General features: G+C 39.1%; 3 protein-coding genes, 1 long non-coding RNA gene and 2 pseudogenes across 9 annotated transcripts; 2 read left to right on the forward strand and 4 right to left on the reverse strand.

Annotated features, from left to right (window-relative positions):
• Positions 1 to 11,217: 11,217 nt before the first annotated feature.
• Positions 11,218 to 58,729, reverse strand: HSD17B11 (hydroxysteroid 17-beta dehydrogenase 11). Its single transcript, XM_039468266.2, has 7 exons — positions 58,031 to 58,729; positions 49,340 to 49,447; positions 44,691 to 44,822; positions 42,508 to 42,614; positions 34,023 to 34,160; positions 14,479 to 14,595; positions 11,218 to 12,061 (listed from the first exon to the last, which is right to left on the reverse strand). Exons 1-7 carry the CDS (start codon positions 58,238 to 58,240, stop codon positions 11,974 to 11,976), a joined length of 900 nt encoding a protein of 299 aa, XP_039324200.1. The 5' UTR covers positions 58,241 to 58,729; the 3' UTR covers positions 11,218 to 11,973.
• On the reverse strand, positions 26,287 to 31,719 carry LOC120363606 (non-histone chromosomal protein HMG-14 pseudogene; annotated as a pseudogene).
• Positions 58,730 to 59,656: 927 nt separating the features above from the next.
• LOC101045543 (cell division control protein 42 homolog pseudogene) lies at positions 59,657 to 61,726 on the forward strand (annotated as a pseudogene).
• A 20,482-nt stretch (positions 61,727 to 82,208) lies between these two features.
• NUDT9 (nudix hydrolase 9) lies at positions 82,209 to 120,176 on the forward strand. 5 transcript variants are annotated; one of them, XM_074396416.1, is made up of 9 exons: positions 82,248 to 82,330; positions 93,859 to 93,953; positions 94,037 to 94,276; positions 98,399 to 98,494; positions 101,335 to 101,421; positions 109,471 to 109,582; positions 111,572 to 111,718; positions 113,751 to 113,835; positions 118,608 to 120,176. In XM_074396416.1, exons 3-9 carry the CDS (start codon positions 94,080 to 94,082, stop codon positions 118,784 to 118,786), a joined length of 903 nt encoding a protein of 300 aa, XP_074252517.1. In that variant the 5' UTR covers positions 82,248 to 82,330; positions 93,859 to 93,953; positions 94,037 to 94,079; the 3' UTR covers positions 118,787 to 120,176. The 5 variants fall into 5 exon arrangements, with proteins under 5 accessions (XP_039324448.1, XP_039324445.1, XP_074252517.1 ...); XM_074396415.1 differs by lacking the exon at positions 82,248 to 82,330 and adding an exon at positions 82,408 to 82,670; XM_039468514.2 differs by lacking the exon at positions 93,859 to 93,953 and having other exon boundaries at positions 82,209 to 82,360.
• A 578-nt stretch (positions 120,177 to 120,754) lies between these two features.
• On the reverse strand, positions 120,755 to 128,202 carry LOC120363585 (uncharacterized). Of its 2 annotated transcripts, XR_012516873.1 has the most exons (5): positions 128,115 to 128,147; positions 127,945 to 128,022; positions 124,314 to 124,340; positions 123,562 to 123,591; positions 120,755 to 123,469 (listed from the first exon to the last, which is right to left on the reverse strand). It is a non-coding gene; the product is annotated as an uncharacterized LOC120363585 (long non-coding RNA). The 2 variants fall into 2 exon arrangements; XR_012516872.1 differs by having other exon boundaries at positions 127,945 to 128,202.
• Positions 128,203 to 133,499: 5,297 nt separating this feature from the next.
• SPARCL1 (SPARC like 1) lies at positions 133,500 to 193,314 on the reverse strand. The gene is made up of 11 exons (XM_003923989.4): positions 192,890 to 193,314; positions 161,037 to 161,101; positions 155,926 to 156,072; positions 154,561 to 155,541; positions 152,484 to 152,556; positions 151,648 to 151,766; positions 150,717 to 150,837; positions 142,824 to 142,960; positions 140,733 to 140,881; positions 139,972 to 140,120; positions 133,500 to 133,960 (listed from the first exon to the last, which is right to left on the reverse strand). Exons 2-11 carry the CDS (start codon positions 161,088 to 161,090, stop codon positions 133,932 to 133,934), a joined length of 1,959 nt encoding a protein of 652 aa, XP_003924038.1. The 5' UTR covers positions 161,091 to 161,101; positions 192,890 to 193,314; the 3' UTR covers positions 133,500 to 133,931.
• Positions 193,315 to 245,791: the final 52,477 nt, after the last annotated feature.

Genomic DNA, 245,791 nt, shown 5'->3' on the forward strand with positions numbered 1-245,791 from the left:
TGCTGAGAAATTTTATTTTATATGAGACAACCTAGTGAACTCTCTCTCTCTTTTTTTTTTCCGCTTGTTTTCTATGGGACAGAATGTTCATGCTCCTCAAATACAGGGTTCACATTTGCCCCAGCAACATAGAAACATACACTTTACCCCTTTACTTTTTTTTTTTTTTTTTTTACACTTTTTAACATTTTGTATATTTGCAAGTACACACACCTACTATATCTAGGCAATTATTTCAAACTGCTTCTTCTCCCATGAGCAGTATGTTTTGTACATATTCCAAAAACAGTAGGTATATCTGTGTTTTTGTCAAACCATGTACAATTTAAAATTATTACCTCAGAGGTTTTCTTATCACATTTTAAAAAGTAAATACTGTATTTGTAAAATGAAATTTTTTTTTTTTTTTTTTTTTTTTTTTTGAGGCTGAGTCTCACTCTATTGCCCAGGCCGGAGTGCAGTGGTGCGATCTTGGCTCACTGCAACCTCTGCCTCCCAGTTCAAGTGATTCTCGTGCCTCAGCCTCCCGGGTAGCTGGGATTACAGGCACCTGTTGCCACACCCAGCTGGTTTTCGTACTTTTAGCAGTTATGGGGTTTTACCATGTTGGCCAGGCTGTTCTCAAACTCCTGACCTCCAGTGATTCACCTGCCTCAGCCTTCCGAAGTGCTGGGTTTACAGGCACCAGCCACTGCCCCCAACCTCCCTTGGTTTTTTGCCCTAACTTTTAGAGACTTTTTGCTTATATGTCTTTATGACATCATGGGTTTAATTTCAACAGATCTTCATAACAAGTAAAAATATTTAGTTTGCTTTGATCACATTTTATGTCAGTTTCCTACTGATATGAATGAAGGCACCTTAAATTTATCATTAATTTGTCTTTGACTCACATTATAGGATGAGCTGCTTTCAGTAAAATTTTCTCAACTAAGCTAAAATCATCCATAGCATTTAGAATCATTAAAATAAGACATTTTCTAAATTTTGCCTGCTTTTTTTTTCTTTCATTAATGTCCCTCTTGAGAGCCATCTGCCTACTAATTTTAGAAATGTAATTATCTTTATTCAGGTAAGAGTAATTATCTTTGAACAAAGGGTCAACACTAAGCCACCATTTCCTTGAAGATCATAAAACGAGGAAGTTACAGAATTTATACACATTAATCTACTGTTTGTTTAGACTAACCATAGTAACCTGACAAGTAGAGTTTTGGAAATACAATCTCTTCACATACATACTCTTTTCTTTTCCTCCCTGCTGGGGTTCTTTAGTTCATTGTCAAGGGTTCTATTCGTATGTACTGCAAAACTGATAAAGTAGCGTTAGGTATTCTTAAAAGACATGTAAACCTCTACTTATGTTTCCAAAACCCCTATCCAAATGCACAAACCCCAAACTCACATTTCATGCAGAGCCTTGGCATGTTTCGGTTATAAAACCTCTTGCTTCATCACTGCATACCAGTCCCCCTTGTAGTAGCCAAGAGAGAGTCCTGATCTCTACAGTCTGGTTCTCAATCTTTCTTTTCTTGTTCTCCTAATTCTTCTTCCTCTGTTTATTCCAAACTCTTCCTGCCTAAAGTTTGTCTCTTTTGCTTTCAAATATTTTCAGATCTCTCCCATTATAAAAATATTCAAGGAAATCGTCATGTCTTCCATGTTTTACTACCAAATTAGTCTACAGTGAAAACCTCTGTTTTCTGACTTCCCATTTCCTTAGGAACACAGAAATCCCTTGTCCTTTTACCTTTTTTACTCTCTACTTGGTACAAAGTGCTATGACAGCTGCATATAAGGAGCAACAGGAGTTCATAGGAAGGGCAAATTACCCAGCCCTGAGGATGGAAGTGGGAGGTGAGCTATAAATGGGCCCCTGAGGATGAGAGGAGTAAGATGGGTGATGAAGAAGTTAAGACTGTTCCAGATACAGAAAACCACGTATGCTAACACTGGGAGGTGAGGATCATGGCAAGGTCAAGGAATAAGAAGCTCTGGCTGGGCATGGTGGCTCAGGCCTGTAATTCTAGCACTTTGGGAGGCAGAGGCAGGAGGCTCACTTAAGGCCAGGAGTTCTAGACCACTTTGGGCAATGTGGTAGAACTCTGTCTCTACTAAAATACAAAATTAGCTGGGCATGGTGGTGTACGCTGGTAGTTCCAGCTACTCAGGAGGCTGAGGCACAAGAACCACCTGAATCCAGGAGTCGGAGGTTGCAGTGAGCTGAGACTGTACCACTGTACTCCAGCCTGACAGAGTGAGACCCTGTCTCAACAAACAAACAAACAAACAAACAAACAAGCAAAAACAGACAGACAAACAAGCAATAAAAATTAAAAAATAGTTCTGTCTTGGAGAGCAGGGTGTGTGGTAGAGAGGAGTTGGAGAACTTAGTAGGAGCTCAATCACTCAGAAGCATAGGCTCAGTAAGGGCTAGTGAAAGGTGTTGAGCAAGGAACTGATACCATCAGATGCACAGCCCGGAAATGCTGCAGTATGGAGAATGCATTGAAGGGAGGACAAGAATAGATGGAGGGAGACCAGTTGGGAAGCTTTTCATTAATCTAGACCAGGCTGGGCACAGTGGCTCATGCCTGTAATATCAGCAACTTGAAAGGCCAAGGTGGGTGGATCACTTGAGCTCAGGAGTTCAAGACCAGCCTGGACAACATAGGGAGACCTCTATTCTACAAAAAATACAAAAAGTAGCCAGGCGTGGAGGCCTGTGCCTGTAGACCCAGCTGCTCAGGAGGCTGAGGCAGGAGGATCGCTTTAGCCTGGGAAGCAGAGGTTGCAGTCAGCTGAAGTGACGCCACTGTACTCTAAAGCCTGGATAACAGAGTGAGACCCTGTCTCAAAATCATCATCATCATCATCATCATCATCATCATCATCATCTAGCTCAGAAGTCACAGTGGACTGAATGAGGGTGGTGGCAAATGAGACATTAAGAAAACAGAATAATACAAATAAATAGGCATTTATTAATTAAATATATAGAAAACACTTGGTTTGTTTCAGGGACTATTCCAAGTATTGAGGTTATACCAGTGAAGAAAATAGATGAAAAACAAATCTGCTCCCTTGGGAAAATAACACTTTAAGTGCACTGTAGACAATAAAGAAGATAAATAAACAAAATATATAGAATCCTCTATAGAGATAAGTGCCAAGGCAAAAAAAAAAATACAGAATAGAGAGAGAAGTGGAATCCTGTAGGGTGTGGCTGTGTGGGGTAGGGTTGCAGTTTTACATATAGAGTAAGAAGACCTCAAAAAAAAAAAAAAAAAAAAAGACCTAAGCAAAAAGACATAAAAGAAAGGAGCTAGCTCTGTAGATATCTGGAGGAAGAGCATCTAGAGAGAGTGAATAGTAATATATGAAGGCCTTGAAATAGAAACATGCCTTATGGGTTGAGGATCATCAAGGGGACCTATGTAGCTGGAGAGAATGGAATGAGGGTGAGGGTAGTGTGACAGTTTTATGGGTCAACATGACTAGGCTATAGTCCTTGGTTATCCAATCAAACACCTAATCTAGGTATTGTTGTGAAGGTATTGCAGATGTGGTTAACATCTGTATTCAGTAGTCTTTAAGTAAAGGAAATTATTCTTCATAATGTGGATGGGCCTTAACCAACTGGTTGGAAGGTTGTGAAAGCAAAACTCAGGTTTTCCTGAGTAAAAAGAGGTTCGGCTTCAGGATCGTACCATCAGTTCCCACCTTAGAGTTTTCAGTTTTCTGGGCTACCCTACAGATCTCAGACCTGCTAGCCTCCCACAATCACTCAAGCCAATTTCTCAATTTCTTGAAATACGTCTCTCTCTCTCCGTGTGTGTGTGTGTGTGTGTGTGTGTGTGTGTGTGTTGTGTATATATAAATGTATGCATACGCAATCTCCTACTGTTTCTCTGGAGAACCCTGATTTATACAGGTAGTAAGCTAGTGGGTAGTGGGCAGTAAGGTAGTAGGGACAAAAGGCTAGATTACATATGGCCCTGTAAAGTCATGGTAAGGACTTTAGCTTTAAGTTTTAGATGAGAAGTTAATGGAGAATTTTGAGCCTGAAGCATGACATAATCTCGTATATCTTTTTTTAAAATTTTTATTTTTAGTCTCAGAGGTACGTGTGCAGGTTTGTTATATACGTAAATTGCATGTCATGGAGGTTTGGTGTACAGATTATTTCATCACTCGGGTAATAAGCATAGGACCCAACAGGTACTTTTTTGACCCTCACCCTCCTCCTACCCTCTGCCCTCAAGTAGGCCCCTGTGTCTGTTGGTCCCTTCTTTGTATACATATGTATTTGATGTTTAGCTCCCACTTATAAGTGAGAACATGTGATATTTGGTTTCCTGTTCCTGTGTTAGTTTGCTTAGACTAATGGCCTCCAGCTCCATCCATGTTGCTGTAAAGGACATGATATTCTTCTTTTTATGGCTGTGTAGTATTCCATGGTGTATATGTGCCACATTTTCTTTATCCAGTCTACCAGTGATGGTCATTTAGGTTGATTCCATGTCTTTGCTATTGTGAATAGTGCTGTGATGAACATACATATGTATCTGTCTTTATAGTAGAATGGCTTATAGTCCTTTGGGTATATATATTCAGTAATGAAATTAATGGGTTGAATCATAATTCTGTTTTAAATTCTTTGAGAAATTGCTAAATTGTTTCCCACAATGGCTGAACTAATTAACATCCCCAATAGCAGTGTATAAAGTGTTCCCTTTTCTTCACAACCTTGCCAGCAACCCTTATTTTTTGCCTTTTTATGATAGCCATTCTGACTAGTGTGAGATGGTATCTTATTGTGGTTTTGGTTTGCATTTCTCCAACGATTAGTGATGTTGAACATTTTTTCATGTGTTTTGTGGTCACAAGTATGCCTTCTTTTTAAAAAATGTCTGTTTCTGTCTTGTGCCCACTTTTTTATGGAGTTGTTTTTCGCTTGTTAATTTGTCAAAGTTCCTTATAGATTCTGGATATTAGACTTTTGTTGAATGTACAGTTTGCAAATATTTTGTCCTTGTTTAGGCTGTCTGTTTACTCTGTTGATAGTTATTTGCTCTGCAGAAGCTCTTTAGTTTAATTAGGTCTCATTTGTCAATTTGTGTTTTTGTTGCAATTGCTTTTTGTGCCTTCTTCATGAAATTTTTTGTCAGGGCGTATGTCCAGAATGGTATTTCTTAGATTATCTTACAAGATTTCTATAGTTTTAGGTTTTACATTTAAGGGTTTAATCTATCTTGAGTGGATTTTTGTATATAGTGTAAGGAACAGGTCTAGTTTCAATCTTCTGCATATGGCTAGTCAGTTATCCCCTTCTCCATTGCTTGTTTTTGTTGACTTTGTTGAAAATCACATGGTTGTAGATGGTACAGCATTATATCTGGACTCTATTCTGTTTCATTGGTCAACATGTCTGTTTTTGTACGAGTACCATGCTGTTTGATTACTGTAGCCTTGTAGTATAGTTTGAAGTTGGGCAATGTAATAGCTGTAGCTTTGTTGTTTGCTTAGGATTGCCTTGGTTGTTCAGCCTCCTTTTTGGTTCCATATGAGTTTTTTTGGTTTGTTTGTTTTGAAACAGAGTCTCACTCTGTCACCTGCGCTGGAGTGCAGTGGTGTAATGTTGGCTTACTGCAACCTCCGCCTCCTGGGTTCAAGCAATTCTCCTGCCTCAGCCTCCCAAGTAGCTGGGATTGCAGGCATATACCACTACGCCCAGCTAACTTTTTGTATTTTTAGTAGAGACAAGGTTTCACCATGTTGGCCAGGCTGGTCTCAAACTCCTGATCTTGCAATTCGCCTGCCTCAGCCTCCCAAAGTGCTGAGATTTTAAGCATAAGCCACCACACCCAGCCTCCATATGAATTTAAAAATAATTTTTTTTCTAATTCTGTGAAGACTGTCATTGGTAGTTTGATAGGAATAGCATTAAGTCTAATAAATTGCTTTGGGCAGTATGGCGATTTTTACAACATTGATTTCTTCCCGCTCATAAGCATGAAATATTTTTTCATTTGTTTGTGTCATTTCTGATTTCTTTGAGCAGTGTTTTGTAATTTTCATTGTAGAGATCTTTCATCTTTCTAGTTAGTTGTATTCTCAGGTATTTTATTCTTCTCTTGGCTATTGTGAATGGGATTGCTTCTTGATTTGGCTATCAGCTTGGATGTTGTTTATGTACATGAATGCTACTGACTTTTGTACATTGATTTTGTATCCTGAAGCATTGCTAAAGTTGTTTATCAGACTGCATTAGTCCATTTTCATATGGCTATAAAGAACCACCCAAGACTGGGCAATTTATAAAGAAAAAAGGTTTAATTAACTCATAGTTCATTACAGCTGGGGAGGCCTCAGGAAACTTACAATTATGGTAGAAGGCAAAGGGGAAGCAAGGCACATTCTTCACAAGGCAGAAGGAAGCAGAAATGCCGAGTGAAGGGGGAAGTGCCCTTTATAAAACCATCAGATCTCGTGAGAACACACTATCATGAGAACAGCATGGGAGAAACCACCCCCATGATTCAATTACCTCCACCTGGTCTCTCCCTTGACACATGGGGATTATGGTTCAAGACGAGATTTGGGTGAGGACACAAAGCCTAACCATATCAAGGAGCTTTTGAGCAGAGACTATGGGATTTTCCTAAGTATAGAATTGTATCTCACCTGCAAACAAGCAGTGTTTTACTTCCTCTTTTCTTATATGGATGCCTTTTATTTCTTTCTTTTGCCTGGTTGCTCTGGCTAGGATTTCCAGCACTGTGTTGAACAGTTGGGAGAGAGGGTATCCTTGTTTTGTGCCAGTTTTCGAGGGAAATGCTTCCAGCTTTTGCCCATTCAGTATGAAATTGGCTGTAGGTTTTTCATAGATAGCTCTATTATTTTGAAGTATGTTCCTTCAATGCCTAGTGTATTGAGAATTTTTAACACGAAGGGATGTTGAATTTTGTTGAAAGCCTTTTCTGCATTTATTGAGATGATCGTGTGGTTTTTGTTTTTAGTTCTGTTTATGTAATGAAACATATTTATTGATTTGTGTAGGTTGAACCAATCTTGTATCCCAGAGAATGCCTACTTGGTTGTAGTGGATTAGGTTTTTTATATGCTGCTGAGTTCCGTTTACTAGTATTTTGTTGAGGATTTTTATGTCTATGTTCTTTGAGGATATGGGCCTGAAGTTTTCATTTTTGTGGTGTGTCTGCCAGGTTTTTGTATCAGGATGATGCTGGCCTCATTGAATGAGTTAGGGAGGAGTCCTTCCTCCTCAATTTTATGGAATAGTTTCAGTAGGAATGGTACCACCTCTTCTAAATACATCCGGCAGAATTTGGCTGTGATTCTCTCTGGTCCTTGGCTTTTGTTGTTGTTGTTAGGCTTTTTATGACTGATTCGATTTTAGAACTCCTCATTGGTCTGCTCAGGGATTCAATTTCTTCCTGGTTAAATCTTGGGTGGTTGTATTTCCAGGAATTTATCAATTTCTTCTAGGTTTTCCAACTTGTGTGCATAGGAGTATTCATCGTAGTCTCTGAGGGTTTTTTGTATTTCTGTGGGGTTATTGGTAACCCATTTGTCATTGCTGATTGTGTTTATTTGGATCTTCTCTTTCTTCATTAGTCTCGCTATGTGGTCTGCCTATCTTATTTATTTTTTCAAAGAATCAATTCTTGGATTTGTTACTCTTTTGAATTTTTTTTGTTTTAATCTCACTTTCCTTCATTAAGCTCTGATTTTGTTATTTCTTTCATTCTTCTAGCTTTGGAATTGGTCTGCTCTCTTTTCTCTAGTTCCTCTACATGTGGTGTTAGGTTGTTAATTTGAGATCTTTCTAACTTTTTGACTGGGCATCTTGCACCATAAACTTCCCTCTTAACAACATTGCTTTAGCTATGTCCCAGAGATTCTGGTATTTTGTATCTTTGTTCTCTTTAGTTTCAAAGTATTTCTTGATTTCTGCATTAATTTCATTGTTTATCAAAAAGTCATTCAGGAGCAGTTTGTTCAATTTTCATGTAGTGGTATGGTTTTGAACAATTTTCTTAGTATTGATTTCTATACTAATTGTGCTATGGTTCAAGAATCCTTGGTGTGATTTCAGGTTTTTAAAATTTGCTGAGGATTGTTTTATGTCCAATTATGTGTCTGATTTTAGGGTATGTGCAATGAACAAATGAGAAGAATGTATATTCTGTTTCTTGGGTGGAGAGTTCTGTAGGTATCTCTTAGGCCCATTTAGTCAGTGTTGAGTTCAGGTCCTGAAAAATCTTTCAGTTTTCTGCCTCAGTGATGTGTCTAATATTTTCAGTTGGATGTTGATGTCTCTCACTATTATTTTGTGTTTTTCTAAGTCTCTTCATAGGGCTCTAATAACTTGTTTAATGAATCTGCATGTGCTCCTGTGTTGGGAGCATATTTAGGATAGTTAGATCTTCTTATTCCCATTACGTAATGCCCTTCTTTGTCTTTTTTGGTCTTTGTTGGTTTAAAGTGTTTTGTCTGAAATTAGAAGAGCCACCTCTGATTTTTTTTTCTATTTGCTTGGTAGATTTTTCTCCATCCCTTTACTTTGAGCCTATGGGTGTCACTGCATGTGGGAAAGGTCTCTTGAAGACAGAGACCTTATAGGTCATTGAGTCTTGCTTCTTTATCCAACTTGCCACTCCATGCCTTTTAATTGGGGCAGTTTGCCTATTTACAGTCAAGTTTAATATTGATATGTGAAGATTTGATCCTGTCATTTTGTTGTTAACTGGTTATTTTGCAGATTTGCTCATGTGGTTGCTTTGTAGTGTCAATGGTCTATGTACTTAAGTGTGATTTTGTAGTGGCTGATAATAACCTATCCTCTCCATATTTAGCACTCCCTTCAGGACCTCTTATAACGCAGATCTGGCAGTAATAAATTCCCTTAGCATTTGCTTGTCTGAAAAAGATTAATTCTCCTTCACTTATGAAGCTTAGTTTGGCTGGGTATAAAATTATTGGTTGGAATTTCTTTTATTTAAGAATGCTAAATATAGGCCCCCAATATCTTCTGGCTTGTAGATTTTTCACTGAAAGGTCCATTGTTAGTTTGATGAAGTTCCCTTTGTAAATGGCCTGTCCCTTCTCTCCAGCTGCCTTGAAAACTTTTTCTTTCATTTCGACCTTGGAGAATCTGATGAGTATGTGTCTTGGCGATGGTTACGCAGTTAAACAAAAATAAAGAAAAAGATCAGGCTGGGCATGATGGCTAATGCCTGTAATCTCAACACTTTGGAAGGATGAGGCAAGAGAATCACCTGAACCTAGGAGTCCAAGACTGGCCTAGGCAAGATGGTGAGAACTCATCTCAATAGTAACAAAAACGTAGCCAGGCATGGTAGTGTGCATCTACAGTTCCAGTTATCAATGAATCTCCTGGTTCAGGACCACAGAATACCATAATAGTTGACAATAAGCAATCATTCCCCATTTACCTGAAGACAACATAAAACTCTTTGATTTTAGTATGTCCTCAGAATTAGCTCTACTGATGACTGAGATGAATTTTTCCACCAAACTGCTGAGAAGTGAAATCAGTTAGGATTAACTTCATGCAAATAACACTGACAACTTTTCAGACTTTGAGACACAAGACTAATTGCCTGATGTTGGTGAGTTAGAGCAAGCTTTTTCTTCTTATTATTATTTTTAATGTGGAGAACAAAATTCAAAATCCCCATGGTACTACAGTCATTCATCTTTCCTCCAGAGTAAGGGCTATAGACTCCAAGTTTCCTCTGGGTTTCTGCTACTACTGCTGTGTTCACACCTAGTTCAACACCTTCTAACAATGCCTTCTGCACAGGACTGCTGAGCGACTAAGTGGCAAACTGTGCCTGCCACATGGTTAACATTCAATGAATGGGGCACGCTACCATTTGCCTGCATAACATTGAATGAAATAATGCTTATTACTCATAATGGTTAATGCTAAAGTTCCTCCAATTGTTAATTTATGACAAGTGTTTTAGGAGCCAAATATGTGTATTGGGAAAAGTTGTCGGTATGTTTTGGGCCTTGATTATCTTACCGAAGTTTGCTAAAGGCTTTCTCCTTTCACTGGCAGGTGGCTGGCAGTCTGGAACAAGTATAATTAAATCAAAAGAATAAACAAATCTATTTCAAAGTGAGTTAGAAGCTGAGTATAACAGTCTCTCCACTTTCTAGTGTCATTTCTGTTATCAGGATAGGTGTTAGTGCAAGTAGAGTATAGCTGATGTATGGAGAGGAATCTAAGTCATATTACTCAAATATAATGTTTGGAAGACAATAATTTTTGACCCTTATGTGTTCACACTAACTAAATGCAGAATGTAGTCCAACAGCAGTGGTATTTTAATTCTCTAAATTAGAAGAAGTTAACTGATGGGAAAGAGGGAGAAATTCATTGTAGAAATGATGCTTTCTGAGAAATTATCTTATATGTTATAGAACTGTAATATAACCTTCCTTAAGCATATTACCATATGACCCTTATAATTTGTGATAACACTGATGATATTACTTAACTTGTTGAATGGGCTAGTTGATGTAAGTTAAGTGTTTAGGACAGCAGCTAATACATGCTGAACAAATATTAGTTTCTGCTTAGAATCGGGATCAAAATCTTTCTCTAAAAATTTTCTGAACCTAAATGTAGCTTATTTGCTACATTTAACAGGATGTTAAAGAATTTACCTTATGTGTTTCTGAATATAAACTTTCTGGTAAAAGGATGAAAGTTCTTCATGTGTATGTGTTTAATATAGTTTTTTTGTTTGTTTGTTTGTTTGTTTGTTTTGAGATGGAGTCTTGCTTAGTGGCACAATCTTGTCTCACTGCAACCTCTGCCTCCTGGGTTCAAGTGATTCTCTTGCCTGAGCCTCCCAAGTAACTGCATTACAGGTGCCCGCCACCACGCCCAGCTAATTTTTGTATTTTTAGTAGAGATGGGTCTCACCATGTTGGCCAGGCTGGTCTCAAATTCCTGACCTTGCGATCTGCCCACGTCGGCCTCCCAAAGTGCTGGGATTAACAGACGTGAGCCACTGTGCCCAGCTGTGTTTGATATAGTCTTGAAAATATTTTTCTTTAGTAGAAGAAACCTAACAAACCTACTACATTTTAAAATGTATAGATCTGATCTTATAGTCCCATCACAGTGAGCCTCACATTCAAGAAATTTCCAGACAGTTTTTAAAAAAAGATCTTTTATTATACAATCCATTTTCCTTTAATTTGAAGGTTAAGTCACGTTCTGTTTAAGACAAAAAGATGGAAACACAGAAAGTTTAAGTGTGATCCATTTATTATTGTTGTCATTTATGGGTAAATTCTTTAAATTCTCCTTAAATCCCAATGATGCTTTTACACTTGTAACACGTGTATCCACCTCTAGCTTTCCTGTGCTGAAATGTTTGGCATTGTAATGTGAGGTATCGCTCAGGAAACAGAGTGGTAATGGATAGGATGAAATGTTTGAGAGCTCATGATATTCACTGTGAAATACCACTAGTTATAGTCCTTCATTGTATTCAGAGAGTTTGAAGTTTCTGATTTTATGTAAAACAGAAAAAGAAACACAAATTACATAAAATTTAAGTGCACTCATAAACAAAAATACATGTTAAATAAACAGTTACGGTACAAATTTTGCAGATTGTTCAGGTGAAGTACAACATCTTAGAAATTATTTTAATAAAATCATTTTTGTTCTTTTTCTTCATTTCCCTTAAAGTCACCTCTAAAGGTATTTCTCTGTTTATATATATGTAATCAGCTTTTAGCTAAAGAACAAGTTGTAGTAAATGAAGACTGCCAGAGCCTCAAAAGCGATACTGAAAAAATGGGGATAATTAGAAAACAACAGAAGTTCAAACATTAAAATTCTGACAATATTAGATGAAATCAACCTAAACCTGGTAAATCAGTTTTCAGAAAACTAGGCACTTATGCTTTCATTTTATATCCAATAACTGCATCAAACCTAACATTGATTTTTTGTTTTAAAGTTACCAGGAAACGGTCAGGAAGGATCCTAAAAGAAAGACATATAAAAATAATTAGAAAATTAATATTAAGTGCATTTGTAGAATACCTTCTTTAGAAATACTTTTAAGTTATTATGTATCGTCATGTTCATCTTAAATAAGATTAAGCACTTTAACTCTGAGTCATTACTATATGTTCTTTCCCATTGAATCTATTTCCTTTTAAAATGGAAAGAAGGCTTTTAAAAGAAGGCTTAGCCTTCTTTAGAGTTGAATCACCACAAGTAGTCAGGTTTTGAAACAAATACACTCGTATTTTTTGAAAGATCTAAGAGAGGAGGTATAAGAACTGAACAGTTGAGCTACTAAAGACTTCACAAAAAGAAACCCGACATTAAAAAGGAAATGAGAATAGGAACTGATTTATACTTTATAATGCAGAATATTATTAAAATGTTCCACTAAGAGGCTGGAGAAGTAGAATTGCTAAATAAAAATGCAGACAACACATTTGGTTTTGAGCATAATGCTGAACTAATTATTTAAGTTTTTAGTTTAAATTCCTCATGTGTAAATGGAAAAATTGACACCTATCTCTCAGTGTTCTTTTGTGAAATCAATGTGTTAATATATTAAATAAGATGTCTTGAACAGTGACAGACACTAGCAGGTCTCATCTTTTTTCTCCAGACACCGCACTTAGAATGTTTAGGAACTTGTCGCATTCCAGTGGGTCTGGGAGAAACAAAACAGAATATGTAAATCAGCATAATAATATACAGAGATCTGCCTAGATGGCATGAAAATAAGAGCATTATTTTATTTATTCATCTCAGACCTATAACGTCCAATTGTTTTCTCTATGTTACAGATGAAGAAACTGAACTTCAGATAAGTTAAAAAACTCATCCATGTTCGTGTTGCAAGCAAGTCACACAAACCCAGCTTCATTCAACTCCAGAGCACAAACTTTGAGCCTTTATGTTTAAAGGTCTAGAAACTAGAATTAATTTATTCATTTAACAAACACTTTGGTGCCTGTAATGTTTTCAGTCACTCTTCAAAATGCAGAGCATACAGTGAGGAAAAACAGCCAAAATTCCTTCTTTCATAGGTTTATATTTTAAAGGGCTGCCATCACTGAGTGCTTACTTATGTAACATGACAAGTACAATACCAGAAACGTCCCAGGTTTTAACTCATTTAGTTGCCAAAGAGATCCTCGACATAAACCTAAAACTTTACTACCTAACCTCCAAGGCATGTCCATCACAGTTTTTAGCAGAAGGGGCGAGAAGGCCTAACATATGTCACACTTTTGATCTCTTGTACTTTTTGCTCTTCACATCAGTAATTCTCAAAGCACAATCTCTGGACCACTGTCTGCAGCAGTTTCCTATTAAAATACAGATTTCTGGTCCAACTCAAACATCCATGTTGAAATCTTTAGAAGTGAGATCTGGGGATCTATTTTAAAGTAGACTTCCCAAGTGATCCTGATATTCCACTGACTTGGACAAGCCCACTCTAGGACAGGCAGCAAGATGCTTTTTCTCCCAGCTGTCCTAAGGCACCTCTGCTCTTCCCTCTCTTTCTGGCCAGCCTCCTTGTTATGATGAGACATTCATGAAACCGGTGGTTTCCAATCTTGGCTGGATAATTGAATCACCTAGAAAGTTTTTTTCTCTCTCAAAGCCCAGGCTGCACTCCAAACCAAGTCAATCAGAAATTGAGGGAGTTGGTCTCAGGCACTGGTATTTTTCAAACCTTCCAGGTGAATTTCAATGTGCACCAAAGTTGAGAGCTACTGCTCCAAAGAAGTGCTTCTCAATTATTAATATGCATACAAATCACCTGGGGGAACTTATTGAAATTCAGATTATGATTCAGGAGATCAGGTGATTCTGTACTTCTAACAAATTTCCAGGTAGTACTGATGCTGCTAGTCTAAGAACCACATGGGAAGAAGCAAGGCTCAAGAATTTCTTAAATTATAAAAAAATTTAGCAATTCACACACTTTAGTATGATTTTGCACAAAACAAAAGCTCAATGATTATCTGTGGTATCTTTAAGTAAATACCTAAAACCTAACTCTGGTCTCCTTTAGTATCATTGTTCTGTGATTCCATTATATAAAGACCCTTAAAAACTATCCTTCTTCAGAGTCATTTATTTATAAGACAAGACTTGCAGAAATATACAAATTTCTTTCTTTACAAAAAATTAAAATGTATGGAAATTACTCAGTTCATTACCCAGCAGCTGTATCAATATTGCTTCAATAATTAATACATGTGGTAAAAAAAAAACTGATGGCATATTTATTAAGCCTGTTATTTTTATGAAGTCAATTCCGTCTAACTGTACTTTATCAACTGTCTGATTTTAAATGTCAGTAAAAAATATAATAGATAATTTTTATTTTACTTTTCATTTCTAAGGCTGACAAACCTGTCACTTACCTTTCCAATATTGTTAAAAACGCTATAGAAGATGGAACAAAAATCATTTTCTGCTCAGTCAGAATCCCATTCATCAGCTTGTTTACCACTTCCTCAGGTTCCAGAGTGGGTCCCAAACTGAAATCAGAGGCAGTCTTCAGAAACAAAATTCTCCACCCTTTACCGAGGCTTCAGCTTTAACCAGTTTGTTAGCTGGTGCTAACAAACAGCTTTAGTGTGGTACGGACACCATAACATAACTGATTTGTGGTGTCTTGCCTAGTATAGGTGTTCAGAAATGATAGCTACTTTACTATTGGTAATAATAACAACCATTCACTTAGTGCTTGTTGTGTACTGCACACTATGCTAAACTTTCTACATAGGTTATTCCATTGAAGTTTGACAATAACCTTATGAAGGCAATATTATAATTTTTTTTTTTTTTCTGAGACAGAGTCTTGCTCTGTCACCAGGCTGGAGTGCAGTGGCACGATCTCGGCTCACTACAACCTCTGCCTCCCAAGTTCAAGAGATTCCCCTGCTTTAGCCTCCTAAGTAGCTGGGACTACAGGTGTGTGCCACCATGCTTGGCTAGTTTTTTGTATTTTAGTAGAGACGGGTTTTACCATGTTGGCCAGGATGGCCTCGAACTCCTGATCCACCCACCTTGGGCTCCCAAAGTGTTGGGGTTACAGGCGTGAGCCACCACACCTGGCCTTATAATTCCTATTCTACAAATAAGAATTATAGAAGTGCCGGGCGCGGTGGCTCAAGCCTGTAATCCCAGCACTTTGGGAGGCCGAGGCGGGTGGATCACGAGGTCGAGAGATCGAGACCATCCTGGTCAACGTGGTGAAACCCCGTCTCTACTAAAAATACAAAAAATTAGCTGGGCATGGTGGCGCGTGCCTGTAGTCCCAGCTACTCAGGAGGCTGAGGCAGGAGAACTGCTTGAACCCAGGAGGCGGAGGTTGCAGTGAGCCGAGATCGCGCCATTGCACTCCAGCCTGGGTAACAAGAGCAACACTCTGTCTCAAAAACAAAAAAACAACAACAACAAAAAAAAAGAATTATAGAAGTAACTAAGATCCAAAAATAATTTAGCTAGATTAGGACTGATAAGTTTACTTTTACATTTTAAGCAATCTCAGGAAAAAAATCAGATACTATTATACAAGCTTTATTATATACTCAGGCTCTTTAGTGAACAATTCCTAAAGCATCAGAGGAATTAGAATATGACAGGTATGTGCCCACCTCTAGGCCCTTCATCTCTACAGGATATGCTTCTATTTATTAGGTCTTTGGTTTTCTTGTCATTGTTGTTTTGAGGCAGGGTCTCACTCTGTTGCCCAGGCTGGAGTGCAGTGTGCAATCTCAGCTCACTGCAACCTCCACCTCCTGGTTTCAAGTGATTCTTCTGCCTCGGCCCCTCAAGTAGCTGGGACTACAGGCATGTGCCACCGCTCCAGGCTATCTTTATGTTTTTAGTAGAGATGTGGTTTTGCCATATTGCCCAGGCTGGTTTCAAGCTCCTAAGCTCAATTGATCTACCTCCAAAGTGCAAAGATTACAGGTGTGAGCCACCGCACTTAGGTTTTGACTTTGTTACTTAGTTCTATGTTACATCTTTGCTGTGTAATCACTCAATATATGCACCACAGACTAGCAGATGGCCCCTAAAAAGTGGCTTTTAGGCTGGGCGTGGTGGTTCAGGCCTTTAATATCAGCACTTTGGGAGGCTGAGGTGGGTGGACTGCTTGAGCCTAGCCAGCATGGCAAGCATGGCAAAACTCTGTCTCCACAGCCTAGCCAGCATGGCAAAACCCTGTCTCCACAAAGAAATATGAAAGAAAATTAGCCAAGAGTGGTGGTGTACTCCTGTAGTGCTAGCTACTCAGGAGGCTAAGGCTAGAGGATCCGTTGAACCTGGGAGGTCAAACCTGCAGTGATTCAACCATGATTGTTGTTCCACTGCACTTCAGCTTGGACAATAGAGCTAGACCCAATTTCTAAATAAATAAATACATAAGTGGCTTAAAAAAAGTCAGTTACAGAAGTGCACTTAGAGAGGAGCTGCACAGGAGTTCATCCTGAGTTTTTTTTTTTAACATTTTATTAATGACTTAGAAAAAAATGATACATAATTAAGTATACTCATAAAATTTGCCAATGCCACTACACTATTTGAGTGGCTTAACATTTTGGGGATGCAGATTTTTAATGTGTGTGTCTAGTTACAGGAAGTGAGACGCCAGGCAGAGTGCTCAACACCTGGAATCCCAGCACTTTGGGAGGCTGAGGCAAACAGATCACTTGAGGTCAGGAGTTTGAGACCAGCCTGCCCAAGATGATGAAACTCCATTTCTACTAAAAATACAAAATTAGCCAGGCATGGTGGTGGATACCTGTAATCCTAGCTACTTGGGAGGCTGAGGCAGGAGAATCACTTGAACCCAGGAGGCAGAGATCATAGAGACCTGAGATTGTGCCACTGCACTCCAGCCTGGGTGGCAAGTGAAACTCTGTCTCAACAACAAAAAAGAAGTGAGACAAAAAGTACTGGATATGCCAGACAGAGTGACTCACGCCTGTAATCCTAGCACTTTGGGAGGCTGAGGTGGGAGGATCACTTGAGCCCAGGAATTGGAAACCAGCCGTGGCAAGATGGTAAGATCTTGTCTCAAAACAAAACAAAATTGGATGATGTTCTTTAGAAATAAATAAAGAATAATTCATTCAGAGAAAAAAATCTATGTTTTGAAGTAAAATTGGGATACCTGAGAAGTATAATATTGCATTTAAAAATGAGCATGATTATTGGATCCATGAAAGAGAGCAGGTTTAAAAAAATTAATTCTCAGCATGGTTCATTCATTTATTAGAATACTGTGTTCACCATGGGACCCTGAAGCAATAGTATTACATATGAAAATCTTGGAGATTTGACAGGATAGGAAATGCAATAATAAAATCCATGGCTTTTGGCCTAATGAAAGCAAAAAATCAGAGGCAATGGAAGCTTGAAGCGTAAGCAGGTAGGGGTATCAAGAAGGATGAATCCAGAAACTGAAGGATGCTATGCCTTGAAAAGCATTTAGAGGGAAATTCACTTTGTAGCGCATTGCTACCAGACTTCAGTATTCTCTAGCTTCGTGAAAGCTTATAAACACCTGCATAAATACGGCACTCTCTCATCCACACTGTGGCCTTGCTAACCTACCTATAAAGCAGTGCTGCATTCACCAAACTTTTCTTAGTGTACCCAATTTCTTTACCTAAAGTTCTTAGCCCCATCAGATAATTTTTATTGAAATATAATGACTGTTCAATATCATAATTTTGAGATCCCGAAGAAAAGGCTTTCAGAAAAAACTCAATTTCTTAGCAAAACAAAATCTCGATCATTAAAATGTTTGTACGTGGAAACATTTTTCCCCTGACATGCTAAAGTTAATGAGAGTTACAAATTCTATGAAACAAATGTTGTTAACAGATTCTGTAGAAACTATCCAAAAACACTTCAGGTCAATCTGTTGGGGTGGGAAAGGAGGGTGCATGTTGGGGTAGAGAAATATTGAGAGGGAAAGAGTATTTTTAGTCTGAAGGATTGTATCTGATGACCTACTTTAACCACTTCAGTAATGAGTAATTTTTGGGAAAACATTTCAACTCTTTAAATCTCAGGTTTCTGTTTTTGTTATTTCCTATTCTGAAAAATAAGGATAGTGCAGTAGTGCAGTGGCAAATGTTTAATCACTGACTCTCTAGGGGACAAAAATCCCACTTTAGTAGCATTTGTTGATTTCCACAGTGTAAATATTCCCACAGCAACTATCTACATGACATCATTGAATGAGTACTACTATAAAAGCCAGCACGAGCACTCCATGGGGAATATGATGGTTAAATGGAAATATAGATATATACAAGCACTTTATACAGTTACACGATACAAATGTTATATGAGGCATTTTCTTACATAACATCTTTTCATGGTACTAGTCAATAAAATTAGTATCTTTCTGTGACACACATACACAAACTCCTAAATTTTTAGAGAAAAAAATAAATTGCATTATATATATTACAGGTAGGAAATTAGATGTTTTAACAAGATGTTGAACAGAAATAAATCTTGGCTGCCCCCCAAATGATCAGAACACTCAATTATACTTAATCTAATAAATTCAGGTTATGTGGGATTGTTTCTGTCATTAGTTAGAAAGAGGTAACTTATTTCAGGAAAAAAACATTTAATTAAAAATTGCTTGTGTAGCTAACAAGAGATCCCCAAAATACTATACATGAAGCAAAACCTGTGAGAATTAAGGGGAGATATAAGACAGTTTCAGCAATAATAGTTGGGGACTTTAATTTCCACTTTCAACAACATATTGAACAACTAGACAGAAGACCAGCAAGAAATAGAAGACTTGAATAACACTATAAATCAACTATACCTAACAGACACCTGCAAAACACACCATCCCAACAACAGTAGAATACACGGTATTCTCAAGCACACACAGCAAATTATTTCCCAGATAGACCATACATTAGACCACAAAACAAATCACAATATGTTTTAAAAGATTAAAATTATACAAACTATGTTCTCTGACTACAATGGAATAAAATCTGAAATAGCAGAAGGAAAACTGGAAAACTCACAAATATATAGAAATTAAACAGTACTTCTAAATAAACAACGAGACAAAGGAGAAACCGCAAGACATTAAAAAATACTTTGAGGTGAACATAAATGAGAACACAACATATCAAGATTTATGGGATGAGGTAAGCATAGTGGCTCAAGGCTATAATCCCAGCACTTTGGAGGCTGAGGCAGGAAGATTGCTTGAGCCCAGGAGTTTGAGACCACCTTAGACAACAGAGTGAGACCCTGCCTCTACAGACAAGTTTGAAAAATTAGCTGAATGTGGTGGCATGTACCTGTAGTCTTAGCTACTCAGGAGGCTGAGGCAGGAGGATCACTTTAGCCCAGGGAGGTAGAGGCTGCAGTGAGTTATGATTGCACCACTGGCACTCTCACTGACAGAGTGAGACCCTGTCTCAAAAAATAACAAACAAATAAAGACGTATGAGGTGCAGTGAAAGCAGTGCTCAGAGGGAAATTTACAGCTGCAAATGCCTGCATTTAAAAAAGAAAAATATCTCAAATCAGTAAAGTGAAATTCCACATTAAGAAACTATAGAAACAAAAAATAAAAACAAAACAAATCCAAAGCAAGCAGGAAAAAAAGGATTAAAGCATAAATAAGTAGAGAACAGAAAAACAACAGAGAGAATAAAGGAAACTGAAAATAGGTTCTTTAAAAAGATCAACAAAATTAGAAAACCTTTAGCTACACTGACCAAGGCAAAGTGGTTGTCTAGGTTAAAGGTTTTAATATTTCCTCTTATGTCTTCATCAATAAAAATATGCAATAATGAGAGAGAGAGAGAGAGAGAGAGAGAGAGAGAGAGAGAGAGAGAGAAAGACTCAAACCAGGAATGAAAGCAGGGACATTCCTGCTGACCTTACAGGAATAAATAAGATTATAAGAAAATACTAGAACAACTGTATGCCAACAAATTAGAAATCTACATGAAATATGCAAACTCTCAAAAAATACACAAACTACCAAATCTGACTCAAGGAATAACAGAAAATCTGAGATCTTTAATAAGAGATGGAATCTGAAATCAAAAAACTTTTAGGAAAGATAAGCCCAGGACTAGATGGCTTCATCATGATTCTACCTAATGTTTCAAAAAGAATTAACACCAACACTTCTCAAATTCTTCCAAAAAAGTAGAAGAGAAGGAAATTCTTAATTCATTCTCTGAGGCCAGAATCACCCCGATACTAAAAACAGAGTAAGACATCATGTGAAAACTACTGACCGGTATCTCTTAGGAATATAGATGCAAGGCCAGGCGTGGTGGCTCACACCTGTAATCCCAACACTGGGAGGCTGAGGCAGGCAGATCACCTGAGGTCAGGAGTTCGAGACCAGCCTGGACAACATGGTGAAACCTCGTCTCTACCGAAAATACAAAAATTAGGTGGGCATAGTGGCAGGCGCCTGTTGTCCCAGCTACTCAGGGGGCTGAGCAAAAGAACTGCTTGAACCCAGGAGGCGGAGGTTGCAGTGAGCCAAAATCATGCCATTGCACTACAGCCTGGGCAACAAGAACAAGACTCTGTCTTAAAAACAAAAACAAAAACAAAAAACAAAAAACAAAGAAGAATATAGATGCAAAAATCCTCAACAAAAGATTTGCAAATGAAATCTGGCATTATATTAAAAGGACTATATGCCATTATCTGAGGAATACAAAGTGGCTCACCACACACAAAACAATGAAATATACAATTTTAATAAAATAAAGGGAAAAAACCTACATGATCATCTCAGTGGGCATTAAAGATGCATTTGACATGATGCAACGTTCCTTTGTGATAAAAACACTAAACAAACTAGGAACAGAATGGCATTTCTTCAACCTGTTTTATAAGCATTGTGTAATGCAGTCTGATTTATATAATCAAAATGGAGTAGCAAAGATAGCAGGACTTACTAAATATAAAATGATGGGCTGGGTGCAGTGGCTCACAACTGTAATCCCAACACTTTGGGAAGCCGAGGCAGGTGGATTGCTTGAGGCCAGGAGTTTGAGACCAGCCCGACCAATATGGCAAAACCCCCATCTCTACTAAAAATACAAAAAATACCTGGAATGGTGGCACACACCTGTAATCCCAGCTACTTGGGAGGCTCAGGCAGGAGAATCACTTGAATCTGAGAGGTGGAGGCTGCAGTGAGCTGGGATTGTGCCACTGCCCTCTTGCCTGGGCAACAGAGCGAGACCCTGACTCAAACATAAATAATTAAATAAAAACACAAAAAGATGATTGTTGGACCATTTAATAATAAAAATATTACATTAATATAACATAGAAGTACTGTGTTTTTTTTTTTTTCCTATCATACTGGTAAAGATTAAAAGTGTGCTAAGCTGGGTATGACAGCTCAAGCCTGTAGCCCAGCTACTTGGGAGGCTGAGGCAAGATCAGCCTGGGGAACAAAGCCAGACCTTGTCTCTAAAAGAATATATATGTATTTTAAAAAAGATTTTAAAAAACCTATTTATTGAAATCCAAGTTTATTTGACAAAAATAGCTGAGCTTAAAAATAATAGGCCGGGCGTGGTGGCTTACACCTGTAATCCCAGCACTTTGGGAGGTGGAAGCGGGAGGATCATGAAGTCAGGATATCGAGACCATCCAGGCCATGGTGAAACCCGGTCTCTATTAAAATACAAAAAAATTAGCCAGCGTGGTGGTGCACGCCTGTAGTCCCAGCTACTCAGGGACTGAGGCAGTGGAATCGCTTGAATCCAGCAGACTGAGGTTGCAGTGAGCCGAGATTGCACCACTGCACTCCAGCCTGGCGAAAGAGCAAGACAGCATTTCAATCTATATATCTCTCTATATATACATGTATATAAAATGGGAATACCTGATTTACATTTAATTCCAATAAACTCAGATTATGCTATATTATACCTTTACAGTAAATAGTTTCTTTGCAGTGTGTTAGATGTGTAAAATAAAAGACCCAATGCTCTACATCTTAGATGTGCTCTCAAACAGAATTTAAGTTCTACCATTTATATGAAACAAAATATTTATAATTCAGCCACTTAGAGATTAGTTCAACTTTCTTCATTCAGAAAGGCCTAGGTAGCTTAATCTGAATCTCAGTTTTACTTACGGGCAAGTTACTTAATTTCTCTAAGTCTCAGATAATTCTCATCTACTGAAGAAGGACTAATAACTTATCTCCCAAAGTATTGTTGTGAGGTTTAAAAAAATGATATTTTGGGCCAGGCACGATGGCTCACTCCTGTAATCCCAGCACTTTGGGAGGCTGAGGTGGGCAGATCATGAGGTTAGGCTTGGCCAAAATGGTGAAACCTCGTCTCTACTAAATATACAAAAATTAGCCGGGTGTGGTTGTGGGTGCCTGTAATTCCAGCTACTTGGGAAGCTGAGGCAGGAGAATTGCTTGAACCCAGGAGTCAGAGGTTGCAGTGAGCCAAGATCGCACCAGTGCGCTCCAGCCTGAATGACAGAGCAAGACTCCCACTCAAAAAATAAATAAATAAAAAAGAAAGAAAATGACATTTTATTTGCTGTCTTAGTCTGAAATATAAACAGGTGTTTAATGAGGAATACGTTCTCTCTTCTAATTAGAAGTACTAAATTTCTATATTAAAACCAACTTCATCTTTGGGGTCAACTTCAGTATCAGCTTAGCCTCAAAGATATTCACATGTCAGGACCAATCTTCTAGGCCCTCCCTTGGCCAGGTTTATCTTAAGCCTAGAATCATCTTAGCCTCTGTTCACATTTTTTCCTGAGTGGGGTTCCTAATTCTTTTTTCTTTTTTCCATTTTTTAACATTGTACTTTAGGTTCTGGGGTACATGTGCAGATCATGCAGGACTGTTGCATAGGTACATACGTGGCAATGTGGTTTGTTGCCTCCCTCCCCCCTGTCACCTATATCTGGCATTTCTCCCCATGTTAATCCTCCCCAACCTCCCCATCCCCTCACTGTGCTTCCCCTAGCCACCCCTAACAGACCCCAGTGTGTGTGATGCTCCCCTCCCTGTGTCCATGTATTCTCATTGTTCAACACCCGCCTATGAGTGAGAACATGTGGTGTTTGATTTTCTGTTCTTGTGTCAGTTTGCCGAGAATGATGGTTTCCAGATTCATCCATGTTCCTACAAAGGACACCAACTCATCCTTTTTTATGTTTGCACAGTATTCCATGGTGTATATGTGCCACATTTTCCTTGTCCAGTTTATCATAAATGGGCATTTGGGTGGGTTCCAGCTCTTTGCTATTGTGAACAGTGCTGCAATGAACATATGTGTGCATGTGTCTTTATTATAGAATGACTTATAATCCTTTGGGTATACACCCAGTAATGGGATTACTGGGTCAATTGGAATTTCTATTTCTAGGTCCTTGAGGAATCGCCACACTGTCTTCCACGATGGTTGAACTAATTTACACTCCCATCAACATTGCAAAAGTGTTCCTATTTCTCCACATCCTCTCTAGCATCTGTTGTCTCTAGATTTTTTAATGATTGCCATTCTAACTGGACTGAGATGATCATCTCAATGTGGTTTTGATCTGCATTTCTCTAATAACCAGTGATGATGAGCATTTTTTCATGTTTGTTGGCCTCTTGTATGTCTTCTTTTGAAAAGTGTCTGCTGTTCATATCCTTTACCCATTTTTGGATGGGTTGGTTTGTTTCTTGTAAATCTGTTTTAGTTCTTTGTAGATTCTGGATGTTAGCCATTTGTTCGATGGGTACATTGCAAACTTTTTTCCCCATTCTGTTGGTTACCAGTTCACTCTAATGACTGTTTCTTTTGCTGTACAGAAGCTCTGGAGTTTTAATTAGGTCCCATTTGTCTATTTTGGCTTTTGTTGCCAGTGCTTTTGGTGTTTTAGTCATGAAGTCCTTGCCTATGCCTATGTCCTGAATGGTTTTGCCTAAGTTTTCTTCTAGGGTTTTTAAGGTGTTAGATCTTATGTTTAAATCTTTAATCCGTCTGGAGTTAATTTTAGTGTAAGGTGTCAGGAAGGGGTCCAGTTTGTGCTTTGTGCGCATGGCTAACCAGTTTTCCCAACACCATTTATTAAATAGGGAATCCTTTCACCGTTGCTTGTTTTTGTTATTTGTCAAAGATCAGATGGTTGTAGATGTGTGGCATTGCCTTCAAGGACTCTGTTCTGTTCAATTGGTCTTTATGTCTGTTTTGGTACCAGCACCATACTATTTTGATTACTGTAGACTTGTAGTATAGTTTGAAGTCAGGTAGCACGATACCTCTGGCTTTGTTCTTTTTGCTTATGGTTGTCTTAGCTATGTGGGCTCTTTTTTGGTTCCACATGAAGTTTAAGATATTTTTTTTCCAGTTCCGTGAAGAAGGTCATTGGTAGCTTGATGGTGATAGTAATCTATAAATTACTTTGGGCAGGATGGCCATTTTCATGATATTGATTCTTCCTAACCATGAACATGGAATGTTTCTCCATCTGTTTGTGTCCTCTCTTATTTCATTGAGCAGTGGTTTGTAGTTCTCCTTGAAGAGATCCTTTACATCATTTGTTAGTTGTATTCCTAGGTATTTTATTCTCTTTGTAGCAATTCTGAATGGGAGTTCGCTCATGATTTGGCTCTCTGTTAGTCTGTTATTGGTGTATAGAAATGCTTGTGATTTCTACACATTGATTTTGTCTCCTGAGACCTTACTGAAGTTGCTGATGAGTTTAAGGAGATTTTGGGCTGAAATGATAGGGTCTTCTAAATACACAATAATGTCATCTGCAAATAAATTTGACTTCCTTCTTTCCTAAATGAATACCCTTATTTTTTTTTTTCTTGACTGATTGCTCTGGCTAGAACTTCCAATACCATATTCAATAGGAGTGATTAGAGAGGGCATCCTTGACTAGTGCCAGATTTCAAAGGGAATGCTTCCAGTTTTTGCCCATTCAAGATGATATTGGCTGTGAGTTTGTTGTAAATAACTTTTCTTATTTTGAGATATGTTCCTTCGATACCTAGTTTATTGAGAGTTTTTAGCACAAAGGCTGTTGAATTTTGTTGAAGGCCTTCTCTGCATTTATTGACATAATCAGGTGGATTTTGTCTTTGGTTCTGTTTATGTGGTGGATTACGTTTATAGACTTGTGTATGTTGAACCAACCTTGCATCCCTGGGATGAAGCCTACTCGATTGTGATGGATAAGCTTTTTGATGTGCTGTTATCAGTTTGCCAGCATTTTATTGAAGATTTTTGCATCTATGTTCATCATGGATATTGGCCTGAAGTTTTCTTTTTTTGTTGAGTCTCTGCCAGGTTTTGGTATCAAGATGATGTTGGTCTCATAAAATAATGTGGGAAGGATTCCCTCTTTTTATATTGTTTGGAATAATTTCAGAAGGAATGGTACCAGCTCCTCTTTGTAGGTCTGATAGAATTCAGCTGTGAACCTTTTTTGACCTGGACATTTTTTAGTTGGTAGGCTATTAATTGCTGCCTCAACTTCAGTCCTTGTTATTGGTCTCTTCAAGGTTTCAAGTTCTTCCTGGTTTAGGCTTGGGAGGGTGCGAATGTCTAGGAATTTATCCATTTCTTCCAGGTTTACTGGTTTATGTGCATAGAGTTGTTTGTAGTAATCTCTGATGGTAGCTTGTATTTCTGTGGAATCGGTAGTGATGTCCCGTTTATAGTTTTTTATTGCATCTATTTCATTATTCTCACTTTTTTATTAATCTGGCTAGCAGTAAATTTTGTTGATCTTTTCAAAAAAATCAGCTCCTGGATTTATTGATTTTTTGAAGAGTTTTTTGTGTCTTTATCTCCTTCAGTTCTGCTCTGTTTTTAGTTATTTGTCTTCTGCTAGCTTTTGAGGTTTTTTATTTTTATTTTTTTATTTTTATTTTTATTTATTTATTTTTTTATCTTGCTCCTCTAGCTCTTTCAATTTTGATGATAGGGTGTCAATTTAAATCTTTCTTTGCTTCTCATGTGGGCACTTATTGCTATAAATTTCCCTCCAGACGCTGCTTTAAATGTGTCCCACAGTTTCTGGCATGTTGTATCTTTGGTCTCATTGGTTTCAAAGAACATCTTTATTTCTGTCTTCATTTCATTGTTTATCCAGTAGATGTTCAGGAGCCAGTTGTTTAGTTTCCATGAAGTTGTGCGGTTCTGAGTTAGTTTCTTTCTTTTTTTTTTTTTTAACTGTTTCATAATTGAGATTTTATTGGTTGAGGATCAGTACAGACATTTCCATTTGTATACAATTCTTAACATACATAACAAAAATCTAAAAAGCCATGTATTGTAATTCTTTTTAAAGTTATTCCAGTGACTTTCCAGCTTAAAATTTAGATGCAAATTTTCTGTAAGAGGCTATCAAGTACCTGTATCTTCACATGTTGATAAGCTGTTACATACATTCCCAACAATTCACAACTGAATAGCATGTACACTACATATTCAAAATTTTAATCGTTCACAGCACAGTAACAAAGTTATTAAGAAAACAGGACTACCACACCAAAGATGTTACAGAGTGCACACAATTCTGATAGGGAGAGCCATAGTCAGAGTAGTTTTCTTTAGGAAACAATTCTACTAAAAAACATGGGAATAGAATTTAAAATATTCGAGACATTAAATGCAGGACTGACTCCATATTGCCATTTAATATGCTTTGTATTATAGGATATAAAAACTAACCCCCATCTATGGAATGTTAAGCTGACACCCGAGACAGTCAAAGCCTCCCATAATTCAATATCCCACACTATTTTCTGGTTGTACCAAAAAATAAACAACCAGAAAATGATTTCACCTCTTAAAAAAAAGCATTTACACTTAAAAAATGGGATGAGGTGGGATTCCCTCCTTCTTAAAAATGTTTCTAGAGCTACTAAAAAACTTGCATTTACAAAATAGTTGGTAAAAATATTCCTCTGGATTGTACAAGAAGGGAGACAGGGACCACTGCTCCCTTGCTGAGAGATTTATATGGTATTAATGGTATATGGTATTAATCAGACTTGGCTTCTTTCTCTCCTGCTTCATCAGAGGCTGGACTCTCCTCAGTTTTTGTTTCCCTATTTTCTGCAGGTAAATCTTTAGTTTCTTAGTTAGTCACTTCAGCCTGTTTTCCCTTTGCTCCCCTTTTCCCTTTTGTTTGCACTTTTTTGTCTGAAGATTTATCCTTCACTGCTGCCTTTTTCGGCTTCGCTTCTACTTTTGCAGGAGGTTTTGCTGACAACCCGCGTGGATCTCCTCTTGGGCTCTTCCTTGGCGGCCCCTTCGGTGGAGCTGACCTTCCTTTTGGGCATCCTGACAGCGGGGAGGCACGTGCCAGGTGCTTGTGGGCCACGGCACGCCAAGAGCCTTTGTGAAGCTAGGCTGCCTGGCCGCTACCACTCCTCCTGCTGCCTGAGCTGCTGAGATCCACTTCTGAGTTAGTTTTTTCATCCTGAGTTCTAATTTCATTGCACTATGATCTGAAAGACTGTTATGATTTCCATTCTTTTGCATTTGCTGAGGAGTGATTTACTTCTAACTACATGGTCAATTTTGGAGTAGGTGTGATGTGGTGCTGAGAAGAATGTATATTCTGCGGATTTGGGATGAAGAGTTCTGTAGATGACTACTAGGTCTTCTTGGTCCAGCTCAAAGTTCAAATTTTGGATCCTTTTGTTAATTTTCTGTCTCATTGATCTGTCTAATATTGACAATGGAGGGTTAAGGTCTCCCACTGTTATTGCATGGGAGTCTAAGTCTCTTTGTAGGTCATTAAGAACTTGCTTTATGTATCTGGGTGCTCCTGTATTGGGTACATACATATTTAGGATCATTAGCTCTTCCTGTTGCATTGATCCTTTTACCATTATGTAATGCCCTTCTTTTTGTCTTTTGATCTTTGTTGGTTTAAAGTCCACTTTATCAAAGACTAGGATTGCAACTCCTGCTTTTCTTGGCTCTCCATTTGCTTAATAAAACTTCCTCCACCCTTTATTTTCAGCCTATGTGTGTCCTTGCACGTGAGGTGGGTTTCCTGAATACAGCACACTGATGGGTCTTGATTTTTTATCCAATTTGCCATTCTTTTTCTTTTGATTAGGGCGTTTAGCCCATTTACATTTAGGGTAAATATTGTTATGTGTAAATTTGATCCTGCCATTTTGATGCTAGTTGGATGATTTGCCCATGAGTTGATGAATTTTCTTCATTATGTTGATGGCCTTTATCATTTGGTATGTTTTTGTAGTGGCTGGTACTGGTTGTTCCTTTCCTTCTTTAGTGCTTCTTTCAGGAGTTCTTGTAAGGCTGGCCTTGTGGTGATAAATCTCTCAGCAATTGCTTGTCCATAAAGGATTTTATTTCTCCTTCACTTACGAAGCTTACTTTGGCTGGATATGAAATTCTAAGTTGAAAGTTCTTTTCTTTAAGGATACTGAATATCGGCCCCCCACTCTCTTCTGGCTTGTAGGGTTTCTGCTGAGAGATCTGCGTAAGTCTGATGGGCTTCTCTTTGTGGGTAACCCAACCTTTCTTTTTGGCTGCCCTTAGCATTTTTTCCTTTATTTCAACCCTGGTGAATCTGATGATTATGTGCCTTGGGGTTGCTCTTCTCGAGGTATATCTTTGCGTTGTTCTCTATATTTTCTGGATTTGAATGTTGGCCTGCCTTGCTGGGTTGGGGAAGTTCTCCTGGATAATATCCTGAAGAGTGTTTTCCAGCTTGGATTCATTCTCTCCATCATATTCAGGTACACCTATCAAATGTAGGTTAGGTCTTTTCACATAATCCCATATTTCTTGGAGGATTTGTTCATTTATTTTCACTCTGTTTTCTCTAATCTTGCCATCTCGTTTTGTTTCATTGAGTTGATCTTCAATCTCTGACATCCTTTCTTCTGCTTGGTAGATTCAGCTATCAAAACTTATGTGTGCTTCATGAAGTTCTCATGCTGTTTTTCAGCTCCATCATTTATATCCTTCTCTAAGCTGTTTATTCTTGTTAGCATTTCATCTAACCTTTTTTCAAGGTTCTTACTTTCTTTGCATTGGGTTAGCACGTGTTCTTTTAGCTCTGAGAAGTTTGTTATTACCCACTTTCTGAAGCCTGTTTCTGTCAATTCATCAGATTCATTCCCCATCCAGCTTTGTTCCCTAGCTGGTGAGGAGTTGTGATCCCTTGGAAGAGGAGAGGCATTCTGGTTTTTGGTGTTTTCATCCTTTTTGCACTGGTTTCTTTCCATTTTAGTGGCTTTGCCTACCTATGGTCTTTGTAGTTGGTGACTTTCAGATGGGGTATCTGAGTGAATGTCCTTTATGTTGATGATGAAGTTATTTCTTTCTATTTCTTAGTTTTCCTTCCAACAGGCCCCTCTGCTATAGGACTGCTGGAGGTCCACTCCAGACCTTGCTTACCAGGGAATCACCTGTGGTGGCTGCAGAACAGTAAGGGTTGTTGCTAGTTTCTTCTTCTGTTATCTTCGTCCCAGAAGGGTACCTACCCGATGTTGGCCTGTGCTCTCCTTTATCAGGTGTCTCTTTGGGTATTTGGAGGTTGGGGAGTTGCTTGAGGAGACAGTCTGTCCCTTATAGGAACTCAGTGCTGTGCTGGGAGCTCCGGTGTTCCATGCAGAGCTGCTGGACAGGTATGTTTAAGTCTGCTGCAGCAGAACTCATAACCACCTATTTTCCCAGGTGCTCTGTCCTAGGAAGGTTAGGCTTTATTTATAAGTTCCTGATGTGCTGCTGCCTTTTTCCATAGATGCCCTGCCCTGCACAGAGATAGTCTAGTCACAGTCTGCCAGCAGAGGCATTGTTGAGCTGCTGCAGACACTGCACAGCTGCTTTGTGAACTTCCTTGAGGCAGTTAGGACTGCCTCAGTATTAGCAGACTGCCTTGGTAGTGGCGGCGCCCTTGACCCCACTGAGCTGAACCATCCTGGGTCCAGCTGCACTTGCTGCAAAACTCTCAATCCAGAGCATTTCAGATGGCTTGTTTTGTGGGGGTGGTACCTGCTGAGCCAGATCACCTGGCTCCCTGTCTCAGTCCCTTCCCTTTCAGTTGAATGGGCGGCTCTGTCTCCCAGGAGTTCTAGGCACCGTTTGAAACTGCTGCCCAGATTTGTGTGAGTTTCTGTGTACCATCCCATGGCACCAGCTGAAGCAGCTGTGCTGGAAACTCGTGGCACTTTTCAGCCCAGGAATTTCCTGGTCTGTGGGTAGTGAAAACTCGTTTGGAAATTCGGTGAACACTCACCCTCTACATTGTTCTTTCTGGGAACTGTACTCCAGAGTTCTTCCTATTTGGCCATCTTGCATCCTCCCACTCCTAGTTATTTTTAAGGGTACTAGTGAGTTTTGTCAGGAGAGGGTACTGGAGCCCACATTAAGATCAGCTCTGCGCAGCCTTGTCACAGGGGCAAGGTTAAAAAAATTCAGTAATAGGGTGTCTGTTTTTAAACTACTGAAAGACAGTATGACTTAAAAACTTGACTCAAATATGTTATTTTATTATCCACATACTGAAAAAAAAAAAGAGGAAATTGGAAAGTTTTATCTTTTCCTCAGATCTATTTCCCAACCTAAAAACTGATCTGTCCCTTCTCTTCTCTCTTCAGACTCCAATTAGGGTTTTCTTGATTAATGTTGATAAATTTAAACATTGACCTCTAAAATAAATACGTTTACTCTTGTTTTGTAACAAAATTGTGTATTAAAAATAGATTTTAAAGACTATTTGATAGATTCTTGGGGGCTTGAAATCTTTGGACAGCTCCAAAATTTCTGTCTAATGCTGGCTTTCTGTTCTGCTCCCTGTGGGATGACTTAAATTAAGTGTATTTAAAATAGAACCTGGGGGCTGGGTGTGGTAGCTCACACCTATAATCCCAGCACATTGGGAGGTTGAGGCAGGTGGATCACCTGAGGTCAGGAATTCGAGATCAGCCTGACCAATATGGTGAAACCCCATTTCTACTAAAAAAATAAAATAAAATAGAACCTGTTAGGCTGGGCGTGGTGGCTCATGCTTGTAATCTCAGCACTTCAAGAGGCTAAACTTGGGAGGATGGCTTGAGTTCACTTGAGTTCAAGGAGCCCTTGAGCCCAGCCTGCGCAACATAGGGAGACCCTGTCTCTACAAAATTTTAAAAATTAGCTAGGTGTGGAGGCACATGAGTGTGTGGTCCTAAGAAGCAGAGAGGCTGAGGTGGGAGAATTGCTTGAGCCCAGAAGGTCGAGGCTGCAGTGAGTTGTGATTATGCCACTGCATCCAGCCTGGGTGACAGAGCGGGTCCCTGTCTCAAAAAACAAAACAAAAAAATGGAAAAAAGTAGAACCTGTTATCCCTTCAAGTGGCCATACTAAATACTCTTCATTAATTTCAAATACATTTTCACCAAAGGCAGCTGAATTGGGGGAAAGAGAAGAAACTTTGAGGGCACGGAATAAAACTTAAAAGTTGAATCTTGGCTGGATGCAGGGACTCATGCTTATAATCCTGCCACTTTTGGAGGTGAGGTGGAGGTGGAAGAATTGCTCAAGGCCAGTTCAAGACCAGCCTGGGCAGAGAGCAAAACCCTGGCTCTCAAACATACATACATACATATATATATATACAAACATATACATATATATGTGTATATATATATATATATATATATATATATATATATATATATAATTTGAAATGAGAAGACCTTTCTAAATACCTCACAGAACCTAAAGGCCATGAAAAATAAAATCCCTAAGAAAATGTTAACGTAAAACTAAATAAAAATAGGCTTAAAGACCAAAAAAAAAAAAAAAAAAACCCCAGGAAAAAAATGTAAACAGCAGATGTGATAGATAAAGGGGTTTCTCAAATGTGTGAATAATTCTTTCTTATGTATCAATTAAAAAATCTGTAGAACTCAGCTGGGCGTGGTGTGGCTCACACCTGTAATTCCAGCACTTTGGGAGGCTGAGGCTGGCAGATCACTTGAGGCCTGGAGTTTGAGACCAGCCTGGCCAACATGTTAAAACCCCATCTCTATTAAAAATACAAAAATTAGCCGTGCATGGTGGTACGTGCCTGTAATCCCACGAGACTCACTTGAACCTGGGAGGTGGAGGTTGCAGTGAGCCAAGGTTGTGCTACTGCACTCCAGCCTGGGCAACAGAGTGAGACTCTGTCTTAAAAAAAAAAAAGAAAAAAAAAAGTCTCTAGAGCTCAATAACAAAAAGTGAGCTGATGCCATGAAAACAGACAATTTATAAAAGAAATCAAATGTCCAAAAATTGCATGCAAACACCATTGTAGCCAGTCCTTAGGATAAAAATAAAGATGATTCTTCATGTATTGGACTGGCAGTGATTAAAAGAGTCACAGAAGGTAGACTGGTGAATGAAGAAGTAGAGAGTAAGTTGCTCTCCCTGCACGGTGGGTAGGAGTGCAAATCAGTATGACATTTCTGGAGGGGAGTTGGCAATATTTAGGAATATTTACAAGTTATATACCCTTTGGCCCAGTAATCCCCCTTTATGAATCTACCTGAAAGAGATAATTATCCAAATGTGAAAATATGTGTGCCCAAGGATGTTTATTGCTGCTGTGCTGTTAAAAATCTAGAACACTAAAAACTACCCTAAAATCATCACTAGGAGATGCTATTGTTCTCCATAATCATTACAATTTATTATAATGCTCTGCACTTTATTGGTATGAAAAATGTCTATTACATAATGCTGAGGGAAGTACTCAGTATACTTACCTATTCCAGGACCCCGTGTGTAACATATGCCAGTTATATAAAATTCAGATGTTTATACATACGGAGACATATAGAAGGATATTCATCAAAATGTTGAGTGGTTTCCACTTGAAAGAGGGTTTTAAGAAAATTTAAAAAGAAACTTTTTTGATTTGTATTTTTCTGTAACATTGGAATTTAAACACATAAGTATGCATGTTTACAAGGACATTAAAGCTATTTCTAAAAAGAGAAAACATCAAAAATTATCTTCAAATTAATCCTTTATAATTTTATTTCTTAACCAAGGAAAGAGTATGATCTGGTACTCCTTTTGGAGGTTAATTTCTAGATTACCAAAGGGAAATGTTTTTCACATGTGGTCCTGGGTTATCTCTGTCAGAATCACCTACGATAATCACCTTTTTAAACTTAGAGTTCCAGGCCTCCTTTCCTGCCACTATCCTACCCCAACCAAACCCAGTAAGTCAACATAGCTAAGGGTGAGGCCCCTACATAGTTCCCAAGTATACTTGGTGACATGTCTGTACATGTAAGTCTGTGAATCATTACTTAGGAGAAGAAAAAGAGTTAGAAAATTTACCTATGTCATTCAGATTTCTTTTTTTCTTTTTCTTTCTTTCTTTCTTTCTTTCTTTCTTTCTTTCTTTCTTTCTTTCTTTTTTTTTTTTTTTTTTGAGAAGAGTCTCACTCTTTCACCAGGCTGGAGTGCAGTGGTGTGATCTGGGCTCACTGAAACCTCCACCTCCCAGGTTCAAGCAGTTCTCCTGCCTCAGTCTCCCAAGTAGCTGGGATTACAGGTACGCACCACCACACTTAGCCAATTTTTGTATTTTTAGTAGAGACAATGTTTCACCATGTTGGCCAGGATGGTCTCGATCTCTTGACCTCGTGATCTGCCTGCCTTGGCCTCCCAAAGTGCTGGGATTACAAGTGTGAGCCACTGGGCCCGGTCCATATTTATTTTTCTAGTCACCTTCCTTCACTTTCTTTCTTTCTGGCTTTCCACCTGTTTTCCCACAATCTGCAGAAGCTGAGATCAAAATGAACTAAGGGCATTAAATATCAGGTGTTTTAGGGATTAAAACATTTAGGAAAATCTACAGAAAGGCTGGTATTCATAGCAACCACCAATCCTTTTATCTCAATTTCACATCTCACCTGGTACTCGGATTTTTGATGAAGCCAGTGTTTATGAAATTAGGACAGAGACATGTTGTTTTGACTCCAGTTGTTTTTAAGGCAGCCAGTTCATCTGTCAAAGCTCTATGAAATCCAACAGCAGCAAATTTGCTTGAACTGAAAATAAAGAGAGAATTTACAAAATAATTCAAGAATTCTGACATGTCTGCCTGTTCTCAGTTCAGCATGGTCCTCTGCAGAGCAATATGGATTCCCTGAATCTCAGGCTCCAGTCCAGACCTACTGCATCAGAGCCTACATCTTACAGGATTCTTAGGTAAATCTGCAGGCATATTCAGGTCTGAGAAGCACTGACACAGGAGATTTACTGTTTCTTAGCATCACTTATGGAAAAAGAGCATTTCCTTTAAAAGCCTTTTAAAGAAAATTAGCAGAGTATTTGTTTTTGTTGTTGTTTCCATAAAATTCAGTGTCACTATAAGCTGTTCCTTACTTACTTTAAAATGTTCATGGAATTTGCTGAAAACTTTTCCTGGAAGAATCCTATTCTTCCTTTAAGTCACAGTTTCACTTCCTCAAAGAGACCTTTCCTAATCCCCAGTCTAAATTATTTTCTCATTATATAGTAATTTTCAGTTTTCTACGATAGTATCTATCTCAGATTTGTAACTGACCATTCATTTGAGATTGTTTTTTTTAAAACATCTGTCCCTCATACCTTTCCTACAAGCTCCATGACTGTTTTAGTCACCAGTGAATCTCCAGGACCTAGCACAGTGCTTGGCTCTTAGGTGCTCCTTGAATATTTGTCAAATGAATGAATCACAGTGCAAAGCATTTCTTATTCTATAGCTCTTTCATTTGGTAATAGTAGTGAAATTACTTATTCTAAAAGGACGTTACTTTCTCAGGTTTTTCTTTTTAAAGAGCATTATTAAGATATAAATTCATATACATACAAATCATTCACTTAATGTATAGAATTCAATTTTTTGATATATTAACTTAAAAAATTGTGTTACATATCATGTAAAATGTGTCATTTTAACCATTTTAAAGTGTACAATTCAGTGGCATTAATCATCAGATAATCTTTTATTCTGTTAAATCTGTATGAATTAGCAATTATACAAAGTAGCTATAAATTCTGGCTAGTAAATCAATGCTTTGGAAGATAGAAAGCTGTGGAAATATCTCTCTTACCTTTTTAAAAAAAGCTTAGGTACATGCTGAAGGTGATATAATTTGGCTGTGTCCCACCCAAATTTCATCAACAATTGTAATCCGAATTGTGATCCCCATGTGTTGAGGGAGGGAACTGGTGGGAGATGATTGGATCATGGGGGTGGTTTTGCCCACGCTATTCTCGTAGTAGTGAGGGAGTTCTCACGGATCTGATGGTTTTATAAGTGTTTGGCAGTTCATCTCTTCTTCATTCTCTCTCTCTCTCTCTCTGTCTCTTGTTCATTCTCTCTCTCTCTCTCTCTCTCTCTCTCTTTCTCTCTCTCCCTCTTTCTCCTGCTACCAGGTAAGATGTGGATGCTTCCCCTTCCTCTGTGATTGTAAATTTCCGGAGGCCTCCCCAGTCATGCAGAACTATGAGTCAATTAAATTTCTTTCCTTTATAAATTGCCCAGTCTTGGGCAGTTATTTATAGCAGAGTGAGAATGGACTAATACAGAAGGCTTAAAAGAAAGATTGCTAGATTAAATTATATGAGATAAAAAGCTTCTATATATTAAAATACAACATACATAAAAATCATATCTAAAATTGATTACTATGTGCTAGACACTGCCCTCAGTTATTCTGATGCATTGTGAAGTTTTTTTTTTGGGGGGGGTCTTTATCATTCAGGTCTTTATCATAAATTTTGTACAGTGATGTACTCATAGCTGACTTCTACCTTGGAACTTCTGTGCTCAAGCAATCCTATCACCTTAGCCTCCCAAGTAGTTGGGACTACAGGCATATGCCACGACACTTGAATAATTATTTTATTTTATTGTAGAGATGGAGGTCTCACGATGTTGCATAGGCTGGTCTTGAACTCCTGGCCTCAAGTCATACTCTTGCCACAGTCTCTCAAGGCACTGGGATTATAAGCATGAGCCACAGTACCTGGCTTATTCTGAAGAATTATTTCATTTAATCTTCCTAATACCACTACAAAACATATTATGATTCTCATTTACCAAAGGGGAAACTGAGATACAGAGGGGTTATCAAACTTGCCTGGAGATACAAAAACAAAGTGGCACAATTAGGTTTTACTGGTGGGTAAATCCAGGTTTATGTATGATACCCTAAACTTTATTAACGCCAATCATGTTAAGAGGCAAGTGAGAAACTGGTAAAGCATTTGCAACATATAAGACAAGGACAAAGTTAATATATGGCAACTTTTATAAATGAATAAGACAATACTCTAATAGATAAATGGCTAGAGGACATTTATGGAAAAATAATAATATATAAATACCAGTAGATATAGGCATATAAAATGATTTACTTTAGGAATAATTCATATAAAAACAAAGTAAAGCAAGACAGAATGTCACTGTCTCACTGGCCAGGAGCTCCAAATTATCTTGGGACCTCAAAAGAAAAGGGATTTACCCAACCCATAGCTGTGTAAGGGTACAAACCCATGGCAGCGCTCGGCTTAAAAAAAGTCTTATCTGAGATTCCTTATAAAACAGAGTTCCATCAAAACCAATTAAAAGGCCTATTTGAAAAATAATTATTCTCACTGCACTTTATGCAAATAATCAGCCAAGTATAATAAAGCAAATCAGTCTTACCATAATTTGTCTTTAATAAAAATGGGAAACTGGAGAGAAAATATTATATTTCAACAACTATAGCCTACTTGTAATTAAATTATGGTCTCATTAGTTGTTTTTAAGTTTGTTTCTGCAATTTAGGCTAACCCTGTTTATTCCTGTAAACCAACCAGAAATCTCTAACTGCTGCTCAGAAGAAACAAGACAGATGGGTAATGTAAACGTCTGGATCAGTATTCTAATCCTAGGCACGTTGCAACCAGCTAGCAACCCCATATCAGTTTGCTATCAACAGTTGCCCAGTTCATGGAAAGTCCTCTAATTTAGTTTATTTGGAATAACTTTACTTATTTTGCTTTACTCTCATGGAATATATTGCTGTTATACTCTTTGTGTAGGGGCACAGATAGGCTTACTAAAAGTTTTCTTAAACTAAACATTTATTAATCTCCCAGATATCACCTCTTGTCAAAACTCAAGAGTCATGAATGGCTCTTGCCATACTGATGCTTTCTGACTAAACTCCTCTCTACACTGAACACAAGAGACCCTAATAGTTAGACAGGAATGTCATGGCCCCATTCAGTCTGAAGAAGTTACGAAAGATGAATTTTCATCCCTCTGCAACTCTTAGGATTAAGGGTTCTCTTATAAAAGGGATGGGGGAACTATCAGAGGTGTGTGAAGCAGAACAATTCTATCTTGAATAGGAGTTGGGTAAAATGAGGCTGAAATCGACTGGACTGCATTCCCAGATGGTTAAGGCATTCTAATTTACAGGATGAGATAGGAGGTCAGCACACGATACAGGTCATAAAGACCTTGCTGATAAAACAGTTTGCAGCAAAAGAGCCAGCCAAAACCCACCAAAACCAAAACGGCAACAAGTGTGACCTCTGGTCATCCTCACTGCTACACTCCCACCAGCGCCATGACAGTTTACAAACGCCATGGCAACGTCAGGAAGTTCCCCTATATGGTCTAAAAAGGGGAGGCATGAATAACCCACCCCTTGTTTAGCACATCATCAAGAAATAACCATAAAAATGAGCAACCAGCAGCCCTCGGGGCTGCTACCTCTATGGAGCAGCCATTCTTTTATTCCTTTACTTTCTAAATAAACTTGCTTTCACTTTGCACTGTGGAATCCTCCTGAATTTCTTGTGTGAGATCCAAGAGTTCTCTCTTGGAGTCTGGATCGGGATCCCTTTCTGGTAACATTTCTGCATGATGAGATTATCCATAAATTTTGTTTTTTCTTTTATTAAACTGTATTTTCTGATTTTACTTAAGTGACCAAAAATGCAAGAATATATTGAAACTCAGAGTTAATGATCTTGAGTCTGTAAAAGGAATAATATATTTTTGAACTTTAGGGTGAACCTATATACAGAGAGACATATATATATATATATATATATATATATATATATATATATATATACACATGTATGTATGTATATGTATATGAATGAAAGCTAAAAGTGAGTAGATTTTTGCCCCCTGCACTTTGTAACATTACATCAAACTCCTTCTTATTAGAAATAGTCTAAATTGTTCAGACAACTTGGAGGGCTGAAAAAAAAATAGTCTGAATTAGTATTGCTCATTCCAAATTCTTCTTCTTCTTTTTTTTTCCTTTTGTGTTGAGATCTTACTTTGTTGCCCAGGCTGGAGTGCAGAGGCAAAACCGTGGCTCGCTGCTGCCTTGAATTTCTGGGCTCAAGCTATCATCCCACCTCAGCCTCCTGTGTAGCTGGGGCTATAAGCACACACCACGACACTTAGGTAATTTAAAATAATTTTTGTAGAGACAAGGTCTTGCTATGTCACCCAGGCTGATCTTGAACTCCTGAGCTCAAGCAATCCTCCTGCCTTGGCCTCACAAAGCCTGGGGGATTACAGAGGTGAGCCACCATGCCTGGCCCCAAATCATTCTTTTAAATAACATTTTATTACAAGCTCATGATCAGAACTCAGTTTTGCTGAGCATTCCAATACTGGTATCTTTCATGCTTATAAATTGGCTATTTGGGTTGATACAATATATTAGTCAGCTAATTATTTTCTTTTAAAAATCAAAATACTTGTGAACAAATTACTTGGTAAGCAGCAAAAAACATTTTAGAATAGAATAAAAATATTCACCCTTCCCCACCAAAAATTCAGTTCTTTTATCTTGTATTCTTCATATTAGACATTAAAACTGTTAAATTACAAACTCTTAAAAAGAAATTAAACTATGTTTTCCTAAGATAGGTGACTAGAACTAGAATACATTCTTTAATGTGGCTGTAGTAACTCAGGACAATGACAGGTGAGGGCTGAATTACAGAGAAAAGAATAATCTTATTTTCCCTCTCATTTCATCCCAACAATTAGGCATCAGAGCTTATGTGATGAATTCCACTGGGGCAATGCATTCTGGAAGCTAAAATTAGAGGTGGGTCCTCCCTGTTTTGTGTGAATATCAGGAAGTGGAATTGAAATGTAATACCAACAGGCAACCTCCTGTTATTGAACACTTGCAGGATTTCAGATTTTATACTAAGGGCAATACGTTGTATGATTTAAACCTTATGTCATTCTAATAAGTTAGATATTTTTATTAACCTATTTTACGGATGAGGGAAATGAAGCACAGAGTAGAGTAACTTGTTTAAGATCACACAGCTGGTGAGTGATTGAGTCAAAATTCATAAAGCCATTATAAATGACATTACATCATTCATAAATAATATTTTTCCTGGAAGCAACCAAATGTTCATAAATAATAGGATGGACAAATAAATTGTTGCCTGGTCATTTGAAACAACGCTATGCAGCCATGAAAATGATCACACTATAGCTACCAACCACAACATGGATAAATCTCACAAATACAGTGTGATTCCATGGACATAAAGATCAAAAATAGGCAAAGTTAGTCTAAGGTGTTATAAGTCAATATAGTGGTTACCTTTGGGAAGGAAGGAGGAATTGGTGATTGGGAAGGATTCCAAGAGAGGGCTCTGGGGTCCTGTAATGTTCTATTTTTTTGACCTGCATGGAAGTTAAATGGATGTATCCACTTTGTAGTAACACATTGAGCTGCACATTTATTATTTCTTCATTCTTATAAATGTATATCACGTGTCAATAAAAAAGGTTTATGTTTAAAAAAGCAATGTCTCAGTTTAATTGCCTAATTGTTAATAATATCTGATAAACACTGCTTTCTGCTGGCAGCAGTCTTTAGTGCTTCTCTGTGAAAGTCCTGTTATTGATTAGATGTTGAGAAAAACCAGAGCTGGCTGAGTTGAAGATAACTGTGGTCAGTAAGGATCACAGATTCAGTAGCTCAGGCCAGTGATAGCTGAGGATTCTCAAGAGGAGTTCAAGGGTCAGCAAAGCACAGCTCTGTACAAAGCTGGAAGTGTACAAGCCCCTTGTATGGCCGCAACCCTGCATATTAGCCCGAATGACACCCTGGTATGATTTCTTAAAAGCCACTTCTCTTCTCAAGCAATTTGACTTTCATCTGCTGGAAAAATCCTTCAAGTCTAACGGGACTTGAATGTGAATACAACATGACAGAAAATAGTGTATTGCACAATCTGCACAACTGTGTGTGTCATCCCTGCTTTGACAGTACCTTATGAACCCTTTATTTCTGCCGAGAAAACATCATCACTAATCATGAAGATAAATTTCTCACAAAAAGCACATTTTTCTCTTGGTTTTCCATGCGAAACACTCATAGCATTTACTATGCAAATGGAATAGGCAGCATGACAGGGCTCCCTGCCCTGCTGGGTTCTCTGATTCTCCTTGCCTATCTCAGTGCCTGGTTACTAAGATAAGAGGCTGGGGGTGGAGTGGGAGGATGTTGTGTAGCACTGGGGGAGGGGCAGGGATTGCGGGAGAGGGACAGCATCTGTAACCATCTTTCATCAAGAAAGTGAAATAAATGCGATATTTTATTAGCCTGTGATGGCTGGGTTAATCACTTAACTTAAACTGGCTCTGAAAGAGACAATACACAATCTTGATGTCATAGTTCTGTTCTGTGACTGCTTCACTAGTTGTTTCACCTTTTTTTCTTTTTGAAAATTCAGTCCAAGCCTATATTTATTTATTTATTTATTTACTTTTGAGACAGAGTCTCACTCTATCACCCATGCTGGAGTGCAGTGGTGCGATCTCAGCTCACTGCAACCTCTGCCTCCCAGGTTCAAGCGATTCTCCTGCCTCAGCCTCCCAAGTAGCTGGCACTACAGGCATGGAGCAACAGGCTTGGCTAATTTTTGTATTTTTTGGTGGAGATGGGGTTTCACCATGTTGGCCAACTGGTCTCGAACTCCTGACCTTAGGTTATCTACCCTCCTTAGCCTCCCAAAATGCTGACATTACAGGCATGAGCCACCACACCTGGCCCAAAGTCTATATTTATTTAAAACTATTAGAAAATGAATATATGAAAATATATGTTCAGAAAAAAAAAGAGAAGGAAAGAAAGGAAGGAAAAAATATAGATGAGCAAAAAGAACAAAATAAAAATCACTTAATTACTTGTCTTGCCATTTCCTAAGAATAACCACTTTTTAGGTGTGATTAGAATAAAACAGTTTGGTATATATGCTTGCAAATGCAAGTTGCATAAAAACAAATTACCCACCTATGCCTGTGTCTACATATTTACTCATATATCTATAGCTACATATATAACTATATCCATGTTTTTAGAATTTAGATATTTAATTCCAAAGGAGAAAACAAATTTGAGCATTACATTATATATGCATAAATATTTACACAATCATCATTCAACGTTTAAAAAGTTATTATTTGCTTAAACATACAATAAATATTCAGTAAAACATAGAATATAGCCAAGAACTGGTAAGGTGTGTGTAACCAGTAGAATCATCCCAGATACAGTGGCCTTACTGATCTGCCCAGTGGAGTATAGGGTCACTGTGAACTGCTATTTCAAGATTTTCCATTATTACAAGGGCATGCTTTTTAAAATGGATAACCATTAAAATTTTTTTAAAAAGCAATTCCATTGCTTGGATTCTTTTAATGTTTAAAATTCCACTTTTAGAAAATTAATATATGGAAATATATGATCAGAAAAAAAGAAAGAGAAGGAAAGAAAGGAAGAAAAAAAGAAAATATAGATAAACAAAAAGAACAAAATAAAAATCACTTAATTACTTGTCTTGCCTTTACCTAAAAATAACCACTTTATAGGTGTGATTAGAATAAAACAGTTTGGTATATACCCTTGCAAATACAAGTTGTATAAGAACAAATCACCCACCTACATCTAATATTTTGTTTCTGCAAAAATTTACCCATTTTTACTGATATTAAAAATTATTAATATTCATTTTTATTACCATTGTTAATAATTAACACTATTACTCTTGTTTTGTAATTTATTGCAGTTAAAAAAGATGAAAAATGCTTTAAATGTGGTTGGCTCATAACTGAATAAATTTCCAGCTGCCACCTCTAGCAGGGTCTTCTGGAAAGGGATCAATGGTTGATAATGCTGTTAGACAAGAGACTTTGTGCAACACTTTCTGCCTATTTTTTTGACAACTTCCAATAATACACTGGACGACTTCAAGTCTAGCATGATTATAAAGAGGGCTCTCATGAGACAGGGTAAGAAATCCCACACACAAGGTGAGCATAAGAACCAGTGAAGGAAACACATGTTCACATACCAGTAAGCCAGTAAGAAGGGAACCACGGTGTGTCCGGCTGCTGAAGCCACAGTGACAATATGGCCGTGATTATTCTTCATCATGGCTGGAAGAAATGCCTTTGTAGTCTAGAAATAGTTTTTATTAAAAGAGAAAAAAATACTATATTTCAGACTCACAGACCCATTGGGAATATTTTTAAACAAAAGTATATATTTTTTAACATTGATCCTGGCATAAATGAAAAAAATATAAAGTAACTCACAAATGCAGCAACAATAAGGTGACGGGATATGATGCCCACATTAGAAAACCTAAGCAAAACAATGGCTACTGAAAGTTTGAGAATCCATCTCATTTAAATTGCTAAATTCAGCCAGGCTTGGTGGCTTACGCTTGTAATCCCAGCACTTTGGGAGGCCAAGTCAGGCAGATCACGTAAGGTCAGGAGTTTGAGACCAGCTTGGCCAACATAGTGAAACCCCGTCTCTACTAAAAATACAAAAATTAGCTGGCCATGATGGCATGCAACTGTAATCCCGGCTACTTGGGAAGCTGAGGCATAAGAATTGTTTGAACCTGGAAGACGGTGGTTGCAGTGAGCTGAGATTATGCCACTGCACTCCAGCCTGGGTGACAGAGAGAGACTCTGTCTCAAAAAAAAAAAAAAAAAAAATTGCTACATTTTATGTTCTCTAGCCCTCCCCGTCTTGTTACTGATGTCTTCCATTATATTATATATTGAATAGGAATAATAATCTAGAGTTATCAAAAGAATTTACATTTAATGTGAAATTGTTTTTTAAAAAGTTTGGTTATATTATCAAAATACAGATATGAATAGCAGTTTTCTATTGATCATGAAATAATTCATGCAATAAGTACTTATTGTGCACCTACTATGTGCTAGGGATGAAAAAACAAATAAGATAATACCCAGCTAGGTGCAATGGCTCACACCTGTAATCCCAGCACTTTGGGAGGCTGAGGCAGGAGGATCACTTGAGCCCAAGAATTCGAGATCAGCCTGCGCAACATGGAAAAAACTCATCTCCACAAAAATACAAAAACTTGCTGGGCATGGTGGTGTACTTCTGTAGTCCCAGCTACTAGGGAGGCAGAGGTGGGAAGATCACTTGAGCCCAGAAGTTGAGGCTGCAGTGAGCCAAAATCACATCCCTGCACTCCAGCCTGGGCAACACAAAGAGACCCTGTATCCAAACAACAACAACGAAAAGAGAGAGTAACCTATATTTGAGCAAACATAAAAACATAAGATATATGTCAGTAACTTGGCAATATTAACATAAAATAATACTGCATTTTTATCAACCCCAATATACTTTTGAGATTGGTCATCCCAAACTCACATCCAAGAAAACTTTGAGGGACCTTTTTAAGAACTGGTTATTTGGGCAATATTCGGAGACTTCAGAAATACACATAGCGTATGTACATACATATAATATAAGACTTTCAAAGGTGAGGTTTACAATAGGTTTGCAATTTTAGGGCCAGGAAATAACATGAGGCCTGAGCCTCGTACGAATTTGAAAGTCAGAGCAGTGGCTCATGTCTGTAATCCCAGCACTTTGGGAGGCTGAGGCAGGTGAATCACTTGAGCCAGTCAAGACCAACCCTGGGCAACATGGTGAAATCCTGTCTCTACTAAAAATACAAAAATTAGCCTGGCATGGTAGCATCTGTAGCCCCAGCTACTTGTGGGGGCTGGAGTGGGAGGATCTCTTGAGCTTGGGAAGTTGAGGCTGCAGTGAGACAAGATCACACCACTGCACTCCACCCTGAGCAACAGAGTGAGACCCTGTCTGAAACAAAAAAGGGAATCTGAAAGCAAACTAGATTCATCTTTATAAAATCACAGATGATGACTTAGGTAGTCCCCAACTCCTTTCTTTGCCTCTAAAAAGGATCACATAGAGATGTGAGAACCAAGCTTAGAATTAAAACATATACAAAACCTGGCATTTATTATTAATTTATTATTGTTGTTATTAATATTGTCAGTGAGGAAGAATGACAGAATTTGATCATAGCATAAAAAATGGTCTCTTTGTATAATGTTATCCCCGGTGCTTGAAGAAAACTTTAGCATTGATTTAATACTTACTTACGTCTGCTGAAAGCCCCACTTTAATCTTTGGGATTTTCAAAAGTAATATTTTTGTAAAAGAAATCATACTCACCCAGAAATGTGCAAGTACATTAACTTCAAAAGTCTTTTCAATCTGAGGATCTTGTGTAGCAAACAAATCTGATGTGTAGACTACACCAGCATTATTTACTAAAATACTAACATCTCCAACTTCTGCTTTCACCTTCAAAAAACAAAATAAGAAAAATATATTCATTAAGAGGTGTGAGGGTAAGTTTATACACAATGGCTATTTTTTTTTTAGGCAGATTCTTGATCTGCTACCTAGGCTGCAGTGCAGTGGCAAAATCTTGGCTCACTGCAACCTCTACCTCCCGGGTTCAAGTGATTCTCCTGCCTCAGGAGTATGTGTTTTTCTGCTAGATATGGAAAAAAGTGATTTTGTAATCCAAGTGTCAACAGGGGAAAAAATCCTTTTGATTTTAGGCACTTATGTCCAAAATAGATCTATTTGCAAGTGTATCAGGTGGAAATTTTCTTTTGCAATTTAGTCTCTTGACTTTGTTCTATTGACTCCAGCTTAAGAGGCATTTGGCTAAGTAGCATTTTTTTAAAACGTTACCTCAAAAGGTAAGCAAAAAAAGTTAAACTGATGTGGCAAAATCAGGGACTACTATGGAGACTTATGGGAAATTGATTACATTATTAAGCTGGCCACATTTTCTATTTCTATTGATTTTTGTGGTCTCTCTGGTCTATTGTTCAATCACTCTCCATTACGTGGCAGTAGGTTTAAGGGTGAAGAGTCATTTCCTTGGATCTCGAGTCGAGTTTTGGCTCTGCCACTCATTATCTGTTGAACCTTGACCAAGTTACCTAACCTCTTAAAACTTCAGTTCTTCCTCTGCAAAATAGAGATAATAATACAAGTTCCTTGTGAGCTGTTATGGAAACAAATGAAATCATGCCTGTAAAGGCACTAACACTGTATCTGGTACACAGAGTAAACTGCTATCACTATCATTATCAGTATTTCAAAACCATTTATACTTGTCTAAAAGTAACATTTTTTTGTTAGTTTTTGTTTTGAGACTGAGTCTTGCTCTGTCACCAAGGCTGGAGTGCAGTGGTGCAATCTTGGCTCACTGCAACTTCCATCTCCTGGGTTCAAGCAATTCTCCTGCATCAGCCTCTCAAGTAGCTGGGATTACAGGCATGTGCCACCACACCCGGCTAATTTTTTCTATTTTTAGTAGAGATGGGGTTTCACCATGTTAGCCAAGATGGTCTCGATCTCCTGACCTTGTGATCCACCTGCCTCGGCCTCCCAAAGTGCTGGGATTACAAGCGTGAGCCACCACCCCCAGCCCAAGTAACATGTTTTAAGATTCTCTTCTTGATCTGCTCAGGTGTCTATGAAGGTACTTAATATAAAAATATAAGCTGAGCGTGGTTAGAGGCTCATGCCTTTAATTCCAGCTCTTTGGGAGGCCAAGTCAGGCAGATCACTTGAGGTCAGGAGTTTGAGACCAGCCTAGGGGTGGAGGTTGCAGTGAGCTGAAGTCATGTCACTGCACTTCAGCCTGGGTGACAGAGGTTAAAAAAACAAACAAACAAACAAAAAACACCAAAAAACCCCAAAATACAGAAATATAAATATGAGGTAAATAATATAAAAATACATATGTGTGTTTTTCTAATATACATGCATGGTTTGTGTGTTTTCTCTTGAAAATTCTATTTTGTTATTGATTCAGAAGGAAGAACATTTGAGAAATTAAAATGGTTATGTGGAAGGGCTTATGTAAACCCTTACGGCCAGATTTCAAAGGTTGCTGCACCTATCATATGTGAAATGATTTCAGTTGAGGAAATATAAACAATAGAACAAGGCTAGCTGCTAAGAGCAATAGAAGGGATCCACGGACTGTGCAGACTATTTGCAGGCCAGGCATGGTGGCTTACATCTATATTTTCAGCACTCTGGGAGGCTGAGGCAGGTTGAAGCCAGGGGTTCAAGACCAGCCTGATCAACATGGTGAAACAGCATCTCTACTGAAAACACAAAAATTAGGTGGGTGTGATGGTGGGCACCTGTAATCCCAGCTACCTGGAAGGCTGAACTGGTAGGATTGCTCGAACCTGGGAGGTGGAGGTTGCAGTGAGCCAAGATCATGCCACTGTATTCCAGCCTGGGCAACAGAGCAAGATTCCATCTCAAAAAAAAGAAAAAAAAAGAAAGAAAAAAGAAAAAAGTCCTGATACTAAAATGGCTACATCAAAATAGGTACTTCAAAATATCTGATAATCACATGGCCTTGTATATACTCTGTTTAGGTATATAACCTTAGAATGATTTCAATAAAAGCACTGTAGTTAAAATATATAAAATAGGTTAAATAATAAAATTACCTTTTTCACAACAGCCTATTTCCAGATGAGTCTGTCAACTAATGGTTTTTTTTAGGTAACTAAGAAAGTTGGGCTAGTAGATTGCCCCTAACAATGACTAATGACAAAATTATATAGAAAATATTGGTAGTTCCATTATAGTACTAATAACTAATATTACAAAGTGACTACTGTGGGCAAGTACTGTTCTAAGTAGTTTACATCATTAATTCATTTAATCCTCATTTGTAACCCTATGAGGTAGGTACCACTGTGATCTCCATTTCATAGTTGAGTAAACTTAGAAAGGTTAAGGAACTTGCCCAAGGTTATATAGCTAGTATTAATTAGAAAAGCAGATTTTAAACCTGGGAGGCTAGCTCCAGAATTCACGGTCTTAAACACTATTCAATATGCTCGTTTCTATGAAGGATGATCATTGTTAATTTAAGTAAAATAGTTATTGATAATGCAGTTTTTTTGCCTGTAGGTCTTGCTGTTACTGTACTCCCTCCCAGGAAAGGTATTTTCCACCCCTGGCCTGGCCATTTCTACTTATTCTTTTTTTTTTTTTTTTTTTTTTTTTGAGACAGAGTGTCACTCTGTTGCCAGGTGCCAGGCAGTTGTGCATTCTCAGCTCACTGCAACCTCTGCCTCCCGGGTTCAAAAAATTCTCCTGCCTCAGCCTCCCGAGTAACTGGGACTACACGCACGCACCACCACGCCCAGCTAATTTTTGTATTTTAGTGGACATGGGGTTTCACTATGTTGGCCAGGATGGTCTCGATCTCTTTGTCATGATCCACCTGCCTCTGCCTCCCAAAGTGCTGGGATTACAGGTGTGAGCCACCGCGCCCATCTACTTATTCTTTTAACATAGCTCAAACCTCACCAATAATGCAAAGGTATCAGTTAGAAGTAAACGATACAGATTTAAAAATAAAAGTTAAAGATGAACTCAGGCCGAGCATGGTGGCTCACATCTGTAAACCCAACACTTTGGGAGGCCAAAGTGGGCTGATCACCTAAGGTCAGGAGTTCGAGACCAGCCTGGCCAACATGGTGAAACCCCATTTCTACAAAATCACAAAAATTAGCCGGGCATAATGGCACGTCCTTGTAATCCCAGCTACTCGAGAGGCTGAGGCAGGAGAATTGCTTGTCAATCCGGGAGGTGGAGGTTGCGGTGAGCTGAAATCTTGCCATTGCACTCCGGGCCGGGGTGACAGAGTAAGACTCCATCTCAAAAAATAGAAAAAAAAAAAAAAAAAAAAAAAAAAACCTCAAATCTAAAATTCCATAAACAAAGAGGTTTCTGGCTGAATAGGAATCTTTATACTGCACTGAATCGGAATACCCAGAGGTCAAGTCCAGGAATGTATTTTAAAGAATCTGCACAGGTAATTCTGATGACTTTCCTACCATTGAAGTATTTCGTTAACAGGTACAAGTGAAAATGCATTCAGAGTGAAACCTCATTATATACAGCGCATCTCAATTGTATCTAGAAAAGGCAAATAATGCTTTGTAGAAAATCTGCTGGGACTGTGACTCACTCCTGTAATCCCAACACTTGGGAGGCTGAGGTGGGTGGGTCACCTAAGCTTAGGAGTGCAAGATCAGCCTGGGCAACACAGTGAAACCCCATTTTCTACCAAAAATGCAAAAAATTAGCTGGGCATGGTGGCACACACTTGTGGTCCCAGTTACCTGGGAGGCTGAGGTGGAAGGATTGCTTGATTTTGGGAGGTGGAGGTTGCAATGAACCAAACTCATGCCATTGTACTCCAACCTGGGTGACAGAGTGAGACCCCTGTCTCAGAAAAAAAAAAAAAGAAAGAAAGAAAGAAAGAAAAAGAATAGAAAAGAAAAGAAATATCTCTATCTACAATAAAAACCTGATAAAGAATAGCTTTATTGTAACTTTCTAACCCAATTCTATGAATGGGCTTCAGAAGACCCTGTCAGTGATTCTGCAGTTGTCACCCAGGGATACTTACTGTATGATAATCATGGGTGAGGTGAGGGTGTGTGGGATGCAGGGTGCATAGGGTTCATTTGAGGCCCTGACCTCAACCTACTGAAGGGAAACCTCTGGGAGTGGAACCCCATAGTATATATATATATATGTATATATAAACAACTCCCTGGAAAATTCCAGAACATGGTAATATTTGAGAGCTTCAGTTTTCGGTTCTAGTTTTGGTTTTGCTATGAGCTAGTTCTATAACCTTGGACAAATAACAACATTTCTCATTTACTTCATCTACGTCATGTACAGACTGGGTCATCTCCAAAACATCTCTTAACTCTAACATGGTATGATTCTAACTAAACACAAAATTTCACCTTCTTTGCAGAGTTGTAAATGTCTTCTCGGTTGCTGCAGTCTACCATAAAGGTATGAACCTTGGCACCCAGTCCCCTGCATTTGGCAGCTGTTTCCTCCAGTCCGTGCTAGAAAAAGAAACAAAGAGGGCAAGTTAGTAACTGATATGAGCATATTATATCGACAGCTATAATATATATTTTTAAAAGTAGTGAGATTCCATCTGAATTGGGCAAGAATTTAACAACCCATTTTTGGCAGGTATATAAGCACATTTTACTTTTAGTGTTTTGACTAGCTTCTTTTATTTGGAACTGAGTTTAAAGCAGGCTTCTTAAAAGAAGGTACAAATCTTAAAATAGTAGTTTTACATTTACGAACTTTAAATACTTTGTGAATGTCAGTATCTCTGTGTATTACATATCAGACTTTAAAACATATAACATTAAACTTTTTTCCATGTCATTAAGAACTATTCATGAAGGTCAGTTTACTGGCTGCAAAAAGAAATAATGAGTTAACTACAGTTCATTAAACCATTCATTCTTTCAGCATTTTAATGTGAAAGTCATATTCACTGAGCTCAGAAGAACCTTGACACAAATATGAATGAGATAGAGTCCCGACCCCAAGGAGTGCTCTGTGTAGTAGAAAGAAACATAAATATCATAGTTAAGTAGGACCACATAATACTCTTATTGTTTTCATGATAAAGGATTGAATATTGTCAGTTTCAACCTAATACATTGTGATGAGTATCACAGCAGAGTTCTACACAGGGAGTTATGGGAACGCAGAGGGGCACACAATATAATTCTAGCAGCGGCTTGGTATGCCCTTTCACCTGCTTTCCCAGGGTAAAAGGACATGTCAGGCAGGGTGTGTGCAAAGACAGACAGGAGACTGGTCTTGTGGAAACCACTAGTAGGATCAGTGTTGTTGGATGGATCATTAAGTTCAAGGCCAGAAGATGTTCAGATTAAGGTCCCACATGTCATATTAAGTTTTATCAAAAAGTGAATGGGGAGCCACTGATTAAATTACAGAGTCAGGTTTATGTGTCGTATTGATTATTCTGGCTGATGTACAGAGGGTGAATTTTAGGGGTCAACACTGGAGTTAAAAAAATTTGAGAGGCAGTTACAGTAATTCAGGCAATAGATGACACAAGCTTGAGTTGTGGCACTAGTAGAAAAAATGTAGAGGAAAGGATATTCTTTAAAATATATGTTTAGGAGGTAAAATCAGTAAGACTTGGTGAGTAGATGAGGAAGGGTGGGGAGGAGCCACATCTGACATCTTTGCTTTCTGCTTTTGGTAGCTGGCGAGATCACGCTGCCACATGTCAGGCAGAGATGACAGGGAGATGGCAGATTTGAGGAAAGGGGTGATGAGTCCAATTTGGGGCACTGATTTTGAGTCAACTTAAATTCAGGATCACACCATTGGGGCTTTTTTGGTTATCTTTGTTTGTTTGCTTTTGGCCAATTTTTACCTTTTTTTTTTTTTTTTTTTTTTTTTTTTTTTTTTTTTTTTACTTTTAAGGGAATGTCTCAAAAGAGATCTTAGATTATGATCTAGTCTGTGCACTCTGCAGGCCAAGTATTAGGTTGGTGTAAAAGTAATTGCTGTTTTTGCCGTTATTTTAATGATGAAAACTGCAATTACTTGTGCATCAACCTAGTAATTGTCAGCTAATGCGCAAATGGGTAGACCCCAGGAGGACTCACACATTTACCCACAGAGAGGATGGTGAATCAGTGTACAAATTTGTAAACAACAACTACTGATACAGAAAGTTCAAATCTGGACAGCTGTGGGAAGAATTAGTAGTTTGTGTAGTGAGCCTGTTATCACAATAAAGAAAACAAGTTCTTTTTCTCTTACGAATCTCCCTCACAAACTGTAGTATACCCTCATGAGGAACTCTTACTCCTCAAGGGACATCAACATCTCAGGTAAACTTTATTTTGCCCTCCTATATGTAACCAGCAGCTTTTGGCATTTCCTTTTACAAGCATATTTTATTAATGTTGTATATACATACAATGGACTATTATTCAGCCTTAAAAAAGAATAAATTTCTGACACATGCTACGTGTACAACCTTGAGAACATTATGCCAAATGAAATAAGCTAGACACACACAAAAAACAAATACCATATGAGCGTATGTACTTATATGAAGTACCCAGAGTATCACATTCAGAGAGACATAAAATAGAATAATTGTTGCCAGGTCCTAGGGAGATGAGAGATACATTGTGGTGTTTTTGTTGTTGTTGTTGTTGTTGTTTTGAGAGGGAGTCTGGCTCTGTCACTCAGGCTGGAGTGCAGTAGCACAATCTCAGCTCACCACAACCTCTGCCTCCCGGGTTCATGCGATTTTCCTGCCTCAGCCTCCAGAGTAGATAGGATTAAAGGCACACGCCACATGCCCATCTAATTTTTGTATTTTTAGTAGAGACTAAGGGTTTAGATTTTAGGGTTTCACCATGTTGGTCAGGCTGGTCTCGAATTCCTGACCTTGTGATCTGCCCACCTCAGCCTCCCAAAGTGCTGGGATTACAAGCCTGAGATATATTGTTTTGATGGGTACAGAGTTTCAGCTTGGGAAGATTAAAAATGTCTGGAGAGGAACAGAAGAGATCACTGCATAATAAAGTAAATGTACTTAACGCCACTAAACTGTACACTCAGAAATGGTTTAAATGGTGTGTTTTGTCATCTATAGTACCATATTTTAAAACGTTTTTAAAAAGAATATTGTATTGACTGGGTTTTCTTCTTTTTGGAACAAATATATTTCCTTACATGAACAAATTTTATAATAAAAATTTATTTCCCACTTATTCTGTTTTCAGAGATTTGCTTATTACTGATTGGCTTTCTGTAGCCACCAAGCAACTGAATATGTGGAGGCAAAGATACCCTTCTTTCACATCTGCTGTTTCACTTTTGCCCTATTTCCTTGGTCCTCGTTTAGGTTGGTCTGCTCTCCACACTTTCTGAATTGTGCAATTTTTTTTTTTTTTTTCTGAGATGGACTCTCGCTCTGTCACCCAGGCTAGAGTGCAGTGGTGCAGTCTCGGCTCACTGCAGCTTCTGCCTCCCGGGGTCAAGCGATTCTCTTGCTTCAGCCTCCCTAGTGGCTGGAATTACAGGCATGTGCCACCACACCCAGTTAATTTTTTTATTTTTAGTTGAAATAGGGTTTCACCATGTTGTCCAGGCTGGTCTTGAACTCTTGACCTTAAGTGATCCACCCACCTTAGCCTCCCAAAGTGCTGGGATTGCAGGCATGAGCCACCGCACCCGGCCAGTACAACAAATTTAAGTTCTAAATTCCTCCAGAAAAAAATTCCAGACAGTGCTCTTTACAAAAAGCATTTGGTAAGAATATGTTTTATTTCTTACCAAATATCTATCTGTATAAATACCTATCTATCCAGAGAGATATTTGGTAAGAAATACAAAATAAGCAGATCTTCAGGAATAAAATGAATTCTTCCTTTAAAATGTTTTGCAGCACAGTACAATTGCTCATAATTTTTCAAGATTTTTCTTGGTAAATTTTTTCAAATATGTTTGTCTACTGTTACAACAAAGACCTTTACACCTATTACCTTGATTACTAAAAATGGAAAATTTTTAAATTCCTCCCATTATTTTTTCAGTTATTCATTAATTCAGTTTTTTCATTCAATAAATAGTCTTTGAGCATATGCTATATGCTCATCACTTACTGTAAATTTTGCTTTCCAAACTAATATTTTCCTAATTTAACTTTTTTTTAGGAGAAATGGTCTCGCTGTTGCTCAGGTTGAGTGCAGTGGCTATCCACAGGTGTGATCCCACTACGAACAGCACTGGAGCTCTGACCTGCTCCGTTTCCAACCTGGGCTGGTTCACCCCTCCTTAGCGAGCTTGGTCTCCTTCACGCTCACTGCCAGGAGGTTACCATCTTGATTCTGAACTTACACGGACATGCAGAGCACACCACATTCCAGAACACCTGGGCTCAAGCAATCCTGCTGCTTCAGCCTTCTGAGTAGCTAGGGCTACAGGAGCATGCCACCATGCCTGGCTACAAACCATTCTAACCAGACATGGCAATGAGAATAGCCAAGAGGTGATAGATGATCATAAAGCAGAATGAATAATTCCTGGTATCAGTCTCAGTGAAACAACAAAGCTGACCCCACCATTAATTCCTCCCTACATTAACGTTTGGCGTTTGGTACATGTGGACATTGCTATCCTCACTACATGGATTTTTTTTTTTTTTTTTTTTGTGAACCACATGCATGTTAAAGTGTGAGGAGTACTGGCCTGAGGCTCGTTCCAGAACTCCAATCATTGAAAGAGAAACCAAATGCAAATCAGAAAGCTGAGACAGAGTGACTTGATATATTGTACAAGAACTATCTATGCGCCCATTTTCCCCAAATGACTTTAGATGCCTGGTTTATGATTGTACAACTATTTTCAAACAATTTTGTGGAGCTAAGATAATGAATATTCTACTTTGGCCCAGATTGTCTAGGTTATATGCATATATAAAACACATATACAAATAAACAAATAACATTCGCCAAGAACTTCCTATTTGACACTATATTGGGCACTTAATAGGCATTTTAAAAATGATATCACCGAAGTGATTTTCAAACAAGTTCCTTTAGAATCAGTTTTTACTGATGATGTAATTGATCCTCAACAAGAACAAAAATCATGCCCAAGAACACATGGTTAATCAATGGTAGAGCCACATTTGTGAAAAGCAGCTCTGTGTTTTAATTTTTATTTTCAATCAACAGAGTTAGAAGATGTATTATTATTTTTGTCCAGGGCCTAGACTTTCTACCCATAATTATTATTGTAGTAGAAATTAAACAAAACTTATTTGAGATTCATTACTAAGAGAATCTGAATGAGAAAGATTTTGTGCCTAGACTCAGCAGTGGTGAAATATTTCCTCAAATGTTTTAGTTTTCTGGAGAGGCTCTAATTGGCGTTAACAGAGATTCTGCCCTTGAAGTGACTTTCAGTTTTCATCTCTGTGCATTCAGAAATCTGAATTTCAAGTGCTCTCTCACTTAACAAAGGTTCACCTTTCTTTTTTTTTTTTTCTGTTTTTTTTTTAAAAAAGAAAGAAACAGAAAAAAAAAAAAAGAAAGAAAGAAAAAGAATGAAGGAGAGGAAGAAAGAGGAAGAGGAAGAGGGAGAGAGAACAGAGTGTTGCTTTGTTGCCCGGGCTAGAATGCAGTCTAAAAATGGGTATGCCTATAATTGTGCTTAATAATGGAGACATGAAAATCCACTACATGGATTAATCTAAGAGATTGTCTTTGTACTCTAGGTGAAAGGGCCTTCCCTTTGGCCCCTCCCTGCCCTTCCAACTAGATCCAATAACAATCCAATACCACTTTTCTTCCTCATTCTCCAAGTATTCACAAGCCCAAGAGCTTCATGTCTCCATTTTCTGCTACCTGAACTGCTCCAAACCCGCACCCTATCCTTCCCCAATCAGGTTTAGTGGTTCTCAGACTTCTATAATTTCAAATCTATAAAATGGCAAGAAAAATAGAGTGGGGTGTGCATACCAGACTAGGATTGCCAAACTTTTGGCCAAATAAGGGCGCTCAAAACTAGCAAAATGACTCTCATATGTTATCATTGTAATTTCATTAACAAATATATTTTTTACCCACAAAAAAGTAGGAAGGATATAATCTCAAAATAAAAGATGAATTATGTAAATTAAGGTAATTTAACCTAATAAAAACTCACTACATTCTCCTCAATTTTTCTGACCATTTCTCCCAGTCTCTGCTGCTGCCAGCCTGGTCCGACAGTCCCCCTCCTGTCATCTTGTGCCTGGAGTATCACAGAACTCTCTTACTTTACTTGTTCCTTCCATTTTTTTCTCCTCTTAGGTCTCATCTAAGCCCAGCAGCTGGAGGATACTGCTCAATAGGAATGACCCTCAAAACCCTTCATTGACTCCCTAGAACAAAAAGCCAAAGTGCAGTAGTCACGTAAAAAAACGCAATCTAGGAGTATATTTTATTTACCCTAATATATCTAACTAATTATCATTTCAACATGTAATCTACATAAAAATTAACACAAAATTCTACATTCTTTTCTTCATACTAAGTCTTCAAAATCCAGTGTGTATTCCCACCCACAACACATCACAATTCAGACTGGGCACATTTTCAAAGTCTCAAGAGCCGCAAGAGGCTAGGAGCTACTACCTACCATCGTGTTGCACAGAGTAGATCAAGACGTTTCTTGTACTTCTCTCCCTTCCCTTAGTCTGTGCCAGGCTTTGCATTTGCTGGTCCCTCCCTGCAGGACTCACTGTGTTCTCAGCTTCTTCTGATCTTGGCTCAATTATTTCCATCTCAGTGAGGCCTTCCTCTATAACATCAGCACTCCCTTCCTACCCTCCCTACCATATACAGTCTTTTATCTGCTCTGCTTTGTATTTTTTTCTTTATACTTAACACCACCTAACAATTATACATTTTGCGATACAGTGTGGCATACTGCCCCTAGCTAATGAGACTCATGTCTTCCTCTATGCCAAATCCTCAGTTCTCCATTAGAACAGTGCCTAACAGATAATAGGGGCTCAATAAATATTTGTTGGATAAATGCATGTCACTCAAGATCAGAGAAAATTTTTTATAAACCAGCACTGGATATTGGAAGTTATTAACCTAACTAACTCTTACATGTATTTGAATTTTAGCTAAAACCACGCTTTGTCAAGGAATAATAAGAACTAACACTCCAGTGTGTTTACCTTATACCAGCCACTGTGCTAAATGCTTTGTGTGCATTATCTCATATCATAGTCCCAGCCTTTGAGGTAAGTATTATTTTATCCAAAAGTTGAGCAAGTTACCCAATTAAAAAATGAGAGCTCTGAATATATCACCATGCCAGACTGTGACCACGCTGGCCTAGGCAGGGCCTAGTTTGTATTATTCATTGTATTTGTAATTACTTTTTAAAAAATTGTTATTTATTTTATTTTATTTATTTATTTTTTGAGATGGAGTTTTGCTCTTGTTGCCCAAGCTGGAGTGCAATGGTGAGATCTCAGCTCACTGCAACCTCCACCTTCCAGGTTCAAGTGATTCTCTTGCCTCAGCCTCTCGAGTAGCTGGGATTACAGGCGCACACCACCACGCTTGGCTAATTTTTGGATGTTTAGTAGAAACAGGGTTTCACCATGTTGGCCAGGTTTGTCTTGAACTCCTGACCTCAGGTGATACACCTGCCTCAGCCTCCCAAAGTGCTGGGATTACAGGTGTGAGCCGCTGCGCCCGGCCTGCACTGGTAATTACTCAATGTCTATTTTCCCTACTAGACTGAGGTCATGGAACCTTATTTTCGGTTTGTCACCCTGTCCCTAATATCTAAAGCAGTAGATCACAAACATTTGTTGATTGCTGTCTTAATCAGCCACTCACTGGGTTAACTCTCATTTAACTTCATAGCCTTTGAATTATTGTTTACAGCACTGCATGTCAACTAATGCATAATGGATAATGTTTGAGGCCATCAGGTATCTTCTAGAAATCCCTTTGTTCATCTACCAAAGGTCAAATAAAAGGTTAGGGTCTCGGTTCTCTTCTCTTCCCTAAGCCCACACCTACACTTGTCCTCGGTAAAAAAAAACATTGCATTAAAAGGTTTTTTTCTTTTTTATTGTTTTTACTAAAAGATGCTTCCCTGCAACTACTTCAGTATCACAGGTCAAAGGTGATAAAAAAAAATGCTTTTTAAAAAAATTTGAGACAGGGTTCCACTCAGTCACCCAGGTTGGAGTGCAGTGGGGTGCTTACAGCTCACTGCAGCCTCTACCTCCCAGGCTCAAGCAACCTCCCACCTCAGCCTCCCGGAAAAGATGCTTTTAAAAATTATTCTTGGCGGCTGGACGCGGTGGCTCACATCTGTAATCCCAGCACTTTGGGAGGCCAAGGCAGGTGGATCATGAGGTCAGGAGTTCAAGACCAGCCTGGCCAATATGGTGACACCCTGTCTCTACTAAAAATACAAAAATTAGCCGGGCGTGGTGACGTGAACCTGTACTCCCAGCTACTCAAGAGGCTGAGGCAGGAGAATTGCTTGAACCCGGGAGGTGGAGGTTGCAGTGAGCTGAGATCGCGCCACTGCATTCCAGCCTGGCAACAGAGCGAGGCTCCGACTAAAAAAAAAAAAAAAAAAAAATTATTCTTGGCAATAACTATGACCATGTAGAATTGCTTTCTGTTGGGTATAATCTTTTAAACCACTTATCTCATTAACAACAAGTAGGACTTTCTCTTAACAAGCTTCTTACTCTTTATATACTAGGTAAAACGATTTCTTTTTCCTTATTTTTAAAATGGAGGGATCAATGAAATCAGGTTCAGGAGAAAATTATAAGTTATCCTTAGGGCAAAAATGGGGATCAATTTACAATGTCAAACTAGTGATGGGCAGTAACTGGGACTCTTACAACCTCTAGGTCTGTTTATCATGTGATCATACAACATATTAATTCATGCCCTCCCATCTGCAAAATGGCAATAGTAATTTTTTTTTTCTTCCTTCTTTACAGAGATGCTGTAAAGGGTGGCTGCCAGGAAAATGCAGGCGTGTCCACAGATTAAAGATTTCAGAAAGTAAAACATAGTAAGCACTGTTACCTTATTTATATCCCAGAGAACCAGCTTGCTTTTAAGTTTAGCAAATTCATAGGCAGTCAGTCTCCCAATTCCATGCCCAGCTCCTGTAATCAGGACGATTTCGCCGGTGACTGATTTTCTCCTCTTAGGAAGAAAAAGCTTCACGAAGGACTCTAGGGAGCAGAAGATCAGTAAGGGGAGAAGCAGGAGGATGTCCAGAAAGAATTTCATCCTTTTTGTGGCTGCGAGCGTCTGCTGTGTTTTGTTGTTTTGTTTTTACCAATCACTCTAACCTGCTTTTAGAGGGCCGCTGGATCTAACATCAGAAAGAGTAGGGACGAGAGCAAGGAAGAGCGAGCTTCGCTATGAAGAGAAACAACTCCGAAACCGTTCCTTCCGCTGGGCTGGGCTTTGCTGGGCTTTTGCAATTGGCTGCGGCTGCAGCGCCTGCTGGCTCAGAGATCTGGGAGGGACGAAGCCCAGACCCGAGCAAAGCTTCCTAGCTCCGCTTCGCGCGGCTGCAGCGCGGTGTGTGAGCGCGATGGTCTTTTCCCTACGTTCTCCCGGTGTCGTGAGCCGGCCTTGGAGGGTTCGCTGCTCACCTGTGTTCTTAACATTGGATAAATTCCGAGGATAACCGACAACGTCCGCAGGCCAGCTGCTTCTGTCAAAGCTGAAGGTTGCTCATCGCTAGATTTGGGATGCCGCTGGGCGCGGCCGCTCTCGCCTGTGATCCTGGCACTTTGAGAAGCCGAGGCGGGAGGATCGCTTGACCCCTGGAGTTCGAGATCAGCCTGAACAACATAGGGAGACCCCGGTCTCCTGAATTTGTTGTTGTTGTTTAATTAGCCAGGCGGGGCGGCGCGTGCCTGTAATCCCAGCTACTGGAGAGGCTGAGGCAGGAGAACCGCTGGAGCTCGGGAGGTCGAGGCTACAGTGAGCAGAGATCGCGCCACTGCACTCCAGCCTGGGCGACAGAGCCAGACTCTGCCTTTAAAAACAAAAAACTAGATAGCGGATGCAAATGTGGATTCCTATCTTAAAGGATCCTGAAAAGGCCAGTCGTTCTGCTTCCAGCTGAGAAATTAGGCGACATGACATTTTAGTTTGAACTAAGCAAGGTTTCTGGGGGACAGTTACGCTTTTACTCACTATGTAGACTTTGAAGTCCATCTAACAGATTTATTCATTTATAGAATAGGGGCATAAATACATCCTTACTCTACTTTTCTTCTCTATTTCTTAGGAGGTTTTTGAAAATCAAATAATATATGTGGAAGAACACTTCACTTCACATTTCCAATTCATTTTGTCTGTTCGAGAACAGCTATAACCAAGCGCCAGGAAAAAACTGTTACTGTATTAAAGGGATTGTTTCCACAAGGAAGAAGAGTATATTTGAATAACCATTTTTCACTTGACCTATTCTAGTTTGAAAAGAAAACAATATATATTGTACTTTAGGAATTTTGAATTTATTCAAGTGAATAAATAAATAGAAAGAAAATCATTTAGCCTAAATATTACCTATGTAACATTTGATTTTGTAGCCTATATGTATGTTAACTGGTGACTTGAAAAAATTCTAGAGATTGGTTCCTGGAAGAAAAGACCTAACTAGGGCTTGTGTGCAGTAATAGCTTAATAATGGTTTTGTATGCATTTTTTTCCAATTCATTTTTTTTGACAGACATTGAATTTGGGTTTTGTGCAAGACACTCCGGTACTTGGGAAGAGATTTTGTTGTGTGATGATGGTCAACTTTTATATTTAGGAGCCAGAAAGATCACAAAAAATTGAATTTCACAAATAGTTCATACTCGATTCTTCCTCTTACTTAAGCAGCCATATGTTGCTACAGGGGATGAAGGGATAGTGGCAGCCTCACAAAAGTGAACTCCATTGTGGAATTCTTTTAATTCTGAATATCATCTACCACTTTTTTTGGATAGACCCCATATCCAAGTGTATGGAACACTTGTATAGAAACTTTACAAAGTGTTCTTCCACATATATTATTTCATTTTCAAAAACCTCCTAGGAAATAGAGAAGAAAAGTAGAGTAAGGATGTATTTATGCCCCATTTTATAAATGAATAAATCTGTTAGATGGAATTCAAAGTCTACATAATGAGTAAAAGCGTAACTGGGGCTTCACGTATAGTCAGTGTTTGTCAATTTTTTTTTGTCCGACACCTACAGGAATAAATCACATCTTACATGGTGATCTAGTATAAATGTGTGTGTTTGCTTTTAACTGTGTTGACTTTTATACATTGAGTCTCTGGCTATGCATTTCTTATTCCATTCTACTGAAAAATAAAAAAAAAAAAAAATTAAAAAAAAACAACTCGGGAGTTTTAACCTACTTAGTTGATCAAGGTTTCATTGGTTAAGGAAAAGAACATAGCATTTGGAAGCGGTCATACCTGAATCCCTTATGTGTAATGGGACTTGATCTCTCTGAACATGTATCTTAATTTGTAAAATTGAGATAACTAATACATATCCTACAGGATTCTTGTAATGTTCAAACAATTCAATAGAAAGCACATTGCTTTTCAACTATTCAACTCTATGTAAATTATAATTAACACTAACAAAATGTGAGTGATGTGAATGGTCTTGTGAATGATAGTTGTAATGTGAATGATTTTGTGAACAGCACTAGATGTTTAAAATTAAAATTGTTCACAGTTAGAACACAGATTAGCTTCTAATCTGACAGTTATGTGATTTTATGTATTTGTGGTTTTAAAAAATACCTTTCATTGGTAGGGTATAAAATGTTTTGTAGGCCAACGCCCCAGCAGAGAAGCTGAGGTCAACATCAGATTTGAAATATTTAAAGAGGATACAGAACTACGTCAGCAACGCAGACAATTAAATATGTTGTTGTGGGTGATAGTGCTGTCGGTAAAACATGTCTCCTGATATCCTACACAACAAACGAATTTCCATGGGAATAGGTACCGACTGTTTTTGACAACTGTGCAGTCACAGTTATGATTGGTGGAGAACCATATACTCTTGGACTTTTTGATGCTGCAGAGTAAGAGGATTATGACAGATTACGACTGCTGAGTTATCCACAAACAGATGTATTTCTAGTCTGTTTATCAGTAGTCGCTCCATCTTCATTTGAAAATCTGAAGGAACAGTGGGTGCCTGAGAAAACTCACCACTGTCTGAAGACTCTGTTCTTATTTGCTGGGACCCAAATTGATCTGAGAGATGACTCCTCTACTATTGAGAAACTTGCCAGGAACAAACAGAAGCCTATCACTCCAGGGACTGCTGAAAAGCTGGCCCATGACCTGAAGGCTGTCAAGTATGTGGAGTGTTCTGCACTTACACAGAAAGGCCTAAGGAATGTATTTGATGAAGCAATATTGGCTGCTGGAGCCTCCAGAACTGAAGAAGAGCCGCAGGTGTGTGCTGCTGTGACTATCTCTCCCGAGCCGTTTCTGCACAGCTGGTGTCAGCATCATACTAAAAGCAATGTTTAAATCAAACTAAAGTTTAAAAATTAAAATCCGTTTTTGCAATTAAAAAAACTATTTTGTACTTAGGACATCTGTTTAAAAAAAATTTTAATCTATTTATTTTGAGACCAGGTTATGAGACTAGGTAATTTTTGTAGTTTTGGTAGAGACAGGGTCTTCCTGCATTGCCCATGCTGGTCTCGAACACTGGGGCTCAACCAATCCACCGGCCTTGGCCTCCCAAACTGCTGGGATTACAGGTGTGAGCCACTGTGCCCGGCCTATGTGGGCATCTTAATTCATGCTGCCTTCCCAGCAGTTGAAGTAGTATTAAAAAATAAAAATAAATAAATAAATAAAAATAAGAATTGAGGGAGTCTTCTTTTTAAATTAATTTATTTTTAACCACTAACTTGAACCGGAAGAATAGGGGTCTTTCATCAATGTCTTGAACACTTACTATGGCCAGGTATATACTAAGTGCTTCACATAACACATTGCATTTTAACTTCTCAATAACGTTAAGCAATAGGTTCAATAGAAATCTCTATTACATGAATGAAGAAATAAAGGATTAAATGAAATTAAGCAAGCCACTTGAGGTCATAGTATAAATGGTAGAATTTAAACCTAGGCTGTCATCACTATCTTTTTTTTAATATAGAGATGGTGTTTCATCATGTTGATGAAACCAGTCTGGTCTTAAACTCCTGCGCTCACTTGATCTGCCTGCCTCAGCCTCCAAAGTGCTGGAATTACAGATGTGAGCCACCAGGTCTGGCCTTTTTTCTTTTCTTTTTTGGAAGTCCCAGCCAGAGCAATTAGCCTTCTTCTTCTGTGGGGCAAAAAAGAAAAGCTAACCCAGTTCTGAACCGTTAGATAAATTCAAAAAGATCAAAACTCCTGATTTTGAATCACAGCATTAATAACACCTCCCTTTCATACAATTAGGCAGCATAAATATCTAATTAGCAAGCAATAGATTGTAGCTGCTAAAAGAATGTATTTAAATTCCTACCAAGCTTTTAATTAGCTGTGTGATATTTGATTAATTACTTAACCTCTCCTGAGGTCTCAGTTACCTCATCTGTAAAATGGATGTAATAGCAGCTTGGTTGCTGTGAAGAGTAATGAGATATACAAAAAGCACAGAGTAATCATAAGAGTAAAAAACACAAGAGTAAATGAGATTTATAAAAGCACACTTTGCATACAAATATACTTAGTGAATGACAGCCATTACTATATGTTAATCAGTCATCAGTAAGAGGCCTGTATTTGTAAGGCTGGCTCTGCAGTATCCCAGCAGATTAAGAATGAAAGACAGTCATGTTTAGCAATTACACAGGCCAGTGAAGAATGCTCACTTTCACTCTAAAGAATACTGAGGAAAAATATACAGAAATGATTGCCAGACTGTGCTAACAAGGGTATTTCCCCCATAGTTTTCTTTCATCTTGGGATAGAAGATGTCACAGTTTGACTCCAAAGTCTGAATTTTAGAGTGGGAGAAAAGAGCCAGACATTAGCTTGTGCAATGACACTTTTTTTTTTTTAAAGTAATGAATCTATAAATTCAAAGTAGAACTTTCAGAATTGAGTTAATCCTCTCCAACTCTACTACTGTTTTGTCATGTAAGTTTTTGCGGTATTCTAAATCCTTTGTCTTCATTTCAATATCTTCACCGAATCTTCACCGTATCTTCACCGGAAATAGGTTCCACCTCAATAAATCAATTTACCTTGCACTTTTTTAAAAATCTTATGGAGATGGCTTCTTTCCTTAACCTCAGTAACTAACCTCTACTGGCTTCAAACTTTTCTGCAGCTTCCTCCCCTCTCTCAGCTTTCATAGATTTCGAAAGAGTTAGGGTCTTGAAGTGGATTAGGCTTTGGTTCAAGGGAATGTTGTGGCTGGTTTGATTTATCCAGACCACTAAAACTTTCTTCATATCAACGATAAGGCTGTTTCACTTTCTTATCATTTGTGGGTTCACTGGCATAGAACTTTTAATTTCTTTCAATAATGTTTCTTTTGCATTCACAACTTGGCTAACTGTAGATGCAAGAGGCCTAGCTTTCCGCCTGTCTTGGCTTTCAACATGCCTTAAGTTTAATTATTTCTGGCTTTTGATTTAAAGTGAAACACATTTGACTCTTCCTTCACTTGAACACTCAGAGACCACTGTAGGGTTATTAATTGGCCTAACTTCAATATGGCTGGATTTCAGGAAACAGGAGGCCTGATTATGGGGAGTGGGTATGAGGGTAGTGGGGAGATAACCTGTTGGTGGAGGAGTCAGAACACATGATGCTTATTGATTAAGTTTGCTGTTTTATATACATATGTGGTTTGTGGCATCCCCAAACAATTGCAATAGTCACATCAAAGATCACTGATCACAGATCATCTTAACAGATATATTAATAAAGAAAAGGTTTGAAATATTGTGAGAATTACCAAAATATGACAAAGACATGAAGTGAGCTTTTAAAAAAATTGTGCCAATGGGCTTGCTCCATGACGGTTACCATAAAGCTTCAATTTGTAAAATGCACAATATCTGTGAAATGCAATAAAATGAAGTGCTATAAAACGAGGTGTGCCTGTAATTTGTCAAGTGTTCTATTTGTCTATGGTTCATAATGTGGGAATCTAGATCTTTCTGACTTTGAGGTTATACTCTTGAAATGTCCCTCCCCGCTTTTTATTGGCCTCTAAGATGTCCTTGGTTTTGTAAAGACTAGAGAGAAGACCCAATTTAAATGGATATTAGTTGGCCTCTTTCAGCCAAACACTCCTTTTGTCAGTAGACCTTAGAATCTGGAGAAGAAAGAAAAAAAAACTAAAAAAAAAAAAAAAACATAAAACCAGCGAACTAACCGACAAATAGAAAACCACAAAGATGACCAATAGGTAAATATCCAGGAGCTATTCAGGATAATGGGCAGTTTTCTTCAGGACTTCTCTACTTCCACCTGAGTCTCTCTGCACTCGAAATCAATCACATCAATCTGACCTGTAAAAAGTTGCTCATTTTTTGCTTTAGTGTCCACAGCTGTGGATGTTGCCCAAGTATTCAGGAAGAGCCATGCAGAGAAGAGGTCTTTTCATTGGATCTTTATTTTGAATCTAAGATATGATGAGGAAGTTCTTGAAATATGAGTTTGGATATAACTTTTCCAAATTACATGTCATTTATTTCAATAACTTCCTAGAAAATTAATAACTGTGATACCACTTAAAAAAATTTAAAGCCTGTGATAAAGAATTTTATTTTATTACTAGTGGTAATATGCTCAGAGCTCTAATGAGGAGATTATCAAATAAATACACACTATCAAATATCACTTTAATCAGCAACCACGATTTTAGTATTATCCATCTCAAAGTGTTTAAAAAATGTGTTGACCAGGCGCGGTGGCTCACTCCTGTAATCCAGCACTTTGGGAGGCTAAGTCCGGAGGATCACCTGAGGTCAGGAGTTTGAGACAAGCCTGGCCAACATGGTGAAACCCCCTCTCTACTAAAAACACAAAATTACCCAGGCGTGGTGGTGGGTGCCTGTAATCCCAGCTACTCAAGAGGCTGAGGCAGGAGAATCGCCTGAACCTGAGAGGCAGAGGTTGCAGCGAGCTGAGATCATAACACTGCACTCCAGCCTGGGCAAAAAGAGTGAAACTCTGTCTCAAAAAAAAAAAAAAAAAAAAAAGTATTACATACCTTTCCATAAGCAATATGTTTTATTTTATTTCTTTTTTTTTAATTAATTTATTTATTTTTGAGATGGAGTCTTACTCTGTTGCCCAGGCTGGAGTAAGTGGTGTGATCTCAGCTCACTGCAACCTCTACCTCCCAAGTTTAAGCGATTCTCCTGTCTCAGCCTTCTGAGTAGCTGGGATTACAGGTGGACGCCACCATGCCCAACTAATTTTTGTATTTATGGGGTTTCACCATGTTGGCCAGGCTGGTCTCAAACTCCTGACCTCAAGTGATGTGCCCGCCTCAGCCCCCCAAATTGCTGGTATTACAGACATGAGCCACCACACCCAGACAGCAATCTAATTTAGAATACTAAATTATTTCATTGAAATTAGCCTAAATAAAATTTATATTACTAAATTGTATTTATTAGCATACACTGAGAAAAAACGAGTTTTAATAATATAGGTTGAGAATGACTATTTAGCAGATTTAAATAAGATTGAATGGCAGAAAGCCAAATATCAAATGATGACTTCCTGAATCCAAAAAGTCAATCTTTAACATGTAGGAAAAAAGGCAGAAAATAAACTTTATTTCCTATAGTCAACAAAAATGCATGGGTAATCAGTTGTTGTTGTTTTCCAATCAGAGACAAAAATATTACATTTATGGACTGAGATCTAGTGAGTTGTAAATGCTATTTGCTTGAATTTAAAAGTATGAGGAAAATACTATTCCAACTTATTTTTCCTTCATAAATACTATTCCAACTTATCTTTCCTTTTGCATAATTTTAAATGTGTAATGTACCAAATAAAGCAATAGCAACATATGTTACAAAAGAAAATAGAAAAACAGTCACCTAGTTTAAAAAGTAACTACTTTAACAAAACATTAATTTCATTACACAAATACATAAAAAACTTTTTTTGTTCCTAGGAGGCTTCAGGTAAGAAAGAGTTAAGAAAGCAGAGGCAGCAGAGGCAGAAGGATGCAGTGCAGTATCTTTCACATACTTCATATCAGCTGGCTGTGGTGACTCACGCCTGTAATCCCAGCACTTCGAGAGGCTGAGGCAGGTGGATCACCTGAGGTCAGGAGTTTGAGACCAGCCTGGTCAACATGGTAAAACCCCATCTCTACTGAAAATGCAAAAATTAGTTGGGTGTGGTGTCATGTGCCTGTAATCCCAGCTACTCAGAAGGCTGAGGCAGGAGAATCATTTGAACCCAGGATGTGGAGGTTGTGGTGAGCCAAGATCCTGCCATTGCACTCCAGCCTGGGTGACAGAGCGAGATGCTGTCTCAAAAAAAAAAAAAAAAAAAAAAAATTCATGTCAGAATTTATAGAAAAACGTAAGTTTTACACTTTAAGCCAGTGTATATCTATCTATAAGTGCAAAAGTCCTGAGGTGGGCAGTGCCTGGCATGTTTGAATGAAATATGTGCAGCATTTAAAGTCATACTGACCTGGGTTTCTTGACCCTGCATTTACCAGCCATTAGGCCCCTGGAACAAAGAACTAAATATTTGTTTCTAGGCTTTTAAGTTTTTTTAAACACATGGCCATTTTGATTAAACTTTTTTTTAAATTTCATGCTTTAATATTATTAAAAATGAATAAACAAAATTAATTCTAAGTAGTTTAAATATTTATTTGGATATTAATGGCAGTAGGGTCCAGTCTGGAGCCACTACTGCCAAGACAGTGGCTGCAGTGAGGGAGGTGTGGCTGGGGCTGAGTGCTCCACGGATCTGGCAGTAGCTGAAACAGGCAAAAGCCCCGCCTTCTTTCTGAGTTGGCAGGGCTGGAGGCTTGAGCTCCTGAGTGCAGCTGCGGCTGCCCAGCCACGGTTCTGGAGCTGGGCATCCCTGTGCTCTTGGGGGCCAGGAGTAGGCAGGAGTCCCGCCAACTGCTGACCCTGGCATCTCTGCACTCTCAGGGGCCCAGGAAGTCCCCATGCTTCTGCAGACTCGAAGTGCATGCTCCTCTGCCTAGCCTCTCCCCACTCCTGGTGCCTGCTCTGATTTTGGAGCAAAGTTGAAGCCCAGCCCCAGCGCTGTTACAACCCCGCTGGATGTGTGCATGCCCAGGGCAGTGCTGACGGGGCAGTGCTGACAAGCCTAGCCCCCTGCCACCTTGACCCCCTCCAGACTTTGGGCACTGATGAGCACGGGAGGGAGGCAGAGTAGGTGCTGAGGGCAGCTTGGTGCTAGCCTGTAGGTACCCCTCAGCATGAGCAGCCTGGGCATGGTGGGCATCGTGGAGAGCAGGTTAATGGTGGCAGGAGGTAGACAAGCTCCTGGGTGGGAAGGGGCAGGTCCCTGGCCTGGGGGCCGGGCTGTCAGTTCTGTAGACCCGAGTGAGAGCTTATGGTGCTTTATCTGAACCCATCCACGGTCATCCATGGACCAATCAGCACATACCTCCTCCCCTCTGAAGCCCATTAAAACCCTGGACTCAGCCAGATTTGGGCAGACGTTGGGAGCAACGTGCCGGCTGAGAGGAGGTACCCACTGCCAGTCTCTTCTGAACTATCTGTCACTCAATAAATCACCTCTTTGCCTTGCTAACTCTCCACTTGTCTACATGCCTCCTTTTTCCTGAACATGGGACAGGAAGACCTACCAAATGGCAGGGCTGAAACACGCCCCTTGCTCACCATGTTGCGGGTGATGAGCAGGAGGGAAGAGAGATGGAGAGAAGAGCTGCGGCCCTTTGGAGAGCCCAGACCTAGGAGCTCCCTGAGCCAGGGCTGTGCCTCCTTCTTTGCGCCTCTATGGTTCCTGGTGTCTCTAAGCTTCTGGGTGCCACTGTGTTCCCCAGTACCAGTTGCGGAAGCTGCTTGCGATACTCCTGGTTCGGCCACAGCCACACAGGGAGTTAGAGCCTGTGCTGGCACCTGGAGTTGCCCGCCCGCTGTAGCTAGGGTGCCTGACTGTACACAGTGGCCAGACCCCACACTCCCTCACTCACACACCCTTCACCACTCCATGCCTGGTTCACCCTTGGCAGGCATGAGATCCAAGCTGGTAGCATGAGCTGAGTGCAGCCTGCTAGGCCAAGTAGGTGCAATAAGCACAGTGGGCCTGAGCAAAACCTGGGTAAAGGCACCACCAGCCACAGAGGTTTCTGGCCGGAAAAGTGACACTCAAGGATCCTGTGACATTAATATTAACAATAATTAAGAATATTAATCTTTAATATGCTTTTGTTTCAAATTATACATTGTGCTGCAGGTCCTGGTCATTTCTCCTTAGGGAGGGCTCCGTTTTGCCTCTGGTTCATTTTAAACCCATTTGAGAATCACTTAAGCCTTGCTGGGTCTCGGAAGTTTCCTCATTTGTGGTATAAGCAACATTACTGATACAATGGATCTCCTCCCTGGGAAACTGAAAGAAGCATATACTTTCTGACAAGTTTGTTTAAAATTCATCCCCTTCTTTTGTAATCACACCTCCTGTGGAAGGTATTCTAGGATGATGCTTTCCCTTTAGTCTTCAGCTTTTTCATACAATTCTTTTGTAGTGTAAATTATTAAGAAAAGATAAATATATTTCTCAGTAATGGGGCAGTAAATACCATTTCAGTAGTATTTTGGAGGATAATTGAAATTTTATTCCATAGATTCTTTTTTTTTTTTTTTTTTTTTTTTTTTTTTTTTTTTTTGAGACGGTCTTGCTCTATTGCACAGGCTGGAGTGCAGTGGCATGATCTTGGCTCACTGTAACCTCTGCCTCCCGGGTTCAAGTGATTCTTTTGCCTCAGCCTCCCAAATAGCTGGGACCACAGGTGCATGACACCACACCTGGCTAACGTTTGTATTTTTAGTAGAGGTGGGGTTTCGCAGTTTTGGCCAGGCTAGTCTCCAGCTCCTAACTCAGGTGATCCATCCACCTTGGCCTCCCAAAGTGCTGGGATTACAGGTGTGAGCCACCATGCTCAGCCTCTAGATTCTTTAAAACATAGTATATTTTCATTGACCTGGAATACTGAACCTAATTTAGTGCCCCGTATTTTAAAGGTGATAAGACTATATCAATTGAATCAAAGAAAAGAGGATCCTACAGGTACCAAAGTTAATAATTTTGAAGAATTCACCCACAGTACTGGAATGTTTCAGAAAACTATGATCTATAAATTCAATGACCAGTAAGAAAACACCTTATAAGAAAACTACCTGTTTATACTTTAAGAAAAGTAAACTTATGAATGAGATTATAAAATTGTCAAACTAGGGTTGGACTAGGTATACATAGATCTGTCTTTTCTGCCTCATGAGTGAGACTAGAATTTAAACCTGGATATCTTATCTAAGAATTTTGCTATATAGAATGTCCAAACTATACAATTTTTAATCCAGGATTTGAAAGAGATTGAAATTAAACTCTGCACCAGAACTCAGTGCTGCTTCCCTCCAATTTATTTGCAGTTTTTTGTTATTTGTACCTCAGGGTAAACCTGCTGGGAGAAAGAGGTTCTGAACCTTTCATATGCTATCCACCTTTGTTTTGTTATCCTTGCTTTCCTCTTCAAGGCTACCATGAATATACATTATAGCTTGATTAGGCCTGGGCGGTGGCTCATGCCTGTAATCCCAGCACTTTGGGAGGCCGAGGCGGGTGGATCACTAGGTCAGGGGATCGAGACCATTCTGGTCAACATGGTGAAACCCCGTTTCTACTAAAAAAGAAATACAAAAAATTAGCTGGGCATGGTGGTGCGTGCCTGTAATCCCAGCTACTCAGGAGGCTGAGGCAGGAGAATCACCTGAACCCAGGAGGCGGAGGTTGTGGTGAGCCAAGACCGTGCCATTGCACTCCAGCCTGGGTAACAGGAGCAAAACTCCATCTCAAAAAAAAAAAAAAAAGCTTGATTTATTTCATGTGAAAATATTTCCTTGTGCAGAGATAAAGGAGTAAACAAAAGGATATGCAGGTTTATTTGCCCTTGACTTGTAACCCTGAAGAATTAGGGTGAATTTGCTTAATCCATTTCCTTTTTCCTACTGCCGAGTTTTCTTCATCACGAGTTGAAACCACTCAGCACGACTCCTTTTTTGCCACCTTTATTGTTTGCAGCCTTCCAAGTCACATTTAGCCTCTTGATTTCCCTGGAGATTTATAACACACCCAGAACGCTTTGTCCTATAATCACTCCTGGGTGAATTATAGGTTTATTTACTGTGCGTTAACCATCTACCTACAGTGATAAACTGAGTTCACTGCTCTTTCATAAATGAAGAACTGAGAACTGCCAAGTCTATTGTTATTGTGCAATGGTAAAAACAGTGATGTGTTGGAGACCAATGTGCAGAGAAGGGACATCTAGTCCAAAGGCCAAAATTTCTTGATTGGCCTGCCTTTCACTCAGTTGTCTTTATCACTCATTCCTGTGGCTGTGTTCATGACCTTGATACCCTGGTTCTGCACAGCATTCCAATCTCAGCTTGGAACATTCCCGTCTCCTACCCCACCCTCCCCACCAGCCTTCCAGCCCACTCACCTAAGTACATCCAATAGAGCAGGCGTCCCCAAACTACGGTCCACGGGCCGCATGCGGCCCCCTGAGGCCATTTATCCGGCCCCCCACCGCACTTCAGGAAGGGGCACCTCTTTCACTGGTGGTCAGTGAGAGGAGCACAGTATGTGGCGGCCCTCCAACGGTCTGAGGGACAGTGCTGTGTAAAAAGTTTGGGGACACCTGCACTAGAGCAACTTCTTGGCTGATGTCTTCCAATCAACTGACTTCCACTTTCCACTATGGATTACCTGACTCAGTTCCTCCCTCCTCTCCTTATTCAGCTTAGAACCCATGGCCCTTCATTAGAATCATTCTCCTGAAGCTTGATCCCACTATTGTACTCTCCTAGCAATGCTCTAACCCCTAATTAAACCCCACTCTCTTCTCCTTTGTGTTTTCACCAAGAAGCTAAGAATTTCTGAAACAAAACAAAAAACAGCCTCAACCAAGCTGACTGAATTCACAAACACACATCTCAAGTGATCGTTAAATACTCCCTGGGAGGAAACGTCCCATGATGTTTGCCTTCCCACTGCCTGAAAGAGGTTGTATCACACATTGTCCTCTGTCCTCCAACTGCCCATACTCCCTTTCCTTCCCTGATGGTCAGCTGACCACTTCGTCTCCACTGGGACAAAAAGAAGCAGTCACAAGGAATGCCCTCACCGTCCAGCCACCGAATCAATCAAACGCTCTATGGAGGTATGTCCAGATGGCTCTTGTCCTGCTCCTTGCAGCACTGCTACTATACACAGTAGTTTTTATTTGATGCAGACCCACCATTTTCAGTTCTGTCTCCAGCTATAAACATTGATGAGAGGTCACTTACAGAACCTTACAGAACTAACCAAAATGAAGAAAAATTACTGGTTAAAACACGGAAACTGGTAGTCACAACGTGAGCAAGCTGGCATGGTGGCCTGCATTGAGGCAGGGTATGGGTTGCAAGAAGCCTAGACTGGAGTCTCCAGGCTAGGGGCTGGCCTCTAAGTCTTCCAAAATTTCTTCTTCTTCTTTTTTTTTTTTGAGGTGGAGTCTCGCTCTGTCACCAGACTGGAGTGCAGTGGCACAATCTTGGCTCACTGCAACCTCTGCCTCCTGGGTTCAAGCAATTCTCCTGCCTCAGCCTCCTGAATAGCTGGGACTATAGGTGAGTACCACCACACCTAGTGATTTTTGTATTTTTAGTAGAGATGGGGTTTCACCATGTTGGCCAGAATGGTCTCGATCTCTTGACTTCATGATCTGCTCACCTCGGCCTCCCAAAGTGCTGGATTACAGGCATGAGCCACTGCACCCGGCCACCAGAATGCTCTTTAATGAGCATGGAATCTGAGCAAGGGAAATAGGTGATCTTTTTTAAATTGTGAAATAAATCATAAACACGACAATGTATGATTTACAGAATAATAAAATAAACATTTATGTACCCATCATCAGGTTAAAAAATAGAATACTTTGGGCTAGGTGCCAGTGGCTCATGCCTGTAATCCCAGTACTTTGGGAGGCTGAGGCAGGTGGATCACTTGAGATCAGGAGTTTGAGACTAGCCTGGCCAACCTGGGGAAACCCTGCCTCTACTAAAAATACAAAATTAGCCGGGTGTGGTGGCACATGCCTGTAATCCCAGCTACTTGAGAGGGTGAGACAGGAGAATCACTTGAATGGGGGAGGTGGACGTTGCAGTGAGCTGAGATTTCGCCATTGCACTCCAGCCTGGGCAACAAGAGGGAAACCCTGTCTCAAAAAAAAAAAAAAAAAAAAAGAAAAGAAATACCTGAGATGGTTAAGAAATAACATTAAATAAGATCAAAATACAAACAAAAGACAAACAAACATGGGAACTATTCCATATTTTGATTTTCAACTAGTGGTTAAATCAGATAATTTTATTTCCTTTTCATAGCAAATGTCAGTTAGGCTGGTCTGATGGTAGTGGGTTATCAGAACTTATTAACATTAGTGTCACTAAAGTTGGTATACAACCCTGCCATACACCCAGCTAAATTTGACTGGCTTAAAAAAAAACAAAAAAACAAATCGGCTGGGCTGGATAGCTCCTGCCTGTAATCCCAGTACTTTGGGAGGCTGAGGTGGACAGATCAGGAGGTCAGGCATTTGAGATCAGCCTGATCAACATGGTGAAACCCCGTCTCTACTAAAAACACAAAAATTAACCAAGGGTGGTGGCCTGCACCTGTAATCCCAGCTACGTGGGAGGCTGAGGCAGGAGAAAGAATCACTTGAACCCAGGAGGCAGAGATTGCAGTGAGCTGAGATCGCACCACTGCATTCCAGCCTGGATGACAGAGAAGACCCCATCTCAAAAGAACAAACAAAAACAAAAAAAGAGGATGAAAGCTTTGAAAAATACTTCCAACTGCAAAAGCACATTTTCTGAAATTTCTTTCATGTAACACACAGTAGCATTTGCAACAACTGTCTTTGAACAACTTGAGACAGAATTACCAAGACCTTTTTTTAAAAAAATAAATGTTTTGTTAATGGATGGTTTGTTGGGGTTTTCAAATGTCTTGACAGTGTCTCAATCCCGTTTTGGAACACTGGGTACATTGACAAAATGCTTACTAGTTGTACAAACTATTTAATTTTTGGTTGCTGCCTTGACAGAGCAAGGTATATTAAAGATTTCTTAAAATTTACACTGATGAACTATTACCTGTGAAGACAGATGTTACATGGACTAGGGCATGGAGCATGAGTTGGGAGGACTCTTAGGGAAACCTGCATACTTCTCTAGAGCCCATAGTAGTAGTTCTATGTCTGTCAGAAGAAGACTACAGCTGCACTAGTAGATCATTTAAGGAACAGAGCAGAGTGGAAAGAGGGAACCTGATTTTCTGAGCACTTCTGTGTCAAACCTCGTGCTAGCAGGACTGCATAAGGATTTTTGCTTGTTCTTTGTTTTAGTTTTATGTTTAGTGACCCCCATTCTTCTTTCAGATCTTATCTAAAGTATTTCTTAATATGTGGAGCTTTCCCAGACTTGACCAAATTTGCCTATCATAAATTCCTAGAACACCATGTACCTCCTATCATAACGTGTATCATAGTTGCAATTTGACATTTATTTGCATGATTATTTTTACCAATATCTATCTCCCCAGCGAACTTTTAAGCTAAGTGCAGCCCAAAGCAACCAATGCTGATTGGTTTTGCTCGCCATTGTAGCGATAGTACCTGTCACAGTGCTTGTATATATCGGGAATTTAGTAAATATCAAGTGAACAAATGTATGGTTGAAATTTAAGCTCAAGTCATACCGACCTGCATTTTAATACGTATGTAGCAAACTGAATAATGACCTCAAAAGATATCAGGTCTTAATCCTTGGAACCCATAAATGTTACCTAACACGAAAAAAGGGGGCTTTGCAGATAACTAGTTAAGAATTTTGAGATGGTGAGATTATCCTGGTGGGCACTAAGTGAAATCTCAAGTGTCCTGAGAGGGAGAGGCTGGACATGGTGGCTCACACTTGTAATCCCAGCACTTTGGGAGGCTGAGGCAGGGTGATCACCTGAGGTCAAAACTTCAAGAACAGCCTGTCCAACATGGTGAAATACTGTCTATATTAAAAATAAGCTGAGCGTGGTGGCATATGCCTATAATTCCAGCTACTTTGGAGGCTGAGGCAGGGGAATTGCTTGAACCTGGGAGGTGGAGGTTGCAGTGAGCCAAGATCACGCCACTGCACTCCAGCTTGGGTGACAGAGAAAGACTCCGTTTCAAAATAAATAAATAAATAAAAGAATAAAAAGAGAGGGAGAGAGAAATTTGACTCAAACAGGAAAGGGGAAGGCAGTGTAACCACAGAAGCAGAGATTGGACTGCTGTGGCCACAAGCCATGGAATATTTGCAGCCACCAGAAGCTCAAAGAGGCATAGAATGGGTTCTCCACTGGAGCCTCCAGCATTAGCATGGTCAAGTTGACACTTTCATTTTGGCACAAGAAAATTGATTTTGGACTTCCAGTCTCCAGAACTGTGAGAGAATAAATTTCTGTTATTTTCAACTACAAATTTGTGGTAATTTGCAATAGCAGCCATAGAAAACTAATACACTGGAGTCTAGAAATTATCAGATAGGCTGTGTGAAGTTGGGCAAGTTATTTAACCTTTTCGAGTCTGAATCCTTATCTCTCAAGTAGAGACAATCACACCAGCCCTCCTGGGGTAACTGTCAGCTCTAAACGTGGTAATATGTGTAAAGAATATAGGAAATTGTAGGTATTATATTGTAAATGCTTGAAAAAAAATTTTTTTTGTTTGACATTTTATAAAACTGATCTTGTTTAATTCTCATAGCTCCATGGTATTGATTACCACATACATTGTACAGGTGAGGAAACAGGCATAGAGAAGTTAAACAAGGTGCCCAAACTACATAGTCAAAATTGAACACCATGAGCATAATATTTTTGAAATATTTTTAGATGTTTTTATATTTGAGTATCTTATTGCCCTGAGGCACTTCATCCAATGAAATAATGGTTTCAGTGTTTTAGGGGGAATAACAGATATGAATTGGAACAAAGAAGCAACTGGCAAATGGGATTTTTGTCTCCAGCGCAGTATTAATCTTTAAAGCCAGGCTTTGTCAAGTGAGAAGGGTTTTTAAAAAATCCTTCTGCATGCATTAACTTATCAAGAAGCAGGAATGGCGGTTGTGAAGGGTTTCTCAAACTGAAAAAACAGAAGATATGAAAAAAAATTTTTCCATAAGGAAAGAGATGGAAGGAAGCTACTTCTGACCCAGTGAATTGTGGGAAAGAAGAGGGAGATGACAGTAGTAGAACCAAGTATTGGTCAGATGTCGTGGCTCATGCCTATAATCCTAGCACTTTGGGGGGCTGAGTTGGGCAGATCACTTGAGGTCAGGAGTTTGAGACCAGCGTGGCCAACAAGGTGAAACCTCGTCTCTACTAAAAATACAAAAATTAGCCAGGTGTGGTGGCATGCACCTGTAATCCCAGCTACTTTAGGAGGCTGAGGCAGGAGAATCACTTGAACCTAGGAAGTGAGGGTTGCAGTGAGCTGAGATCGCACCACACTGCACTCCAGCCTGGGCAACAAAGAGAGGCTCTGTCTCAAAAAAAAAAAAAAAAAAAAAAAAGCAAGTATTAAGAATCCAGTACCCTGATGATCCCACACAATGCCCACTTCAATGCTGCTGTTCATCCAGTTTCAATTTTTATAACATCTACTTCTCTATGTTGTGAACAACAAAATTTGGTGGAGTTTTAATGGCTTCTCATTGCACTTGGGATAAGACCCAAATTTCTCAGAATGGGCCATAAGGCCTTAGATGTTTAACTCTTGAGGCAGGATTTTTACATAAAATTAACCCAGTTATAATGATAGGATTTATTTTCTTCATTAGTCCAGAAGCCAGCTGTCCAGGGTCAGTGCATCTACTTGAGGAAGTCATAAAAGACAGTCTCCTTCTTGCACTTTACTCCACCATCCATACTGTGTGGCTTTTATCATTATTGGTCTCAGGATAGCTCCTCTTTCTCTAGGAATTATGTCCTCCTTTCAAGCTGGAATAAAGGAAGGAGGCAAAATGGCAAAGAGTAAATTGTGCTTATGAAATAAGCTAATTCCTTTTCTCCAGGAAAACAATACCGTTTCCAGAAGACCCACGCAGTAGACTTCCACTTTCATCTCATTGACCAGAAAGAGCCATGTAGCCTCTTTAGCTGCAGGGAGAATTAGGGAGGTAAAGGTTCAAACTAGGCATATTTCTACACATAATGTGCAAGAAAGAATAAATGGGGATTGGGAAGCAGCCAGTAGTGTCCACCATACTGGCCTTAGTACAGATTATTATGCCCCTAGTTTACTATGCTTTAGTTTATTGGCTTTCTATTCCTTGATTCTTCTTCTTCTTCTTTTTTTTTTTTTTTCAAGATGGAGTTTTGTTCTGGTGCTCGGGCTAGAGTGCAATGGTGTGATCTTGGCTTACTGCTACCTCCGCATCCCAGGTTCAAGTCATTCTGCCCCAGCCTTCCGAGTAGCTGGGATTACAGGTGGCCACCACCACGCCTGGCTAATTTTTATATTTTTACTAGAGACCTTTCAAAGTGCTGGGATTGGAGGCGTGAACCACCTCGCCCAGCCTCCTTGATTATTCTTATTTCTTTCCTACCTCAGATCTTTTTTCAATGTACAGTCCTTTCTGCCTTGAATGCTTTTTTCCCAGCTTTTTCAATGACTGGCAGCTTCATGTCCTTAGGTCTCTGCACAAATGTGACCTCATTAGAAAAGACATTCTTCCCCTACAATCTAAAGTAGTCACTTCTTCCTCAACTATTCTGTCCCACAGCAAGTTTTCTATTTCCTTCACAGCACTTTTCCTAATCTGGAATTCCTAGCTTATTGGTTTACTTATTAATGTTTATTTCCCTCTCCTATAAAGTAAGCTTCACGAGAGTAGGACCTTGTTCATCTCGTTCACAACTATATTTCCAGCACCTGGGGTGGTGTGCTTGGTAAATAGTATTATTTGTCATTATGATGCAATGTGAATAAATGCAAACCTGAAAGAGGCAATCCTTTAAGATGGATCCCATGTGGCTAACAAATTTTAAACAGAGCCAAGTGGTCATCTGCTTACTAGAGGTCACACACATACTCTGAGTTCACTGAAAACTCACACCTCTATTGAACTTGGGGATTTACAGAGATCATCCAAACTGACCAATTAGAGCTCAGCTGTGTCAACCAATTAGAACTAAGCTAGAATCCCTCATTTGTGTAAACAGACCTAATTAATAATCTGGGTAGCAACTTTTGTTTTAAAATCTAAACCCTCCCTCTGTCCTTTGGAGCACACTTTTGTTTTATACCAAAGGCTGTGTTTCCCTGATTTGCAAACTGTTCACTGGGATAAAGTCTCTTTCCTCCAAATTCCTTTTCAGAGAACGTTAGTTTACAATAACTAAATGAATGGAAAAAAAAAAAAGAGAGAGAGAGAGAGAGAGAGAGAATGTGTTAGGCCATTCTTGCATTGCCAAAAAGAAATACTTGAGAAGGGTAATTTATAAAGAAAAGAGATGTAATTGGCTCACAGGTCTGCAGGCTGTACAGGAAGCATGGTGCAGGACATCTGCTTGGCCCCTGGTGAGGTCTGAGAAAGCTTATAATTATGGTGGAAGGCAAAGCCAGAGCTGACACATTCTGGAGAGTGGGAGCAAGAAAGAGGTAGGGAGGTGTCATACTTTTTTTTTTTTTTTTTTTGAGACAAAGTCTTGCTCTGTTGCCCAGGCTGGAGCACAGTGGCATGATCTTGGCTCACTGCAACTTCTGCCTCCCCGGTTTGAGCGATTCTCCTGCCTCAGCCTCCCAAGTAGCTGGGATTATAGGGACCCACCACCAAGCCTGGCTAATTTTTTTTGGTATTTTTAGTAGATACAGGATTTCACCATATTTGTCAGGCTGGTCTCCAACTCCTGACTTCAGGTGATCCACCTGCCTCAGCCTCCCGAAGTGCTGGATTACAGGCATGAGCCACCGCGCCTGGCTGAAGTCACACATCTTTAAACAACGAGATCTTGAGTGAACTCACTCACTGTCACAAGGATAGCACCAAGCCATGAGGGATCTACCCTGAAGACCCCAACATCTCCCACCAGCCCCACCTCCAACACTGGGGATTACATTTCAACATCAGAGTTGGGGGGACAAATATCCACACTACATCAGGGAAATAGTTGGGATCCTGAATTACTCTTACTTTTAGCATACCCATCAATTCCAATAATCACATTAAGTCATTTTCCTATTTAAAAATACTCGTTTCTCAGTGTCTTTGGTCTGTCTCGCCAACTACTATAAGATGCCCTTAAAGTTAGTATATGCTTTATAAATTAAAAAAAAAAAAGAAAGACAAAGCCCCTACTTTTCCTTACTTAAATTCTGATGACATCTGTTTAACTAATTTAGGATGTGGGTAATCTGATGTTTTGTTTCTGCCCAAGAGCAGGTTGCAGAACATGCAGTCACTGCACCGTGTCCCTGAGGGGAGGAACGCAGGAGATCAGGCTATCCCAGCCAACTGCGGTTTGGTTTCACTGCCATGGAACTGGTTTTGTTTGCATAGTTGGGTGGTCCATTAAACTAAGTTCACTCCCCTTAGGGAATGGGGAGTTACAAGACTATGGTCTGAGGAGCTTCCTGTGAGAACTACTTTCTGTTGCTCCCTTTCTTTGACTGGTGGCTTTGTGACTCACTGCTTTTCTCTTGTCCTCGAGAGTGACTAATTTGTCAGCAGACTTTGAACAAGCTGAATGCTTGATGAACACAGCCGGTGTAATATATTTCCGGTTTAAACAGTGATGAACAACATTGAGAGCAAAGTTTATCGACCAGCCAAGTACAGACATTTATCTTTAAAATACACATTTCAGTAATATTACTTCTCAACCTGAGAGAGCGGTCAAAATAAACAAAGCTGGACACTAGTTAAAGCAGTAAGGACAGACTTTATTCAGTAATGCTAGTCCAATAGGGAAGAGAGTGTAATATGAACTAACTCCACACTTCCCTGAAATAAAAGGCTGAGGTATGCTAAGGGAAAGGTACAGAAGGATCTTAAGTTTTGGTGGAGGGTGGGGATGGGAGGGTTGTTGATTGCTCTGACTAGGCTATTAGGGTTTGTTAACTGGCTCTTATCCAGAGGAGAAACAAACTTCTCCTATCTATATGATCGGAGGCAGCGGTGGGCAAGCTAAAGCAAGGTACCCGCCTCCTACCAGAGACTAGGAGCTAGGGTGAGTTACCTCCCTGAATATTTGCATTTCAAAGAGATGGCACCCAAGTCTTTGAGGAAACTGTGTTGGGTGGTAGACTTATATCCCGAAGGGTAGAGAAAGCAAGTTTTCTAAAATAACTGCTCTAAGAAGATGTTCAGGGACCTATCTGCTTATCACCAAGTAAATTCTTCAGTCTTTGAGTTTTGATTTCAGGGAAGCATTTTAACATGGTCTGGGGTCAGCCTAGGGACAAGGCCTTAAGCTACTGGAAGCTATGCTAGAGTATGATTAGGTCTCTTAGTGCTGAGAAAAGAACTTTTATATGAGGAAGATCAGTCCTTTTAAATTATTAGGTCCAGAGAGACATTAAAATGAGATATCAGGCTGGGCGTGGTGACTCATGTTTATAATCCCAGAACTCTGGGAGGTCGAGGCGGGTGGATTACTTGAGGTCAGGAGTTTGAGACTAGCCTGGCCAATGTAGTGAAATTCGGTCTCTACTAAAAATACAAAAATTAGCTGGTTGTGGTGGTACCTGCCTGTAATCTCAGCTACTTGGGAGGGTGAGGCAGGAAATCACTTGAACCAGGGAGTCGGAGGTTGCAGTGAGCCGAGATCACACCATTGCACTCCAGCCTGGTGACAGTGAGACCTCTTCTCAAAAAAAAAAAAAAAAAAAAAAAAAAAGACAGCAATTGCATCCTACTCTCCACTTTATGTATTCATCTCTTTAAACTGCTTGCTATAGCCACAAGTAGCTACAAGTTAACCTAATAATGGCACGCTGGACAGTGTTACTCACACTCTGTAGCTTAATGTATAGCCAATCACTAATCAAAACTATTTCTACAAACCAGTAATTCTTTACAACTTTGTATCAGTCAATTCCCTGTTCCCTTTTGGCCTTTAAAAACCTGACTGTAACAAAGGTGGACAGGAGCTCACATTCATTACTTGGGTCTGGGTCTTCTGGGCAGCTGTCCTCATTTTGGCTAAAGTAAATGCCTTAGCCTCTGAGACACAACAAAATTGACAGTGTAAAGGTCTGAACCAGGCGTCCCCAAACTACGGCCCGCGGGCACCCCCTGAGGCCATTTATCCGGCCCCCCACCGCACTTCAGGAAGGGGCACCTCTTTCATTGGTGGTCAGTGAGAGGAGCACAGTATGTGGCGGCCCTCCAACAGTCTGAAGGACAGTGAACTGGCCCCCTGTGTGAAAAGTTTGGGGACGCCTGGCTCTGATACCTGTAAAGAGTTCTGCAGTCTTTAGAACAATGGTTGTTAAAATTTGATTAATCTGGCTTTTAAGTTGGTCAAAGTTTCATAATGTCAGTGGATCGGAACCACACCACAGAAACAGTGGATCATGTAAGTAAAAGTCAAATATTTGCCGCATCAATAAGCTAATACATATAAATGACGTAAGCCTGATTGCAAGCTGCTTTGGACAATTTGGTTTCCAACTTTGTTTGTCAGGTGGGCTAATTTTTGCCTCTCGAGTTTATTATCCATTATCAAGGGTTGTTGCCCTCTGTTCCTCCGCCAGTTGTGTGCCTATTTTCATGGCTTTTCTCGTCCACAAATTTCCAAGGGCCACACCTGGTCGTGGCAAAGGATTGTGAATGAAATCCAGCAATTGCAGCAGACAACTTGGTCAGTAAGACAAAAACAAAAACAAAAAAACCAAGAAACGCTTCAAGATACATGGGCAGAGTCTTTGGGGTATCTCTTCTTCCTGTAACCGCCCAAGGAGTTCACCTCTACAGCTGCCTAGACTGGGCTGATTCAAGACTCGGGAACTGCAATAGAGAAAGAGTAATTCACACAGAGCCGACTCTGCGGGAGACCGGAGTTGTTTTTTTGAGATGGAGTTTCGCTCATGTTGCCCAGGCTGGAGTGCAGTGGTGCGATCTCGGCTCACTGCAACCTTTGCCTCCTGGCTTCAGGTGACTCTCCTGCCTCAGCCTCCCGAGCAGCTGGGATTACAGGCACGCGCCACCTTATCCAGCTATTTTTTGTAGTTTCAGTAGAGACGGGGTTTCACCACATTGGCCAGGCTGGTCTCGAACTCCTGACCTCAAGTGATCCCGCCTCGGTCTCTCAAATCAGTCATAATTTTGCAAAGGCGGTTTCATTCTCTTAAGCAAGTATTATGCAAAATATGGCTAAGACGCGTGGTTCCGCAACAACTTACTGCCTAAAACAACCAGGGCATGTTCAGGCGCCGGAGGCTCCCGTCTGTAATCTCAGCACTTCGGGATACCCAGGCGGTTGAACTGTTTGTGCTTGAGAGCTGGAGACCAACCTGGGCAACATGGCAAAAACCCGTCTCTACAAAACATACAAAAGTTAGCCAGGTATGGTGGGGTGTGCCTGTAGTCCCAGCTACTTGGGGGGCTGAGACAGAAGAATCGCTTCCGCCCAGGAGGTTGAGGCTGAGGTGAGCTGAGATCGTGCCCCTGTATTGCAGCCTGGGCGACAGAACCAGACTCTGTCTCAAAAAAACAAAACAAAATAAAAAACAAAAAAAAAAAACACAAAAAACCCAACCCAGATCAACAAGAAGCCTGTCTCAAACCCTTTTGCTTCTTTCCCATTTACTCCGCTTCCAATCTCTTGAGTGTTTCACTTTTCTGCATGGTTCCCTTCCGCCCCAAGTACGCTTGCGCAGACTGGGAAGTCGGCGAAGAAAGGAGCTACGAAGCCGGCAACACACGACCTTTGCTTTGCGGCGCGGCCGTAAAGCGCCATTACAGCAGCGAGAAAGTTGCGAGACTCCGGGTCGCTGTTCCCCCGGCAGCTGACGCTGCGGGGTCGGCATCACGTGCTGGTCTGGATTTTTCTCGAGCCACTGGGGAAAGTAGGGGGACTCTTATCGTGGGAGGGCTCTTGGTCTGTAATTTGTAGATAGACACCGCTACTCCCGTTCGGGAAGCCAACGGCAGCCCGGTCCTAGTGCCCACCAAATACCCGGGGCCGGGACGCGGAGCTGTGGGGTGGGGGAGAAGGCGGAGGCCCCAGCTAAGAGCGACCTAGCTTCTCGAAGCCGCCCTCGGGGCGCTGATGGCCAGACGCGTCCTGGGAAAGGCTTTAGCCACAGTGTCTCTTTCTGTGGCCTTGGCCTCTGTGACTGTCAGGTCCTCGGGCTGCCGCGGCATCCCGGAGTTCAGGTATTCCACCCTCTTACTGCGGGCTCATTTGCCCTAGACCTTGAGTTGGGGTGGGAACCAGCTTTTTTCCGGCGAATTCTTTAGGCTTTGCTTTGCGTCCTAGATTTTTATAGCCGTATGCAAGTTTTCAAAAAGGGTCTAAAATGTGTTATCTGCCTTTTGAGGAAAACGAGTGGCAGGGCCCCTTCTTGACCTCTGATTTTGAAATTTGCCATCTCTGTAAATTATTACTAGTATCACCAGAGAGTTGAAACGGCACTTGCTTGGCGTGATATTGCCCCGTGCCATTTTCTTAATGGTTGATACATAAAACATTATTATTAGAATTAATGCATGCACATAGTTAAAACAGCTTGAAAATGATGTAAGGTGAAAAGTAAAATCACTATTCCCCCCGCGCCCTTTCCAGGGTAGATAATATATTTATTGTACTTATTATCTACCTCTTTTAAAATTTGTCTACTGTGGATAAATTTAGGGATTTATGGTGTTTCACATTGCCCCCTGTTCACCCCATCTCTAGTTTTTATTCTTTTAAGTTAGTAAACACAAGGTCCTGGGTGCAGCAGCCTTTTCATTCTTATTTTATAGATACAAAAAGTATTTTGAATCTACAAAGATGATTATAAAACAATGATCTATTTCTTTATTTACTGTTGGCCAATTGTTCTGTGTCTTTTTGCTCCTGTTTCCTTCTGTTGCTTTTTCTCGAACATCTGATGGGCACTGATTATCTGTCTATATTTTGATTAATGTGAGTAATAGGTCTTGTTTTCTGTACACGGTTGATCATTGACTTTTGCCTCTTCCTACCAGGTCACCAAGATAGGAAGGTTTCATTTGAGGGCATGTAAGCAGGTACCAGATAGATAGGCTGGGAACCTCCCTTTTGCTTCATGCTTTACCGTAGTGGTGGAACAGCTTCTTCGCTGAATATAGCTGTTTAATATTTCTTCAGTGTCAACTGTAAAATTATTAAGCCTAAGTTTCTGCTGGTGCGCTTTAATTTTTTTTTTTATTTTTAAATTTTGTTTTGAGATGGAGTCTTACTATGCTGCCGAGGCTGGAGTGCAGTGGGGCAATCTCGGCTCACTGCAACCTCCGCCTCCCGGGTTCACCCGGGTTTAAACAGTTCTCCTGCCTCAGTCTCCCGAGTAGCTGGGACTACAGGCGCATACCACCATGCCCAGCTAATTTTTGTATTTTTAGTAGAGATGGGGTTTCACCATCTTGGTCAGGCTAGTCTTGAACTCCTGACCTGGTGGTCCTGATCCTTGGTCAGGCTAGTCTTGAACTCCTGACTCACCTCGGCCTCCCAAAGTGCGGGGATTACAAGTGTGAGCCGCTGTGCTCCGGCCTGTGTACTCTTAACACCAGTATTACAGTAGGGTCCTATCCTTTCATTTCTAAAAACTTTTGACTTTATCTTGGAGACAAACATAACTATTTTGGACTTTTTGCTTGGAGAATGGGGAGGGAGAAGGACCGAATAATTTCCATGGTTACCGTGCCGCTGATCATTTATGAACTTTGGGCCTGCTGACTTCAAGCTTGAAACCTCTCTAACTCAGCTTGTAGGAATAGCATCTCTCCCTCACCCTTTGGTGCATATTCTTAAATTTGCTTTGTTCTACTCTGATTTGTAGGTCAATATTACAACCACTTTTCATCTTCCTGAAGTTGGTTAACATCTGACATTCCCTAGTGGCATTTATTCCTTCTCCTGCTGTGGATTTTATTTCCTTTTATATATCTTGATCTTCTTTCAGTGGGATTTGAGGAAGGAAGGAATACATGTATGTGCTCTCTGGAAGTGTCTAATGCTTTGTTAGATGCCAGCAGTACAACGTAAAGCTGCTTGACAGTTATTCTTCATTTTATAACTCTGGGAGCCCTAGATGAGGCAGGTATATCCAGAACCAGAGACTGTATTGGCTTGAAAGGAAAAGCCAACAGTCCACGAATGTGCTAAGTACCTGGTAACTAATACTGCAAAGCAACCTAGGATAGACATAAGAAATGTGTATCCTAGGATGCTTTGCAGTATTAAGGATTTCAGTGTGATGGCTCATGCCTGTAATCTCAGCATTTTGGAAGGCCCAGGCATGTGGATCACTTGAGGCCAGGAATTCGAGACCAACTTGGCCAACATGGCGAAACCGTGTTTATAGTAAAAAATAGAAAACATTAGCTGGGTATGGTGGTGTGCACCTGTAATCCCAGCTGCTCGGGAGGCTGAGGCAGGGAAATTGCTTGAACCTGGGAGGTGGAGGTTGCAGTGAGTAGAAATGCCACTGACCTCCAGTCTGGGTATGTCTCAAAAAAAAAAAAAAAAAAAAAGAATTTTACAGCCAGAGACAGTGGCTAACACCTGTAATCCCAATGCTTTGGGAGGCTAAGGTGGGAGGACTGTGTGAGGCCAGGAGTTTGAAACCAGCCTAGGTAACTTAGCAAGACCCTTGTCTCTCCAATATGTATATAAATAAAAGCTGGGCCGGGTGGCATGCATGTGTAGTCCTCACTATCAGTAGGATCAGAGTAGGCTCAGAGACTAAGTGATCAGTAGGAATGCTTGAGCTCAGGAGTTCAAGACTGTAGTGAGCTGTGATCGCATCACTGCATTGCAGCCTGAGTGACAGAGCGAGACTCTATCTCTAGTGTTCTTTTTCTTTTCTTTTTTTTGTTTTTGAGACGGAGTCTCATTCTTGTCGCCCAGGCTGGAGTGCAGTGGTGTGATCTCTGCTCACAGCAACCTTTACCTCCCGGGTTCAAGTGATTCTCCTGCCTCAGCCTCCCAAGCAGCTGGGATTACAGGCACCTACCACCACGCCTGGCTGATTTTTGTATTTTTAGTAGAGATGGGGTTCTACCATGTTGGCCAGGCTGGTTTTGAACTCCTGACCTCAGGAGATCTGTCCTCCTGGGCCTCCCATAGTGCTGGGGATTACAGGTGTGAGCCACGCCGTGCCTGGCTGAGATGTCTCTTAAAATTTTTTTTTTTTTACCAGTCTTTGATAATTTTGAAAAACCCAGAAAGTGACAGTTTTGCAGTAGTTTTTGTGATTACTAGAAGGTTTCAAATGTTCATTTTCTTTCTTTCTTGATCTGCCACCTAAACTGGGGTTTAGTGGTGTGATCATGACTCACTGCAGTCTCAACTTCCTGAGCTGAAACCATCGCCCCAGATTGAGTATCTGGGACTACTGGTGCACACTCCCATGCCTGGCTAATTAAAATTTTTTTTTTTTTTTTTTTTTTTTTTTTTTTTTTTTGTAGAGATGGGTCTCCCTATGTTGCCCAGACTGTTCTCAAACTGTTGGGCTCAAATGATCCTCCTGCCTTGATGGATTATAGTGAGACGTTGCTCCCAGTCCTCAAATGTACATTTTTAGAAGAAAGGTAGTATATTACAGAGATGGAGTGAATGTTTTTACGTAGCACAGGGTACAAATTTAACAGAAGGATCTATCAGTGACATATGCATAGAATATTGTTTTATTCTTGTGAATACTTAAAACATATGAATGAACTAAAAATGAAATAGAGATAGTAAAGCATAGCGTTAAGAACCTGGAGTTCTAAGCCAGCTTGCCTAGGTTTGGATCCTGATTTCTATTCTCAGTTGTATGACCTTGGTAAACGTATTTACTCTCTGGGCATTAATGTTCTTATTTCTTAGAAAAAAAAAAAAAAAAAAAGGACAATATGGCCCGGTATGGAGGCTCACACCTGTAATCTCAGCACTTTGGAAGTCCAAGGCAGAAAGATCGCTTGAGCCCAGGAGTTTGAGACCAGCCTGGTCAGCGTATAGTGAGACCCCCATCTCTACAAAAAATAAAAAAATTGGGAGTTTCTGAGCCTACCTGATTTGCCAAACCATTCCCTCTTCAAAAAAGCAAAAAACTAAATGAGAAAACAAAAAAAGTTATCCAGGTGTGGTAGCACATGCCTGTAGTCCCAGCTACTCGAGATGCTGAGGCAGGAGGATTATGTGAGCCTGGGAGGTGGAGGTTGCAGTGAGCGATGATTGTACCAATGCATGCTAGCCTGGGTAACAGAGTGAGGCCCTGTTTTTCAAAAAAAAGGTTAAAAGAAAAAAGATAATAGTACCTGAACTCAGTTGTGAGGATCACGTGAGTTAATGTATTATAGTGCTTAGAACAGTGTCTTGCACATAACAATCCCTGTATACATTTATCTTTGATTATGACAATATGATTGTTGCAGATTTTCTTTATTTCAAAGCATCATGTCAGTATTGCATTTTTAAAAGTTTTCCAGTCTTAATTGTTTTTTGTCTTGTAAATGAACTTTATCAGCTACTTAGTTTTCATTTGCTAGGCCAAATGTATTTCTTGTACTTGTTCAGTAATACAGTACAGAGGTCTAGGCTGTATATGTATATATTACAAATATTCTTGTACCTGCACACAGATGTTTTTAGCAGTTTTATTCATAACTGCCAAAACTTGGAAGCAACCAGGATGTTCTGCAATAGGTGAATGGATAAGTAAACTGTGGTACATCCAGACAATGGGATATTATTTAGTGATAAGAATAAATGAGCTATCAAGCCACGAAAAGACATGAAGGAATCTTAAATGCATATTATTTAAAAAGCTGTATGATTCCAACTATATGGCATTCTTGAAGGCAGAGCTGTGGAGACAGTAAAAGATCAGGGGTTGGAGATGGGGAGGGAGGGTGAATTGGGGTAGCACAGAAGACTTTTAAAAATAGTCATTTTTTAGAGCAGTTTTTAAGTTCACATCAAAATTGAGTTAAAGATAGAGATATCCTGTATATCTCCTACCTGCATCCATGTGTAGCCTCCCTCATTGTCAAAATGCCCGCAGAGTCATAGGTTTGTTAGAATTAAACCCACATTGCGACATCACCCAAAATCCTGTAGTTTATATCAGGCTTTACTCTTGATCTTGTACTTTATGGTTTGGACAAATGTATAATGACACACATCGACCCTTATAGAATCGTACACATAAAATTCACTGCCTTTATGGCAGTGAAACTTGGGTATGATACCTAATGGTAGGTACATATATACACTGTATAAACTGAAGAGGGACCAGGAGGAAGTACAGTAGGCAGTTTTGAGTCAGGTTAAGAAATTTAATTAAAAGAAAAAGTTTCTTATTTTTTTAATGAGACAGGATCTCACTGTGTTGCCCAGGCTGGAGTACAGTAGCATGACCATGATCATGGTTCACTGCAGCCTTGACCTGGACTCAGGTGATCCTCCCACCTCAGCTTCCTGAGTAGCGGCAACTACAGGCACATGCCACCATGCCTGTCCAACTTTCCGAATTTTTTGTAGAGATAAGGGTCTCCCTATCTCATCTGGGCTGGTCTTGAACTCCTGGCTTTAAGCAGTCCTCCCAAAGTGTTGGGATTACAGACGTGAGCCACCATGCCCCACTGAAAAGTTTCTTTTTGTATACATGTAATTATGTAATTTGCCCTAATTACACAAATTGGATCAGTTGTACCTCACATTATTTGGTGTGTTTGGGTAGTCTTTTTCCTTCTCTTTTTTTCCTTGTTTCCCTTTTCCTGTTTTTCTTAGCCTTAAAAAAAATTTGTTTTTCCTTCTTGTTCTTTTTTTCTTATCCTTTCTTGCAACTCCCTTTCCTTTTCTCCTTTTCTCTCTTCCCCTCTCCTCCCCATCTTTACCACTCTCCTTCCTCTTTCCCCCTCATTATCGCCTTTTTCTTCTCTCTTCTCCCTTTTCCCCTCCCTTTCCTTTTTGTTCTTCTTTTCTTTTTCCTCTTCCTGTTTGCTTTTACTTCTATTCACATCAGTACCTTGTTTCCTAGCCCATTTTAAGAACCTGATTATGTGGATCCTTCTATGTATGCTTATATAATAGTATAGAGATTTGTGGTTAGCAGAATAATGACCCCCCAAGTATGTCCACATCCTAATACCTGGAACCTGTCTATATGTTGCCTTACATAGCAAAAGAGAATGCAGATGTGATTAAGGCTAAAGACTTTGAGATGGGGAGAGCATCCTGGAAGGTGCTCCTGATTTAATTGAGAGTGCTTAAAAAATGATCTGGTTATGATCAGACAGAGATATGACTACTATTAAATGGTCAGAGAGAGATTCTATGTTGCTGGCTTTGAAGATGATGGAAGGGGGCCATTAACCACCGAATGCAGATGGGAATGGGATTCCCTCTAGAAGCTAGGAAAGGAAGGGGAATGGATTTTTCTCTTGAGCCTCCAGAAAGGAATGCAGCCCTGCTGATACATTGTCTTCAGCCCAGTAAGACCCCTGTTGGACTTCTAACCTAAAAAACTAAGACAATAAATTTGTATTGTCTTAAGTCACTGAATTTGTAGTGATTTGTTATGGCTTCAATAGCAAACACAAATGCATTATATACATGCACTGAAATGTATGTACTTATTTATTTTTCATGTCATTGCTTTATAAAAATGGTACCATATTGTAGCACTTTACTGAATTTTTTTTCAGCAATACCTTATGAAAATACAAATTGTTTGATGTCACTATTTTTATTAGCAAGTAAATTTCTCCATATCCTTGCCAATACTTATTTTCTTTCTTTTTTAATAGCGGTCATTCTGATGGGTCTGAGGCAAGTACCTCATTGTGGTTTTGACTTGCATTTGTCTAATAATTAGTGCTATTAAGCATCTTTTCATGTGCCTATTGGCCATTTGTATATCTTCTTTGGAGAAATGTCTGTTGAAGTCCTTTGCCCATTTTTTTTTTTTTTTTTTTTTTTTTTTTTTGAGACGGAGTTTCGCTCTTGTTACCCAGGCTGGAGTGCAATGGCGCGATCTTGGCTCACCGCAACCTCCGCCTCCTGGGCTCAGGCAATTCTCCTGACTCTCTCCTGCCCAGTTTTTAATTGGGTTGTTTTATTGTTGTTGTGTTGTAGAAGTTCTTTCTATATTCTGGATGAAACCAATCCCTTATCAGACATGTGATTCCCAAGTATCTTCTATGTCATGGGTTGCTTTCTCACTCTTGTCTGTGTCTTTTGATACACAGAAGTTTTTCATCTTGATGTAGGCCAACTTAGCAATTTTTTCTCTTGTTGCTTGTACTTTCGGTGTCATATCCAGAAAAAATCATTGCCAAATCCAGTGTCATGAAGTTTTGTCAGCATGTGTTCCTCTAAGATTTTGATCATTTTAGGTCTTATGTTTAGGTCTTTGATCCATTTTTAGTTAATGTTTTTATATGGTGTAGGTAAGGGTCAAACTTCTTACTACTTTTGCATGTGAATATCCGATTTTCCCAGCACCGTTTGTTGAAGACTGCCCTTTCCCTCTTGAAATAGTCTTGGTACCTTTGACAAAAATTATTGTGAGGATTTATTTCTGGGTTCTATTTCTATCCTACTAGTCTGTATGTCTGTCTGTCTTTATGCCAGTATCTCAGTGTTGTGATTACTGTAGCTCTGTAGTAAGTGTGAGACCCTGAACTTTGTATTTCCCTTTCAAGATTGTCTTGGCTATTTGGGGTTCCTTGAGATTCCATATGAATTTTAAGGTAGAGTTTTCTATTTCTGGAAAAAAACATCATTGGGATTTTGGTAGAGATTGCATTGAATCTGTAGATAACTTTGAGTAGTTTTGACACCTTAAAAATATTTTCTTCTAGTCAGTGAACGCAGCATATCTCCTTATTTACTGGTGTCTTTAATTTTGTTTAGAAATATTTTGCAGTGTTCAGTGTCTAAGAGTTTTTCTTAAGTTTATTCCCAAGTATTTTATTCTTTTTGATGCTATTGTAAATAAAGTTGTTTTCTTAATATTCCTTTTGGATTGTTAATTGTTAGTGTTCTGTTTTTTTGAGTTGGAGTCTCTATCTCGTCTCACTGCAACCTCCGCCTCCTGGGTTCAAGCGATTCTCCCGCCTCAGCTTCTCAAGTAGCTGGGATCACAGGTGTGCACTACCATGCCTGGCTAATTTTTGTATTTTTAGTAGAGATGGGGTTTCTCCATGTTGGCTGGACTGGTCTTGAACTGTTGACCTCAGCTGCTTGCCTCTATCTTCCAAAGTGCTGGGATTATAGGCATGAGCCACCATGCCCAGCCTGTTGCTGTTTTTCAAACCATTTTTGGGTGTTGATTTCATATCCTGCAACTTTGTTGAGTTCATTTATTCTAACTTTTTTCATGAGTTATTTTGGGTTTTCTACATAAAATATCATGTGACTTGTAAATACAGGTTGAGTATCCCTTATCTAAAATGCTTGGGACCAGAGTGTTTTGGATTTCAGATTTTGGAGTATTCACGTACACATGATGAAATATCTTGGAGATGGGACGCAAGTCTAAACACAAAATTCATTTATGTTTTATATATACTTTATATAGGTAGCCTGAAGATAATTTTATATACTATTTTAAACTGTGTCTCAAACAGTTTTGGTTGTGACCCATGAGGTCAGATGTGGAGTTTTCTATCTGGGGCATCATATCAGCACTCAAAAAATTTCTGATTTTGGATTTTTGGATTAGGGATGCTTAACTTGTAGAGACAGTTTTACTTCTTTTTTTCCAATTTGGATGTCTTTTACTTTATGTACTTTCCTAATTGCTCTGGCTAGAACTTCCAGTATTATGTGGAATTAAGGTGGCGAAAGTGAACATGCTTGTCTTGTTCCTGATCTTAGAGGAAAAATTTTCAGCCTTTCACCTTCATACAATTAACTATGGGCTTTTCATATATGGCCTTTATTATGTGGAGAATTTCCTTCTGTTCCTAGTTTGTTGAATGTTTTTAAATTATGAAAAGGTGTTGAATTTTGTTAGATAATTTTTCTGCATCAATCAAGAGGATTTAAAAAAATTTTTTGTTAACGTGGTACATTGTGTTGATTGATTTTCATTATGTGGAACCATCACTGCATTCCCGGAATGTGTCCCTTGGTCATGGTATATAACCCTTTTAATGTGCTGTTGAATTCTGTTTGTTAGTACTTTGTTGGGGATTTTTACATCAGTGTTAAGGATACTTGTTTGTAGTTTTCTTACAGTTTCTTCGTTGAGCTTTAGTATCAGGATAATGTTGTCCTCACAGAGTGAGTTTGGAAGTGTTTACTTCCTCTTCAGGTTTTTGGAAGAGTTGAAGGAGTATTGGTGTTGATTCTTTAAATCTTTGGTAGAATTTACCAGTAAAGCCATCTAGTCCTGGGTTTTTCTTTGTTGGGAGTAAATAGTTACTTTTTTTAAAAAGTCATCTTTTAAAATTATTTATACAACCCCATTCAAACTTTACTACCTATCCTGCAATGTTTATATTTTCCTTTATGGTTCATCAGCCCATCCAGGATCATTGATTACTTCTAATTGTCATGTCTTTTTAGTCGTCATCTGTCTGGAAGAGTTCCTGCACCTTTCTCTATCTTTCACGACCTTACAATTTAGAGAGTATAGACCTTTATTCTTTTTTTTTTTTTTTTTTTTTTTTGAGATGGAGTTTCACTCTCGTTGCCCAGGCTGGACTGCAATGGCATGATCTCGGCTCACAGCAACCTCAATGTCCTAGATTCAAGCATTTCTCCTGCCTCAGTCTCCTGAGTAGCTGGGATTACAGGCATACTAAAACTCTGTCTTTTTAGTAGAGGCGAGATTTCTCCATGTTGGTCAGGCTGGTATTGAACTCCCAACCTCAGGTGATCCGCCTGCCTCGGCCTCCCAAAGTGCTGGGATTACAGATGTGAGTCACCATGCTCGGCCCCAGACCTTTATTCTGTAAGATGTCTCTTAACCTGGGTCTGTCCTGTGTTTTCTAATGTCCAGATTTGTGTCATATATTTTTGGCAGAAATATCTCAGAAATGATTGTTGTGTACTTCTCAGTCTATGAGATTAGGAGGCAAATGCTGTTAACTTATTCTACAACCTTGTTCAAGTGGATATTTGCAATCATTTGTCTTAAGAAGAGCAAATTGACTGGTACTGTGAGAGCAGGAGAAAGTAACTCATAATCTTACCGCATTCTCAGAATCTCCTTTAGATGTCCTAGTTTAAGGTCATCAAGAATTTATATTTTTATTTTAACAATAATGAGAAGCCATTTAACTTTGGGCAAGATGAGATATGAAAACTGTTTGTGTACACTGTGTGGTTAGGGTGAAGGTTGGTGGTCGTCTTTTGCATATGCTATCCAATTATTTCATGCCTGTATATTTTATTTAAATTTTGCTCTAAAGTTTACAATTTGTGTATTTACCACAGTCTACCTTCAGGTAGTATTAAATTAGTTCATATTCAGTGTAGGAATTTTTTGATTGTTAATTTCTATTTTCTCATATTTCCTTTGCACCATATTTGCCATACATTTTACATGTATATTAGACTATAGGTGATTTAAAAAAAAATGTATTCCTTCACATAGACTTAAACATTTTTCTTTTACACTTTTTTTTTTTGAGATGGAGTCTCTCTCTCTCTGTCGCCTAGGCTGGAGTGCTGGAGGGCAGTGGCATAATCTCAGCTCACTGTAACCTTCTCCTCCTGGGTTCAAGTAGTTCTCCTGCCCCAGCCTATTCAGTAGCTGGAATTACAGATGCGTACCACCACACCTGACTAATTTTTGCATTTTTAGTAGAGGTGGGGTTTCACCATGTTTGGCAAGCTGGTCTCAAACTCCTGACCTCAAGTGATTTGCCTGCGTTGGCCTCCCAAAGTGCTGGGATTACAGGTGTGAGCCACCGTGCCTGGCTTATATTTGTTTTTATGGTTTGAGTTTTCATAACAAACTTCCTCTTCCGCAACAGATAATAGACAAGTAAGCTTGTGTTCTTTTCTCCTCACCTAAAATAAATTCAGTGAGTGTGTTCCAACTAATAAGATTTAGCTATATGTTAAAAAAATTTATATTTGAAAATAATCTTTCATAAATGTTGGACCTTTAGACTAATATGCATCATATTTGAATTTTCTGATTCTTAAAGATTTTTGAGATTGGAAAGTATGTTTTTGGGTCTTTGAATTAATTTTTTTTTGAGATGGAGTTTTCTCTCTTGTTGCCTAGGCTGGAATGCAGTGGTGTGATCTCGACCCACTGCAACCTCTTCCTTCCTGGATTCAAACAGTTACCCTGCCTCAGCCTCCCAAGTAGCTGGGATTACAGGCATATGCCACCATGCCTGGCTAATTTTGTATTTTTTTTTTTTTTAGAGACAGGGTTTTGCCATATTGGTCAGGCTGGTCTTGAACTCCGAACCTCAAGTAATCCACCCACCTCAGCCTCCCAAAGTGCTGGGATTACAGAAGTAAGCCTCTGTGCCCGGCCTAGGTTCTTTAATTAATATATTTTTGGTATGTGTGTAAAATGTTTTTTCTTTTTCTCTCCCAGAAACTCATTTTCATCTTGTTGGTTTCATCTTAATACCAACATCATGTCTGGTTCTAATGGTTCCAAAGAGAATTCCCACAACAAGGCTCGGACGTCTCCTTACCCAGGTTCAAAAGTTGAACGAAGCCAGGTTCCTAATGAGAAAGTGGGCTGGGTTGTTGAGTGGCAAGACTATAACCCGGTGGAATACACTGCAGTCTCTGTCTTGGCTGGACCTAGGTGGGCAGATCCTCAAATCAGGTGAGCAAATAAGACAGCATTAGCTGGGAATAAGACTTTTAGAGAAGGTAATGGTTTTATATCTGAAAATAATTTTAATCTATGTTTAACTGTGTTACAATTCAGTTTCCACATTTGCTTGAATTCTTAACAAAGATGAACAGTTCATATTTGTTTTTTATTTATTTATTTATTTATTTATTTATTTATTTATTTATTTTGAGACTGTCTTGCTCTGTCACCAGGCTGGAGTGCAGTGGTGCAATCTCAGCTCACTGCATGTAACGTCTGCCTCCCAGGTTCGAGAGATTCTCCTGCGTCAGCCTCCTGAGTGGCTGGGACTACAAGTGGGCGCCACCACACCCAGATAACTCTTTTTGTATTTTTAGTAGAGATGGGGTTTCACCATGTTGGTCAGGATGGTCTTGCTCTCTTGACTTCATGATTCCCCCTTCTCGGCCCCCCAAAGTGTTGGGATTACAGGCATGAGCCACTGCACCCTGCCCTTTTGGGGATTTTATGAGGATACTTCCAAATAGTTAAATCTATCTTGATTTGAAATAACATAACAAATAGCATCAGCTATGTGTTATGAAATATCAGCTGGTGCTATTACATTTGTTTTGAAATAACAGCTGATGGTGTTTGTTTTCATGTGATCTGTTTGGGTTATCAGTAGAACATCCCTTGTGATTATTTTCCAAAATAGCTAGACTTGTGAAAATATTTTTCAGAACATTTTCCAGGTTACTAAGAACAGGATGTTGATAAACCAGTGTGAAAAAATAGAAAAGAGATGGATAAAGGGGAGAGAGGGAAGAATGAGAGAGAAACGGCTCTCACTAAATTCATAGAAGTGCCACATTAACATTTTATGTTTATGTTTATTTTTCTAGCTTTATTGTTGTATAATTGACAAATAACAATTATATATAAGGTATATAATTTAATATTTATATATATATATGAATACATTGTGAAATGATTATTGCAATTATGCCAATTAAAATTATACCTTACGTGGTTACCTTTTTTGTGTGTATAGTAAGAACATTTGAGATCTACTCTAAGCAAGTTTCAAGAATCCAGTACTATATCATTGTTATTTTCAAGACTGGTACTCTCTCTGTCACCCAGGCTGGAGTACAGTGGTGTGGTCATAGCTTGCTCTAACCTTAAACTCTTGAGCTCAGGTGATTCTCTTGCCTCAGCCACCCGAGTAGCTAGGACTATGGGCATGTTCCACCATGCTTGGCTAATTTTATTTTATTTTTTAAGTAGATATGGGGTCTCACTGTTAACATTATTAACTGTAGTCACCACACTGTACATTAGATCTCTAGAACATACTCATTTTGTATAACTGAAACTTTGTACCCTTTGACCAATGTCTCCCCATTTTTCCCACCCCTTTATGTTCCTTTTGTTCCTTTTCTTTTCTTTTTTTCTTTCTTTTTTTGAGATAAAGTCTTACTCTGTAACCCAGGGTGGAGTGTAGTGGTGTGATCATAGCTCACTGCAGCCTTCATCTCCTGGGCTCAAGTGATACTCCCACTTCAGCCTCCCAAGCAGCTGGGACTACAGGCATGTTCTACCATGCCTGGCTAACTTTTAAATTTTTAGCAGAGATGAATTCTCATTGTATTGGCCAGTCTAGTCTTGAACTCCTGAGCTCAAGTGATCTTTCTGCCTTGGCCTCCCAAAGTGCTGGGATTACGGGCGTGAGCCAGCATGTCTGGTGATTTTTTCTTTAAGGGGTGAATCTCTAGAATCCCAAAGGCATTGCAACTCTGGTTTTACAATTTCATAGTTTTTTAATCATTTAATTCTTTTTATTTGCATGTTAGGTGGCAGATTGCCTAGAAGTCTTAAGAAAATGTATGGATCATTCAAACTTGACATTATTCCCCAGCAGACCACAGATATTTCTTTGCTCGCTCACTGGAATCAAAACAAGAAAAAAGTGAAACCTGTGTCAGAACTGCCCATGAACTGTTTAGTATTTCATAACTCTTTATTCACCGTCACTGCAATTATGGCAGCGATTTTATTTTATTTTATTTTATTTTATTTATTTATTTATTTATTTATTTTTGAGATGGAGTTTCGCTCTTGTTACCCAGGCTGGAGTGCAATGGCGCGATCTCGGCTCACCGCAACCTCCGCCTCCTGGGTTCAGGCTATTCTCCTGTCTCAGCCTCCTGAGTAGCTGGGATTACAGGCACGCACCACCATGCCTAGCTAATTTTTTGTATTTTTAGTAGGGACAGGATTTCACCTTGTTGACCAGGATGGTCTCGATCTCTTGACCTCGTGATCCACCTGCCTAGGCCTCCCAAAGTGCTGGGATTACAGGCTTGAGCCACTGCGCCCGGCCATGGCAGCGATTTTATAGTGGTGAGGAAAGTAATTTAGTTATATCTGTTAAAAAATTTTTTTGTTGTGCCAGGCACAGTGGCTCATGCCTGTAATCCCAGCCCTTTGGGACGCTGAGGCAGGCAGATCACTTGAAGTCAGGAGTTTGTGACCATCCTGGCCAACATGGTGAAACCCTGTATTTACCAAAAATATAAAAAAGTAGCTGCATGTGGTGGCATGTGCCTATAATCCCAGCTACTTGGCAGACTAAGGCAGGAAATTCGCTTGATCCTGGTTGGTGGAGGTTGCAGTGAGCTAAGATCATGTCATTGCACTCCAGCCTGGCCTACAGAATGAGACTCCATTTCAAAAGAAAGAAGAAAAAAGAAATAAAATATATAAATAAAAAATAAAATTTTTTTGTTATGACATGATATAAATATAGTAAAGTGCACATTTCTTACATGTGAAGGTGTGCAGCTCAGTAAAATTTTACATTTATATAGCTCTGTAACCAACACCCAGATCACGATCTAGAACATTTCCAGCATAGTATGTCTGTTTTTAATTTACATTGTATTTATTATGCAGTTTGTGAGGCAGATTCACTGCTTCATGGGTTTACTCTGATAAAAATACTAATCAGTGTGCATTTGAAGAAATTTAAATTATTTTGAAACAGTAGAAACATCATTAGAAGTAATCTTACCTTGCAATCTTATTTTTGGAATAGTTTTCATAATGTGCCCACAAACAATTCCTTCTTGCTAATAGGCCTTTTTGTAGCATGTGGTAGGAGCTCCAGTGCTTCTGCTGGTAGTCCCTTTCAGAGGGGTTAATAAGTTTAATAATAATATATGTGTTTATAATATATGGTGTTTTGGTGGAATATTACGCAGCCATCAAAAACGATGAGTTAGCGTCCTTTGTAGGGACATGGATGAACCTGGAAACCATCATTCTTAGCAAACTGACACAAGAGCAGAAAATCAAACACCACATGTTCTCACTCGTAGGTGGGTGTTGAACAATGAGAACACATGGACACAGGGAGGGGAGCACTACACACTGGGGTCCATTAGGGGGAAATGGGGGAGGGATGGGGGAGTGGGGAGGTGGGAAGAGATAGCATGGGGAGAAATGACAAGATACAGGTGAGGGGGAGGAAGGCAGCAAACCATACTGCCATGTGTGTACTTATGCAACAATCTTGCATGTTCTTCACATGTACCCCAAAACCTAAAATGCAATTAAAAAAAAATATATATATATGTATATATATGGTGTTTTGGTTAAAACTTTTTTTTCCCCTAAAAATTGTTTTGAAGGGGCTGGGCATGGTGGCTCATGCCTGTAATCCCAGGATTTGGGAGGCCGAGGCAGGCTGATCATGAGGTCAAGAGATTTAGACCATCCTGGCCAACATGGTGAAATTCTGTCTATACTACAGATACAAAAATTAGCTGGGCATGATGGTGCATGCCTGTAGTCCCAGCTACTTGGGAGGCTGAGGCAGGAGAATCACTTGAATCCGGAAGGCGGAGGTTGCAGTGAGCTGAGATTGTGCCACTGCACTCCAGCCTGGCAACAGAGCAAGACTCTGTCTCAAAAAAAAAAAAAAAAAATTGTTTTGAAGGAATAAGATGGATTTGTGGGGGAAAAAAAAACAAACTAACCTTTAGAAATTAATTGTTTTAAGACTTATAGATAACAGATTGATTTGCATTATTAAGCTGTTAGTAGTTTTGAATTCTTTCTTATTTTACATTGCTATTCTCATTACAGTGAAAGTAATTTTTCTCCCAAGTTTAACGAAAAGGATGGACATGTTGAGAGAAAGAGCCAGAATGGCCTGTATGAGATTGAAAATGGAAGACCGAGGTAGGTACTGGTAGTAAAGAGTCTTACAATAACGAGTCACCAAAAAGTAGAAAAGATAGTTCATGTTTATAAAATCCTTGTATGTGCCAGATGTTGTACAGATTTATTTACATATATAATGTAATTAAATGTGCACAATAACCCTGTTGGTGGATATTTTTAATTCTGTTTTACAGATAAGGAAAGAGTATAAGCAATTTGTATACAGCTAGTAAATGGCAGAGGCAGCATGTGAATGCATCTTTTTGTAATTCTTTCTTGAAAATAGAAATAATTAATGAATACATTAACAGAAAGGATTTAAAGTTGTTCATCAGACATTTATTAAATGGTATAGTATCTGAAAGTAAGAATTTATCCAAACATGTAATAGTAAAAATAAAGATAACCCAATAATTTAACATCAAGGGTCTTTCTCCACTTTTTAAAAAATGATTTTTCTATACAACTCAAAAATTATCCGTTTTTCTTAAGAAGACATTATAAAAATGTATTAGTCTGTTCTTATACTGCTATAAAGACATACCCAAGACTGGGCAATTTATGAGGGAAAAAGGTTTAATCGACTTACAGTTTGGTATGGCCAGAGAGGCCTCAGGAAACTTAACGATCATGGCGGAGGCGAGAGAGAAGCAAAGGTACATCTTACATGGCAGCAGATGACAGAGAGTGAACAAGCGAAGTGGGAAGAGCCCCTTATAAAACCATCAGATTGGCTGGGCTCCGTGGCTTACACCTGTAATCCCAGCACTTTTGGAGGCTGAGGTGGGTGGATCACCTGAGGTCAGGAGTTTGAGGCCAGCCTGGTCAACATGGCAACACCCCATCTCTACTAAAAATACAAAAATTAGCTGGGTGTGGTGGTGGGTGCCTGTAATTTTAGCTACTTGGGAGGCTGAGGCAGGAGAATTGCTTGAACCTGGGAGGCAGAGGTTGCAGTGAGCCAAAATTGTGCCATTGCACTCCAGCCTGGGCAGCAGAGCGAGACTCCATCTCAAAAAACCGAAAAACCCTATCAGATCTTATGAGAACTCACTATCACGAGAACAGCATGGGGAAACCGCCCCCACTATCCAATCACCTCCAACCAGATTCTGCCCTCAATTTATGAGAATTTCAATTTGAGATGAGGTTTGGGTGGGGACACAGAGCCAAACCATATTAAAAAGTTAGAAAGAAATACAAAAATTAGCATGTACCAAATAAACCAAAGAAGGATCACAGATTTGAAATCGTGGTTATCACCTTACAAAAATGTTGCACTTTGTGTTCTTGGTTCCTCTAAGACAAAGCAATGGTAGTACTCCTCTCATCGCACCCTGGTCCTTCAGTTTTGCTAAGTTCTTTCTTTGGTCTAACTTACTCCCATTCCTATGTTACTGAGTCTTTTTAAGTCAAATTCTCCTTGCATTTGACTTACTCCTTAGGTGCTTTTATGAATACAGTTATAAAAAGATAAAATATATGAAAATATAGATAAGATATATAGATGGAAATCCAAGATAGATTGTTCTTTTAATCAAGTCTCTTTGACTAATAGAAACTAACTTTAGCTTGCCTGAGCAAAAGTAAAATTTATTTGAAGGCTATAGGAGTGTCTCAAGGAGCTCGAAACAAAAATGCAGCTAACTTTAGAAAAGATGGAATTCAGAATCCATCACCAATCTCTCTCTGCCTCATCTATGCTTTCCTCTATATTGTTGACTTATTACTCTTTCTTTGCAAATAACCATAGTGCTTTTCAGGCTATAATATAATCTATGTGTCTATTCCAGTTTCTTGTTTACGAGTTACAGTCTTGGTCATCTATAAAAACTGACATTCTGTCTCTTAGTGTTGACTTTGATCACTTGTGTTCAGGGATGTGTAGTTACATGGAATAAAATATGGTTGCTGGCCACTCTACCCCTCCTTCTGTGAATTAGAAAAGAATTATTGTCAGTGGGGTAGGTGTCTTGTCTTTTCTTTCTGTTGCTATTTGCATGTCTTGCTGAAATATTTCTGAGTCTAGTACAAAAACAACATCAAAATTCATTCAATTTTAATAACAGTCACTGGGAAGAAAGAATCAAAAGATATAGCAAAAAAGGAAATTTTGGCAAGTTGTTTATTTGCTTTCATAGAATAGGAGGGCCAGAGATACAGAGTCATTAAGTAGAATTACACGTTAGAATATCTTAGTAGTACATAATGAAAGTTGAACAATTAAAGAATATTTACTGATATAAAATAACATAGGCATGAGTCTTGCTAGGTTTATCTCACAAATTTTTAACACTGGGTTGTGGCATCAGGATATATAGTTGGCATTTTTATAAAATTGTATTTTAGTATACTTGAAATCTATGAAATGGTAATACTAATACTTGTTATATGGTATAAAATATATATTATTGATGATAAAAATCCAAAAATTCAGGAAAACTGTACTTAATGCAACAGAAACAACTTTAATGGGAAGGGTTGTAGGATAGTAGAGTAGGAAATGAGAATGATGAGAAAGTGAAGAGAGATGTGGATTTTCCAAAAGAATCCAGTAAGGTTCTAGTTTGAATTTAGGTGAACAGGTGAAAACTGAAACAAATCATTACATTGTAGAACCACTTCGGGTATGAGAACTACTTTCTGGATCAAGTTTAAAGCTTAAGCACATGCACAAAAGAAAAATTAAATAGCAGTGTTATGAAATACGTGATTTCAGCACCGGATATGTGATAGTACTATTGGATTTGTGAGGACATATTAGTTCTGTCTTACTGCTTGTATCCCCTTCCTTTGGGTTTTATCAAATCAGGTTAAAAAGATGGACACATTGATTTTATGCTTTTTTGTTTTCCTAGAAATCCTGCGGGACGGACTGGACTGGTTGGCCGGGGGCTTTTGGGGCGATGGGGCCCAAATCATGCTGCAGATCCCATTATAACCAGGTAAGAACCAAAACATACATGTATATATCAGTAACGAAGAGCTAAGTGATAGGAAAAATGCAGACTGTGGCTAATGTGTGTATATATGTATACCTCTGTGTGTATACATATGTATGTATGTGTATTTGTATATATATGCGTATATACAGTCATGTATTGCTTAACAATGAGGACACGTTCTGAGAAACGCATTGTTAGGTGATTTTCTTGTTGTGTGAACATCAGAGAGTATATTTACATAAACCTGGATTGTGTAGGTACAATTATTTAAGTAGTATACACCTGTGCTGTATGCTATAACCTATTGCTCTTAGGCTAAAAACCTGTACAGCATGTTACTGTATTGAATACTGTAGGCAACTGTTAAACAATTGTGTTTGTATATCTAAACATAGGAAAAGTAGATAAAAATATGATATAAAATATAAAAACTGGCCAGGCGTAGTGGCTCACGCCTGTAATCCAAGCACTTTGGAGGCCAAGGCGGGCGGATCACCTGAGGTCAGGAGTTCAAGACCAGCCTGACCAACATGGTGAAACCCCACCTTGAAAAAAAAACAAAAACAAAAACAAAAACCATACACCTGTTTTGGGCACTTAACCTGCATGGAGCTTGTAGGACTGGAAGTTGATCTAGGTCAGTCAGAGTGAGTGGTAAGTCAGCATGAAAGCCTGAGACATTACTGTCCACTATTGTAGACAAAAACACTGCATAATTAGGCTACACCAAATTTATACAAAATATTTTTCTTTTAATAATAAACTGACCTTAGCTTACTGTAACTTTTTTACTTTTTAAACTTTAAAAATTTTAAACCTTTTTGACTTTTTTATAACACTTAACTTAAAACACACATTGTGGAATTGCACAAAAATCGTTTTTTATTATATCTTTATTCTGTGAGCTTTTTTAAATTAGAAAGATTTTTTAAAGTTTTTATTAAAAACTAAGACACAAATACACATATTAGCCTAGGCCTACACAAGGTCAGGATCATCAATATCCCTGTTTTCCACTTCCACATCTTGTCCCACTGGAAAGTTGTCAGGGGCAGTAGTACGCATGGAGCTGTCATCTCCTCTGATAATAATGCCTTCCTCTTGAGTACCTCCTGAAGGACCTGCCTGAGGCTGTTTTACAGTTAACTTTTTTTTTTTTTAAAATAAGTAGAAGGAATATACTTTAATGATAAAAGGTATGGTATAGAAAATACATAAGCCAGTAACATAGTCACTTATTATCAAGTATTATGTACTGTATGGAATTGTACTTATGACTGGCAGTGCAGTAGGTTTGTTTACATTAGCATTAGCACAAGCATGTGATAACGCATTGGGTTAGGATGTTAACAATGGCTATGACATCACTAGGTGATAGGAATGTTTCAGCTCCATCATCATCTTATGGGACCACCATTGCATATGTGATCTGTTATTGACCAAAACATCGTTATATGACACATGACTAGACACACACGCCCACACATGTATATATACATAAATATACATGCAGATGTATATGTAATTTTTATTTTTAAGGGACTTTATTTAAAATGATAGTGATGTGATATAAGTATAAAGCTGTACTTATATGAGTAGGTTAGGCATTATGTAAAGAAGGTTAATTCTGTTTGTGCATCTATTATTGAATATCTATTTGTTCTCAGTGTTTAGTAGGCACTTTAGAGGATATAAAAAAATCTAAGAATCCTAAGTTGGTTGTCTGTCACTGAAGAGCTATGGCTTTATTTGCAAGATGGAAAATATGAAGTAAGAAAACATGTTAAATATGATCAAGTAATATGAGTGATTCAGGATGCTTTAGAAGATTAGAAGATTAGATGTGGGGTGTGACTGTGGTAAACTGGAGCACCCAAGAAAGGCAGCATAAAGCAGGTTGATTTGAGCCCAATTTGAGCCTTGGGTAGGGAGACAGCAGGAAGCCTAAGGAAAGGGTCTCTAGTAATATCTGAGTAGTGACTAGCTTGGTTGAAACAGAATATTCTTGTAGGAGAGTAGTGGGTGAAAAATGAAACTTAAAATTAATTTTTGTGCAGTTTTATTGTGGAGATTTTTTTTTTTTTTTTTTTTTTTTTTTTTTGAGACAGACTTTTGCTTTTATTGTTCAAGCCAGAGTGCAATGGTGCAATTTTGGCTCACTGCAACCGCCACCTCCCGGGTTCAAGCGATTCTCTTGCCTCAGCCTCCTAAGTAGCTGGGATTACAGGCACCTGCCACCATGCCCAGTTAATTTTTTTTTGTATTTTTAGTATAAACAGGGTTTCACCTTATTAGCCATGCTGATCTCGAACTCCTGACCTCAGATGACCTGTCCACCTCAGCCTCCCAAAGTGTTGGGATTGCAGGCATGAGCCACTGGTCCCAGCCTATGGTGGAGAATTTTAAATGCCAAAGTTAGGAGTATCGACTAGAGCTATTGAAGGTTTCAGAACAGGGGAGATGCATTCTCTTCCCAGGCAGACCTATCTGGCAAGCCAAATCATATTCAGGTCTCTTTGTGAGCATGAATCAGAATTAAGCAGGTCAGTGAATCTAATGTTTAGATGGATTGAGCAGTCTCCACAGGAATCATCTTTCTAATGTATCTGAAATATTGTCATATTTGTCATCCTTTTAATTTTTATTTTTTTACTTTTAGAACTTCTTCATTGACCATCTCTCTCCTCACATGGAATTTCACTTTCTTTCTTTAAATAATGCAAATATACTCTATTGTTACTTTTTTAGTTTTGATATTTTGGGGGCCTTTCTTCAAGGAGACTGTTTTTCTTTGGTCTGAGATATAATAATGATATGATAGTGTAACCCTAGAAAGCAGTTTTTTTTTTTTTTTTCCCAAGTTACCGGAAGAGGCACCCATACTTACCTGGTCTTATTTTCTTACTGGACTTCTCTGCCAAAAAGGATCTTTATCCAACCCCACATTTTATCTTCCCTCCATCCATCTATCCACTTACTCACCCATCAACCTACCTACTTAACTACTGATCAACCTACCTATCCATCCATGTACCTTTTGAACCTTTATGGTTTAAATGAGATGGAAAGAGTTAGTAAAAAAAAAATTGATGGCAGTGTTAGTTTCTGATTTTGGTGAAGCTGGCCCAAACCAGGAAGGTATGAAATGTTTGGAACAGGAATGTAATGCCAGTAAGGGGACAAGAAGCAGAAAAGGGAAGCCAGAGACTTGAAAGTTAGAATCTAGTTAACTTATCTTTATCTATGGTGGACCAAATAGTGGCTGGGAATAGACATGGTGATTGTGTTTCAAGTTGTTTTGAAATGGTAAGGCTTTTTGAACTTAGCTCTGTCATACAGATAAGAGAACTGACAGCTTAGAGATGGTCCAAGGCTATAAGAGAGCCCACAGGTGGCAGTGTCTAGCTTTCAACTGTACTCTGAGGTTGATGTTCTTTGTTATCTCAATAATGCATTAATTTATAATAATTATAATGCATTAACTAATAAATTGATGAGTTCCTCTAAATAGCTGAGAGGTAGCAGAAATGGAAGAGAGAAGAATGAAAGATGTTGAACAAAGAGTCAAACCTTAGAAGAATTGTTGAAAGTATTCTACTTCTTGACTAGTCTATTATAGGGATCTTGTCAGTGCTATCATTAGTTTTTCTGTTTCTCACAAAAGCCCCTCTAAGTAGGTATTGATATATCTGTCTTGAGGATTTGAAAATAGAGACTAACTGGGATTAAGCGACTTGCCTAAATGTTGTAGATCTGACTTTTGAATGAGGAGTAAGTAGCTTTAAATATTGTGCTTTTTCTATTACACCACTGATGAGTAATCCTAAGAATCACTCAGGCACTTTCAGAACAAAGATTCCACCTGCCTTTCTTTCAGGTATGCACTTCATGATTCAAAACAGCATTGTTCAGGATTTCATAAACTTTTTAGTTCAGAATCTCCAGGGCAAGTGCCAAAATTTCAGATTTCCAGGTTTCTCTCCTAGAGATTATCTAGGTATAATTATCAAAAGTTGCAAAGCCTTTAGAGTCAAAACGAGTTGGGAAGTGTGAATATATTATTGTGAATAAATTCTTGTCAAATAATTGATGACAGTATCATTTTCTATTCACTTTTGGTTAAAGACAGGACGGTGTATACTATTAGAACTGGGGAGGGAATAGTAATAGGGCGTAGAAATATCATTGATATTCAGTAAATGTTCACTAGGTTCATCAGGTAAAATGATATATTAGTTCGGTTAGAACAAGGAATTTTGTTTTGAAATTGATGATAATGTATTTAATACAATAAATAGCATAGCAAGAAACTACTCTGCTTAAAATCCATACATGGGTCCCTTCCGAATAAAATCTGAGAACATACGCAAGCTGTTCATAATCTTTCTGGTCCTACCTTCTCCCCAGCAGCATCTCTCTCTCTCTCTCTCTCTCTCTCTTTCTCTCTCTCTCTCTCTCTCTTTTTTTTTTTTTTCTTGAGATGTGGTCTCCCTCTGTTACCCTGGCTGGTCTCAAACTCCTGAGCTCAAGCAGTTCTCCCACCTCAGCCTCCCAAAGTGCTAGGATTTTAGGCAGGAACCACCACACCTGGCCAGCATCTCTCTCTTCTGTTTCTCATCCTTGTTCTGTAGCCACAACTGGCTGGCTGGCTGAAGAGCAATGGCTGTATTGAGTCTTTGTTTTCCCAGCTCCTTGCATGTGATGTGTAGTAGGTGCTACTAAATCTTTATGAGTGAACAGAGCCATCATTTGCCTTCTTATCTTTACTCTTATCTAATTATTATAAACATTCTGCTTGTTCAGTTTAAGTCGATAGTATAGTAATTAAGAACACAGATTCTGGCTGGGGCGGTGGCTCATGCCTGTACTCAATAGCCACGTGTGGCAAATGACTACCTTATTAAAAAGAACAGATCTAGAACTTGTGTGTGTGTGTGACAGGGTATTGCTATGTTGCCCAGGCTGGTCTTGAACTCCTGGACTCAAGCAGTCTTCCAACTAGAATCTACCAAAATGTTAGGATGATAGTTATGAGCCACCACCACAGAACATTTTCATTATCACAAAACGTTCTGTTACACAGTGCTGACGTAAATGCTTTATGAAAATATATAACAAATATTTTAAAAAATGATTTTCTTCTTTTTTCCGCTTCTCTGCAAATGTGCTTGTTGAGAAATTCAGGGAATATAAGAAATGCATGGAATATAAGATGTAGGCTGGGTGTGGTGGCTCATGCCTGTAATCCCAGCACTTTGGGAGGCCAAGATGGGCAGATCATGAGGTCAGGAGTTCGAGACCAGCCTGGCCAACATGGTGAAACCCTGTCTCTACTAAAAATACAAAAATAAGCTGGGTGTGGTGGAGGGTGCTGTAATCCCAGCTACTCAGGAGGCTCAGGCAGGAGAATCGCTTGAAACTGGAAGGCGGAGTTTGCAGTGAGTCACCAAGATTGCATGACTGCACTCCAGCCTGGGCAACAAGAGTAAAACTCAATCTCAAAAAGAAAAAGAACATAGATTCTGGAACCAGATTGCCCAGGTTCAAAGTTTTGTTTATACTCTTGTTAACACTGCAGTCTTGGGCAAGTTATCTAACTTTTCTGTATCTGTAAGATAAAGATAACAAAACAACTATTTTATAAAAGGATTGTTTTGAGGCTTAAATTAAATACATGAATGCACTTAGAACAGTGTTATATATATATAATAAATGCTACCTAAATGGCTTTTAGAAAATAAGAATAAAATCCGTCCTGTCTTCATTCTCACTGTCTCTGCCTTCCGTCCTGTCCCCATCATCTGTTACCTGGATCATAGCAGTAGCCTCCCAGCTGGTCTTCTTGAGTCTAGTCTTGCTTTCCTCCAGACCAACATGCATGCTTTTGTCAAAGTGAGTGAGCTGTTTAAAATACAAATTGGTTATGGCTTTACCCTGCTTATAAACATTCTCTGGCTCTCTAAGTAGATAAATTAGATGAATCTTGTCATAGAAGCCCTCGGCCCGCTTCTGTGGCCTATCTTTTCCCTCACTGATGCCCATGGTGCTAGACCCCGTTTGAACATTCAGTTTCTTGAACACATTATTTTATTTTATGACTTTGTTTCTTGCTCATGTATTCCTCTGTCTGGCATTTTAAAAGCAGATGTGCCCTCTTGCACTAATTATTGTTTCATTTCTATTTAATATACTCATCCAGTTATCACCCTTCTTATAATTTAGAGGCATTGTTAGACTGTAAGTTCTTTCATGGGAGGAATTAGATATGGTAGATGTGGTAGTCAGCTGCTATATAAGGAAATCTGAAAGTTCATATCCAAAGTAATATTTCATTGGGTTTCATCCAGAGTAATGATTAGATCATAAACTTGCTTTTTTGGCTTAGCATTGGAAGTCTTTTTTTTTTTTTCCCTCCTAAGAGGTCATTAGGACAATTCTTAAAATTGGGCTGGAGGTTGATAAAGGGGAAGGGGAGATTTATTAATATCATCATCTCTGGGAAAGAGGGTGTGGTTAGAAAAAGTGTATTCTGAAATTAACATTGCCTTGATACTTTTTATAAAACCCATAAGCAATTCAATTAAAATATAAAATAAAAGGATAGAGTTATTTTTTGTTGTTGTTGTGTATCAAATTAGAGGGCATAAAGATTGAGAAGCATGGCCAGCTGTGGTGGCTTATACCTGTAATCACAGCACTTTGGGAGGCCGAGGTGGGAGGATGGTTTGAGGCCAGGAATTCAAGACCAGCTGGGCATCATAGCAGGAGACCCCATCTCTACTAAAAAAACAACAAAAAAAATTAGCTGGGCATGGTGGCCTACACCTATAGTCCTGGTACTCAGGAGGCTGAGGCAGGAGAATTGCTTGAGCCCAGGAATTTAAAGTTACAGTGAACTATGATTACACCACTGTACTCCAGCCTTGGTGATAAAGCAAGACTCTGTCCCCCTCTAGCCACAAAAAAAAGTACTGCTTTGACACCAGCTAAACTATGTCATGTAATCTGCTTTTCTGTTAACACAGGGTGAACTGTTAAAAGCAAATCTTTTTTTTTTTTTTTTTTGAGATGGAGTCTCACTCTGGCACCCAGCCTGGAATGCAATGGTGCAATGGTGCGATCTTGGCCCACTGCAACCTCCACCTCCCAGGTTCAAGTGATTCTCCTGCCTCAGCCTCCCGAGTACGTGGGACTACAGGCACCCACCATCATGCTTGGCCAATTTTCGTATTTTTAGTAGAAACGGGGTTTCACCATGTTGACCAGGCTGGTTTTTGAATTCCTGACCTCAGGTGATCCGCCCACCTTGGCCTCCTAAAGTGCTGGGATTACAAGCATGAGCCACTGTGCCCAGCCAAAAGCAAATCCTACCAGGCCGTTTTCACTACCAGTAATTTTATTTTTTTTCTTTTTTGAGATAGGCTCTTTATCTGTCACCCAAACTGGAGTTGATCTTAGCTCAGTGCAACCTCAAACTCGTGGGCTTAAGCGACCCTTCTGCCTCAGTCTCCCAAGTAGGTAGGATTATAAGTGCATGCCACCACATCCAGCTAATTTTTAAAATTATTTTTTATAGAGATAGGATCTTGCTTTGTTGCCCAGGCTGGTCTCGAACTCCTGGGCTCAAGCAATTCTCCCGAAGTTTTGAGATTACTAACATAAGCCACTGCGCCTGGCAACTACCAGGAATTTTTAAAAAAGGATTTGTAAAATTATTTTAAAAAAAACTTTGGTAATGTTTTCTTCAAATTCTATTCTGCTACTTCTTTTGTTAGTACTTTAAGTAGTAAAAATTGTTTGTATCCTGAACTTTCGTTACTGATAATATAGTATCTTTTAGGTAATGTAGACATTTGTCTTGGTTTTAACAGTGATGAATATAGAATATTTCTAATATAAAACAGTTCTTAATAAATAAACTAGCTAATGTGAGATAAACTTATATATACTCTGTTTTAAAGAAAAACGACTTTGTAACTTTGTCTCAGGTTTGAGATGGAACCTTAGTTTTGTTGTAAATCATTTATGATTTTACATTACTATTCACAGATGGAAAAGAGATAGCAGTGGAAATAAAATCATACATCCTGTTTCTGGGAAACACATCTTACAGTTTGTTGCAATAAAAAGGAAAGACTGTGGAGAATGGGCAATCCCAGGGGTAAGCATTACAATAAAATAAGTGTTTATGTTCTTTTTAGGTGCTTTACTTACTACAGGGTTATTGTTTGTGGATCTTTTCTATTCCATTCTCCTCTATTCCTTCCCACTTCAATTAGTAATTCTTTTGTTTTTCATCCGTGCATGAAGTGTCATTGTCAGCAACAAGTTTAGGATAATCCAAGCTGTTAGAATCTGCGTCTAATTCTGACACCCTTGGGAAAGAACTTGGGCTTTGACGTTACTTGCAGGGCTGTGTTCTGGCCTTTCCACTTGCAGCTGGGTGGTAGGGAGGTGATGCCCTCATTTTTAAAATAAAGATATCTACTTCACAGGATTATTAGAGATCACACACAAATAAGCACTCATTATGTTGGGTCCCATCTCAGAATTTAACCTCCACTTCAGCCCAAGGTAGTATTTTTAAGAACTTTTTGGTTGAATTCTGGTAACTTTTGACAACATGTAAAAATTAGCTTTTGTTATTTACTGTTCCTTGTCATTTAAATAGTTTCTGTAATGTCATCAAGACAAGCATACTTTTGTTGGCTTGTAATTTGAATTTATGGCAGTGCTGTATTTGAAGTGGCCTTTTATTTTTTATTTATTTTTGAGACAGAATCTCACTGTCTCGCCCAGGCTAGAGTACACGGGTGCGATCTTGGCTCATTGCAACCTTTGCCTCCTGGGTTCATGCAGTTCTTGTGCCTCAGCCTCCCGACATAGCTGGGATTACAGGCATGTGCCACCATGCCTGGCTAAGTTTTACGATTTTAGTAGAGACAGAGTTTTGCTATGTTGTCCAGCCTGGTCTCGAACTCCTGGCCTCAAGTAATCTTCCTGCCTCGGTGCCTCCCAAAGTGCTGGGATTACAGGTGTGAGCCACCATGCTTAGCCTGAAGTGGCCTTTTAAAATGTGTATGTGTGTGGTAGAGGGTTTTATATTTTATACCATATTGTGAAATGGAGATAGTTTGATATGAGGATGACTCTTTATAAACATACAGTTATCTGCAAGAATGTTTTCTTCTTTGTAGAATAAAAATTGAATGGAAATAAGGATCTCAACCGACTCTGATAAAAGTTTAGGCTAATTTCTACAAGCCAAATAGTCAAGACTTCACTCAGGTTGAAAGCAATAACGTAATAATAATTTCACCATAGGATCTTGTATTTTTATTGTTACTTGAAATTCTTTATAGGGAACTGCTGTAATTGATATCATTTTGACAGTTAATTATCTAATTAATGTATTTTTAGTATCTTCCTTTTGTCAGCTAATATTTCAGACACTGAGGATGCAACAGAGCAACATAAACAAATATCCGTCTTTTGGTTTTCACATTCCAGTCAGGGAGACAGATAATATAAGATATATGTAAAATATATCTCATGTTAGAAGGAAAGAAGTACTAAGAAAGAAAGAAACAAAAGCAAGGTAGGGGACTAGGAAGTGTTTGACAGTTTGCAATTTTAGACAGGGCAGTTAGATAAGACCTCCCTGAGGAGGTGACATTCAGGTAACTATCTGAAGGAAATGAATTAGTGAACCACGCAGATATCTAGAGAAAAGCATCTTGGTGCAAAGGCACTCAGGTGGCAGCGTGTTAGGCGTGTTCTGGGAACATTGAGGAGAGGTCAGTGTGGCTAGAATGGAATGAACAATGGGGGAAGAATCAATTGCTGTATTCTTTCTTGCCTCCAGCCTTTTTTCCTTAGTTTGAATTTGGCAAGAACCAGGAAATTGGTTTGATTGGCTCAGTTTGCCATAGGCTAACCTTAGACCAATCACTGTGGCCAAATATATGAGGTATCCTTCTTGGCTCCTTCTACAAGCAACAGATGGTTTAGAGAACAGCATGTCACAGAGAAATGGGAATCACTATTATAGGCAGATTGAATAATAAATGCTAACTCTACCACTCAGTAAATATTTATTGAACAAATAAAAACTGATCCTTTTTTCCAAATTTTTAAATGTGACTCCTAGGGCATGGTAGATCCAGGAGAGAAGATTAGTGCTACACTGAAAAGAGAATTTGGTGAGGAAGCTCTCAACTCCTTACAGAAAACCAGTGCTGAAAAGAGAGAAATAGAGGAAAAATTGCACAAACTCTTCAGCCAAGACCATCTAGTGGTAAGAAATAGTGTTTCCTAGGAGGGATTTAGTTCTGTAGATAGATGAAAATGACTTAAAAGTTGACCTGGAAATCTAGTAGGTCCTTCTTTAAATACAGTGGGAATACTTGTATATTTAAAATATATTCACAAAAACTGTAAACAGGTTTCTGTTTAAAGTTTTATAGCTCAACTTTGGGCTATATAGGCAAAAATGATCTATATTCAGGTCGTTTATATCATTTATTATAGTAACTTTTTCCTTCTTAGTTATTCTTTTTTCTTTTTCTTTTTCTTTTCTTTTCTTTTTTTTTTTTTGTTTGTGATGAGTCTCTCTCTGTCACCCAGACTGGATTGCAGCGGTACCATCTCAGCATCTCAGTTTACTGCTATCTCCACCTCCGAGGTTTGTGATCTTCTGCCTCAGCCTGTGGAGTAGCAGGGGTTGCAGGCACACACCATCACTTCTGGCTAATTTTTGTATTTTTAATAGAGATGGGGCTTCACTGTGTTGGCTAGGCTGGTCTTGAACTCTTGACTTCAAGTGATCCACCTTCCTTGGCCTCTCAAAGTGCTGAGATTACAGGCATGAGCCACTGCGCCCTGCCTATAAACTATTTTCTTACATACTGAGTACCCATTCAACAGGAAACCTTTTGTATGTGCATGAATTCAGCTGTGTCTGAAAGAACAGTTACATTTTAAATTATGTCATACAGAGATTTTTCTGGTCGATAACCATTTAAGTCTCATGTCTGTTTTGTCTATATACCCTCTGTGATTTTTATTTTTATTTGAGACATGGTTTTTCTCTGTTGTTCAGGCTGGAGTACAGTGGTATGATCACGGCTCACTGCAGTCTCGACCTCTTGGGCTCTTGTGATCCTCCCATCTCAGCCTTTTGGGTAGCTGGGACCACAAGCACACACCACCACACTGGGCTAATTTTTTTTTTTTTGTAGAGATGAGGTTTTACCATGTTGCCCAGGCTGGTCTTGAACTCCTGGGCTCAGGTGATCCACCCACCTTGATCTCCTAAAGAGTTGGTATTACAGGCGTGAGCTTGGCCTCTGGGCTTTAAAAATAGTACCATACAAGGTATATGCACACTAATAATAAGAAAATAATAGATTTTTTTTCTTCTTTTTTGTCAATTTTTATTTGGATTGCTTGTTTTCTCTTCAGAATTGGAATTTATTTATGTTGTCCAGATTTTTTTGAGTTATGTTTTTGTTAGATGACTGGATTCAAATATTTTAATGTATTAATAACTTAAGTAGTAATCTTTAGTTTTACTTACAGATCTTCTTTAACTAGAAGAATCTACCTTTGTATTTCAGAAACTATAACCACAGAAAAAATACTTAAATTATGGACTCTTTAAAAAAATCATATTGCCCAAATCTGACTATTTTTTAAATTCTGAAATTAGAGTTTGAGGTGTTGAGGATTTCTTTACTTTTAAAGCTGCCTCAAAAGAGAATATTGTTCTGTGGGAAATTTGAAACAAGCACACAAAGTACTACATTCAAAGTTCTATAATATTTACATTTCTTCTTCTTTTTTTTTTTTTTGGAGACAGATTCTTGCTCTGTTTCCAAGACTGAAGTGTAATGGTATAATCTTGGCTGACTGCAACCTCTGCCTCCTGGGTTTAAGCAATTCTCTTAAGTATTTGGGACTACAGGTGCCTGACACCACGCCTGGCTAATATTTTTGTATTTTTAGTAGAGATGGGGTTTCACCTTATTGGTCAGCCTGGTCTTGAACTCCTGACCTCAGGTGATTCACCTGCCTTGGCTTCCCAAAGTGCTGGGATTACAGGTGTGAGCCACTGCACCCAGCCAGTAATTGCATTTCTTAAAAAACTTTTTGATAGAAACACATAGTGTAAAATTTACCATCTAAACTGTTGAATGTACAGCTCAGTAGCATTAAGTATGTTCATGTGCAACAGGATATTAATATTTCTGATGCTAGTGAAGGTCACATGCTCTGCTACACTCATTACACCTTGGACTTTTAAAAAATCTGTTTTCTTTTGAAAATAGATATATAAGGGATATGTTGATGATCCTCGAAACACAGATAATGCATGGATGGAGACAGAAGCTGTGAACTACCATGACGAAACAGGTGACTTTATGTTTATTAAACTGACTAGGATTAAAGGATCAATTTAAGCCAGTAGTCCACTAGGACATGATTAAATCTGGACTATTTTAGCATCTTAAACCAATTAACTATTGATTGTAGGATTGTAGTTATAGGAAAGCAAAATTGATTATATTAAAGGACTACATAGGAGAAATCTTCAAAAATGTTATCACTGGTGACTAACTTTTCTTTAATCCACTGGTAACATTTGAAATTAAGGTTGAAATTGTGGGCTAAAATGATATGCTCTAAAGATGTCAGATTATTTATTATGATTCCTTTTTTTTTTTTTTTTTTGGTAAAACAAAAGCAACTGGGATTTGGATAGGAAGTATGGCAATGATGAAATGGGATTTATATCTTATTGTTTGAAATATTTTCATAATAATCTTGGATTGTTAAAATGAAAAGCAATAACAGAAAATTCCAAGTAGCGAAACAATTTTAAATGAATGTTCTTTCTGGTCCATGGAATTTAAAATTTTATGAGGAGGGTCAAATCTGTTATTACAGAAGGAGAAAGGAAAAAAATCTCTCTTAAAAATTAATTTGATCTTAATGTACAGATTGAATAGTTCCCTTGAAACATATTTTATTGCTAAATTGGATTTGTTTTTATTTGTAGCAAGAAAGTGGGGCACCATGCTGGAGAAATGAAAAGAGTGTTCCTCCACTCATGGCTCTTTCTGAGCTGTGTAACCTTGTACAAATCACTTGTTCTCTTGGACTCAAGTTTTTTCACTTATAGAATGGGCTAGAAATAGAAGATCTGTCATTTTAATATTCTGTGCTTTTGCTTGTTGAACCTGGTGGAAATTCCTGGCACCATTTTTCATTCCTTCTGTGTTTCCACTAAGGAGTATTAGAAGAGTTTACCCTTCTAGTTTTGAAAACTTAGAAGAAATATGCAGATGTAACTTAGAAGTAGGTCTGTACAACTTTAGTACTGATACATTTGTTAACTACTTACTTTTGGAGTTAAAAACAATGACTGACCCTCCAGAGGTCAATTATAGAGTTTATGGGTTGTTCACTATTTTTACCCTACCTTTTTCTCTCTTTAAACTTAAAAAAAATTGTTTTGATAATTCCAAAATCTCTGCCCTATTTGAGTTTGGTTCTAATGCTTGACTTGTTTCTTTAGGCTATGTTTTTTGCCTTGTAGCATGCTTTGTAGTCCCCCCCACCTTTTTTTTTTCTTTTTTTGAGATGGAGTCTTGCTCTTTCTCCCGGAATGGAGTGCAGTGGCACAATCTCTGGTCACTGCAACTTCCGCCTTTCAGTTTCAAGCAATTCTCCTGCCTCAGACTCCCAAATATCTGGTACAACATACAGGGTACACCATCATGCCTGGCTGATTTTTATCTTTTTACAAAAACATTTGTCCACTTGAATTCAGTGTTCACTGAATTTTAGGGCTAAAACTAGAAGATCTATCATTTCTATATTCTGTGCTTTTGCTTGTTGAACTTGGGAGAAATTCCTGGCACCATTTATATTTCCATTCCTTCTACCATTTTTAGTAGAGGTGGGGTTTCACCATGTTGGCCCAGACTGGTTTCGAACTACTTACCTCAGGTTATCCACCCACCTTGGCCTCCAAAAGTGCTGGGATGACAGGCAAGTGCCACTGCACCTGGCTGTAGGGCTTTTTTGAAAACTGACCATGATGTATTTAGTAAAAGGAACTAAGGCAAATGGTTCTTTAGTTTGAGGTTTTATGTTTATCTGGCTAGGAGATAGGTTGTGTTTTTTGTTTGTTGTAGCTGTAGGTATCAGAGGCTAAAATTTCCTCTAGTTTTGGATTTCCCTGGAGACTTCTTAAATAAGGTCTGAAGCATAAAGGTCTGAAGCATACCCTTCTTTCGGTTGTCTTCCCCTTTTATTAAACAGGAGCCCTGTTGGTAGATAGGTGGTAAATTCTAGAGGAAGGGGAATCACAGGATAATACATGGTTAGGTGTCAGTCTTTTAGTGAGTCTGTGGCCCTGGGCTGTGACCTTCATAAGTGCTTCTCAGCTTCCCTCCTTCCTCCCCCATCTTTAGGAGAGACAGGACGTCCAGCAGGGGCTGGAGTTGGGTATTTCCTTTCCCTCAGGTTGGTTAGGGCTTGGTTAAATAGTTTTCCTTGAAGGCAGAGTGATCTGGGTGTATTTCAAAATGGTTACCTTTCCCCTTCTCCATGTTGGAAGAGAGAGAGGAGGATTTTTTCTCCAGTCTTCACCCTGAGAACTTGGTGGCTTTCTTGGAGGTAAAACTCACTAAAATGTAGGCCCTGCTTTGTACTGGTATTGTTGCTCCCCTAGGAGATTTTATCTTTCAAGCTAGTTGGAAGGTCAGCTTTCAGCAGTAGTCAGTTACCCTTTAAATATTCCTACTGGGTTCTGACTCCAGTGGTAGGTTTCTCTCCCTGGTAAGTTATGATTCTCTGTATTTGCCTGTCTCTCCAGTTTTTGGCATGGCAGTGTGCTCTGTGACCTCAGTTTTCTGATGGATCTAAGCAGGGTTCTTGATCTTCAGCTTGTTCCGCTTTTTTGTTGTTGAGAGGATGGATGGGACTGATCACTTTCAGTTTCTTTACATGTCAGGCTGGGCCTCTTTAAACTTAAAATTTTGTTTTACATAATTTATTAGGTGACTAGAGTAGGGAGTAAAAGAACCTTTCGGACATTATTAATTCTGATAAGGAACATGATACTTAAATTTAACCTTTGAATTTAGATTTACTTTTTAGTTCTGTTTCTTCACTGATGGTTGGATATTGTAGTTGCAATGAGGATTGCACAAAGAACCATATGGTTTTAGCACTGGACTTTAGAAACTGGTTTGCTAAAATATTAGAGTAGTTCTTTTCTTCTAAGAAGTAGCTTTATTATTTTATTATTATAAAGGTAAAGGTAAGGTACATTTATTGAAAGGTATTTAGATAGGTCTATCATCTTTACATTATCAATAGATGATATAAAGAGGAAAAATGTAAAAAACACCAGTTATTTCATAACCCAAGGATAATTACTCTTAGTTAACATTTTGGTATATCTTCTTTAAGATATCATATAGCTTTTTTTTTTTTTTTTTTTTTTTTAAATAAAATGAGCTTATACTCTGCATTCTGTTTTATTGCTTGAGGTTTTTATTTTTTTTGAGACAGAGTCTCACTCTATTGCCCAGGCTGAGTGCAGTGCAGTGGGATGATCTCGGCTCACTGCAGCTCCACCTCCTGGGTTCAAGTGATTCTTTTGCCTCAAATTCCTGAGTAGCTGGGACTACAGGTGCACGCCACCATGCCCAGCTAATTTTTTGCATTTTTAGTAGAGATGGGGTTTCACCATGTTGGCCAGGTTGGTCTCAAACTTCTGACCTCAGGTGGTCTGCCTGCCTCAGCCTCCCAAAGTGCTGGGATTACAGGCATGAGCTACCGTGCCTGGCCAAGGTTTTCAATTAGAAATATATTGTGATCCACTGGGCAAGGTGGGTTTTAGTAGAAACTCTGTCTCTACTAAAAGTACAAAAAAATTAAACTGGCATGGTGGTGGGTGGCAGTAATCCTTTCTACTCGGGAGGCTGAGGCAGGAGAATTGCTTGAATTTGGGAGGCGGAGGTTGCAGTGAGCCGTGATCGCATACTACGCTCCAGCCTGGTCGACAAGAACAAGACTCCAACTCAAAAAATATACAATAAAAATAAAATATTTAAGTAATGTTGCTTTGAATACTTTAATAGGCTTGTCTCTGTTTCCTTAGAATAAATTCTTCAACGTGAAATTACTGGATTGCTTATTGTATCTTCAGTACCTAGTACAGAGTCTGGTATACAAGATGTAATCTGATATTTATGGAATGAATGCTTATCAAAGAACACTTAATTTTTAAAAGCTCTTGATAAACATTGCCAAATTTCCTACAGAAATATGCCACTTATATTCTCAACAGTGATTGGGAGCACTTATTTTTTATTTTTTTGATAATTTTAATTTTAATTTCAATTTTTTTTTTTTTTTGAGATGGAGTCTCACCCTGTTGCCAGGCTGGAGTGCAGTGGTGTGATCTTGGCTCACTGCAACCTCTGCCTCATGAGTTAAAGTGATTATCCTGCCTCAGCCTCCCAAGTAACTGGGACTACAGGCATGTGCCCAACACTTCTGGCTAATTTTTGTATTTTTAGTAGAGATGAAGTTTCACTATGTTGGCCAGGCTGGTCTCAAACTCCAGGTGATCCACCTGCTTTGGCCTCCCAAAGTACTCTACTACATATTTTAATAAATCTATTTATAAATACCTATGTTTATTAAAATATTTTAAATTAAATACCTAAACATACTTTATAGTGTTTGGTTTGTTGTTATGCTTAGAAAACTCTACTTAAGACTATTAAAGGAGTCACCAATAATTTGTTTTGTCTTTTTACATTCAAATCTCTAATCCCTCTGGGATTGATTTTGATGTAAGGTTTCATATTCATATTAGATCTCTTTTTTAAGGATAACCTTACTTTTTAGAGAAAAGCCTTTGTATTTTGTGTTTACCTAAAATTTAGGAACTTGATTAAAATTTGGGCATTTTGGAATAGTCTAGTTTTTTTTTTTTTCTTTTATTCATTCTGCTGACCAGGTATGGAATAATCTAGTTTTTAATTCACTTTGCCAGTTAGTACAATGATGACTTAAGATTATTTTAAGTAAGAACACTTGATGACATAAATATGCTAAAACAAGTGAATTTTTCTTGGTGATGGTTTTTCTTTGGTAACCAGGTGAGATAATGGATAATCTAACCCTGGAAGCTGGAGATGATGCTGGAAAAGTGAGATGGGTGGACATCAATGATAAACTGCAGCTTTATGCCAGTCACTCTCAATTCATCAAGCTTGTGGCTGAGAAACGAGATGCACACTGGAGTGAGGATTCGGAACCTGACTGCCATGGGTTATAGCTGATGGTTTCCATGTAAGCCAAAGGCCCACAGAGGAGCATGTACTGAAAAGAGGCCAATATCACAGAATTTATACCAAAAAAAGGGCAGGGTAGGCCACTTGGCCTATTTACTTTCAAAATGATTTACATTTAGAGTGTTTCACATCAGAATAAAGTGAGTGAGATGAACTGGAACATAGAATTTTCAGCTTTTTGGTTAAAAGGAATATCAGTAGTCATATTTTGTATGTATTCCGTTTAAGCATGGCTTAAATGAAATTTAAACAGCTAATGCTCTTTGAAGAATCATAACCAGAATAAAGATAAATTCTTGATCAGCTGTAACTTCTGTTTTCCATCTAGTTCTTGTTTGTCAGTGCCTTCCCTCCTGCTCCCCATCTTCTAAGGCCTGAAGGATGTTCCTGCCACATCAAGCTCCTTTAGGAGGAGTACCACCATTGGGTGTATAGTTTATTGTTTCATCTGATTTTTCTTTAAATTATTTGCTTCACATTTTGCTTCGCATGATCTTTTTGAAGCTAATTTTGAAAATGGAAAGTATGTTTTCTTGACTTTGGAATCCATTTTAAGAGGAAATTTCAGTCACTTTTAGTCAATAGAGATCAAGATCAGTGAACAACAGCTGATATCCTCGTTTTCAGAAATTCTGAATTAAAAAAATCCAGGAAGTTAGTAAGTCAATATGTTCATTTCACTCTAGTGAAATTACTATATGCTGTAAGCCAGTTAAAAATGGATGTTCAGAAAAGAATTGAAATCAGACAGGAGAAAAAAATTACAGATGCTGGTGAAGATGTAGAGAAGAATTCTTATACACTGTTAGTGGAATGTAAATTGGTCCAACCATCGTGGAAGACACTGTAGCGATTCCTCAAAGACTTCAAGACATTTGACCCAGCAATCCCATTACTGGGTATACATCCAAAGGAGTATAAATTGTTCTTTTATAAAGACACATTCACGCATATGTTCATTGCTGCACTATTCGCAATGGTAAGGACATGAAATCAACCTAAATGCTCATCAGTGATAGACTGGATAAAGAAAATGTGGTATATATATCATGGAATACTATGCAGCCATAAAAAAGAATGATATCGTGTCCTCTGAAGAGATGTGGATGAAGCTGGAGGCCATTATCCTTAGCAAACTAATGCAGGAACAGAAAACCAGATGCTGCATGTTCTCTTATAAGTGGGAGTTAAATAGAACACATGGTCACAGGGGAACAATACACACTGGGGCCTACTGGCGGGTGGGAGGAGGGAGAGGATCAGGAAAAATAACTAATGCAACAAACCCTCATGACACGTTTACCTATGTAACAAACTTGCACCTGTATTCCTATACTGAAAACAACAATAAAACAAACATGAAAGAAAATGTTAGCCACGTGTGAATTTTAAACTTCTTGGTAGTTGCATTAAAAATAGTAAAAAAAAACAAGTAAAATGGTTTGTAATTATTTATTATTACAAATATATGGATACATTATATCCAAAATATCTTAATATATGATCAATATGCAATTATTAAGTAATTTTTTTGGCTCTAAAAAAATGAGGAACAGAGGTGGAGGTCTCTGTGAGTTAAAGTGTTTTTGGTTAAAGAAATGTTAAAGATTAAAATAGGTTTTTGAGAAAACCATGGCTAATGCTATAAATCCCAGAGGAAAGGAGAGGATTGGTGCTTTAGGGGTTTTTGGAAGCAAGGAAGAGGAAAGAAAAGTAGTACTGCCTTGTCTTAGTGGACATGTGTATCTCATTCTGGCTAAGGCTCTCCTTTGAAAAGCCCTGTGATATGAATTCCTATCAACCTAAGCAGGATTGGGTTACAGCTGGGACATCTCAAGAAGAGCTTAGGGAAGAGAGACATGATTGTTTTTTTTCCTTCAGATGTTTGAAAAAGATATTAGGCTTACTCTGTAGCTAGAGAGCAGAAATAGGGTTAAGGTAAAACAAAAGTGTTTTTCTGTTTTTTTTTTTTGTTGTTGTTTTTGTTTGTTTGTTTGTTTGTTTGTTTTATTTGATGTCAGAACTTTTGGTGGTAAACCTGAATTGAACTGACAGGTGGCTTTTTTTCCCCCTTAGTTATGTGACTGCAGGTTTTCCTGAGATATGTTAGAATGTTACTTGGCTATATTAAAGGTTTATTTAAAGTATGACTAAAGCACATGGTCTAGATCAATTCTTTACTTTTTTTGGAGTTTTCAGTGGCATATGTACAAAGTATGCAAAATGATCAAACTATCAACTATAGATAAGATAGAAGTAGATAATCTTTTCATAACTGTAAATATCCAGCACCACCTATAATAGAAAAAAACCAAAATGTTAGTTTCAGATATTCCAAGAGGAACATCTATTTGCTGTATCACTAGGTAATATTTCCCTCATATTTATTTTCCTTATGTCTTATGTAAAAGGGATTTTAAAAATTATAGAGACATTTAGTAAAATAAATAATAATACTTGCCATTTACTGAGTATCTGTATTATATCACTTAATTCTCACCACATCCTGTTAGGTAGTAGTATTCCCATTTCACAAATGAATACATTGATAGAAAGTTTGCCCGAGGTTTTATTTGCTAGTTGAGCTGGGATTTGAATCACGGTCTGACTGGTTTGAAAACCTGTTTTGTCTATTATATTCCCTACTCTGGTTCTGAGTCTTTTATGATTTATTATTTAAGTATGCGACTTGGAAGATTATATGTTACATAAATAGTACTTATGTTATTCATAGTATTGCAGTTATGATTTATGACTTGAAATTGAAGGGCCACACCTGATTTGGCTAGCATTGTTGAAGTTGTTTGCATAATTTGGCCCAAAGATAGTTTATAAAGGGCCACAGTCAGTATTTGTTTTGTCAGCAGGTGTTCTTGAGCTTTTGAAAGCATTTCAAACTCACATAGAAGGATATACAAAGCTTCCTTAACATCATAACTACATTAAAAACTAAATATTTGGTGGCTAAAGAGGGAACTTGAAAACCCTGAGCACTTTGAGAGGCTACCTTATTTAAGATTATGTTTTCTTATGCTTAGGACTTCTGGCGGTGGTTATTTTCTAAAATATTTCTGGAATTCTAATGAACTGACTTTAAAATACATCGTTTGAAGAAAGCATTTGTATTTAATTGGTCTTGTTTACACCTACTTTCATTGTATTATTAATTTACCATTGTGGATACAATCAGAGGCAATTAAACTTTTAATGATAAAAATATTTTAAAAGATATAAATGCTTGAAAGAATTTGGAGATTTTACTAACCATATGTAACTTCTGACATAGTAGTGGGAGAATTATTTCTGTCAAAATAGATAATACAGATTATAGTTATAATTTATTATATGAAGATATTTTCACCACAATTCCTTCTTTGCCCATGCCTCCCATTTTATGGTTGTTTTATTGCTGATATGTTAATATGGTATAATTCTGTATGTTGGAGGTAGAAAATAATGTGGAACCATTATACTTAAATGCTGATAAGTTGAATCCTTTACTGTTTACAGCATAGAGCTTAATCTCTGCCACTTGGCCTCAGATGGCCTGATACAAGTATTTGAAATGGTAAAAGATACTAAATAAGCACTTCAGGGCAGTAAAACTTGTTAGGAGAGAAGCTGCTGTGTGAAAATCCAGTACACTATGATTGGGCCTGTGAATAGCCACTGCGGTTCAGCCAGGACAACACAGCAAGAGCCTGTTTCTTAAAAATACTAAAACAAAACAACAACAAAAGGGATATATACCTTTTTGGTCTCTACGTTTTTCTTTTCTTTTTTTTTTTTTTGGTATGTATTTTAAATGAAATTTAAGGGCCACACCTGATTTGGCTAGCATTGTTGAAGTTGTTTGCATAATTTTGGCCCAAAGATAGTTTATTTGTTAATAGTCTAACTATTAGATTCCTTAGATAATACTTCAGTGAAAGTCAGAGTAGAAGTCAAATTTTGTAGCCTTTGAAACAAGTTAATGCTTTTTGTTAAGGTATGTTACCTTGCCTTGAGATCAGTCCGTTTCTAGGTGTAGCAGTTTTACAGTAGGCTTTTCTCATTATTTACTATGAATTGCCTATAAGACAAAAATAACCCTAAAGGCTGTGTGCAGTGGATCACACCTGTAATGTTAGCACTTTGGGAGACTGAGGCAGGCGGATCAGTTGAGATCAGGAGTTGGAGACCAGCCTGGCCGTGAAACCCCATCTCTACTAAAAATAGAAAAATTAGTCAGGCTTGGTGGTGCACACCTGTAATACTTCCTAGCTACTAGGAAGGCTGAGGGAGGAGAATCGCTTGAGCCCAGGAGGCAAAGATTGCAGTGAGCTGAGATCATGCCACTGCACTCCAACCTCTGGGTGACAAAGTGAGCCTCTTCCAAAAAAAAAAAAGGTATTTGAAATTTCATATTACATATATGCCTGTAAACTTAAATTTTGTGAAATATCAACATTATTAAAAAATACCATTTTAGATCTGCAAAAATTTTGATGCAAAGATTTTGGAGGAAACGAGTTTGTAACTCATGAGTTCTAGTTTGGTAGATCAGTTGAGGTTGGCTCTGTCATATTTTTATAGTTACAAAGAATTTTTCTTACCTTTCCTGGCATTGAATGTAACTTACTTTTATCAATTTAGTCAAGGAAATGAAATCTTACCCCCAAAAAGTTCTAAAAGTAAAAAAAAAAAAAAAAAATTAGTAATTTGTTATCTTTAGTTAGGTAAATGTATACTTTATTATAGCATAAAAATAGAGACTTACCCCTAATTGGTTCAAAATAGCAATGAATAACTGAAGGAAGAAAAATCGATGATCAGTGCTGTCAATAGGTTTATTTTTAAACCTACGTTTAACTTATTACATATGCAAGTCATAATTTGTATATTAAAATCTATTTTATTGAAAAAATTCCATTTTATTGCTTAGTATATTTAATGATATGAGCTTTTAAAATGAAGATGCAATATCTAGATTTAAATCCCTTTAATTTGCAGAAATATTTTCTTCTTTCTGCAGCTTTGTAATTGTATTTACCATATTTGAAAGTTAGAAAATTGATTGGAATGGTTAAGAAACTGTGTACACTTCCATACAAGTTCTATCTTTCATAAATGATTCACATTCCCTGTGTGAATGATACTTGAACTAAAATTTTAGGACAACTATGAATACGTTGAGAACTCGCTTACACAAGCAGTTTTGCTGGAAAATTGCTTTGTAGCATCCGCATGGTCCTGTTTAAGATCCTGGCAACTTGCTCAAGAAACTGACCACTCTGCCTAAAAGGTAAATCCCTTTACTTGTTGAGATGTCTGTCTCAGAGTGTATGCAGTAATATTTAAGCTAAACACTGTCACGACTGTGACAGATCTTAGGCAGGAACAATGACCTCAGGTAGCGTTTGTTCTGTTAGAGTTCCTTTCCCTGCTCCCTACTTTAATTAGGACCATTGAGAGGTGTTGAATGTAATATTTATGTAGACTTCATAGAATAACGGGGCAGAATATACTTACCGCTATAAGATCGTTAGGTGTGAGGACCTAGAATAAAGGAAACAATCAAATAAGGAGTTGTAATTCACCATTTCATCTACTTTTGTATCTTATATATTTTATATTAGCTTGATAAATGAGAGCATGCTTTTTAGAATTCTCATCATTTCTAAAGTTCAGCTATTAAGATTAAAATTCACTTAATTAAAATTAAGTACCCACCCCCCACCCCAACCTATCTCTGGAAACATATAGTCCATATTTTCTGTTGTGGTCTCCAAACATAAGAGGGACTTCTTGGAAAGATTATTAAACCTATGCTTATTGGGTTTGAAAAAGACTTTATTTTGGGATCACCTCTTCTGAAAGAAAACTAAGTTCTTCCTATAATTGTAATAAGAGAGCTGGGCATGGTGGCTCACGCCTGACTATAGCACTTTGGGAGGTCAAAGCAGGCAGATCACTTGAGTCCAGGGGTTCGAGACCATCCTGGGCAACATGGTAAAACCCCATCTCTACAAAAAATACAAAAGCCCAGCGTGGTGGTGCGTCCCTGTAGTCCCAGCTACTCAGGAGGCTGAGGCTGGGGAATTGCTTGCACCTGGGAGGCAGAGGTTGCAGTGAGCTACGACTGTGCCAGTGCACGCCAGCCTGGGTGACAGAGTGAGACGCAGTCTCAAAAAACAAAAATGAAACCATAATAGGAATAGTATTATTTGGAGTTAATATGCTATACAGAACTTTTTTGTATGTTACTGAATCAGCCTCATCTTATGTACTTATCACAAATTTAGTAAAATCTTTTCAAAAGTAAAATTTAAGCAATTCCTTTATACCATGACTGTAACCTTAAATCTAATTCAGGTGCTTCTAGGATAGATTACATTTCAATAAGAATGCATTTTACCCCCACTAATGACAAATGCTTATAAATTTTATTACAAATTTTATGCTTATAAAATTTTACGGGTGAAATGGACTTTGTAGATCATCTGTTGTCACTATTTTATATTCTAGAAGAGGCTAAAGGTCAAAGGAGTTAAAGATAATTCCAAACTATTAAAAGGCAGACATGGAGCTTACATTTCCAGATCATTTAACTTCAAATTAAATGCTTTTTCTACTGGTTGGTCCCTGGGTTTATTCCACGCAAATAAGGAAATTTAGTTTCGGGTCGTAGGTAGTTCAGTTTTCAAGGACATGTGAGATTTGTACATTAAATTACTCAAATCAGACAAAATATCAATAACTAATGGCCCTCCAAAGAGAATGTTAGCCTGTAATTATTGGTATCAAGTTTCTCCCCAGTTAGACCTAAAGAATTTTCGAGTTTTTGTTTTGTATTAGTTTAAGTATTTCCTAAGGAAGCTTTAAGTGTAACTACCTGATTTGGATTGTAAAGAAAAGGAAAAGGAAAAGGAATCAAAATCTACAAAAAGAAAAAAAGTAAATTGTTAACACTTTCTCTTTCTTTTTCTCATTTATTCATACACTTACTCATCCTTCCATCCATCCATCCATCCATCCATCCATCCCTACGATATTTATTGAGCAGTTATTCTGTATCTAGAGTTTAGGGATAGCAATAAACGACACTTTCCTTAGAGAGCTTGCCTTCTATTTGGTGGAGATTAGAGTCTAGTGGATTCAATATAATTTTTTTTCTTTCAAGAGGTATTGTTGTTTTTCTTTATTTGTTTAACTGAAAGCCCAGGAATCTGTCTTCTGTATGTGTTGACAGTTTTTGCAAATCTACCACTTTCCCTACAGTAAGATTACTTTCTTTGCTTTCTTTTTAGATACTATTCTGCCATCTGGTGGTAGGAAGAGTTTCTATTTCACAGAATAGTGATTCTTTTAATTGTCACATCGATTTAAATACATTTAAATATAAGACGTTAACAGGGATTTCTAAGTTCTAATTATAAACCAAGACTCCGAGATTTTGCATCAGTATAAAATAAATTTTGCCGAGGGCGATGGCTTACACTTGTAATCCTAGCACTTTGGGAGGCCGAGGCAGGCGGATTATTTCAGGTCAGGAGGGAGTTCGCCCGGCCTGACCAACATGGTGAAACCTCATCTCAAAAATTAGCCAGGCTAAGACAGGAGGCTGAGACAGGAGAATCGGTTGAACCTGGGAGGTGGAGGTTGCAGTGAGCCAAGATCACATCACTGCACTCCAGCCTGGGCAGAGCGATACTCTGTCTCAAAAACAAAACAAACAAAAAACCTTAACAAATTTTAGCAAACGATAGGGAAATGCACCTAGTCCTGATTAGAACCAAGATAATTAGCAATTAATTATAAGTGCAAGTATAATATTTAGAATTTAACAGCTAGGATTCAATCAGAACAAGTAAAAACATTAAAGGAGAAGAAATGTTTTATTCAGGACTAAGTTTAGTGACAAATTGCTAAAAGTTGAAAGAAACACAATTTGCAAGCAAAGGGAAGGTGTTTATTACATTTAGATATAAAATGCATAATCATCTTTGTATATTTAAAAATATTTAGGGGATCAGACACAATATTAAGCAAGATGCTGTTTTAAAATGTTTGTGAGCTGGGCATGGTGATTTGCACCTGTAATCCCAGCTACTGGGGAACCTGTGTGAAGTGGGAGGATCACTTGAGCCCAGGAGTTTGAGACCAGCCTGGGTAACATAGTGAGGTCCTTGTCTGTAAATAAAGGGTATATGAAGTTTTAAAACGTATGTGGTTTTTAAAGAAAAAAAAATCATTGCTTATCCAAATTTAACATGGCCCCAATCTGTGTTGCAGGATCATTATTTTAGACTGAAATAATTTTCTACCTCCAAATTGCCTTGCGCTTTTCAGGTCTGCAGCCATACACCTGCTGTTCTGCCTGAAATGCCCTATCCATTTGTCTTCCTTCAAAAACTGGCTCAGATACTGTCTTCTCTATGAAGTCTTTGATCCATAGCTTTGTATTCGTGTCTAGAAGTACTTATCGAATTGCATTATGGTTTCCAATTGTGAATCTCTCTTCCTCATCAGATCTGAACTTATACTGTCTGTACCTCAAGCACTCCCCGTTGACTCTGTAATGTCGTAAACACTCAGTAAATGCTCTCTGTGTTCTACTTACAAAAGTGTTATCTATAAGATAAAGGCAACTCTACTGTGTATTTAGCATTGTTACAGCCTTTATTGAAAAAAAGTTTCAAGAATCCAGGTATTAGGAGAGTTGGAGAGGGTCCAACAAGAAAAACAAAGTAAATATTTTGCTTGAACTTGGGAAAATATTCTAGAAAACTGGGAGAAAAATATTTTTAGAGGAAGAAAGCAATAAGGTGAATTTAAAAAGCAAAAGAATGGATATTATAGAAAGAAGTATTCTCTTCATAAAGAATAACTAAGCTCATAACAGTTAGAGTACTTCAGCACAAACACCTTTTTAATGGTAAGTGCAGAGAAACACTGGGAGAGGACACTGAAGATTTGGAGGGACATTTGCTAGCCTCTTGTCACATTCCACTACAAGATATATGGGAGAGGAGTTTGAACAGCTGATTCCTGGGGACTTCTTAAAGCTTCACATTTCACTATCGAAATTTGGAAAGTTTCATATTACTGTCCAACTAATAAATCCTTTTAGCTATTTCACATTCCCCAAACCCACGCTTACCAGGGGTGATTGTGGAAGTAGGGGAAATTGGACCTGAGGGAAAAATGGTGCTACTTGTGGTGGGAAAAAGATAAATCTCTGTAAAAAGAAACATGATGTCAGTCATTTCAGACAATGGCAAACTTTAAAAATAGTGAATGCATTATTTAAAAATAAAACTAGAAGTTTACCTGTTCACTGGAACTTCCACCATATTGTTCAAGCTTGCAAAACAATAACAGCAACAAGGTAAAGCAGCATATGGCAATACATTATCCACTAAAGAGAGGTTTTGTTCTACATGGGAATAGGTAATAAGCCACTATGGAGCATTATACCCATCAATAATGTAACTTGGCTTCTGAAATAAAAAGCAGTTGGATATCTAATAGGGAGAAGTTGAATTAATTTTGTGCAATGATTTGGAACACCAATTGCTTTTAAATTTATACCCAAAGAAGGCTTTTATTTACATTTCCTAAGATTAATTTCATATTACATGAATATCTCCTTTTGTAAATCTTTGAATGAATAGTGTTCTTGATTTAGTTCTCAGCAGTTATAAATTCAAAGTGAAGGAAGTGTGGAAATGTACATTTAAGTTCTACATCCCAAACACAAATTTTGAAGGCTCCCTCACTTCTTCAAAAGCTCCTGTGTTACAAAGTGTGCAAGGAAGAGAGTTTCTTGCCAGCTTGGTGCCCTCATATTCAGCCTAGTAAACACAGATTAGACTCAGTGGCTCATTTGTATATAGTCAGTTGATGACAAAATGTCTATATAGGTGAAGTTAATGGTGTTCTGGGATTACAGTATTTCATATGTTTTTAGATGCTATCATTGTAAAAAGCACCATTATTTCATAAATTACCAACAAGGAAAAGCACTGCTGTTGAGCTGTCATGACACTTCATCACATTACGTTTGTAAGACACAGCTCAATTTCAGGGATGCGAAAATATCAAAAAGTACATATTAGAATTAATGAAATATGTATACTGCATCATTCCCATCAGCATGAAGAAACAGGCAATACAAATTGTTTGGAATTTTAGACCACAATACTTGTCAGCTTTGGCAAAAAGGATCGTGGTTTAAAGAAACAAATTAGGTTTGTTATCAGGGGCACTACAGATGATGAATATAGCTTTTTAACCAAATCTGGTTTTCAAAAATTGGACTTTTAAAGATGTATCTGTATGTAATCCTTTTAGGATTTATCTTTATGATCGCTCAAATATAATTCAGGCATAAGTATTTTTGCATTCATAATTTAGTAATCAGTATAAGTTATCTTAAATATTTCCTTCTGTAAAATCAAATATACAGTGAAGTAGATACTCCCTTGGTGTCAGAGCATTTCCATGTAACAGCCTGTTAAGAAAACATGAGATGGTTTGGGGCAAGAGCATTACAAATGAAACTGATTAAACTAATTAATTTAATTGGGTCACTACAGAATATTTGTTCTATATCACTGAGTTTATTGAGAGCATCCTGTCTTTCAGATAGGACCGCTCTGTGCTTTAGATGTCTTAAAAAATTATCTCTGTGCAACTCTGAGGTGTTTCTATAACTCATTTTATAGACAAGGAAACCATGGATTAGCTCACGTCACACAGCTAGCACATGGCATATGGAGCTGGGATTCGTACTGGGCAGACTCTTGGGCTGACAGAGTCATGAACTAGTTCCATGACTTTCCTGGATTCCACTTTCCTCTTTTGTGAAATGAAAAGATTAGACATGCTTTTTAGCCCAGAAATCTCTAAATCCAAAATTGAGTCAGCAACTGAGGAGGGTGTACTCACGGGGATGGGCAGAGCAGTGGCAGTGCTCAAAAGGCCAGCCAGGATGAGAACTTCCATTCTAAAGGTTGAGCCTGGAATTGAAGGGGCAGGAGATCATTATTAGTTTTTTGTCTATGTAAGTTCCATTCCTATTGTAAATAAATAGTTTAGTTAGAGATGTTGAAGTACTAGTCAAATTAAATCCTGCCTCCAAACATAGATTTTGTAAGCCTAGAAGACTGTATTTAAAAGCTTTGAGGCCAGGCGCGGTGGCTCATGCCTGTAATCCTAGCACTTTGGGAGACAGAGACAGGCGGATCATGAGGTCAGGAGACTGTCTTGGGTAACGTGGTGAAACCCCATCTCTACTAAAAATACAAAAATTAGCCGGGTATGGTGACGCACGCCTTTAGTCCCAGCTACTCAGGAGGCGGAGGCAGGAGAATTGCTTGAATCCAGGAGGTGGAGATTGTAGTGAGCCGAGATCATGCCACTGCTCTCCAGTCAGCACGACATAGAGAGACTCCGTCTCAAAAAAAAAAAAAAAAAAAAAAAAAAAAAGGCTTTGAATTCCTTAGCCAAGACATGCACTGTTTAACTCCCAACATAGCCTATTACTTTCTACTTTCTTATAAAGTTACAGTTCAGCCTATATATTGTGCATGTTTGGTCCCTGAAGTTGAGTGTGTGATCTCTACACACAAACCTTTTTTTGTTTTGTTTTGGAGACAGGGTCTTGCTGTGTCATGCAGGCTGGAGTGCAGTGGCACAATCATAGCCCACTGAGTCTTCAAACTACTGGGCTCAAGTGATCCTTCTGCCTCAGTCTCCCAAGCACCTAGTACTACAGGAGTGTGCCACCACACTTGGCTAATTTTTAAAAAATTTTCTTAGAGATGGAGTCTTGTTATGTTGCCCTCCTGTTGCAAAGCTGGTCTTGATCTCCTGGCCTCAAGCAACCTTCCCACCACAGCCTTCCAAAGTGCCGGGATTACAGATATAAGCCCCTGTGCTCAATTCTACTCACAGATTTTAAAACACCAGTGTTGCATTGTGCTTACTATTAGGAATTGATCACTACTGGCTAAAATGAGAGGAAATATAAAAAGACAAATAAATCCACCTGAAACTTGTACCTCTGTGAGACTTACCAGGCCTTCGTACGATCTCATTGCTGTTATTGCCAGTTATAGTTCTCAGGAAGGAAATTGTATGGACAAAAAAATTGTAAGGCTTAATAGGTTGGTGGAGAATAAGAGCAATGTAAGTAAATTCAGACTCAATAAAGCAAATCAACCGGGCTTTTATTGATCTGCTGGTTCTGAAATCAGACATTTTTACATTTAAAAAATCACATTTAATTCAAATTAACTTACCTTGTGAGTTTCAAACCAATTCACTGTATTCTGGAGTTGGATTTTGAGAGAAAAACAACTTTATCGTATTCTCATTAAGACCTATCTCCAGCATTTGAGGCAAGTTATATCTATATCTATAAATCACATTTCAGCTATTATATACATGTAAAACTCAGCTCTAATTTATCTTAGTGCTATTTCATTTTGCCTGAATTTAGGCAACTTAGTTCCCTTCTTTTCCTTTTTCATGTTTTTTTCTTTGTATCTTTCTTCTTTCTGAATTCAAACATTTTAATTTCTTTCTTCTTTTTAGAAACGAACCTATTAGAAATCATTAAATTACCCAACACAAAACTATGTTACATTCTTTTATCTAGTGCAATAGAATCAGTCCAAATGATACTATATATCTCCTCAATTACCTTTGCTTCAGTGACCCTTGGAGCAACAGATACAAGGAGCAGCGTGATCACCTACAATCTCTATGCTCATCTAGTATTTAAGCCATGTTACTAATGCCTTTATGGTTATGGGCAATATGAGTCACAAAATTCAAAGCTAAAGTGAATAATTGCTTTCATACCAGGAGCTCCAACTTCCAAAGTCTCTCAATTACGCAGAGGTAGACTTACAGACTGATTACCGAGAAAACAACTTTATCTCTTAGGTTGGGATTAGAGTAGTGTCTTTATCACAAACAACCCACAATTAAAAATTGTGACACAAGAATATTAATGCGCTTCTATAATAGGTCATCTAGCTATACATGTGAGAGATCTAAATGATAGAGAAATTTAAGGTTGAAATTTTCTATTATTAAATATTTTTCATTTCAAAATGAATATTATTTTCAAATAAAATTTTTACTAGATATTAAGGTGGTGTCCTCACAGTGACATTAAAATCACTTTTCACTATTCTACAACATTTTTGAAAGTTGTCTGAGGGTAAAAGATGATTTAGGTCTAATTAATACTTCTTAATATAATTTCACTGTTCCCAAAAACCTAGTTTGTAATTAGCTAAGACCTTTTCAGCTTCACATAAAAATGTTCTGAAATTTGAAATAGTTTCTAAAATTATTTCTGTAGTTGGAAAAAGTTGCAAATAATATTTAATTAGATTTTATCTAATTAATTATTAAAGATGAATCAAGTTGAACTTAATTATTTAGAAAGCACATAGCATGATATGGTTCTAGTTAAGAATAAGAAATGTATTGAGTTATGAAAAGAGATAATGAATAAAATTTTGAAGTTCTCAGAGAAGATAATTCTGGTAAAAAAAATAAACTATTCTGTAAGTATCTTTCAAATAAAATTCCTAGGGGCATGTTTTCTCAGTGACTGTCACAGATAAGGTTTATAACAACAACAACAACAACAAATTTTTTGATTATTTGAAAAATAAAAGCTAATTGTATTGATATCTTTCATTTCAGATAGAAAACTATGTAGAAAACCATTTTCTTTCAAATAGTCAAAGTGAGTGACATGTTCTTTTACTGCCTTCAGAACTTGGAAAACTATATTATGATATATTTTTGTTATCTAACTTTTACTGTAATAGTTTTCAAGAAGAGTCTGAATAAAAACACAAATTTTTGCTTATGACAGATTTTTTTGGCTATCAATTTACAGTATTAATATTTAATCTCTTTCTACATTGGACATCAAGACACTTTATGGCTCTCTACCTGTTTTACCCTTACTTTTCTTTATTTTGAGGCAATGAATGTGTAGAAATTTCTGCAGGGCTGCCCTCTTCCCCAGCACACATTCTCAACTGCACAAAAAGTTAGAATTAGTTGGATCAAGCATCGCATAATCGTCCACATTTTATTTTTATTTATTTATATTTTGAGACAGGGCCTTGCCCTGTCACCCAGGCTGGAGTGCAGTGGTGCAATATTGGCTCGCTGCAACCTCGACCTGCTAGGCTCAAGCAATTCTCCTACCTCAGTCTACCAAGTAGCTGGGGTCACAGGTGCATGCTACTGTGCCTGGCTATTTTTTAAAGTTTTCTTCGAGACAGGGTCTCTCCATGTTGCCTGGGCTAGTTTTGAACTCCTGAGCTCAAGGAATCCTCCCACCTTGGCCTACCAAAGTGTTGGGATTATAGGGTGAGCCTCTGCACCCAGCTTGTTCTACATTTTAAATCAAATTTGGTAAAAAAGCACTTGAATTTATTTATTTAGTTTTCTGTTTAAATTTACATAATGATGAAGGACATCAATGAGCAGCTCTTATTTTTACCACTGAGTATTTGTTTTCTATGAGATGTCTCACACTTTTTCTTCAAACACACACACACACACACACACTTAAAGTAGTAGGGTTTAGGAAGCACAATTATAATCTGATATGAGGTGTGAGTCTTGGGCTGATCTTTCACATTTGATTGTCTTAATAATAACTGGAAATAAGCATTTGGATTTTTACGGACTCTTTATTAGGGTATTAAGATATTGAAAATAATAGACATTAATCACAAAAGAGTAACATTCCACTTTCTTGAAGTGCAAATGATATTATGAACAATACAAATGCATTATTTTTATTGTTAATAGTTTTATCGTTAATTATCTCATAAGTTGATGCAGAGAGTGAAATTACTATGAATTAAACTTCTGTTGACAATGTACAGTATTTTGCATATGTTGACTTTACTTATTTTTGTTTCCAAAGTTGATGTTAAATACTTGGCGCATAGGTTGTTATCAAGCAATTACTCTCATTGTCTTGTCATACATGCAGACATTTTGCTAAATATAAATCTACAAGTATCACAGCTGCATATATTGCTGAAGTGGTTAGAACAGAGGAGGATGCTGGAAAGTTGAGTTCTTTAAAATCTTCATTCAAAAGAGGAGATTTTCATCTATGTCTTCTATAAAAAACAAGAAGAAGACAAAAAACCACTTTAGAAAGTAGCCAGAGTAGTAGAACAAACAATATTAGATTTGAAGGATTAGAGAAATCATCTAATAAGGCAGTATAATGGTGATCCTCAACTCTGGTAGGGCATCAGTGTCACTCATGAACTTTTAAAAATATATATTTTTAGGCCTCACCTCTGGCCTCTAGAATCAGAATGCCTAGGGGTGAGCTAATGGCATGTAGACATTTGGAAAACTGCAGGTAATTCTACTGCAGGGTTGAGAACCACTGATTGAGGAAGAGCAGATTAAAGGGAGGTCCAGCCGAGAAGTGCCAAGTAGATTAATCTGGAAGGTGAGCTAAAATATTACAGAAATAAATAGAAATGTAGTGCTAGGTAAATCCAGTTTTTCACTGAGCAGCTTGTCAAAGAACTTGTCACTATACCTGTGGAAGAAGACAGTATCCTCTAGTGGATATAAAATCGCTGCTTACCAATATGGCCCACCCTAACTCAATAATCGTTAAACTGTTTTTTTCTCAAAAAAAAAAAAAAAGAAAAAAACCTTTTAAGTTCAGAAGCACATGTGCAGTTTCGTTATATAGGCAAACCCTTGTCGTGGGGTTTGTTGTGCTGTTTTGTCACTAAGGTACTATGCCTAGTACCCACTAGTTATTTTTTCTGATCCTCTCCCTCCTCCCACCCTCCACTTTCTGGTAGCCCCCAGTGTCTGTTGTTCCCCTCTATCTGTCTATGTATTCTCATGATTTAGCTCCCACTTGTAAGTGAGAACATGCAGTATTTGGTTTTCTGTTCTTGCATTAGTTTGCTAAGAACAATGCCTCCAGCTCCATCCATGTTCCTGCAAAGAACATGATCTTATTCTTTTGTATGGCTGCATAGTATTCCATGGTGTATATGTACCATATTTTCTTTATCCAGTCTGCCATTGATGGGCATTTAAGTTGATTCCATGTCATAATTTAACCATTAAATGTTTAAAGCAGGTAATTTGAAGCACACTAAACTATTAAACTACTGTGTCTGGGCACTAGGTAATTTTCCTGCTAACAGTCTTTATCTAGCCCAGAGACTTGGAAAGATTGTGGACTTTGACATGTATTTTTTGAGTACTGGCTTCATTTGCAAACTGGAGATAATAATTTCATTACTTATATATTTAGTTATATTTGCACCCAAAGCCTTTGTCTTCTTTCTGTTGCTGAGATAAGAGATGTTCATTTTCTTGATGTTAACGCTAATTCCTCTACCTATGTGCAAGACCTCTTCTGACCTTCATGAGATTCTCCTTTTACTTTCCTCTTTCTTTCTTACATCCTTCCTTCACCTTTCGTTTTCGACTAGGGGGCCTTTCGCACTAGCATTTACATATGTTGTATATTTAGCCTCTAGAACAGTGCCTGCACTGATGTAAACTGTCTGTAAAGATTTCTTGAGCAAATGAATGAATAAATGAATGGAGTGCTCAAATCTCTCTTAGTCTAGAAAATGCCCCTCTTACTCTATATCTTTTCTAGGTCTTTCCTACACTCAGACATTCAATATTTACCCTTTCTCATCTCCCTTTTCTTCTCAACCTATAGAATGTGACTTCCATCTTTACCATTCCACCAAAACTACTCTCCCCAAGGCCACCCAGGTTATCATTATTTCTTTCACCTTCTTTGACACCTCGGTCACACTTGGCACTGTCAGTCTCTTCCTCCTCTTGGAAACACCTCCATTGCATGGCACTGTCCTGGTTTTCTTCCTTCATTTCAGGAGAAACTTCATTCACCTTACTGAACTCTTTCTTCCTCCTCTATCCATCATCTAGATGTTGTTCCTCAGTGTGGTATTTAATCCTAGACGCTTTTTCATGTAACTCAGCGTGTTTTCCTCGGGAGAATCAGTTCCCTTCCCTCATGTCAATTATTATCTGTATGCTTATAATCCCCAAATATGCATTTCAGTTCCCAAACCCTGTCTTTATATATAAGCAGCCAACAAATATATTTATATTTATATATATATAAAATTCAGAAGTACATGTGCAAGTTTGTTATATAAGCAAACCCATGACATGAGGGTTTGTTGTACAGATTATTTTGTCAGTCAGGTGTTAAGTCTAGTATCCATTGGTTATTTTTCCCGATCCTCTCCCTCCTCCCATACTCCACTCTCTGGTAGGCCCCAGTGTTTGTTGTACAGTTTATGTTGAATGTTGAATGTTGAATGTTTACATATATATTTAAATAAATAAATAAATATATATATATATAAAGTTCCACATTACTGGTCATCAGTAAAATTTAAATCAAAGCCATCTCACAATGAGATACCATTTCACACCATTCAGAATGGCTGTAATTAAAAAGTCTAAAAACAACATGCTGGTGAAGCTGCAGAGAAAAAGGAATGCTTATACACTGGTAATGTAAATTAGTCGAGCCACTGTGGAAATCAGTTTGGCGATTTCTCAAAGAACTTAAAACGGAACTGTCATTTTGCTAAAAAGACACACGCATTCACATGTTCATTGCAGCACTATTGACAATAGCGAAGACATACAATCATGGTAGGTGCTCATCAGTGGTGGGCATAGTAGAAATAATGGTAGTTTTGATGGAGTGGTGGAGATAATGGCAAAACCATAATTACTTTTGCATGAACCTAACACTTAAGAGACAACCTAATACTTTACAATTCAACTTATCCCAAATGGAATTTGGCGTTTACCCCATATCCACTTCTGTTCTTGTGTTTTCTCAGTGGAAGGTGCCTCTATTTACCTCTATTTACCCTGCCTGCTCTAAGCCAGGGACCTAGGCATTGCACTTCTCTTTTCCATCTCTCACCTGTCTGCTCTCTGACCCCACATATTTTCTATCAAATATTGTCTTATTTCTACATGCTATACATTTGGATATGCTTGTATTTTAAAATATTTCTTGAATATGTTTACTTCTCTTTTTTTCTTCTCCGTCACTCACCTAGTTGAAGTTCTCATCAGCTCTTGCCTCGGTTTACCACAGTATTCTCTCAACAATTCTTTGGCCTCTCCACAATGTAACCAGGGGAATCCTTCTTAAATACAAACTCAGGGAAATCACTGGCTTGTTTGAAACACTTTGGTGATCCCCCAGTACTCTTGGCATAATGTCTTGAAGTGGCTTAGGAGAACCCGCGTCATCGGACTTTACCCTGTGAGTCTCACTTGTGGAAGGTTTTCTGAAGATTAGCATGGATGTGTGTCAATGCATGGTATGCATGGGCACGAAATAAATGAGGACTCCTCCACTTGTTACTTCAACCCCATTTTTACAGATAAGGAAAATGAGACTCACTGAGGATAAGTGGCATGCCCTAATTCGCATAGCTAGTTAATAACAGAGTAGGAATATATGAGCAAATCTATCACAGGCAGTTAAAATTCAGTAAAACATTGGCTAAACTTTATATTCTCCTTCTGTGGATTTCTCAGCCTTGAAGGAAAGAAGGGTATACTTACAAATAAAGATTTTTTTCTCTAGCTACATTCCAAAGCAATAACGTGTTTACATGTTCTGACTGAATATTTAATATTTAATATCTTTTTATTGGTTTATTATGTGATAATTTTTTCCTTTCTTCAAAACAAGGTCATGATGGCCAAACCACAGTGCACAAACAAGATCATTAGCAGCTTTGCAAATGACTGGACTTTAAGTCCTTCCTGCTCCTCCCAGACAACTGCCCAGTGGAGCCTGGGTGAGCTTACACACTGCAGAGCTGCCAGAAGCTTTGCAAAAGGAGGAATGAGATGCAACTGGTTTTCTTAAGTAAATGGCCTCTGTTTAAATTTGCTTTTTAATCAGTCCTTTAAAATCACATGACATATAAACAGGCATCCATAAATACGTCCTATCCCAGCTGAGTTTTCCCCTCTGGATACTGGCAGGGCAGGACAGAGGGATATATTTGAATTTTTATAAGTACTCTGCTTGTATAATAGATGTTAGAAAGACGATTGACACCCAACCTTCTGTGGTCTCCTTCTCCTCCTCCTGCTGTAGCAGGATTGGTCAGTGTGACCAATAGAATATGGCAGAAGTAATGGTATGTAACTTCTGAGGTTAGGTTATAAAAGACACTGGGGCCTCAATCTTGGCATTCTCTCTCTCTGCCTAGTGTCTCACTCTGGAGGAAACCAGATACCTTGCTGTGAGCAGCCCTGTGGAGGAGAGGCCTACGTGACGGGATACTGAAGGCTCCCGCAAACAGCCATGGGAGCGAGCTCAGGAACAGACTGTTCAGCCACAGTCAAGCCGTCAGATAACTGCCACACTGCATGACAGCTTGACCACAGTCTAATGAGAGATCCTAATCCAGAGCCATCCAGGTTAGTTACTGTAGGATTCCTGACCCTTGGAAACTGTGAGAAAGATTTGAAGCTGCTAAGTTGTGGAGTGATTCACTATGCACCGTAGACAACTAGGTACTTAGAAAATATACATCCTTTGCTCATTACAGTTGCATTTATTTCACAGAATAACATTGCAAGGAAAAGGACCAACCCTCTCTGCTTATCTAGTTATTACTAAATAAATCATACTTTAACCTCTTCCTCTCTAATTTTAAGGCATTCTACATATGTATGGGGGATATTTTTAAAATGAAGGTTGCACAGGTTCTTTCTTATTGGAAACTTCTGACGTTTGATGAACTGACTTTCCTTTACTGCTTAGCTGCCTGTTTACCCCAAGGGTATACTGTAAACATGAATGAAATCTCTGTTTCAGAGATTTGATGTTCACTGTTAATTTATGTTCTGTGAGTGGTATTTTTTTGTTTACTTATTTTAATTGACAAATAAAATGGTATATATCATGTAAAACATAATCTTTTAAAATATGTATACACTGTAGAATGGCTAAATTGAGCTGATTAACAAATGCATTACCTCACATACTATCATTTTTCTGTGTATGTGGTGAGAATTGTGAGCAGATTGTAATGCTCATTTTAGACATCTTTCATATCTTTTTTTTTTTTTTTTTTTTGAGACTGAGTCTCACTCTGTCACCCAGGCTGGAATGCAATGGCATGATCTTGGCTCACTGCAACCTCTGCCTCCCAGGTTCAAGCAATTCTCCTGCCTCAGCCTCCCGAATAGCTGGGATTACAGGTACGTACCACCAAGGCTGGCTAATTTTTGTATTTTTGGTAGAGACGGGGTTTCCCCATGTTGGCCAGTCTTGTCTTGAACTTCTGACCTCAGGTAATCTGCCTGCCTCGGCCTCCCAAAGTGTTGGGATTACAGGCATGAGCAACTGTGCTCGGCTTTTCATATCTTAATTATTGAAAAACTACCTGATCATAAAAGTCAAGTCTAACTTAGGGAAAGAAAAGGAAACATATTAAGACATAACCAAGCAAAACATGTGTCTAAATTTAATTTCCTCTACTGCAGGAGTAAAGAAAGAATACTCTGATCTACCTTCCCACAGCCCCCAGTCATTGAGGATAAAGTCATGGGTGAGTTTTTGGTTAAAGGATTATCCCAGAACTACTTGTGATCTCAGATCCAGGCTTTGGTGTGCTGGTAATTGATTCTGAGATGTTCTGACATCTCCCATTGTCAGAAACGAGCTTGCTCTTTTATTCTTTCCATGTGATTTTGAAAAGTTTGACCCAAGGTCCAGGTTAAGGTAGGATATTAAATAAGGAAGGACCCAGAGCCTGCTGAGATTTTGCCCAACTCTCTGGATTCACGTGTTTTTTTTTAGGTTGAGCTAACTGCCGAGACCTCAATGCATGTTCACTCTTGCTACCCTTCCAAAACAGTGCCATAAAGGTAGTAAGAAGTGACTTTGCAATGACAGGACGAGCACCAAGTGAGTCCTATCTAGCAAGCTGCCACCTTCTTGTTTCAAGCTTTCAATTTGAACATGTGGAAGGACCTCTCTAGGAAGCATGCAGGGCTTAGGGCTTGTCTGGGGAAGGAGACATCCCTCTTCTTTGGCTGGTGATGCATTTACCTTCTTTAATTCCAAAGCAGTGGCCCCACTCCTTCAGGGTGATGTGCTTATCTTTGTTAGGGTCACACTCCTCAAAAAAGCGAGTTATGCAGTGTTCCATGGGCACCAGAGATGCTCGCAGAGGAGCAAGTTCAGAATGTGTCAAGACTCTGCAATGAAATACATGGCATCCTATTAATTGAGTTAGCTTATGCATGATAATTTAACTCTTAGGCTTACCAAGGACATTTTTCTCCCATGAGGTTGCTGTATATGCAAAATAAATAGAATACTGATGAAAACTGCCAATGAAATAAACTGTTTGTAGATAAGGTTGACAGCTTTTGGGATGTCAATTCACAAGGTTTCTCTCTTCATGGAAACTGTCTTTCCCCCACCCTAAATCTATAGGGGTGTACCCAGCAATCATGTTAGTACAACCTGGTTCTCATCCACTGGCCATACCTGATTGTTTTAGATGTAGGCACTTGACCCATGTTGGGCCAATCAGAATATCTTGGGAATTTAGGATCAAGAATGAGAAAATTGGTGGAGTCTCTGTGGGAAGCTGGACCTTCACATGTAAACTTGGGAGCTGTGGAGTGGCCATATTCTGCTATCATCACAGCAGCTCCGTGTTTAGACTCCTAAGTGTGTTTGGCATTTCAGTATTCTAAAGTGGAACTGGGAAATGTCCTAAATTAGATTTCCTTTTGCAGAGATATGTAGACATTTTATCAGAGAGATAAATCTAGAAATGGACAGGTAAAAAGAGTTCTTACCTATCCATAGGGTGTTGGTCAAGTTCACTAAACTGCCAGTGCACAGGATACACATACATGTGGTAATTTTTCTTAAAGTCCCTTAAGAGAAGGTCAATGGGATGGTCCCCAGCCAAGAGCCTCTTTTCGTCCAGGTAGATTTTCTTGACCTGGGATTAGGAAGACAGAAGACTGTCAGAGAATCAGACAAATGTAATGGACTCATCACTTGCTAAAGGTTACTTGAAGAGTGACAGTAACACGATAGAGGAAAACAAGCTCAGGACATCATGTGCAACCAAATGAAACGCCTTCCAATCAATACTACAGGCCGTTATGTCTACCTGATGTAGCACCTGATGTAAGAAACCTCGGGTTTTCAGAAGAAATTTAAATCTTTTTTAAACTTTTAAATATTTTAAGTATTTTTTGTCTCTTTCTTTTAACCAAGTAATGTTCACTGCATTTTTTCTTTTTTTAACTATGAGGTTTTAATGAAAGGGCTGAATTGACTTAGGCAAAATTTTTGATTAGTTAGTGAGAAGTGCTGCTCCTTCCTCCGCTGGCAGAGTCCGTTCTTAGATTTCTAGGTCACCCATCTGGTGCCAACTCAGTCTCGCTTTAGCCCTGGTGTGTTACTGCTTGGCCAGCCCCATTGAAATTTCCCCGTTTCATAGCCAGTACCTTCAAGGCTCTCTGTGACATTGTATTCAAGAGTGAGGCTAGAAGTTATTCTTGAGCAGTGCACGTGAAACTCTCAGCTTGTGATGTTGCCTCTTATTTCACTGAGTAATTGGAAGCAAACAGAACCTCCACCAGCTCCCAGGACCACAACTTTCCTTCCTGCGACCTTCCTGTGCTCCTAACCTAAGCCCAATCCTTCTCCTCTGGCAGGGACACCTATTGAAGATCGCTCTCTGGCAGTTGTGTGCATTCTCTGCTCCTCACTAATTTTTCCTTCTAACTGGGTTATTTCCAGAAGCACACAAACATCCTCTTCCATCTCCCACTGCTAGGTGGGACTCTTGATCTCACTTTCCCCTCCAGCTGCCACCCCATTTCTCTTTATCTCTTTATAGCAAAACTCCTTGAGAGGATTGTCTGTACTTGCGGCACCCACATCCTTCCTCCTATTCTCTGTTGAACTCTGTCCACGGAAGCTTCCTTCCCTAGACATTCTCCCACTGCAGGAATAGCTCCTATGAAAGTCAACTTTGCTATTGTGAATAGTCTTTGCTGCTGTGAGTGACCTTAACATGCTAAATCTCTGGCCAGTCCTCAGCCCTCAACTTATAACCTATAAACAGCATTTGACACAGTTAATGCACACCCTCCTTCATGTTTTATTTGTCTTCACAGCATGTTTCTTCCCAACTGACATACTTATACATATATTTGCTGATTTTATTATATTTGCATAAATGCTCATTGGACTATATTTATATAATTGCATGTATGCCTATATATTTGCATGTATATGTGTATATATACAAATATATACACATATATACATTAGTCATGCACACGTATATACTTATTTGTTTAGAATCTTTCTCTTAACCTAGAATGTAAACTCACGAAGGTAGAGATTTTGTCTGGTTCATTGCTGTAACTCCAGTATTTAGGTCAATTTCTGGCACTCAGTAACTATCTGGTGAATGACTTTTCTCTGGAAGCTTCTGGAATCAATGTTCTGTGCTTTTTAATCTTAATATATTACTGATATTATGAGTAATGGATTTGTATCATACATCTATGTCTGGCCTATGAGAGCAAAAAGAAATGCTTAGATTTAAATAAGATGTTTGGCCTGACTATATCAATGCTGAATTTATATTAACTTTGCTCAACCAGAGCTTGCTCTAGGTATGATTTGAAGAGCCCTAATTCAGGCCACTGACCATTGGGAAGAATGGGGAAGTTTGGTGGTTTCTGAAACCTTGTGGCATGTATGGTAACATCTACTATTCTGTGAAGCCACGTGGGCTAACCACGTGTGGAGAAGCATAGTGAGCTTCTGCCAGTATAAAGAGGTAGGTAGCCCTTCACCATGTCTTTCTTCCTCATGCCCTGTAGACAAACAGTGAAGAAGCTAACCTGTGGATAACTTACTTTATTTCTCTGCTTCTCATTTAGATATCCAGCGTGTTCAGAGTTGGCTTCATAAAGCTGCATCAGGATATTCTTGAGCCAGTCTCTCATCCTTAGAGGAAACTGAGTCACTTCAAAGTCCGTACAAACAGGAATAGCTGTTACAAGCAGAAAATATACTGTAATCTTTGGGCTTATTTGTGTCCTATGGCAAGTCCTCATAATAGGAAGCTTAACAACTTCTGGCGACTGATGGAGCTTTCTCAGGGCCCCATTATTAGGACAGTGGTCCTTAGCCCTGGCAGTGGCACAACAGAATTGCCTGGGGTTTTAAAAAACATACCAAATGCCAGTTTCCATTCAAGTAAATTCTGATGTGATGGTACTGGTGTGAAGCCTGGCCATCAGGATGTTTTTAAAGCTCCGAGAGCAATTTGGATGTGCAACTAGGCCCTAGAACCACTGCTCTAGAATCAGAATTGAAGTTTGTAGGTGGAGGGGCAAGTGCTCTTGAATAGAGGAAAAGGTAGATATTAGCTCATACTACAGTAAGAAATAATGCTAAATCTCAGTGGCTTAAAGAAACAAAAGTCAATTTTGCAATTCTGCTACAAATCCAATACAAGGTGGCAGGAGGGGTCTGCTCATTGCAGTCTCCCTGGAGCTCAGCATGATGTTGCCATTTTTTTTTCTTTTTCTTTTTTTGTAAATTTTTATTGTACTTTAAGTTCTGATATACTTAACGGGACCCTTGACAGGCCCCAGTGCGTGTTGTTCCCGTCCCTGTGTCCATGTGTTCTCATCGTTCAACTCCTACTTACGAGTGAGAAATTGTGGTGGTTGATTTTCTGTTCCTGTGTTAATTTGCTGAGAATGATGGTTTCCAGCTTCATCCATGTCCCTGCAAAGGACATAAACTCATCCTTTTTTATGGCTGCATAGTATTCCATGGTGTATATGTGATACATTTTTTTTTATCCAGTCTATCATTGACGGTCATTTGGGTTGGTTCCAAGTCTTTGCTATTGTGCATAGGGCTGCAGTGAACATATGTGTGCATGTGTCTTTACAGTAGAATGATTTATAATCCTTTGGTTATATACCCAGTAATGGGATTGCTGGGTCAAATGGAATTTCTGTTTCTAGATTCTTGAGGAATCACCACACTGTCTTCTGCAATGGTTGAACTAATTTACACTCCCACCAACAGTGTAAAAGCATTCCCATTTCTCCACATCCTTCCCAGCATTTGTTGTTTCCTAATGTTTTAATGATCACCATTCTAGCTGGAGTGAGATGGTGTCTCATTGTGATTTTGACTTGTATTTCTCTAATGATCAGTAATGATGAGCTTTTTTCCATATGTTTTTTGGCCGCATAAATGTCTTCTTTTGAGAAGTGTCTATTCATATCCTTCACCCACTTTTTAATGGAGTTGCTTTTTTCTTGTAAATTTGTTTAAGTTCCTTGTAGATTCTAGATATTAGACCTTTGTCAGATGGATAGATTGCAAAAATTTTCTCCCATTCTTTAGTTTGCCTGTTCACTCTGATGATAGTTTCTTTTGTTGTGCAGAAGCTCTATAGTTTAATTAGATTTCATTTGTCAATTTTGGCTTTTGTTGCCATTGCTTTTGGTGTTTTAGTCATGAAGTCTTTGCCCATGCCTATGTCCTGAATGGTATTGCCTAGAATTTCTTCTAGGGTTTTTATGGTTTTAGGTCTTATGTTTAAGTCTTTAATCCATCTTGAGTTAATTTTTGTATAAGGTGTAAGGAAGGGGTACAGTTTCAGTTTTCTGCATATAGCTAGCCAGTTTTCCCAATGCCATTTATTAAATTGGGAATCCTTTCTGCATTGCTAGTTTTTGTCAGGTTTGTCAAATATCAGATGGTTACAGGTTTGTGGCATTATTTCTGAAGATGCTATTCTGTTCCACTGGTCTATATATCTGTTTTGGTGCCAGTACCATACTGTTTTGGTTACTGTAGCCTTGTAGCATAGTTTGAAGTCAAGTAGTATGATGCCTCCAGCTTTGTTCTTTTTGCTTAGGACTGTCTTGGCTATACGGGCTCTTTTTTGGTTCCATATGAAATTTAAGGTAGTTGTTTTCTAATTCTGTGAAGAAAGTCAATGATAGATTGATGGAGATAGCATTGAATCTATAAATTACTTTGGACAGTATGGCTATTTTCATGATATTGATTCTTCCTAACTATGAGGATGGAATGTTTTTCCATCTGTTTGTGTTCTCTCTTATTTCCTTGAGCAGTGGTTTGTAGTTCTCCTTGAAGAAGTCTTTCATATCCCTTGTAAGTTGTATTCCTAGGTATTTTATTCTCTTTGTAGCAATTGTGAATGGGACTTCACTCATGATTTGGCTCTCTGTTAGTCTGTTATTGGTGTATAGGGATGCTTGTGATTTTTGCATATTGATTTTGTATCCTGAGACTTTGCTGAAGTTGCTTATCACCTTAAGGAGATTTTGGGCTGCGATGATGGGTCTTCTAAATATGCAATCATGTCATCTGCAAACAGACAATTTGACTTCCTCTCTTCCTGTTTGAAGACCCTTTATTTACTTCTCTTGCCTGATTGCCCTGTCTAGAACTTTCAATACTATGTTGAATAGGAGTGGTGAGAGAGGGCATCCTTGTCTTATGCTGGTTTTCAAACAGAATGCTTCCAGCTTTTGCCCATTCAGTGTGATACTGGCTGTGGGTTTGTCATAAATAGCTCTTATTATTTTGAGATAATTTTCATCAGCATCTAGTTTATTGATACTTTTTTAGCATGAAGCCACTGTTGAATTTTATTGAAGGCCTTTCTGCATCTATTGAGATAATCATGTGGTTTTTGTAATTGGTTCTGTTTATGTGATGGATTACTTTATTGATTTGCATATGTTGAACTAGGCTTGCATTCCACTGATGAAGCTAACTTGATAATGGTGAGTAAGCTTTTTGATGTGCTGCTGGATTTGGTTTGTCAGTATTTTATTGAAGATTTTTGCATTGATGTTCATCAGGGATTTTGGCCTGAAATATTCTTTTTGTTGTTGTTGTGTCTCTGCCAGGTTTTGGTATCAGGATGATGCTGACCTCATAAATTGAGTTGGGAAAGAGTCCTTCTTTTTCTGTTGTTTGGAATAGTTTCAGAAGGAATGATACTAGCTCCTCTTTGTACCTCTGGCAGAGTTCAGCTGTGAATATTTCTGGTCCTGGACTTTTTTTGGTTGGTAGGGTATTAATTATTGCCTCAATTTCAGAACTTGTTAATGGTCTATTCAGGAATTTAACTTCTTCCCAGTTTAGTTTCAGGAGGGTGTATGAGTCCAGGAATTTGTCCATTTCTTTTTGATTGTCTAGTTTATTTCCATAGAGGTATTTATAGTATTCTCTGCTGGTAGTTTGTATTTCTGTGGGATCAGTGGTAATATCCCCTTTATCACTTTTTATTGTGTCTATTTGATTTTCTTCCCTTTTCTTCTTCTTCTTCTTTTTTTTTTTTTTTGAGACGGAGTTTCGCTCTTGTTACCCAGGCTGGAGTGCAATGGCGCGATCTTGGCTCACTGCAACCTCCGCCTCCTGGGCTCAGGCAATTCTCCTGTCTCAGCCTCCTAAGTAGCTGGGATTACAGGCACACGCCACCACGCCCAGCTAGTTTTTTTTTATTTTTAGTAGAGACGGGGTTTCACCATGTTGACCAGGATGGTCTCGATCTCTCGACCTCGTGATCAACCTGCCTTGGCCTCCCAAAGTGCTGGGATTACAGGCTTGAGCCACCGCGCCCGGCCAGAACTTATTTATTTCTACTTTAATTTTGTTATTTACCAAATAGTCATTCAGGAGCAGATTGTTCAGTTTCCATGTAGTTGTATGGTTTGAGTGAGTTTCTTAATCCTGAGTTCTAATTTGATTGCACTGTGGTCTGAGAGGCTGTTTGTTATGATTTTCATTCTTTCGCATTTGCCGAACAGTGTTTTACTTTCAATTATGTGGTTAATTTTAGAATAAGTGCATTGTGATGCTGAGAAGAATGTATATTCGGTTGATTTGGGGTGGAGAGTTCTGTAGATATCTTATTAGGTCCACTTGGTTCAGAGCTGAGTTCAAGTCCTGAATATCTTTGTTAATTTTCTGTCTCATTGATCTTTCTAATATTGACAATGAGGTGTTAAAGTCTCCCACTGTTGGCTGTGTGGAAGTATATGTATCTTTGTAGATCTCTAAGAACTTGCTTTATGAATCTAGGTGGTCCTGTATTGGGTGCCTATATATTTAGAATAGTTAACTCTTCTTGTTGCATTGATCCCTTTGTCATTATGTAATGCCCTTCTTTGTCTTTTTTGATCTTTGTTGATTTAAAGTCTGTTTTATCAGAGACTAGGATAGCAACCCCTGCTTTTTTTATTGGTTTCCATTTTCTTGCTAAATATTCCCCCATGTGTTTATTTTATTTTGAGCCTATGTGTATCTTTGCATGTGAGATGGGTCTCCTGAATACAGCACACAGATGGGTCTTGACTATCTAATTTGCCAGTCTGATTCTTTTAATTAGGGCATTTAGCTCATTTACATTTAAGGTTAATACTGTTATGTGTGAATTTGATCCTGTCATTATGTTGCTAGCTGTTTATTTTGCCTGTTAGTTGATGCAGTTTCTTCATAGCGTCAATGGTCTTTACAATTTGGTATGTTTCTGCAGTGGCTGGTACCGGATTTTCCTTTCCATATTTAGTGCTTCCTTCAAGAGCTCTTGTAAGGCAGGTCTGGTGGTGACAAAATCTCTCAGCATTTGCTTGTCTGTAAAGGATTTTATTTCTCCTTTGCTTATGAAGCTTAGTTTGGCTGGATATGAAATTTTGGGTTGAAAATTCTTTTCTTTAAGAATGTTGAACATTGGCCCCTATTCTCTTCTGGCTTGTAGGGTTTCTGCAGAGAGCTCTGCTGTTAGTCTGGTGGGCTTCCCTTTGTAGGTAACCCAACCTCTCTGGCTGCACTTAACATTTTTTTCTTCATTTCAACCTTGGTAAATCTGACAATTATATGTCTTGGGGTTGCTCTCCTTTTTTAAATTTAATTAATTTATTTTACTTTAGGTGTATACTATATCTGGCATTTCTCCCCGTGTTGGCCCTCCCCACCTTCCCTTCCCTCCCCACCCCCCAGGGGTTGCTCTTCTTGAGGAGTATCTTTGTGGTGTACTCTGTATTTCCTGAATTTGAATGTTGGCCTCTCTTGTTAGGTTGGGGGAGTTCTCCTAGATAATATTCTGAAGTGTGTTTTTCAACTTGGTTCCATTCTTCCCATCACTTTCAGGTACACCAGTGAAATGTAGGTTTAGTCTTTCCACATAGTCCTGTATTTCTTGGAGGCTTTGTTTGTTCCCTTTTATTCTTTTTTCTCTAAAATTGTTTTCATGCTTTATTTCATTAAGTTGATCTTCTCTGATATCCTTTCTTCTGCTTGATCAATTCAGCTATTAATACTTATGTATGCTTCATGAAGTTCTTGTGCTGTGTTTTTCAGCTCTGTCAGGTCATTTATGTTCTTCTCTAAACTGGTTATTCTAGTTAGCAATTCCTCTAACCTTTTTTCAAGGTTCCTTGCATTGGGACCTTCTTAGCTTCCTTGTATTGGATTAGAACATGCTCCTTTAGTTCAGAGGAGTTTGTTATTGCCCACCTTCTGAGGCCTGCTGTGTCAATTCATCAAACTCATTCTCCATCCAGTTTTGTTTCCTTGCTGGCGAGGAGTAGTGATCCTTTGGAGGAGAAAAGGCATTCTGGTTTTTGGAATTTTCAGCCTTTTTGCAGTTTTTTCCTCATCTTTGTGGATTTATCTATTTTTGGTCTTTGATGTTGGTGACCGTTGGATGGGGTTTTTCTGTGGATGTCCCTTCTGGTGTTGTTGATGCTATGCCTTTCTGTTTGTTAGTTTTCCTTCTAACAGGCAGGTCTATCTGCTGCAGGTCTGCTGGAGTTTGCTGGAGGTCCACTCCAGACCCTGTTTGCCTGGGTATCCCAGCAGAAGATGCAGAACAGCAAAGATTGCTGCCTATTCCTTCCTCTAGAAACTCTGTCCAAGCGGGGCACCCACCAGGTGCCAGCTGGAGCTTTCCTCTATGAGGTGTCTGTCATCCCTGCTGAGAGGTGTCTCTCAATCAGGAGGCATGGAGGTCAAGGGCCCACTTGAAGAGGAAGTCTGACCCTTACCAGAGCTTGAGCATTGTGCTGGGAGATCTGCTGCTTTCTTCAGAGCCAACAGGCAGGAACGTCTAAGTCTGCTGAAGCTGTGCCCACAGACACCCCTTCCCCCGTGTTCTCTGCCCAGGGAGATGGGCATTTTATCTATAAGCCCCTGACAGGGGCTGCTGCCTTTCTTTCAGAGATGCCCTGCCCAGAGAGGAGAAATCTAGTGAGGCCATCTGAATACAGCAGCTTTGTGGCACTGTGGTGGGCTCTGCCCAGTTTAAACTTTCCGTCAGCTTTGTTTACATTGTGAGGGGAAAATCCCTACTCAAGCATCAGTAATGGTGAACGCCCCTCCCCCCACCAAGTTTGAGGGTCCCAGATAGACTTCAGACTGCTGTGCTGGCAGCAAGAATTTCAAGTATGTGGATCTTAGCTTGCTGAACTTCATGGGGGTAGGATACACTGAGCTAGAAACTTGGCTCCCTGGCTTCAACCCCCTTTTCAGGGAATTGAATGGTTCTGTCTTGCTGGTATTCCAGGTGCCACTGGGGCATGAAAAAAAAATCCTGTAGCAAGCTTGGTGTCTGCCCAAATGGCCACCCAGTTCTGTGCTTAAAACCCAGGGCCTTTGTGCTGTAGGCACCCGAGGGAATCTCCTGGTCTGTGGGTTGTGAAGACCATGGGAAAAGCATAGTATCTGGGCCAGAGTATACCATCCCACATGGCACGGTCCCTTGAGGCATCCCTTGGTTATCGGAGGAAATTCCCTGATCCTTTGTGCTTCACAGGTAAGGCAACACCCCACCTGCTTCAGTTCACCCTCCGTGGGCTGTACCCACTGTCTAACCAGTTCCAATGAGATGAGCTGGATGCTTCAGTTGGAAATGCAGAAACCACTCACCTTCTGCATTGCTCTCTCTGGGAACTGCAGACCAGAACTGCTCCTATTTGGCCATCTTGCCAGCCACCAAGGACATTGCCATTTTTTGAGGCCACTATCTCAAAGAGAGATTGTGGTGACAAAGGAGCAGAGGATGGAGAACCATACCCCAGCTCTTCAATGCTTCTGCCCAGAACTCACACAGATGATTTTTGTTTTCATTTCACTGAACAAAGAAAGATATGTGGTCAAACCCAACGTCCAGGGGGCTGACATGTTTCATCCTCTCCTGGGTCTGGAAGGGGAGGAGACCTGGAAATATTACTGAGCACTGCTAATTTGGAGAATCGCTTAGCTGTAAGGAGAGCCAAACACAATTGAGAGTATCCTGGGGAAGGAAGACAGCCTTAAAAAACTTCTGGAAGAATATGTTGTCGGAAAACTTCTTGGCAATGGCTTAACTTAAATTGGGAAGAGGGCAAATAATGTAGCAAAATTCCAGTAATTCATCTCTATGATTAAGTGGATAACTTTATCATAGTGGATCTGAGCCCTGGCTGAACATTAGAATTGTCTAGGTTACTTTAAAAACAAATAATAAAAAAAAAAAAAAAACCATGTCAGGGTTCCAACCTTGTTCAGTTAAATCAGAATTGCCTACAGTTCAGGCCTGGGAGTTCTTATTTTTTAAATTTCTTCAGTGGATTTTTGCATGCATGTGTGTGTGTGCTCAGAACTACATTAGCTTTTTCCTGTTTACATATAGATAATCCAGGCATGTCCAGATTCACCCCAAACCCTATCAAAGATGATGGTTGACAGGAGGGACATAATCTTACATTTGCAGGCTCCAAAATAATCCAGCTGCAGTTGATGCCCCTTTTTGGTTCCCTCCAGTCTGCATTTAGTAGCAAATAGATGACAGGAACTGGCATAGGTCTGATTGTCAGTGCCACAAACCTATGGGTGATAAGCAGGAGAAAAAGCTGATAGAGCCAAAATGCTCATTGGATGACACTCTGCTCCTTAAAGCTCATACTCTGGTAACAGTGCTGTGCCAAAAATGTGGTCAGGTAGATGAGATTGTTAAAATCATCATTGTCCTGTTTGGCTTAAAAAAAAATCAACTAAGCTGTACCAACGGTGATGACAACGTAGCTCTAGATAAGCTTAGTAGAATGAAAACTGCAGTTGTTCCAAGGCTGGCATGAGTTTTCAAATGGGTTCTACAGCTCAAATGCCACTGTTATCTTTTTACGGCACAATTGAAATTCTTTGATTTTGTTGGTATTTATTCCTGTTTAATATTTTCTTCAAATATTAGATGATAACCTACGTACCTACTTTTTTTTTTTTTTTTTTTTTTTTTTTTTTTTTTTTTTTTTTTTTTTAAGATGAAGTCTCACTCTGTCACCCAGGCTGGAGTGCAGTGGTGCAATCTCTGCTCACCATGACCTCCACCTCCCAGGTCCAAGTGATTCTCTTACCCAGGCTCCCGAGTAGCTGGGACCACAGGCGCATGCCACCATGCCTGGCTAATTTTTTTGTATTTTTAGTAGAGGCAGGGTTTCATGGTGTTAGCCAGGATGGTCTCGATCTCCCAACCTCGTGATCTGCCTGCCTTGGCCTCCCAAAGTGCTGGGATTACAGGCGTGAGCCACTGCACCTGGCTGTACCTACCTTTTTTAAGCAAAAATTTCAATTGCAAATATTTTCATTTTAGTCACTAACCTTTGGAGCCACTTAAAGACTATTTCATAGAATACTTACTTGGTCAAGGAGTTTTGTCGGAGGGCAAGTCACTGGATCCTGGCAGACACAGTGAGGTTTTCCCTGTTGGTCTGCCTTACAGATGTGACCTCTTTTACACTGGAAGCTCATGCAAGAATCTAACAGAAAAGATTGAACAGGAAACACAGACAGAGTTAAATTGAGTATGAAAATACAAATTCATTCAACTAGCTTCCTTTTCACTGATGAAGGGGAAATTTTGAAGTCCTTGAAATTTGTGAATTTGTAAGTGGGAAGACATCAGAATCCTTTTTAATCGATGTGTTCATTTCCACATGGAATCTTCTATTTTACATGATAATCTAGATTTTCTCTTGTAGCAGTTTGAATTGGAAATGTGCAAAGAACGACAGCTCTTCTACGCCTGAGATGGTCACAGTCTGAAGTCCTTAGTGCAATGTTGTGCAGGCTGGTCAGAAGTGAAATAAGGCTGAAATTCAAAATATTTGTCATAGTGGGAGGAATTAGGTCCTTTATTAAGAATGGGATATAAATTTACCAACAAGTTATGGACTTTAGAATAAATAAGATAGAATTAATTCTTTTCAGAAGCAAAAGGATTTAAGGAAAAGGAATTCTAGCCTTTTCACTAATATCTCAACAGGGCTTCCAGTTTGTAAACAAATTTACCCATGGTTGTGTATCAAATACACACAAGAAAATATCAACAATTTATGGTAGGCTTTCCTTAGGGAGGATTGGGGAGAGGAAAAATTCTATGCAGTAGTCACGATGGATGGAGGGGCAAGCCCAAAATGGCAGACTCCATTTCTTCCTTGATATAGTCATAAACAGTTTGCTTTTTGCATACTCACCCACACCATGCACCCTCATATTGCCTTCACTTGACGTCTCATCATCATTTGATGAGTTGTCTGCTTTCTTGGCCTTTAGAATAACAAGAGGAAAAGTTAAAATCTACTACGAGGAGAGCCATTACTTAATTTGTATTCCCACTGTGCATACTTTCACAGAGTGTTTTTCAGGCTCAAATCATTTCAGATCTCAGAAAGGGAAACCAGGCTGGGTGCGGTGTCATCCTAGCACTTTGGGAGGCCATGGTTGGAGATTCACTTGAGCCCAGGAGTTCAAGACCAGCCTTGGCAAAATAGGGAAACTCCATCTCTACATAAAATAAAAATAAATAAAAAAGAAAAAAAGAAAAAATATCAGCTGGGCATGGTGGTACCTGTCTATGGTCCCAGTTACTCAGGAGGCTAAGGTGGGAGGACTGCTAGAGCCCAGGAAGTTGAGGCTGCAGTGAGCTAGGATTGCACCACTGCACTCTAGTCTGGGAGACATGGCAAGACTCCATCTCTAAAAACAAAACAGAAAGAAAGAAAGAAGAAAGAAAGAAAGAAAGAAGGAAAGAAAGAAAGAAAGAAAGAAAGAAAGAAAGAAAGAAAGAAAGAAAGAGAAAGAAAGAAAGAAAGAGAAAGAAAGAAAGAAAGAGAAAGAAAAAGAAACGTAGCCTGTAATCTTAGCACTTTGGGAGGCCAAGGCAGGTGGATCACCTAAGGTCAGGAGTTTCAGACCAGCCTGACCAGCAAGGTGAAACCCCATCTCTACTAGAAATACAAAAATGAGCTGGGCATGGTGGCAGGCACCTGGAGTCCCAGCTACTCAGGAGGCTGAGATAGGAGAGTTGCTTGAACCTGGGAGGCAGAGGTTGCAGTGAGCTGACATCGCACCACTGCATGTCAGACTGGGTGATAGAGTAAGACTCCATCTTAAAAAAAAAAAAAACAAAAAAAAAAAACGAAAGGGAAATCAGTCACAACTGTGGAGGTAGACAGTAGCCCTTGGAGAACAGGACCCTTTTCTATCTTTATCAACGGGATTTAGTGGGGTCTCGCAGGGGGTTACTCAGTAAGACTTGGAGTCTCCTCTTTGGATTTGAGAAAACACTAGAAATGTAGTATTCTTTTGTGATTTTGCAGTTAATTAAGACAGAGTTACATTGGAGGTCTCTCTGAATTTGTTGGTAAAGCTTTCACACTAGGCTTTTAAGGTATAAGAGAACTCCTACATTAGAGTGGCAGCAGAGTTCTCAGTAACTGAGGTTTTACCACTGACCTTGTGGACCAAAATCTGTGCCAAGTCCTGCTGGTGGGTGGCTGCCAGGATTTTGCATGAAAGCTCCAAATATGCTTCCTCTCTGCCCCGACCCTGCTCTAGTTTCCAGATTATTATTTTGGTATGTGTTTGCTTAATAAAGTAGGACCTTAATCTTTATAACTAATTCAACCAACATTGGATCTTTTATTATGTCAGAGGCATTTTGTTGGACACTGGTGATACAACTTGAATACAATGTGGCATCTGCTTTCAAGGCATTAGAGCAGCAGCTGTCAATGTCTCCCATCCTTCACATCTGTCATAATTTATCATTCCAAATGATAAACTTTAAGTGGCTAATATCTGCATTTCTGTGCCTGGAAAATCATGGAAATTGACCTGGCCCATTCAAGGGACAGACTGGAAATGCTGGGAAATTAATACCTCTCTAGCAGTCCTCAGCCAAAATAAGTGCCCTAGCTCCTTCAGTCCCCAAATGGAATAATTCTGAGCGAGTGTCTTTATATGGCTTGAACGATGTTCCTTTTATTAGCTTCCTTTCCTTTTTGTATCACGTCTCCACTCCTCAATCTTTGTTCCCTGCGCTTCTCAAATAAACACTCAAATCCAAGACCTGCTTCTAGGGGAACCCAAATAAAAGAGGCATTCTTAGCCTAATGACGGAGATGGGCCTAAAAGTAAATAATTATAATATATTTTAGTAATGTATGTGTAGACATTCACACAGGACACTGTGAGAGCACAGAGAAGGGTCATAACTGTTTGTTGATAATGATGACTTTATTGGACAGGAACCATTTAAAGTAATCTTACCTCTTGGTATTCCCCAGGCTCACTGGTATCTATATTTTCATTTTCACCTGCTTTTTGTCTTTGCTCCTCAATTTTGAGGTGATAGGCAATGGATTGAGCTCTCTCAGCCTCCAGAAAGTCCTGGCTTGGGACGAAGTAGTCATCACTTGCACTGTGCCTGGGGCCATCATCTCCATCATCACCCCCATTATCATCAGCTCTTTGATTTCTGAGCATGGCGTTACCATCATCAGTAGGTTCCAGGAGCAGAGCCTCATCTATCTCTTTGTGGTTGCTGATAGCTTCAGGGTCAGTTTTACCCTCTTGACTCTGCCACTCAGTCTCTTGAATGTGCTTATCGACGTTTGATGCATTTTCCTCTTCTATTTCTGCATTGAAATTATCTTCTTCTTGTTCTTGGTTATCCTGCTCAAATTCTTCCTTCTTCATCTTGCTTACTTGAGTTGGTTGATCAGACTCTTCCAAAATATCATCAGATTGGGTATTGTCTTCCTCCTGCTTGCTGTTAGAATGCTCCCTGGGCAATTCTGTCTTTCTTTCTTGGTCATCATTGTGGGTACCAACTTCACCTGGCTCTTTTTCTTCTTCCTCTTCTCCATTGGAAATATTTGGATCCTGCTCTTGGTTTCCTCGATCCATCAGGTGGCTACGTTTACTGCTCCTGTTCAACTGATGATGTGAATCATTTGTATGTTGTTCTTGGTTTTCCTCTCCCTTTGTGATACTTTCTTGTTGGTTAGAATCTGTGAAGGAACCGACACTAGGAGCCAGAAAATCAATGTTCTCTGAGAGTTTTTTCTCCTGAGATTCACTTATATCTTCTTTTATGTCCAGTGTACCTTCAGTTGGTGCATACTCCAAATCCACACTTAAGTCACCATCACTGTCCTTCAATCCCAGCTCTTGGCTGGAACCCTTGCCCTGTTCTGCTGCCTGCTCGTGGTCTTCCTCTTTTGATTTTAGTACTGAAGATTTTTCAGCCTTAAAAGAAAAAAAAAGTTCATTCTTCAAACAAATGATAATGTAACCATATTTATGCCTAAGGTAACATTTAATATTCATTATTCTTTTTCTTCACACATTATCACATAAACATGTTTATAATGTCCTTTATACTCTGTAGCCACAGGTTTAAACTGAATTTGGATTTTATAAAATGAAACAAGTATGCAGCAGCTCAGCCCAAATAATAAAATTCATTAATATTCACGATTCTTCTGGTGTAGTGATTGAAGGCAGTTGAGATGATCATTATGTTAAAATATTAAACTGAGACATAAATGACATAATCTCTTTGACCATGCTTTGAAATTAGATCTTTGGAGAATTAAAAAATTATGTTAATATAAATAATGTTACTTTTACCTTATGGTGGGGATGGTCTTCTGTGGATACTGCTGTTTCTTTTCCATTTTCTGCATCTTCAGCCCTTAAACTGGGGATTGCAGTGTTGACGGGTGCTAGCGTTCCAGCAGTTGGTTTGAAATGATCAGATAATAATCTTGCATTTGTCTGAAAAAATTAAAAACTGGTTTTTGTCATGTATGCCTGGATGCTGATTTAAAAATTTGCTACTCTTGTTGTCATCATTATTAATAGCAATATACTTCATTGATACCAACAATTAAAAAATATTCTCTAGAGTTTTTGAGGATATAAGCAAATGCCTAGAACAGAATGTTAAGTGGAAGCAGAATCTCAATTGTGTTTAAGAAAAAGTTATTTATGCAGAAACTGGATGAAAATAGAGCAAAAAGCATTTGAATAATAGTAACTGTGAGTTTTGAAATTATTTTCTGTGTTTTTCAAACTTTTCCAAAGCATTTATACTTTAAAATTTTGAAAAGTGTTGTTTAGCAGAAAGTTGAATTCAAATAAAATTAGCCATAAGATATAGTATTATACATTTTCCTAATTTAAGTACTCACTGATAATTAGCAGAAAAAGTTGTAAACTTTTAATCAATATTTATTTGATTTAACATTGATCAGGAAATTTTAATAAAAAACAATTTAGAGGCTGGGGGTGGTGGCTCACTCCTGTAATTTCAGCACTTTGGGAAGCAGAGGAGGGCAGATCACCTGAGGTCAGGAGTTCTAGACCAGTCTGGCCAACATTGTGAAACCCCGTCTCTACTAAAAATACAAAAACTGGCTGGGCGTGGTGGCGGGCACCTGTTATCCCAGCTACTTGGGAGGCTGAGGCAGGAGAATTGCTTGAACCTGGAAGCAGAGGTTACAGTGAGCCAAGAATGTGCCATTGCACTCCAACCTGGGTAATGATAGAGTGAAATTCTGCCTAAAAAAAAAAAAAAAAAATTAGACTTAATTCAAAGACTGTGGGACAGCGTACTAAGCCTAATAGAAAAGGGAAAATCTGGAGTATTAATTTCTATTAGGAGTTGGCCCTATTTCTAGCAATATTAGAGACTTGGATGAAGAGCTGGTCAGTGATGCTTGATGGGGAAATGGAACAACTGAACTTTAAGGGAAGAGGCCTCCATTCAAGCCTTGCCTCTGCTATTTACTTTCTGTCTGTGGTTTGAGAGGTTGTTAATATTTTTTATTAATTTAAAAATATTAATAAAATTAATTAATTATTTTAACTTAATTAATTAACTCCAGTCTGTTGCCCAGGCTGCAGTGCAGTGGTGCAATCTTGGCTCACTGCAACCTCTGCCTTCCAGGCTCAAGCCACCCTCCTACCTCAGCCTTCCGAGTATCTGGGACTACAGGCACCACCATGCATGGCTAAGTTTTGTATTTTTTGTAGAGATGGGGTTTCACTATGTTGCCCAGGCTGGCTTTGAACTCCTGAGCTCAAGCGATCTTTCTGTCTTGGCCTCCCAAAATGCTGGGATTATAGGTGTGAGCAACCATGCCCAGCCAAGGTCATTAGTTTCTACCCTGCTGCCTCTCAAGGTGGCAAGAAATATCAAGCGAGCAGAGATATCAAAATAAGTTTATATGTAACAAATATTTTATGAATTTTAAGGAGTTGCCCAACTGAAAATTACTATTGCTACTACTAATGTCACACTGTGGTAATGATATAAACTGCCCAATATCTGAGGCAGATATTCACCGTGAATCTTTATTAGAGAGAAGCTCTGGATACTCAGATGGCATATGCAGGTGTAAGTAGGAAACCTGGATTCTATTTGGATTAACTTATTTTTATTCCATTAGCAGGTTCTGTAATGCTGACTGTGTAACATAAAGCAAGCCATGGAGTACAGGATTAATTAATTAATTATTTTTAAAATTTTTTGAGATGGAGTTTCACTCTTGTTGCCCAGGCTGGAGAGCAGTGGCATGATCTCGACTCACTGTAACCTCTGCCTCCCAGGTTCCAGCAATTCTCCTGCCTGTGTTTCCTGAGTAGCTGGGATTATGGGCATGTGCCACCATGCCGAGCTAATTTTTGTATTTTTAATAGAGATGGGGTTTCTCCATGTTGTTCAGGCTGGTCTTGAACCCCTGACCTCAGGTGTTCTGCCCACCTTGATCTCCCAAAGTGCTAGGATTACAGGCGTGAGCCACCGTGCCCAGCCTGGATTTATTTTTTAATTTTAATTTTTTTTTTTGAGGCAAAGTCTTGCTCTGTTGCCCAGGGTGGGGTACAGTGGTGGGATTTTGGCTCACTGTAACCTCTATCTGCTGGGTTCAAGCAATTATTATGCCTCAGCCTCCTTAGTAGCTGGGATTACAGGGCCACCATGCTATGCTAATTTTTGCATTTATTTGTTTTTTTAGTAGAGATAGGGTTTCGCCATGTTGGTCAGGATGGTCTTGAACTCCTGGCCTCAAGTGATCTGACCACCTTGGCCTCCCTAAGTGCTGGTATTACAGATGTGAGCCACAACTCCCGACCAAAGTACAGAATTTATATTAGGTTTGGTTTGCTCTTTTGCTTCTTATCTCCTTTTCAAGTAAAATGCGTAATGAATCTGAAAAAGTTTATAAAGAAGCCTTAAAGAAGGATAAAAAGGAGAAAGAATGGTGGCCACTTTGGTGAGCTGCCAACAGGGCCAGCATAGAAGGCAATGAATGGGGGAGATTTTAGGCTTATTAGTGGAGAACTGGTCACTCTCTCTCCCCTTCCATCCCCCTACCACCTAAGCAGGAAGAAATTCACACAAAAAAATGGCAGCTATTTTAATTTCAGAAATATTCTGAAATTGAAATTATGTGTTATCATTATGGTCATATTTCTATTTATTTAACATGCCCCCTGGAAATCTATTTGGAATCTCCCAAGCACACAGAATCCATTTACATCTGGAGAATTCAGGCAGGCAGGGTAAATGATACAAATTTTTAATAGGTCAGTCCTATGAGAAGATACTTAACTTTCTAGCATTTGGCTAGGTTTAATTGATATTAAATTGTCCTAGAAAGGAAAGGAAACATCTGGAATGTGTCTAAGTGCAGGTGTATCATTCAAACATTTGGTTCAAACACTTTTTTTTTTTTTTTTTTTTTGAGACAAGGTCTTGCTCTGTCACCCAGGCTGGAGTGGTGTAGTGCAATCTCGGCTCACTGCAGCCTCAACCCCCGTGGCTCAAGGGATCCTCCCTCCTTTTCCTCCCAAGTAACTGGGACTATAGGCACATTGCCATAGCACCTGGCTAATTTTTTGTTTATTTTTGTAGAGACAAGGTCTCACTATGTTAACCAGGCTGGTCTTGAACTCCTGGGCTCAAGTGATTCTCTAGCCTTGGCCTCCCAAAGTGCTGGGATTATAGGCAGGAGCCACTGTGCCTGGCCCGAACACGCTTTTTGATGTTTATTTACTTAACAGCAACTGCTGCAAGGACAAAGCACATTTTCAGGAGAAAACCATGGTTGTGTGGGAACTCCTTTCGATGTTGAGCATTGATTTGTCCCACTTTTGTAATTCCGGGTGCAATGTATAATTTTAGCTGGAGTAGCTCCACACTACTTAAGTGTGATTCCTGATAGTGGTCATAAACTCTGTTTTCCAAGAACAGCTTTCTCTGGGTGCCATGGAGTGTGCTTTTGCTGACACATTTGTCAACCAGGAGCTAGCCAACAATTTATCCAAAAAGCAAGGACAGAAGGGACGGAGGAAAGGGAAAATTGAGAAACTGTTTTGTTTATTTAAAGAGGCTGATTCCTCCATTTAGTGAAAAAAAAAAATTGGCACTAATCCTTTGGTTTAATTAAGGATTACATGGATCACTTGTGGAACATCCCAAGTGGTCATCCATGCCATGGTGTCATTTTTTTTTTTAACTTTCAGTTTGTTTTGAGGTCGCTGACGCGATTTCAAATGATCTGGTTTGTGTACAGCTGCTTTATCGCTGTGCAAATGGGACCAGTGTATCTGAACACGAAGAAGAGAGTACAGGTATTGATCGACTTACGACCTATGCAACTTACAACCATTCGACTTTACGACCACAATCACTAGCCATAACTGCTCCGTCCGCGTCTGGCAGCGCAAACGTTGCCCAGCTGGGTGTACGACAGTGTGGACCAGCCTCTGGCAGCACTACCATCTCCACGTGCACCATTTCAACTGTACATATAGCCTACTCAACTTACGACCAAATCGTGTTACGACCATTCCACGGTCCCCACCGTGGTCGTAAGTCAAGCACTACCTGTATTCTAGTCCTGCCTACTTTCAGCGTACTTGCTTGGACAGCCTCCCAAAGATGATTTAGAAGCTGATTTATTATTACCATGTTGTTTCCTGACTAACCCATTGGTTCCTGATTTCATTATAGACTCAAAATTTCTCAGCCAGCATCTATTTATTTTGAAGAAAATGCTGCTGGAGCTGTAAATATGCACAGTCTTTTTTTTTTTTTTTTTTTTTTTTTTGAGACGGAGTCTCTCTGTCGCCCAGGCTGGAGTGCAGTGGTGTGATCTTGGCTTACTGCAACCTCCACCTCATGGGTTAAGTGATTCTCCTTGCCTCAGCCTCCTGGGTAGCTGGGATTATAGGTGCCCGCCACCACCCCCGGCTAATTTTTGTAGTTGTTAGTAGAGACAGGGTTTCGCCATGTTGGACAGGCTGGTCTTGAACTCCTAACCTCAGGTGATCCACCTGCCTCAGCCTCCCCAAGTGCTGGTATTACAGGCATGAGCCACCGCTCCTGACCTAAAGTCTTAGGTTTATAATACCAATGTGATGAGCTTCCCTGGGAGAATTTGTTTCTTCCTGTCCCTTGAGAATTTGGGCATATTCTATGGCTAAGAAACTGATAGCCCAAACTTTCTGCTGCATATTTACTGTGTCTTGTAGAACCAGATAGTTCTAAAAAAAAAATTTTAAATACATTATCTTGAGTTTTCCAGTTATTTATTACTTGAGCAACAAAGAATGTAATTGAAATAAAAAAGAGAATTTCAAGCCATTATATAAGAACATTTTCTTTTAAATGGAGGACTTCTGAACTAAATGTCAAGAAAAAGAGATGCAATAACAGAAGAAAGGAAATTTACCGGTATTGCAGCTGCAGTTCCCAAGATACATAGGAAAAAAAGCCCAGTCTTCATGCTTTCCAGATCTGTGAACCAAGACGATAATTATCAGTGGTAGGGAAATGTTTCCTCACAGAAAATTGAAAGATAATCTTAGCAAATACTGAGCTTGATATTGTTCTTTTCATTTAAAATTGATTTCTATCTTTGTGGATTAATTATGTCTGAAAAGATAAGATTGATGACAGTTCGTACTCAATTGTGTACCTGTGAAAATTACTCCCTGATTTTTTGGCCCGGTTGTGTTGGGCAGAAACTATCTCTGTTTGTGACTGTACATCTTTGAGTAAAGACTCTGTGCCGATCTTGGGTTTTAAGATTTGTGAGTATTCATAATGAAAAAATTAAGTTACAAAATGAAGTAATGTGGTATGTCAAGTTTGAGTAAAAACACACTGCCTGTTCAGTGGTAAACAAACATTCATTCAGTGAAGATTTTTAGTCATACAACATTGCACTGCCACAGTCATAGATCTAAGGGCATTCATGTTCATCTAATTTAGAGGTCTTTACTGGCAACCTGTGAATTGGAGGTGGCCTGCAGATAGGTTTGGTTTGGTAGGCACTGTGCATTTTAAACCAGAATTTTAGCTGGGTGCAGTGGCTCACACCTATAATCTCAGCACTTTGCGAAGCCGAGGTGGGCAGATCACCTGAAGTCAGGAGTTCGAGACCAGCCTGGCCAACATGATGAAACTCCATCTCTACTAAAAATACAAAAAATTAGCTGGGCATGTGGTGGGCACCTGTAATCCCAACTACTTGGGAGGCTGAGGCAGGAGAATCAGTTGAACCCAGGAGGCGGAGGTTGCAGTGAGCCAAGATTGCGCCATTGCACTCCAGCCTGGGCAATAAGACTGAAACTCCATCTCAAAAAAAAAAAAAAAAAAAAGGTAAACCAGTATTTAAAAATCCTGAAGTTTCATGTCAAAACTGAAATTTCCAGTTCCTCTTGAACCATCTGATCTCTTAGCAACAACAGGCCTTCATGACAACAGTTGGCTGCGTCTGAGTTGAGACTGTCCTCTGTAAGGGATGCTGGCATTTGTGCTTGGTCTGTCTCACTTTTGTTATTTGCCTTTCATTTGAGTTTAGTTAGTTCCAAGTGAACTCTTTAAGATTAGAAATGAGACAAGTGAAAGCTCAGAGAGGTGAAGTAAGTTGTCTCCAGATGAACTCTAGGTCTAAGGCTTTTTCCCACACACCAATTATATTATTGTGGTTCTTGAAAGCAGTGGCCAGCCTACATTTTTTTGCAGGGTATCCCTAAGTCTGGTAGTCTGACCTCTAACTAGGATTAGGGATACAGTTTTTAGTTATTTAATAGAGGATTTATGGATCTCCCAGAAATACTAGATGACTCCTTTAAATTAGTTTTTGCAACCATAAACACATTCACAAAGAGCTTTAAATAAGAATCTGAAGTTTATAAAGAAACTGAGCAGTTTCTTCTGCTACTTATCCCAATATTTCTAAATAATGTGCTTAAACAGATATTTAAAAATATATTAAATATTACTATAGAGATCTAATATTGCAACAACTGTCACTTCACACACACACGTGCACACACACACTTACACACTTGTGCATATACATACACTTCCCTTCCTCCTTTCTCTTCCTAAAATAATTTTATCACAATTCTCTTAAATTTTGATGTAACATTTATGACAATGTAGATATTCTTCACAGCTGGACCAAGTAGTGATTTCACGTGTTGAACCACACCAACATTTCCTTTCTTGAACAATACTTTGTTTTTGTTTTAATTTAGAAGTTGCCTTCCTTTTAAAGCTTTTTACGTACTTTTTCACACACCCATCACTTATTCTTCCTGAATTTGCCAACAAAATTTAAAATTCCTCTTGGTATGGTAAGAACACAGCAACATCAACAACCTCCTAGGGAAATCGCTCGTGTCCATTTCCCCCCTTGGATACGGCGCTCCCAGAGCCTTGGTTTTCTTGCTTCCTTTGGACTGATGTATCCCAGGCTGCTGTGTGGCTTTTCTCCTGGGGTCCATATTCACACCCCCTGGTAATTCCCTTTGTCTTTTTTTATTGTGTTTGATTTCTTGCTTCCTAGGTCCCATATGTTTTTCTTTCTTCGTTTTCTCCCTCATTTTGATGAAGCACATAACTCCATAAGTTTCTTGAGGAATCATACACAGGAGACAGAATTTTTAAGGCATTGCATATTAGAAAAATCTTGATATGTAGTTTGACTAGATATAGAATTCAAGATTGGAATTTTTTTTCTCAGAACTTTAAAACATTGGTCCATTCTTATAATTTTCAGTGTTACTAGTAAGAACTCTGATGTGCGTTTTCCTCCAATGTTTTTATGAACACAGTATTTTTTTCTTTCTTTATGGATGCTTTTAAGTTTTTACATTTGGCCCTAGTCTTCTGAAATATTACAATCTCTGCCTTAGTTGGAGTCCTTTTACATTTACTTTAGGAACTCATTAGGCCGCTTGAATTTGGAAATATATGTATTTCAGTTTTGAGGAGCATTTTACGTGTTAGTTCTTTAATGATTTTTGCCCTTCTATTTTTTGTCTTTTCTTTCTGGAATTTATATTAGTTAAATATCAGAATTCTGGGGGTGATTCTCTGATTTGCTAATCAGTTTTTCTCTTCTCTTCAATAGTGTTTCTATTATTCTGGGAAACTTTCTCAATTTTACCTTCTGTCTTTCCTATTGATTTTTTGTTTGTTTTCTAGAGATGGGATTTCACTATGCTGTCCAGGCTGGTCTCAGACTTCTGAGCTCAAAGTGAGCCTGCCTCAGCTTCCTAAAGTGCTAGGATTATAGGCATGAGCCACTGTGCCTGGCCTCTCTTACTGATTTTTTTAAAAAAACCACACTGCCAAGTGTGTACCTATGCAACAATCTTGCATGTTCATCACATGTACCCCAAAACCTAAAATGCAATAAAAAAACAAAACAAACAAACAAACAAACAAAATTATATACTTTATTTTCTTTTTTAATTTTGTTTTTTTAATTGACAAATCATAATATACATATTCATGAAGTACATAGTGATATTTTACAACATATAATGTATAGTGATCCGATAAGGATAATTAGCACATCCATCACCTCAAACATTTATTATTTCTTTGTATTGGGAACAGTGTCCTCTTTCTAGATATTTGAAACATATAATATCCTACAATGGTATAGAGCACTAATTCCTCCTACTAGCTATAGTTTATGTCCTTTAACAAGTATTTCCCTCTTCCTTCCTTCCCCTCACCCTTCCCAGTCTCTAGTACCCTCTGTCCTACTTCTTACTTCTATGAGATCAACTTTTTTCTCTTTCACATGAGTGAGAATATGCTTATATTCTGTTAATTTTTTATTTCCTGATGGTTTCTCTTTTTAATACTATTCTGTTCTTTATTAGTATGACATATATTCTTGTCTCCTTGAGGATGTTAATCAAATACTTGAAATGTTCCTCTGCATCCTGCATTTTCTGTTTCCTTCTTGTTCTTTTTTTTCCCAGTTAGTTTTGATCTTTGTTTTTCATGTTGAAAGTTTTTCTCTAATACCTGATGTCTTTGGCTGTGCATTAATACTTAGCAGTGAGTCACTAGAAAGCCAAGAACTTTATGGACAGGCTTGGAGGGCTTCCAGAGAACAGTTCCATAGAACAATGGAGGGTTTCCATGGAGTAGCAACCTGTCAGTCTTGATGGGGCACCCCGAATGTCACTGTCAGATATTTTAGGAAGGTTTTCTTTTTTCTAGAGGAGAAATTCACATCTTTTACCTTGGGAAGCAGGTATAAACCTAGTTGCCAGCATTCTGTGGGGTGAGTGAAGATACTGGAGATGTCTCAGTGCATGGACTGATTTTTTACTTAGTCCCTAAGTTTCTGTATGGCTCCACCTCCCACCTGACACTGTGCTTACCCTGAGTACAGAGCCAGAGGATAAGCTTTTTCCTGTTTGTGTTGAAACATGGAAGTCCCCTAGCTGTGCAGGCAGGAGGAAGGATCTTGAATCTAAGAGTTAATCTGATAGGCTTTCAACCAATACTCTGATTTCAGCCTCTATCTTCACCTTGCCTTCCAAATCACCTGGTGCCTCCAATTCTGGGAACGCTCATGGGTTCTTCAGGGTGAATGGCTTCCTTCTTTGTCTAGGGCATCGTTCTCTGCAGACTCTTAGGTTTAAGCGCTTCCTGTTCTAAGTCAGTCTTCCATTGTCTAAAGATGTGTTAACATTTTTTGTCTTCTTTGTCTCCTCCTCTTTCATCTTAGTCACTATGAGTCTATATTATTACTATTCTTTTCCCATAATTATTATGGAATTTTAGCAGGGAGTGGCAACAGATGTATATGCTTCATCTCCATTTAACAACAGACGACTTCCATTTCATATTTGCTTCATATTCTCCTTATTTTCCTCTGTCGTTATCATCATTATTTTTAGTGTGACAAATAGGAATGCCTATGAGTCTTTAGTTCTAACTCAGCAAATGAAGTTTTTTTTTTTTCTTTTTTTGAGACAGAGCCTTGCTCTGTTGCCCAGGCTGGAGTGCAATGGCACAATCTTGGCTTACTGTGACCTCCGCTTCCCAGGTTCAAGTGATTCTCATGCCTCAGCCTCCCAAGTAGCTGAGATTACAGGCATGTGCCACCATGCCTGGCTAATTTTTGTATTTTTGGTAGAGATGGGAATTTTGCCATGTTGACAAGGCTGGTCCTGAACTCCTGGCCTCAAGTGATCCACCTGCCTTGGCATCCCAAAGTAGCAGCAAATGAAGTTTTTATTGAAGAAAACAGGGCTATAGCACAGGCTTCCTCATCATGTTAGGGCCGTGAACACAGTTTTACGCATATCACTATCCAGGGTGGGCCACCTGGACCAAGAAACAGTGAGTTGGAAGAATGGATAGTGAAGCTGCACATAGAAAGTGATTTGGGATTGTATGTGTGTGCGTGTGTGTGTGTGTGTGTGTGTGTGTGTGTGAAGGGGTGGATGGGAGGGTTGAATCAGGGTTGTGGGGAGAAAGTCAAATCATTTGTAACCTTAAATAAACTAGTCTGGACTAATCAATTCTGAGTTTTAATGAAAATGACGTGTACTTGGAGACTCAAGTATAATTCCTCTAAGTGATCCCTTTGAAAATGACTACATATAACAAGTAGAAATTTAGAATATTAGCAATGGAATGCATGTTTATTTCATTTAGAACTGGCAGTGGCATACAAAATATACTTGAAGTTTCTATTGTCATAGTGCTTTGGGTTTACCAAATAAATTTACAAATAGGATATTACCTTATCTGATCTTTACAACAACCCCATGATGTGGCAGATGAAGCACAGGCCTAGTAAGCCTACAGTGTGACATGCTGGGGGTCACCAAGCTATGTAGAAGGGGTGCTGGGCTTGAAGCTAGATTTCCTGGCTCCTACTCCAGCTTTTTTCTAGCTGTTTTGCAAATAAAGTTCTTCATTTTACCTCTTACACAAAGCTGTAAGGAAGTGGGCAAACACCAAAAAATCCCCAGACAAACCAAAAAACCACCACTGGGACAAATTGAGATTTCATTTTGAGTTGGAGTTTTTAAACAAAAAGTTCCAAACATTTTAAGGCATAAGGTAGTTAGGTAAAATGCACTTCCTTGTGTTGATGGAAAAAGGCTTATCTTAGAAGGTTGGTTGGATTACTTAATATCAAGTTTCTTTCAGTAAAACATCTTGTGGTCTAAACAAGGCAAAAAGCTTAGGAATTCAGTTTTCTGTGAAATAAAATGTATTTAAGTAAAAACATGGAGCAACTTCCCCCTGCTGCCCCAAAACTCTGATACATTGAAAAACACCTTACAATGAGAAAAGCATTAAACTGTTGGGGAGCTGGATTCTGGCTCTAGCAGTGTCCCTAACTGCCAGGAAACCTTGGGAAAGTCACTTGTCCTTTTTAAGATACAGTTTTCTCAAGTTATGAACAATGAAGAGTGTGACCTAGATGATCCTCTAGCCCTAATGTTTTAGGATTCTGAAATTGAAAATAATTTCATTAATTTTATGAACCTGAAATTGCTATCTTTTCTCCTTAAACTACTAAACCCACTAAAATATATTCTATAATTTTATTGTATCACAATAAAATATTTTATATATAGTAATTCATGCTTGAAGTAAATATGTAGACTCTATTACTGATGATAATTGAAAACATTCTATCCTCTTAGTGAATGCTAATTGTAAAGAATCAGTGAAAAATGCATTTCTAGCTGGGCGCGGTGCTCATGCCTGTAATCCCAGCACTTTGGGAGGCTGAAGCGGGCAGACCACCTGAGGTCAGGAGTTCGAGACCAGCCTGACCAATATGGTGAAACCCAGTTTTTTTTTTTTTTTTTAAAAAGAAAAATGCATTTATTTCCTCTACATTTTAAATTCAACGTTTACTTATTTATTCATTTATTCCATGAGTATTTATTAGATTTATGGACCTATAGTCACTTATATTTTATTTATTTATTTTTTATTTTTGAGACATAATCTTGCTTGGTTGCTCGGGTTGGAGTGTAATTGCAGTCATAGCTCTCTGCAGCCTCCAACTCCTGGGCTCAGGTGATCCTCCTGCCTCAGACTCTCAAGTAGCTGGGAATATAGGAACACATTACTATGTCCAGCTAATTATTTGTATTTTTTCGTCGAGGTGGGGTCTCGCCATGTTGCCCAGGTTGGTCTCAAATTTCTGGCCTCAAGTATTCCTCCTACCTCAGACTCACAAAGTGCTGGGATTACAGGGATGAGCCACTGTGCTCAGCCTTATATTTTAGATTAGTATGTTACTACTATTCTACTGGTTTTGAAAACTATAGAAATACAAAATAGTATGATTTAATGCAGGGTTTCTTTATCTTGGCACTATTAACATTTTGTCTTGATGATTCTTTGTTGTGGGGGGAGCTGTCCTATGCATTGTAGGATGTTTAGCAGCATTCTTGGTTTCTGCCCATTAGTTGCCAGTAGAGAGCCCCCATCCCCTACTAGCTAGGGACAACCAAAAATGTCTCCAGCATTGACAAATGTTCCATGGGCAGGTGGGGATCGCCCTGATTGAGAGCCATTGGTTTAGTGGAAGCAGAATGGTGCTTTCAGATTAGAGAGACATGCTTTGGGACTCTGGAGCAACATTTGCCATCTATGTGATCTTTGGCCAAGTTACTTAGCCCTTTAAGCCTCAGATTCCCCATCTAAAAATGGGGATAACGTCTGTGATGGTTAATTTCATATGTCAACTTGACTAGACCATGGGATGCCCAGATATCTACTTAGACATTATTCCTGGGTGTGTTTCTGAAGGTGTGTCCTGAAGAAACTAGCATTTGAATTGGTAGACAGAATAAAGCAGATTGCCCTACCCAATGTGAGCAGGCATAATTCAATCCACTGGGGACCTGACTAGAACAAAAAGGCAGGGGAAGGAAGAATTCCCTCTCTCTCTCTGCCTATCTGTTTGAGTTGGGACATTGGTATTCTGCTGTTGGACTGGAACTTAATACCACCAGCCCGCCAGTTCTTAGGCCTTTCAGACTTGGACTAGAACTCACATCATTGGTTCTTAGGTCTTCCAACTCGAATGGGAGCTATATAATTGGCTCTCCTGGCTTTCCAATTTGCTGACTGCAGCTCTTGGGACTGGCTCCATTAATGTGAGCTAAGTCCTCATTATCTATCTATCTATCTACCTATCTATCTATCTATCTATCTGTTTTCTATTTATTATCTATCTATCTGTTATCTATCACCTATTATCTATCTATCTATCTATCATTTATCCATCTATCTATCTATGTATCTATCTATCTATCCATCTCTACCTACCTATCTCCTATTGGTTCTGTTTCTCTGGAGAACCTTGACTAATACAACATCTAATTCAGTTTTGTGAGAGTTAAAAGAAATGGTGTTTGTGAAAATGCCTGATACCTAGGAGATGCTCAATAAATTTTAATTCTTTCTTCTCTCATCTTCCAGATAAAGTTGTGATTCTTGAATAAACAATTTAGATTCAGAAATTGTCCAGGGGAACATTAAAGTCCATTCTGGTCACACATTTAGGCTCCTTTTAACCCCAAGAGTCTTTCCGGCATTCATAACACATAGCAGTGGATTTAGGCTCAGGGACTGCTACCCTATTTTCTTACAAATGGTACAATTTAAAGGGGAAGCAAGAATCATCAAAATCATTGTGCATCACAGGGCTCATTTCTTTTTGGCTTTGTTTGTTGTAGCAATATGCATAGATAATTAAACTTGAGAACATATTTCCCTTTTAATCTGCCTGCAGGATCTCACAAGTTCCCTTCATGTCACTAAATCTAAATGTAGCTGAATGAATCAAAAGGAAAGTGTGTCCAGTTGGCCAGAGCTTCCATCACTCATTCATTAAATTCATTCATTGAGTGCTTGCTAGACTCTGCCTAAGCATAGGGACACATAGTTTCTGTCTTAAGAGTTTCTGAGTGTGGAAAAAACTCAAATTGTTTTTCCTCTGCTCTCATACCACACTGCAATCAACACAGAAGACTTCTGTGACCAAATGTGGGGGATTTTTCCTCATCAACATGCAAGCAATCAGTTCTGCAGCAGGCACCAGCTGAGTGTCCTCCAAATTAATTCTGACACTGTGTACTGTGGGAGATAATGTCAGATCCCACAGGTTGAGGGCTCAGCCTCACAAGACATCTTCCCTCTCCCAGATGCCAGTCACAAGACCAGGCCTTAGAACTTCTGACTGGTTTCAAGTTGACGTTCCATGACTCCCTCTTTGGGTTCAATTAATTTGCTAGAGTGGGTCACAGAACTCAGGGAAACACTTACTCATGTTTACTGGTTTATAACAAAGGATATTACAAAAGATACAAATGAAGAGATGCCAAGGGCAAGGTCTGGGGGAAGGAGCACAGAGCTTCCAACCTTCCCAGCATACCGCCTTTAGGAACCTCCACGAGTTGAGTTATCTTGGAATTTTTCAAATCCTGTTCCCTCAGGACTTTTATGGAGACTTTCTAGAAGGATAGGCACTGTTGACAAGCACATAGAAATATGTTTAGACAAAAAGGGCATGCTTTAGTACTCAAAGGCTGAGTGGGGAAACCCCGCAAGGCCCATCTGTTCAGATTCTTTTCGGCCTCTTTTTTTTTTTTTTTTTTTCTTTGAGACAGGATCTCACTCTAACTGTGAGGCTGGAGTGCAGTGGTATGATTTCAATCTCCTGGGGCCAAGCGTACTCCCACCTCAGCCTCCCAAGTAGTTGGGACTACAGGTGTGTGCCACCACACTTGGCTAATTTTTTTTTTTTTTTTTTTTTTTTTTTTTTTTTTAAGAGACAGAATCTCCTTATGTTGCTGTTCTTGAACTCCTGGGCTCAAACAATTCTCCCACCTTGGCTAAGATTACAGGCCTGAGTCACTGTGCTGGGCCTCTTCTTGGCCTCTCTGTGCAACATTCCTTCCTCCAGAATATAGGGGAGAACCCCTTCTGAAATGGGGTTTCAGAAGGTAGGTAAAAAAGCAGGGGAAGATTAGAGTCCTGCCTTGGGGAGAAAAAGGAGCAGGTGAAAAAACAGATTAAAGAGAGAGATTCTGTTATTCTGAGTCTGCTTATGAGGCCTAAAGTGTACCAAGTATATAGCTGTGTCTATATACTTATAGATACATATATACATAAGTGGATACATGTATGTAAGTATATAGTATATATAGTATATACATATATATGCTATATATGTATATATGTATCTATATACTTATATATGTGTCTATATATTATATGTATACAAATGAAGAGCTGCAAAGGGAGAGGTATGGGGGAAGGGGCACAGAGCTTCCAAGCCTTCCCTAGCACAGCACCCTCTAGAAACCTCCACAGGTTCAGTTATCTTGGAATTTCTTCAACCCTGTCCCCTTGGGACTTTTATGGGGACTTCATAAAAGGATGGGCACCATTGACTAATATATATAATGTATCTATAAATACATAATACATTTATATAAAATCATGTAGTGTCATATGATGATTATGTGTATAATGCAATGGAAAGAGAGTTAGGAAGCATTTTAAAATTAGGTAGTTAATAATAGCTAACTTTACTATGTCCTATCTACTTAAGTTCTAGGCATTATGCTAAGGGCTTTGCACATACATATTCTTTAAATCTTCTGAACAATTCTATCAGATAAGCACATTATTGTAATTATTTCATGAAGGAAACTCAGGCAGAAAGATTAAGTAACTTGTTCAAGGTTACACAGCTAAGAAGTGGCAGAGCAGATATTTAACACTTCTGTTTGATTTCAGGTCTGTGTTCTTAACTACAGTATTATGCTGTCCTTGTATAGAGATGACCTCCAGAGAAGATAATTCTTGATCTGAGATTTGAAAACTAATAAACAGTAGCTAACCATATGAGGGATGAGACGTGTACTCTAGAAGGTGGCAGGCAGCAGCATGGGTGAAGTTCCGGAAGCATTGAGTCTCTAGGAAGTTAATATTTGGGTCTCTAGGCTGTCAGTGGGGGAAGTGAGCAGGGGTAGATAAGGCTCAAAAGAAAGGCAGATGGCCTTATTGTAAAAGTCATAGTGCATTAAATAAGGAATTGAAAATTCCAGCGACAAAGCTATAGGGACCCAAATAATTATGTGTGTGTGTGTGTGTGTGTGTGTGTGTGTGTGTGTGTGTGTGTCTGTACACACGTGTGGACAGGGGTGATGATATAACCATATTTGCATGTGGGACAGCCGTGTGGAGGACAGACCAGTAGCATGACCTGTGAGAGACAATTGTAACATTGAGGCGAGGTGGTTAGAGCCTGATATTTTGGCTGTGGTCTTGGAAGTGGATAAAAGAGGGATAGATCCAGCTTGTACTGGCTTGTGAGAGCTGATTGGTACATTTCAAGGATTTTTTGAGTTGGTTGTTAAAGCCATCAATTAATAATTAAATTACATATGGAATAATTAAATTAATTATATTAAAAACAAAGGTATTGAATAGTCAAAACTCATCACTTCTTAATTATTTTACTATTATCTACTCTTTTGAGGTTATTTACACCTATTTTATCTGTAGGTGGAAATACCATATAATATGTGTTCCACATGTCTCTTCCCAATTCTGTTCAATGGTGTCATGTTGGTAGCTTAAAACTGATAGCAACAGGAAGCAGAGAAACTCTAGGTAGATGGGGTGGGTCCCTGGCAAAATCCCACTTTTAAGCTGAAAGCCTGAAACCCACAGCCCAAAGTGAGAACTTCCATTCCCGTGTGCCCACTCTCTTCCGATTGGTTCTTTCTGAATAATATCTTTTTACCAATTGAATGTTGCCTTTTCCAAAACTACCTACGGCCTGTCCCATCCCCATTCTGTGCCTATAAAGATCCCGGATTCAGCCAGCAGAGGGAAAAAGCAGCTGGACATCGGGAAGAAGCGCCTGGACATAGGAGAGAGGTGGTTTGATTTCAGGCAAGAGTGATCTTCCATCTCCCACCCCCTTCCAGCTCCCTTCTCTACTGAGAACCTATGAGGATTATTCCTCCTGCTCTCCTCTTCGTGGTAATGAGATTGTCTTAAAATTAGGTAGTTAATAATAGCTAACTTTACTATGTCCTAAGATTCAATAAAAGATTCTCAGCTGGGCATGGTGGCTCATGCCTGTAATCCTAGCACTTTGGGAGGCTGAGGAGGATGGATTGCCTGAGCTCAGGAGTTTGAGACCAGCCTGAACAAAGTGGTGAAACCCCATCTCTACTAAAAATACAAAAATTTAGTCAGGTGTGGTGGTGTTTGCCTGTAATCCCAGCTACTCAGGAGGCTGAGACAGGAGAATTGCTTGAACCCGGGAGGTGGAGGTTGCAGTGAGCCGAGATTATACCATTGCACTCCAGCCTGGTGACAGAGTGGGACTCCATCTCCAAAAAAAAAAAAAAGATTCTCCACATTCACTATCAATTCATCTGGGCACTCATTCCTCTTGGGCACTGGACAAGAACTAGGGACACAACACTGCAGGTACCCAGAAAGGCTGTTGCACTTGCTCTTTGCTCTTGCTGGCAGAAGGCAGCTGCCCCATGTGATGAGGCAAAGGGCTCACTGAGCGGATAATACACTGCTATCTGCGGCCAGTGGAGCTAAGAGAGTATGGTAACATGCCCTCTGTGACCTTGGGGTGGCAGGCACCCACATCTGGATGCTGCCGTGGGGCCCACATGGAGTTTGTTCCTGCTGGTGCCAAAGCAGCCAGTTCCTGCACTCACTTGCTCCAGTTCCTGCACTCATTTGCTCGCGTGCTCCCTCCTGTGAGGGGTTGAGCAGGGCAGCTGAGTAAACAAGGCGCCCCTGTCTCCAGTTCCACGAAGGGGTCAAGAAAATATCCTGCATCAAAATCAGCTGTGGTGGGAGGAACAATCAATCATCACACCATGAAAATCGTCATGTGTCACCCACCTTTCCCTCTTTCAGAGAACGGCTTGTTCATTTACCAGAACATGACTGGATAGTTCTGAGAAATAATTTAAAAGAAAAAATAGATTAACACTTAATGAGAAATGAGATATTATAGGAATATGAGGAAAAGTCTTGAGTTATCACATTTCTAATTTGAGCAACTGAGTAAATGGTGGTATTAATTACCTAGGTGAAGGATTATAGGAGGAAAGTTTGGTTTTAGAAGAAAAATAATGAATTCGTTTTGGACTTGTTGAATTTGAGTAGAGAAACCCTGTAGATACTTGGGTGAATAGGTCAAGAGGTAAAAGCATGGAGTCTGGGGTTAAAGATGTAGTTTGGATACTGCAGCACAAGCAGTTATTCAGCCAGCTGAGCAGAGAGCTAGAGCCAGAACCCTGGGGAGTGAAGATCATTAGGCACCATCAGAAGATGGGAAGAGTTAAAGACACAAACAATGAGAGAAAGACGAGTCACATGAGAAAAAGGAAGTGTTCAATATCACAGAGAGTTCAAAGCAAACAAGGTCAGGAAATTATCCATTGCCTCTGGAAGTGCGGAGGTTGCTGGAGAGCTCAGAGAGAGCAGTTTTGTTGCAGTGGTGTCGGTGGATGCCAGCCTGTAGTGATTGGAGAGTGAACAAGCAGTGATGAAGCAAAGACAGTGAGTGCAGACCACTCCAAAAATGATTGGCTGTGCAAAGAAAGAGAGTAAGGTGGTAGCTTAAAGGGGATGTGCAGTCACAGGAAATTTTTATTTGTATTTTGGATGTGATCATTCAGATTTCTTTTCTCTGCCACCTCCCCCACGTTTTTTTGTTTTTGTTTTTGTTTTTTAAACAGAGTCTCTCTCTGTTGTCCAGGCTGGAGAGCATTGGTGTGATCTCAGCTCACTGCAACCTCTGCCTTCTGAGTCCAAGCGATTCTCCTATCTCAGCCTCCTGAGTAGCTGGGATTATAGGCATGCACCAACACACCCAACTAATTTTTTGTATTCTCGTAGAGAGGAGTTTCACCATGTTGGCCAGGCTGGTCTCAAACTTCTGACCTCAGATGATCCACCTGCTTCAGCCTCCCAAAAGTACTGAGATTACAGGCATGAGCCACCATGACCAGCCCCAGATTTCCCTTCTATGTTGAAGGGAAAAGACAAGTAAATAAGGAAAAATTGAAGATAAAGGGAAAGAGAAGAGATATGGCAAACATTGATGACCCCCAGTAAACCACGACTTCTGGGCTTCATTTCTCTGTGACGTGGCCCTTAACCTTGTGATTTGCTTTGGCCAATGTGAAATTAGCAAGCATGTGCCAGCAGAAACTTGGTAAACGTTTTTGCACATTGCAGTTTGTCCTCTTGGTGGAAGCTATCAGCTGCACTGTACAAAAGTTTGAACCAGACTACTGAATGATGAGAGACCATGTGGACAGAACCTTGCAGGATAACAGACCCTCCTGGGTGATTCAGCCCCAGATGTGCTCCTAACTCACTGAAGCCAAATGAATGATTTCAGATAGAATCAGCAGAAGAATCACACAGTCAAGCCCAATCCAGATAGCAGAATTATGAACAAATAAAGGGATGTGATTTTAAGCCATTTAATGTGAGGGCATTCTGTTTTACAGCAACTGATAACCAAAACAAGGAAAAACAGGCCAGTTGCCAAATCTATTAGCAAGACAACATTTCATAACAATTAAAGGCATAGGTTCTGAAACAGCATGTCATAGGCTTTAATACTTAATTGCATAATTGAGAAAATTATGTAGCTTTTGGGGACTTCAGTTCATTGCCTGTAAAATGTTATGAAGATTAAGTGAGACGATACCATCTTAGTAAGCTCTGGATACATATTTACTGGTCTACTATTAAAGCACATGTAAAAGGTTTAACTCCAAAGAGGAGAGACTCTTTATTCTTTAACACAAAAGGGAGGAAAGTTTAACTGTAAGGATGTCCTGAGGCAGGGTTCCAAGGAATATTAACTTATTAAGATGGATTTAGTTATACCTTCCTTATATTTATTTAGCATTTCACAGATTAGAAAGTGTTTTTCTATATACTCTCTCATTTGACTCAATGAGGAATGGAGGGAGATAATTTTTAAATGTAAAGAAACAGAAGCTAAATTCAAACTATACTACAAGGCTACAGTAATCAAAACAACATGGTACTGGTACCAAAACAGAGATATAGACCAATGGAACAGAACAGAGGCCTCAGAGGAAACACCACACATCTACAACCATCTGATCTTTCACAAACCAGACAAAAATAATCAATGGGGAAAGGATTCCCTGTTTAATAAATGGTGTTGGGAAAACTGGCTAGTCATATGCAGAAAGCTGAAACTAGACCCCTTCCTTATACCTTATACAAAAACTAACTCCAAATGGATTAAAGATTTAAATGCAAGAACTAACATCATCAAAATCCTAGAAGGAAACCTAGGCAGCACCATTCAGGACATAGGCATAGGCAAGGACTTCATGATGAAAACACCAAAAACAATGGCAACAAAAGCCAAAGTAGACAAATGGGATCTAATTAGACTTAAGAGTTTCTGCAAAGCAAAAGAAACAATCATTAGAGTGAACCGGCAACTAACAGAATGGAAAAAATTTCTTGCAATCTACCCATCTGACAAAGGGCTGATATCCAGAATCTACAAAGAACTAAAGCAGATTTACAAGAAAACAAACAAACATATTCAAAAGTGGGTGAAGGATATAAACAGACACTTTTCAAAAGAAGAATATGTGGCCAACAAACATATGAAAAAATGTTCATCATCACTGGTCATTAGAGAAATGCAAATCAAAATCACATTGTGATACCATCTCATGCCAGTTAGAATGGCAATCATTAAAAAATCTGGAGACAGATGCTGGAGAGGATGTGCAGAAATAGGAACATTTTTACAGTATTGGTGGGAGTGTAAATTAGTTCAACCATTATGGAAGGCAGTGTAGCGATTCCTCAAGGATCTAGAAATAGAAATTCCATTTGACACCAGAATGATTTATTTTTTATTTATTTATTTTTTTTTTTGAGATGGAGTTTTGCTCTTGTTACCCAGGCTGGAGTGCAATGGCGCGATCTCGGCTCACCGCAACCTCCGCCTCCTGGGCTCAGGCAATTCTCCTGCCTCAGCCTCCTAAGTAGCTGGGATTACAGGCACATGCCACCATGCCCAGCTAATTTTTTGCACCTTTTTTTTAAGTAGAGACGGGGTTTCACCATGTTGACCAGGATGGTCTCGATCTCTTGACCTCGTGATCCACCCGCCTCGGCCTCCCAAAGTGCTGGGATTACAGGCTTGAGCCACTGCGCCCGGCTGACACCATAATGATTTATAATCCTTTGGATATGTGTCCAGTAATGGGTATATATCTGGTAATGGGTGTATATCCAAAGGATTATAAATCATTCTATTATAAAGACACATGCACACGTATGTTCGCTGTGGTGCTGTTTATAGTAGGAAAGACCTGCAACCAACCCAAATACCCATCAACGAGAGACTAGACAAAGAAAATGTGGCACATATACACCATGGAATACTATGCAGCCATAAAAAACGATGAGTTTGTGTCCTTTTTAGAGATATGGATGAATCTCGAAACCATTCTCAGTAAGCTGACACAAGAACAGAAAACCAAACACCACATGCTTTCACTCATATGCCGGTGATGAACAATGAGAACACTTAGGCACAGGGGAGAGAACAGCACCCACTGGGCTAGGTGGGAAGTGGAGGGAAGGGGAGGAGAGGGACAGCACGGGGCAGGGAGGATGGGAAGGGATAATACCAGGAGAAATGCCTGACGTAGGCTGCGGGACGGGGATGGGGATGAGACAGCAAACCACCATGGCATGTGTGTACCTATGCAACAACCCTGCAGGATGCAGGATGTGCACCTGTACCCCAGAGCACAAAGTACAATTAAAAAAAAAAAAAAGAATCTAAATTGTTTAGCCGAATGAGTGTATAAGGCTTAAGAGGTGAGCAAGAATTAGAAATGCTGAGCTTTGGACTCCATATTCAATATTCTTCCCAAATAGCCTCGTGAACAAGCTGTTTGGGGAGAATATTAGAAGACTAGAAGCCAGAAGCTCTGGCTTTGGGCCCTGGCTTTGCCAAGTGCTAAATACTACCTTGAACAATTTACTTTCTCTCTCCAAACATCATCTATAGGATGGGAGTAACAGTTCCTTCCAATGTCAAAGGTAGCCACTGAAGCGAGGAAGCTCTTTGCAAACTCCGAAGTACCTTACCCGTGCAAATGATTATCATTCCCATTGTTCTGCCCGCTGCCTCTCATCAGTAATATCGTTAGAGTCTTTTAACTACGTCTGTCTTGTATTAAGTGTGATATGAGAGAAAAGAACCTGAGTGTTTCTCCTCCCCTATGTGATTTCAAGCTTCCCAGGAGCTAGTTCCAGAACATATTTACTTTTAGTTCACTCATTAAACACAAACTCACCTGTCCTATATTCTATACATTTAAATCTTAGGTTGTTTGCATGCGTCTAAACCATAACAAGGAAATAAGAACATTCCTGAATTAGGTGGCTCATGCCTATAATCCCAGCACTTTGGGAGGCCAAGGCAGGCAGATCACTTGAGGTCAGAAGTTTGAGACCAGCCTGGCCAACATGGTAAAACACCGTCTCTGCTAGAAACACAAAGATCAGCCAGGTGTAGTGGTTGGAACCTGTAATCCCAGCTACTCGAGAGGCTGAGGCAGGAGTATTGCTTGAACCCAAGAGGCGGAGGTCGCAGTGAGCCAAGATTGTGCCACTGTACTCCAGCTTGGGCAACAGACTGAGACTCCATCTCAAAACAAAACAAAACAAAACAAAAAACAAGATTGTTCCTGAATTAATGTTTTTCTGTTCTCAGGTAAGAGGTATGTTCACATTATTCTTAACCCAAAGGATCTGTTGGAATGCTGAGAATTCTGGCATAGCTGTGTGAAAGACATTTTAAGGCATAGAACAAGTGTAGGGATTGTCATATAACCTCAGATGGCCACTTGTGCGGGCTTTTTGAGAGCCAACGTTTACTGCATGGTCCCTGATTATTACTGAGTCCAAAGATGGAACTATTTTTAAAAGTTTATTTCCATCCTGAAACTGGAAACAAAATTTAAATGCAGAGTATGGTTATGTTATTTAGAATGATCCAAGCAGGAAAACCCTTCAAGTTTCAATTATAAAGATGCCTGTGTTTTATTTTTGAAGGACCTTGTGGGACAATCCAGTATCTAGACTTTAAAACGCCTTGTGTTCTTCTGCCGTGTTCCACGTTGTCCTTCAGACCAGTCACTGTACGTATTTGTCTCACTGAGCTAATTGTATTTACCACATACTAATCAAAGATTCTTTCATGGCCTTTACCTTCTTATTTTAAGAACTGAGCAAATGTGCTGATTTGTATAAATAAGATAGAATGGAGAACTTTCTTGGGAAATGAGAGATATTTTGAAAACAACTGTCATACTGAAGACTCAGGGAGGCTTAATTAGCTGACGCTTGCAAAGTACTTTGAAAAATAAAAACCATGATGTCCTTGCTAAGTATGATGAATACCATTTATTCTTTGATGAGTAAAAAGTCATTTATTTTGAGACATTCGAGTTTGGTGTGCACTGATTACAAAATACAGATTATTTTTGCAGAAATAGAAAAACTCGAAAAATGCAAAATGAGACAAATTTTGGAATACACAGAGTTATTATTCTCAAAGACTTAAGTATGCAGCATTGATGTAAAACTAAATAAATATTATTTTGCTCAAATGCATGAGCTTATTCAAAGGCAGCTGCATAGTTTAAAGGACAGTTCTCAGACTGGAAGATCTAAGTTCCAGAGTCGAACTGCCTTTTACCAGCTAAGAGACTTTGGTCAAGCCACTGGTTTCCTCATCTGCAAAACAGAAAAAACAATAATAACTTTTCTTATCTACCTTCTGGAGTTTTTTGAGATTCAGATGTGATCCTATAGTTATCTGGTAATTTCACCAGCTTTAAAAATGAAAAAGATGTTATCATTTCTTTGAAACACTCATAAGGCAGAAAATGGCTTACTAACCCCAATAACTAATAATTCAGACACTTTAATTCATCCTTTTACTAGAGTCCTTAAGTTCCTTCTTTCTTTCCTTCATCCCACTGTTTCTTTTTGTGGATTTAGAGAGGTTAAAGGTGAGGGATGATGGGGAACTAGAAGAAGAGCCATTTCCTTCTGTTAGGAACAGGGTGTCTCGTTACCAAACTTTTAGGAGAACATCAACTGGAGTTTTAAAAGATGACAATTAGACAGCATTTTATAGGTGTGGACTTTCTGGGAACATCCAGCATTTGAATTTCAAATGCCTAGAGTTTTTCTGTTGGCTGACCTATGTACCATTAAAATATATCTCCAGATGAATCATTTGTCATGGCAGAAATAGATCTCCCATTAAGAGCCAAACACCCACACATATCAACTCTATGCTAATTCACATCAGTAGCTGTCTTAAGACAATTTCTTACATTTCTTTAATATATATAAATAGTGTGGTAGATACTGCTATAACTTCTTTGCTATTTCTCCCATTGAGAGGTGGAATCTCATTCTCCTTCCCTTGACTCTGGACTGGGTTTAGTGACTTACTTGGCCAATCGATTGAGATGGAAATGATGTTCTGGGACTTCTGAAGCTGGGTCATAAACAACACTGAAACTTTTACCTGGATCTCTTGGAAAACTCATTTTGGGAGCCTTAAGCCATTTTCTAAGAGACTGTCATATCACAGAGGACACTTCAACAACCAATCCCAGCTTTGTATCTGTCCTTGCAAATGTGCAGGACATGTGAGTGGAGAGATCTTGAGCCACTCTGGATCAGCTCATCTCCCAGCTGAGTACCTCTGAGAGGCCCGCCCAAATATCTGACCCACTGGATCTCAAGACATTATGAAACAGTTGATTTGGTCACTAAGTTTGTAGGTAGCAATATATAAATGGCTACAAACATTAAATGTTTTTGTGTGGAATAGCACTCAAGTATACTCATTAGTAGTAGAATCGCTTATGGTTATCAAAGTATTATTTTATTGAAAAAGTACATTTTTATCTTAGAACATTTAATAGTAGCTCATACAATGGCATACGCATTTTCTGAGATTTCACTGTGTGCCAGGTTCTATGCTAAGCACTTTATCTGTGTACCACCAGTGCACTCCCATCTGTCACCCTCACCTCCATTTCACAGAACTACCATCCAGTGAGCGCTTCTCTCTTTACCATTGTGCCCAGTCAGCAGTGAGGAGCATGGGGGCCAAAGGACACCCAGAGGGAGGGCTTTTCAGGGACATTCTTAAAGGTCTGTTTCTGTCTTGCTCAGGCGAAACTAGTCTCTTCCTCCTTTTCTATAATGTGTAATTGAGGGATTACTTTAATTATATTTAGAGGATCTCCCAGGCTTATCTTACCCAAGCTTGTGAAATAGCCACCTTTCACCACCTCTTAATTATGCCTTTCAGAGTCTCTCATCGTATCTCATCTTATCATACCACTCACTAATCTCACTGTGTCTCATTCCAGAGCTCTAGATGGGATGGATCCATCCAAGGAGACAGTTCCCTGTTCTTTGTCTCAGACATTTGCCAGTCCTTCGGAGAGGGTCCACCACTCCTGGCCCTATGTTATTGTGGGAGAAATTATTTTGGCCATATTTATTTTTCTTTGCTCAAGTGCTGCTGTGATATCTGTGCTACTATTTTCTCTCTCAGAGGAAAGGAATGCGGGATTTTCTCATATTTACATTTATTTATTTCCCTCCACTTTTGTTGTATTTGGGGTTTAGACATTTGAATATGGCCAGGATAGGTGTGCCACAAAACTAGGAAGCTTGAGTTTCAGGGCCCCTTACCTGTGCAGGCTCCATACAAAGTTCTAAACTTGATTTTGACTCCTCTATTTTTAAAAAAGAAGTTCTGAAACATACGTATAAACTCCTGGCTTCACAAACCCTGAATCTGGAATAGGATGGCTTACCCAAAGTCCTGGCATGTGTGGTGGTGCAGTAACTTAATAATATCTGAATGATTGGCTTCATGTTGTTAGCAGTATGTCAATATACCATTTAAAGCCTAGCTCCTGAAATGATCAGATAGATTAATCCTCTTCTTTTTCTGCCTTTAGTTCTTCCCCCTACCCCTTAATTTATTTGTTTCTTCACTACTCTGTAATTTCTTCCCCCTGAATGCCTGGTTCTTGGCTTTCTCCTCTGCCTGCTCTTATTTGAATTTCCCTTATTAGTTAAACTCTACCAGTATAATATAAAACACCTTTGGATTCGGTGGAAATTGTCCCTCTTTTGCTAACCGAGTAAGTCAGTTGTTAAATTCTGCTTGTTGGGAGAGGAATTTCAAGTGCTTTCAGCTCTGTGAATTGACCAAGAATTATTCATTGGGGATAGTTCTCTTCCAGAATTAAGAAAAAACAACAGATAATACCGAAGAACAGTTCCAAGTAGCCTCATTCTCATGGTGTTGGGACCTTCTGGGGAATAATGGTGTACTTTGATGAGTATTTCGTTTTGGTGTGAACCACTAATGCAAGCATTCAGTCCCAGCAGAATTCCTTTCAGGATTCAGATCATGGTCCGAGCTTCTCATGTACCTTGGTGAGGGCCAACACATGTAATAGGGGAAACAATTGCTTGCTTACTTCAGTGGTGCAAAGTCACTTATTATCTGCCTTTTCTGAAAGAAGCAGATATAATAAACCCTAATGGATTTTATGACTAGAGTTTGAGGAGTTCTTTTAAAATAGGGTGAAAACCTGGAAGCTTATTGATGCCTTCAGAGAGAAAACACCATGAAGACGCCTTCAAGTAAGGAAAAGACACAGCTTGGCCACAGCTGGTCCACAGCTGTTAATTCGTCTGCTTCCACTGTGGGAAAAGATGATTCTATTATTCTCCTCAAACCAGGCTTAATGGCTCATGCCTGTAGTCCCAGCTACTGAGGAGGCTAAGGCAGGAGGATTGCTTGAGCCCAGGAGTTTGAGGCTGCAGTTGTCTCAGGCTATAGTAACCTCAAACAATCCAATCCAGAGTGTTTTTCAAAGTATAACAAAACATTTGCTTTTGAAATCAATGGCTTCATTTTCGAATTGCAAGAAAACATCGACTGTTTTTATTGGTGAGATGAAGCTGATACTTCTCTTCCCTTCCGATGGCTATCCAAAAAACTAATGAAAACAAGATCACCATGAGTACCTAGGTTTAAACCAAGCATTTTCTGTTTTATAACAACATCTTCCAGTATTTTATTCTCCCCATACTTTAGGAAATTATTGAAAAGGTTTTCTAGAAACACATGAACCTGCATCCCATTATCAAGTCCTCAAAACCCATTAGTTGGAGTTTGCATCAGGGAAGAAAAACAGAGAAAAAGAAGATACTTAAGTTTCAGCATTTGTATTCTGTTTCTTATGAACTCAAACAGAATACTGCTCTGATTTAGAGAGAATCAGCTCAAAGTTGTTTGGTCCCCAGCAAAAGGTTGGGAGAATCCACTGAACTAATAGCTTGAGAGTTAAAAATGATTCCAGTGAGCTAAGACAGAATGAACATCTGCCCAAACCCATCATGAAACCATTCACGTGTTTTATTGACCCATCATTAATTTGAATTCTTCTGAGTTTTGTATCTCTCAGGCTACCTTCCTGCTGGGTCTCTGTCTTGATTTTTTTTAGATGGAGTCTCACTCTGTCACCCAGGCTGGAGGGCAGTGGCTGATCTCCACTCACAGCAACATCTGCCTCCTGGGTTCAAGCGATTCTCCTGCCTCAGCCTCCTGAATAGCTGGCACTATAGGCATATGCCAGTATGCCCTGCTAGTTTTTATATTTTTTAGTAGAGAAGGGTTTTCACCACGTTGGTCAGGTTGGTCTTGAACTCCTGACCTCAAGTGATCCACCTGACTCAGCCTCCCAAAGTGCAGGGATTATAGGCATGAGCTACCGTGTCCGGCCTGGTCCCTATCATATTATATAGGCAATTCAATAACTCAAGTTGAATCAAATAATGTAAAAATGCTTGGCTTTTAGAGCTACTTAGGGCCACTTTGAATTGTGGGTTCATTAACTCTGTAGGCAGAGTTAATTTTATTTGAACCTGGGGGAAAGTTTATCCTAATTTTTGAAAAAGATAACCATTTACCACTCCCCACTCCACTCATCTTCAATCAAAAACCATTAGTTGACTGCATGATTATTCTGAAAGTTTGCTAATTTTTTCTCTATAAGCTGCAAATTTGTATTTTATACACATTAAGTGGAGTACAGTGATTATACAGAAGTGACAGAGATTTGAATAGAATGTGGTTAGTGATTTTATTAAATAGCTCAGCAATTATAGACGTGTCAAGTACTTAGAAAATATGTATTTTCATAAATTACTGTTTTGAGAACTGTTTCTGTTTATTTCAGCTGGGTTTTAGGAATTTAGGGTGACCCCTCTCTAAGCAGTACTGAAGTTTCCTACTAACGTCAAGCAAACAGGTTGGCCGAAAGGATGACACACAGTATTGCATACCACAGATGTGTAAGAAATAGGCCAGACACAGTGGCTCACACCTGTAATCCCAGCACTTTGGGAGGCTGAGTTGGGTGGATCACTTGAGGCCAGAAGTTCAAGACCAGCCTGGCCAACATGGTGAAACCTCATCTCTACTAAAAGTACAAAAACTAGCCAGGTGTGGTGAAGGGCACCTGTACTCTCCCAGCTGATTGGAAGGCTGAGGCAGGAGAATCACTTGAGCTGGGAGGTGGAGGTTACAGTGAGCAGAGATTGCACCACTACACTCTAGCCTAGGCAACAGAGCCAGACTCTGTCACAAAAAAAAAAAAAAAAAAAAAAAAAAAAAAAAAAAAAAAAAGGTGTTGGAAACAGATTATGGGAGGATATTGACCTAAATAACTCACTAATTTTTTTATTGTTTAACGTGGCATTCCAAGTTCAATAAGAGAAGTCATCTTGCCCAAATAAAAGCGTCTGTGGAGGGAGCAAGGGCTGGCTCAAAATTTGCTTTGCCTAACTAATGGATCCTTGAGAAAACTCCCCAAACTCCTGGAATCAGATATGAAAATGTTTTTTCTTTTTGTGAGAGTAAGGGGTAGTAGATTACGACTTTTGTTCCTAAGCAAGGCAAGCCAAGGTCATTGCAACCTTTCTGCATAATTGCCTAAGTGAGAAGGCAGAACACAAGGGGATACCCTGCTTGAAGCCCTTTAGTTTCCTTTTGTATCAAAAAGATTGGCTTTCACCATGGGAGAGGATGTAATTGGATTTCACCATGAAAGGAAGTTGTAATTGGATTTCTCAGCACTCTTCAAGCTCTGTCCGTGGAAAAGCAAGGCAAAGGGGCCTAAATATCCTTTCTACTAGCTGGAAACATAGCGCAGCCAAGCCCTCAGAGACTGATCTGAAAGGTGTGGACAGAATAGGCCACATGTGTGTCAGCTACCCCCCAATCTCTGATGAAAGGCTATGTGTGTAATAGCTAAATATCACTTGGGCATTGCATTTGGTTGGAAACCCAGGACATTCCTCTCAATAAAAACTTCTGAACCATCTCTGTTTCTTTGTCCTGAAATTTGTGTCTCCTAGAGAAGAGGAGGGTGTCTAAAGTTTGGCACAATCTAAAACACAAAAACATGATTCTCCATCTAGATTTAGTAGCGCACTTACACAAACAACCAGAATATGTTTTCATTTTGGGTACTACAGTTTATTTTGCATCCTTTTTTGTAATTGGGCACACTTCAGTTTCTATGGTATTTCCTAGAAACTTAAACTGCAGTGAGATTAGGTTGAAGTAGATATTTGTATCTGATTTACTTTCAGTTTCTATAGTTTTTTAAAAGATTAATTTACAGTTAAAATTTAAAAGATAAATTTTATTTTGGAAGTTCTGTATATTACCATGCTACTGAAATCAACTTAGCATACCGTCTCCCTTGGGCACTTCTTGCCTTGCCCAAGAAGATACTTTCTATCTTCCTTCTCTTTCCTTTTCTGTTAGGCATTAATAAGCTCTCTGAACACTGAGGCAGACTGTAAACACAGCCATCGTGCCTCTGAAAGGAGGAACAGGATTCCTCTTTATATTGGCCACATCAGTGACTTCTTGGAAATTTTAATGCTGGTTGTTATTGCTTCAAGTCTAATAGAATTTTCCTTGGGTTGCCTAGAGTTCCCCCGGTTTCTGAACCCTCCCAGATGATGACAACTTGATCTCTTTATCTCTTTGTCTGAAGTTTAATGAACTAAGAAAGACACCATGTGTACTAGAAAAAGGAGAGGTTTGCTGGTTACTTTCTTTTTCTTATTACTCTTGGTCTATCATTTCCTGGAGTATGTAATCCATGAATCCAAATGAGGCCAGGTATCTTCTGTTGAATTTGTTTATATCAGAGGAAGCCTGTAGGCTGCTATTTTTAGTAACTATTACAACTATGGAAAATTTTCCTTTCTGGGAAATGTAGTAGACAAAACAATTATTATAGGTACTTTATAGTCAGACTCAGAACAGTCTTGTTCACCTTGTTTTTACATGACAGTCAAAGGCTTTGCAATCAGAAAGCAAATCTCTTGGTCATATTTTGGCTAACATATATGTGCTGTTACCTGATTCAACATTAACACTTATAGGGCTTTTAAAGTATTCATGAGTCTCTGGGGAGAGCTCTATGGTTTGGCCTTAAAGTCATCTGAAGGATGAAAAATATGTTCTTCTATTTTGAGTTCTCTGCTGAGTCACCATCTGACATCGAAGTGTCCCAGCCCCGTGAGTGTATACGATATAGTCAAACTCAGTGATACAGACTTTTCTGAACCTCTGACCTTCAACTGCCCATCATCCTTCCTAATTGAATCTACCACCATATGGGTCTGAGCTACGCATAGAAATGGTTATGCCTGTTGGGGCTTTGAGACTCACCAGAATTCCACCGAGACGTTAAAGATATACATTAAACCTGAATCAAGCAGAGGGCACATATATTTAGTGCTCAGGGAAGGGAGTATTATGGAGAATTATATCTCTCACTGCTCTGCCCTTGCTCTCGGGAGCTGGCTGCCTCTCAGTTCCTCAAATAGGCCACGATCCCTCTTGTTCCAGCATCTTTGCACAAGTTGTTCACACTGTCAGAATTCTCTTGCCAGGACCCACTCCTCCCAGCCACCATCACCCAACACACAGACTCACACACACACACACACACACACACACACACACACACAGAGTTAACATCTGTTCAGACTTCAGATCAGGGAAAGCCATTATTGACCTTGAGTGGAGGTCAGGATCCTTATGTACTCTCTTAGAACAAAGGTGCTTTGCCCTTATAGCACTTATTTCAGCATATCATTATATATGGTATGGGTTCCAATAAAATGTTTTGTTTTTTTTTTTTTTTTTTTCACTCTCACAAGTCCTGCTGTAAAAAAGAGGGATTTGCCTTATATTCAAGTGCTTCCAAAGTCTCTCACATTAATGGCCACTGTCTCAGTTTCTTAATTTTGAGCAGCAAAGTATTATTCAAGAAAACAATTAGAAATGATCTCAAGAGATGCTTATTTTTGTTCTTAGGAAGGTCACCTTGACAAAATGGATGAAGAAATACATAAAGATATTTAAAGCAGGTTTAGTCATTATTTCTGAGGTATGACTTCATTATTGCAGGTGTTGGAATCACAATTTTAGAAAGCCACACTTACAGTTTCAAGTGGTTTTAAATAAGCCCTTTAAAGAGCCCTGGAAAAATCAATCTAGTAAGTAATGAAAGTGTGGAGAACATGATCACGAATGAGGACTTATGCCTGGGAATTAAATTTGCAGCATCAGCAGAGGTTTAGCAACTTGCAGAAGAATTGATGATGTGCTCTGTATTAGATAATTACAGAGTGGGTCCAGTGAACACACACGCTGGTGTTAAAGATGCGTATGAAGAGTTTCAATAAAATTGTTTCATGAAATGTGAGAAAAGAAAAAATCATGTTAATAAGTATAAAATAGTTAAATTAAAATAACATTTTAAATATGTATGTGAACAGTAGATTAAATATCCCAAGTCACATTACAATATATTACCCATTTGTACATTCTGTTTGGCCAAACAGTTTGGTTGAGGATCTTCTTACTAGAAAGATAAAGATGGTGTTGTATTGTGGGGCACTTTATTTTTTGGCCTATGTAGTTTTTATTAATGTGATGGTTTCATTAATGACCATTTTCCTAACTCCATGGTAAGCCCCATAAGAGTTCAGCCCCTCTCTGGTTTTACTCCCTGCTGCATCTGTGGCATTTTGCATGGGGATAGAACACTGAATACATTAGTTGTTTGAGATGTAAGTTAAAAGTGTTGACTTATTTTCATAATTGCGTGACCTAGAAAATACTGGAGGAATTGAAGTAGAAACTTTAATAAAAAGTTAATGAAAGATAAGACATTTTAATACTTTTTAACCTAATGTTAATCTAGATGAAATAAGTCTTTAAAAATATAAAAAGTCACAATTTTTTCCCCCTTTAGAAATCAAATGGTTCATATTTATGCAATGGTAATTCTGAGGCCTCTATTCATTATATTTAACTCATTGGGAGATTCCAAGTTCAAAAAGTCCATTCCTATCAGAGTTAGATCAAACTGAAGCTGACCCAATAGTCCCACAGACTCATGTTTTTGGAAAACATAAAAATTGACCCTTCTGGTGAAGTGTGAAACTTAGATTTGTTTTATTTGAGTTCCTTCCTCAGGACAGGATCTTCAGGCTTCTAAAAAAGTATCAAAGAACTGAAACTCACCAGATCACTGTAGCAGGTACCTGACCCCTTACTCACCATGATTGATTCCTTACCCCTCTCTAGCTCTTGTTTCATTACACATTGTTACATTTCTCACCTGCTATATAAACCCCTAGTTTTATTCAGTCAGGAAGATGGATTGAGACTGTGCTCCTATCTCTTCTGCTGCAGCACCTGATTAAAGCCTTCTTCATTGGCAATACTTGTTGTCTCAGTGATTGGCTTTCTGTGAAACGAACAGCAGGATCTACACTGGAACCTTGGTGTTTCAGTAACAAAACCATGAAAAGAATTGTAATAACTACTACTTATTGAGTATGTACATTTATTATTTTAGTTAATCATACAATGATTGTCTGGGTGTGGCAGCTCACACCTGTAATCCCAGCACTTTGGGAGGCTGAAGCAGGCAGATCATTTGAGGCCCAGAGTGTGAGACCAGCCTGGCCAACATGACAAAACCCCATCTCTATTAAAATTACAAAAATCAGCCTGGCATGGTAGCACATGCCCGTAAATCCCAGCTACTGAGAAGGCTGAGGCACAAGAATCACTTGAAGCTGGGAGGTGGAGGTTGCAGTGAGCTGAGATTATGTCACTACACTCCAGCCTGGGCAACAGAGCAAGACTGTCTCAAAAAATAAATAAATAAATCATACAATGATCTTATGAATTAGCTGTTATCCACATTTCAAAAGTGGGGGAAACTGAGGTTCCTGAGCTTAGCAGTCAACCTTTACCATGGGTTAGATACTGTAATAAATGCCTTACATGCTCAATCTCATTCAATTCCCATGACAATTTATGACTGTTATTATATCTATTTCACAGATGAGAAGACAGAGGCACAGAATGGATTAGATTAAAACAACTAGAAAGTATGAGTGCCAGGATTCGAGTCCAGGCAGTCTGCCCCAGAATTCCACTCCATAACCACTACACTATAGTACACTGTGAATATGGGAGGAATCAGTGGGAACTTGAAAAATGGATTTATTGCAGGGTGTGCTGCAGTATGTGTACCAAGTGAGGCCATTTTTATTTCTCTTCCTTTGCCTTCCCACTTGTTTTTCCCCTGTATGCCACAGGAAACTAGGCACCTTCTTGTTCATTTTAAAAATACCTATTCACTAAACCTTTAAAGGAAACATTTAGCTACTGCAATGGGTGTATGTAAGTTGGTTGTGTAATAGGAAGGAAACAAGCCAGGACTAGAGACTTCATTTCTAAAGAATGATTTTAAAGCAGACTAAGAGTTATTTCTCAGAGCGAGTCATGAAGCAGGAGTCTCTCTACACCCTTTCATTGCTATGACGACAGCCTGCTCCCGCTACAGGCAGCCAGAAAAAGCAGCTGACATTTCAATGCTAGAGACATAGGGGAGAGGTTTACAAAAATGCAAAACAAAGACCAAAAAAAGAGACTGTTTCCTTTGAATTTTAGTTAGAGAGGAAATAAATATCCCCTGGAGCAAGTCAAAAGCCCTATTCTTGCCTTTAGAAGAGATAAGAAAGAAAAAATGTTGGGGGCCTTCTCTCTTGTCCAAGTAGGCCAATAAAACAGAATTGACTGTAAAGCAGCATTTCTTCTCACTCTGTGTAATGGCAAACTGACTCAGAACACTTTCTTTGGTTTCTTTGACTTGGCCATTAAGAAGCTACTCACCGATGCAGCAGTGAAGACTCACAGTAATAACTACCTCGTGTTGAGGCCCCTCTACCAGGGGAAAAAAGCAGTGTCAGAATTACTTTTACATTTCTTTGGATAAAAAAGGCAATTCAAGGATATTTCCTTCTCAATCTCCACTGTTACTTTCAGAGAAATCATTGCAAGTATGTAACAGATAAATCACTGATGTATGAGATTCCTTATAAGCAACCAGTCAACTTTCCTGTGTTTAGTTCTCTGCCAAGTGCTATACTTGGCATATGATAAACATCACATTTGATTCCCGCACCAACCTTATTTGTGTGTATCATTATCACCATTTTGCTAAACAGATGGGTAAACTGAGTCCTGGAGATGTGAAGTAACTGCCAAAGCTTGCACTGCTTGTAAGAGGCAGAGTCAGGATTCTAGCCCAGATGCATTAGACTCTGAAGCCCATGCTCTGCCCACTCTTCTGTGCTGACTCAGAGACATAGACCTGGTACTGATGTTTTATTATAGAGCAAAATGTATAAATACAAGGAAGAAACCCTGAGCAAAGATCTAGAGTCAGTTCCCTTTCTATGGAGTTTCAATAGGGACCTATAGTTAGTCCAGTACTTTCATATTAGCTACAATTGATTGATTGCTTTAATGTACCAGACATGGGTCTTTTCTTCACTAAATTCTTAAAACAAATCTCTGAGGTAGCTACTAACTTTATAATCCCATTTCCATGAATGAAGAGACTGAGGCACAAAGAGATTAAGTTGTTTGCCTAAAGTCACAAAGCTATTTAGTGGTAAAGCTTGGATATAAAAAATGCTCTTATATAAACCAGGTCCATACGGTCAGATATAAACTACAGCTCATGGTTTTATTCACTTTATTAGATTGCCTCCCCACCTTTGGAACAATCAGTCAACACTGTGTACTCTGTTTTTCAAAGTTCTATCCATCTTTTGATGACTCAGACATAGCCAGGCTAGCCCTAGGTAGTGCTACCACCACTAACTCAGCCTTTGGCAGAAGATGCCCTGTGGGCCCTGTGAGAGACAGACCCTGGCCTGGTTAAGCATCTCTCAGGAAGCCAGGCCTACTGGGAAATGTCGCTGGAATTATGGGGATCTCCTTCTCCAGATCATTCTAGAGGGATAAGTGAGGGCTACGTTTACTTCAAGTCTTCTAACAAGTTGTTTATGTTCTCCTTGGTGGAAAAATGTTCCCAGAGTGTTCTGAGCATGGTGCTAAACTTACATAAAATGCAATCTTTAAGTCAACTGAGTAAAAATAACAGTCTAGAGGAAATGAAATAAATAATGTTTTGAAGTTGTCCAGATACATCAGTACCCATTTCATTTCTGTCATCACTATTATTTTTAACTTAGTTGATAGGTGAATCTGTGCCATGAGAAGCTATTGGGGATTAAATCTCTAAAGACCTGGGAAGGAAATGTCATTACTCTAATTGCTCAATGGCTGTGTGAAAATTTTCTGAAAGAAAAAGAAAAGGTTCGTAAATAACATGTACATATTCTTCTCCAAAATGTGGAAAGTGGAACTAGTTGATTGGACGATAAGTAGATGAAATAGACTGCTCTGCTTTGCTAGATCTTATTAAATGAACAGAAATATGAACTTAAATCTTTCCAAAGAGGGTGTTTTTAAGAAAAGAAATCATAGTTAACCATCAGGTTTAACTGAATAAACTGTGAACTGAAAAAAGCTGGTATCTGTGAGAAAGAGAGAATTTAAAAAAAGATTTCTGCTGACTTGTACTGAGTGAACGTTTCTTTTCAATGTGCTTAGGCCCTGGGCCAGAGGAGAGCTCAGACACAATGCCAAGGTGACATATTTAACCTCTTTGCAGACTGAAGGCAGTGCAAAAGAGATACTTTTTCTGCAGTACCTCTTGGTGTACTGTTTCAACAGTATTGATCTGCAGTTGAAAGCAAGTTTTTTTTTTTTCCTTTTCTTTATTTCTCTCTTTCTTTCTTTCTTTTTTTTTTTTCCCTGCAGAGTGACCTTTAATGCCTGGGAAGGTATTGTTTTATTTTAGAAAAGAGAGCCAGAATGATAGTACCTTACAATATGAGTTATCATAATCTCTTTAGCTCTTTAATTCTCCGCTCCCTTTTTTGCTTTTGTAAATAAGACTCAACAAAAATTAGGGAAATTTTATGTCTGTGTGTGAGCATCTTAACAAATGATAGTAGGAGGCAAAAAACAATTGGTTATAAAGCTGTAAAAGGGAATCAAGAAAGGGAAAATAATCACAATTACTTAAAAATTATCAAACAAGAATATAGTATAATGAGAGGAATTTTCCTACCTTTTGGAAAAGCAGAAAGTTCTGTTTCTGCATTGCTGTTAAGTATGGGAGATTGAATAACTTTAGATAATTTAAATATGGAAAACATGCAAATTATTTGATTTGAAAGTTTTTTTTTAAACTACCTTCTTTAGAGTTTATTTCGTATACGTAATAAAGTACTTCTACAAAACACATTTCAAGATTCAGGCTTCATTAAGATCTGAATGCTACTGAGGCCATCCACAGCACTACATTTCTATTTTTGATCTTCACTAAAATCACCATCATTTATTAGTACTTGCTATTTAATTTTGCAGGAAACATGAAAACATGAATACAACTGCTGAAGTTCTCTATTAAGTATCTTTTCTGTAAATCACATAAATTTTTTTTTTGTAAATAAATGGCTTTATATTATTTAGGCAAAAATATTTGACTGCTTTATCAGATCACGCAAATCAGCTTAACAAATGCTATTAGATAATGCAGTAAATTTATAAAAACTTACCTTTAAGTAAGGGGCTGGACCCAGAGTCGCTGCAGAAAATTGCAGAAAATTGAAGTTGAATCCCCTCTGCACACAGACAGGGAATAAAAGTTTGACAAATACCCAAGAAAAACTCTTTAAATCCCTTTCCTCATTAGCTCTGCTTCTTTGCCCAGAGGCACATTCAAGTCTACTGGAGTTGAAATTCTGCTGCTCTGTCAACTAGTAGGGGTCTGAAGTGACAGACGAGAATTTGGAGGTTGGCACCAGAGAGTATTTCAGACTGTCATCATTTTTGTTGCAGATTCCTGGATTTCCCTAGCAGGCTGGCCTCTCACTGTGAGGGCTTTACAGGCAGTGCATGCAAACCAAAAGGGAAAGAGCTAATTCTGGAGGCGTGGATGGGGTTAACAGTCTTCCCCTCAAGCTCGTGTTCTCGGAGCCTCATAACTTGGCCAGAATATAAGCACTTGGCTCTTTATGCATTTTTTTTTTTTTCTATTTCAAACAACTCTGAAAGGTTTTATAAGCAGCATCCCTTCTTTGGGGATTTTTTTTTTAAGACCTTGAAAAGAAACTCCATGCTGTTGTTTTTTCCTAAAGGAAATTGGGGAGTAGGGATTGAAGGAGGGGAGAAAAGGAATTGCAGCAGATGCATTTTTGCATTGCTCAATTGTAAATTGTTCTAACAAATACAGTCTGAATTTTAATAGGAAGGTACTTTAGATACCTTAACCTTATGTGAAGGGGCTTTGGAAATGTACAAATATAAGAACGATTGCTCTTTATATTGTAGATCACTGGTGTGCTGATTCAGAAATGTTGCAATTCTCCCCTCAACACAACTTCTCACTGTAACTTCATGGTTATAACGGTTGGTCACTAAGAAGGAGGGTTCCCATGAAAAAGAGTGGAGGTGTGCACTCATTATTGGCCTGGCATTCTGGTTATTTGTATATGTGTCCAATCTCTTCTACTGCTACTTCTACACTTGTCACACATCTATTATGTGTCAGACACTGTGCTAACAGCTTTTTATGCATTATTATCAGTTGGTCTTCACTATCCATGGTAAGTTTTACTGTGTTCCCATTTGAGGGGTAGTATCATACAGCAGTTGAATCAGCAGGATTTGAAGCCAGCCAGCTTGGATTTGCATCCTATCTTCACCACTTTCTAACTACGACCCTGGACAAGTTACAGAACCTCTCTAAAGCATCAGTGTTTTTATTTATAAGATAGGGATACACACATGGAAATGATGATAATATCTATTTCAGGCAATTGTTCTGAGTTTTAAATGAGTGAATACAGGTAAACTGCATAGAACACCCTCCCATGTAGCAGACACTCAATACATGTTAGCTATTGTAATTTACATAAGAGGAAACTAAAGCTTAGTAAGGCCGAGTGGTTTCTCTAGGGTGTCCAACTGTAACTTATAGGGTGGGATTCCAAATCAGCTTCCATGGCCACACTTACATAACTTGTCTATAGTACCTCTATTGTATGATACAGACATATATTTATCATACCTGCTTCTGAGCAAGCTGTAAGCTCCTTGAAGGAAGGGAATGTGCCCTTTCTGCATTCTCCAGGTGCCTAGCACAGTGCTTTGTATACTGTAAATGTTCCGTTAACATCCGATGAATAATTATAACTTAATTTAGATTTTCTAAATGCCTGCCAAAGTCTGACCAAAAGCAATAGCACTGATAAAAACAAAATAAAACCAAAATAAACAAAAAACCCCACCTACAGTGCTAGACAAATATGTCCTCTGCCAAATCTCTTAAAACACTTTAGAATTATTTGCCCTACTTATTTTCAGAACACTGCAAGAAAAAGGTAACAAGAATTATCTCTATTTTGCATTTGGGGAAATTTGGGAACAGAGGATACTGGGCACTTTGCCTGGAAGCCAAAAACAAGTCATGGTGCAGCTGGGAACAATCTCACATCTTTAGAATCAGGATAATTTGTTCCAAACTGCCTTTCCCAGGACAGGATGAAAGGACTTGACGTCCTTTTGCCTCAGACAATGGGATGTTTTTCCTTAGCCAAGGTCTACGGGCTGAGCAGTCTCCTCGGAGGAAGGATAAAGGGGTGGGCAGTGTTTGGCCATGCTGCTCCCCTGCATCTGTGCACATCTGCTCTGAGAAGTGTGGAAGGAAGACACAGACCATTTCTCCAAGTCTCCTGAGGGGTGCAGGAGCAGTGGGACTATTGCAGAGTGTGTAAGAAAAGCATTTCTGAAAATTTGTCCCTAGTTGGCTTAGGAAAATTTTCTTGGGGACCCAAAATATTAACTTCGTATTCTAACTAGCATTCCCTATTTATTTTAGATGGGTTTGTAAGATTGATTTCAGGTGATTACATCAATTTAATGAGAATGTGAAAAAGAGATTCAGTTAGAGGGCTCTGGAAAAAAAGATTTACCTGACTAAAATTTTTTTCCTACTAAAATTGGTATTTTATGCTTCTGTGAAAGGATCAAAATAAATTTTCTTATACAACTCTGTGTTAACCTAAAAAATAATTACTTAAAATCCCAAACTGGGTTCATTTCTTAAATATAAATATGTATCTAGAGAGTTCATTTGTAGATAGCAAAGCTTGAGAATTTTGACTCAGTTTTATAGGAAGTCTTATTAATTTATAACATGATTAAAAAGTGTATTTCTTATAACAAGACAAGAGAGAAAAATAATATAAAAAAGGCATTTGAATTCACAGTGTCTTTTGAGTATAGCTTTATTTGGAAATGTTTGTTGGCAGATATTCAAGCTCTTATTGTTTCTGAAGCTGTCTCTTCTAAAATAGTTCACAGTTCAGAAAGCTGAGGACAATAAACCTACAGTAATACTCACCTAGCAGATGGACCTGTATATCAGATTTAGAAAACATATGTGACGTCCAAATGGGTTGGGAAAACTTTGACAAAGAGCTCATTATGTTACTGTACATGAAGTGATGTAACATCAGTGTTTGTCAGAGGATGTGACAGATGTCAATATCTAAGTTGGAGGTTTTTTTTTTTTTTTTTTTTTTTTTTTTTTTTTTTTTTTTTAACATTTTAGTGTTAGGATTCCCTTTGAGAATCTGGTGAAAACTGTGGGCAAGCTCGTAAATTTAACCCATCTATGAAACTTGCCCCCAATATCCTCTCAGGGGTTCTATGAAGTTAAGAACCCCTAATTCAGGAGAAGGAGCACAGAGCACGTTAATCAATTCTCAAGCATATACTGAACCTCTTTGTTACATATAGCGGAAGCCTCTGGGTGATATGAAAGAAATGTAGGTCCTGCCTATTAGGAGTCCAAGAGCCAAGACGTACAGTCACTGTCAGAAGGTCACACGATTCCCTTGGAATAGTGGAGATCCCCAGGAAGGAGGTAAGTATGGGTGAGTGAAAGCTGCAGTGAAAACAGCGTCTGTACTGGTTTTGGCTGGGACCTGGCCTGTAGGACCCTCTTCCTTGCTTACTCAGTGTATTAGTTTGCTAGGGCTGGCATAACAAAATACCACAGACTGGGTGGCTTAAACAGCAGAAATTAATTTTCTCACAATTCTGGAGGCTGGAAGTCCAAGATCAAGGTGCCAGCAGGGTTGGTTTCTCTGCGGCCTCTCTCCTTGCTTGTGGATGGTCACTTTCTTGCTGTGTCCTCACACGGTCCTTCCCCTCAGCATGTATGCTTCTGGTGTCTGCCACTTTTTATAAGGATGCCAGTGCTGTTGGATTAGAGCCTCACTTTTATGTCCTCATTTAACCTTAATTTACCTCTTTAAAGGCTCTATCGCTATATATAGTGACATTGGGGGTTACAGCTTCAATTTATGAATTTTTGGGGAAATAATTCAGCCCATAAAACCACATCACATTTTTTTTTTAAAATTGCATTTTAGGTTTTGGGGTACATGTGAAGAACATGCAAGATTGTTGCATAGGTACACACATGGCCACATTACATTTAAAATATTTTCCCCATTATGTTTTTAAGACCTTGATATTTAGTTTTCTGTGGGAATTGCTTCTGGGACCCATTTTCAGGTCTCAATTCCAGCTGAGTTAATGATCTCTGCCTGTGGAATTTTCTCATCCTCTACACTACCATCATATCTTGGCACTGAACCATTTCACGTCTCTCAGCTCTGACCCACTGGGTCATTTTCTGACTATGGGCTCTTACAGGAGTTTATTCTAGCCATTCTCTCCCAGGCCAGCCCTTCTATGGGTTTAATCATACCCTCTATTTGGTGTTAGGCAGAGGCTTGATACAAAGAGTGCAATTGACAAGTAAGACAGTAGCAAAATGTGCACAATATTTTGTTGTATATAATGTGGCCATTATATTATACATTACACCTTATATTTACACATTGAACATCATATTTCACAAAATTATGTTACGCATTATGTATTTAACAAAATTAAATACATATGAATTTTGAGGAGACACAATTCAGCCTATGACAGGGGTCATTTATTCATGTGTGAAAGGAAATAAAATTTTGGGACCCCCAAACTGACTTAACCAAAGAGAAAAGTCACACTGGGAACTGGGTCACACAAACCTGCCTCCCTGTTTTGGTTCCTAAATAAGATGGCTGCAAGATGAAAAGCTACATGCCCCTCCCATATTTTGCCCACAAAGAAATTCCTAGTGAGCTGTTATAACTTTATCATGGCAATGCAAATCGATAGCTTATCCTTACAGGTACAATCACTCCTGGACCACCAGACACAAAGGCATATCTGATTGTTCCCCTACCCCATTTTGTCTGTGTTATTTGATGTAAAATGAAGACTATTTTTTTAAATGAAGTCTCGCTCTGTCTCCCAGGCTGGAGTGCAGTGGCATGATCTTGGCTCACTGCAAACTCTGCCTCCTGGGTTCAAGCAATTCTCTTGCCTCGGCCTCCCAAATAGCTGGGACTACAGGTGCATGTGGCCATGCCTGGCTAATTGTATTTTAGTAGAGATGGGATTTCACTGTGTTGCCCAGGTTGGTCTCAAACTTCTGAGCTCAGGCAATCCGCCCACCTTGGCCTTCCAAGGTGCTAGGATTACAGGCATGAGCCACGGCGCCCGGCAAAATTCAGATTCTTCATGTTTTTCCTCTGCCCCTTTTGTTTAATCTTATGTAAAAAAAATGTAGATTCATGGAGCCAGGCAAAGGCATAACTGATTATTTTCCCTTAGCCCATCTTACATGAAAACTGTGTGCTTCTCAATAGCCCACCCTTTCCCCTTTAAATTTGAGGCTCTCAAAATCATCTTTGGAGAAAGGCCCTGTCTCCTGGGCACATTCTTAACTTTGGTAAATAAGTCTCCTAAAATTATTAAGACTTGTCTCATCATTTTCCTAAATTGACACATTTATTTATTTATTTATTGAAGCAGGGTCTCACTTTGTCACCCAAGCTGGAGTGCCGTGTGTGATCCTGGCTCACTGCTACCTCCGCCTTTCAGGCTGAAGTGATTCTCCCACCTCAGCCTCTCGAGTAGCTGGGATTACAGGTGTGCCCCATGGCACCTGGCTAATTGTTGTGTTTTTAGTAGAAATTGGGTTTCACCATGTTGCCCAGGCTGGTTTTGAACTCCTAGGCTCAAGCAATCTGCCTGCCTTGGCCTCCAAAAGTGCTGGGATTACACGTGTAAACCACTGCGCCCAGCAGGAATTATTTTTTTCTTTTCCTTGATGAATAGCACATGTTCATAGTCACATAGAATTTTGAAAGTCCTACAGCCTTCGTTTTGGCCTGCCTCTGTTCCGTATAACCTAGATTAACATTCTTGAAAACATTATTGGTTTCCTATGTAATTCATGGGGGTCTGAGCCATCAGACAAGAAGGTCCTAGTATTTCTGCTGATGTAACATTCTTGAAAACGTTATTGGTTTCCTATGCAATTCATGGGAGTCCAAGCCATCAGAAAAGAAGGTCCTGTACAGATTTTTCCTGGATAAACCCACCTGTATTGCTGGCTCCTGCTGAGAAGGTTGATTGGATCCAGGGGTCACACTCACATGCCTAATATCTGTAACAAAAGACTGTTTAACCCAACTCTTGGTGTTCTCCCAGAGCATGCTTTCTTGCTGGATAGGCTGAGAATTTCTAAGTTCCTTTCTGCTTAATAATTTCTTTCTCCAATTATCTCTTTCCTATAATTTTCTACTATAAATAGCAAGGGAAAACCAGGCCACATTTCCCACATTGTGTTTGGAAATCTCATCAGTTCAATATCCAAGTTCATCACTTAGGAGTTCTGCTTTCCACCCAACAGTAGAACATAATTCAGTCAAGTTCCTGCTATTTTATAACAAGAATTGCCTTCCCTTCAGTGTCCAATAACATGTTCATCATTTCCTCTGAGTCCTCACCAGAAGCACCTTTAACATTTATATTTCTACTAACATTCTGTTTGTGATAATATACATGTTATCTTACATGATTGATAGATTGATTTACCTACAGTTCCCCTTACTTCTTTCTGAGTCCTAACTGGTATTTCCTCTAACATCCACATTTCCACCAACAATCTTTTCAAGGCAATCTAGGTTTTTTAAAACCATGTATCTAGGTTGGGAGTAGTGGCTCACGCCTGTAATCCCAGTACTATGGGAGGCTGAGGGAAGTGGATCATTTGAGGTCAGGAGTTTGAGACCAGCCTGGCCAACATGGTGAAATCCAGTCTTTATTAAAAATATGAAGATTAGCCTGGCACAGTGGCGTGCGCCTGTAATCCCAACTACTTGGGAGGCTGAGGCATGAGAATTGCTTGAAACTGGGAGGCGGAGGTTACAGTGAGCCAAGATTGCACCACTGAACTCCAGCCTGGGCAACAGAGCTAGGCTCTGTCTCAAAAAAAGGAAAGCTTGGTGTGGTGGCTCACGCCTGTAATCCCAGTACTTTGGAAGGCCAAGGTGGATGGATCACGAGGTCAAGAGATCAAGACCGTCCTGGGCAACATGGTGAAACCCCATCTCTACTAAAAAACACAAAAATTAGCTGGGTGTGGTGGTGGGTGCCTCAGTCCCAGCTACTTGGGAGGCTGAGGCAGGAGAATCACTTGAACCTGGGAGGCAGCAGTTGCAGTGAGCCAAGATCGCACCACTGCACTCCAGCCTGGCAACAAAAAGAGAAAAGAAAAGAAAAAAAACTTCCGAAAAATTCTTCCCATTCTCACCATTATCCAATTCCAAATCCATTTCAACATTTTTAGGAGTTTGTTATGGTGGTACCCCACTCTCTGTACCAAAATCTGTATTAGTTTCCAAGGGCTGCCATCACAACTTACCATAAACTGTTTGGCTTAAGACAATAGAACTTTATTTTCTCAAAGTTTTGGAGGCCAAAACTCTAAAATCAAGGAAGCAGGGCCATACTCTCTCCAAAAGGCTGTAGGGGAAAATCCAAAAGAATCTAGCCTGATGGTATTTGCTGTGAACATGGACTGTCAGATTTATTGCTAGAGTGCTAGACATGTGCCTCTGAGTTCCAGTACAAAGAGTTATGTATATCCAGTGCTTTGATTCAGAATTGGTACATTCTAAATTGAAGAATGTTTGGAGTCGAAGTTCACTGCCTGTTGTTTTCTTAACTCTTTAATCCTTCATGCTACCTCCCTATCAGATGCTAGACTGTCAGAGGACGTAAAAAAGACCTGGGGGGTTTTGCTAATCACTTATGCCACTGAATACTACCAGAAATAAATCTGTTCCTCAAGCTAAATTACACAAGTCAAGCCCTGTGAGGAAAAAGAATATGATCAAAATCCCTGCTTTTGCTGGCGGAAGTATAGCGAAAATTGATGAGTCAGACAGACCCGAATTCAAGTTCCAGCTCTGATGCTTCCTAGCTGTGTGACGTTGGGCAAGTTACATAACCTCCCTCTACCTCTCATTGTCCTCATGTGTCCAATGTGGATGACAATAAAACCTGTCTAAGCAGGTATCTGTGAGGAAAAGAGATGATGTTCACATAGTGCTTTGCCCAATTCTTGACTAGACTAAGGTTCACTATATGATAATAATGAGGATGATGATGAAAGCCAATAAGAAGGCTGAATATTGTTGAAGATTGTGTCATGGAACCTCTGTAATAGGATATAGAACGCCTCCTCTTTTCACATGAACTGCTAATACTCTCTGTGAAGAATGATGATTTTTAGGCAGAGGGGTGAAATATATCCCTTTAGTCAAGTTCTGCCAACCCAGCAGCTGCTAACATAAGTCCCTTGAGTAGTATGCTGTTGTCTTTTCTCAGACAGAACCCTCATTGAGTTTGGGGGAATTTGGGTTGGCTGGGCAATAGCAATGTGAGCTATGTAGCTAGTCTTTCATTCTCACCTCACCTTGGGCTAGACACAGAGCCCAGTTTATCAAATCACCTGGTGTACAGATCTCTTGTCTAAGTGAGGTGCAGCTGGACTTTACATTTCTGTGCATTTGACTTGCAGGATGTGTCTTATTCACCAAGACAGAAGTTTATACTTGGACCTTCTCATGGGTGAGGTCACTTTGCTGTTATTAGCCAAATACCGCCTTCTCCAAATGTCTGATGTTTTCTTGGCTATAGTGTTCAGTTCCCAGAGCAAAATGTTTTAGACTAAGAAGTACTGCTTGTGTAATGATGCAAACCTATTCTGGAAATTTGTTCCAGTGGTTGTATTTTCTTCTTGGTTTTGAGCAACGGTATTTGTATTTTCATTGATATTTTCCTTGTGAAGGAGCAATAGGTTTCTTAGATTTTGCATGGTCTGATTTTACAACATCAGTGGTGCAGCTGAGGCTTGGTCTCTAGCAAATCTTAGGAGAGCCAAATTTGGACTGTTTAGAGTCTACATTGGCATTAACTGGCTGGCAACTTGAAATGAGACAAAAATGAATGATTTGCACAATGCCTGTCCTCACTAGCTTCGTATTTCTCAAAAATTTCTTTTCATTATCACTCCCCCAAGGAGCTTTTTGAACATTTTTTTCCTAAATGTCTCCTCTCACCACGAAATTTTAATACTGTGGATACACTGTCTATCTATTTATGTACTATTATCTATATCTGTGTGTTTGTGTTTTTTTTTCTTTTTTCTTTTTCTTTCTTTTTTTTTTTTTTTTGATACAGAGCCTCACTCTGTCATCCAGGCTGGAGGGCAGTGGTGTGATCTCAGCCCACTGCAACCTCTGCCTCATGGGTTCAGACGATACTCTTGCCTCAGCCTCCTGAGTCGCGGGGATTACAAGTGTGCACCACTGGCTAATTACAAGTAATTACAAGTAGCACGCCTGGCTAATTTTTGTATTTTTAGTAGATACGGGATTTCACCATGTTGGTCAGGCTGGTCTCAAACTCCTGACCTCATGATCTGCCTTTCTTGGCCTCCCAAAGTGCTGGGATTACAGACGTGTGCCACCATGCTCCGCCCTATATCTGTGTTTGATATATAAAAGAATAACATTCTAGCTACCCCTGAACCGACTTTGCCCTTTTACTAATGATCCTCACCAACTGATAGAAACATATCTCATGCCTGAAAAAAACACAACTTACTGTGGGGTAATCCATTGGCTATTACTATTTATAGCTGGAGAAACTGAGTCATGAGTGATTTTCTAAGAACTCGATATAATATTTACAACAGCATTCCTTACTCTACAAATATTTATAAAAGAACACAGAAGAATTTTTGAAAACATTACAGTTGCTTTTCTGAGGAAATGGAGTAAAATTTTTATAATTATAACCTTTTTGTCCATCTTATTACTGCTTCTCATGTTGTGTGCTAAAATTCGTTGAGATCCAAAAAAACACAGGACAAATATTTCCTGCACGTGCCCGTTTTCATTCCTATGATCACATTCCTGATGAAAGCCCCAGTAACTTCATATCTGACTGTTTTCCCTACCTCTGGACTCAAATTCACAAATGCAATTGTCCTCAAGGGCCAGGGAGGCCACAGAAATTAATGAAGGCGACCAGAAGTAAGAAAACAACACACTCCCCACACAGGCAGGGCTGACTGGCAGCTGGCACATGACCTTGGTGTTAGGAAGACAAGAGAGCGTACATGGGACTTGGGAATGGAAAATATGTCGTCCATCTGAAGGTGGCAGCTGCTACTCAATTCTCGCAGCCTTACTGTCACAGGGAAATGACAGCCCAACATTGTCTGATCATTTTACTGTTTCAGAGCAAAGCCAGAAATCTAACATTTCACGGGATTATTAAATACTGACCAACAGTCTCTGTGCCAAATAAAACAGGTCCGTGAGCTGGGTTGGGCCCCTGAACATTACATTTTGAGCATAGTTCTGGATACTTCCTTATGGTTTCAACCCAATGTATCTTAAACACTATTTTGAACAATTTCACCCTCTCAAAGTGTATCTCACATCATGTTCCTCTCCTGCTTGAAAGCTTTCAATAGCTTCCCACTGCCTACCAAGTCAATTCTAAACTTGTGAGCCAGGCATTTAAAGCCATCTGCCACTTTATGTAATATCTTCCCTTCACTTATGTGAACATCAACTTTTTCTCCTTTCCTTGCTTTGTAATTTTCTGCCTCAGTCCTTTGACTAAGGTGGGTTCCTCTGCCTGAAACCTTCATGTTTAAATCTTACCAGTCTTTCAAGGTCCAGCTTAGATGTCTCCTTTCCAAGAAGCCTTCCTTGCTATGTCTGATAAGAGGTTATTCTTTCTCTGAACTTCAATAACATATTATTTTTGACAAAGTGCTTGGAACATTCTGCTCAGAGTAAGTGTGCTAGAACGAGATGGCTCGGAAGGAGTGGCTCCTCACTCCTCGCCTTTCACTTCCCATCTGTGGCTCTGTCCTGTGTCATAAGGGAACAGCATCTTCATTTAATTTTTTCTCTGGCATTTTTCACTTTTCATTGAGTAATACAGTTGTTTGTATTGAGGCCCCCTATCCTCTACGAGGTAATATTTTCAAGCAGGGATCTTTTTTCTCTCTTTTTTCTTTTTTTTTTTTTCTTTTTTTAAGATAGGATCTTGCTCTGTCACCCAGGCTGGGGTGCTATGTGCTGATCATGGCTCACTGCAGCCTCAACCTCCCAGGCTCAAGCGATCCTCGTACCTCAGCCTTCCAAGTAGCTGGGACTATAGGCTTAAACCACCATTCCCAGCGAATTTTAAAAAAATTTTTTTGTAGGGATGGGGGTCTCCCTATGTTGGTCAGGCTGGTCTCAAACTCCTGAGCTCAAGTGATCCTCCCACCCGAGCCTTCCAAAGTATTGGGATTACAAACATGAGCCACTCTTCCCAGCCTGGGATCATTTCTTATATAACCTTGATTCCCCACAGTGGCAAGTACTTAAGAAATATTTGTAAAATGATCATTTGCAACTCTATTGCTTGCTTCATTCACCAGATCATTCCTTCCCACATGGCCCTAAAGTTCCAAATCTATGGATGTGTTACTTGAAGGGAACCAAACTGAGAGAAGGCAAACATACTTTGGGAAGGGTAATGTATGAGGAACGATCGGGCTTCTCATGCATTTGCATCATTTGTCTACCTTCTTTGGCCCAAATGTTGAGCCTTTTAAGCATTTTGAAAGATTGACCAATGAAGATTTAATACGATCTATTGACCCTCATTTTAACGTGGTGTTCAACATCTGCCAGTTTTTAAAAACTGGTCTGACATTCCAGAAGGAAAAAAGAATGAGCAATTAAGTTAACTAACTTAAATCAAGGAATTTGATTTCTCTTTTGCCTTTCTGGGCTCCTGGGTACAGGCCAGTATACCTTGAAGTGGCCACAAGAGGGGAGTGTGAACCACAGTCATCCTTACATCAATGAGACCAAGGAGTCATTATTTCTCCAGCTGAATGAAGAAAGCTTCATCTGGAACAATAGTCATTTAAATGATCGTTCTCTTTCCAGCTGACGATCAAAGACTGAATGTGGATCTGCCCTTTCTGTGCTCACAGAGACTGTAACCTTCACCTCTCAGATATCCAATCAGACCATAACCCTGATTGGAAGAAATACTTACGGAGGAGGGCCTGAAGGACGTGCAGTTCCCTTCCCTCAATTTCTCCTGTTATTTTACCTTTACATGAAACCAGAGCCCCGAGAGAACTGTATTCCTGGATCAACCTTGCTTTGGGTTCTGTAAAATTATTTCTACTGAATTGTGATTTGGCCTCCCTCAATCTTTGTACTGAGGGATGCTTTAAGAAGCAGCTGTTTAAAATGTGTTATTAGGCTGGGCACAGTGTCTCATGCCTGTAATCCCAGCATTTTGGGAGGCTGAGGAGGGTGGATCACCTGAGGTCAGGAGTTTGAGACCAGCCTGGCCAACTAGGTGAAACCCTATCTCTACTAAAAATACAAAAATTAGCTGGATGTGGTGGTGAGAACCTGTAATCCCAGCTACTCGGGAGACTGAGGCAGGAGAATCACTTGAACCTAGAGTACGGAGGTTGCAATGAGCCGAGATCATGCCAATTCACTCCAGCCTGAGTGAAAGAGTGAAACTCTGTGTCAAAAAAAGTTAAATTAAAAATTAAATATGTTAGTATATCAACATAAAGATGCTGTCCACAAATTCATACAATGTTCTGTTGTGTTTTTTGGCTTTTTTTTTTTTGAGACAGAGTTTCTCTCTTGTTACCCAGGCTGGAGTGCAATGACGAGATCTCGGCTCACCACAACCTCCGCCTCCTGGGTTTAAGCAGTTCTCCTGCCTCAGCCTCCCAAGTAGCTGGGACTACAGGCATGCGCCACCATGCCCAGCTAATTTTTGTATTTTTAGTAGAGATGGGGTTTCACCATGTGGACCAGGATGGTCTCGATCTGTTGACCAGGATTGTCTCGATCTCTTGACCTTGTGATCCACCCGCCTCGGCCTCCCAAAGTGCTGGGATTATAGATGTGAGCGTACCTGGCCTGCAGTGTTCTGTTTTTAAGGACTCATGGGAGAAATTTTGAAGACTGATGAGAGAAATTTTGCTTAAAACACAGAATGCAGGAAAAGCTGTTTGTCTTGATGTATTAACTTGTAAATATTTTAACTTATGCTTTTCTCTTTCCTTTGGCTGCTGGGAGGCTTCATTTATTCAACCAGTATGTACAGAGTGCCCGTATGTGTCAGGCACTGCTGGCTGCTGGAGTTATGATGGAAAGCAAAAGGAGAAGGATTTCTGTCCTCACAAAGCTTCCAGTTTAGAGGAAGTGATAGATATTTATTTATTACTCAGATAAATGCACAAACCGAAAAGTGCTATGAAGGGAAGGCCCTTGCTATGAGAGCATAGCAAGACAGGATTCATTTGGAGAAGTCCCCTTTGGGCCCAAGGATGTGTGGAAGTTTCTTAAGGAAAAGAAGGTAGGGTGCTGGCATTCCTGACCTGAAGGGGAACCACCTTCTGGGGAGGGAACACCGTACATTCTGGCAACTGGAAGAATTCTAGGAGGCCACAGTTTACTTTATGTGGATGGGGAAGGTATGGAGCAAGGTTTGAGGGAGGAGTCAAGTTTTGGTGCCCTGTATATGGATTTCTGCTTGTTAATCTTTTTTGTTTAACTTTTATTTTAGGTTCGAGGGTCTGTGTGCAGGTTTGTTATATAGGTAAACTTGTGTCATGGGCGTTTGCTATACAGATTATTTCATCACCCAGGGTCTAAGCCTAGTACCCACTAGTATGTTTCCTGATCCTCTCCTTCCTCCGACCCTCCACCCTCTAGTAGGCCCCAGTGTCTGTTGTTCCCTACTTTGTGTCCATAAGTTCTCATCATTTAGCTCCCACTTACGAGTGAGAACATGCAGTATTAGTTTGCTAAGGATAATGGACTTCGGCTCCATTCATGTTCCCATCAAAGACAGGATCTCACTCTTTTTATGACTTCATAGTATTCCATACTGAACACCATGGTGTATATGTACCACATTTTAAAAAATTCTATCTGTCCTTGATGGGTATTTAGGTTCATTCCATGTCTTTGCTCTTGTGAATAGCACTGCAATGAACATATGTATGTATGTGTCTTTATGGTAGAATGATTTCTATTCCTTTGGATATATACCCAGTAATGGGATTGCTGGGTCAAATGGCAGTTCTGTTTCTATATGCATACTAATCTTACCCAGGATTTGGTTTTACCCTATATCCCTTGATATGGTGTCCTTTCATAAGAAACATGCTTTGTGGGATAAGATGGAATGAATAAAAAGTTATTCAAAATTGCATTATAAGCAGACTCCATCTTGAATTAAATAAAAACAGATTTCCCACCATACCACCTCTGCCAAGCCTCCCTCACGTCCATGGGTTCTCACTCTTGGGCACAGGTGTACTGTCCCACTCTGGGTGAGCCCATGGACTTGAGAACATAGACTGGACTTGCTCTGCTGGCATCTGAAGGCTCAAGGTATTTTTCCTTCACAGCACAACAGGATCCAGAGTCATAAAGTACTTGCTAGACGATGAATTCGATGAAAAATTAGAAATTACAGTCCTGCCTTCTGGTCCTATAAAAAGTTACATCCAGGTCCCTCTGAAAAACACTCCAGGAATAAACAGGCCAAGTGAATAATAAGGCAGTATTTTATAGTTGCTTTTCTGAGCAGAAACCTTCATTCTGCTGGCTTTGCTGAGGATTAGAATGTGCTGGTAAAATGTTGCTAGAGGAAGCCTCTGTGGTTAGGAGTTCTTGCCTTCATCTGTCATCTCTGTTCTCAGTATTTATTTGAACCAAGGCCTTAATGGGGCCGAAATAGAACACATCAATGCCTCTTACATTTCCTAGGTCAGGAAAAAGCCCTTACTCATTGTAGTAACACATTTTAATTAACAGAAGGCAGTGGGGTGGAAAGGATGGAAGAAGAAAATAAATTGTGATACCAGTAAGGTGGTTACAAATAGGGTTACTTATCATTCAGCTTCAGCCAGACAGAGCTTTTCGCTGAGCTCCAAAATGCACCAGACATTTTGCTGCCACAGATCTTTTGCACTGGCTGCCTCCTCAACCTGGAATGCTCTTTATCTGTATAATCACAAGCTTGTCTTGTTTACCTCCTTCTAGTTTTAATTGAATATATTATCACCTAGATCATCCTATTTAAAATTGATGACCCTCTTAAACTCCTGATTCCCTTTACCATATTTCAGAAGTTGGCAAATTATAACCTTTAACCACCTGTTTTTGTAAATAAAGTTTCATTGGAACACAGCCAAACTCATTTTCTGTTGTTGTATTTTATACCTGGAGTATGACTGCTCTTTCCCAACAATGGCAGAGTTGAGAGACACTGTGGCCCACAAAGTCTGAAGAACTGACTAGCAGGTCCTTTTCAGAAAATTTGCCAACACAGCCGTGTTTTATTTTTTTCTGTTTCATTTCTAACCTTCTAATGGTATACACATATCTGTATATCTATATTAATCTATATCTATCTATATATCCACATCTTATTTTTATTTTATTTTATTTTTTGAGATGAAGTCTCACTCTGTTGCCCACGCTGGAGTGCAGTGGTGTGATCTTGACTCACCACAACCTCCACCTGCTGGGTTCAAGTGATTCTCCTGCTTCAGCCTCCCAAGTATCTGAGATCATAGGCATGTGCCACTGTGCCCAACCCATCTTTTTCTTTTTTAATTTTTTTGAGATGAAGTCTCCCTCTGTCGCCCAGGCTGTAGTGCAGTGGCACTATCTTGGCTCACTTCGACCTCCCCATCCTGGGTTCAAGCAATTCTCCTGCCTCAGCCTCCCTGAGTAGCTAAGACTACAGGTGTGCGCCACCACACCCAGCTAATTTTTTTTTTTTTTTTTTTTTTTTTTTTTGTATTTTCAGTAGAGATGAGATTTCACCATGTTGGCCAGGCTGGTTTCCATCTCTTGACCTCAGGTGATCCACCTCCTATGGCTGCCCAAAGTGCAGGGGTTACAGATGTGAGCCACTGTGCCTGGCCAGCCCACCTTATTTTTAAAAATCTCCACAAAGTCAGAGATTTTAAATTTTTTTGTTAGTTCACCAACATATTTAAATGTCTAGAACATTGCTTGATAGATTCTGAATAATGATTTGTTGGATGAACAAGTGAATATAAGGTGTCCCACAAAGATCAGACAATTAGTTTGATCAGTATTATTATTTTAATATAACTACAACTTAACAAAACGAGGAAGATGTGCGTTACACCAGCGTATATTCTCAACCTGACACGTAGAAAGTTGTGACTATCACAAGGCCCTCTCAACTGCTGCAGAAAGCATGCTGTCACGGGCTTGTCTCTGAGCCTTATATACCTGCTTACTTCTGCTGGGACACCTACACAATCCCCAAATAAACACTAGCGGAAAAGGCTTTTTTATGAAAGTAAACATCTTTTGTCGTTCTAAAACTTTTGGCTTTTGTTGGGAAAGTGCTATTTTCATGTTCAGACAGAGGAATGCCTATTTTTACACTACAGCCAGACAAGACTCAACTGTTGAGCCAAATGGGCAGGTGTGTTTTCAAACTATGTCTTTATTTCACTTAAAAGAAGACGGGAAGAAAGAAACTCACCTTTTGACCAAGGAAATAAAAGGTTCAGCCCTCTAATTCCTTTCAGCAACTGACAATATTTTTCATATGGGCTACATTTCTCAATCACATAAACAAAAACACATTTACATAAATTAGTCTCTTGTCAATGTGAAATACCTATGTAGCTGATGCAAAAACATTAAGATTGGACAGCATCTAACTAGAATTCTGAAGTTTATTTTTTTTATTTCTGCTGATTTTTTGATTGCCACTCTGTGCCCTTGATCACATTGGGGTCACCACCTGAGACATGGGTCTCATCACCTGCAGACTCTGACTCAACGACGGATGAGTGAATGTACTCTCACACCGTTATAGTGTTTCAAATGGGCTAGGGATGGACGTTGGCTGCTTTCAGAGGGTGAAATGCAACCAATCAATCCACCCAGACCTTCTGTGCACACATTTATTCCCTTCAGATTTTACAACAGAGCTTCTAAGTTAACACACTTGTGGATAATTAACATGGTTAAAAGAAAGGTTTGGACCGGGTGCGATGGCTCAAGCCTGTAATCCCAGCACTTTGGGAGGCCGAGGCAGGTGGATCACGAGGTCAACAGATCGAGACCATCCTGGTCAACATGGTGAAACTCCGTCTCTACTAAAAATACAAAAAAATTAGCTGGGCATGGTGGCGCGTGCCTGTAATCCCAGCTACTCAGGAGGCTGAGGCAGGAGAATTGCCTGAACCCAGGAGGCGGAGGTTGCGGTGAGCCGAGATCGCGCCATTGCACTCCAGCCTGGGCAACAAGAGCGAAACTCCGTCTCAGAAAAAAAAAAAAAAAAAAAAAAAAAAAGGTTTTACGACTGGTAAAAGCTTTAGGTTTGGGGCCCAGAGTAAATGCTATTAACAGGTAATTCCCTTTTGATCTTCCCTGGAGAGATCACCCAGCACAAAATTAACATGAGTAAACAGAGTGGAGACAAACAGGTGTGGGGTTAGGCCTTTGATCATCTCTATCTCTCCCTAACTTAACATAATGGACTAGCCAGCCACCTTCGGCCTGCCCCAATTATCTATAATTTTCCCTAAATATTTTTTGTAATATTTTGCCAACCACCCCAAGTGATCAACACCACTCCAATTCTGGTTTTCAGAACTACAGATATGTCAGCATCCTTATGGTTTCTAGGTAGTTTTTGAGGACGAGCATGGGAAAAGAGTTACGCATGGCACAAGGAGGTCACACTCTGACATCTAGTTTCAACTGAGGGTGATGTTGCTTTAAGCAAAGTCTGGAGACATTTTTAATGGTCACCACTGGGAAGGTGCTATTAGCTTAGTGGGTAGAGGACAGGGCAGTTGTTAAACCATCTGCAGTGCCCAGGATGGGTTCTCCCCATCCCCCTCCTGCCCCAACCTCCCAACAAATAATTATGCTGTCCAAAGTGTCAGTAGTGCTGAGGTTGAGAAATCCTGTCCTGGGATACAGTTAACGTGCTCCCCTTTCCTTTCTCAGCCTTTTGCTTTCTTGTTGCTGATGTCACCCTTTGCAAACTGGGGTTAATAACAGGTGGCCATTTCTTTCTTCACTGGGAGGAGATGAAGCATGGTGAGCCATTCAAGCACTAAAAACACCTAAAGGAAAGTATTATTATTTATTAAGAGAGAATTGTATGTTTCCAAATTTCACGGCTACTTACTTCATGACTGTTTTAAAAAAGTTTCAATCAGCGAAGGGTGCTTATTACCCATGTGTCATCTGTCCTTTTGTGGGGTTGTAGAGAGATGGTCACAGTATACAGGCTGCTGGTATCCACTTCAAAAATCCACAGCTGATGTGTTTGCTCTCTTTGGTTTTTTCTGGTTGTCCTATTCCAGAGTGTCCCCCTTCCCTCTCTTTCTCCTGTCTTCTCAGTGATCCCCTGACCTCCTTGGCTTTTTCCTTCATCTGATACAACTGAAGGGTTTGTCTGCTCCAACCTCTCATTCCTTTCCCCTTAATTCACTTGATTCTTGATTCAGTATTTCATCAACTATTTTTTGCTACTCAAGTGTTCCCTTGGGGTCTCACATTCACTCAAGTAGCTTTTTAGCAATTTTTCTGAATGAAATGTTCTCCATCTTTATAAATATAAATATTTATCCTTGAATGCTGAAAGTAATGGCTAAATAATAATTACTACAAAAATGAGAACCAAAGAAAAGAATCACTTTACTTAAACATTAATTTGGGCTGGAAAGATAACTTTGTGGCTTTAAATCAGATTCCTGATGCTTTAAGTATCTAAATCCCCAAATTTTTGTTAGAATAAATTGTGATTTTTCATTTTTAATTTTATGGAAGTCTTGGGTTCTTGAAGTCCTAGAGCTTGAGGTCTCAATTGGCAAGCATGAAAGGCTCAAAAATCCTATTGTTAACTGACAAAATATCTTTCACAAGACTATGCAAGCTAAAAGAATATATCTGAAAACAGGATTACGTGCCCTTCTACAAAGTTCTCTTATGGTTTTTAAGGGGAAGTTAGTGATTAGGATACAGCACTGTTTCTTGCTTTTTTTGTTTTTTTTCTTTGAGATAGAGTTTCACTGTTGCCCAGGCTGGAGCGCAATGGCACAATCTTGGCTCAATGCAATCTCTGCTTCCTGGGTTCAAGTGATTCTTGTGCCTCAGCCACCCGAGTAGCTGGAATTACAGGCACATGCCACCATGACTGGCTAATTTTGTATTCTTAGTAGAGATGGGGTTTTGCCATGTTGGCCAGGCTGGTCTTGAACTCCTGACCTCAGGCGATCCACCCACCTTGGCCTCCCAAAGTACTGGCATTACAGGCTTGAGCCACTGCACCTGGCCACACCACGGGGTTTGAAGGATATCTTAGAGAAGAAGTGTTCCCCTCAGCAAGCTGGAAACACTTTCGATGAAGGAGATTAACTTGGTCAGGTCATGGTCCTTCCCATGATGATATTTCTTAGATTTTTATATGTTTTCTTGAAGGAGGAGAAATATCCTGTGTTTTTTAATTAATTAAATTGGGAGAAAATGAAATTCGCCTTCTATTTGCACTGAGTTTCACTCAGAGTAACACCTCAAGTCCTCACATTTGTCTCCAAGTTCTTAAGGCTACAGTGTGGTGATTGTGCTGACCTCATCTCCTCCCATCACTTGCTCACTCTGCACCAGAACACTGGCCTCTCTGCCGCTCTTCACACCCTCAGACACTTTGGCAGGGGGCCTTTGTGTTTGCTCTTCCTTCTGCCTGGAATGCTCTTCCCTAGTGTATCTATTTGGCTTACTCTCTCGCCAACTTCAAGTCTTTGCTCCAGCTTCTCCTCAGTGAGACCTCTCTGCCCATGCTATTTTAATTCCGAAAACCATACCTTTTCCTTCTACCCTTAGGTCTTTTCATCCTTCTTCCCTGCTCAACTGTTTCCACCCCCCCCTTTTTTTTTTCTGAGACAGTTTCACTTTTGTTACCCAGGCTGAAGTGCAATGGTGCAATCTTGGCTCACCACAACCTGTGCCTCCTAGGTTCAAGCGATTCTCCTGCCTCAGCCTCCTGAGTAGTTGGGATTACAGGCACCTGTCATCACACCCAGCTAATATTGTATTTTTAGTAAAGATGGAGTTTCTCCATGTTGGTCATGCTGGTATCAAACTCCCAACCTCAGATAATCCACCTGCCTCGGCCTCCCAAAGTGCTGGGATTTATAGGCATGAGCCACCGCGCCTGGCCCTCTCTTTTTTTTAAACATAGTATGATGATCTTTTAACAAACTATTTAGTCATTTATAATGCATTGTGTTTAATTCCTGCCTGCCCTTGCTAGAATGTACATTTTTCAAGGGCAGAGATTTTTGTCTGTTTTGTTCAGTAATGTGTCTCAGAAGCCTAAAACAGTGCCTGGCTCTGAGTAGCCACTCCACACATCATTGTTGAATAAGCAAGTGGGTTGGTTAAGCATAAGCAGGGAGGAGAGGTATAGCCAGGGCAGAGGCTTTTATGAGGAATTTGTACCTGTCAAAAGAATAGCCTGAAGGCTGGTGTGGCAGCTCAAGCCTGTAATCCAGCACTTTGGAGGCCAAGGTGTGTGGATCACCTGAGGTCAGGAGTTTGAGACCAGCCTGGCCAACATGGTGAAACCCTGTCTCTACTAAAAATACAAAAAATTAGCTAGGTGTGGTGGTGGATGCCTATAATCCCAGCTACTTGGGAGGCTGGAGCAGGCGAATTGCTTGAACCCAGGAGGTGGAGGATGCAGTGAGCCAAGATTGTGCTATTGCAGTCCAGCCTGGGGGACCAAGTGAGACTCTGTCTCAAAAAAAAAAAAAAAAAAAAGGAAAAAGAAAAAGAGAATAGTTTGAAGACACCCACAAAAGCTGGACAAAAGGAAGATGAAATGGAGATGGAGGAAACACATACAGATGATCCTTCAATTACGATGATTCAGCTCACAAGTTTTCAACTCTATGATAATGCAACAGCTATATGCATTCGGCAGAAACCAGGCTTCGAGTAATAAAACCATTCTTTTTTTTTTTAAGTACAGAATTCAATAAATTACCTGAGAAATTCAACATTTTATTACAAAATAAGCTTTGTGTTAGATGATTTTGCTCAACTGCGGGCTAACGTTAAGTGTTCTGAGTATGTTTAGAGTAGGCTAGGCCAAGCCATGATATTGGATAGGTTGGGTTTTATAAACGCATTTTTGATATACCGTATTTTCAGCCTACAATGGGTTTATCAGAAAGTAACTCCATCATAAATTGAGGAGCATCTGTATGGCTCTTTACAATTTTTCTATGGTTTACCTTGCTGACAGGTATTTGAGGTGTAAGACAATGCTTGGCTATAGGTGCTCAGGGGCGGCTGTTTCTAGTGGATTTTAGGAGTGTGTGTGTGTGACAGAGACAGGAGGAAGAAGGAAAGGCACTGCATTGAATAGAGCTAAGAAACATCCCCTCACCCCCTTGATCTTTTCTCTCTCCGACCTTTGTGCACTCAACCTTTGTACTTGCACCTGCAGCGCACCACTGGTTTCATTTGTATAGTCAGATAAAGATGACAAACACAGGATATCTCTGGATAGAACCTTAAATCCTCTCAGGGCCATAATGAGAAAAAACAACTTCATTTTTACCAGAAACCAGACAAAGATGACTTATCAGACCAAACAAATCCAGTCCTACAAAGCCACCTGCGCACCCTTGTGGTACTGTTTTAACTGGATATTCCAGTGCGCTCCAGCTGAATTACAAGGAAGAATGGAAAAGCTATTAGAAGTTGAAAAAGTCATATTCGTTTATGCTTTCCCCACCAGACAGCAGATGCTGCTAGTAAGCATTTTTTATGTGCGCAGCTTGGAGCCTGAGCTCTGTGTTCGTTTGAGGGAAGGAATCAGACTGTCTGGGTTTAAATCTTGTTTCCACACTCACTAGCTGTGTGACCTAAGGACAGTTATCTGATCTTTTAAATCCGATTTTCCCATGTGTAAATAGTACCAGGAGATCATTGTGAGGACATACATGTGAAGTGCCTAGGACAATGCCTTAATAAAGGGCATCTGTTAGTCATGCTCTATAATACAGGCAGTTAGGCTGCCTACATTTCTTTTTCTTTTTCTTTTTTGAGGTGGAATCTGACTCCCGTTGCCCAGGCTGGAGTACAGTGGCACGATCTTGGCTCACTGTAATCTCTGCCTCCCGGGTTCAAGCAGTTCTCTTGCCTCATGCCCCTCCCCCACTCCCGAGTAACTGGGACTACATGCGCACCACCATGCTGGCTACATTTTTTTTTTTTTTTTTTTAGTAGAGATGGGGTTTCACCATGTTGGCCAGACTGGTCTCAAACTTCTGACCTCAAGTAAGCCGCCTGCCTCAGCCTCTTAAAGTGCTGGGAATACAGGCATGAGCCACTGTGCCCAGCCAGGTTGCCTATCTTAAAATTCTGGTATTATTCTGTACTCGTTATGAAATTTAGGGCAAGATGTTACTTCACCTCACTTTGCTTCAGCTTCCGCGTTTTCTTTTCTTTTTTCATTCTTTTTGTAAAAATATTATTTTGCAGCAATGGGGTTTCACCACATTGCCCAGGCTGGTCTTAATCTCCTGAGCTCAAGTGATCTGCCCCCTCTGTCTCCCAGAGTGTTGGGATTACGGGCGTGAGCCGCTGCATCTGGCCTCAGTGTTCTCATTTTCAAAAGACGCAAATTAATTACCATGCAGGATTGTCATGAAGAACCAATGAAATTGTTTAGGAAAATAACTTAGAAAAGACTTGGCGCATAGCAAGTGTGCAGTAAAAGACAACTTTTATTACTGTTTTTTTCTCCCCTTTTTTTTAATGTGGTAAAAAAATATTGTGGCATATGATATACATAATATAAAATTTACCATCTGAATCATTTTTAAATTTACAGCCCTGTAGCATTAAATACACTTATAATGTTCAACCATCACTGCCATCCATCTCCAGAACTCCTTTCAACATGTAAAACTGAAACTCTGGCGGGCACGGTGGCTCATACCTGTAATCCCAGCATTTTGGGAAACCGTAGTGGGTGGATAGCCTGAGGTCAGGAGTTTGAGATCAGTCTGACCAACATGGTGAAATCTTGTCTCTAATAAAAATACAAAAAAAAAAAAAAAAAAAAAATAGCTGGGCGTGGTGGCAGGCACCTGTAGTCCCAGCTACTTGGGAGGCTGAGACAGAAGAATTGCTTGAACCTGGGAGGTGGAGGTTACAGCTAGCCAAGATTGTGCCACGGTACTGCAACCTGGGTGACAGAGTGAGACTATGTCTCAAAACAAACAAACAAACAAAAAACCCCAAAATTGAAACTCTATACCCATTAAACAATAACACCTCTCCTCCAGGTCCCTGGAAACCATTCTCCTTTTTGTCTCTATGATTTGACTGCTACTGTAAGTATGTCATAGGAGAGGAATCAGTGGCTTTTGTGTGTGTGTGTGTGACTGACTTATCTCATTTAGCATAATGTCATCAAGTTTCATTCATATTATAGCACATAACAGCATTTCCTTTGTTTCTAAGGCTGAATAATATTCTGTTGTATAAATATCTCACATGTTTAGCCATTCAACTGTTGATTCACATTTGAATTTCTATTGTGAATAATACAGCTATGAACATGGGCATATAAATCTCTTTAAGATCCTACTTTCAATTACTTTTGGGTGTCTATTCAGAAATGGAATTCCAATCATATAGCAATTTTATCTCTAGTTTTTGAGGGACCACACACTGTTTTCCATAGTGACTGTACCTTTTTCCATGCATTCCCATCAACAATGTCTAAGAGTTCCAATTACTCTATGTTCTTCTCAGCACTTTAATTTTCTGGCTTTTTTTCTTCTTCTTTTTTTGGATAGTGGCCATCCTAATAGATGCGAGGTGGTAACTTGTCTTACTTTTTTTTTTTTTTTTTTTTTTTTTTTTTTTTTTTTTTTTTTTTTTGAGATGGGGTCTCATTCTTACACCCAGTCTGGAGTGTAGTGGTACAATCTTGGCTCACTGTAACTTCCACCTCCCAAGCTCAAGCGATCTTCCCACTTCAGTCTCCTGAGTACCTGGGACCACAGGCACACACCACCATGCCTGGCTAATTTTTTGTACTTTTGGTAGAGATGGGGTTTTGCCGTGTTGCCCAAGCTGGTCTCGAATTCCTGAGCTCAGGTGATCCACCTGCCTTGGCCTCCCAAAGGCCTGGGATTATAGATGTGAGCCACCACGCCTGGCTGGTAACTTGTCTTCTCGACAACTACAATTCCTACTACTACTATTGCTATTACTACAACCACGGCTGCAAGTTCTACCACGTTTACTAAGTAATGTGAGAAAGTTGGAAAAAATTAAAAACATAAATTATACTCTCAAGGAGACTTCTGTTTGTTATATTTAAAACCAGTTTTCTTCATCTTCCTATCCATATTCCTTTATTTGCCCCTCAAGTGCAATAACTTAACCAGTAGGAACTGGTGAATGCCATCAACATACTAGAGTAAGAGGAGGGCATGTATGTCAGACTCTTGCCTCTAGAAGCAGCCATAGAGTTCCTTGACTGCAAATCAGACAGCCTCCTGGATTGCAAAAGTCCCTGTTTTCTACTTCATTTCAATTGTAAACTTGGACTTGGTGATAAACTGAAAATAATGGAAGGGATGAAGAGCTGGCTATAAATGAGAAAGAGACTGTGAATTGTCTACCAGTATCTGTTTTGTCCTTTTTTCTTTAACATCAAAATTCCTGAGTCATAGTTGGGCATGCTGCTTTCCAGCTGGAGTCTATATTTGCCACATTCACTTCCAGTAGCTGTGCCCTGTGACTAAGTTCTTGGCGATAGAATAGCAGCAGAAGTGACGTGTGCCAGTTTCACATCATGCCCTTGGAATAAATGAGTAACCCAAACTTCTTTTCTTCCTTCTTACTGCCTGAGAGGTAGATGGGATGGAGGGTGCTGGGGCAGCCATTTTAGAGCCAGAGATGGAAACTGTGTAATGAGCAAGGTGGAGATGCCTTTCCAGTCTATCTCTGGTCTGTTACATGTGAGAGAGCAATGAACTTCTACCTTACATTAGCTACTGAATTTTGAGATCACTTAGCCTTATCTGTAACAAATTCAGCCAAATTAGCTCAACAAAACTGGCAGTCTACTCAACCACGATAATAAAGACAGACAATTTCAAATAGTTTAAACGTAATGCAGACATTTTCAGAAAGGAAAGACATCAGGCTTTGAAGTAGACCAATTAAAATTCAAGAGACCACATTAAGTTTTGAGCTTCCAAGTATTTTCCAGATCTTTTTCTCATAGTTCTTTGTGCCATAATGAAAATCCAGCTCTAGTGATCAGCGATGATACACAGTTATATTTGCCAGGTTATCAATTACCAAAGCTCTTTTGGGTTTTTGGTTAAACACTATGTTGTATGATTAGAACTCTAATGAGGAGCAATGTAATAATCTACATAGCCTGTATTTAGGGTTTTAAAATACTCAGTCCATGGATAGACTGATGTAGACATCAAAGTATTATAGACTCTAAAATTTAGAGTAAAAGCTACCTCTGTGGTCAATGCAATCACATCAGAGAATGGCATGCTGAGGACTCCTAAGTCTGATTGATTTACTCGGGACATGTATTGCTTTCACATTTGAAACAAGCTTTACAAAAATTCAATCTAAGGTTGCAATTGGTTATTTACCAGTTTAGAATTATCCTATAATTTAGAGGTAGTAGTCTGCTCTCTGAGAGTGAGTCCACAGCATCTGTAGAAAGTCAGCATTTTAATATGTCATCAATGAAAATTAATACACTTGGGAATTAGCATGTTAATGGAACTTGAAAGAAGAAGGCCCATGTTGCAGTGTTACCTTTAAAAGAAGGCAAATAACTCTTTTACAGAAAGGGGATTAATAGTGGATCTTTTTCTGTAGCATGGTCAATGACCAAAGAATGGTTTCACCTCAGAGTATGATTGTGATTCATTAAGGAATACCTAAAATGAAGGGAGCTTTCTATCCAGTTAGCTTAGCTTCATAAATATGCCCCTAAGAACATCCTGCATCCTGTACTTTCCTTCTGTAAACATTTGCTCTGAGGTGTGTGCTCTTGAGTGACCCACCAAGGTACAGGAAATGAGTACCCTTCTTCTGGGCAAGCTTTGTCTGAATAGTCATACTTGATATGCTAGATTGTAGATACATCTCTTGGGAGTTTGGCATGGCTCAATGCCTGTATATTCTTCTATATCTAGTTCAATTAATAAAATAGTTTCTAGTCTCTAAAGCTGGGAGCAGATTATGGACCTGAGTGTAAGCCATTCACTGAGAGTCAGTTTGAAATAGTCATTCCTGAGTTCAAATTATCACATTTACTTTATGTTAAATTTATGTTTAGGAAGCACTATTCTAATTTAAGTAGTCCTCAATTTTAAATTGGGCAGACAAAGTAAGGAATGGTAATGCTCTTAAAAATTAGTGATTTCTCCTTTACATACATAGTAGCATGGGAAAAAATACTGATAATGCTAAATGCTGATGAGTATGCAGAAATGCTTCGATCTCTCATACATTGCTGGTAGGAATGTAAATTGGGGCAGCTACTTTGGAAAACAGTTTGGCAGTTTCATATGAAATTAAACATTACTTATCATACATTCTAGCATATGCAGTATTTGGGCATTTATTGTAGAGAAATGAAGACTTATGTTCACACAAAAACCTGTACACAAATATTTCCTGCGGCTTTATTTGCAATAACTCTAGGTGGAAACAGCTATAATATCCTTTGCATGATGAATGGATAAAGAAACTGAAATAAATCTATTCAAAGAAACTGAGGTAAATCTATGCTGAAATACAAAGAAGTGAATCATTCATGCAGCATGTCAGCTTGGATCGATCTTAAGGTTATTATGCTACATGAAAAATGCCAGTCTCAATGGGTCACAGAATGTGTGATTCCACATATATTGCATTCTTGAAATAGTAACATGTTAGAGGTCAGGCCAATGGAGACAGATCAGTGGTTGCCAAGGATTAGGGACGGGGATGGAGAGAGGGGTGTGGCTATATAGGGATGTCACAGTGGAGCTCCTTTGTGGTGATGGAATCTATACATGAGATAACATTTCATAGAACTATACAAAACAATGAGTGCATTTGAAAACCAGGGGAATTTGAGTAGTCTATAGCCTAGTTAGTAGTCTTCCTGGTTTTGATAATGCATTATACTTACGTTAGATGTTGTTACCTTTGGGGAAAACTGGGGGAAGGGCCCGCAGAACCTTTCTGTACTATTATTTTGCAATTTTTTGTGAGTCTATAATTATTTCAATATGTTAAAAATAATGACTGCATTAACACATAAGCCATGACAGATTTCTTTATTTCTTTTTTTTTTTTGAGACACAGTCTCGCTCTGTCGCCAGGTGCCAGGCTGGAGTGCAGTGGCACGAGCTTGGCTCACTGCAACCTCTGCCTCCCAGGTTCAAGCAATGCTTCTGCCTCAGCCTCCCAAGTACCTGGGACTACAGGCACACGCCACCACACCCAGCTATTTTTTATTTTTTTATTTTTATTTTTATATTTATATTTATTTTTATTTTTATTTTAGTAGAGACAGGGTTTCACCATGTTGGCCAGGATGGTCTCCATCTCTTGACCTAGTGATCTGCCCCCCTCGGCCTCCCAAAGTGCTGGGATTACAGGCATGAGCCACCGCGCCCGGCCGATTTCTTTCTTTCTTTAATGGGTAAGAATGCAGCAGGAGAGAGAATACCAAACTGTAAATTAAAACAGTTCTGCTTTTAACTGTCTGTCCCTCTGGGAATACTTCTTCTGAAGGAAGAGTTCTTGGGATAAAGTTTGAAAACCATTTCTTAAAATATTGTGGAAATTTCTTGAGATAATAAAAATCAAATCATGTGAAATAATTCAATTTTTAATCAGGAAGAGAAGTGGTGTTTTAGAAGGTGATCTGACACACGATTTGTTACAATAAAGGGTTATACCTTCTAAGGGAAGTGATTACAAATAGCCGCGTATTTTAGACATGGTATTAGAATTGGTTGGTTTGTTATGAAATCACAGATGCTGATTTAACCCTAGCTAATAGACTGTTTGCTGCATTGCAGGGAAATGAAATTGTTAGTGGACTCATCCTAGGAGTCACTTAAAATTGGCAGTTAGCTGGTAGAGTCGTGATTTTTCGATCTGAGATCCTAATAGGCAAGACACAGGATTTGTTGCCAATGTAAACTGCATCTCTAGATATTCAAGCACTCCTTATTTGCATTCATAAAATGCTGTCTTCATGCAGATACTGTGAACTGCAGGGCAGTTTGTGGTGGTTGTCCATTGCCTTGTGTAGAAGTGTTTTGTGTAACATCTGTGGAGGCAAAGCTTTCTCGATAGGCTCAATATGAATGGGGTTTGGAGATGGTTCACTCTGTGTTCAGCATATCTATCCAGAGCCGCAATTCGTCTCTCCTTCCTGTGACCGATGCCTGATTACTGCTGTGGTACCTAGGCAGGGCCTCCGGGTAATTATAGAGTCGGCCCTGTGGTTGTCTTCCAGGAAATGGCAAGTACCACTTGCCCTAGTGTGTCCTTGCAGACTTCACTCAGGGGACAACAGGAAACAAACGCCATATAAGGGCATCCTGCAGCAGCTGCTGCTGCTTTTCTGAGGCCAACTGGAAGGTAGACAGGCTCTCATTTCCCATTTCCATTACCCTCTTCTAGATCAATTTTATCTCATTATTAAGAAAAATGTGTGGCTATATGGTGATCCTCAAAAGGACCTACGTGAACTTTTCTTTCTCCTTCCTTCCTTCCTGCCTTCCAGCTTTCTTTCTTTCTTTTCTTCTTTCTTTCTTCTTTCTTTGACAGAATTTGGCTCTTTTCACCCAGAGTGGAGTGCAATGGCACGATCTTGGCTCACTACAACCTCTGTCTCCCCGGTTCAAGTGATTCTCCTGCCTCAGCCTCCCAAGTAGCTGGGATTACAGGCACCTGCCACTATGCCCTGCTAATTTTTGTATTTTTAGTAGAGGTGGAGTTTTACCATGTTGGCCAGGCTAATCTCGAACTCCTGACCTCAGATAATCCACCTGCCTCAGCCTCCCAAAGTGCTGGGATTACAGGCGTGAGCCACCACGCCTGGCTACACAAACTTTTGCACCAGAATTTTAGATGTTTGCTGTTGACTTTCCTCTTCTTACAGTGACTCTGAGAATGTATTTGAAGCTTTTAAAATCCTATTGGCTTTCTGCAACAAGTCTCCTGGGAAGCCCTTAAAAGAGTTTCTCTGTTTTTATCTTTTATTTTAGAGAACAGTAGCTTTATTACCTTGTAGACAGAAATAAATTTTAAAGATATAACTCAATTCCCAGAATTAAATTTATCAGTTGCAGAAATTCAGCTCTGAACTGTTAACTTTTGCTGTGTGATGTGAAATGAGAGCAGGAGAAGAGGGAGTATGCTATTGGCAGGAGATGAGTCAGACAGGATCTTCTCAGGTATCCTCATAGTCAATTACTCATGTCAAGGTGTCCATTTTTGTACCATCAGAGGAAGTTCACAGGATGTTGTAATGTGAAAGGAGGCCACTGTAGGAGAAGCTTTGGAATGCCATGGAATATTATGTGGCCATTAAAAATAATGAATTAGAGGGCATCCAAATGATTTCCAGGAACTTCCATAAGTTGTTATCTAATGAGAAAAGAGGCAAAAGAGTGTGATGCTATATGGAGCACTCAGCACTGATCTCTCTTGCTCGCAGGTTATATGTTTGGTAGGGGTAGCAGCTAAATCAGTCTCGATGAATGGGAGCCAAGGTTGGACATATACATAGCCTCTCTCCCTACCAGGATGGCTACTTCATCCACTTGGCCATCATGGAGTGGGGTTGCTGATGGCAGAGGCTGACTGATGTGAGCTTGCTGAGTCATTTTGTCTATGACTGGCTGTTTGGTGTTCCTTCCATGTTGGTACTCTTTGGTGGGTGTTAACATGTATCATGAAATGCTTCAGTCTTCATACTTGTTCTTTAATGTCCACTGCATGTCTGTTTCCAAGATCTCCCTTTTCTTAATGTTCTGATATTTTCCTTTTTAAGCCCCTGTTGTGGGTTGAACAGTGTCCCCCCCAAAATTCATGTCCACCTGGAACCTCAGAATGTGACCTTATTTGAAAATAGTGTCTTTGCAGATGTAATTGGTTAAAAATCTTGAGATGAAACATCGTGCAATCATCCTGAAAATATCTTGACTTGTGTTTTTATAAGAAGAGGAGAGGACAAGAGAGATCCATGGTATGATGATAGTGGCAAGATTGGAGTGATGAATCTGCAAGTCAAGGACACCAAGGATTGCTGGCAACCACCAGAATCTAGGAGAGAGGCCTGGATGCTTTCTTTCTCGGAGCTTCCAGAAGAACCAACCCTGGCACAACTTGAGTTCAGACTTCTGGCTTCCCAAACCATGAGGGAGTAAATTATTTTTATTTTTTGTAGAGACAGTCTTGCTATGTTTCCCAGGCTGATCTTGAATTCCTGGCCTCAAGTGGTCCTCCTGCCTTGGCCTCCCAAAGCTCTCAGATTATAGGAGTGAATCACTGTACCCAGCCAAGAGGAAGTAAACTGAAGCTGCTCAGGTTGTGGCCATTTGCGTGGCAGCTCTATGAAACTAGTACCATCCCTGACCAGCTGTTCATGCATTGGTCGCTGTCCATAAGTCCATGTATATTCTAATCTTGGATCATTTCCTTTGTTGTGCAAAGTTGTTGTGCAAAGTGGATGATCGGGCACCCAGCTTGAAGCTGTAACCATATGGAAAATTTCTCTTATCACTACCCTTCAAGGCCACCTCTTAAAATTCTATGACAGCAGCTGTCTCTCACAATAAATTTAATATGTTAAAACTAAAAATGTCTGTATATTGAAAGATATTCTTAAGAAAGTGAAAAAATAAACAGAAACAAAATATTTACTACACCATGGCAAAGAACTGATAGTAATAATATCTAAAGGACATCAATAAGCTAATAAGGAATGGCCATGCCAGTGATTTAAAAATGGACAAGAGCCATGAATAGGAAACTCACAGAAGACGTAAAACATATGACCAATAAACATATGAAGAGATACTCAATTTTATTAGTGATCAGTGAAATGGATAAACAAACATCAAGATGACAATAAGATGCTATTTTAAACACAGTAAATTGGCAAGTTAAAAAAGTCTAATAACACAAAATATTGGGAAGATTGTGGATTAATAGATTATAGATTGCTCGTGAGAGTGTACATTGGTTCAATCACTTTAGAAAGCAATTTGGCATTATCTCTTAAAGTTGGAGACTCATATAATCTATGATGAGCAATTCTACACTAGGCATATACTCAAAAGAAATTATTGCAAGTGTACATTAGGAGACATATACAAGAATGTCCATGGAAGCATTTCTGTTTGAAACAGCAAAGGCTGGGTGCGGTGGCTCAAGCCTGTAATACCAGCACTTTGGGAGGCTGAGGCAGGTGGATCACGAGGTCAAGAGATCGAGACCAACCTGGTCAACATGGTGAAACCCCATCTCTACTAAAAATACAAAAAATTAGCTGGGTGTGGTGGCATGTGCCTATAAATCCAGCTACTCAGGAGGCTGAGACAGGAGAATTGCTTGAACCCAGGAGGCGGAGGCTGGGGTGAGCCGAGATTGTGCCATTGCACTCCAGCCTGGGTAACAAGAGCGAAACTCTGTCTCAAAAAAAAAAAAAAAAGAAAATTAAAAAAAAGAAAAAAAAGAAAAGAAACAGCAAAAACTTTGAAAAAAATGTATATGCCTTATGACAGGAGAAGAGATAAACTGTGGTAAATTCATACAGTGAAATATCTTGCTGCAAAGAAAATGAACATAAATGATGCTAGAAATATAATTTGACTGAAAATTAAGCTCTCAAAGTGTTACATGTACCACAAAACTCATTTTAAAAAGTTGCAAACAACTAAAACTACCCACTATGCTTTTTAAGAAATATTGATTTTATGGTAAAACTATTATTCTAAAAAGTGAAGGGAAGACTAATACAAGCTGCAAGGTAGTGCTTACCTCTGGCGGAGGGAGGCAGGGTATGAGATGGGGAAGATTACATCGGGGGATATCAGAAATTATGACTGTTTCTATTGTCATGCCGAGTGGTGTGTACACAGGTATTTATTGCACAACAAACAAATATTTTAACAAACAAATTTGTAAATAAATAAAAAGAAGGCCATGCCTAAACCAAGGATGAGACCATGTCATGAACCAAGTATTATGATTAATTAAATTTTAGGCACCCAGCATTAGAAACACAATCACTGGATTTTTGATTGGACAGAGAGCAATGGAAGCAGGAAGAACCCTAAACCTGGGGCAGGAGGAGAGACAGGATGGGGTTTGAAACAGAAAGGAAAGAATCCCCAAGAAAGTCACAAAAGTGGCCTAAAGGGAAAGGCTTGTGAAAATTTCCCTGTAGGGGAGGGTCCAGGAGCCTGGAAAAGAGAGCTGTCTAGGGGTCCATTTGAAGTTGTTTCCTGTTCTAAGCCTTGGCATAAGTAATCTCCAGTATCCAAAGCCCACAGTAAGATTCTACTACATAGCTAAAGCAAATAACAAATAATAAACTCTCTTCATTCATTCACTCGTTCATTATACACTTATTTATTGGGTTCCTATGGTATGGGGCACAGCACTAGGGATTTGGCAGCAAACAAAACAGACCAAGCCTTTGTTCTCATGGAGTTAATACATCATTTTCCAGATGATACTAAATGCAATGGCAAACAACGAAGCCGTGTAACAGATTTAGGAGAGCCGGGAGTGGAGGTGATTTATCTCAGTGGTGTCAGGTGTGAATGAAAAGAAAGCAGGTGCAGGGATGGCTTACCTGCACAGTAGGGTGCGGACAGAGGAAGGGAGATAGATTGTGAGTGGGGATTTGGGATTCTGCAGGAGGAGGGATTTGGTATCTAGGAGAACATAAGTCCCCTTTACAGCAAACCGTGAGAACATCTGAAAGGACTCTGGATTTCCCACCGTATGCACAATTTGGTTTCTATTACTTAGTTTGTAAGTTAAAGGTAAAGTTAATCTTAAAAATTGGAGAACTTGGGGACCCTGCCATTATACTTCTGTTTTTCTACTTTCTTTAGTTTCAGTGGTTCTTAACCTAAAGGAGCACTAGAGAGGAGTGTGGGCATTGTGCTTTGGAAAAGCTGTCTCAGTAATTCGGATATACCTCCTTTCCCTGCTTCCTCCCGGCCCCCCACAACTCTTGCTTCCATTGGTAAACACTGCTTTTTTACAATAGTGATTCCTGGCTTAGTTATCCTAGGGTAGCTCAAATAATCACAGGCTATAATTTTTCCTAACAAAGTAATAAATAAAATTATTGAGAACATATTTAATTAAATGTTTAGATTTTTCATTTAAATTTAAACATTTTGAAAGATCGATAACATGTTTAAATTAAAAACAACCTAGCAGATCATTTACTAGAAAGCAGTAGAGTTGTTAAATGAAGTGCCAGGTCCCTCAATGCCCCACCTTAAGAATCATTGCATTAGAGTCTGTTTTAAAATCATTTTTTTGATCCTGTTTAACAGTGGCTTCATTTTGTTTGTTTGTTTCCAGTATGTTGGAACTGAGACGGGACAAAACAGATGAATGCTGAATTAGCATAAGGTCTCCTCTTTGATCTCTTCTGTGTCTTTAAAGTGAATGTGTTGAATGCTTAGTACATGCCAGGAAACATTTTAAGAATTTGGTGTGTATTACCTCATTTAATGTTCACAATATCTCCATGAGTTATATTCGTTAATATCCCTGCATACAAACAGGAAAACTAAGGTACAGCTTCCTGCAGCTGATGAGTACAGTGCTGGCCTGTCCTCCAGGCAGGCTGTCTCCTGAGCTCGTGACTTTAATTCATTTGCAGTACTATCTCCAGCAAACATCAACACAGCTAATAGAACAATGTCTCAATATTACCCACCCCTGCATCTTATTCATCTCACTTGTTAAAATGCTTTGAAAAATTTGCTACCTTGAATTTTCAAAGTCTTCCAAGTTCATGATTATCAGCTCATGAATGCTAGAAGAAAAGATGATTCACTGCTGTCCAAATTAAAAAGCTAGGTTCTTGCTGAAAACAGTCCAGGCTTAGTTGATGACTAAATCTAAATGTCACATAGAATACGTCATTTTATTTTTAGGAGTGCCAGGAAACAAAGATATCCAGGTATAAGCACATTACAAACTCAGTGGGTTCTGCCAGACAGCATAAGTTAAGCATTTTATTTTGAGTAGAAAGGACCCACTTTGTGCCCTACAGATGGTCACGCCGTTTGCTTTCATACCACATTCGTTGGTCTGCGGTGATTATCTCCTTCTAAAGTACACAGATAGAAACCTTGGCTTGCATGAAGGAAGCTTTTCCACGCTGCTATTTCCTTTCCCTACCACATTCCATAGTAAAACAATATACTTTTTTACATCTCATGTTACTTTTCTCCTTCTATAACTATTTTAGTATTTCCAGGATTTGAAAACCACACACACACACACACACACACACACACACACACACACTCAGAAGTGTTTTTGAAAACTTTCAAAAAAAGAAAGTTTGTGAGCTCTTAATTTCTCTATTTTGAAGGTTTTTCCTTGGCCCCCATAACAAAGTTATTGTTAGGGCATAAGGAAGTAGGCTGTTTACAGTTAGTTAACACCAGGTCATTCTTTTTTTGACTTAAACCTGTTTGGGGTCATCTGGCATTCTTAACATTGATGCTGCAAAACTTCTAATGACCACAGGATTAAGAATTGGGCTCCCTAAGGCAAGGCAATGTGTAAGTTATATACATATTGTAGATATCGAAACAAAAGTGGCACAAACACACCGGCCTTATGATGCATGGTAACGTATGCCATCCTATTAAAACAATGCTGACTAGGACCTGTTAAAAGGATTTCACAACTCAGAATGAGTGACGGCCCACCCTCTGAGGAGCACGCACCCCAAGTGCGGCATCCGTGGATGGTGGATGGTGGTTTTTCAACCCAGGCTGAATATTAGAGTTACTTGTGAAACTTTTTCATAGGACGGGTCTTATGGTGGCCCTATTAGATAAGAATATCCAGGGAGCTGATCAAGGTTTCTTCTGAGGCCTCTCATATGTCAGTTGGCACTGGAAGCATGTGGGTAGTCAGAGAAACAAAGTTTAAAATGTATGGAAACAGAGGTTAGCCTTTCCAAAGCTTCCCACATCAGCCATGTAAAATGTAGCGGAGGATTCAGTTCTCATCTCTACCCTGTTCTATCCTGTCAGGATTATATATTCAATAAGGCAGGATATACAGTATAAAAACACTAGTTTTTTTCTTTTTTCATAACAATGGCATACTCATTATAATAAAGTTCAACTGCAATTTGGCAAGAAGTTTAAAAAACCAGGGACAAATTACAAACTTCTGATTTGGTTTTATATAAAGCATGGCTTCTTTTGCAATTTAAATATTTATTAAGTAGCAGAAATTTTTTAAATAAAAATTAATCACATGTAAAACAAAAGCAATAAAGATTAAAAATGAAATAAATTGAAATTAATGTTGAGAAAACAAACATTTTTGTTTTTTTTCTTGAACTGGCTCTGTCCTTGCAACTTCAGGATGCCGGGTGAGTTGACACAGTGTGGAGCAAAGTATTCCTGGAAGCCGTTTCTACACTGGGACAGTTAGCAATGACTTCACTATACACAGAAACGACAGTGAACCCATAAATATATCCCACTAAACTCAAACTGAAAATGTCCCCATGTCACCTTTTACTTTTGCTGTTTTCCAAAATTGCCTGTGGCTACTCCACCATCAATGGACATAGGGGAGGTCAGAGTGAAAAGAGACAGAGGTCTGAATTGATTGTGGCTAAAATAGCCTGCTTTTAAAGATCTCATAAAAACATGACTATCTGAATATATTGCTAGGACCCTCCCAGAGTTCTGGAAGGGGCTGTACAAGCTGGGGCAGGGGGTACTGTGCACCTATGCCATTTATGCCTACTGTTCCATTTTTGGAACGCCAAGCTTGCGGGAGTTGCTTACATCCTGCTGTTCAAGGTCATCACCAAGGTCTGATTTTTCACACATAAAAATTGCAGCCTCTGGCATAGATTGGTTACAGTTCATTATCTTTATGAATGTCTGACTCTGGTGAAATGTCTAGAAGCTCTGTTGTCCCCATACTATGAGTGGTTATTTAAGGTTTCTCTCTAGTACAGTGGTTCCCCAAAGCACGTCTCCAAATTAGTCCATAATGATTTCAATAATGGAAGAAAAATTAAATGAAAAAGATAAGGAAAATGTGATACATATGTGTCGCATGGGGTTGTCAACTGTTCCTTCTTGTGAGGGACTGTCATTTCTGAAGGATAGAAACCCTTCCTGTTAATTTGGTGTCAACATATCCTTCCTTATTTGAAACAGTGATACCAATGGAAAGTAAAGTGTCAAGCTTGCAACCTTAGGCTGGTCTCTCCTGCTTCTGCTTTTGCTGTCATAGTCCCTTTGGGCTGCTATAGCAAAGTGCCATAGACTAGGTGGCTTCTAAAGAACAGACATTTCTTTCTTTTAAAAGTGTTTAAATGTATTTTTTAATTTTTTATTTCCATAGGTTTTTGGGCAACAGGTTGTGTTTAGTTTCATGAATAAGTTCTTTAGTGGTGATTTCGGAGATTTTGGTTTACCCATCACCCAAGCAGTGTACGCTGTACCCAATTTGTGGTCTTGTATCCGTCATCCCCCTCCCACTCTTCCCCAGAGTCCTCTAAGCCCATTGTATTATTCTAATACCTTTGCATCCTCATAGCTTAGCTCCCACTTATGAGTAAGAACATACAATGTTTGGTTTTCCATTCCTGAGTTACTTCACTTAGAATAACGGTCTCCAATCCATCCAAGTCACTGTGAATGCCATTATTTCAATTACAGACATTTATTTCTCATAGTTCTGAAGGATAGAAGTCCAAAGTCAGGTGTCAGCACTGTCGGGGTCTGGTGAGGGCCCTTTTCCCAGATTGCGGACTTCTAGTTGTATTCTAATGTGGTGGAAAGAGAGGATAAGAGAGATCTCCAGGGTCCCTTTTATAAGGACATTAATCCCATTCATGAAGCTTCCACCCCTATGACCTAATCACCTCCCAAAGGTCCCACCTCCAAATACTACCACATTGGTGGCTAGGATTGCAACATAGAAATTTTGGGGGAACAAACATTCAGCCCCTAACAAGGGAGAGAGAGAAAATGGAAGACTGCATGGAACAACAGACCTAGAAGGGCATTTATTTATTTACTTACTTATTTTTGAGACAGAATCTCTCTCTGTCACCCAGACTGGAGTGCAGTGTGTGATCTTGGCTCACAGTATCCTCTACCTACAGGGTTCAAGCAATTCTCTGCCTCAGCCTCCCCAGTAGCTGGGATTACAGACGCCTGCCACCACCCCCAGTTAATTTTTTATATTTTTAGTAAAGACAGGTTTCACCATCTTGGCCAGGTGGTCTTGAATTCCTGACCTCATGATCCACCCACCAGGACCTCTCAAAGTGCTGAGATTACAGGGGTGAGCCACTGCTCCCGGCCTGTGCATTCATCTCTTTTGCTTACAGCTGGGACAGCTGTTCACACAACTAGGGTGGAACAATGGGGCTGAGTTCTGATCTCCCAGCAGGAGAATGCATTGGCAAACCACAGCATTACCTCTACCATGTGGACTTTTTCTGGATCCTGATAATGTTTTAAGCAGTAGGAGTAGAATATGATTATTATTTTAGGCCTCTAGTCTATTTCACTACCTTTTACTACATAAAGTGACAACCTCAATACCTAAATTTAGTATTTGCTTTGTATTGTTATATAACAAACTTTCACAGATGTATATCACCACGCAATTGTGATCTTACAGTTCTGTATGTCAGAAGACTGGCATGGCATGGCTGTATTCTCTGCTCAGAGTCTTACAGCCAAAATCAAGGTATTGGCAGATATGCATGCTTTTCTGGAGGATCTGGGGAGGGATTCGTATCCAAGCTCATTCAGCTTACTGCAGAATTCTGTTCCTTGCTGCTGAACCTGGGACTGAGGTTCCAAATTATTTGGCTGTGGCTCTTTCCGTCTGAAGCCAGCAAAGGTACATCAAACCCTTCTTCCCTTTGAATCTCTCTGACTTTATCTTCTTCCTTTAAGGGCTTAGGTGGTTACCTTGGGCCCACCCTGGTACTCCAGGATAATCTTCCTGTTTTAAAGTTTAACTAAGTCATATCCTTAATTACATCTGCAAAGTCCCTTTCACCATGTAAAGTAACATATTCATGGGTTGTAACACCAGGAGGCAAATGTCACTGGGACCAAAATTCTGCCTACTACACCAGGAGTATGTCACAGGGATAGCCTGCCTTCTCTTTTTACTCACTTTCCAAATCTGTCAAGGTCCCAAGAGAGCTCTAGCCTCTTCCAATTGCAGCCTGAATTACCACATGTTCCAGTTTTGCTCCTCTGTCTGATTGTGGGTGTGTAGAAGAATGGTCTGCTCTGTCTCACCACTGGCTGGGTGGCTGAAGAGGGGACAGGAGCACTGGGGAGAGGTCTGGTACTGTAGGTTGTGGTGGTGAGACACTACTGTGGTTGAGTCTTTCTTCTTTTAAAAATTAAAAGTCTTATACTGTGGGGCTGACACACGTTCTTTAATGCCACTCTTGCTCTTATTCTAACTCATTGGACTGGGAAATTATATGAAAAAGATCTAAAAAGAAAAGCACTCTTTTGCTAATACTACATCAAGACTGTTCCAGGAATTCTTTCTCTTTAAAATTCACTTTCTGCATAAAATTCAAATCCCAGGAAGTCTCTAGTAACTTGCAAACTTCACAGTCCAAAGTATTGGATATCATTGGTTTTTCTCTTCTACCCAATCACAGATATCTGAAAGGGTGCATCAGGGACATGTGTCTGACAGATTTTGAGGAGAGCCGATTAACATAGTTACAGTGCTCATAGGCAAGAGTAATGTGTTATATGCTTCTTTGTAACTCTAAAAGAACTTTCCAAGTTACTATAAACTACTGTAGGGGCGACAAAGCTCCACTTCTATTTTCTTAGCGTCTCAACTGAGCTTGAGAATTAAATTGACATAAGAGAGATTAACAGAAGAAAAACACACAAATGTATTTAGTACAAACTTTTTGCATTATTGGAGCCCTCATAAGTAAACAAAAACTTGAAGAAGCAGAGCCAAACACATACATACTGAACTGGATGAAGAATAGTAAATTGCAAAAATGTGGTAGGGCAAAGAGGCGTGGGCTAGGATAGTCACCTAGGTAGAGAAGTGGCTGGGAAGATAAGGATTTGTGTAACAGGGTTTGTTTTGTACAGAGTTCCTTGGCTTCAACTTCCCGTCCTTAACCGTAAGAATATTGCTTTCTTTTCTAGTATAGGGAGAACTTTTTCACATGAGAATTTCATCTCCTGTTTTTAAGAAATAGCATGAAGGTTAGAGTGCTCTTGCATCTGCTGTTTTTTTTCAAATGCCTTTCACTTAAATATGTCAGAGCAGTATATTTTGGGGTGGCATATTTTTAACACTTTCAGAACATATTAGCAATTTGCTAAATTCTTGCTGAAAGGATGAATGAATGAATAAAACTTGAAATGTAGTTCAACCATTGCTTCATTAGAGCAAATGAAATTGAAAAAGACTGACCATGTAAAGAGGTCCATGTGTGTAAGGCAAGCTATTCATGTCAGAAGAAAGAGCAGGTTCACATCATGCATTTCAACTGTGGTTTCAATTGTTATGTCTAAACTCTGGAATGACTTGTTATAAAACTCTGCTTTTTGTGTTCTATGCTTCTAGTTTGTTTGAAGATGGTATCACATTAACTGCTTCCCATAAAAACAGTATTTTCATAGAAAAACAGTGTTTTCATGGATAATTATAATTTTTTGCATTGTCTTTCGAAACTAGACATACCATTTGACGCAAAGTTAGAGATTTATGTTAAAAGGTAAACACAGAAAACTAAGTCTAACCTTGTGTTTCTTTATGTGACAGGGAGTCTGCTTCTATGCACTATTGATCAATTCAGTCAAAAACTGTTTGCTAATATAGTGTTTAGTGGCAAGGTAACTAACTGCCTGAGTTTTTTGTTTTCGACCAAATGGTTTTAAGATTCTAGCAAAACAATGAAGGTACTTCTATTTTTAAATTGTACACAAGTATTTTGAAACAATTTCAATCTATATAAGTTGCCAGAAGAAGTAAAAGAACTGTTTTAAAAATAAATAAAATAAAGAATAAAAATAAATGAATATTAAAATAATAAATAAATAGAAAACTGCTATATCTCTTTCACCCAGATTCCTGAAATGTTAACATTTGATTGCATTTGCTTCATCACCTATACTCTGTTATCATCAGTCTCTTTCTCAACCTTTGGATAGTAAGTTGCAGAAATGACAGTTGCAGACCCCTGCATATTCCAGGGTGTATTTCATAAAGGTAAGGACAGTGTCACATAAAGGAGCCTGTAGCTTGTCAAATAAACATGTCAGCATGGACACAACTCAACTATCTAATCTGAAGATCCTATTCAAATCTCACCAAGTAGCACTATAATGTCTCTTGTTCCTTTTTGGTTCAGGATTCTATTCAGGAAAATGTGTTGCATTTAATTGTCTTTTTCTGTGAAGACACTTCCAAGTTGGAATAGTTCCCAATCTTTATATGCCTTTCATATACCTGGAAGTTTTACAAAGTGGAAGCCTTAGCTTCTATGGGGTGATCCTCAGCCTTGATCCATCTGATGTGTTCTCATGATCAGCTTCAAGCCACACGTTGTTGGCAGGATACCATGGAAATAATGCTGAACTGTTCTCAGTGCATCGTGTCAGGAGCAGGTGATGCTGACCCATCCTACTGCTGGTGCTAGTAGCCTGGATCACTTGCTCGAGGTGCTCTCTGCTAGAATTCTCCACCTTAAAGTCACCATTTTCCCCTTTATAATTGATCAGTATTTGGGAGATGTGGGGGGGGGGGAGTTATTCTGATATTGTACCTCATCTAATCACCACACATCAGCTTTGGCATCCATTCACAGTTTCTGTCTTGATCAGCCTCCTTTATAGTGGCTGCAAAGTGGTTTTTCTCTTTTTTTTTTTTTTACATTAAATAGTTGACATTCTGTAAGAAAAAACTTTGTCTTCTACTCCATTTATTTACTTATTTCTTTATTTCTTTACATCAGTATGCACTCATGGATTTCTGTTTCATCATGGATCATACTTCGTTAATACCATTATTTTGACTTCTCAGTTTTTCCCATCTTGGTCAGTGGGAGCCCTTTCAAGTTGGCTTTTGTACATTTTGGATGTGTGCCCATCATTCTTTAGTATTTATGTTCTTTCTGATATAAAAAGAAATTTCAAGCTCATCTTGTATTTTTTAGTTTTTGCTCCAGTCCTAAAATCAGCCAATCAACTTGGTCCTTTTCTGAGGAAAGAGGGGTTCTCCACGGAGCTCTAATTTCTTTCAGAGGAGAGTGGTATTTAGCAAACCAGACCTGTGTGATGGGTGTACTTGAAGTTTTCAAATTCCTTTTTTCTGGGATCTTGACTTTACCCACCAAATCAGGCCCTGGGCAAGGCATTTAACCTTCCCATGCCTCAGTTTCCTTATTTGTGAAACAGGGATAAAAATAATGATCAGCTTACTTTATTGTGAGAACCAAATAATTTCATCAGTGTAAAGCTCATAGTGTTCAGCACATATTAAATTCTCAATAAAGTCTAGTTATTATTATTGGTTGAGGTAGGGTTACTTTTACCAGTTTATTCAAGGATAAAACAACCGAGAGCCCTGGAAATGTAGCAGGCTTCTTGGACTTTCTGAGTCTCATTTCTTCAACCAGACATTTAATAGGTCATAGTCATTTCTAAATTGAGGCTTCTGTCCAGGGTTAGAAGTACAGCTATTGCGTGTAATTGATTGAAGACATATTGTTTAGTTACCAAATAAAAAGGGGCAAAGATTTTTTTTTTTTTTGAGATGGAGTCTTGCTCTGTCACCCAGGCTGGAGTGCAGTGGTGGGATCTTGGCTCACTGCAACCTTTGCCTGGGTTCAAGTGATTCTTGTGCCTCAACCTCCCGAGTAGCTGGAATTACAGGCACACGCCACCATGCCCAGCAATTTTTTGTATTTTCTTTTTACTAGAGATGGGGTTTCATCATGTTGGCCAGGCTGGTCTCAAACTCCTGACCTCAAGTGATCTGCCCATCTTGGCCTCCCAAAGTGCTGGGATTACAGACTTGAGCCACTGCTCCTGGTTGAGGACAAAGATTTTTTAATATTCTTAACAAAACTAGATATCCAAACAGTTTTCTTGTTCATATCAGCAGACATAGCAGAAAGATTCTGTTCTCAGAAGAGAGCCTATGGATTTGGACAAATGTCTGCACAGGAACTTGATGGAGACGCCAGAATTCCACTTGCTAATGTGACAAACCCACAAGAGAGGGTCTGAATGATAATGGCATCAATAGTGTGCCTCGTGCATGGAAGAAAGAATGGCTCAAAGGAGAAGAGTGCCTGAATGAAGGCCAGCTTGAATTTTCTGTGCAATGTAGCTCAAATAGTTGAGTGAAGTGATCTATTTAGTAGGGTCCTTTAGGGTCATTCACTTTTACACTGATTGATGTCTATCAAAATTCTGTTTTCATCTTTATTTGACAGTGACTAATTAAGAAACCTGGTCATATCTTAAAACTGCTCTTATTTCATTATAGAACAGCAAAGTTTTCTTACGTTTTACGAGGAGGTTTTTTAATTAAAATATGTAATTCACACTCACAGTTTTTAAATTATTTAAAAGGATGTTCTTTTATGCTATTTTTGTGTGTGCCTGTTTAAAACCCTCCTGTAAAGATTTTATAGTGCAAATCAGAATCATTTTAGAAATGCAATCTTACGTTATGCTGAGTAAGCCAAAGTTTGGACAGTCCTCTGTATCCTTTTACTATTTTTATCCTCTGACATGATTTTAGATAATGATGGAAAATGGACCTGCCAAAAACAACACCACCATTTCTGAAGAGTGAATTAATCCCTTCCTGTTTGCAACTGGGGTATCGTTTGTGACATTATCACATATCTTCAAACTTGGAAGACTGTGGTATAGCTTCCTGCCTCCGCCAATACAGCAGCCATCAATTTAGACAAAATACAGACATAATTATGTCCCTGAAAAACCAGAAAGGATGGCAAATTTCTGCTACAACTGAGTGAAGACCCAGGCCTCCCAAATTTAGCCAGCTTTCTTTTGCAGGGACTGATTCCTGTCTCATCTGTTTCTTCCACAGAAAACACATCGTTTGACAAAAAGTGAGAGAGGATTTTATAGAAAAAGAGATCCAAGAATTAGCTTACTTTGTGTGAAATAATGCCTTCCTCGACTGCGTGCATCACTGAGACATTGATTTATGTTTTCTTCTTTGACAGTTTAAATTTTAGATGGAAATAATTCACTTTCCGGGATATCTTTTTTGGTATAGTACAGTGCCTTTTAAATATTCTGCATGTAGGCATGCCAATTTGCTTGAAGTTTCCTTGTCCCTGGATCAGGTGCCAGCATGCATCTCCTCTCTCTGCCAGCCTGCTGCTCTCACCCTCCCACCCAACCACCAGATTACAGGAGGGTTGTGGTTCCAATAGCGGTACACAATTCACTGATGCTCTGGAGGTGGTAACAGAAGGAGTACTGGCAGGAGATGGGGATTGAACGAAGGGGCATGGAGCCAGAAGACTGAAAAATACTACCGTGGGATTGCATTCAGCAGTGTCTACTTTGGAAACATATCAGAGCTGGGCTCCAGGACACTGATGTGTAATTACCTATTCTGCAGGGAAAAGGAAAAACTTCAGTATCAGTAATAACAAACACACCTACTGTTCTTTTCTGGTTACCAAATATTTTTACACATATCATATTTGGTTCTCATAATAACTTTGTGAAGTAGACATAAAAGGCATTATTACTAGTCACTCCCATTTGCAAATGAGACAACTGAGATTCAGAAAGTTTAAATGGGTTACTAAAATACACAAAATTAAGAACCATCATTGTCACTGTGGCAGCTAACATTGATCTAACCCTTACTATGTGCCAGGCACTGTATTATGTGATTTATAGAAACAGTTTTTAAAATTTAAGATAGTAAACTGCAAAACCAAAAACCAAACATAGGCAAAGTTCTGCTTCATTTCCACTATATCATACAGCCTTCTTCAACAGTAAATCTCAGATACCCAAAAGTAATTATTAGGAAGTCCAAGATAAAATTTAAATTCCCTGAAAGGAACAGATCCTATAACTATTACCTTATAGTCAAGTCTACTTTAAGAAGGTTTTTGAGAAAATAATATATTTAACTATACTATCCAATCCAAAATTTAAAATTCAGTTTTCTATTAAATTGACACATCTTATGATTTCACAAAGAGTTGGTAGAAAAATGTAGCAAACAGCTGCCCTACTTTAGGGTTACCCCCATCCTTTAGTATAAAACAACAGTCAGGCATTCAACATGAAGAAGTTCAATTACTCAAAGGTGTCTAAAATAATTTTATGGTTGTCTAAAGGTAACTAAAATACTTTTATATGAAAGCATATTCTCTCTGCTGAGATTAGGTTATCTACCTGAATGTGTATTAGAACTGCTCATGTAGTTTCCTGAGAGATAACTTGGTACCTTTTCTTTGGATTTTAGTATGTTCAAACGTTTAGAATACATTATATAAAATGAGAAAAACCATACTTCACTAAGCATGAGCTCCAAGTGAGAAATTTAAATCTTAGAGCATTTTGCTTTCAGAGTAAACACATTTGTAGCAAACAAGCTCCATGATCCCAATCACAAGCCAGTGGCAGACATTGCTAGTTGCTGAAAACATTTGTCCCTTCTAAAGCAGGACTCAAAGCAGCATTGAAGCTTGTGCTCTAATCAGCCATTACTGATCAATCACAGTTGGCAGCTGTGAAGAAACCTAGATCTGAATAAGGTTGGTGGATTGTAGCAAAGTCAATATCCCTGTTGAGCTACTGTACTGTATTATAGTTTTGTGAGACGTTACCACTGGGGGAAACTGGGTAAAGGGTACACAGAATCTCTCTCTATTATTTCTTAAAACTGCATGTGAATCTACAATGATCTCAAAACAAAACATTTAATTAAAGAAATCTATTTATCACTTGAGATTTGCAATACGTTTCAATGAAAATCTCTTTGATGGATTTATAGAATGGCCATTTCAATTAAATCAGATACTTTCAGACCAGATAAAGCACCAGGATATTTGGTTCAACCCTTTTATTTCAAAATGAGGAAACAAGACTGAGGGACATTAAAATGGCTTTTATTGTGATCCCTGAATCTATTTACATGCATGATACCTTACGTGGAGCAGAGAAAGAAACTGACCTGTATTAAGTGACTTTTTTTGTGGCAGGGAACTTATACACATGAGCCTGTTTGACTTCCAAAGACTTCTCATAGGTGTTAGTCTCATTTGTACATTTGAGGAAGTTGAAGCTTGCTGCGTCATGACATTAACTAGTGATAGATCCTATATTCAAACTCCCTGTGCTATCAGAGAAGTTAGCTCTCTCCTACACCACTTTTCAAACTTTTCCCACTACAATCCACTCTAAAAAATAAACATTACATTGTGACCCAAATACACATGCAAACTTAAACAAACCCCTAAAAATTTTCTTATGATGTGTGATGCCCTATTCTGTTCTGTTCTATTCTTTAATTCTATTCTATTTGTAAATAAACTAAAATTAATTTTATAATTCATTAATGGGTTGTGATGTGTATTTTAAAAAACACAGCATGCAATTTTCTCTTTACTGTGCCTCTTCCACTGATATTTTAGAAGAATTCTTCTTTTCATGACATCCAATAGTCTTATTTTCAGCTTTACTCATATCTTATACACGAAAATTGAAGGGGATGTTGTCTTGGTCAGCCTTTGCTTATTTAAATTCGTCATAGCCTATGCAAAACATTGTAGCAGATTCTTTCTGTGGGCTTAAGGCATTTTAGTCCCTTCCCCACTCTTTCCTCTCTCTCTCTCTTCCTGACCACATCCCTGTGAGGGGGCAGATAGACCCTTTAAAATTGAACTCTGTCATTTTATGAACTGATGGATGGTTTGTTGTTTGAGGAGACGCCAAGGCCGTGTCTATAAGAGGCAAAAGTAGGCAAGTTATCCACCGATTTACATTTGGCTTAAAACATTCTGTGAGTGGGTGTGCTGGGTAGTAGTAGTGGTAGAGTTGGACTGTGTGTCATTTATCCTGGCAATACTCCATGGGACAGGGTGAACTTGGGTGGCCTGCCATTCCTAACTCATTTCCTGATGGATACCATGATGTACCCATTTTACATTTGAGGAAGTTGAAGCTTGCTGCCCCATAACATTAACTAGTGATAAAGTCTATATTTAAACCTGTATCATCCATGCACAATCTTCCTTCAGTCATATCAGGGCCTTCAATTTCCTATGTTTCTGTGGGATTATAGTGAGAGCCTAGAAATTCCAGGGGTCTGTCAGTGGTTATGTTAGCTTTTGACAATTGTTGGCATTGATTTATCTTTCTGGGTGTTAGGAAAAGGGCTGAACACTTCATGTGCATTAACTTGTTGAATTCTCACAGCAGTCCTGTGATGAGGATGCTGTTATATCATTTTACATGATCATAAAGTCTAGGCTGGCTTTTGTTTAACGTGATTTGAAGGGCAGGGGAAGATTGAATTAGAAAATGTGACGACAAAGGAAGTGGTAGAGGTGAGATTTATATATACACATACACAACACACACACACATCAAAAATAATATTTTGAATGGTTTGTTGTCCAAGTAAAGCCTGTCTTGCTTTCTTCTTTTTCTGTCCTTGATCATCTTGGCTCTGTCATCATCTGTGTCAGCCAACATTATGACAATTTAAATCCTAGAATGTTCTATGCTGGGTTTTCTTGTTTAGAAATGATTGAAATTGGCTCTCAGATCTAAGCTTGATTTGTAATCACTGGCAGACTCAGCTTTCATGTGGAAGATATTTTAGTTCTTCTTGCTGAGCAGTGTTTCTCAAATATTAGTGCACACAAAAGTAATCTAGGAAGCAACTTAAAATGCAGATTCTTGGGATCCACCGAGATATATTCTGATTTAATAGGTAAGAAGGGGGTCTCTGAAGTCTACCTTTTCAACAAATTTTGATTTAACAGTTGGAACCAAGGTGATTCAGGTATAAATGTCTAGAATCCACATTATAAAAATGCTTATTCAACATATTCCCAAGATATATGGAGGAATAACTGATATTTGGGGTCTCGCTTCTGCCTCCTCCTTAATATCCATGTCCAAAATAGTCTTAGAGTCTGGGAGCAGTCGCTCATGCCTGTAATCCCAGCACTTTGGGAGGCCTAAGCAGGCGGATCACTTGAGGCCAGGAGTTTGAGAACAGCCTGGCCAACATGGCAAAACCTTGTCTCTACTAAAAATACAAAAATTAGCTGGGCATGGAAGTACATGCCTGTAATCCAAGCTACTCGGCAGGCTGAGACAAGAGAATCACTTAAGTCCAGGAGGCAGAGGCTGCAGTGAGCCAAGATGGCATCACTGCACTCCAGCCTGTATGACAAAGTGGGACTCCATCTCAAAAAATAAAAAATAAAATAAAATCATTTTAGAAAGGACTTCAAATATTGGTATTAAAGACGGCAATGATATTTTAAATAACCATGGATAAAGAGAGTTCAGCAGTGCTTCAGAACCATTTAAAAGTGTCCTCACACATACACCCTCCCAAAACTAAACCAAAAAGAAGTTAAATCCTTGAATAGACTAATAACAAGTTATGAAATTGTGGCAGTAATTAATAGCCTACCAACCAAAAAGAAGCCCAGGACCAGATGGATTCACAGTTGAATTCTACCAGAAAAACAAAGAGGAGCTGGTATCATTTTTTCTGCAAGTATTCCATACAACAGAAAAAGAGGGACTCCTCCCTAGCTCATTTTATGAGGCTAGCATCATCTTGATACCAAAACCTGGCAGAGACACAATAAAGAAAGAAAATTGCAGGCATATCGTGATGAACATCGATGTGAAAATCCTCATTAAAATACTGCCAAACCTAGTCCAGCAGCACATCAACAAGCTTATCCACCACGATCAAGTCAGCTTCATCCCTGGGATGCAAGGCTGGTTCAACATACACAAATCAATAAACGTAATTCATCATATAAACAGAACCAATGACAAAAACCACATGATTACCTCAATAGATGCAAAAAAGGCTTTCAATAAAATTCAACACCCTTCATGTTAAAAATTCTCAATAAACTAGGTATTGATGGAACATATCTCAATATAATAAACACTATTTATGACAAACCTGTAGCCAATATCATACTGAATGGGCAAAAACTGGAAGCATTCCTTTTAAAAACTGGCAAAGACAAGGATGCCCTCTCTCATGACTCCTATTCAACATAATATTGGAAGTTCTGGCCAGGGCAATCAGGCAAGAGAAAGAAATAAAGTGTATTCATATAGGAAGAGAGAAAGCTAAATTGTCTCTGTTTGCAGACGATATCAGCGTATATTTAGAAAACCCTATCGTCTCAGCCCAAAAATTCCTTAAGCTGATAAACAACTTCAGCAGTCTCAGGATACAAAATCACAGTGCAAAAATCACAAGCATTTCTATATATCAACAATAGACAAGCAGAGAGCCAAATTGTGAGTGAACTCCCATTCACAATTGCTACAAAGAAAATAAAATACCTAGGAATACCACTTACAAGGGATGCAAAGGACCTGTTCAAGAAGAACTACAAACCACTGATCAAGGAAATAAGAGAGGACACAAACAAATGAAAAAAACAATTTCTTTCTTATGGATAGGAAGAATCAATATTGTGAAAGTGACCATATTGCCCAAAGTAATTTATAGATTCAATACTATTTCCATCAAGCTACTACTGACTTTCTTTACTGAATTAGAGAAAACTACTTTAAATTTTATATGGAACCAAAAGAGAGTCCCTATAGCCAAGACTATCCTAAGCAAAAAGAACAAAGCTGGAGGCATCATGCTATGCTACCTGACTTGAAACTATAACAGCATGGTACTAGTATGAAAACAGATATATGTAGATCAATGGAACAGAACAGAGGCCTCAGAAATAACAGCACACATCTATAACCATCTGATCTTTGACAAACTGACAAAAACAAGCAATGGGGAAAAGATTCCCTATTTAACAAATTGTGCTGAGAAAACTGGCTAGCAATATACAGAAAACAGAAACTGGACCCCTTCCTTACACCTTATACAAAAAAGTAACTCAAGATGAGTTAAAGACTTAAATTTAAAACCCAAAACCATAAAAACTCTAGAAGAAACCCTAGGGAATACCATTCAGGACATAGACATGGCAAAGACTTCATGACTAAAACACCAAAAGGAATTGCAACAAAAGCCAACATTGACAAATGGGCTCTAATTGAACTAAAGAGCTTCTGTACATCCACAGAAACCATCATTAGAGTGAACAGGCAACCTACAGAATGAGAGAAACTTTTTGCAATCTATTCCTCTGACGAAGGTCTAATATTCGTAATCTACAGGGAACTTAAACAAATGTACAAGAAAAAGACAAAAAAAAAACCATCAAAAGTGGGCAAATGATATGAACAGACACTTCTCCAAAGAAGACATTTATGCGGCCAACAAACATACAAAGAAAAGCTCATCATCACTGATAATCAGAGAAATGGAAATCAAAACCACAATGAGATATCGTCTCACACCAGTTAGACTGGCAATCATTGAAAAGTCAGGAAACAAGAGATGCTGGCGAGGATATGGAGAAAGAGAAACTCTTTTACACTGTTGGTGAGAACATAAATTAGTTCATCCATTGTAGAAGACAGTGTGGCAATTTTTTAAGGATCTAGAATCAGAAATACCATTGACCCAGCAATCCCATTACTGGGTATATAATCAAAGAATTATAAATAATTCTACTTTAAAGACACATGCACACGTATGCTTATTGCAGTACTAGTCACAATAGCAAAGACTTGGAACAAACCAAATGCCCGTCAATGATAGACTGGATAAAGAAAATGCAGCACATATTCATCATGGAATACTATGTAGCCATAAAAAAGGCTGAGTTCATGCCCTTTGCAGGGACATGGATGAAGCTGGAAACGATTATTCTCAGCAAACTAACACAGGAACAGAAAACCAGTCACTCCATGTTCTCACTCATAAGTGGGAGTTGAACAATGAGAACACATAGACACAGGGAGGGGAACATCACATACTGGGGTCTTTCAAGGGGTAGGGGAAAAGGAGAGGGAGAGCATTAGGACAAATATCTAATGCATGTGGGACCTAAAACCTAGATGACAGGTTGATGGGTGCAGGACACCACCATGGCACATGTATACCTTTATAACAAACCTGCATGTTCAGCCCATGTATCTCAGAACTTAAAGTAAAATAAGAAAAAAAAAGTGTCCTCAGCCATACCTACTCAACCAAGATACTGATCTTTTGCACAAAGTTCCTATCGGTATGTAGACTTTTCTGCCTGTGGAAGAGATTATTAGTGCTCATCCATATCCGAGTGCTCCTCCACACTTCCCAGCTTCTCTTGAAGTTGTGTTGGTCTCGTGACTGGGTTCTGACCATCAGAATATGGACAAAAGTAAAGAACCACTTCCAGCTGGTTCTCTGCATTATCCAGCATAGTCTTTTATGCGAGACATCTTCCATTCTCCATCTTCCACGTAGGTGATGCCAGGGTGGCCTCAAAGCTGCAGGGTGGTGGACCAACAAGATGGAAATAGCTTGGGACCCAGAGTCACTGACTAAGAAGAGTTACCTGGGCCTGTATTGAATTATGACAGGGGCAATAATAAGCCTTTATCATACTATAAGCCACTGACATTTTGGGGCTTATTTGTTTTGGCTTCATAGTCTATCCATGCAGTGTTATTAACAACTAATAATGATGATGGAAATTCTTCCTTTACTATAGCAGAACACACTAATTTTTACTGAATCCCCCAGTAGGCCAATAACCCATCAGAATAAAGCCTGAGCAGTCCTGTCACTGCCCCTTCAAGCCAATAGCTCACACAGGACCATTGCAACCAAACATTTGCTGAAAAGTGCTAAAAGACAGTCTTGTTTCACATACAAGGAATACTTGCCCCCTCTTCCTCTATGAAAGTTTTCTGGACTTCTTGCATCAAACTGGATCCCAGACAAAACTTTTTTACTTAACCTCTAGAAGATTATGAACTTCCTCAAATGTCGAAAAGAGAAATGGTGTTCATGAATTAAATGATTCTTATATTCAACAGGTGCTACATATTCAAAAGGAAATTATAAAGTAACATGGCATCTTAAGAGTTAAAAAATAAAAATAAAAACCTAAGAACTTACTACTCTCATTCTTAACAATTTCTTAAGAAGGCAATCATAAAACTTGGCACAATATTTTTCCTGTAAGCTGTAATCCAGTTTTTCCTGTAATCCAGTGTTAAAACACTGATTTTATTTTCTAACCTGAGAAAATTTTTTTTCTTTCTGTGTGTGTTGGAGTATCTTGGTGTTTTTCAGTTGCACATCACGACCTATTAATGGGTCCTAAAACAAATTTAGGGAGCTGAAACTCCTACAACCGGCATTAAAAAAAGAGACATAATATAAATTATGAGCACTGAATTAATTAATACCAAGGAAATACAGAGTTAGGGTCCTACAAGCCTCTAGTTATGACATTTGTATTAGTTTGAAAACATTCCTATAAACTTTATAAAATTAGTCAGGGAAAAGGGGAGGGGAGAAATGAAAATAAGCCAAGCTAGCAGCACATTCAGCATTAATCATGACGTCATCTTGCTCTCTGAACTGTTTTTCATTTGAGTTATTCTTCCAGTCCAATGTACCAATGAAACTACTGATGTCAGCTGGTCTGAAGGACCTCACAGGAGCTGACTCACCAAAGAATGAAATTTCCACATCCTGATGATTTCATGCACCTCACCCCTACCAATCAATAGCTCCAATTTTTCTTCTTCTTTCCATCTACAAATCCTTAAAAATCCTAGCCCAGAACTCCTCAGGGAGAAGAATTTCAGGGTCTCATCCCATCTCTACACTCTGCACTCATGATCATTAAACTCTTTCTCTGCTGCAGACACTGCTGTCTCAGTGTAATTTGTTTGAGTCAGTGTAACTGGTCTGTTACTGTCATAGTGGGCATGTGAACCTATTGGTCTTACAGTAAATTGATCAGTACACAACCTTGTTTTATATGTGTTCTGTTTAAAGATACCTTATCATATATATATGTATGTATATGTATGTATGTGTATATATATATATATATATATATATATATATATATATATATACTTGATTCATTAACACTGAACTCACTCAAATAGCACTATAGCTTAGGCCTGAATGAAGCTCATCAAACATGTCTATTTTTTTTCTGTAAAGCACATCACAGCCTTCTTGTGCTTTGAAACACTAGACAGTACTTTAGCACTATGTTTGGGGGCCACATTAGACAGGGAAATCATCAAAAAAAGCCAAAACAAAGAAAGCGGTATGAAATAAGTTGCAAATAGGACACTTGTTTACCATAGGAGTAGAAACCAGAAGGCTGTTACCTTGCTTGACCTTAGTTGGGAGCATCCA

This window comes from Saimiri boliviensis, chromosome 3, assembly GCF_048565385.1.
Source record: "Saimiri boliviensis isolate mSaiBol1 chromosome 3, mSaiBol1.pri, whole genome shotgun sequence".
Lineage (NCBI taxonomy): Eukaryota > Metazoa > Chordata > Mammalia > Primates > Cebidae > Saimiri > Saimiri boliviensis.

Coding starts and splice junctions, on each gene's coding strand:
- HSD17B11 (XM_039468266.2), bottom strand. CDS start 58,240: ATGAAATTCTTTCTGGACATCCTCCTGCTTCTCCCCTTACTGATCTTC. Junction 42,615..44,690: donor ATGTACTTGCACATTTCTGG/GTGAGTATGATT, acceptor AACTATTTCTAG/ACTACAAAGGCATTTCTTCC. Junction 14,596..34,022: donor ATCAAAAATCCGAGTACCAG/GTGAGATGTGAA, acceptor CTCTGATTTCAG/TTTGGGACCCACTCTGGAAC.
- NUDT9 (XM_039468510.2), top strand. CDS start 82,564: ATGGCCAGACGCGTCCTGGGAAAGGCTTTAGCCACAGTGTCTCTTTCT. Junction 98,495..101,334: donor ATTGAAAATGGAAGACCGAG/GTAGGTACTGGT, acceptor TTGTTTTCCTAG/AAATCCTGCGGGACGGACTG. Junction 111,719..113,750: donor TCAGCCAAGACCATCTAGTG/GTAAGAAATAGT, acceptor TTTTGAAAATAG/ATATATAAGGGATATGTTGA.
- SPARCL1 (XM_003923989.4), bottom strand. CDS start 161,090: ATGAAGACTGGGCTTTTTTTCCTATGTATCTTGGGAACTGCAGCTGCA. Junction 150,838..151,647: donor CGACAAAACTCCTTGACCAA/GTAAGTATTCTA, acceptor TATCACCCATAG/GTTTGTGGCACTGACAATCA. Junction 142,961..150,716: donor TTATTTTGGAGCCTGCAAAT/GTAAGATTATGT, acceptor TGCTTGTAACAG/CTATTCCTGTTTGTACGGAC.